At 44.0% G+C, this 262,692-nt stretch overlaps 2 protein-coding genes, 1 long non-coding RNA gene, 1 other non-coding gene and 2 pseudogenes across 9 annotated transcripts; 4 read left to right on the plus strand and 2 right to left on the minus strand.

The window, feature by feature from the left end:
- Window positions 1–47,515: 47,515 nt before the first annotated feature.
- Window positions 47,516–117,774, minus strand: LOC116861896. Its single transcript, XR_004381554.1, has 4 exons — window positions 117,555–117,774; window positions 55,169–55,253; window positions 47,737–47,923; window positions 47,516–47,595 (listed from the first exon to the last, which is right to left on the minus strand). It is a non-coding gene; the product is annotated as an uncharacterized LOC116861896 (long non-coding RNA).
- Window positions 90,026–90,488, minus strand: LOC116861895 (annotated as a pseudogene).
- ZNF507 (zinc finger protein 507) lies at window positions 116,860–156,086 on the plus strand. 5 transcript variants are annotated; one of them, XM_032848778.1, is made up of 8 exons: window positions 116,913–117,026; window positions 118,502–118,595; window positions 119,991–120,112; window positions 124,326–126,460; window positions 127,877–127,994; window positions 131,781–131,895; window positions 152,011–152,145; window positions 152,258–156,086. In XM_032848778.1, exons 4-8 carry the CDS (start codon window positions 124,328–124,330, stop codon window positions 152,622–152,624), a joined length of 2,868 nt encoding a protein of 955 aa, XP_032704669.1. In that variant the 5' UTR covers window positions 116,913–117,026; window positions 118,502–118,595; window positions 119,991–120,112; window positions 124,326–124,327; the 3' UTR covers window positions 152,625–156,086. The 5 variants fall into 5 exon arrangements, with proteins under 5 accessions (XP_032704668.1, XP_032704669.1, XP_032704670.1 ...); XM_032848779.1 differs by lacking the exon at window positions 119,991–120,112; XM_032848777.1 differs by lacking the exons at window positions 118,502–118,595; window positions 119,991–120,112 and having other exon boundaries at window positions 116,860–117,026.
- Window positions 156,087–159,764: 3,678 nt separating this feature from the next.
- On the plus strand, window positions 159,765–160,878 carry LOC116861897 (annotated as a pseudogene).
- Window positions 160,879–173,923: 13,045 nt separating this feature from the next.
- Window positions 173,924–243,347, plus strand: DPY19L3 (dpy-19 like C-mannosyltransferase 3). 2 transcript variants are annotated; one of them, XM_032848768.1, is made up of 19 exons: window positions 173,924–174,122; window positions 175,844–175,985; window positions 178,947–179,080; window positions 199,060–199,150; window positions 202,518–202,639; window positions 203,366–203,511; window positions 205,836–205,959; window positions 206,507–206,641; window positions 215,117–215,248; window positions 216,834–216,935; window positions 219,094–219,167; window positions 219,346–219,504; window positions 222,378–222,500; window positions 222,874–222,985; window positions 223,848–223,904; window positions 227,864–227,946; window positions 235,546–235,678; window positions 237,952–238,110; window positions 239,549–243,347. In XM_032848768.1, exons 2-19 carry the CDS (start codon window positions 175,883–175,885, stop codon window positions 239,708–239,710), a joined length of 2,151 nt encoding a protein of 716 aa, XP_032704659.1. In that variant the 5' UTR covers window positions 173,924–174,122; window positions 175,844–175,882; the 3' UTR covers window positions 239,711–243,347. The 2 variants fall into 2 exon arrangements, with proteins under 2 accessions (XP_032704659.1, XP_032704660.1); XM_032848769.1 differs by lacking the exons at window positions 173,924–174,122; window positions 175,844–175,985; window positions 199,060–199,150 and having other exon boundaries at window positions 178,973–179,080.
- Window positions 177,822–177,928, plus strand: LOC116861899. Its single transcript, XR_004381556.1, has one exon. It is a non-coding gene; the product is annotated as a U6 spliceosomal RNA (small nuclear RNA).
- Window positions 243,348–262,692: the final 19,345 nt, after the last annotated feature.

Below are 262,692 nucleotides of genomic sequence, written 5' to 3' on the forward strand. Positions count from 1 at the left end.
GCCGTCACTGCTTTTTGTGATTGGAGCCCTACGTCAAAAATATGATGTGTCTTCTCCAAACTGCCTCTCTCCTTCCCAGGCTGGGAGAAGTTGAGGGGTGGCCCAGCAGACACTGGAGCGGACCGCGGGCCTCAAACCTTGGCCTCTGCGGGCATCCTGGGCCTTCCGTGGTGGGCAGGGCGTGGAGCATTTCCAAGTTCAACGACCCCAAGGGCAAGAGCCTTTTGCTGAAACAGCGGGAACCTGCAGGCCATCCTTTGGGTTAGAGTGGTTCTAGACGTGGCCCTGTCTGTCCCCACGTGGCACCAGGACACCCAGGCCAAAAAAGTGTCCTGGGGGAGAAAATACACACAGGGGGCAAGGGGTGGATTTCACTGAAGATCAGTGAACAACACTGCACTCCGGGATTTATTCTCTCCGATGAGTCCAGATCCTGGCAAACAGGAACTAGATTCACTGGGCACGTTTATCATCATGACTTGATTTTTATGCCATAATTGTCTTCCCCTACCCCCATGCAGCAGTGGGTAAGAGTTTGGAAACATATTTTGAATATCGAAGAGTGAATTTCCTTGGTGTCCTCATGACCCACTCGGCAGAAGCTTCTAAGATCCTAATGCATTGAATTTCCTCTTCATCAGGGTTGGATGTTCTAAAAATAACACAGGTTTTTTGCAACAAGTTCAAAGAATATGGGAGGAAACAAATAACAAAGGTAATGTTTCTCCTGGCCCAAGGCAATCATGGTTGAAAAGCTATGTGCATCCCTTGGGACTTTTCCCTACATCTCAGCCTCTGCAGAGCTGGCTTCTCTAGGGCTGAGGCCAGTGTGTGAGAGGAGGATAGAGTAGAGAGGAAGGGCATCCCCTGGCAAGCCCCTGGGAAACAGAGCAGACCTCACAAACCTGAACAGAGTTCAGCCTGGGCACTGGGCGGGCAGAGTCAGTGTCTGGGATCTTTGTGGATCCTAGGGGAGTATGGGGACACATGGGGAGACATTAGCACAGGTGTTCGGCATGGCACCTTCTTTTATTCTACAGAGATAGGGATGAATAAAGCAAAAATTCACCCAGCCCAGAAAACTCCAATGAGATTTTTGATGAGCAATGTGGACGACTGGCTTAAGCATTTGTGGATGGGTAACCCACTTTCCATCTGCTTCCAAACAGATACCTGTAAGCTACGCAAAAAAGGTCAAGGTATCTCAAGTGCATGGTCTCAGTGTCAGCATGGCCAAGTTTAGCAAATAAAAATTCAGGATGCCTGGTGAAATTTCAATTTCACATAAACAAATAAATTTTGGGCATAAATATGTCCCCCAATATGTATAACACGTATTTTTAAAGTACTGTTAGGAAACACTAAAATAATATACTACAGGGAAAAATTTAATATTAGCATATCGCATATGTGTTTGAAACAGAAAATGGTAAGTTATCTGAAATTCAGGTTTTGGTTTTGGTTTTGGTTTTTAGTTTTCTGAAATTCAAATTGAACTGAACATCCTGTATTTCATCTGGCAATCCCTTTAGGGGTGTTTCTGTGAAAGGGCTCTGGACAGGACCAGGGTGTGACCAGAGAGCAGAGAGCAAAAGAGCAGAACTCCAAACTCAGGACCACCACACACAGGTGGCGCTCCTCCCCACCCCGCTCCTCCACCCAGGCTCTCCTCACACTCTGCCTCCCCCTGAGCCCAGAGCCCAAATCACCAGAGTAAATGAGAAACCACCGCATCTAGATTCTGCAGCGGTGCCTACGAGACCTGAAGCTGGGCGTCAATCTCAGGCTGGATACCAAGGCAGGACCATGAAAAGATTAGGAACCCCCCCCCCCGCCCCAGAGTTCTCCTTGACAAATCCCTTCGTGCTCCCCAAATGTGGAGCCTCAGCAATCCCCCACGACCTGACTGTGGCTTTTTCTAGACGACGGTGGAAGTTCGGAAGTCCTCCTCTCCCACCTGGCCTGGCAGCCATCCCAGAACAGAAAAACATAATGCACTTGGGGAGGAGGGGGGAGCCAGTCCTGCTTTCTTTTTCAAATCAATTACGGCCAGACTGACTCATCTTCTCTCATAGACCAGAAAGTCTCACATCTTGTTGCTTCTTAATCATATGGAAACCTAAATATAGACATGTCTGCAGAAGGACAAGCCTGAGGAAACCAGTGTCCTCGTTCTCCCCAGGGAAAGCTTGGTTCTCACTCTTTCCTTCTGAATTGCTGGTGCTAGGCTGCCAGCAAGATTCGGAGCAGGACAGGGTCCTCCCTTGGCAGCAATCCTGTCCCAGTTGACCGGGCGGGGACCCTTCAGAGTCTCGGCGGTAACGCAACCTGGCTCCGTGTCAGTGTCTGCACCTGGGTCCTGCACACACCCCTCACTCCCCTCTGAACACATCTCCAGCTTCCAGCCACCATGAGAGTGGCGTAGTGACAGGGACACGAGGCATCTTGGCCGCATCACACAGAGCACCTTTGCCAAAGAGCTCGTTCCCTCCCATCTGCCCTTGAGTATCAGCGCAGCACCAGAGGGGCCCAAGGAGATTCCTACAGCAAAGTCCTGCTGAGCACTCAGCACACCCATGCACCCTCCCGGCACCCAGGAGACAGCGGGACCCACGCAGCAACAGGCTCTCCCACATTTTCTGCATCTGAGTGCTCCTTCCCTACATTCAATGCTGGGAAATAGCTCCAAAGATGCCTTTTTCTTGGAATGCTCAATACCATTCAGGAAAGGTCTTTGGGCCCCAGGGCTCTGAAGGCTGGGGGAAAGCAGCAAACTGTGTTGAAGAGAACACAGTTGTGGATGAGACAAGCATCCATACAGTCTGGCAGATGTTAGCAGGTCCATGGAAAAAGGTTTTAGAGGAGATCAAAGTCACACAAGACTAGCCACTAAATGCCTTTCCAAAGCACAATGACAAATTAAGCCGTGAGAATAATGAGACCAGGGAGAGAAGCCAACAGCCCCGCAATCCCCAGAGCAAGGTGAGTGGGGGCCAATGCAGGACTGCACCCCCCAGGGACCGCATGACCCTGTGCAGCGGGCAACCTGAACAACAGGACAGGGATACCCCTCCTCCGTCTCCATGGCCTGCCCAGAACACATCCCTTGACTACAGGCCCACACCTGGCAGCTCACAGTCCTCCACACAGCCCACAGTCTGATTTGATTTGCAGAGTAGTTTGAAAATATTTGAAATCATTGCCAATGTTTAAAAATCAGGAAATTTCACGGGAAAAATCCAGATTTCTGGTTTCCCTTAAAAAAAAAAAAGAAGATTCAAAAAAAGAAAAAAATCAGGAGATTCTGTGATCATGGGGCTGTGTTCATCCAGCTGTCAGGAACCAAGGAACAGCCACCCACTTAGACAAACACACGCTTGCCAGCTGTCTGTGGTCCCCAAGCTCCCTAGAATGAGATGCCTGCTCTGTGGGACAAGGGAGGCCCTGCCCTTGGTCCCCAAGACCATAGCAGCAACACAGAAAACTTCTCCCCTCCCCGGTGGTTCCCCCCTTCCCACCCATCAGAAGAACCATCATTTGAAGCCATAATGACAGGTTTGCTCCCTTTAGATTCCCCGTGACCTGAGATTTACCACCTACAACCATCCTAGCAGCATCAATTAATAAGACAAACAACTCCAGAGTCTTGGAAACCATCTAGAAAATAAATGAAGTAAAAGAACCACTTTAGACAAAACTGGAACAAAGTCACACCCAAGGTCCGAGATAACAGTGAAGGTATGAGTTACATACCCATTTCACAGACTGTGTAAACTGATGTCACAGGCCCATTTCCCCCTGACTGTTTTTCTTAACTTTCAGGATAATTGGCCCACCAATGGGGGTGGAGGGGAGGGAATTTTCATCACTGGGTTAGTGTTGAAGGGGAAAAAAAGTTCTGATTGGCTGATTCAGGAATTGGGATTCTGGGCAGAGCTTTACAAAAGGATAATGTATCTTTAAGCCTAGGTGCCCTTCAGGGAATGTATTGGATAAATGTCTTCTGAAAAGCCTGTAAATATTCCATTGCCTCACTGTCATTACTACCATGAAATGATAATGAAGCATGAAAGAAATATAATTCCATATTCAGATGACAGCATTAGCCTCCATAAGCAAACTGAAATATTTATTAGTAAAATGTTCAGTATCTACGCCTGTAATCTAAAAAAAGGACAAAAATGTTTTATAATAAAAAAGAGATTGAATGCAGAGGTAAAATCTGGTTGGCTGATTTTATTGCTTATTATTAAATCCTGGCAAAACAATTATTTTTTTCTTTTCATTAGTAAGACACCCAAATTAAAACTATGCCCTCCGGCTGCAAGGTTTACAGTAGTGATTAAAAACAAGGGATTGTGATGCATGGGGCTTTTGACAATGGCATAATCAAATTCATTCATATTGTTCAATCTTTCACTGACAAATATTTTTACAGTGAAATATACCAAACAAAGAATCACATACAACAACTATCAATACAGAGAAATTAGGAAACCTTGTTATTATTTAAAGAGCGAAGTGATACAACGTTGCTATAATCTTGAATACAAACATTATAGTGTAGTTAATTAGGGTAATTATTGCCTAAATTGTGCTTAATTGTCTTATAGTGAATAGGATGTGTGACTGAAGCTTTTTGAGCCTTTTACAATACAAAAGTGCCGCCAAACTATTTAGTTATAATTTAGTAAGTTTTGATAGTATTTCCTATAGGTCGGGAAATACATGTGAATACACGCTAAGAGATAAACACCAGCCATAGGCCTTGACCTCTGTTTCACCTTACTGAAAAAGAGTCGTAAGAGAATCATTTAGTACACCAGCGTCGCAGCGCGCTCCTGGGCCCAGAGCAAATTCCTTTAAGGAAAAGGGAGAGAAGGAGGAAAAAAAAAAAAAAACAGGTCTTTGAAGTGAATGAAAAATTAGAAATTCAAGTGACCACGATCAATTCTGAAACACTGCACAAAATTAATTACAGTTTTGCATCAGAAGCAAGAATGTAGATTTCAGACAGTCGGTGTCATTTATCTCGAGCTACACAATATACAAGGCGATTAAAAAGCCAAATCTGTCCCCACCCCCCAAGTCTGAGGCCTCTCAGAGGCTGTGAAGTACAAATGATTAAGTCCAAATTATGCAAGGGATTGTGCGGACGCTCCAGCCTGAATGGAGTGTGTGGCAAGTCACAGAAGCTGGAGAAGGACAGGTTTGCAGCTCTTTATCAAAATCCAGTCTGGTCACCACTGACGGAATCCAGATAAATTGCAGAGAGATCTGACAGTGGCTGCAGAAAGCTAGCTCCGCAAAATCCAAATCTCTCATTTCTATGTGTTTTTAATTGCTTGCCTTAAATTTGCATTTTTATACAATTGGTTTAAAGGATTTATTCTATTCTATAGGCCACTCTGACCAAATTGCTTCCCATTTCACATGGAGTTGCAGAACCATGTTGGGAGGAGCGACGGGGATGGGGGAGAGATTTGGCTTTTGAATCGCCTTTAACAAGAAAATTCAATGTCCAAAGGAGTTCTGCAGCCCTCTCTGGCCCTTGGGACTAGCCCAAGAGGCCATCAGAGTCCAGGTGGCCCACAGATGCCCAGAGCCTTTGTCCCCAGAAGAAGCTCAACGAGCAAATACCCCAGAAGGAAACCCAGCCGCACCCTCCCTCCCTCCCTCCTCCGGGGCCCCACACTCATTAGCCCCCCTTTGGAAAAGGCAGGACGTGCATGTGTTCAAAATACATCTTACTCTGTTGTCAAAACTAAGTCAGTATTAGAAAGGCTGACAGATTTTTCCCGACTCCAAGAAACCACACATGGTGTGTCACACACACACACATAACACACACACGCACACGCGCGCACGCACACACACACACACGCACAAGCTGGGTGCCTGCTTCATTTAACCCTGCATTCGTAACCGACTTATTAACACCAGAGATTGCCAAGTGAGAAACTGTCATTTTAAGATTTGCAAATTGAGCCTCACCTAACGAACTCTTAGATTCTGAGCAATTGCCTCGAGGTGCTGGTGAAACCCCAAACTGCCCTCAACCAGCTATGCCTTCCTAAGCTGTACCTGACTTCAGCCGGGTCCTCACCACCTGTCCCTGCCGAATCCCCCCATCCTTATCCTTGAAGATCTCTCAAACACATCTGGAGATGTTGGGTCACAGCAGCTTCTCCTCACCTCACTCTCATCAGAGCAAGTCTGTTTATCCCCATGGTCTCGTGAGCAAATGACTGCTGGGCCCATGAAGGTCACAGAAAGAGAAAGACTGTTTAGGAAGAAAGCATCTCCTGCTCCCCCTTTGGGGAAAGACATGGAAACAGACAGTCCTTCACCTCCTGTGGGAAACCCACAATTCGAGCACAGTATAGACAGTGTCTGACTCTGTTCCCCCATTTTAGGGACACTAGGGGGCAGTGGGGACTGTGGCTAACTTTAAACACCTGATCCCTTTGAAGGGGGGCAGCTGTAGCCCTGTTCGAATAGACAGTCCTGCAAAGAAAAACTGCTCCACATGGCCAGATAGTCTGAATTTTTGATGAAAGCTGGAAATCTGGACGTTTTCAGACAATTTCTTCGTTTTTTTTTAAACGTTGGTTCCCTTTTTTAAAGTAAAACAAAAGAACTACTCTGTTGGCTAAATAAAAAAATACTCCAGTGGCCAAATCCAGCCCAGGGCTCCCAGCTTGTGGCTTCATTCCCACACCCAGGATGGATATAAGCATTATCATTGCTGAACGTTGTAAAGGAGACACGTTAGGATTCTAAAGGGCAGACCACCCCCTCTCCCAACCCCCTGGCCAAAAGGACACTGGAACAGCAGAGCCTGAATTCCTCCCACCCCTTGCACTAGTCACTCCCCAAGAGCCCAACAGAGTGACCAAGAACACTCATGACCTAGGAAGTCCTGTGGGTTTTGGCCCAGCTCAGGGTCCATTCCCACATTGCATTCAGGTTCTAGAACCAACCTTGGTTCACCTTCCTTTTTTTCCTAATCATTGGGCTTATGGAGAAGTTAGATACATGCCTAAAAACCTGTGAGCCCAAGATGTGCACTCAAGCGTGCAGACCCTGACCACCCCCAGCCCCCCGCTACGCCGGGCGGGCCAGACTCCCAGTGTGTGTAAGGCCGGCTTCCACGCCTCTGCTCCTGCCGGCTGTGCTGCACTCCCTCTCTAGACGGACTTGTCCACCACCCCAAGCAGCTCAGTGGCATGTATTAGAGAGAGAAAGATGTGCTCAGCAACTGTGGGGTGCCCTCAAGCTGCTTCCTGCTGGTGCCCATCAGTAACCCTTTACAGAGTGAGGAAGGAGAGAAGGTGTTAGGCTGGGTTCCCAGCCCAATGTCTCCCCAAAGCAACTGATAACTCACTGCTGATTGCTAGAAAACACTCAGCTCCCACCCCCTGGCTTCTCCCTGTCCTCGCTCTCCTGACCATCTGAGAGCCATGGCAGCAATCACAGGAACTCAGGGGTCTCTGCAGAGCACCCTGTTCACACCCTGAATCAGTTAGGCTACACCTTGGGCTAAGCAAACATGCAGAAGCCGAACCACACAGTTGCCCTGGCACCCTGGGCAAGTCATAGGAGCTCAGAGTTTCTGCTGGTCCATCTAGAGAGACAGTTTAATCCATCTGCCTTACAGGTGCTGGAATAATTAAATCTGCTGTTCATAAATGCCAAAGAACCAAATGAATACTCAGGATGAGTCCTTGCTCTTTTTAGGCTTATGCGACCGTTTAGACAGTGGGCAAAGACTGGGGTCAGCCTCGAACCACAGACCTTCCGCCTCAGGATTGCCACGAAAGGCCCTTTTGAAGTGTCACCTGGTGGGTCCAAGTCAGATAAGCATCTGACTCTTGGTTCCAGCTCAGGTCATGATCTCAGGGTCCTGAGATCAAGCCCCGCATCAGGCTCGGCACTTGGCATGGAATCTGCTTAAGATGCAAATGTAGTGATCCCAAGGGGCACGTGCACCTGAATGTTTAGAGCAGCAATGTCCACAATAGCCCAACTATGGAAAGAACCTAGATGTCCATCAACAGATGAATGGATAAAGAATATATGGTATATATACACAATGGAATACTATGCAGCCGTCAAAAGAAATGAAATCTTGCCATTTGCAATGATATGGATGGAAATAGAGGGTATTATGCTGAGCGAAATAAGTCAATCAGAGAAAGACAATTATCATATGATCTCCCTGATATGAGGAATTTGAGAGGCAGAGTGGGGGGGTTGGGTGGTAGGGAAGGAAAAATGAACCAAGATGGGACTGGGAGGGAGGCAAACCATAAGAGACTCTTAATCTCACAAAACAAACTGAGGGTTGCTGGGGGGGAAGAGGGGTAGGGACAGGGTGGTTGCATTGTGGACATTGGGGAGGGTATGTGCTATGGTGAGTGCTGTGAAGTGTATAAGCCTGACAATTCACAGACCTGTACCCCTGGGGCAAATAATACATTTTATGTTAATAAAAATAGTTTTTAAAAAAAGATGGTCTCTCCCTCTGCCCGTCTTAAATAAATACAATCTCTTTTTTTTAGAAAATGAAATCAATAAAAAGTAAAATAATCATAGTAATTTTTAAAAAAGAAAAAAACTCCCTCTGTAGGAGTTTCAAGATGCATTTAATAGGCTCTTGGGGAAAGGGCAACATAAGAAAATTAGAGCATCTGGTTCCTACCCTCAGGAACTTGTAATCTATGCGGTGCAGGGATGGTGGTGGGATACAGGCTGTGAGGCCCAGCCACCTGCAAGTCCAGGTTCACAGGCAAGGGCTGCAGTCCTGACTGCCCCAGCCTGGGAAATCAATTCCCAAAGGCTCCTCCCAGAACCAAAAATAGGAAGCTATTACTTTTGATGCTTCTGTCATTTGAATCTCATGAAAATAAACACTCACCTTCCCCCAGGTGGGGAGAGGCCCAGGGAGGGGCCCCTTTCATCCGAACATCCCCAGGTGACTGTGAGGGGAAGGAATCTCCATCGGTTCACTGCGTCAAGCCACCTGGGTGGTTGTGGCATTTGAGAAATGGCCTTATAAGCAATCAGTCTTACGAACTATTCTGGTTTTGTCCTCATCCAAGGGATTATATTCTATAAGCTCAAAGTACTAAAGAGACAACAGAAGGGTTGGCTTTGGGAATCTATGAATCAGAGAGCTCAGGGTTTAACAACTTAAGAAAGCATTTTTTATGATATCACAAGTTTGAGTGAGTTCAGGCAATATTTATCTACAACATTTTTTTCACTCTGCATCATGATTTAAGCTGCAAGAATTCACTCTGTGAAATTAACAGAATGTCTATCTTGCCGTGGATTACACAAAATTGGAACCAACTGACATCCACGTTAATACCTCCAAACCACCCCTCCTGACAGGCCAGGATGCTGTGAATTCAATTGAATAAGCAAATTCTCTTCCAGGCAGGAAAAGACAACCCTTCCCTGCATACCCCGTTCACCCTCTCGAGCAATACCCCTTGTAGAGTCAGAATGAGGGTGTGGACTTACAATGAGGCAATGGAGGATCAGAGAGGTGGAGTGACTTACAGAAAGTCTCACAGCAAGTTAGTGACCAATGTGAGATGAGAATGCCAATCTAGGGCTCGCTCTCTGCTCCCCAGAGAGGAAGAGCCCCTCTTTCTGAGTATCTCCGTGTTCACAGGGGCTTTGCTAGACCTCGGAGGAGGGAAAGGTCAGCCATCCTCAGACTTGAGGGCTCTACCTGCCTGACTGGAACTCCTGAGCTCCCTCTGAGCTCCCCCATGTGGCTGGGTGTGCTGGAGGAACCACACTCAGAGGCATGCAAAGGCATCTGCAGAGTTAGGAGGGGAAACTCAAGCAGAATGTTCTCAAGGCCTTCAGAAAACACGGGGGGAACAAATCTCAAATTACAGGAAAACTTGCCTGAGCATAGCTATTCAGAGGGTATATGCGTGGTCATCTCTGAAAAATTCCAGAAGAAAGAATACCCCATCTCAATTACAGAGAGATGCTCAGAGATAAAGTTCACAGGGTATTTTTATCGGCCCTGTCCTTGGCAATGTACCTTAGAGAGACTCTCAAAATGACAATGCAAATAGGATGATTTTCATTTCAAATTAGCTATTGGATCCCTCACAATCCAAAGCTTAGTCTTCTAGGAGAACATGTGTTGCCAGAAGCAATGCATTACATTGTTAAATAAGAGCCAAATAAGTTTCATTAGAAAAGAGAAAGATCCAGGGGTCATAGTGGGCCACTACTGATGACGAGTCAGGATCGCGAGGCAAAGTGGAAAGAAACTCAAGCCTAGAGTCCAAGGCCCTACTGTGCACCCAACCTTAGAGAGTCCTTTCTTTAGGTCTCCATTTTTTCAGCCCTAAATGGAAGTTAAATAATATCCCTTCCATCTTCCTCTCAAGGGGAAGCAAAAGTTTGGTTTTGCTTTGGGTGGGTTTGGGTGCGCAAAAGATAGAACACAGGTGACAGCATTTGGAAAGCCTGAGGCAGCACACATGCACCAGGGTTTCCTGCTGACATGCTGGTCTTCAGGACTAGCAAAATTATAGAGCTGATCCCTCTTAATGTGGTTTTGACACTTATTTTAAGAAGAAACTTAAGAACATTTGCAATGTGGAATTTTCCCTGTGTTTTTCCTTTTACCCTTTAAAATAGGAACTACGTGAGTAACTGTGGTTTCAATCATAATAATAGCTATCATTAAAATCACAGAGCTCACTCCCAGCCCACACATGGAGAGAGTCAGCTTCTGCAGGTCAGCATAAATTGTAGCGTCAGATTGAGGCCCAGCCTTGGCAGAAGTAGAGAAAGGAGAGGGTCAGTGCACACTGTCTGGTCTGTTGCCCTCTCGGGCGCTGCAAGATGGGAGCCCACAGGGGGAGAAGAGAGGTGCCCCTGCTGATGGTCCCAGACATTCAGGTGAGCCAACCCAGACCATCCATTGCCTGGAGCCCTCCAGCTCTCTACACGTGTGTGTGAGCAAGCCTAGCAGAAACCATGAGGCTGCCAAAGGCAGTAGAATTGCCTAGCAACCCCCAGAATGGTGGTTTCTTTAAGGCACGGGTTTGAGGGTGTTTGTTACACAGCAGTGGCTGAGACATCAAACAACCTCATCCTGCAGGTGAAGAGATGGGCCCAGAAAACCTCCCTGCTCTCCCCTGTGCAACCTCAGCCCCTCTGACCCATTCCCCTTGAAGACTCCAGAGCGACAGCTCCAAATGCAAATGTTACCATGTCTCTGGCTCCCCAGGATCCTGCACGGCTCCTCAGCACCCCAGAACTGCCCACACTCTTCCTCACCTGGCCGCCCTGGACCCAACCTTCCACCTCTGCCTTTCCAGATGAATTCCGTAGCAGGGGTCCTCAGCCACTGTCAGTGGTTCTCCAAGGACAAAGCCTCCTCAAGCCTGGTGCTAAGAGGAGCAAAGCTCCTGGAGAGACGAAGGCAGCTGTCCCCATGCTGCCTCAGACTGGGATGCTGGCCCTCCATGCACCCTCCCATCCCCGCCCCCACTGCCACTACTTCCTGTACTATCACTCGGCATCTGCTCTGTCATTGGAGTTCTGTCCCCAGAGATCGGAGCCTCTTCCCCACCTTAGGACACCCCACATAGCCAGGCCTTGGGTCTCGGGTTCCGGGGGCACAGGTGAGAGTTTGCTGTGGCTGCTGGTGGTGATACTTACTAGCCCTAGAAGTGTCACACAAGGAGGGTTGGGAAGGCATGACAAAATTGAAAGCACCGAGTTCAAGTCATGCCCCTTTTGCTTGCCACCCTGTGATCAAGGGGCAGGATGCCTACCAGTTCAGACTCCCAGTTTCCTCGTTTGCAAAACGGAGCTGAGGAATCTTGCCTGATCCACAGGGATACTGTGAGAGCTGAAAGTAACTGCAGATTCGTCTAGACCATAGCTAGCTGGACAGGCTAATGGTTTAGCATGCTCACTACAACCACCACTATTTAACAGCAAGGCCCGCCCTCTACATCCAGCCCAGAGCTAACACGCCCCGCCCTGCCAAGGGCAACTTGCACTGCGCATGCCCATGTGCACCCCCTCCCACCTCTCCCCACAGGGAAAGGCCACCCAGCGTTGCTGGTGAGGGGAGGCCAGTATGTCTCTCTGCTTCTTTGATTTGATTTCAGAAATCTGCAGGAGGTGGCCCCCAGAATGGAGGTGGCTTCTCTTCCTTAACACATTTTGGAACGGCACCCTCCTCCCCCACCCCAACCCCAAGCAGGGACTCTGGGGTAATCAGAGGTTTAACCACCTTGACCCATTTCACAGATCTAAGCAATCCTCAAAACCACATCTCTAGTCATGGGGAACATGCATCATAATCCTTTAAAAAGGAAGGCCTATCCTAGACTCAGCCTGCCGATCCTGATGGCACAGAGGACAGCAGTCCCTAGAAAGTGGGTGTTCAAGGTCGTTGAACCCCCAGCCCTGCCTGCACTGTGTGTGCAGCCCCGGCTCCCAAGCTTCACTCCCTAAACCTTCCACCACGTGTTTGGTGGTGTCACAGGGACTGTGAGGCGCTGCCTTGGAAAAATGGAAATGCAATTGTCCGGCCAATAAAAAGCATTCCTGTATGTAATCCCTGTAATAGATTTTTAAATTCTCAGTGCTGACACACTGTTATGTGTTCACGGTTATTATCTGTCCACTTCCAAACCTTAAGAGGTTAGATTGTTTAAAGATTTGTTAGCTATGAACTGCTTAAAGAAGGCAAAGTATAAACTCCTGGCTAATTGAAAAATAGCATTTTATCAGATTCTCCTCTAATATTATATTGTAATGGTCGTACTTAGAGCACTCTCAATACTTCAATAAGTGGGGAAATTAAAAAAATAACATCTTCAGGGCTTTGCAGAAAATGTGGCTGTTACCAATTTATACTGCTTTTTTAACCATTATTTCCGTATATTTCCCACAATGCCTCGGATCCGAAGCAAACAGAAACTGAGTGATTACCCCAAAGTGTGCTAGATGAACTGGAAAAAGTCTATTCAAACAAAGCTCATTAGTTCTGATACCTCCAGGGCTATGACAAATTAAGCGCTGGTGAGTGTGCTTGCAGACAAAAGGAGGATGGCAAAAACTAGGGCTTAGCTAGGCACTGTGTCAATAAATTCCCCTGAAAAAGGTAAAAATTACAATTGGAGCTAAAATGGAATCCCTTTAAGGAGCATGTACAAAATAGATCATCCCTTCTTTCTTAAGTACATCTGTGAGCCCGCCTGTGATGAATTACTGCAGCCGGGAAGTGGCCACTCCAGAGGGCCTGCCTGGCCAGGTGCACCTCCCAGCCGCTGGCTGCTCCACGGCTTCGCCCTCACCCCGCCAGCGCCCGGACGTGGCCCCGCCCCGAGGAGAGCAGGAAAGCTGGGCCAGACTCCACGAGCAGAGTGTGCACACTTTCAAAGCTGCAGAGCTGGGATCAGCTTGCCCCCTGGGCTCCAGGCCAGCAGCCCCTGGGTCCTGAAGGGTTCCACAACCTTAAGGTAACCTTGCATTCCCAGCCAAAAGAGAAGCATGCAATATTACCGTGGGCTCTTGCTTTCCTGGTTGGCGAATCCATTTACATGGAGAACCTTAGAAAATCCTGAAAAGTAGTTGTATTCATAATGAATCTGGCACAAAGAGGCTTTGGTAATTATTTATCGAATGAATGAACAAGTGAGGGTAGGGCTATCTGATGAGGGAGTAAGACTGGGTCCAGGTGCTATCCTGGAGGATGTGGTGGCCCCATAAGCCCAGCTGGCAAAGGGTACCTCACTGTGCATTCTGACCTCATTGGCAGAATTTCTGCACCACAGAGAATCACAGCCTGACACTAATTCCCAAACCAACAACTTGGGGAAAACCTCAGAGAGCACCTAGTCCCCAGGCCAAGAATTACAAGAATGAGGGCCAAATCTGACCCACAGACTTTTTGCCCCATATAGGGCTGTTCTTCCTTTTTATTTGAAACCTTGCCACTTAAAAATTTGGAGATTTCTCACAAACGTTCAAATTCCCAGATTCTCCAGGAAGTGGAAAGATCTGGCCCAACTGGGCCCATACTGCCATGTGGTATAGAAGGCCAGAATAGGACTGCAGGTGCCCCATTTAGCAAAGATGCTCACATCAGTTTTCCGGCCCCTCCCAGCACACCGCACCCAAGTATTTCACCAAGCCGGCATCCATGTGCACAGCCTCTGGTCTAGTCAATAGCAAACTTGGCAAAAATATGGCCCAGGCCCCCAGAGTGTCCCGTGGCAATGCCAGGGTTAGACGCCAAGCCTCAAGGTTCTCAGTGTCACACTCCCTGGAACCATCTACCACCCTATCCCCAGGAAAGTGAATTCTTCCCTCCTTTGTTTTGACTTCTATGCTTTGTTCATATTTCTCTCCATGTCCCAGACAGCCACCCATTCGGACAGGCAGGGACCAACTTTTGAGCCGCATTCTCTCATGGAATCATCTGTGTGTGGTCCTGCCTCTACCCCTGGATGCTGAGCCACTAAGGGCAGGGCGAGTGCAGAGACACCTCTGTCTACAGTGCCTGGTGCATGGTGCATCCTCAGCAAAATCCCTATGTCCCTTTCATCACATGGCGTCAAGGCATCCTTCAGGTTCTAGGTCCCAAATCTCGATGGACTCATAGTAATGAAGCCCAAGACCACCATGAACCCCAGCCTCTTCCCCACTCACTTCAAGTCCCTTTTCTCATATAAACCCCCACACTGAGGGTTCGCTTAGGCCCACTGAGGCTACCAGGGGAAACATCTGTGGACCCCGGAAGGTTCATCCACCCAGGAAGGCAGGGAAATTACTTCCTTCTTTGTGATCCCCCTGCTTTGTGTACATGTTCCTTACATCTCCAGACCCAAAGACATGGAGGGGCAGTTCTTCTCGAGCTGACACAAGATCTCACCTGCACGTGAACTTGTGGTTGCCCCTTATAACTGCCTTAGCACGATGTGGCTGTGGCATGGAGGCAGGTGCTCATGGGGGCCATGCGGGAAGCACAGAGCAGGAGGGGTGGGCACCCGTGATTGTGAGACCGCAGCACCGTGAAATGACTCTGCTCCATACCACCGTCCCCTGGGCAGACAGTTCGATGTAATGCCTCTCCTGTTAAAAACAAGAGCACAGTGGAGCCAGATTGTTTACTTTTTTCTCTCAAAAGCTGAAAAACAGGTGGGGAGAAAGTAGGAATCCTGTGCCATCCAGGTGTTCCCATCACCTCGTCAAAACTGGTCTAAAGAAGAGGAAAAGTCAGAGGGGACAACAGGGTGAGGCCCATGGCCTGCGTGGGTGTCTGAGCAGGACCCATGTTCCTGCCTAACCTGGTCTTCGTGTGCTCCAACGCCCTGCAGAGCTCGCTGCTGCACCAACCATGAAGGACAGGACAGAGATGGGCATGTGAGGCTGAGGCAGGAAGGTCCCCTTCAGCCCCGTCCATCTCCCAGAGGCTCAGGGCAGCACAGAAAGACACCACCATTTCCCAGGGAAGAAGGTGCAGTTCTCCGGGAGAGAAAGCACCACACGGAGCTGGAGCTCCTGGCTGCAGGGTGAGGTGCTCACAGGTGCGGGCAACACTGAAGGATGTGGGGCCGGGCCCATGCCCACATGTTCACCACCACTCCATCCCAGGGACAAGGGGATGGGCCATCCCAAATTAACTGATTTCCCGGAACTGATTAGACTAGCACAGTGTTTCCAGAAACATAAAGTCACAGTATCTCCCCCACCCACCTGCTACATCTGATTTGGTGGGCCAAGAACTCATGACCACCACCCACCAGTTCATCCACATCCACTCTCCTGCCACCCCAGAGTCTGTGGAAAAGTGTCTCTCCCAGGAGGAAGAGCCCGCTGCTGCCCGGTGACCACATGGCCAGCAGGGTGCCAGGACCAGAGGGTGTCTTGACGACAGGGCAGCAGCAGGACCCTCAAGTGAAGTTTTGCTGCTCATCAATAGCTGAGGCAGAAAGACGCACCTGGCAGGGCTTTGGCAAGTGGCCAGGCTGGTAGCCTGGGTGATGGGGCTGTTGGGGGGGCGGGGGTACTCTGCAGCCCACTGTGGAATCCCAGTATCTCTTCCTCCCAGAAGGGCAAACTCCACACCCATCCCTGGGGCGTGCCACCCCAGCCTCCCACTCTTTGGTGCCGTTCCCAAAGTGTTCCCCCAGGACCACGGTGGGGAAGAGGACTAACCTGTCAACTTGTGCTCTGTTGAGGGCATCTCTGTGGGGCTCCCTGAGAGCTGCTCTGTGCCACAGGGAGGAGGAAGGCACATGAGCCACTCACTAGGGCCCTCCCTATCCTTTTGTCCCTACTTCCTAGGCTCCACTCACCCCTGCGTCCTCTCAACGTATCTTCCCTTTGAATTTGTGCAGTCTCCTCTTCACTCTGCTCCTCCCCACCTCCCTGACAATCCCTTCTGGGTCCTCCAAAATGGAAGAATTTGAGGAAATTCTGACCACAACTTTCCTGGCTTTCATGCCTCTTCCCAGTGGCCTTAGGGTCCACACCTCCACGGGAGTGACCGCCATGTATCCAACTCCCATCCAGCCTCTCTCCCGAGCCATCCTCTCGCTCCCACCTGCTGGACATGCACTCAGGCTCTTGTAGTGCCAGTGTCTCTCATCTCCATCTGTGAACAACCTATGTCTGAAATGGTGCCCTTACTCCCCCCGGAACCCTAAAGCCAGGTGAGACAGGAGGAGAAGAACCCGCACCCTCCAGCGGCATCAGCCTTCCGCGCACACCTTACCAGGGCAGGGCACTTTCACAACCTTTCCTTAACTTCTGCAGCATATTCTCACCATTTCTACATAGTACCCTTAAAAGGGGTCTTTTATAGGGTTTGCTCAGAGAGAGAAGCCACCCCTCCTGGCCCACCACATCCCGCTCATTTCTCCCTCTTCATCGATCTGCTTAAATGCCACTTGCTCAGGGAAGCCTGCCCTGACCACCAAGACAGGTGAGTCTCCCTGCAATCTGTTCTCTTTCTTCAAAGTATTTATCATGATTCCAATCGATAAATGACCTGTGCAATAATTAATCTAATGGGCCCCTTCTCCCTGCTAGACTCCAGACTTCACAGCAGCAGTGATGAGTGACCCCTTGTTTGCATGGTGCCTGTATACCATAGGCATTCAATAAGTGCTTGAATGAGAGAGAGCCAGGTACATTTATTCACTCAAGCATTTATTTTGAATACATGTGAAAACTGGCCACAAGCAAACTGGGATTTTTATTATGTATCCTCATTTTTCTTGTACCAAGACCACCTACTCAGGCATCTAGTGAGCTAGACATACAAGGCCCACATTTTCTAGAAAGACAGCCCTGCCCTTCTTCAAGGAATGCAGTTAAGCCCTCCCCTTGACAATCCCTACTCCCAAAGTAGAGACCACCAGGGGCCAAACTTCCTAATCCAATGTGAATTCTGGCCCTCAAAGCCCAACACGGCACCCCTGAGCTTCAAAATACCTGGGGGGTCCGGACATACAGCAACGCTGCCCTGGTACCCATCACTGGCCCCAGTGTGGCCAGTACGGAACACCTACCTCTTCAGAAGCTGTCTCCTTCTTCTGATGGGCTCCATCTCATCACCACCCATCCACGTGACAGTATCTTGCAGATGTAGAGTTTTTTCATTGCACGAGTAACGGATGCTCATCCTGGAGAATTGTGCACAAATGGAGAAGCAAGAGAAACCACCCATGATTCCACCACCCATCTAGACCACTGTCACTGTTGGCATTTTGGTATGACCCTTCCGTGCTTTCATTTTTTGCAGTGGTCTCCTTCTCAGTGAGCTCTATGCTTTGGGGTGCCTGGGCCTCAGTCCTTGGACTTCATCTCCTCTCCAGTTACACTCACATCCTTGGTGCTCCCTCCAACCCCACGGCTTGAAGTACCAGCTTCTAGCTGTCTGCTGCAATAGCCCCTCTCAACCCCGCCTCCCTCCCCAGCTGTAGGTAGAGCTCCCCCAACCAGGTCACCGCCCCTTGGATGTCCAGCCCACGCCTCACACTGCACATGTCCACAAATGTCCCCTCAGACCTCCAAAAGGCAGGACTCAACACTGCACCAGGACCTGGCTCACATTACCTGAATCCCACCTCTTTCTGCTCTTTATTTAAAATTCTGATGTTTTGCTCATCATGAGCTTTTGCATTAACATTGACTTTTCAGTAGTGCATTAAAGTATGATTTCGTGGGGCGCCTGGGTGGCTCAGTGGGTTAAGCCTCTGCCTTCGGCTCAGGTCATGATCTCAGGGTCCTGGGATCGAGCCCTGCATTGGGCTCTCTGCTCAGCAGGGAACCTGTTTCCCCTCTCTCTCTGCCTGCCTCTCTGCCTACTTGTGATCTTCCTCTCTGTGTATCAAATAAATAAATAAAATCTTTTTTAAAAAAATGATTTCACTTGAAATCATTCATAGGGTTTGTTGGCACTCCCTTACATTTTGCACCTGAGCTCAGTACCTCACCCACCTGACCCTAGACCCCGAGCCCACCCACCTTGATCACCACTGCCTGTCCAGCAGCCTAGCCACTCACCTCCCATCTCTAGCATCTCTGAGCCCCTGCAGTTTAGCAGGAAACATCTCACGTCTGAGTCGGAAGCTAGCGCTTAAGAAGGTGCCAAAGGGGCAAGCCAGAAGTTGCAATGCAGAAATGCACGGGAGATACCACCCACGGGGTGAACTCTGACCCGTGGGAAACAGGAGATGGTGGGGAGCCAGGCACACAAATTCCCTCTTCCCTCTCGCCCGCTGACTACACGGAGACAGAGTTTCTGTGCACAGCCCATCTGGAGAAGACCACCAGCCAAGCAGAGCCACCTGCTGAGCCACCTGCTGCGTCTCCCAGTCCAGCTCAGCACACGGCTTCCCTTCCCTCCTTGCGCCGCTCCCCTCTCCCCAACTCTCTCTGCCCACGGCTCACCCCTCCCAAATAAAGTGCCAGTCCCTTCAGTCCTGCCTCAAACTGTTTCCTAGAGTCTGGGCTGTGGCTCATCTTCTTCTGGATTTGCGTTTTATTATCTTGATTTGGTTTGCAGCTCTGAAGGGCATTTTTAATATCTAATACAAATTCTCCAGCTCACACCCCCCCCCAAATTTCTGTGAGTATTGTTACTCATTTAATCATCCAAATGAACTTTCCCAGAAGTTAAACTCGGGGGGTGGGGGGACAAAGTCTTACTTCTCAAGTCATCTTTGCATTTCTCTTTTTCCAAATCCCACACAAATATTTATTAACAGTTTGGATGTAAGCACAGTCCTGGGCTCCATGTGACTCCAAGGGAATGATAATCTAGCTGGGAAATGGAAGAGAGTAATTAATAACCTTTAAATAAGCCCCGGGGTTGATGGGGGTATCTCTGGTTCGCACAGGGCCAGATCTGGAAGCTCCATGAAGGTCCTTGTGGGGACTCCCGATGGAGGGTAGAGTCCTGGTCCCTCTAACCCCCAAGCCCCTCCCCCCAGCAGCCTGGAAGAGGAATGACTGCAGAGGCAGGGAGCACAAGAGGGAATGGGAATGTCAGCAGAGGCTTCTTGAAAAGCAGAGAAGCTTCAAGGAAAAGAGAAAGTGAAACATCATTCCAAGAAGGAAAGACATCTGCGGAAGTGTCCAAAAACAATTGTGATTCGATTCCAGAAAGGACCCCGAAGCATCCACACTCCAGTGGACAGGGAGAGCATACAGCAGGCACTCATAAGTGCGGAGGCAGACAGCTGGAGGTCAGCTCCTCCTATGAGAGCTCGTCTGTGTCCCCTGAGAATTTTGCTCTTGACTTCCCCACATGGCCCCGAGTGGGCAGAGACCTCAGCTTGTCCCACACACTTTGTTCAGCAGCCTGTGTGTTCCTGCTAAAGGGTTCCAGGGAAATGGCCCTGGGCCAGGACAGTGACGCCCCACCCTTGTTTTTGCAGGATTTTTAAATTATCTTCAAATGCTCAATTTTCATAAACCTCTCAAAACAAGATTTGCCTTGGAAATAATACTTCTTACTATGGTGGTGCTCTGCGTGCTTTGTAAAAGTTCTGCAATCAAAATCAATTCACAGGACCATAAGGTGTCATCTACCAAGGACTATGCACGAGGCTCCACGCAGGTGCCACTTGGAGAACCGCAGGACCCACCCCCCCGCTGTGGGCAGGCATGTTCTCCCCGTATCCCCTGTGGTTATGACGGGACTGGATCATCATGGATGCTTTAGTGAATGAATGAATGGATGGATGGATGGATGAATGAATGAACGAGAACAACTGAGCAGACTCTGAGAAATGGTGGTCTTATGAACAGAGCACCTGGAGATGCAAGAAAGAGAGCAGCGCGGAGCACGGGACACGGCTGAGGGGGTAGAAAGCACCAGCCTCGCAACCCAGTTCCTCAGCTGCCAGGAGACGGAGACTGCCCACATCATCCAAGTAGCAGGGCGAAGTGTCCAAACAGTAATTCCTCAGAAGACAAATGCCATCTTGGGAGGTCGTGGGGTTGGGGGGGAGGACTAGGGGTGGACACACACAGGACATGCAGGGGAAGACACGCTCTTAAAACAGGCATTTCAGAACCGTCTAGAAGATCCTGATTTGGACATTTCAGGGAGTTGAGAGGGTCTTTGCAAAGCATAGGGTTAGGGCCCTAGGTGTGTGTTTAGCCCTTAAGCAGGGCCACTGACCACACAGGGCAGGAAGGGGTGGGGGGAGCCAAGGAGGTGGAGGGGGAGGGGTGGGGCCAGAAGGGGTAGGGAGGCAAGGAGGTTGGGGAGGGATGGGGCTGAGGAGTCGAGGAAAGCTTGGGGTGATAATGAACATCTCTGAGTGCTGGAAGGGGGTGGAGACCTTTAAAGATCTTCTTCTAAGTCCCCCCCCCACTTTCGCCAAGAAAAAGTCTCAGCCACCAACTCCTGATGGTGTGCTTCCTACAGGCGACTGCCGTGACAACAGTGGGCGAGGGAGGAGGTGCCTGCCTGACAAATGGACACTCAAAAGGGAAGACCAAGCCTCCTCAGTTACAAGAGCTATAAAGAAATACAACTGTTGTGATGTGACACGGTGACAGCAAGATCCACAGAAGCTGTGCCATCAGGAGGCCAAGACCCAAATGCCAATATGCATTTTGCACACAAAGGGAATGGCAAATGCTCAGGCCCAAACATGAGGAACCCAGAGGTCAGTGGCTCCCACACATCAGGGACAGTGACCTGAGGTAGAGGTCAGGCTGGGCCCACATCATGGAGGGCCTTGGAGGCTGTGATGAGAGGTTAGAGGTTTGTTCTAATAGAATGGGGAGCCATTGTAGGGTTTCAGGCAGGGGCCAGTGAGAAGGTGGCCATGTGCAAGGCAGGAAGAGAGCTCACAGCAGAGCCCAATCACACTAACACGCTCATCTCAGCTTCCAGCCTCCAGGGCTTCAAGAAAATGGATTTGTGCCGGGTAAGCCACTCAGCCTGTGCTATTTTGTTACAGCTTGGGCTCAAGCTGACTAAGACAGGGGTCCTACAGCCATGTTGCACTTTGCCCTGCCCTACCTTCTTTAGCACGCCTCAGAGCACTGGGGGCAAAGGGAAGTCAAGTTTTAATAGAGCGTTAAACTCTGCAGAAGCCGACAGCCCCGGTCTGCACACCGCACCCGGCAGAGGGGACCTCCTCACCCTTCCCAGCTCTGCGCCAGCTTGTTCGTGTGTTTCATTATAACCTCCGTCATCACGGTCACACAGCATCAAAAGCTCCCACAAGCACCTTCTCTGAATGTAGAAAAAAGAAAGAAAAGAACACCTCCACCAAAGATCTCAGAGGAAGGTGTATAAGTGGTCTCAGGTACTCCAAACAAGCCCGGCGTAGGGGGTAGGTACGGAAATCATAACTCCTGTGACTCTGAGTCATTGCATGATCTTGACCGCACACAGCACCCAGATCGCTGGGCTGTTGTTTGTGTCCTTTGTCCCTTGTAATCCACCAACCATCACATCCGTGTGTACAAAGCACATAAATAAAAGGGGAAAGACAACACGACCATGTAGGAAAGCAAGTCGGTCTCGGCATTAAGACTTTCAAAGGTGGTTCTACGTCACATGCTATGACTCGGGCCAGCCCACAGTTCCAGTGTAAGACCCTGGAATTTCCTCACTGTGCAGAGCATCACTACATGCTGCAGTTTGGGTCTCTGATTACACTGTCCCCGCTGGGCACATAGGAAAGCCACAAGAGGTCTAATGAGGAGCAGCTGGCCAGCGGGCCCCAGGAAGCAACAGCACTTCTGTCTCCCCTCCCCTCTGTGTCCTTGCCAGCTCCTGAGAGCCAGAATCACAGTTGACTCAGACACTGCCTTGCCCTCAAGGAGCCCTCCAGTCATATGAGAAGGACAGATGGCAAGACGAAAACATGAGCAAGAAGTCTGGGGACCCACATGAAGAAATGATCAGCATGGGGAACACAAGAAGGCCTCATGGAGGGAATCACTTGTGTGCTAGCTCTTGAAGATCAGACTGGGTTTCTGTGGGCAGGAAACTCTCTTCTGTCCCTTTTCTTGGCCCCATTTCTTCCCTCGCTGCCTGGAGGGCTCCGGCTCTACGTGATGGAGAGTGGCTGTGGTCCCTTGAACCCATCCCCTTTTTGATATTCGTCTCTGCACGCATGCTCAGAGGGGTCCGTGCCAGGCTCTCCCCATCAGGCACACACAAAGCCCGGGGCACCCCTCTCTACACTGGACAGTGATAAGTCCCTCCGGGGACAGTAGTCTGTCCCCACTCTGCCCAAGGGAGCAGACATCGTTGGGTGAGCAGGTGGATAGAGGTAGACTGATGCTTGAGTGGAGCACTCAGAATCCTACAGCTTCGTAGTCTTGGAGCTTCTATGAAGCAGGAGCATTTTTATTTTCCCCATTTTACCAGGAGGACAACATAAATCCCCAAAGTGTTAACACAGCTACTACCCGTCTGCGTCTGTAGCTGACCCTAAGCTCTGTGCGCTTTCAGGCATCCGGTGAGGAAGAGAGGCCGGATGGGCTCCACACACGGGCATGGGCATTCACTCAGCATGCGTGCCCTGAGCACCCACCTCTTTTCCAGGGTGGGCGGGGGAGGGGGGTCCCTAGCCTAGTCATACCCCAGAAGTTGGCTGAGCAGAGGGTGCTGCAGGGGAATGAAATTCCAGCACAAGGAGACAAGCTGCTCCACAGACCATGGTCTCTGAAAGGGGCACCTGTCACCAATTTCCCATCAGGGAAAGGTTATCATGTGGGCCGTAGAACCTGAGAGCCCAGCTCCAAGTCCCGCCCGGCTCCACGCTTGCTGACCCTGGGCAAGTAGCAGGCTAGCTTGCTCCTCCGGGAAGTGAGAGGCATAAGGGTCCCCCACCCCATGGGAGAGAAGAGTACTGACTTCGAACTGACAAGCCCCGCGGCGCGGGCACCCTGCACGTTCCACGTGAGTGCTGCTATGATTGGAGGGGCCGTTAGGATCACATGGCATACAAGCCAGGGGTTCTTCTACACATACGCAATGTCATGGTGTGGTATATGCACGGAAGCATAGGCCATGTGGGAAGCATTGGACGTAGCGTGGCTGCCTCTTCCAGGGGCTTGCTCCTCACGCTGGGACCACCGCCCCCCCGTCCTGGATTTTACCCACTGACTGCCTCTCTGGCTTGGGGACCAAGCCCAGTGGGGTGACCAGCCATCTGGTTTGCCAAATGGAGGACATTCCTAGGCTGTGGGCTTTCAAAGTGCCAGGATCAAGAGAGTCCTGGGCAGACCAGGACAAGTTTGTGAATGTCCAGGGCCTGGGCAGAGGAAACCATCTGAACCCGGGGGCTTCCAGGACAGAGTGGAGACCGCCAGCCTCTGCTCTCACCTACAGCCTGGCGGTGATGGCCAGTCCAGCAGGGGACCAATCTACCATTTCACCAGACCACTCAACCTCCAGACGGAATGGCTTTTAATATCAGCCTGGTTTCCCATATGGCCAACTTTCTGAGATCAGAAAAGGTTCTCTAAAGAAAATGACTTTAATGGACCAGAAGAATTTTTCTTCAGGGAGATGGGGGATGCTTCCAGAGTCTGACTCCATTTTCCAGCTGAGGAACCCAAAAGTTTACACGATGTACCATGGTAAGGCATCAAGTTGGCAATAAAGTCTGTTTAAGGGTGATGGTCACACTCCTAAGACCTTCCTCTCCCCACTGAGAGCCATGATGAGTCCCAGAACCCAGGGCACTGTCATTCATCCCCAAGACAGGCAGTCACATTGCAGAACCCAGCTCTAGAAACCCTCAGCAAAAGGACCCTCTGTAACTAGTGTAATAGAAGTCCACTCCAGCACGCGGCCAGGGGCTTTCTGGAAAGCAATGCTGTCCATCAGCTACATGCAAACAAACATTTTACCTGATGCTGCAGGGCATCGCATCCCCACTGCTACAGACATGACCCTCGATTGAACCCAGTCAGGCCCTGATCTTCTCCTGAACAACCAATTAATAAGGTCGTATTTGGAAGGCAGATTGCTTCCTTCACCAGACATTGGGATAGCTACCCACCTCCCCTCCTTGCATTTGACAGTTTTCTATTGATAAGAAAACTTTGTCTCTGCCTCCACAGAAGGTCAAGCAAGTCAACACTTGCTGGGGTGCTGAGACCAGGCCCCCATAAAATGCCTTGAGAGACAGTGAACTTGCAGGAGGCATGGTCTTCTCTAAAGACCCAAGGACGAGAAGCAGCCACAAGCAAGAGCCTCCTGGGCCACCTGGCAAACGTGACTTTGTCTCTCCATTCTTGGATCTGCAGATGTCCAAGAGAATGAGCAGGGGCAGGTCATACAGGCATGTCTGGCTAGGGTGACCACAGCAGCCAGCTCAGTTGAACCTCCTCAGGAACAGTCACTAGGAAACATTCCTGCCCTACTAGCCTCCTTCTGCAAGAGCCATGGCCATCTCTGCCCTTCCAGCCTCACCGGCCCAGACCCCCAGGCGGGGAAGCAGATTGTGGACAGAGAGTGAGCTGGACCCTAGGAAATGGCCGCTATGTGGAGCTGGGACCTCACCCTTTTTGAAGGGTCCAGGGGTGCCCTGTTCCAAGCTGCTCCCACTATCAGTCACAGGCACAGGCTTTCTAGAGGAGAAAAACACTGTTTAGGGAGGGTGCTTTTTAAAGGTAAGAGCATAACAATGCAAATTCGTGTTTCAGCCAGCAGGGGCAGAGGGCGGGTGACAGAAGCCATATGTGCCATGCCCTCCTGCCCACAGTCCCCTCTCCCCCACCCCTTCTCCCTCTGCCTACTATGAGACTATGCCCCCACTCAGCTCTCAAGAGGTGGTAAGAAATCTCCAGCCCAACAGTTTGATCATGGGGATACATCAAGTATATTCACAGAGTACCAGGATGCGGTGTAGAGAGCAGGGACACCTCCTCCCCATCTACACCCTTTTATAAGCCCCAATGTCAGCCCACCCACAATCAGGAAAACACCACAGGAAAGTTCCAAATGAGGAGCAAAGGGGCCAAATGCATAAGGGGGCAGTCAGACACCCTAAATGAGCAATGCCAGCCAGGCGTAAGAAACACAACTGTGTTGGTTAAGCGTATGCCTTCGGCTCAGGTCATGATCCCAGGGTCCTGGGACTGAACCCCACATTGGGCTCCCTGCTCAGCTGGAAGCCTGCTTCTCCCTCTGCCTGCCGCTTTCCCTGCTTGTGTGTTCTCTCACTCTCTCTGACAAATAAATAAAATCTTCAAAAAAAAAATAGAAAGAAAGAAAGAAAAAAACACAACTTTGCAAATCAAAGTCTAAAGGGGCAGCCATTGTGCAGGGCTGGGGGAGAGCAGCGGGGCTCACAGTGAACTGCAGAGCATGGCCTCCTTTAAAAGGAGCAGCCCAATTCAATTTTTTAAAAGAAGAAATAAATAAAAAGAGCAACCTTCGGGGTGCCTGGGTGGCTCAGTCAGGCAAGGATCCAACTCTTGGTTTTGGCTCAGGCAGGATCTTGGGTTGTGGGATCGAGCCCCAGATCAAGCCCTGCGGTTGGCCCGAAGTCTGCTGGAGATTCTTTCCATCTCGCCACAGGCTGAGAGCCAGCACAGAGCCTGCTCAGGGTGTTCTGCCCTCCCAGGAGCTGGCCTGCCCACCCCCCCACTACTGCTCTGCTGGTGATGCCAGGACTTGATCTCAGAGAGCAGTGGGGAGACCAAGGAGAGAGGGTCTGGTCCTGTATGGCTGTCCAGGGCCCTTCCACAGTGGGCTCCGGGAGCTCGCTGCTGACACTCCATGCAGTGACCCCTGCTGGGCTGGTGGCACAGCCATGGGCAGCAGCAGCAGGCGGGGGAGGGTGCAAGTCCCCCCGGTCCTTGGTCCTGCTGTCACCCCAATTGCAAAAGGTGTTTGAACGAAATTAAACTCCACAGGAAAGTTCTGTCTCCCTGTCAAGTCAGCACCATTTCCAAGGGTCTGTGATTGACATGACTCTTAATGTGCATTTTTAAACATGAGACCATTTTCTGTGCAAATATTACAGGAATATGAATTCCTTGGTCCAGTGATCCCAAGGCTTTCTTTCCTGCTTAGACACCCAAGGATGAAATTGCCCTTGAATGTTATCCTACTCCTCTATTATTTTTATCTGGGGTTCCAGAGCACAGATGAAGCGCACAGGGGAAACAATTCTGTGGCTGCTTCCAGGAACCTGCTCATGTGCTTGTAACCCAGCCAGTCCAGTGCCCTTCCCCATGGCTCTGCCAGCCTACCTGGCAACAGCTCAGGTGAGATGACCCCATGATGTCCCCAGGGGGACCCTAGGCTCCAGCCTTGGGTCTCTTGTCGACACTGGATAAGGCCAGCTTCATGCACCTGCCACTGCTCCATGCTCAGAGGCCCTCACTCAGAAGGGCCCTGCACTGGGTTTAAGGCTCTGCTATGGTGTCTTTAAGTTCTTCACTAATTTTGCAAAAACAGGGCCTGTATTTTTATTTGACCCCAGCCCCCACAAGTCACACAGCAGCCCTGCCTTGGAGGGCTCATACCCCAACAACTACACCATTGCAGGGCTCAACTTACAGGGGAATTCTCCATCCCAGGAGATACCAGGTAAAGGCCCACTGCCTCAAACTTGGGGCCAACTTCACAGCCAAAGAAGCCTCAGCTAAAGCTGTTGGCATGTGGTCGCAGAGTCCCAGCCAGGGCCAGGAGACTAGTGGGGGTGTCCGGAAGCCTGCACAGAGGGAGAGGCACTCACACAGAACTGCAAGAGCGTAAGACGGGTGCTGTTGGCTTCTTGGAGGAGGGGGCCCAGAGCTGGGGCTGAACTGAATGGGGAACCGGATGGGAGGTAGGGTCTGGAGAAGCCATGAGAATGGGAGGGGAATGTGTGGAGTACAGGAAGTTGAAGTGGGATCAGCAGGCTGGGGGTCCTTGAATGGGAGAATGGTGTCCGGAGGCCCCTTTCCCAGGCCACACCAGCCACCAAGCAGCAACTCTACATTGCCTCCCAGGGTCACGGCACCTGCTGGCCCCCGGGTGTCCCCTGGCCTCTCATCTCCCTGCACAAAGGCTGCTCTAATTCTCCTTGCAGCCTGGGTGAGAAGCAGTCAGGGAACAATGCTATCTGCGCGTGGTGGCACCCAAAATACGACTGTCATTTATTCCGTTATATGAAATTAGAGCACGCCTTGTAGCCATAATGAATCATTCCCTTCTTGCCTCAGCCACAGTGTCAGGCAGGAGCTCGGCATCCCCCATTCAGGGCCTTTCACTTCATTGCAGGCTAATAATAACCCACGCGGGTGAGCCACATCTTCCCCACACAATGCCGGGCCTGGACGGGCATCGTGGGCAGAAGAGCAGCGAGTGAGAGGCAGGAACAAGCCAGGTGGGGACCTGGATGGGGCATCATGCCAGGAGAAAGACAATGCCCAGGGCAGGGAGAGAGACAGCACCAGGATGGGGCGTAGGTGGGAACCTGGGTCCCCCAAGTCCCTGTTCCAGCTGCTCCACCTAACAGGAGCAGAGACTAGGGCTGACTGCTCATGTCTCTACCGGGATTTTTTTTTCCAGTCAGTGCCCAGGTCTAGCTCAGAAGCTTCCTTTTAAGGAAATCATATCCCGAGCTCCTACCACCACTGGTGCCCTCACCCTCCATTCAATAGTGAGCTTTCAGGGACTATTTCTACCCATCCTGGCCTGGAGCTGCCAAGAGCTGGATCCACCTCTCTTACCCCTCATCCCTTTGCAGTGTAGGCTCTGTAGCAGCAGGTGCTCAGTAGATGAGCAAATGCATCCTGAAGGAGCCAAGCGCCAAGGTGCCTCCTACCAGGGCTATGAGCAGAGCCCCATCTCATCCTGGGCAGAGCAGCCTGATCCAACCCTACCCTACAGACTCTCCTTCACCAGGATAGTACAAGACCAGCTCAGGGGGAACTGTCTTCCCAGACCCTGTGACTACTGCTGTCTCTTCCACTAACAGGAACTCAAGGTCTTTAACCACCACATCTGCAGGAGAAGGCACACAACCCATCTGCTGAATTAAAGAAGAAATGAACAAATGAGTAAGATCCAAAGGCCATGTGCTAAACAGCATGGAACAAACCCCAGGAAAAAGTGATCAGAGAAGGGAGGCTGCTCACTGGTCCCAGAGGACGTAATGGCAGGGGGGAAAAGGCAGACTAGCAAGACCTAAAACCCAAGAAATGACTACTATGTCAGTCTCTTTGGTTTTCTTTTTGTTTCATATATGCTAGACATGGAACTAAGGAAAGTAGAAATCTGGAAACTGCAGCAGTCACAGAAAACAAACCCCCAATGAAAGCCTGATCTCTCTAGCCAAAGGATAAGAAGAGGGGCAGCCAAGTAAGACAGAAAACATTTAAACAATAATTGCTCTACTCCTGTCAAACACTACAGGGAAAAAAGTGGCCCTATCCATATCTACACAAGCAAAGGCAAAAGGCAAGTCTAGAATTCTACCCTCAGGAAGCTGTAACAAGAAACACCAATATCCCCACTAGAGTAAATCTCTCCAAACTGTCAGTAGAGACCATGGGGAGCCTGAACTTCACCTCTTACTTGGCAGTAACAAAACATGCCTCCTATCTCTGATGGACTCAGAGTAGGCTGACTTTCACCATCCTCCAACACAAACAAGACCACCCCCATAACCATGTTAGTGGTGCCTACATGGGGAGCTAGTACTTTTACCCACACCCTAAGTAGTAAGGATCCTGCCCTCTCCAGGGTCAACAGAGGTTAGTGGGAAACCTGGAGGTAGATTATATTTATATTATATATTTTATCTATAGATAGAAGAGACTTCTGAGCAAAGAGAATCACCAGAGACAGAGAGGGGCATTATATAATAAGGTTAATTCACCAAGAAGACATAATCCTAAATGTGTGTGCGCCAAATAACACAGCTGAAAAATATTTGAAGCTATAACTGATAGCAGCCCCCTACGAGACAAAACCATCTAAAACAAAAGGTTTACATACAATTCAGAGTCTCATAATGTAACACAAAATCCCAGGCATCATTTTAAAAAATCGTCATCATATCAGAGAAAACAAAGGTCTCACACTGAATAAAAAAGGCAGATTCCAACACCAGGATGACAGAGATGTTACAACTATTTGACAAAGATTTTAAAGTAATCATCATTTTAAAAATGCTTCAGTGAGCAACTGCAAACACACTTGAAACGAATGGGGGAGAAAAGAGTCTCAACAAAGAAATAAAAGATATAAAGAAGAGCCAAATGAAAATTTTAGAACTGAAAAATATAATAACAAAAGTAAAAGGCTCAGTCAGTGAGGTGAAGAGCAGAATGAAGGGGAAAGAGGAAAGAAGAGGTGAACTGGAAAAGAGAATAATTGACATCAACCAATCGAACAACAGAGAGAAAAAATAGACCCAAAAAAATAATAGAGCCTCAGAGACCTGTGAGATTATAACAAAAGACCTAACATTCATTTCATCAGAGTCCTGGAAGGAGACAAGAAAGAGGATGGGACTAGAAAGCACTCACAGGAAGAAATGTGACACAAAATTTGACAAAAGACATAAACCTAAAGATTCAAAGAGCTAAGTTTATCCAAAGAGAGAGAGCGAGAGAGAGAGAGAGAGTGTGTGTGTGTGTGTGTGTGTATCAAAAAGGATACATCATAATTACACTTCTTAAAACTAAAGATAAAGACAAAATCTTGAAAGCAACCAGGAAAAAAAATTCATGTTAATATATGATAAAAGCAATTAGAATAATAGTAATTTCTCATCAGAAACCATGGAGGCCAGCAGAAGTGACATAATGTTCTTCAAGTGCTGAAAAGAAAAGAACAGCCTACCCAGAATTCTATACCCAGCAAAAATACCCACCAGTAATTAAGGAGAAATCAAGACATTCTCCAGTGAGGGGAAAACTTAGAATCTGTCTGGGGAAAACCAACCCTAAAAGAACAGGAAAGGGAAGTTCTTTAAATGGAAAGATGCCCTAAAAGAAAAAAAAATGGGGGACATCAAGAAGGAAGGCAAAATTCAATAAGCAAAAATGTGGGTAAATAAATGGGCTTCCCTTCTCTTGAGTTTTCCAAATCATGTACGATGGCTGAAACAAAAATCATAGCACTGTTTAATGTGATTCTAAATGTGTGTAGAGAAAATATTTGAAAAATGGTTATTATAACTGAGAAAGATAAAGATACTTAAAGGGAGATAACGTTTCTATGCTTCATTCAAATTGTGCAATAATGACATGAGTAGACTATCTGTTGTGTTTTTGGAGTGTAACTCTTTATATAGCTTTTTTAGTGGTTGCTCTAGGTATTACATTCTTTATACATAACCCTAACTCACCCAACATGAAAAAGATAATGTGAATAGCCCTACAATGATTAAGAAATTTGCATTTGTAATTTTAAAACTCCCAAAAAGGAAATCTCTAGACCCAGATGGTGTCACTGGTGAATTCTATCAAATGTTTAAATAAGAATTAACACCATTCTACATAATCTCTTCCAGAAAATAAATAGAGGAATGCTTCCCAATTCATATTATGACACTTGTATTACCCTGATATGAAAACCAGACAAAGACTGTGGAAGCCAGGAAGGAAGGGAGAGAGGGAGGGAGCTAGGGAAGGAGGGAAAGAGAGAGGGAGAGACTGAAGAAGGGGGAGATGGAGGGAAGGAGGAAGAGAGGGAGGAGAAAGGAAACTACAGGAGTATAGATGAAAAATCCTTCACAAATATTAGCAAATGGGATTCAGCAATATAATAAAAAATATTATACACAGTAACAAATGGGATGTATTCCATTGATGCAAGTCTGGTTCAATATCAGAAAATCAACCAATGCTATTCATCATATTAACAGACTGAAAAGTAAAAATCACATGATGATATTAATTGATACAGAAAGAGCATTTGACAAAATTCAACACACATTCATTTATAAAGAAAAGAAGAAACTCCCAGGAAACAGGGAATAGTAAGGAACTCCACAATTTGATAAAGTGCATCTACAAAAAACTTACAGCTAACATTGCATCTAATAATGAAAGACTGGAATGATTTTCCCTGGAGTTTAGGCAAGGTGTCACTCTCACCACATTTTTTCAACATGTTGCTGCAAGTTTAAGCTGATACAATAGTTTTAAAAAGGAAATAAAAAGCACACAAATGAGAAGAGAAGAAATGAAACTGTTTACATTTGAAGATGATATAATTATCTATGCAGAAATCTATTTTTTTAAGATTTTATTTATTTATTTGACAGACAGAGATCACAAGTAGGCAGAGAGGCAGGCAGAGAGAGAAGAGGAAGCAGGCTCCCAGCTGAGCAGAGAGCCCGATGCGGGGCTTGATCCCAGAATCCTGGGATCATGACCTGAGCCGAAGGCAGAGGCATTAACCCACTGAACCACCCAGGTGCCCCAGAAATCTATTTTAAAAAATCTTCTAGAACTAAAAGCAAATTCAGTAAGTTTTCAGGATACCAGATAAACATGCAAAAATCAATTGTATTTCAATATACTAGCAGTGAACACATCAACACCAAAGTTTAAAAAAGAGTACCTTTATAATTGTTCGGAAAAATGAAATACTAAGGTGTAAAACTAATGAAATATGTGCAAGACATATACAACTACACATCCTAGTAAAAGAAATGAAAGATCTAAGCAAATAAGGAGACATACCATGTTCATAGATAAGAAGACTCAACATGTTAATGATTACTTCTTCTGAAATTGATACAGATTTAATGCAATATCTATCTATCAAAATCCACAAATGAATATAACATGTATATATTATGCTGAGTGAAAAAAAAATCCCCAAAGTTATAATTCCATCTATGTAACATTTTTGAAATGACACAAGTATAGAAACAAGTATAGAAACAGATTAGTGTTTGGGAAGAAGGAAATAAAACAAGGACAACATGAGATGTTCTTATGGGGATGGAACTGCTTTGTATGTTGCCTACATCCATGTCAATATCCTAATTGTGAGAATGCACTATAGTTTTACAGAATGCTATTATTAGGGTGGCTCATTAAGAATTCATGGGATCTCTCTGTATGATTTCTTACAACTGCACATGAATCTACAATTATCTCAAAATAAAAAGTTTCATTTTTTTAATCCCTAAAAATCAAGATAACAAAACAGTTGATGATAGGTACTTCTCCTCATAAAAGTATTCCAACTAATGAATTAAGAAGATGTGGTAGAAATAGGACATAGCCATTTTGCAGCCTTAAAATATTGGAAGATTTTACTTTTGGGGGCCACTGGCCCCTCGAGTCATCTGGGTGAAGTGTGCAACTCTTCTCAGAAGAATGATATTTAGTAAAATGTATAGGTTATAAACTATTGAAATATCATTATCAGAATATTTTACAAAAAGCAAACGTGTGGCATGATAATATATATGAATCTTCATTTACTTATCAAATAATAAGGTCTACTGGCAGATTCAACCATTTCAAAGCAGAAATAAGCATCAGTTGTACTTTGAGACATGGATATCTGCAGTAACTAGACAGAGGAACATGTTAAGTGACATGGAAACAGAGCAATGAGCAAAATCAAGTTGCAGGGAAACAGTTGAGCTCATCCAGTTCCTTCAGTAAATTCCAAAGGGAAGAGAGAGAAAGGGTGAAAAAAGATGAGGCATGTTAACCCATTGCAGTGGATGGACCTTATCTGACTGAAACAAAAAAACCTTTTCAAAGAAAAATTCAGGTTCTGAGACAAGCAGGGGAAACTAACCATCGACTGAATATTTGACAATATGGAGGAATATGGGTACTTTTAAGCAAGATAAAGGTATTACACTTCTGCTTTTTGGAGAAATCCTTATCTTTTAGAGATGCATTCTCAGTTACTGATGGGTGAAACAACATGGTATCTGGGATTTGCTTCAATAAACCAAGGGACAGGAAGGGGACCGGGAGTTGGATCTGGGGAACTGGGGTTCTGTTTCTCTGGTCATGTTCCTTTTGTATATTTGTTACATTTTCTATAGTAAAAATTCAAAAATAAAGTTTCAATAAATGCCACCATACATGATTCTTTGTTTTCATCCAGGATTATTCTCTGAAGACAATTCCTCAAAGTGGAATTCAGCACTTGAAGGATGTGCACACTGTAAGGTCTTTGAAATGTTTTGCTGGAGTCAAGTAGTGGGACAGGTGGCAGGGAATCTGCTAGAGATTCTCTCTCTCCCTCTGCCCCTCCTCACTCTCTCTCCTCCCACTCTCAATAAATAAATCTTTTTTAAAAATGAAGAAAGAAGTGAGTGGTTTTCTTAATAAATAAATTCCTAAGACAACCAGATCAAATAATACTAAACTGTATATGGAAAGACAAAAGACCCCAAATAGCCAAAGCAGTCTTGAGAAAGAACAAAGCTGGAAATACCACAATCCCAAATTTCAAGATACACTACAAAGCTATAGTAATGAAAAGAGTATGGTACTGGCACAGAAACAGACACAGAGTTCAATGGAACAGGATAGAGAACCCAGAAAGGGACCCATGCTTTTATGGTCAATTAATCTACAACAAAGGAGGCATGACTATCCAATGGGGAAAGACAGTCTCTTCAACAAATGACATTGGGAAAATTGCATAGCTACATACAAAAGAATGAAATTAAAGATGATGATTAAGAATGAAATTATAAACTTCATTAGAAAATACAGTTAGAAGAAATGAAACTTTCTTATACCTACACCATACACAAAAATAAACTCAAAATAGATTCAAGACCTAAGTGTGAGAACTGACACAATAAAAACACCTAGAATATAGGCCATAATTTCTATGAATTGGGCCACAGAAATATTTTTCTAGGTATATCTCCTCAGGCAAGGAAAACAAACTATTGGGACTATACCAAAATAAAAACCTTTTGCACAGTGAGGGAAACCATCAACAAAACAAAAAAGCAACCTACTGAATGGGAGAAGATATTTGCAAATGATATATCTGATAAGGGGATTACTATCCAAAATATGTAAGGAATTTACATGCAACTCAACACCAAAAAAAAAAAAAACCAAACCCAAATAATCCCATTTAAAAATGGGCAGAGAATCTGAATAGATATTTCTCCAAAGAAGACATACAGATGGCCAACAGACGTGTGAAAAGATGCTCAACATCACCAGCCATCAGGGAAATGCAAACCAAAACCACTATAAGATATCTCCCTACACCTGTCAGAATAGCTAAAATCAAAAAGACAAGAAATAACAAGCGTTGGCAAGGATATGGAGAAAAAGGGTCCCTCATGCACCATTGGTAGGAATGCAATTTATGCAGCCACTCTGGAAAACAGTAGGGCATCTCCTCAAAAAAACTAAAAATAGAAATACCATAAGATCTAGTAATTCCACTATTGGGTATCTCTCCAAAGAAAATGAAAAAAATCATGTGAAAAGATTTATGCACCCCAGTGTTGATTTAGAGTGTGTGTGTGTGTGTGTGTGTGTGTGTGTGTACAATGGAGTATTACTCGGCCATAAAAAAGAAAGACATCTCGCCATTTGCACCAACGTGAACAGACGTGGAGGGTATAATGTTAAGTGAAATAAGCCAGTCAGAGAAAGTCAAATACCATATTATTTCATTCCTAGGTGGAGTTAAAGAAACAAACAAAAACCAGAGATCAAAAAAATCAGATTCTTAAATATAGAGAACAAACTGGCAATTGCAGGGGAGAAGTTGGGGAGATAAAATAGATACAGGGGATTAAGAGCACACTGACAGTGATCAGCACGGAGTCATCACTATACTATACACCTGCCACTAACATAACACTGTTAACTACACTTCAATAAAAAACAAATTTAAAAAGCATAAAAATAGGTCAATATATACTGCCTGCTTAAAAAAAAATAATTAAATTTTAAAAAATTAAAAATAATAATAAAATAGGCCAACATATATGTATCTAAGAGAAGTAAGGGAGTGTTTGTCCCAAGCAGGGAGTCTGAGGACATGGCAGACACAGAAGCCTGCCCCGGCTGTCTGTCTCCTCCTCCCCCCAACCCCACACAGATTGCAAAGCAGGCTTCTGGAGGAAGAGACAGATCCCGTGCTCAACTTCCCACAGTCGGCCCCGATGCTGGCTGGTGCACCCCAGGGACCCCAGGAGCACCAAACAGCACCCACGATGTTTGCAGACCCAAAATAACAGAGGTTTATATTCTCTATGCATTTTTCAAAGGCTGTTTGTATGTGTCCTATACTACAAATCAAATGGTGGAGGGCGGTGTTCTCAACACCTGAAATAAAATAATACAAACTGCCCAGTCAATGAGCACTTGTGTTCTGAAGGAAAGGTGTTTATTTTCCAAATTTCCTCAGTGAACAGAAATCTGCATAGCTTAGGACCAAAAAGCTCTTTTTTCCCTTCTTCCTCCCCTTGCCTCCTCCTTCCACCTTTTCCTGTTTGTCTTCCTAAGAAGGGTTAGGTCATGAGCAGCACTGGAGAGAAGGCTGTTCGCCCCACCTGCCCCCCAGCCGCAACCCCCTCATCCCCCCTCATCTTCCCTACATCCCCAGGACCTACCCATACAGTATGGCCAATCCTCGCTGGGAGGTCAGAGGAACAAGCACCTGTCAGGGTCTCGGCACAGCTGCACAAGGACCAGGGTTTGGAGGTCTGTGCAGTCCAGTTTATAAGCTATGCTCTAACCCTGTCCTCAGCCTCAGTCCCACGGGCAACTGGGGTGGAACAAGACCCCAGACTCAGGAGTCAGCGCCCAGCTGTTGGAGAGAGCCCATGTCCACAAGCTGAGTATAAGCCACTAGCCACAGGCAGGCAGGGGACACACAGGCACTCAGGAATGGTGCTCCCTCTTCCCAGCAGCCCCTGGCTACAGAAATTTCTCTCCATAGGAAACCCAGAAACTGCTCATTAGTTTAACTCATTCCTAAAAAGCGTTCATGAGAATTAGATAACCTAAAACTTGTGCCAGTTTTCTCAATCGGTTCCTTTAGCTCCTCTGCTCTGACTGCCTTCTAGAATTCCCCTCCTACCCTACCAAAGCATCTGGGGCCTCTGAACCCTGGCAAAGCAAGAAATGCTCAGCCAGTGCCTCATTTCTATTTTATGTCTCAATACCTCTGGGGTGCATCATTTTCTAATTCTGGGGCAAAGAGATGGCTCTGGCTACACCCGCACCACCCCCCTGCCCTGTCTCCACCAGGGGAGGGAATCCGTGGTGGCAAAGCCCAGGACCTCCCCCTCTGCCCCCAGGCTGCTCAGTGTCAGCCAAGTGAGTTCCACCTGTGCCAGGAACGGCCTTTCCGGCCGGCGGGTCCTGCTCCCTCACCTGCAGGGGACCCGTCCAGGCCTGCTGCTCTTCAACAATGTGACTTCAACTTCTTGTCATAAAATGAAATGATTCTGCTGTTTACGCTGTTAGCTACATTTATCTTTAAGAGCAAGATGTTGAGTTTAGTTTTAATGATGAAAAAAGCCTTTCAAAGGATAACTCATTGGAACTCATTATGTACTATAAAGGCCACTATTTAAAGATTCAGTAATTCCAGTGATGATCTTTTTAAAGCAGATTTATAGCAGAAAATAGTTAGATTCTTTGACTTCAGTTATAATTTTCCATTTTGTAATTTAATACTCCTTTAGTTTATATTTGCACATTAAAAATATAGCATCTAAAAGTCCATCATTAAATACTTTTAATAAGTGCAATAAATAAGTTTTACAGTGTGCATAAATCTAAAAACAAAACCCAACATAAATTGTTAATCTTATACTTTTTCTCATTAATTGCAATACATAAACATATGTTTTATACAAAGATATTTGCTACAAAATAAGTATAATAAATACAGTTTACCACATGTATTAATCTTAATAGTTACAAGCTGTTAATCTTATATATTAGGTAATAATTTGCAATAAATAATTGTTTATTATCTTGATGTTTGCTTGTCTTGGGTTTTAGCAATATGCAATAAAGAAATGCAATTTTGAATAATTTGATTGTAAGACTGCTGGGGAAATACTGTATGTTATAATTAGCTGAGAGAGGTTTCTGTTCACAAGAAGAACCACGGAGATGGGCAGAAATCACCAAACCGTACGTTAGTGAGTCCATAAATAATTTTTAAAAGTTCAGTTTCCAATAATACAAATTTTTAAAGCTTACGTACAAAAGCAATTAGTGCAACCTGTCCCGTTCTTGAGTGCTTTTGTCATTACATAGTCAAAGGGGACGAAGGGAGCGGGAAGCCCCACGGCAGCTGCCCAGGTCTCGAGGTGGGAAGATGGCCGCCTTCCGTGGGAAGAGTGGACGCTGGCCCCGCCGGCCTGTGAGCGCACCCCCGGGAACAGCCAGCAGGAGCGCGCGCACGCGCCCACCCCTGACCTTCAGCAGGCCCTCGTTCCGTTCCACGGGAAAACCTCCCACTATTTTTCAGGGACGGGTTGTCACCTTGACTGAACTTAATAAAAACTGTTAATCTTATATGTAAAGGTAATAATTTGTCATAAATAATTGTTCATTATCTGGGTATTTGCTTGTCTTGGAGTTCAGCAATATGCAATAAAGCAGTGCAATTTTGAGTAATTTGATTGTAAGACTGCTGGGGAAACGCGGTGGATTGTAATGAGCGGAGGGAGGGTCCTGTGGGCAAGAGACACACAGAAAGAACCAGACCACCATCTACCAGCGCCTGTCCTCGCCCCTTGCTGCTGATAACATGGGGTCTTTAAATATTCACTCCAAGACAGACAGCCAACCAGCTCCCTTTCTTCTGTTCCTGACAGGGAAAACCTCACTAGGAGGAAACAGCTTTGGCTGAATTAGGACTGGATCCTTCAGTGATTCTGAGGTCGTCCCCAGGGAAGCTCAGGTCCCACAGGTGGGCACTGGAAATGCAGCTGCAGGGGAGGGTCCCGGCTGGGACACCACGAGGCCCTTGTGCTATCCACTCTGTGTCAAAGGCTCACCTGGGCGCCTGAGACTCTCCCTGCAGGGGCCACACCACACCCCGTCACATCCTTCCAGGCACAGAGCGGGAGCAGTCCCAGCCAACCGGAGACTGTTGTCAGGGAGTGAGCAACCTATGGGCTCTGTCACCATAACTCTAGGAAAACCTCCCCAGCTAAGAAAAGAAAGGAGGCAGGGAGAGGGAAAGAAAGAAGGAAGGGTGGCAGGAGGAAGAGAGGATGGGAGAAAGAAGGGGGGGAGAAAGAAGGGGGGGAAACAGGGAGGTAGAGAGGGAGGTAGGGAAGGAGGAAAAGAGAAAGGAAGGAAGCGAAAGAGGGAGGGAGGGAGAAAGAGAGAGAGGGAGGGAGAAATAGAGAAAGGAAGGAAGGGAGGAAGGAAAGGAAAGGGGAGGGGAGGGGAAGGGAAGGGAGAAGGAAGGAAGGAGAAAAAGGGAGGAAGCTAGGAAGGCAGGGAGGGAGAAGAGAGAGAGAAAGGGAGGAAGAAAGAAAGAAGGAGGGAGTGAGGAATGAAGGAAGGGAGGAAGTACAAGGGAGGGGGGAGAGAGAGAGAAAGGGAGAAAAGGAAGGAAGGGGAAAGAAAGAAAGAAAGAGAGAGAAAGGGAGGAAGCTGAGAAGGAAGGAAGGGAGTGAGGGAGGGAAGAAGGAACCAGACAGAATCTCAAACCGATTATAACCCCAAACAACTTTTTCTACTGTAGACAATATTAGCACCCCCATAAAAATGCACACATCCTAACATACATCAAGTGATAGAAAAGTCTTCACATCAAAGCACACCAGCAAAGTGTTCCAGTGGTTTCAACATCTGTGCTTCTAGCACCACAAGTCCCTGGTACCTCCAGCAGGGCTTCCGCCTTTTACACACAGCCCTCCAGTCTCACCTGAAGTATAAGCCCCTGGCACCTCTCTGCCCAGACTGAGTGTGTCCCAGTGCACAAGCTGGGACTGTCCATGAAGGCAACAGGTCAGTGCATGGGCACTCCCACCACCAACTGGCTTCAGGTAGAGCTGGTTCCAGGATCCCAGGAGCCAGCTCCACAAGCCCAAGGTCTAAAAGGTCTAAACACAACAAGGGCCCACTGATTTGTCCTTTCCTCAGTGAGCAGCTCCCCTCCCATCACCCTGCCCTCTTCCAGGCTGAGAGAGCTGGGCTGGTCAGGGATGGAAGCCATCACACACACACACACACACACACACACACACGGGCATGCATCTCCAACAAAGCCCTCAGCTCTCAGGTGTCCCTCTTCCCAGGCTCACCAAGCCCCCAATCCTGGATACCAGACATTAGGACAACTGCTCTCAGGGTGCTGCTAGACCCCCAGGAGAAAGGACCTGCCCACAACCTCTTCGTTCATGCCCCCCACCGCAAAATCCGGGGATGAAGAGGCCTCTTGAAGTTCATAAGGGGTCAGCCGAACCCCGCCCCAGCTCATTAAGAGGAAGAAATTTTAGGACATCGCAGGATAGTCGGGAAACCCTGGCTAATCTGGACTCCTGATGGAGGGCCCAGGGTGAATTGGGGACCACTCTCATGTGAGAGCCCCAAATAGGGGTCCGCGCGCTCTTCTCAAGCTCAAGGGGGAAGGGAAAGATGGCCGGGAAAGTCTACTGTTCAGAGGCAACTGCCGCAGAAAGCCAGGAATGACGAACACTCCAGAGCCACTCGGGCAGATGGAAACGCGCCTTCCCCCTCGCCCGAAGATGCAAAAGCAATCCGAGTCCCTGGGCGGCGTGGGGCAACTGCGGAAATCTCGCAGCCAGATGAAGCTCATAAATTTCCCCTATGAACAATTGTTTTCATTTCCCTCCCATGCCACTAGATATTATAAGTGGAAAGCAAAACACAAGTAAATATGTTCATTCCACTCTTGTGATCAGTGATAAACGAGAGACTGCGGAGGCTGACAAAGGTCAGCCGGCCGCGTGCGGCGGGTCTGCGAGCGGACACTGCCACCCTCCGGCCGTGCGCGGGACTGCACCGGCCGGCACCGCCCGACTCGCCTGCAGGCCGGGGCCGCAAGCGCGCACAGGGCGCCGTCTCACGTTCCAGTTCCAGGCAAGTTCCCTTCGCTCCACCCGGGACATCAATACATACACACCGCAGAAAGGTGAGAAAGCCCAGAAAACCTCCAGTTAAAAATAACCACCACTCATTACCCCTCTCACGAATATAACCCCTCTCATTTACGTTTTAGCACCTTTTTCTGGTCTTATCCTATGAGCTTTCTATGATGCGTGCAGAAGCTATGCATACAAAATATAAAAGGGTTCACGCAATGTCCAATCATGATTTTCCATGTAACATTAAGGTTAAACTAATCTCCACAAATATCTTTTTAAGGGCTGCATAATATTTCAGCTTGTGACTATATTAAAAGTTATTCATCCATCCCCCAATCACTGTTCGTTCAAAGCGCTTCTAATGTTTGAATCATTCCCCATAATGTACCTAAAATCTTCATGCATGAACTTTTGTTCACATTGTTTACATCACCAGAGATGGAATTATAAGAAGGTAAACAGTTTTAAGGCTCTTAATGACACTGCTGTTTTCTAGATGTGTAATGCCTATATGCAGAATATTACAAGAAATGACGGGTGAACATCAAACTGTACTCAAACGAGTAATAAAAGCACTTGCTTTTTTTTGCAGGAAGTCTCGGTACGGTCTTCCCCCATCTTAACTTTCAACAAAATGCAAATCCAAAAAAACTCCTACAAAGTTTTCTTGATATTTAGTCACACTGATTTCAAATTTCACTGAAAGTATAAAGAAGCAAAAAAGAGCCAAGAAATATTGTCATAAAAAAGGAAAAGAGAGAGAGAAGCGGGATTTGCTCAACCAGATCTTAAAATATGTTTCAGAAAGCAACAATAATTAAAACACTGGAGCACAGGAGCACCTGAGTGGCTCAGTTGGGTAAGCATGCAACTCTTGATCTCAGCTCAGCTTTTGATCTCAGGGTGGTGAGTTCGAGCCCTGTGTTGGGCTCCACACAGAGTGGAGCCTACATAAAAAAAAAAAAAAAAGTGAAGCACAAAGTAGACTGCAGAAAGACCCACATATGCATACATTTTATATTTTTAACACAAAGGCATTTCATACCAATGAGGAAAGGATAACTAATTCATAATAATATAAGTACAGTCTGCCACTCATCCAGAAAATAAAATTAGTACCTTACTTGATACCACATATTAAAGCAAATCTTACAGTAATAAAAGATTTAAAATTTTAAGTGAAATGAAAAAGTATACCATCTATATAAATTGTGATGGGGAAGCTTTTTCTAAATCCAATTCCAAGGTCAGGAACTAGATAGCTAAATTTGAATTGCACAAATTTAAAATGTCCACCTGTGAAAATGCAGTTTTTCAGTTGAAAGGTAAACCAAAATCAGGGGAAAAGATTTAATACATATAACAGAAGGTTAATTCCCCTAATGTATAAAGCTTTCTTAGAAACAAATAACAAAGAAATATTTTAACAAGAAAAATTGTATTGAGGACATGAATAGCAATTCATGAAAGAATAAATACAAATGACAAATAAGCATATAAAAGATGCTCAACCTTATTAGTCATCAAAGACATGCAAATTTAAGCAAAAATGAGATCACTGGGGCTCCTATATTGGTAAAGGCAGAAACAATGATATAGAATGTTGTCAAGGGCAAAGAAATGAACCCTTTTGACACCACTGGTTGATAGGATAAGTTGGGTAATGTTTACGAAGGGTAATTTGGTAATTTATCAAAATGCACACCTAAAAACTCTACTTTCAAAGGAATCACTCATGGATGTGTATAAAGATTTAGTTCAAGCTGCTCATCTTTTTGGGAAACAAATCATATGTCCAACAACACAAAAGTAAATGTACATGTACATAGATATGCATGTATATATATAAATTCTCCATACAAAAGAGTCTTCAAGAGCAATGTTCTAGAATTGTACTTACTAATCTTTAAAGATTTATCAAAATATACTGTTAAGTAATAAGAGGCAAATTATAAACAATGTAACTGTGCTTCCTGCATGCATAGAAGAAACTGAGGGTACACCTCCAAATAATAAGTGTGTGAGGTTATAAGTAATTTTTAATATTCTTTTTCTGATTGGTATTTTCTAACTTTCCACATTTAATGAGTTCTTATCAATTGTTAATGAGAAAAATCATTTTTAGTGGTTTCCTAGAAATGCACTGATTTACACTCCAGTCAGCGGTGCATTTAGGTGTTTGCTCATATATTCATGGAATACGCTCAGACGCATACTCAGACTAAAGGTACATTCTAGAAGCTGAGCCACAGGCATAAACCCTAATGGAGTTGCAGGTTCGAGAGATGGAGAACAAAGCAAGAGAGCAGAGCTGGGAGGATCTGCCCAGCCCTGCCCTGCGGCTGAACCTACGGAGGGAGCAGGGTGAGGGAGGGTGCGGAGAGGGAGAGCTGGGGAGGGGAGCTACCCCTGCGACAGGCTCCGGGAGGGCTGTTCTGAGGAGGTGAGCAAAGAGGAGAAACCTGAGCAGGGTGAGGAGCAGGTCACCACACATCTGGGCAAGCATTTCCGACAGAGGCAGCAGCACCCTGAAGGCCAGAGCGTGTGGGAGGGTGAACAGCAAGAAGGCAAGAAAAACAGCAAAAGCAAGATGGCAGAAGGTGGGGTCTGGCACACCGAGGGAGGGCATGAGTAGCAGCATCCTGGAGAACCTTTTGGGCCATAGTAGGAAGTTTGGGTTTTCTCCTGGGTGTAATTGCAGTGGGACCAGTGGAGGATTTTGTGCAGAAGAACAGGATCCAATTTCATTCCCCCAGACACCATGACTCTGGGTTGAGTCATGATGCTGGGCCTGAGCTGGAGTGCCCTCGATCATGCCAGGCTGGCAGCACTGGCCCCTACACTTGCCAATTTCATAAGCAACCATGAGGGCATCTGGGGGGTAGAATCTTATATTTCTCCTCAGGGCCCCTGGTCAACAAGGATGCTTAGACAGTTCATCTCTCAGTAGATCTGGACATTTCTGAAAAAGGAGAACCAGGCCAAGAGGGATGACTAAAGATACGTCATCCCCCATCCCTCCCCAGGCCAGAAATCATCCTACCAATTGGCCTTGGTTCCAACCAAAATGTTGACCAGTTAGTGGCTAAACAGAGAAAGGAAAATAAGAATCACTGACTCATTCAATCACCTACCCTTACTTTATGTCCAGCCTAGAGCTCACACTTTCCCCAAAATATGGATCAGAAGTTTTCCTGCATCCAGCGCCCCATGTGATGAAGGAGCAATATGTGGGATCTCACATCTTTTCTCAGGGTGAGGAGATCACTAATGGATTTCTGTGACTTACTTCCTCCTGCATTCCAATGTGAGACCCCTGTATTTACATGGAAGGGGGGATTCTATGTTTTCCCTACGAAATCTTTTAAAAATCATTACCACCACTTGTACGATAAAAAATTAATCAAAATTTGTTCTTAAAATTATTCTTCTAAATTGAGGGGCCTGTTCCAGAGGTCCACATCTGGTATTCCCCAATTAAGGGAGGTATCTGCCTCTCCTGGTACCATAGTCCCATTTCTCTGGGTACTGCTTCCTCAGTCCGTGTTACCTCGCTTAAGAAAGCTGTCCTTTTGTACCCAGAAAGCCCCCTTGGGGTGCTGGAGGAGAGGGCAACTGGGAGCTGGGCCCTGGGGACAGTGTGATGTTAGTCTTGTGCTTTCCTAGAGGTCAGACACTAGGGTCCATCCCCTCTAAGCAAATAGATCAGAGATGAATTTGTGATTTCCATCATCCTCACCCAAAGCCAGAGCTGGCAGGAAGACCATGTTGTTGGGATGGGGGAGAGGGAGGTCCTTCTGGGGGAGACAGCTCAGGAGTTCAGTCAGTGTCCAAAGGCCCAGGGACAACCTGGTTTAGTAACTGTGAAGGCACTAGAAAGGACATACCAGGGTGATTAGAGGTGCTAGGATTCCCAGACACCCGAAAATCCATCTGTCCCAAGTTAAGATACATGATAAGAAAAGGACATCCCCAAAAGAGCCCTCAGGGCGCAGTGCCACCAGAAAAGACAACCCAGGATCCATGGTGATTGGCATGGACGGATCTAGGAAGTGAAATCCAAAGCTGACCGTGGACATCTGACCGGCCCGGGCCCCCAGGGTCTCACGAAAGCCACAGCCCAGCCCGAGACAGCACAACAACACCGAGGCAGCCCGGGCACACAGCCCGAAGGCTTTCCTTCCCTTTCCACCCTGACTGCCTCAACCAAGGGCAGCGGGAGCACGCCCGGGGCGGTATGCGGGCACGCGCCTCTGTGAGCCCCTGAACTCTGGAGGCGGACGCCGCGGCTCTGTCCCGGTGCTCGGAATGCCGCCCGGCACGTGGCAGACACTTACCAGTGTTCGCTCCACATAGAAAGCACAGGGAACAGTGGAAGGGATGGTAGACACACTCCGGTGGCTCCTTTCTCGACCCATTTCGTATCCAAAGGCCGCACGGCACTTCCGGGCAGAGCTCATGGGCCGGAATCCATTGCTTACCAGCATGGCCGCCACTGCCGGGCAGAAGGCCACGCCCACGGTGGGGGGCGGGGCCTGTACCTTCAGAACCAATCACCTTCCCAAAGACCCGAGCTGTCCTCGTGCTGCTGAGGAAGGACACGCCCTTCGGACGCAGGGCTACCCTCGGAGACCCGCCACAAAGCCAAGGCCAGGAGGCAGGAAGTTGACCACCACTTGGCTGCAGGGAAACTTGGACAAAGCTGGGTCTCTGTCCATCTGAGCTGGTGGCTTGTCCCTGGATTCTAATGCCATAATGAGCACAGGCGCTCCTCACTAGCCAGGCGGCTAAAGGCATCACCGTGTTTGCTACAGGCCTGAGCAGGGAGGGACTGGGGGAGGGGGAGGCAAACTGTGAATACGCCTATCAGCATCACACCTGAGGCCTGAACTTTAGCCCTGGGCCTCCTGCCCCTCCCTGTGGGGACCAGAACTGGTGGCTGGATGAGGCCCCGCTGAGTGCAAAGCCAAGGAGCAGCTGTGGACCTTCAGCAATGCACCGTCCCCGGAGGAAGAGAGGGGAGAGCTCGCGGTTGCAGGCAGGGAAATGCAGCCCTAAGTTTCAGTGTCTGCTCCAAGCGACTTCCTTATCCCCAGGGGACACCTCCCCTCCTATCTCAAAAACGGTTAAGGTATGTGAGGTGAGATAAATTAGGAAATAGATAGCACATTTAATAAGCATTTTTTTTTTATCCCAACATTAGATTCCTAAACAGACCCTCAGCCAGGCTCCCTCCACGAGATTAGTGCGGAACCTACTAGAAACAAAAGGATCAGTTGCATACACCCTGCTCTTTTGCCACCAAGCCACATGCTCTAGGAACAGCTTCTGTCTCCCTGTTTCCATGACTAGGAAAGGGGCTCCAGGCTGGAAAGGGAAGGATGAGACCCTGCACCAATACCAAACCCATCCTAGGCAGAACTCTGGGAATTTGGGGCTACCTCCTGCACCCACTGATATGTTCCAGGGCTGACCCATCCCCTTCGGTGACCTTCACCACCCTCAGGCTCACCAAATATATACAATATATTTTAACTCAGCATGCTCTCCCTCGAGCTGCTCCACTAAGGGACCCAAGGACAAAACTGCCCAGCTGGAGATGGGCAAAGGTGTCCTGAGGGCCTGCCCCACACCTGCCATATTTAGGCCTGAGGAGATCACCACAAAAGGCAATGAAGCAGTTCTAGCCCAGGGAGTGCATAGAGTGTGTGGAGACAGGAGACCCAAGCTACAAGGGTATCCTGGAGGAGGCAGCAATGTGGAGTGCCCTGGGCCACATGGCCCTAATGAGCCTAGCCTAGCAGGACTGATGGCAGAGATCCATACAGGCTGGGCAGGCAAGGGCACATCCTGGAAGGAGTAGGCCGTGAATTTCCGGCCTCTGGAAACCAGGCCAGGACAAGGGACAGGGGCAGCAGGCCGCAGACAAAAGTGATAGGGCATCCTGCTGGTGGGGTGGAGGGGGTCATTAGATCTTAAAGACTGGGGGTTCCCCCTGCCCCCATCCCACACGGCTCCTGCCTTACATTGAACACACCAAGCCCTCTTCCTCATCTACAACCGAGTGTGTGCTCTCTCTTCTCTCTGGAATTTTATCCCTGACTACCTGCTAGTCATGCACTTGGTAGCAGATCACCACCCCCTCCCCTTCCTCAGGCATGTTTTCCACCACCACCCCCGACCCCAGACCTGACCTAGTCTCTGACCCACAGCGACAGGGACAGTGAGACACTCACCTCAAATTTTAAGGAGGCACCAAAAAACTCAACAATCAAGGTAAGTGCAACATTTTCAAAAATCACAATTGACGTGAAAAAAAAATTGGTATGAGCAAAAATCTCAGAATTCTCAGTAGAAACAGGGTCTGAGCTGGCACAGCACGAGCCCGCGTCAGCTGCCAAACCCCCATCTCTTCACACCGTCATGGCACTGAGCCCTGTGTCCTCGCGGGGACATTCCACACTCGCTGGACTGATGGCTGGATTAGTCTCTGTGCCCACAAAGGCAAAAGCAGCGTACTTCACCAGCCCTCACGCACCTGGCCTCGGCGAAGGGGTGCCAGGAACCCCAGAATGAGCACCACAGGTGGGACAAAGCCCCCAAAGCCGTGCTGTGACCTGTTCCTTTCTGCTCCAAGGGCATGACAGCCTCCAGGCTCCCATTCCACCCAGGGCCCCCCACCCCCACCCCCTGCAGCCCTTTGCTGTCATTTGCAGGATAATATCTGACCGGATAGATGAAGTGAAGCCTCAGGAGAACACAATCAGGCACATCCAGAGAAAATGTGTGACCGATGTCCTGTGGGTCCTGAGACTTCTCTCCACCTTTCCAGAGGTCCACCGCCTAACGGCCGTGGGAGGACACTGTGTCCCGCCGCTCCAGACACCTGGTCGCCTGGGCTCCTGCTGCTGGGGAGCCAGTTGGGATCCATTCCAAGGCCGTCACTCTGTCCACTTCTTCACGGAGAACGTTTCTATTTTGACGAAGTGTCGTTTGAGGCTGCTCTGGAATCACAGTGTATAGGTTTGCCTGAAACATGCTAAAATTCAGACAACAGCTAAATAAAAATTCCCAAATAACCATGCTCTATTTTTGCATTTTTACAAGTTCTTTGAAAGGGAAAAGGGCGGGGGGTAGGAGGGTGGAGATTAAGAAATGCAGAGTTTTTCCGTGTTCTTACCTGATGTCCCAGTTGCAAGAGAAATAGGAAGCTGGGGATGGCGTGAGCAATGGGGATACCCACACAGCACTGGGCATCCCATGAGGGCCACGGACACACCTCCGTCCACTGACACCGCTGCTCTGCGGGTGGCCGTTGTATGCACCTGCCTTTGCCTCTGGTCTGAGGAAGTGCTGTGCTTTCCTTCCTGGGAGGATGGAAAAGGGGAGAAGTATCCCAGTTTTCACCATGCACACCCCTGGCTCCTGGAAGGATGCCCAGCTAGAGAGGTACCCAAGCGCGGCCCCTGATGCTGGCAGCCCAGCCCTGCTGGCTTCTAGGGACCCAGGCCAAGCCGGAAACTAGCCGGTTCATTGTTCAGGGGAGGGGATGGACGCAGGTGGGGGAAGCAACACGCTGTTGTGATTCTTTGTTAAAGACTCACAAGCCCTGCCAAAGGGTCAGTCACCCTTTCAGAAAGGACATTAGGTGCCATTTTCCTCCTGGAAGCCCCATAAATCCCCACATCTCCTCAATATACAATTCAAAAAAGGCCTCAAAATTGCCATTGCTGTCATGCTAAGCACTGGAAAGTTCTGCTTGACCTTTTATTAACATTTTTCTAAACCAATATGTTTTTTTTTTTCCTCAAGCACCCTGAGGAATTATGAAAAATACTTTTTTCTGTAGTTTATCCCATATGCACTTAATAGGCTCACAAATATAATACCATTATAAAAAAGAAAAACTGCCAACTCTGCTAAAAAAATTGTCATAACACTAAATTATTATATAAATATAAAAGGAGTGTGTCTGTAAAATATTCACTCAATGAACATCCCAAGGTGATGGTTTTGCTATGTTGTTTTTATTCCTGAGAGATCCATAATGCATTTGGATATGCCACATGTCACCACATGAATCAGGCTCTTAATGCATGTGCTTTTTAGAAGCAGGGATGTCTTCCCAATAGAATGCGCTATAAAAAAATGTCGAGATCTGGCTGCTTTGTCTGATAGGCATAATTTAATGTCTTGCTTATAATACTGCATCTTAAGGAAAAATACACACTGTCCTATGTAGTTATTTACAATATATTGCTAAGTCTATGCAAATATGTTTCCCCGAGCCTGGGATTATATAGCAAAGGTCAACAATGTTTGAAATATTTTGAAGCATATTCCCAATATGCTTAGTGTATGGTGCTAATGTCCAATATATGCACATATATCTTAATATATTTCCAGATATTTCTGTGCATTGTTCTCTCCATAGCTTCCCACAGAATACTATTAGAGGAATGTTTTCTTCTGAGAAAAGACAAACATCGCCTATCCATCTTGGAAAAATTTATTAAGGTGGCTAATTATACGGTCCTTAATACTGCATTAGTATGGAGGTTGCTCAGTGCCACACTGCGGAAGAGGGAAAGATAGAAGCCAGTTCGGTAATACTGAAACCAGAGATTCAACACACACAGAAAACCAGCACACACCTATATGATCTTATTTTTCTATCACAGGTTTCCAAAGCGCGGCAGTTCAACTTGGGCATTCCAGGTGTGCGTACGTGAAAATACACACACGCACACACACACAGGTTTGTGATTAGACATATGTAAAAATGAAGATTACAAACCATGCATATTACTTCTCACTCCCAAATATTGCAAATTCTGTGCTTATTTTTCTGAGGGGACTTTTGTGATCACATTTCATTCAGGTCGCTTTCTTTTTTTTTTTTTTTTTTAAAGATTGTATTTATCAGGGTGCCTGGGTGGCTCAGTGGGTTAATGCCTCTGCCTTCAGCTCAGGTCATGATCCCGGGGTCCTGGGATCGAGCCCTGCATTGGGCTCTCTGCTCAGCAGGGAGCTTGCTTCCCTTCCTCTCTCTCTGCCTGCCTCTCTGCCTACTTGTGATCTCTGTCTGTCAAATAAATAAATAAAATCTTTTTTAAAAAATAAATAAATAAATAAAGATTTTATTTATTTACTCGACAGACAGAGATCACAAGTAGGCAGAGAGCCCAATGCGGGGCTTGATCCCAGGACCCTGGGATCATGACCTGAGCCGAAGGCAGAGGCTTTAACCCATCAAGCCACCCAGGCACCCCTCAGGTTGCTTTCTTAAGGAAAGCAGGACAGGATGAGGGGAAGGGTCATAAAAACCAGACCTCCAGCATCCAAGCCTTGCCCAGAAGCAAATGTGAAAGAGAGACTGTAACAGAGGATGTGAGATCAGGGTCCTCAACTTCATCTTTTATTCCAAATCGCTCTGTTCCCTTATGTTCTCCAGTCATTGGGTTCAACCAAATTAAAGAAGACTACACAGTCCACCCAGATGTCAAAGCAAGCAGCTTATGCATTAAGAAGAGGTCCCTTCCAGAAAAAGATGTCCATCCCCAGTATGTGAACCAAACCAGACCCATCAGCCAGCTCTTCATTTCTGCACCATTGTGATACTTAGTAGGACCATATCACTCCAGAGGTCACTCTGTCAGCTTCAGGTCCTCCTGGTCTTTAGGCTCCTCAACCCCAAAGCAATACCCTTCCAACCAATCCACTTTTAAGACACTACAAATATCATCCACTTTCAAGGACCTTGAAGTATGCCTAGATGTCCAGATCAGCATCTTTTTTTTTTTTTTAAGAGCAGGAGGTGGGGGGAGGGGTAGAAGGAGAGGGAGATAGAGAATCTCAGGCAGGCTCCATGCCCAACACAGAGCCCCATGCAGGGCTCGATCTCACAACCCTGAGATCATGACCTGAGCTGAAATCAAGAGTCAGCTTCTTAACTGACTGAGCTATACAGGCATCCGTAGATCAGCACCTTTTATGAGAATCCTTTTCTGTATTATCTATCCAGCCAACCACATGGCCCACCTGATGTGGCCTCTGGACAAAAAGGGCCAATGCTGCAAAATCAGCAAAAGCTGATTTTTTTTCAACTAACGCCCATCAACAGAAGAAACAACTTATCCAGAACCACCCTGAACACAGACTTCTCACAGAAGAACCATTGCAGACACAGAACGTAGATCTCCTCATGCAAAGGCACACTCCCTTATTTTCTCCATAAGGGAACCTCATTAACAGCTTCATTCCAAATGACTTTCTTGCTTGACTGTCCGTAGGGTCCCATGATAAGTAAGGATCCCATATGCATGAGGGGAGTCAGGAAGACAGGACATGCATACACGTGTGCCCTGAGGACTGTCCCTGTATCCTGCTAAAACCACACACTGGCTCTCGTGGAGCATTCCAGAGGTTTTAAGGAAGGGTTTTCATGCAGGAAGGCCAAGAGAGCCATGCACATCTTTGTTCTCCCACTGGAAATTCAACTGTATATAAGGAAGAGCGAATGTTAAATCATTTAAAGAGAGATATTTTTCATAGTTTCCAGTACATAAATGTGCTCCAGTACATGTTATTGTAAAATAGTGTTTCTACTTACATTCTTATACATCTGTTGTGTTTACTCATCCTCTAGTTCTGACTTTCAGAAATAGCAATAAATCTATTTTTTAATCCCCTCTCCTGATGACTGATTATTCATCGCTAAAAGGGATGGAGGGAGGTCCACGTGAGGAGTGACCCACTCTCTAGAATATCTTACTCTCGCAAGATAAACAGGGTCCGGGGAGACTCCTCTTCTGTCCCAGAGAGTTTATGCAAACTAAGTAAGAGTTGGTGGCAGCTCAAATAAATATAAATTACCCTCCAGTGGACACTCAAACCACTTGTTACAGTCAATCAACAAAGAGGAGCCAATGATGACATCTACACAAACAATACAATTCATTTTTATACCACATCCCTAATATGAAGATCACAAATGGTTTCGTGGAGTCAGTCATCACTGAGCTAAACCCAATAGGATGGGAAGTCAACCAGATAGAAGGAGGAGGAAGAGGAGCCTCCACTTTTGGAAAGAGGGGAAAAGTTGCCCAGGCAGGTGCCTACGGGGATGTGTTAGCCAGGATAGGATAGTTCTGTGCTGCTGTAACAAACAACCCCAGAATTTCAGTGGTTTAACACAGCAATGTTACTTTCCCGCTCTCACAAAACCCACTGAGAGTCTGGGAGGATCCCAGGACAGATGTGCTACATCCCATGTGACTCAGCGGTCCAGCCTACATCTCAGCATAGGTTTCTATGAGCAGAGGAAGCCAGAGAGGTCATGATGAGCCACACACAGGCTCTTCTGTGCTTTTACCTGGAAGCAGCCCTTTGCCCCAGCAGAAGACACACCCTCTGTGTTTGCAAGGAGGCTGGGAATTTTGGGAGAATGGAGAGGAATGCTTGGTGGACATCACTGTCTCTACCACTGCTAACAAATGATTTCACAGAAAATCAATCATTGTAGAAGGAAGACAGCTCCTAAGCAGAACATATAATGAAGGTCATTCCAAGCACTTTTTCTAAAAAACTGTTTCCTCCCTTTGTCTCCAACTAAACTATGCTTTGCTTAACTGGATTCCTTGGCCTAAGAGATTGCAGCAAAGTCATTTCCTCATCTATGATATGGGGGTAACAATGCTAGTCTAATGGGCTACCATAAAGATCTATGACTTCATGAATTTTTTTAAAGATTTTATTTATTTATTTGAGAGAGAGTATAAGCAGAGGGAGGGGCAGAGGGACAAGGAGACTCCCTGCTGAGCACAGAATCCACCACGGGGCTCGATCCCAGGACCCAAGATCAAGACCTGAACTGAAATCAGATGCTTAGCGGACTGAGCCACCAGTGCCCCTAAGGCTTCATGAATTTTAAACTGTGTACTGTGAGTGCACACATACAGGTTAGTAGAAATGACATCCACAACCAGCGTTTTAGCATGTTGGGACATGACCTGGTTCAATGACTAGAACCATGGCACCCAGAGTAGTCACCAAATGGTTCTATCTGATGTTTACCTAGTTGCTTTGGAAACCACATTGCTTTTAATGCCCCCTGTATTCCCATTTGCTTTAACCTCTCCTCCTCCATCTCCTGTATGTAAGTTCTTACCAAGTTTCAGAAACTCTGGGTTCTATATACTTGATCCCGCAGCAGAACAGCTAGATTATTGGCCAGAATTTTGCCTTTTAGATGAATTCCAACAGTTCCCCGGGATACCTTGCAGCTCAGATCCCCTGCTGGGTTCTTCGATTTGCACTTAGCAACTGGCTCATTTAGTTAGTTTTCTCACACTGGGAAGGTACTTCTAATGAATATGTGAGAAGGATACGGGGTCTGGCTCTTTTTCCAAAGGTCTAATGCTCATTTTTCTCACTGGGTTTTTGGGGGGTTTTGTTTTTTGCTTAGCCATGTATTACAAACTATCCTTCCCCAAAGCTTCTTGATACCTTATCATCTCTAGGTCACATCAGAAATGACCGATTGCAAACAAAACTACCCTGAGACTCGACAAAAGGGAAAAAATGAGGTGGAACCTCTCTCACTGATTCAGTGGAGATGGCAAGGCATGAAAGAGTGTAAGTATCTTGACTTTGACCTTGGGTTCCAGTCTTAACTCCACTATTTGCTAACTTGGTCTTGAGCCAATGGTGCCCTTTCTTTGGCCCCTCCGGGCAGGGCAAAAGAGCGGTATAGGGGAGGGTTCCACAAAAAACATGGCAAAGACTGTGGCTTGGTGAGTATGGAGCTCTCAGTGAAATCCAGTTCTCCTACTCAAACCTCTGGTGACACACTCACCCTTGGGCATGCAAAGTGCAGTAAGACTGTGCCCCCGTCTGAGTGTCACAGAGACACTGGTTCAGGGCATATCTGTGAATTGTCTCTTCTTTACACCTCTCTGTAGGTAAAAGGGAGATGCTTCCAGAAAGGTGCCCTTGTGGCTTAACTTCTGACCCAAGAAGCACCCCAACAGGGCAGTCCCTTCCAACCATGGGTTTTCCTGCCCAACACTCACAGTCGGAATCTGTCCATTGCTGTTGCTGCCTCCTATATCACTAAGATCAGAATTTGTATTGAATCATGGGTCCGTTCTCAGAACATACCACCCTATGCCCAGTTTGGCTTGCTTACTTAACCAGTCCACTGGCTATTTCAACCAAATTACAAAAAACCACAAAGATAAAATAATGAGAAATACTAATTTGTCACTGCAATCCTGGCAGGCAGGGCCTCTGTTTTGCAAGCAGTTTAAATATTATACTTTTGTGCTTTCCTAAACTAATTTAGCCTACTAATTTTCTATAATTACCTGCATGCTCTTAGCTTGCGCTGGTCAGATGAGTTCTGAGACACTTATATAACCAGCATTAAAAAGATGCATTTAGCAGCTTGGATTGTTAAAGTAACAAAGCCTATAGAATCCGGAGGTTATTGTATTCTCCCAAAAGTACTTAAATAATAGCCTAAAATCTGAAGAATTACTTTAATACTTCAATAAAAATAACCCAATTCAAAACATTTTCAAGGAAACAGAGTTCTTTGCTCTAGGCTACCGAGTAATGGCTGAGAGAAAGTATATAGCCTGTCACTTCTGATTAGAGAACTGTGCCTCTGTGCTTTGAATGAGGGGCATGTCTGGTAATAGGAAGTGCAGATATTAAAGTTAATAAAATAATGTGGAATACGATATATATGAAACTTGACCAAGTATAGCACAGAATGTAACATACATTACCCTGTTCAGTCAACTCCTGTGGCCCGGCATCTAATGACAAGCTTAATTTCTGTTTCCAATGAGGGTACAGCTAAAAATACAATTTCCAGATTAGACAAATATTTTATCCAACTCCCTAACAAATGTAACCGGGAATGGCTGACATGTCTACACAGATGCCCAGCGACCATGAGAGGGAATTACTAGGATTGCAAACTGCTCAGCCTGAAAAGTCCATGAAACCTCATCATCTTTGAGGTCATTATAAATAATTAGTTGCAAACACGGCGATGTGGCAGCTTCACCACTGGAAAAGGACAGGGGCGCCTCCATTTCTCTCCCGCCCTGGGAGGCTCTTGGCTCCCTCTCGACACAATCAGGTCTCCCCAAACAACTGGGCACCAAGCCCCCTGCACACCCATGATTACATCTTTAATCTCAAACCCCAACGCCAACTGTAATGGTTTTGTTTTTCGATACATTAACCTTCAACTTGTATTTTCACTATTAAATAACCAGCTTGAGAGCCTCCTGGAATTTTTTTTCTTCCCAGTCACCTACACGAAACCATGTGGTACCCATGATGGGACCCTCTTAAGGGATTTAAAAGCAATTCAATGAGCTAATCTCAGTAAACCCAGAATTAAAGTTCTTGTTTCCATATTTCACTTTCAAAATATTTAGAACTTTGACAGATATGACATTATGTTTTCATTAAAACAGCTGATTTCAAAATGCTGCACTGTGCAGAAACGCCATAAACAGTTTATGATGAACTGCCACACTCTTAATTAAAACAATAAATCCAGCACGCAATATTTGTACAGCCTCTGGTCTGACCTTTGCCTCTTGCTATCCAGCACCAAGCCGCGGCTGCGTTCCCAACGCCAGACGTGGAAGGTTTTAAAACATGATCTGAAAGGCACTAAAGATAAAATAAGAGAAAACGTACCATTAGTCTTCGCAGTTATGATTAATTCAGTTCATATTTTACAATCTGGTTATGGAGTAAAACTGCAGACTTTACATCAAGTATTTGCCATTCACTCTACCTAATGTATAAAAATGCCTGATATTTTAGAAAATGGCACCGAGCTAATTCACCGCAACCCCGCTGAAGGACAGGCATTGAAATCATAAACACGGAGAGTGATGAGCTCTCCGTCTGAAGTGACGAACAGAACTCACTCGGGTGGACGGTCAGCCTCGGACGATAAATATGCCGCTCGCAGCCCTGTCTCCCATGCCACTCTCGTCTCCATGCTGCTAGATTTCAGATTAAAATATTCCCTTAAATCTCTCCCATCTGCTGCTGGAGCAAGCAGCGAGGGTGTTAATTACCAAACAGGAATAACAGTAAATTTGTGGTACTGGCCCGGAGTCACCAAGTCAACCCCAGACCCCAGCAGCGTCAAGGCTGGAAACTGTCCTGAGCTGGGTCGCAGAGCACCCCATATTGAGAGGGAAGCAGGGTGGCTGGGCGACCCCATTCTGCAGCTCTGATTCAACGGACATACATCCAGCCAGCCACCTGGCTCCGTAAGATAATAGCCCCAGCCACAGCAGGAGCAGAGACTCTCCGTAGGAAAGGGAGGGTATGTCCAAGCTCCCCTGTGGTTATAGGGACTAACCACACGGTGCCTGCTGCAGGCTGGTCCCCGAAAACCTCCCATCATACCTGACCCAAGCACAGGTGTCCAGTCCTTTTCTCTGGGCCTTCCCACCCCAACCCCCCCACACCCTGTACCTATTTACATATGACAAACGCATGCGTGTGGCACATGGACACGTTCAGAGCTGGGTCTAGCAAAGCCTGGGAGGCTGGGCAACAACCAAGTGGATGGCAATGAGCTGGACTCATTGTTGGTCCCAGGGTCTGGGTGTGGGGGCAGCTGGGAGGGGGGTGTTGGAGGTGCAACCCTGTTAGTGGTACCCTGCTTGGTACCCATGCAGGTCCTTGTTGGAGCTGCAGGTAGAGCCCACCAGAGTTCTAGAAAGATGGAGAAGGAAGCCATGCTGGCCAGAGGAGGCCATGCAGGCTCTTAATCCAGGACCTACATCTATTCTGTCCACGTCAAAAGGAGTAGAATACCCAGTGAGGCACGTCTTACTGTGAGGGAAAGACCCCGCCCTACCTAGGGGCTCTGGCTTTCACCCACCTCTGTAGCCTCATCTTGCCTGCCTTCTCCCCTCTCCAGACACCCGACTTCCCACTAAGGGTCCCTTCCAGCCCACACAGCCTTGTGGACTCACAGCTCTGGCCTGTGTTCCAGCACTGGAGGGAACCAAAGTTGCTTACCCTACTCATGGAGACTCCAAAGGTTACCTCCAGGGAGATATAGGCATATCCCACTCCCAGAGCCTTCTTCAGTCCTTCGTGGTTGGGGAATTCTGTCCCAGTTGTCCCAGCAGGGGAAGGGCTCTACAGAAAAGCTGGGCCCTCGGGGCGTTGGGGGCGGGGGAGGTGAGTCTCTGAGTACAAAGCAGGATTTCTGTGCCCCGCCCCCAAGCCCTGCCTCAGGACCAGTCCTGCCCTCCTCAGAAGCCATCACTCAGTGCCTTTGCCCTTTGAGTCAAACATCATAGTTGAAGTGGGTTCCAACCACCTTTTTACCAAGCAGCGTACCCTAACAGGGTTGCACCTCTAACACCCTCCCAGCTGCCCCCACACCCAGACCTTGGGACCAGGAAGATCAGCCCCAGACCCTGGGCACCTGCTATCCCCTCCACTAGTACCATGCACCACACCGTCCAGGTGGCCAGGCCACCCTGGCTGACAAAGGCACACTATGTCTTTAGGGTGTCCTTATGGTCACATTTGGCCCCCACCACTGTTCTTGTGAATACACCATTTTTCAGAAGACAGAGGTCTGGAGGAATGAAGTCTCTACCTTAAAATCATGCAAGCCAGTGAATAGCACCATGGAATTAAAATCCACTTCCTCTGCCTTAGGGCTAGCGCTTCCTCAGGAAGCACTCTGTCCTCCTTTGGACAGACTCTAAGACTCTCAAATGGAGGCCCATGGATATATCCTCAGGGGGTCCACAATTGCTTGGGGTCATTTTAATTTTTTTTTTTTTTTACCATTTTACATTGGTGAAAATCCATCTAAAAGACACAATGAGTGTAAACATGTTCCAGATCAGGTAGGTGGCCAACCACCGTGTGATTTCCATGCCAGGTTTCGTGTTTTGCATCCCGTAGGTATCAAAGCACACTTCTGCCGTCATCTAAGACTGAAGCGTTGGAGGCTGAGGGAGCAATGCAGCTGAGGAAAGGCCAACTGAATTTCTAGAATTCTGTTCATGGGAGTGCAAGCCCTGAGTGACTCCGACCTCGGTGTGGGGGAAGGGGGCGTGTGCTGTGACAGACTGACCTGGGACCCATCAGGAGAATGCAGGGCATAGCATATAACACGTCCACGCTGCTCTCCACGGAATCACCTCTCAATCCCCCAGCCGGACACCTGCTATCTTCACTCTCTGGTTTCTCTGATCTGCTACAGCTCTCTAGGTTTCTTTCCATCCTACGCCCTCCCTCTGGATCCATACCCCATACTGGGGTGTGGGACAGGGTCAGATCTTCCAGATGCTTTATTAGTTTGAGATTTTAGATAGCTCAGATTCTTCAGACCGTCACAGTGAACCTTTCTTAATCTTGGCAGATCTGAAAGCATAACTTTCATGCGTTGTTAGGCAAATCACGTATCTGCTCTTTATTGGTTCTTCAACAAGGAATGAGGGAGGGAAGGGAAGAAAGGGGTCCAGAAAAGAAGGAATCCCTGTCCTGGCACCAGTAATGGTTTGAACAGATGAAAAATGGTGGAAAAGTTCAGCCAACCCTGCTCCCAGCCCACCCCACTGCCAAGACATGTAAGCGTGCCCGTCTGCAAAGAACCTGGGTTATATGGTCAGTTCTAGACCCATGTTGCAAGTTGTGATTTAGTGTCAGCAAAACAACATCATCCTTTCCATGAAGTGAATGTCACTATTTTGAATTTCATTGGTTTTATCATTTTGTTTGTATTTTTTTAAAGATTTTATTTATTTTTTTGACAGACAGAGATCACATGTAGGCAGAGAGGCAGGCAGAGAGAGAGAGAGAGAGAGAGGAGGAAGCAGGCTCCCCACTGAGCAGAGAGCCCGATGCGGGGCTCGATCCCAGGATCCTGAGATCATGACCTGAGCCGAAGGCAGAGGCTTTAACCCACTGAGCCACCCAGGTGCCCCTCATTTTGTTTGTATTTAACTTGTATATGAGTTGTCTACAAGTTATAAGCATATGGAGTTTGACCTACTTCTCTAAGATGTGGAATCAAGAATATTATGATCTTTATCCATCGAGTGGTCATAAGAATCAAAGAAAAGCACGTGAGGAAAGCACTTCACACGGTGCCTGGCCCCAGGGGAGAACTCAATAAATGTCACTAAATCTTGTAATGTTATAATAATAAATACTGATGCAAAAAATAATTTAAGTTACTACTGAGGGTCTGCAATGTTGTTTTATTGTTTTCTTAAGAAGCTACACTAATCAAACTTAAGGAATATTGAGCTGAATTGCATGTCCCCAAAATTCTCATGTTTAAGTCCCAGCGTCTGGTACCTCCCAGCGTGACCATATTTGGAGATAGGGTCCTTAAAGAGGTTATTATGTTATAATGGTTTTTTTTTAAAGATTTTATTTATTTTTTGACAGAAAGAGATCACAAGTAGGCAGAGAGGCAGGCAGAGAGAGAGAGGAAGGGAAGCAGGCTCCATGCTGAGCAGAGAGCCCGATGCGGGGCTCGATCCCAGGACCCCGGGACCACGACTGGAACCGAAGGCAGAGGCTTTAACCCACTGAGCCACCCAGGAGCCCCGTTATAATGAATTCTTAATGGTGGGCCCTAATCCAATGTGACGGCTGTCCTTATAAAAAGAAATTAGGACACAGACACGCATAGAGAGGAGACCACGTGAGGACAGCCACCACACGCTAAAGAGAGAGGTCGCTGAAGAAGTCACCCCCTGCCAACACCTTCACCCCGGACTTCCAGCCTCAAGGACTGTGAACAATAGATTCACAAACTCCCAGTCTGCGGGATTTTGTTACAGCAGCCTGAGCAAACCGCTATACCTCTGAATCCCCAAAATTAGGAACCAACTTGCAATTTCTTGCATTCTGCCTCACCATCCCTTCCATGAGGTGAATCCTGGCCAGCTGGGTGGTCATTGGGAGGAAGGGGAAAGAAGCGAGGGATAGAAGAGCTTCGGCCCATACCCGGCCACCATCTCTGCTGGGCGGTAGGACCAGAGGCACGGGTGGGAGGACAGGGCATCCTCGGCTTTACAAGGGGACAAATGGACCATTTCATGTCCCAAAACAGCCTCCCAGGAACACTCCCAAACGGAGCCATAAAAGAAGGTTCAGAACCAAGAACTTTTACAGGGGTTTTTATCTCTGTGTCTATTGAGTTTTATACCCCTTCAGGGTATCTGGGGGCTGAGGGCAGAGTGGAAAAAGGCCTTTCATTAAATGCAGGAAACAGCAACAGCCAGAAATGAGTGGGACTCTTCACCCTCTGGTTTCAAGGTAACTCTTGGAAAAACTCCCAAGTCCCTACCGGGCAGCAACCAGCAGGGCAAGGCTGTCTGGCAGTTGACGGCATTCTAAGTTTTAGCCTGAGATGCAGCCGTGGCCTGAAGCCCCCAGCCACGGCCAAGGCCTCCTGAGAGCCATGGGGGTAGGGGCTCTGGAGCAGACGGGCCACCAGCTACACGGGGTGCTGGAGCACCTCACCATTTGCCTCAGAAGGTCTCATCCTACCCTGGCATCTCACCAGCAGAGGATTAGCCTCTGTGCAAAAGACAGACTGTGGGCTCTGGGTTAGGGAGCAAGGCAGATCAGGGGGCAGAGCGAGAGAGAGAAAGAGAATCTTAAGCACGCTCCATGCCTAGCACGGGGCCCCAGCGCAGGGCTCAATCTCATGACCCCGAGATCATGACCTGAGCCAAAATCAAGAGTCAGATGTTCAACTGACTGAGGCACCCGGGTGCCCCGTGGCCATTAACTCTCTCACTCACACTGCATATAACCTACCCAATATACACAATAACCTGAAGACCCACAAAGGGCCCAAACCTTCCCAGAGCCAAGCAATCTACATTTTGCACCAAGAGGCACAAACCCTGGCCCAGGATTGCCTACTTCTCCTCCCCACCCCACCCCCAGGACTCAGGCAGCATCAGACGCCGGCCCTGGCTGGCCCCCGTCTGCCAGCGCGTCATCCTGGGATCCTTCCCACACTCTTCACAAAGCCTGGGCTGCGGAATTTTGCCGTCAGAGAAGTGTGGAGGCCAAGGCAGCCAGAGCTGAGCTCGAGGAATCATTCAGTGGTGACTAGGAAGGACACTGGCATCCCCAAGTCTATTTCCATCTCGAGACTCAAACATTCTGCAAACGCCCTTCCCTCTGCCGTGGAGGTGGGTCGCTGCCAGAAATGCACCCACACCTACTGCTCCCCAAACCCCACATCCAGCGTGCCCAGCAAACACGGGCTGTAGCTTGAAAGCAAGAAAATCAGGAAGCAGAACATTGCTAATTCTCAAGGCAGCATTAACTCATTCGCTTGCACATATGGGGTACTTGGACCCCACTGGGCCTTCTATATATATCACTTATCATACAGCAGGTGCAACTTGGGAGAATTAATGTTGCTATAGGAACATTCGGATCAAGGCTGGCTTCCAGAGTGAAGAGAGAAAAAATAAGTTCTCCTCCTCAGTGTACTTCTCTGTTTTGAGCTTCAAAGAAGAAGCAATGTAATCGAGTCAGAGGAGGCAAGAAGGGGCTTCCCCTAGTGGTTTGGAGAAGGTGAGAATTCCTGGAAGCAGCTCCTTGGGGAGAGGGGAAGGAAGCTCAGAGCCTAAGCCTCATGCCCACGTGGCCGAGAGGGCTGGAGACAGGGACCTCGGGGAGCAAACCCCTGTCCGGGCCAGGAGTAGGTCTTGGGGTGCCAAGGCTGGAGGGTTGCCTCAGGGTGCTTCCAGAATCCTCCCTGAGGACAGGTTGAAAGTCCCATAAACTCTAGAATATGATGTGCTCACCTTCCCCAGCTCCACATCCTTGTGCTTTATTTCTACAACCTGCCATGCTTCCCAGGGATAGCATCAAGAAAAAAGGGGAGATCAAGGGTGGGTTCAGAAGTCTGCTTTGGTCCCTGATAGACACCCCATGGAGACCCATCTCTGGCTGAGACATCTCTAGAGCAGGAGACATGTTGGAAGTTTGCTTTAACCCTGGCATTATAACTCAGCTCTCCTTGGGAGCAATGGCTGTGCCCACCTATGAATCCCTCAGCTAAACTAAACTCTTCAGTGAAAGATCTGAGCATTTGGCTCACCCATTAGAGGCTTTCCTGACTAGTAAACCGGATATACATTGGATCTGCCAAGTGTTTGGAAATCCAGAAGCCTACTGTCTCCTTTCGGGAGGGGCAGGGATCCTAAGTCTCCATCCCACCACCTCTCCTTCCATACCTGGGGGACTTAGCAGGCCACACCTGCTGAGTGGCCCAGACAGCCAGACATCCCACCTATGGTGAGGAGAGAGACACACATCTGATTTCACCACATCACCTAGTCCCAGCATCTGGCAACGCGCTCGGAACGGGCTGGCTGAAGGAGTGGATGTTGAGTCCAAGACGACAACAGAGCAAAATAAGAGAGAAGTAAGGTCAGCCTTCCTAATGCCTTTTCCAGCTCAGGGTCCGCCAGGTACCCACGTAGGGCCAGGTGCTCTATTTTGCCCAGGGGACACATAGATGAAGAAGACATCACCTGTGCCCTCAAGATGGGCACAGCCCACCCAGTGGAAGGGAAAGGAGAAGCAGGGAAAATAAGTAAATGAGAACTGTGTCTTACTTCTGGTCTTCCCAGGAACCAAGGCTAGGCACCTACAAATGCCCATGGAATGAACATGGATGGTAAAGTGACAGGGACCTACCCAAGGAATAATGTCAAGTGTCAAAAGGAGCACAGGGTGGGGGAAATTTATTATGGACAAGAAGGTATGGTGCCACGGGCTGTGGCCCACACTCCCACCCAGCGGATGAAAGGAAACTTTCCAGTTCCACTGGAGACTCAAGGACTCAAGGCTCCCTCCCCATTAGGTATTTCAGACACATCCCAAATACCGTGACAGGAAAAGGGACTGCCACCACCCAGAGCTGCTGTTTTGCATTTCCTCTGAAGCTGTGTCTACTTTTAAAACACACAGAATGGTAAAGTGGCCTATCTAAGTGCTTCCCAGTCCCCTCTGCTTGGAGCTACGTACCAAACATCCTAACCACGGGCAGGGCTGAGTCCTCGAGATGCAGAGGGACGAGAAGCCTGTCCCTCGTAGGGGAAGGCAGGCAGGGAGGGCATAAGCATTCTTCTCTTGCCCACCCTCTCAGATCTTCTACACAGTTGAAAGAAAGGTGGGTCTGCACCCTCCTTGAGTCCACAATTTGCCCCATTTCACGTGTCAGACCAGCAAGGGAAAAGACGACTCAGAGAGCCCACGGACACCGGTCATTCTAAGATGACAGTGGGCAAAGGGCGAAGAGTTACCTGGTTTGTCTGACAGGCTTCCTGGGCGTCACCAAGACAGACCCCCATCTAGGGCTCCCGGGTCCCTCCTACCCGCTGTCCCTCTGTTGTGTGTCAAAAATTCCTCTCTTTGTTTCCTGAGCTTACTTTAACTCAAGTGTGGTGTTTTCAATTCTGCCTGTGGCGTGGCTTTGGAATTAAGCAGTTTGTGTGCTGACAGCTGGTGTTACAACTGGCCTACTCCCTTCCGCCCCCACAGAGAGCCAGCTCGGTGGGTGGACGGCCTCGGAGGAGCTCACGCACGTTCCAACAGCCGTCTTCTCCCCAGGGAGGGGGCGGGAGCCGCAGAAGCTGGTGAGGATGCTGTGGGGGCCTCGCACAGTCCCGAGGACATCCCAGGGCAGCACAGAACCACTGCTGAAATATTAGCCCACATTTTCCAATACGCACCTTTGGGGACACTGTCAGGGTCCCAAACACACTCTGCCACGGAGATGCCTTCCTCACTTCATCGGTCAGGCAACAGGCCCGGGTTAAGGGCCAGTGCCACTAAGAAGTAGTCACATGGCGCATGTGTGTCCCACAGGCATTACAAATGAGAATTCTGGGTACACAGAATGCCTTGAGAGGCCTTTATTATTTTTTTTAAGATTTTATTTTTAAGGCATCTCCACATCCAACATGGGGCTCGAACTTACAACCCTAAGATGGGAAGTTGCATGCTCCACTGACTGAGGCAACCGGGTGCCCCTTGGGAGTCTCTTATATTCTTTAATCTTGTCCTTTTGTCTCAACACAGCCCTAAGACTCCTACTGGCCCAGCAAACAAGATGGAGAAAGGTGATCCATTTTCCAGGGAGCGAGCATTTCCAGAATTTTGCTGAGTCCGAGGTGCTAAGAAATGGTCCCTACATGCAGAAGTAAATTTGAGGTGACCCCACAAAGACCTGGGAACCCCGTATACTTCCAAGCCTCATCGGAGCCAGTCAGTCAGTCATAGCCAGGCCCCCGCCCCTACTTCATGCATAAGGAACAGAGGCGGTCCAATCCCCAGTTTCTATGCCCACCAAACCTCAGGCCCCTAGAAATCCTTAATGTCATCCAACTTATCAGAGGGGGCCAGAGCTGTTTTCATTTTCCTTTGGGCCACTGTATCTCCCTCATAATTTATAGGCCATTTTGCATATCCTAGACATAAAGTGGAAGTTTCTAAAATGATTTTTTTTTTTACTGCGGTAGATTCTAGACCTCAGGATCTGTAAATAAAGTCAACAACTAATCTCAGTGTCTGCTTATTCACATGAATACAGACTTGAGATTTCTGCAAAACAAGGAATACGATACTGTTCTTCCCAAAGTTCAGTAAATGGCTCGCAACCCAAGCAACCTTACACTGGTTCCTACTGGTGTCGAGATAAAGTCCCAACCCCCCCAAGGCCTACGGGGCACACCTGCCTGGTCTGCCTCCCAGTGGCCATGTCTGCCAGGCTCTCCTCCCTTGGCCTTTCAGCGCTCAAACACGTCAAGCTCCTGCTACTCCAAGACTGGGCCCTGGGTCTGCTCCTCTCTCTCCAACTGGCCAATAGCTTCTCATTCTCTTCATTCCACACATACCATCCTTCTTCAGGGAAGCGGTCTTTGCCATCTACTTCACCTTCTTGGAATACCTCCTCTTTCCCTTGAAGGCTTTTTTCACCCAGCACAATTATATAATTACTATATATTAAATTATACTATAAAAATATATTGTATATAATATCATACTGTACTGATACTATAAATAATATACTATATATTAAATTAGATGTATTACTACATATCAAAATTACATTTTTACTACCGGTCTAACTCTGTATGGGCAAGAACCGTACATTTTACTCAGCATGGTATCTTCCACTCTAAACAAATACTTGGGGCTAGTAGGTCCCCGGGAAATACATATTCTTATTCTTCTTATGCTTATTATTAAGTCATGCATACGGTTAGACTTAAAAGAAAAGTACAAGAAACTGACAGACTGGACCTCATCAAAATTAAATTTGGGGCCCTGCAAAAGCCACTTGAAGATGGATAAAAAGACAAGGTCCACATCTGGAGAAAATAGTTGCAAACCACACATCCAAAAAGAACTAGTATTCAGAATATATGAAGGACTCTCAAATTCAAAAGTTATCAGAACACAAACAGTCCAATTATAAAATGGGCAAAACACATTAAAAGACGCTTGACTGACAAGGATATACAGATGGCAAATAATCACATGAAAAGGAAAGTGGACATGTCAACACTTTGAAAGGCCCATATTTTTATGTCCAGAGATGCTACTCCTAGGGATTTCTCCAAAGGAAACAGAAATGTGCAAAAAAGATGTCAGTATCCGGAATGTTGATTGCAGCATTATTTACGTACAAAAACAAAAAAAACGGGGAGCTTCTATGTCTCCAACCACAAAGGATTGGTTGAGCAACTGCATTCCATCTCCAAATGCACCTAGAATGTCAATTCCTGCAGGCTGGGGTCTTTGTTCGGGCCCACAGTGTCCCCAAAGTCTAGAAAAAGCTTCAATTAATAGTATCAGATTAATCTAAACTCAGTGATGAAACTCTGAGCACCACAGAAAATTGTGATATGGGAAAACATTCACAATATCATAAGCGGGAAAAAAGAGAAAACAGATTGCAAGACTGTATGTGCATTGTAACCACAGTTCTGTTTAAAGGAGGAAAAAAATGTATGTTTGTTTGCGTATTAAGAGACTAATGGAAAATAAACAAAGGCATTAGCAAGGGCTATCTCTCTGGTGAGATTAGGGGATTGCTCCTTTCCTTCTTTTGCCTTTTTTTATGTCCTCTATATTTGTGTGTATTTTCTATATATTCCAAATTTTCTGCAAAGAACATCTATTCCTTTTCAAACAGAAAAGACAGTGGTATTTTTAAAGTACTTTGGAATCTGTGCTGAGTTACTATGATTTCTGGAACAGTGAGGGAGTGTTGGCGGGGGGGGGGGGCGCACTGCCCTCTTGTTTCCAGGGTCCCCCAGTGATAGGGAGGTCACCCGACTCCAGCCCTAGTCACAGCACCTTCAGGATTTTCCCCACAAACTGAAACCACTCATCTTCTTGTTTACTTAATATTTGCCTTAATTTCACTCTTTTAAAAAAATGTATTGAGGGAATCTGTTTCACTACCATAAAGGGAAATCAGTAGCATTTGCCACAAACAAAATGTAACTATAAAATAAACATCATTTTTTTAAAGTGGCAATTTTTTTTAGTTCCAGCTAGATACTGTCCCCTAAAGAAGGTCCTGAATCCAAGGCCAGCTGTCCTCTTTTTAATAAAAAGAGGTTACCAGATGTAAGAGAGGCAAGTGTTAAATATATTTGTACCAAATAGCCCTCTCTCTTAGATATAATCAGAAGGCTTAAAAGTGAATTGAAGGAAGACTTGACATTTGATTCAGTGTCTTTTATTGCCATGTCCCTGCAGTACCCACGAGTATTTACATGCCATGAGCAGTACATGTTTCAAGCTCCAGAGTTCACTGGGTTTCACAGATGAGCCCCAAGGATTAGACTAGCTCCTGCTACCTACCCCTTTGAGCTCTGAGCCAGCCCTCCCCAGGCGTGGGACAGCACGGAAGGGAGCAACAGGAGGCCCAGAGAGGGAGGAGGGTCCATCACCTTGACAACTCAGCAGGTCACCCTTAGATCTCAAGGAGTCATCCTCTCCCAAGTATGGAAGAGTCATGGGCAGGGGACGTAGCACAGCTGACAGCACCTCTCTCAAGCCCCATATAGGTGCATAATGCACCCTTGGGATGCTGGACAGGAAGAACTGGAGTGAATGATTTGCAGTCATGTTTGCTAGTTACAGGCCTGGGAAAAATGATCCTTTCCTGCCTAGAGCATTATCATGTGAGCTGCACCAGCTCCATTAACGTTGGAAGCATCCGTAGGAGATTATGGAACGTATGATGGCTTTGTCTGGGAAACCGTTCGTTTCTGATCGGAAGTTCTATTACACATGAATTTAATTCTAAACAGTGTTACCAACAGATCCAAATGATTTACATTTTAAGCAATCTTCTTTCATTATCTCATACCTTGTCGGGGAGCAAAAGATGGATTTTTATGGTTTCTGTGTTGAGAAATGATTAATGCCCCTAAATGGGAGGCTCTCCCTCCTCCAGCTGTTCCAGCGTGGGGTCCCATCCCTCAGTCTTCCTTCAGTGGGCACACGTGAGAGCCAAGATCAGAGAAAGGGCACTTGAAAAGAGCATTCCAATCTTCTTTTAAATTGGGCCTAAAGGGGGTAGATGTTTCCGATTAAGACATTGAACACCACTTGGTACCAAACATTGTCTTCCATCCAGAAAGAATGAGAGAGAAAAAGAGAGAGAGTTACCCACTAATGAAACCCAAAATTGTTACAAAAGCATAAAAACGTGTAAGAGAAATGATCTGGTTTTCCCCTGCCAAAACACAACTATGCAAGTGGGGAAATTGGGCATAGGTCCCCAATGGAAACAAGTCTGGAATTTTGAATCCCACTGGTACTTTGAAAAGTCCTCCCAACTGCTGGGGTAAAGGACACTGGGCTCAGTCTCTCATTGGCTTTGCATTTGCCTTCATGTTCATTCTTTCCAAGGGAGGCCCGGACAACCAGTCCATAAACACCATGAAGAGCTGGTTGTTGGTTCAACCGGCCAGGGGCTATGTTTCTGGAAACCTCTGCCCACTCACCAAGTTCAGATGACACATTCCTTGATGGGCAGATCCTCCTCCCCAGCTTCTTGCAGTTAAGTCCTTCCCCACATTTGGTCGAATGGCTTGAGTGAGCCCTTTGGATGGAACGGTTGAGTGAGAATCACCTGACAACCCAGGCTGTCTCACAGGTACCTGGCAACTTTCGACTTCACCTAGATCATAACATAAGTTCCCAAGGCCGGAGTTAAAAAAGTAAATGCAAGCAATTCAAGGGCCCTGATAGCTAAGTTTTTTAGAAGTATGCAGATATCGCCTCGGAGAAATCATCTTCACGGCGCTGGGAATCCTGCTGCCCTCCAGGACTGTAGGACCTGAACAGGTCTGCAAGTTACCCCAAAAGAACCAGCAGCAAGCAAATGGACAGAGAAGTAAATTGCGCCGTCGAACCCCAACTGCCCTCCACGCGGAGAAGGAGGTCGTGTCCTTGACGCAGGGCCCACGGTTACCCTGAGCCTCCTAGAAAGCCTGTCCCTCCCCCTACTGTTCATGGTATCTTTAGAATCAAGGCTACAAACTGCATGAATAGCGAGTAATTCAATTAACTCTATAGTCTGAGATGAAAAAAGGGCCATTTTGCTAGCTCGAGTGGAGCACTAGTTTAACCCTGGTGCTCAGGAAATTCCCAGGCCAGACAGCATATTAAACCGGCTCTTCAACTTAAGAACAATTACTGTCATTTATCAGCCTGAATAGCAATAATGCACAAATCGACAGCTTTCAGGAGGCAAAAAGCTGGCTAGGTGTAATGATATGCAAAGCCCCAGCTCTCAACATTCGGAACTGTCTCAATCCCATCAATACATCTCCCACCACCTACAATTTATCAATACAAATGTGGTGCCCAATGAAGGCAAGACCGGGAAGATAAATATGAACGGGCTGAGGGGAAAAAAGGCTCAGGAATGTTTGAATTTTAAAATGATGAAGTGCAGATCACATTCTTAAAGCATTTTACATGCAATGACCCGATCACATCAAGTCCTATTCTGAAAGAGGAAACCGAATAAGGGGATTTTTCTACTCCAAGGTTGCAGGTAGTTGCAGCTTTTATTTCTTTTTCTGTCCCCAGATCATGTCTTTCACAGAAATATGTGATCATTCTGAGCCTGAATAAAAGTAATAACAATAATGCTAATCACAGTGATGGATTTGCGTAGAGCCCTTTCCCTGATTACGTTCACACTTATGATTTCATTTTAACTTCATAATGTCTGCAAGAGGTAAAAAGAGAAATATTACCATACCCATTTTGAAAGAGGGGGAAACTGAGGCAGGGTGTGAGTTTGAGATCCTCTCCAATCAATCAGGGCTAGAACTGGATTCTCTGACCAACCTGTCGAAGTCACAGCACACGCAGGACAAGACCAGGTTGCCCAGAAGTGCCAGGGAGGATTCGAGAACTCCAGTGTACAAGGGGAGCAGGTGCCAAGGGAAGTAGGAGTCATGGAGATGGGGCAGGACGGAGACACACAGAATGTCATATTCCAAAACCAAACAAATGGAATTCTGGGGCTGCAGCACACAGTGACTGAGCCCCCTGCTGAGTGCCAGGCGCTGGAGGAGGTGGAGCTATGTCCCCGCTGACCTGGGCCCTGCTTGTGTCCCTGATGCCTGTACCCCCATCACCCCCATCACATACTGACGTTTTGCTAAGCAGCATTGGTCGGCCTGATCGAACACATTTACCATGTGTCAAGGGAAGTCTGGAAGGGAGGTATCAAGGGTAGAATCTGAGGTGGAAAACATTCTTACAAAGGCAATGGGGACCATATGGGGGAGGGGGTGGGTTGGGGAGGGAAGTTCTTGGAGCAAGTCAGTGCACCCCAGTGCATTCCCCCGTGCCGGGGGAATTCAGGGAGTGGTTTACACTATAGACATCTTTTTTCTTCACCTTCCAATTCCTTCTGCAGACCCATCCCGAGCCTCCCAGCTTTTCCATCACAGGTGCTCACCACCTTGGCCCACATTTTGCAATGGCCTCAAACTCTGGCATGCAAACTCTTGGCCTTTAGGTAATATTTTTAACCAACTTAAAAAGGAAAATAGTGGTTGGTGATACGATTTAGGGGATTTGTTTGCTTGGTTGTTTGTTTGTAAGATTGGGCTGGGGTTTTGTGGGTTTTTTTATGCTGCTTATCTTTCTTTCCTAATATAATGTGTACCTAATTTAAAATCACATATGCACAAGTAAAATGATCAGCTCTTACATGACCTCCTATGTCTTAATTTTTAAATGGATAGGGAAAAGCCTTGAACAGAGTCTTATCTTCTGACATCACATGAGAAGACGGTGTATTTTCCTCCCTTCATAAGAAATTACACCTTGCTCTCACTATTAAATTAGAATATCCTCTCCTCTCTCTGAAATTTGGCTGCATTACAGTAAATACATAAATCGAAGAGGCATGGGATCCAGACGCCAATTGGCAGACGGTACTATGAAATAAGCACCGGGACACTGGCGTGCGGAAGTGTTACAACCTGTTCCAATCTGCTCCCTGTTCTCCCTCATAACAAAAGAGGAAGAGAGTCCAAACCCTCCTACACGCACACACACGTGTACACACGCACACACTCACACACACGCACACACGCACACATGCACATGAACACACACATGCCATGCACATACACACACACAGAGACCAAAGTTTGGGAGGTTTCAATAGAGCAAGAGCAGCTAAGAAGAAGAGCCACCCAACTGCTCAGGACATGGGTTTCTCGTTCTTACCGCAGAGCTGCAATATTTGCCACATCTTGCCAACAGAAGATGGTGTGAACTTGCCACGCAACTGCTGAGAAGTTTGGAGAAAGCCTGGGGTTTTGCCAGTATTGTTATCATTGTCATCATCGTTATCAAGCCAAAGAAATTTTCCAAGCACTTGTGCTTAGGATTTTTTTCAACAGCCATGAGAGGGTAGTCATTAGAATTACTTCCATCAGAAAAGGAAGGAAGGGAGGGAAGGAGGAAAAGAGAGGAGGGAGGGAAGAAAGGAGGGAGAGAGGGAGGGAGGAAGAAAGAAACAGAACAGATCTCCATCATTCATATGAAAAAAAGATCCAGAGATAAAAGCAAGGCAGAGAATAGGTGAGCATAGCAATTAGGACACTTTTGGTTGCCAGTGACAGATAATCCAAGCGAAAAAGGCTCAAGGTGAAAGAGAGTATATTGGCTCACATAAATGAAGGATCCAAAAGGTGAGCTGGTTTAGGGCAGAAATGAATCAAAGACCTACCACTCCTAAGGGCAGCCTTTGCTTCCTAGCTCTCTTCCACAGCTCAGTGGGTGGGGTACCCTGGTAGCCTGAAGTTCCTGTCTATAAGCACTTAGGTCAGAGAAAGAGGAGTCCAAATCAAACCTCAGAACTGAAACTGATTGGCCCATGCTCCATCTGACTTTGGTCAGGTGCACCTGCCTGAACCAATCACTAAAGCCAGAGGGATGGAGCTCACTGATTGGCGGAGACTGGACCTCATGCATCTCTCTGAGCCAAAGTTCTGCCAAAGTGTGCAGACTTAGGTGACGTGCGAGCCCCACCCATTAAAATCAAGAGAATGGATGTTGGGAGTAAAAATGCAGCAAATGCCTACTTCAGAGCATCACAAGACCCCCTCTTTGGTTGGACCTAAAATCTCCCAATCTATTGCATGCCCACAGTTTACTCACAGTTTGGGTAGAGGATATAGCCACTAACTTGTGTGGAATACCCTATAGTTGTCAGCATCCAGATTGCATATGGCTCCTGCCATCTCCTGAATCTGATGGGTTCACAGAAATGATTCCTAGAGGTGAACTTCTCAATCATCACCAGTGGTCAAAATTTTAATAGCCACTCTCGAGTTATAAAGCTTAGACCAGATGATTAAAAACTCCCTCGTCAAGAACCGGAGCAATAAGGTGAACTGTAGAACCAAGCCACTTGTACTTTATGTATTTTCTAAATTTTTAATTAAGATTACAAGTCAGATTAAGTAACTGCTTTCTAGAAAATAGATAAACCCAGAAAGACAGCTACACCAAGATTTTTTTTTAAGAAACCACATAGTTTCAACTTCAGTATCTTCTTTTTTGTGCTCATTAAACTTTATTTGTTGAAACACAACATACATCAATGAACAAACGCACAAGTCGTTAAGTGTACATCTCAATTCATTATCCCAAAGTAAACCCATCCAAGTAACTACCATTAAGGTTGCCAAGGCCCCAGAGTCCCTTTTTGGACCCCCTATACCAATCATTACCCTAATTTTCCACTCCAAATTAACTACTGTCTGACTTCTAATAGATGAACTTTGCCTATTTTTTGAACTTCGTAAAAATGGAGTCATACGGTATATATTCTTTTGTGTGGGTCTCATTCTTTCAAGAGATTTACCCAGTCCTCCCATGTAGTAGTAGTTCACTTGTTTTCATTTCTGCTTTAATAATCCATTATAAGAATATCCTACAATCTCTACGCAGTGGATTGAAGTTCACGTACCCTCAAAATTCACATGTCGAAATTCTAAACCCCAGTGAGACAGTATTAGGAGGTGGGACCTCTGGAAGATAATTAGGTCATGAGGATGAAGGCCTCATGAATGATATTAGTGACCTTATATAACAATCGTAGAGCGCTCTCTCATCCTCTTTCACCACATAAGGACACAAGAAGTTGGCAGTCTGCAACCCAAAAGAGGGCCCCAGCGGGCTCATGCTATCACCCTGACCTCGGACTTCCAGCCTCCAGAGCTGTGAGAAATATATTTCTGTTTTTTATAAGCCATGCAATCTAGCGTAATTTGTTATAGCAGCCTGAATGAACTAAGACATGATGTAACCAATCTATTGGTGATCATCATTTCCAGTTACCATTGTGAATATTCTTATACACATGCAGACATGAAACACTATTGGGTTATGTGTTCATCTTTAGTAAATAAAGGCAAACAGTTTTCTGAAGGGGATGTACCAATTTATGCTCCCAGCAGCAGTCATACTGTCCTGAACACCTTCAACCACTAGCTGTTATCACCTTGAGCAGTTCAGCTCTTTTCCTAAACATGACCCAACTAAAGCCAACCACATGTAGACTCTGCGAGGCAGCCGGAGCTCAGTTTAAATCCTGACTTCACCCCTTACTAAGCTGTGAGTGCTTCTTTGGAGAATTTCATGTAGCCTCAGATTCCTGGTCTGTGAAAGGACCATAATTATAATATTGTTGTAAGAATCAAATTGGATTTTGTACCCAAAAGTGCTTTGCAAGCTATTCAACTATATACCTACATTAGGGATTAGGACGAAACCGTGGGTCCTTTTGGCCAATATTACAGTTGCCTGGTGTTGAGACAGAAATCTCCCAGTATATTGGGAATATAGTAAACAGCAAGTGAGAAAAGCCTGAGTTAAAATCCTGTCCACAGCACTTACTACATGACCTTTGAGAAATCACTACATCTCCTTGATCTTGTGTTTTCATCTGCAAAATAAGAGTAGTAAGACTTCTCTGATAGTTGTTGTAAGGGGGAAAAGGGCATAATGTATCCAAAAAGAGTGAGAGTGACAGCAAGATTGAGAGAAAAAGAGAATCTCGGTACCTGGAGCACAGTAGGTGCTCAAGAAATGAGCCTCATTACTACAGATCTAGGAAATATGGTACACTCCTGTGCCATGAATCTTTTTTGGTTCTTTTTTGCATATACACACACATGAATTTACAGAGATGAGAAGCTTAGTGAAGCCCAAAAGACATAAATACAAGGAGAACCACACCGAGATCATGTCACAGTCAAACTGTTGACAACTAAAAATAAGGAAACAATATTAAAAGCAGCCACTCAATAAAGGCTCACAACATACAGAGGAGCAATGATATGACTGACAGCTGATCTCTCACCAGAATGGAATTCAGATCTACAAGAAAGAATGAACAACATCAGAACGGTAAATATGTGGGTAAAAATGAAAGACTTCTGTTTCCTCCCTTAGTTTATTTGTAAGACAATCACGTAAGCAAAAAATAGTAACACAGTGTTGTGGGGCTTATTAAGTATTATTAAAAAGAGGACACCAATAGCTCAAAGGATGGTAGCGTAAAAGGACTTTACTGTTGTAATGGTCTTACTTTTTATGTGAAGTGGTACAATATTAACTCAAATAGCTTGTGATGAGTTTAAAATGCACACTGGAATGCCTAGCATTATCAACTTAAAATACAAAGAGGTAGAATTCTTCGTATTAAAAAGAAGAACATCTGCATAGAGTATCAAATGGCATGATACTCTATGTGGAAAACCCAAAAGGCTCTACCCCAAAATTGCTAAAACTCATACAGGAATTCAGAAAAGTGGCAGTATATAAAATCAATGTATAGAAATCAGTTGCATCTCTATACAATAAAAATGAGACAGAAGAAAGAGAAATTAAGGAATCAATCCCATTTACAATTGCACCAAAAAAACCATAAGATATCCAGGAATAAACCTAAACAAAGAAGTAAAGATCTGTACTCAGAAAACTACAGAACACTCATGAAAGAAATTGGGGAAGACACAAAGAAATCATGGATTGGAAGAAAAAATATTGTTAAAATGCCTATGCCTATAGTGAAATCTATAAATTCTACGTAATCCCTATCAAAACACCATCAACATTATTCACAGAGCTGGAACAAATACTTCTAAAATTTGTATGGAACCAAAAAAGACCCCGAAGAGCCAAAGGAATGTTGAAAAAGAAAATCAAAGCTGGTGGCATCACAATTCCTGACTTTAAGCTATATTACAAAACTGTAATCATCAAGACAATACAGTATTGGCAAAACAAACAAACAAACAAACAAACCAGACACACAGATCAATGGAACAGAATAAAGAAGCCAGAAATGGACTCTCAACTCTCTGGTCAACTAATCTTCAACAAAGCAGGAAAGAATATTCAATGGAAAAAAAAAAAAGTCTCTTTTTTTTTCAGTATTCCAAGATTCATTGTTTATGCACCACACCCAGTGTTCCATGCAATACGTACCCTCCTTAATACCTACCACCTGGCTCACCCAACATCACATCCCTGACTCCTCCAAAACTCTCCATTTGTTTCTCAGTGTCCACAGTCTCTCATGGTTATCAACCCCTCCGATTTCCCTCAATTCACTTTTCCTTTCCTAAAGAAGATAGTCTCTTCAACAAATGGTGTTGGGAAAATTGGACAGCCACATGAGAAGAATGAAACTGGACCATTGCAATTACCAACTGCTAACCAAAAATAAATTTAGCACAGTTGCAAGCTAAGTCAATATGCAAAAGTGAATGGTACTCTCATACAATGGCAGCAGCAAAAAAACTGAAAATAAAATTTTAAAACAATGCCATTTACAATAGCATCAAAAACACAAAATACACATTAACAAAGGACAAGCAAGACCGTTCTCTCAAAATATCAGTAAGAGAAATGGAAGAAGACCTAAGTAAATGGAAAGGTATATTGTGCTCATGGCTTGGAAGACAACAACACTGATTGATATCCTAATTAGTCTTCTGATACTAGAAGCCTTGATATAAAAGAGTCAATAATGATCTACAGATTCAAAGAAATCTCAATCAATTTTGTAGGAAATGATAAGTGAGTTCTAAAATTTTTATGGGAATGAAAATAACTTATAAAAAGATAAAACCAGAATGAAAAAGAATAATTTGGTAAAAAGATGTTACCTAATTAATCACTAAATTAGACTCATCAAGACAATATGGCATTAGGATTAGAATAGGGAAATAGATCAGTGAAACAAAATGGAGAATCCAGAAATAGACCCACACATCCTGACTTTCAACAAAGGTACGAAGGTACCTTTCCATGGAGGGAATAAAAGCTTTTTCAGCAAATGGCACTGGAAGAGCTGAATAAACATAGGGAGGGAAATGAACCTCAACTCCTACATCAGGCTATACACAAAATATTAATATAGATCATAGACTAACTAGAGAAGTCAATACCACAAAGCTTCTAGACAAAAATGCAGGAAAGGGTCAGCTGGGTGGCTCTGTTGGTTAAGCGTCTGACTCTTGATTTCAGCGCAGGTCATGATCTCAGGGTCATGGCATCAGACCCCACATCGGGCTCTGTGCTCAGCAGGTAGTCTGCTTGAGACTCTTTTCCTCTTCCCCTCTTTCTGCCTCTGTCTCTTCCTCTCAAATAATCTTTAAAACACATGCCACATGCACACACACACACACACACACACACACACACACAAGAAAATATCTTAGTGATCCCTGGTAGGTAAAAGTCTCTTAGAGAAGATACAAAAAGCAGTCACTTTAAAAGAAAACTGATAAATCATCAAGATTCACATTTTCCACTCATCAAAAGTCACTGAAAAGAAGATAAAAAAGCAAGCCACAAATGGGAAGAAAATATTCACAATTCATGTATCTGGCAAATCCCTGTATTCAAAATCCATAAAGAACTTACACAGATAAATAATAAAAAGTTAAGCAATTCCATTTTTGTAATGAACAAGAGACTTGAACAAACTTTGAATGGCCAACGAGCAGCAGGAAAATCGCTCAACATCATTAATCCTCTAGGAACTACAAATTAAAATCCCAATGAAACACCCCTTTGGGGGGAAAAAAAAAAAGAAAAGAAAGAAACACAACTTTACAACACCTAGAATGGCTAAAATGAAAAAGAGTGACACCACTACATGTGGACAAGGATGCAAAATAACTGGAACTCCTACACATTGCTAGTGAGGGCTAAAACGGTAGAAGCACTTCTGAAAAGTATCAGTTTCTTAGAAATTTAAATATACATGTATCATATGACCCCCAAATTTTTCCTTTAGATGTTTGCCCAAGAGAAATGAAAATGGATGCCCACATAAAAACTGTCCACAAATGTTTAGAAGAGCTTTATGCATAATGGGCAAAAACTAAGTACAATCCCAAATGTCTACTAACAGAAGAAGGGATCAACACATTGTTATGTATTCATACAATGTAATATAACTCAGCTGATCCATGCAATAACGTGGATACCTCTCAAATACATGTTGAATGAAAGATGCCAGACAGGGAAGGGTATACTTTATATAATCTAATATTATTAAAGTTCAAGGCAGATCAGACTATCTATAGTGATGGAAATCAGAGCAGGACTTGGCTATGGGTAGTAGGCATTCACTGAAATGGAGCATGGGGAGATTTCTGGGACGATGGAAATTTTCCATATCTTGATTGTGGTGTTGGTTCTAGGTGCATATTGTTGTCAAAACTTTGGTCCTTTCAAGTTGTGCATTTCACTGTATGTGCATTTCACTGTGTGCAAATATTACCCTGATTTTTAAAAATGTAAATACACATACCATTGTCACTGAATCTGGCTAATGTAGAACTCCAGAACCGTATTAAGTCTGCGCAATGATTTCTGAAGTTACCCAGAGTACATCGTGTGTGCTTCCTCAAGCATTTGCAGACTGTCATTGTGGCTCCTGCAGGCATCCCCTTCCTGGCCTTGCTGTCCTCGCCACCTCTGCAGGCTCCCACTCTGTTGCATGCCCACACATTGCCCTGGCCCCTTGAGCTATAGAAGCTGTGTGGTTATCTGATATGATGTGCCCCTACCAGGGAAATGCATATGAGGAGGCTCCCAAGCAGCCCTGCTGTGTGAGACCTGATAGCGTCCTATCAGGTTTCTTTGTTGTTGGGCCCAGACATTTGGCTGTTTTAAGGTTTTCCTGTCCTTAATGATGTTTTTCTGGGGAAAAAAAAAATTTTTGCTTCGATCCATCTTCTTCGATCCATCCCTAGGACACGTGGGATCTGGACCAGAAACAGATCTGTGTAGGAGACAAGCTGTTGTCCTTCGGGGATCACGTTGCCCTCTAGGACAGGGACTATACAGTTTACGTAGCTTCGTTCTCACCCTCCCAATGCCTTTCTGCCCTTTGCTCTCCCTGCCCTGCTCCAGCTCAGGAGAAGATGGGAAATCACGATCCTCCTCTTCTCCCACATAGGCCTGGGGATACTCAGGGATTGCTGGCATATTCTTCCCGGCTACTTGCTTCCTTTCCCATGGACCACCACCATAAGCTTCTCTGTTCTTGCCTAAGAAAATCTTATATTCCTTCCTATTATCCACAGTTCTTAGGAGAAGTTCATTAAACTCAGGTTTGTAGGGCTTTGAGAAGTGAGGGAGAGCTGGAGTCCCCTCTTTTCCAGTCCACCTTGCCCTCTGTGTGAACTTTCAAAAAGGAAAAGGAACATTTCGACACTGGATACCACCAGACCTCTTGATTCCACCACCACACTTTCCTCAAGGGGCCCCTGGCTGCCAGACTAAGGATGCACAGGACTGCCAGGACCCTCTGGAACCCTCTCACTCCCCTGAGCCCAGGTAGGTCCTCCCAGAGGCATGAGAAAATGATCAAAACTGAACAGAAACCAGTTAATGTCACAATGTCAGTCCACTTAAGATGACTACAGCCCCAAAACCAAAGCAAATGATCAGAACTAGACCCTCAGTTAGAAACATGGTTTTGTTTCCAGAACAGGGATCGACAGTTGGGTTTCTGCTTCCTAGCTGGGCAACCTGGGGCAAGTTACCTCTCTATGCCTCGTTTTCCTCGTCTGAAAACTAGAGATGTAGCTCATGGGGTGGTCTGAAGATTAAGTGAGTTATTCCATGGGAAGGGCTTAGGACAGTGCCTGGAACAGAGTGAGTACTATCTTAATGATTGTTAACTCAATTATAAACTTTGTATAAAATTGTCTTCATGCACTTCAAAAGGAGGACATTGCCTGGTGGGGGGGCGGCAAGAGAAAATTAGTTAAAGAAGCCAAAACTCGGGCCCTTCCTTGACATACACAATGGTGGGAACATTTTTAATACAGTGTCCGGGGGAATTATATACATATGTACACAAGGTTGCGTTTAGCTTAGTCAACGTGAGCAGGATCTTCAACAGGCCAACATAAAATAACATCAAAGACAACGTTGGAGGAAAGGTGAATGATGAAATTGGGGTCAAGCAGTCTTAAATTGAGGGCAATATCTTGGCTCTACTTTTCCATAGAGTAAGAAATACAGTTGCGGAAGCACATGAAAGGAGGTGGGCCCAGGAGCTGCCCGGGGGGTCTCAGCAAGGGGAGGCCAAGGCTGGCTTGTGGGCAGCTGCTCTGTGCTCTGGACTGGGCAGAGGAGGGGGGTACCATCCTCAGCATTGTCCTATGAGGCAGACGGGACCAGACTATCCATCAGAGAATCATAATGTTTAAGCAGCATGAAGTCGTAAAGCCAGCTGCTGCTGCTAGCTTACCTCTCTCCCCTTCCTCCAATCTCTCCCCAGCCTGATGGTGGAGGGAGGAGGCCCTGACTCATCAGCTGTGTCAATGGCAGGAGGAAGCTTCTGAGAACCCACTCTCTGTCCTGCCTGCCTGGCAAGGCTACAAGTGCCTAGAGAAGGCAGTATTATCTATTCTTTCATTCATTCATTCAGTACATATTTATTGGTGCCTGCCATGTGCCAGGCCCTGCTCTGGGCACAGCAGATGTGGACAACCAAACCAGGAAAGATCTCTGCCATAGGGATGCTGATTTTCCAGGGAGTCAGACAACAGCAATAACATAATAAATAATTGCATGTGATAGTAGGCTAACAGATGCTGAGTGCTTTGGAAAACATAGAGGAGAAGAAGGTGAGGGGGCTTGTTGGGTGGAAGAGAGTAGGCTACCAGACTAAAAGGGGTGACAGCAGAACAGGGCAGGGACTAGCATGAGGAAAGCATCACCTCACCTCACCTTACGTGCAGCACGTGAGGAGACTGTCCCTCTCAGGGTCGTGCAAGCACAGAGCCAGCACCTGAGTGAGTCCCTCTGTATGCTACATTCCCGGGCACCTCCAGCACCTCCCCCCAGCTCAGGCCCTGGAGAACAGGCCTATTTGAGAAAGTGAAATTTAGGCCAAAACAACCTTAAAAAAGAATAAAGTTGGAGGCCTCACACTTCCAGATTTCAAAACTTACTACAAAATCTATAGTAAACAAGAGTGTGATAAAGACATAATGGTGGTACCCTATAGACCAAAGGACATACACAGCAATAGAATAGAGAGCGCAGGAATAACCTCTCACATAGAGAGCCAAATGACTTTCTTTTTTTTTTTTTTTTAAGATTTATTTATTTATTTATTTGACAGACAGAGGTCACAAGTAGGCAGAGAGGCAGGCGGGGGGTGGGGGTGGGAAAGCAGGCTCCCCGCTGAGCAGAGAACCTGATGCAAGGCTCCATCCCAGGACCCCGGGATCGCAACCCAAGGCAGAGGCTTAACCCATGAGCCACCCAGGCGCCCCCCCCAAATGATTTTCAATGGGGATGCCAAGACCACTCAAGCAGAAAGGACAGTATCTCCAACAGATGCTGTAGGAGAAACTGGATATCCATAAGCAAAAGAAGGAAGCTGGACCCTTACCTCACACCACATACAAAAATTAACTCAAATGGATCAAATAATTAAACATAAGACCTAAAACCATAAAAAAAAACTTAGAAGAAAACAAAGTTTCCTGATATTAGATTTGAAAATGAATTAATGGATATTGAGATAAAACAGATATATTGGACAGTGTCAGAATTTAAAACTTCAGTTAATCAAAGGACACAAGAAAATGAAAGGGCAACCAATAGAATGGGAGAAAATATTTGCAAATTGGAAATCTGATAAGGGGTTAATATATAGAATACATAGAAAACTCCTGCAGCCATAAGAGACTTAATGATAGAGAATAAACTGAGGGTAGGTGGAGGGAGTTGAGTCGGGCATGGGCTAAACAGATGATGGGGATGAAGGAGGGCACCTGTGCTGAGCAATGACTGTTGTAGGTAAGTGATGAATCTCTAAATTCTACTCCTGAACTAATATTGCATAGTATGGGAACTAACTAGAATTTAAATAAAAATGTTAAAGAAAAAAAAAAAGAAAGAACTCCGGCAACTCAGCAACAACAACAACAAAAAAATCCAATTTTAAAAGGGGCAAAGGATTTGAATAGGCATTTTTCCAAAATAGATATACAAGGAAGATGTACAAATGGCCAATAAGTACATGAAAGGATCCTTGACAACACTGACCATTAGAGAAATGTAAGTTAGAACTACAGTGATATGCCCCCTCATATCCAGTAGGATGGCTACTATAAAAACTAAACTAAAATAAGATAAAATACCGAAAACAAGTGCTGGCAAGCATATGGAGAAAAGGAACTCTTGTGGGCTGTTGGTGAGAATGTATCGTGGAGCAACCATTATAGAAAACAGTACGGAGGGTCCTCAAAAAATTAAAAATAAAATTATCATACAATTCCCCCAAGTCCACGTGTGTGATTCCCACTTATATGAAATACCTAGTGTAGTCAGATGTTGGGCGTGGTTGAATCACAGCTTCTGCCCAGATGTCATGCCCATGGGTCATGGTGGTGTATGTGGCTGACGTCTTCAGACCCTCAGCTTTCCTTGAAGACAAGACTCAATTCACTGTCTACCTGCTTAAGCCCCGCCGGTCAGGGTTTGGGGATAAGCTTCTTATAAAGCACATTCTTCTGGGGAGCACTTGTGTGTGTAGATGACATCCTAGATTAACAAGCTCTGCTGCAGGTGCCCCAGGAGTGCCGTGCTGGTCCCGAACTGAGGCACCCACAGCTGCTTCCCGAGGAGCACCACATTAGAGACAAGAGTGCAAGGAGTGGGAGCGAGAATAGCACTTCATGCTCCACAAAGGAATAAGGTCCTTGAGATACAAGGCCCTGGAGGCTTCATGGGCTATGTTGATTCACCAGCTCTGGTGATAAATAAATTTCATCATTCCCCAGTCTGCTGATAATTAGCTCTCAGACAAATCAGTGATCAAACTTAAAAAGATGGTGTGTGAACCACTAATCTCACAGAAGAACAACTGCACAAAAGTTTACTGTAGCCATAGGAAGGGAATTTTTATGAACCTTTTAAATCTGCTGATATACTTGGGGAGCAAGCGCATCAGTGGTGCATTTAAAAGTCTATGTGGAAGTAAACATTTTACTGCATGTTTGGGAAGAAGGGAAAAGTTAGCCAAGATTCATATTTTTCTAGGGCAAACGAGGTCATGCACTGGTTTGAGGCTGGTTTTCCCTCCCACGGGGTCCTGTAAAGATTCGTGAAGGCCCCCCAAACACTGCTGTTTTGTTACTCCTGGAGATTTATGGGGTTTCGCTGAAATGCAAGGATAAGCGTTCTCCCCAAGACAGACCAGGACGCAACTGCTGCAAGATGGCAGCATAGTTCTCCCTGCAAGCAGACGCAACAGTGCCCACCCACAGCCTGAGGACTGGGGACGTCCTGCAAAACTAGCTCCTGCTTCCCAGGCCTGCCTGGAGCCCAGAGCAGTGGGGCAGGGGCATGATGGGGTATCCGTGTGCCTCTGTGCTCCCATAAGGTCTCAGCAGAGATGGAGCCCTCGTGTGAGGGCACAGTTGCCATCACACCCACTCAACATTCAGTTCCTTTCTTCTCAGGTACCAGTGCTCTTCAAAGAACTTCTCTCCCTCTGGAGCCTATTGCCTTCTCCAAGCCAAGAGGAAGCCTGTCATCCTGTTGGCCAATCAGGCTGCTTAATTCAGGCCCTGAGTTCTGAAGGAAGTGACACAGGAAAGAAGACCTTCACCCCAGCCCTAGTACCTGGACTCACAGATGCCACCCCACCACCCAGATGTCTTGGGCCCCGCCCCCTTGCTTCTACCCCTTTTTCAGCCTACTTCTGGAACTGTCTGGGCCTTCCAGTAAATTCCTAATGTGCTGATATTTGCAAGATGGGTTTCAGCTGCTGATGGGTACAGATGGGCATGGTCCCTGGGCACACTACCAAGACAAACAGAGGAAGCACTCACACCCCATCTCTCCGAGCAAATGCTCACTCTTTCTCCAGGGGCTCTATCTTGGCAGGACCAGTGTGCCTCTCTGGGGCTTCATATTAAGGCCTGAGGAACTACAAAGTTCATTATTTCAACAGCCAGAAATAAGCCTTGGAATTGATCATCTTTATGGATTGGCAGGGATAGACTCACTCTCTCAAGGACCCCCCACCCCTGAAACAGGATTCTCAGTATGGGAGAGTCAGGGGTCATCACAAACCAAGAAGCCACACTGAAGAATCCTGAGTTTACTTGTTTTTACTGTGCGAAAATATACACCACATAAAATGTACCGTTTTCACCATTTCGGTTCAGTAGCATTATTTCATTAATTCAGGGGCATTTGCCCCATCGTGCGACCACATCCATCCCCAGAACCGTTTCATCTTCTCAAACTGAAACTCCAGCCCCATTAAATCAGAACTTCCCATTCCCTCCTCCCCCGCAGCCCTTGGAAACCACCATTCTAGTTTCTTCTCTATGAATTTCACTCCTCTAGGTATCTTATGTAAGTGGAATCACACAGCACTTGTCTTTTTGTGACTGGCTCATTTCACTTAGCATAAACATAATGTCCTCAAGGTTTATCCGTGTTGTAGCATCTGTCAGAATTTCCTTCCTTCTTAAGGCTGAATAATATTCCATTGTAAGGATATAGCACATTTTGTTTATTCGTGCATCCACTGATGGACACTTGGGTTGCTTCCACCTTTTGGCTATCGTGAACAATGCTGCTATGAACACAGGTGTACAAATATCTGTTCAAGTCCCCGCTTTCCATTTTTTTGGCTGAACGTACTTTTGAAGACTGCCAAATATGGGTTGCATGGCCTTGTCTTTTTATACAGGTGATTTACATGAATAATGTCTTTCTGAGCACTCTGCAAGATGCTATGCCAGATTCAAGGGATACAAAGATGGATAAGTTAGGGCCCTCCTCCGGCGCCCACCAGCAAGAGAAAAGGCTCCAGCGCAGAAACTCAGGAATAATGGCTACGTTGCTCCCACGAGGTCCAGATGGGAGTGCCAATAGTGCCGCTGGTGTGGGGTGCTGGGGGTGCTGGGGGTGCTGGGGATGGGCCATGAAGGGTGCCAACCCTCTTGGGGCCCCATTAGACAAGATGCAAGACCTGGGGAGTAGGGGGTGCAGACAAGACCCCCAACCCACACCCACATGGCCAGGGCTTGACATGAATTCTCCAAGGACCGCAGGGAGTCTCACGATAGATGCGATCTGTCTCAGCAGGAGTTACATGAGCCTCTGCTACCTCACTGGGAAATGTGTCCAGCTCTCCAGAGCGTGCAGTGGACTCACACATGTCAGCACCTGGCTCGGTCCCTGGCCACAGGGGCGCACGCACCATATCTGCCCTTTCTTCCTGACCTATCAGCGTCACCTGAGTGGGATCTCTGTCCTGCTGGTCCCCACAGCTGCAGGACCTAGCAGAGGGCCTGAGCCTGAGTAGGTACACAGTCAGTACTTGCTAAAGGTTCTCGTCTTCATGTTTTAAGCCACAGAGGACCAGTGTGCCTCTCTGGCCAAGCCAGTCCCAGGTGAGTGTGCAGTCTCATAGATGCTGCCTCTCAGCAAAAGTCACCCTTCTGGCACCCTTCCCTGGCACCCCCTGTGGGGGAGGTGCCTGCAAGCTGCTATTTCCACACACCTGTGCTGCCTGGCTGGCTGGCCCCGGTGAGGTTCTGCTGTCGGGAAGCACTGGGAGAAAAGTGGGAGGCAGGAGGAAGGGAGAAGCCATTTTCCCAGCTTCTGCATCTCCTCCAGCAGAAGGACAGGTGGTGGGGGGGGGAAGGCCAGCAGGGGAGGGGACAGAAGCCAAGCCAGTCACAGAGGCAGCAGCAAGGGAGGCCAGAAGGTGCAGGCCTGGCTTCCTGCTTGAGCCCCTTGTTCCCAGCCCCAGCAGTGGCACCAAATGGGGGGTACTGATGAACACCATTTTCCCCCATTTGTTCCTCAAGTCCCAGAGGTGGTAGCAACTTCCAGCAGCAGTGAATCATTGCATAACTTTACCTCACCCTTCTCTCTGCTCCCATCCTTCCAACACGTTTGTGACCAAGTCCCTGTGCTAAATTCCGTTTTGAAATCCCCAGGAGCATTTGACTGACTGGACACTCACTAACAGAGCTGACATCTAGGAGGCTTGAGGTGGCCCTTCTGTCACGGCCCCACCTCTTCATCTCTGCACGGCGAAAACTGTGATGAGGAAGCCCCTGGTCTTCCCAGTTCCACCTGAGACACGGGCCACTTTGTACAGTTATACTGGTTGTTCACTGCACAAAAGCGCCCTACTTTTTCTAAGTTACACATGGGCTGGTGATAGTCCTGCTGAAATAGTTCCAGACCCAAACCTGGGTGGGGCAGGCTCTTTCCCAAAAAGTTCAAAGCCTGCAGTTTCTTCCCAAGAAATCCCCATGTTTGTTTTCTGGGCTGACTGGGGTATTTCAGAGGAGAAGCATTTCAGTCGGGATTGACGGGCATTCCCAGTCAGGTAGAGGCGAGGAGAGACCAGAACAGAACATATTCAGGACTCAACAAGACTTCTGAAGCTATGCGAAATCTGATCTCCTGTGGGTCAACATATGCCCAGGCCTCCAACCCACTTTACATGGTCCCAAGTTAGGTGCGGAGAGAAAACAGCAAAGGGTGACCCATCCCTGCCTTCACGGAGCCACCAGACGTTGAGAACCCCAACAGCCACAGATCTCTTTTCCATGGCTCCTCTCACTATAGGAAGAACCAGAAGGCGGCTCCAAGTGCTCCCCAAATCCCATGCTCCTGAGGCCAGGCCTTCTCAGGCACCAGTGCCAACACGACATTTCAGGTACTCTGACGAATGCCATTCAAGGAAGCCAGCCACCCTCTTTGGGCTCGCTCTTGCTTGCAGAGTTCACGGCTCCTTTCCCTGTTGTTCGGGAGAAGCAGGGGAGTCTGGGAGACCATACCACCCACTGAGTTCACAGAAACCGAGGCATCCCTATTCCTGCGGGAGTGTGCGCGTATATTCTCGAAACCCTTAAACAACCCCTCGCCATATGTGTCGATTTAAATGGAAACCAAACGGGAAAGGATCCTGACGACAGTCTGTCACTGACAGCACTACTTTCCCCGGTTAATTTATGTCTTCCGTAATCAAGTTGATGCTTTTTAAAAGGCGCCACCTGTGATGGCACTTTTTTGCCCGCACGCTCCCATGCAAAGGTTCCCCAGCCTGGGAGCTAATAGTCATTTTAAGACACTGCACCCCGGTAGCACTCTATCTTCCTTGCTCTTTACCTGTATTAATTAATTAGTGCTATAAATACAACCAGCACATGACTATTCCAGAGCTAATCAGTCACTGACTCAGCTCAGTACCTGGAGGGAAATGAGGAAAATTGAATCTTTCAAGAGTTGGGCCCATACAAGGTAACTTAGTCAATTTTGTCCTGAGGGTCAGTGAGGACTAGCTGATTTGGGATCCAGCTGGGTAGGAAAGCAATTTCCTTAAGAGACCACCAGTAACCCTGGCGAAGGTGATACGGACCTGCTCCAAGTAAAACACAGACGATGTTTCTCACATGTGGAATGCACGGGCATATACTGAGGGCCTACTATATGCCTCCTCCTAGGCTGTGTGATGTGTCAGGCCCTTTCTACCAAATCCTTTAGGTGGGGATAAGCAAAGCCAGGTTACAGTCCAGGGTCAGACACATCAACCCCCAAAATCAAGCAAAGGAAATCAGGGGCCTTGCAACTGATGTAAAATATTATAAATTCAGAGTCCTTCAAAAAACTAGTCATTGAGCTTCTACTGGGTTGTGTGCCAGATGTACCAGGAATAAGACTTGGTCTCCATTCTTGAAGGGCTTACAAACATCATGGAAGACAGACGTGAAAATTACAAAAAACACACGGAGGGGCCCACGGTGCCCACAGTCTGAGGCAGGTGGTGGGGGCTTGGAGGACGTACAATGGGGCATTCTAAATCCACTGGGTCCTGGATAGGTCTAGAAAGAAGGCTAAGAAAGGAAAGTTGTGTTCTAGGTCCAAATTTGCTTCTGATTCTGGGTTTGGCATCACTAGTCCTGCACCCTGAGCCTGGGCCCTACCCTGGCCACAGGTCTCTGCCCTGGGGTTGGCCTCCATCTGAGTCACAAGCAAAGAGGGTCGCATGGGGAGAGGCGAGGCAGAGGCACGCTGAATAGCCCTGTGGCTGGGCCAGAACATCACTTCTCCAGCTCAGTTTTCTTCTGTTAATTGTAAAACAGAGAGCCTGGCCCATCCAGATCTTGCCCCAGGCAGGAGCCGTAGGCTGGTATTTGTGAGTGGAAGCATTGCTTGCCTCCTCCAATTTGCTCTTGCCTCTTGCCCACATTGCCAATTAAACCCAGGAGTGATGTTACACTCAGGTTCTGGGGCCAGGGCTGGGGGGTGAGGGATGCAAGAGCCCTGATGAAGGGGACAGGCTACCTGCGGCTTGGGCTGGGAGCTCAGGCCTTGAGGGGATGTGTGGGTAAACAGCAGGGTCAAGTTCAGGAGCAGCCCTGAAGGTGCAGAGTGGATTCTGCCTGCTCCTGCTCCGGTGGGGCGCGGGGCGGGGTGGGGGGGAGGAGAAGAGGAGAGGAGGTGGGTGGGAGGCATCCCAGAGGAGTAACACTCACAACAGGGAGGGTTATGCAGTGAGGGGGCAGTGACTGGAATGGGCATGGAAGCATAACAGGGTAAGACAGGGCAGACTGAGGAGCGACGCCTGGGACGCCCGCTTAAACACGCATACTGAAAATGCTCTGGGACTTCTACACTTCACAGACTTCATTTCCTCTTGCAATGACCCAAACCCTGCCCCCCACCCCCCGGCCCTCCACAGCAGGCATCCTCTGATAGCAGCAAAAGCAAGCCTGTGGGGAAATGATCTCCTGTATCTCCCGTAGCCCCCCACACCTGCTCCAGCAAACCCCATGGTCCTAAACTTTGTTGAGGCAGCCTCTCTGCAGAAAAAGAAGTGGGTCTTTTTTTTTGCCTTGAAGCAACAAACCACCCCCAGATATTTTGCTTCCACTCATCTTGAAGAGTCCCAAAGGTCCATATGCAGATGCTTCGCTTGCCCACAGAGAAAGGGGTAAGTCCTGTGACTGGGCAGTCACTCTGAGCGGCTACAGGTTGAAGGCTGTGAAACTGACAAAGAAAAGTACCGATCCCCGCTTTCTTAAGGTTTCACTCGATCGTAATAATGAACTCTCAGGCTGAAGGGAACCCTGGACACCATCCAGAGCTCATGAGAGACTCCTACTGTCAGGCAAGAGCTCCTGGCTGTCCAGGAGCAGATGCCACCACCTGCCAATGCACACTTCCTCAAATTTCTACCTGGGTGCTGGGAACCCAAGTTTTGTTAGTGCTTGACCAAGGCCACCTCTGCTCTCAGGAAGGTGACTTCCTGTGTGGGGATCTTTAGGAGTTCTAAGCCACTACCCTATACCAGGCATGGAACCCCATACCTGCCAACAGATGGAAATCCTACTACCTCCTAGCCACATTCCCTTCCTCTCCAATGCCCTCCACGGGTGCCTAGCAAGGCCACCCACTCATGCTCTCAACGCCCCTCTCTGAACTGCCCACAGCAGAGGTGCTTCCCCGAGATCAGCCATGCAAGCATGCTGGAACACAGCTCTTGAAATGAATGAATCAGTGACGGGATGGATGGATGGGTCATCACACTATACTTCTCCCTGTACTCTCAGAACAGGAGACCTAGAGGGATAATAGAAACACAAGATTCAAGCTCCAGATCCCGGACCACTTCTGTGGCATTCAGATCTTCCAACTTAGGAAAGCTAATGATCCGCACCCACTCTTGCATGCAACAGCAACATTCAAAAAGAAGTGAGCAGCTCATCTCCAAAGATGTGTAAGCAGAGATGCAGAGACTATGTGTTCTGTACCAGAGATATTTTAGCCTTGTGCTACAACAGTGTGGTCCATGGACAGCTGGAACCTGTTAGAAATGCAGAACCTTGTTGAAACACCCACCCCAGATCTACTGGCCCAGACTCTGTAGTTTGTCAAGATTCCCAAGTGATTCACGTGCACATTAAAGTTTGGGACACGTTCGTCTCCAGCCCCAGCTGCATATTAGAATCAATGGGACAAGCTTCATTTTTAAATGTCAATGCTTGGGCCCATCTATAACCAACCGTATCAGAATCTCTGGGGGTGGAGCCAAGACACCTACATTTTTTTAAGTCTCCAAGGGATTCTCAAGTGGCATGAGTGAGAACCGCAGCCATAGAAGGCTCCTGCACTTTCTATCCAGCTGAACTTGAGATATTTTCTTTCTCTTCCCTACTGTTATTTTGTAAATAGGTAATACATCCATACCGTTTTTTTGAAGTTGAAGAGTACAAGCTAGCATACAGTGAAAAGCAAATCTCCCTCCATCCCTAACCTCCTGTGTCCCAATTTTCCCCTCCAAATGCAATCACTATTACCAGAATTTTATGTGCTTCCAGAGCTTTTCTGTGCATGGCCAAACACATCCACATCCATACACCCTTCTTTATATGCAGTGGTTTAAACTACACATCTGTCCTCCATCTTGCTCTTTTCACTTAACAGTATATCCTGGAGATTGTTTCGTGGCAGTAAACATAATTCTGTCTCGTTCCTTTTGACAGCTACATAGTATTCTACTGCACAAACGTAGCATAGTTTATTAACCAGTCTCCAATTGATGGACATTCAGGTTGTTTCCAATTTTTTGCTACTACAAACTCTCTGCAATGAATCATACATACAACAGCACCCAATTCCATCACTCTTATCCTGTTTCTACTTTTTTTTTCCCTGGTAGCGCTTATCAGTACCCAGTCAGAATGACCAGATAATTTATCGTGCAGAACGGGACAGTTCTGAGAGCAGAAGGGGGCGCTATTAGCAGTTATAACTAGGACATAAGTGTAACTGTCCCAGACAACCAGGATGCATGGCCACCCCATCTGAACTTGGTACATACGTATTCCTTGTCTGTATGTGTATATTGCCTGCCTCCCCTCCAGAATATAAGCTCCTGGAGGGTAAGACGCAGTCTGTTTTGTTCACTACTGCTTCTCCAGTACCTAGAACAGTGCCTGCAATGCACGAGCAGTTCATTAAATATTTGATAAATGAATTAATAATGAACAGGCCTGAGTATTCATCATTGGCACATGTGTGAGTATAGCTTTAGGATAAATTCCTAGAAGTTGAATGGCTACATTAAAGGGTGTGTGTATCTTATAATTTCACAGATGTGACTATATTATATTCCATGGAGCAAAATTAATTAACTCCCACCAACCATTAGAGTGGAATTTTTGCTCCCCCGGTTTTTTTGGTTTTTTGGTTTTTTTTTTTTTTAATCATGAAAAAACTGTATTTAAATTTAGCCAGCTGGACTCAGTTTAGATGATCCCAATTTTGTTGGCAACCCAAAGCATCATAGTCAGGAGCCAGCCGAACGTATGCCTTCTTCTCTCCATCAGGCCTGATTAAGGTGTTGACCTTGGCTACATCAATGTCATAGAGCTTCTTCACAGCCTGTTTGATCTGGTGCTTGTTGGCCTTGACATCCACAATGAACACAAGTGTGTTGTCTTCTGTTTTCTTCATGGCCGACTCAGTAGTCAGGGGGAACTTGATGATGGCATAGTGATCAAGCTTGTTTCTCCTTGGGGAGCTCTTTCGAGGGTATTTGGGCTGCCTTCGGCGACGCAGAGTCTTGGGTTGTCAGAACGTAGGTGATGTGCAGATCTTTTTTTTGTGACTGTGGACGCCTTTTAGCACCGCTTTCTTGGCCTTCAAAGCCTTTGTTTTGGCTTCAGCTTTGGGAGGGGCCGGGGCTTCCTTCTTAGCTTTCGGCGCCATCTTCGTAAAAGGCCTCCCCTGTTTTTTTTAAGATTTATTTATTTGAGAGAGAGAGAGAGAGAGAGAGCTAGTGCATGCAAGCAGGAGAGAGGCTGAGGGAGAGGGGGAGAGAGAAAGAAGCAGACTCCATGCTGTGCATGGAGCCCAACATGGGGCTTGATCTCGTCATCCTGAGATCATGACCTGAGCTGAAATCAAGAGTTGGAGATAACCAAGTAAGCTACCCAGGCAACTAAGTAAGCCACCCAGGCACTCCTCGGGCCCCTCTTAATCCTCAGGGCTGTGTGTGTGTAAATGTGTGCATACATCCATACTCAACATGCCTTCCACACAGAGATCCACTCCCACGGCTAACTACTGAAACTTCTAACTTCCCAGGGGTACGTGTTATTGTGCAGGCATAGGTGAGGAAAAGGCCTTCCCCACATGGCTGACTAGGGCGCTCAGTACCTCCTCTCCTCTCTCCAGGCCCCCTCCAGGCAGGATCAACATTTGCCAATTACCTTCTGGGCCCCTGACTATCAGACATGGCATGGCAGCACCTGGTGGGGGTCTGGGCTCAATAAGTGTTTAATTAATTAATCAATCAAGCCAAATCAAAGATTAGGTTGATTATCTAGATCGTTTTATCTATACAACACTAGGCAACTGGTTAATTGCTTTTTCTTTTTTCAAGTTTGTTCCTGAAATGACAGTGGGTTTTAGAAGTACACAGACTCTCAGAGGTCAAAAACCTGATAGGTATGAAATATTCCCAGGGTGTCCTTAAGAGCAGATTGCTACAGAAGCAATAGTCATTATCCTAGAAGTCAATGCCTTAATGTGACCATAATGCTGAGTTATATAATACCCTGGCTTATGATAGGATAACTAAAATCCCCAAATACGGTCTACAAAAATAAAAAGCTAAACTCAGAGAACCTACCTCAGCACTATTGTCCCCACTGTGGATGTCCATACATATGCTGATCATAAGGACAAAGGAATGTGTTATTGTATGAGATTCTTAATTGTGCCTCTCCCTGTGGGATCCTGTCAGAATCTCGGCATGGTATAGCTCTGTAAGGAAATATTATGTTGGGTAAAATGTAGGAAAGTGAAAACCTGGTAATCAAATAACCACAGTGAGGAGAAATACTATGTGACTTCTGTGTTTAATAAGCTTCCCATGGCTGGTGGAGATTTCCAGGAAACCCCATCCCAGAGGCTCAGGGAGCCCCATGTTGGGTTCATATATTCACTTAACAGTCATAAATTACCTGCCTCAGTCTCACTCACAGATCACAAGATGCCGAGATTTTTGTACTACTTATTTTTAGCGATACCTTTCTGGATGTTAGTCTGATTGGGATTGTGGTCTACTTGGGGCAGAATAAGGTCATGGCGTCCCAAGGGCCCTCTCTGTGTATTTGACAGTCAGATGCCCAGGGCAGACACAGGCAGAACTGGCAACAGCTTGGCCTGAACAGGCCTAAGACCTCAGGAAGGTGTGGTCAGCACACAGAGAAGGTTGAGTCCAAGTGGGAATCTGGGGTAACTTCTAGGAGCTGAACACAATAGCTCACAAACACATCTTGCCCTCAATTTCTAAAGATTTGCCTTTGATTTTTTAAAAAGCTCTTTTGGGTTGAGTTAGAGCACTCACTCACACATCCGTCTGGGAGCCGTGATCTGGCAGCAGCCCACGCCTCGGAGACTGCCAGGAGGACTCCAGGGGCTCGTTGAGGGCTCTGATTCCCAGCAGGCTGAGCCCCAGCTCAGAGATGCGTGATCCCGACCGTAAGCGCTCCCTTCACAGGCTGTCGGGGAGTGTGAACCCGGGACAGCAGAGCTGGCTGGTGCCGTCACAGTAGCCTCTTCCTTCTCCACCCGCAGCAAAGCAAACACTCAGAAAGATCAATAGCTGTGGCTTCAGATTTTCCCCCTTCTCAACGTTCTTAACACATGTTCAGCAGCACACGGCATCAATGTGATTCCACACCAACACACATATCAGTCACATGTGAATCTTCCTGGTCAACTCAACACCTTTAAATAGCACAACACACTCTCCAGGAGTGGCAAATGGGGGTCTGGCTGAAGAGGGATGCCCACTGATCCCCTCCAAGGGGTCAGAGGTCTAGTCAAGGTCCACCAAGGCTTTGGGCACTATGCAACCACATGGGGACATCTGTGCCTTCCTCAGGCCTGGCTTGCCCGTGAGGGGACATGTACCCAGGGTCTGCATAACAGGTCGTGTATCAGAAAGGACAGACCTAATGTCCAGAGGGGCAGAACCTCGGGACATGAACCCCAGAGCAGATACTGCTCCTCCAAGGGGACCCAGATTTTCATCCACGACCCATCTTCCAGCAAGTGCCATGGTACGATCTCTGGAACAGCTCAGTTTCAAACTGCCTGTGCCTATCTGTTTTCAAAAGGAGAGGGGACCTACCTTTCCTGGGGACTCTTACTGAGACCCACACAAGGTGCTCCGGAAAGAATGTAACTTTAGGGGTGCCTGGGTGGCTCAGCGGGTTAAAGCCTCTGCCTTTGGCTCCGGTCATGATCCCACGGTCCTAGGATGGAGCCCATGTCGGGCTGTCTTCTCAGCAGGGAGCCGGCTTCCCCCTCTCTCTCTCTGCCTGCCTCTCTGCCTACTTGTGATCTCTGTCAAATAAATAAATAAAATCTTTTAAAAAAAAAAAAAAAGAATTCAACTTTGGCAACACACAGGGTTGGGTTCAACCTCTGCCTCCACCACCAGTGCCTGGGTGACCTCAAGTGGGTTTCAGAAACCTCTCAGACCACTGATTTCTTAATCTTTAAATTGGGGGTGATACCATCAGCTTCCTTGAGTTTGTTGTGAGGATTAAAGACAATGTGTATAAAAAACTTAGTATTCAGTAAGAGTGCAGCACATGGAAAGGGGAAGAGGAAACTGATGGTCACCCACTGAGTAGGAAAACAGTCTACCTGTGGTCTTTCTTCTGTTTCAGGGTGACCATCCCTAGGACCCTCTGGGAAGCAGAGATCAGACCAGGGTGCTTCTCTCAAGGATCATAGCCTTGCGATAAAGAGTATTCTGTAAGTCCATGGAAGAGAAGAGTCAGGGACATCGGAAATGGGATCGGGTGAAAGAGTGGTGTGAAGCAGTTAGCAGAAGCCTGGGTTGAGAGAGAAAGGAAGAAAACCCTGTGCTACCCTGTCCCACACCCCAGCTAGAAGAGAGAGGAATTGATGGTGACTGAACCATGAGGGACATTACTGAGGCACCTAGGAAACTCATGGGACAGAATTCTCACCTCCACCCATCAATCTTCACATGGTGGGTCTTCAGCAGCAGACCCCACACATATGCCCAGTCACTAAGTGGGTGGGTGGTACAAGTCACCAGCCAGGTACCCCTAAAGAACAATTCCCTGCAGCATCTTCTAAGACTATTATAAAACCAAAGGGGACCCTTAGGTACGTAGTATGGTCGTAGGGAGGAGCCTTCTCAGAAGGGATGGGATGAGAGGATATTGGTGTCCCAGGGTGGGGCACTCACACAGGCAGTTAGAAATGCTGACTATCATTAGCAACAGTGCTGGTCTAGGAGGTCAGATTGAACACACAATGGGGAGTTTGCCAATAAGTTTCCCAGAGCAGAAAAGAGAGATTGAAAGAGGCCCCTGGAAGCCATTTAGGAATCTACATGATGTGATGGGAATATGGGACAAGAAGGAAATTTTTCACTAAAGACTTCTTCCTAGAGAAAAACTGTATCTGTTTAGAGGAAATACTTTTGATAAGCTGCCTGCTGTTTGGGCTTGAAACTCCAGGAGCTCAAGTAATGCTCAAATAATAAAGATGGCAAGCAGCCTGCCTTCTAGAGTATTCTGTAAGTTAGGATTCTTTGTGTCACTGGGTTTGAGTTAGTGAGTTTGAAGGTAGGACTGAGGAAAGAGGGACGCCTGGGTGGCTCAGTCAGTTAAGCGACTGCCTTAGGCTCAGGTCATGATCTCAAGGTCCTGGGACTGAACCCCTCATGGGGCTCCCTGCTCAGTAGGGAGTCTGCTTCTTCCTCTCCTTCTCCCTGGCTCATGCTTCTCTCTCTCTCTCTCTCAAATAAATAAAACCTTAAAAAAAAAAAAAAACTAAGGGAAGGGGCGGGGGAGTTTTGCCTCCTGACACAGTGAAGAACCCGGTGGATGGGCACTGCATAGAGGACAGTTGGGAATTACCAGTAGTGGTGACTGGTAAGCAGAAATTCTTATTGAGGATGCTACCGCATCTTTGTGCAATGACGCTCCCTGCCATCACTGCTCATGAGTACCTTTATGGGTAAAGACTTTTGGAGTATAAAGGCAATGCATACAGTATGTGTAGACACAGCAGCCAGGGGATGAAGGCAGAGCTAGTATCTGTGCTGGAGAAAGAGCACAAAGTAGGAGCCAGAGGCTTGGGTGCAGGCCCAGCTCTGCAGCCAGTGATTTTTGAGACCTTGGATAAATTCCTCATTCTGGGCTTTATTTACTCAACCCTAAAATGGGCTCATAGTCTTCCAACCCTAACATCCTAGGACTCTGATTTTAGCGCAACACTTTCCACAACCCAATGTGGAATAGTGGTGGTTATTAGCAGGGCATTTGTGCATTTGTATGGAATGTGTTTGCTGCCACAACAACATAATGAATTTTCCCACAAATTACATGTGCAAAGAACTGCTTAGGTTGAAGTGTAAGATCACTGCAGATGCACTATTGATTTTCATTATTTTAGTTTTCTCCATTTCTGAGTTCCGTGCAACCATCCTGCAATTTGATTTTACCCAGCAGAACAACCTGCCACTTCTTCCTAGTAATCAGTTCATAAAATCTCAGAACTTCAGAGTCTGAGGAAGTGAATTGGTTTGGATAGAATTTTTTTTTCCTTTTGGAGAAATCATGGCTTTTGACCTCCCAGAGCCAACTGAAATTTCTCCAGCCAGAGCACTAGGTGTCCTTCAATGGCATGTAAAGGGCCAGTCATGCATGCATACACACTGTTCTTACATAGTAATGAGAACAACTTCTGTTATGAAAAATTATCCTGCTAAAGCACAAATGTTTTTTGCCTCTACCATGGCTGTCCACCGGGGAGTGCCTAGCAGCCCTTCACCATGGAGACTTTTCCAGGACCCACTTTCCCACTGATTTTGCCCTTTAACTGTGTTTCCTTGCAGTAACTGGACTGTGCAGCTTCTAACAACACCAGTTCCCCAGAAGGGCAGACAGGCTGGTTTTCTGACAAAAGAGGTCTCTCTTGACTTTGCAAGTGGTGTCCAGGTGACTGAGATCTCTTTGCAGCATTTTGCCTCTGATTCATTATCATCCTAGGACAGATTAGCCCTGCATACAAACACTAGGAAATTAACATTGGACACCACTCCTTCTCTGACATTGGAGAATAATTGCTGATTGCTTTGCATGGAATGACTTCCATGACAGAGCAAAAAGATGGCTATTTTTTACAAAGAATATTAAGGAGGGCACGTGCTGGAATGCCTGGGTGGCTCAGTCGGTTAAACGTCTGCCTTCAGCTCAGGTCATGACCTCAGAGTCCTGGGATCAAGTCCCACATCGGGCTCCTTGCTCAATGGGGAGCCTGCTTCACCCTCTGCCTGCCACTTCCCCTGCTTGTGCGCACACATGCAATCTCTCTCTCTCTCTCTCATTCTGACAAATAAATAAAATAAAATGTTAAAAAAAAAAAAAGGAGGGCACATTTTGTGATGAGCACTGGGTGTTATATGCAATTAATGAATCACTGAACACCACATCAGAAATTAATGAGGTACTATATATTGGCTAACTGAACATAAAAAATTAAGTTGTTTTTTTTTTTTTTTAATGTATAACTGGAAGGACTAGTTCACTAGAAACTTTCAAGAGGGCAGGAAATAAGTCCAGGGACCATAGTGAGAGAGAAACAAAAACAGAGAGGATTCAAGCACTTAATGTGTTGGCCTGGGGAATGGGGAATGACTCAGGCCTTCAGTGGCAGCACAAAGGCCGGGGCGCTGTCCCAGGTGCTGACTCTCCACACAGGAGGGATAGGCCTTTCTGGTAAGGGACGACCAACAATCAAGTTGTAGACATATCATAGACATGATGACTCAGAATACTTTAAATACTATGAAGAAAAAAAAACAGGATTGAGAGACATTGGTAGGGTCAGAGAGGCCTCTAGAATAGCCTAGGTGGTCAGAAAAGGGCTCTCTGAGGAGGCGACATTTAAATGGACACATACAGGCTGAGATAAAGCCAGCCAGGCAAACATCAAGGAAAGAGCATTCCAAGCATCCATAACAGCCCATGCAAAGGCCCATCAGTGACTTCCAAGGCACAAAGAATGTCTATACAGCTAAAGCACAGGGGAGAAGGGTACCAGATGAGATTAAGAGGCAGGAGCCTTGGCAAAAAGTTTGGATTTTGTTCCAAGGGCATCAGGAAACCCTGAGGGTTTTCAAGCACAGTAGCGACATTACCTGACTTTATGCTTTTTAAAGACGGTTCTGGCCAGTGTCTGAAGAATGTTTGCAGGGAACAGGTGTGGTAGTAGGGAGGCCAGGAAGGAGGTTCTTGTGGGTGCCGGGTAAAGGATGATGCTGACCTGGGATGATGGCAATGGAGATAAGCAGCTGGATTGGGGATTTTTATTTATTTATTTTTTTAGATGGAGCCAACATGTCCTACTAATGAGTGAAGTGGAACGTGAACAAAGAAACTCAGGGTGACTCCTGGAGTATTTTGGCTTTAACAACTCTTTGATGGAAATGAGTGATCAGTCTGTCAGGATTAACGTTAAACCCTTTCCCATATCCTTGGGAGGGAGACAAGGGAGTTGTTAGTTTGTTTTTGTGGTTTTAGGAGGAGTCTTAGGAGCCTCTGGAGCCAACTCATAAGAAATAGAAGTGCTGGTAACACTCAGCTCTGCAATATGAGAAATGTTTTAGCTTTTGTTTGCATATGATGATTCTTCCCCTACTTCTTCAGAAAAACAAATGCCGAGCAGAGGTTAGGAACAAATCTTGGCATAAATGTAAACATCCACTCTGTGGAGACTCAACCAAAGGCAGGTCCTTTCTCTGCCACAAATGTGTTTGTGTCTAATCTGCAAAGTGCAGGAGAGGCCTTAAGTCAACTTAAGGGAGAAATCCAGACTTTACACTTACCCTAGTGGGTCTGGAAGCCAACTTAATGGAATATCTTCGTGCAGGATGTTAATGTGTTTGGTGGAGGCGAGTGGGCAAAAAGCAAACTGAGGGTGCAGGGGAAGGATAAGATTTTAGAAGAGGCAGAATATCAAAGAAGAGAAACTGCAAACAGATTCAAGGGAATCGATGGGCTGCCCAGCAGCAAATTTCACTTCTGTGGTTCCTGTGAAGGAATCACATGACTATTTCCAAGTGCATTTGCTTGCTGCGTGGAAGGCCTCTAATGAGACACAGTTTCTAGCTAGTTGGATTTCACATTGCTCAGTGCCAGGTTGGCGATCTGTTTTGCATTAAGCACTGCAGCCTGTTAACCTGGTGAGTTATGGTTCTGGGTGGACAGCAGAATCCCTCACTGCAATTCAAACACTTTTTGCTTGAAGTAAAAAGAAGAAGGTGAAGGTGATGGCGGTGATGATGATGATGACGATAAAGAAGATGAGTTCAATCAGGTTACCATCTTGAAATCTTGAACTCATCGAACTAAAATGACCCCGATAATGGGCCTTTTTTAATCTTTTCTGGATCATTCCAGGCAAGAGCTCAATCCATTTTTCAACCTTTCTCTGCCCTCTGTTCTTGTTGGGAGAACTAGACCTCTCCATTTCTTCCCTTCCAGGCTCAAGATAATTTAGAGCCCCGGCACTTGGGAGTCTTACTTGGGGCAGACTAAGCCAGAGGGGGTGGAAATCCGGATTATAGGTGACAAGAAATCCTGCATGAAAACACTAGGAAAGTAAGAATTTTCTTCCACAGGAGTCAGAGATAGCGCTATCCCCAGCAGAAGTAGTCTGTCCATGGACTCTCTCTTGTTTGTACAAATCTTAAAACTAACCCAAAGCGGTACTGAGCATGCTCACTGAAGCTCCGTTAAAGCCTGCCACCTACCTTGAAAAGTCTGTGGCTTTCCTCCCCACATTGCTCCTACCTCTTTCCAGAAAAGCGCACATTCATTTTGATACCAACAAGTGCTCAGTCAAGTGTGTCATTGCTCCTTTTGTAATGGGACACTTGCTGGGTAAAACAGCTCACCTTCAAACCTCCTTGCCAGAAGATCAGTGCAAGGGAACTGGTGATCACAGTCTCTGTGGAAGATGAATCTTGGTGCTCTAAGTTTCGGTAGAACTGCACAGAGCTAATCAGAACCACCGGGCTCCTCGGAGGAGATGATAGAAGCTATACTCCATCAATGTATGAAACTTCAGTGACAATAATAAAAGGTTTGGGTGGCAATAATGACTAGTGTTTTTGACTTACGAAGAAAATTAAAGGCCTTCTTAGCTTGGAGAAGAAGACAGTAAAGAATGTGTTGTGCACACAAACACATATGTTTTGTGTCATGTGCATATGTGTACAAGAACACGTGTGCATGCACGTGTGTATGTGTGTGTGACACCTTCAAAGTACCAGAAGCCAAACCATCCATTGCTTTTCTGACAAGCTGCATGGTCCTTTTAAACTACCAAAACCAGAAAGATGACCATGAGCTGGAAAATACTGTCAGGAAGCCCGGGAAGTGCACATCCAGGCCTCCCTGAGAACCCAATTCAGCTCGCACTGGCAATTGATCACAGTGAGATTTCTGATCCCAGCACAGCAAAATAATCCTCCCAAGCTCTGTGACCCCTTAGGCCAAGCCCAGAAGCTGCAGAGCTCATTGGTTTTACACCTACATGTGCACATTGAAAAGCTGTGCCTCAGAGAGCTGTGAATTGTTTTTACATGTTTTGTGATCTAATATCTGTGGTCTAATATTTCAAGCAAATACAATCACTTTCCAAAAGAGGATATTTCCCCAATGTCTCTCTCAAAGAACCTAGGATTAGCAAGCCATTTGGGACTTATCTTCTGTTTGGTGATGTGTTTTTGAGATCGTTCCATAACATATAAAACAAGCTTTATCAAGGCAATATGTGGCTTTGTGAAAACTGACAGAAAAGAGCTACCCTGGAGTCCAATACAAAGGACTGGGTTACGGCCAGACTCCGAGCTCTAAGAGCATCCAGGGGGCAGGTCAATTCTGAAATTTATAAATACATACAACTGTCCATGCAATTCAAAGAACTTGTCTTGTTAGACCACTTCACACAAATACAGCCCAACATATTCAATCGGCTCCCTCAATTTGATGCTGTCACCAAAATTAAATCAATACTTATTATGAAAGACAAATAAGTATCTAATAATCAACTTATTTGGGATTCACAACGCTGTGCTATTACCAAAAGGCATTTTTCAATTATTTACATTTAACTATACATTACTCTAATCTCTGTATCAGTTGCATTTGGATAAAATTTAAGCTTCTAATTTAATTTTGTTTTGGATTTCCTATGACATACCTATTTATGTCAATTGCCCAAGAGGAAAAGACCATCAGTAATAACAATAGTTATGGAAAATACTTATTGAGCACTTCGAACATGGCAGACTCTGGGCTCAAGCCATCACTGGGACTGTCTACTTTAATCTTCAGAGTAAAGTCCACAAGGAAGCCATGACTGGTATCTGCATTGTAGAGATGATGAACTGAGTCTGAGACATGAAGTGACTTATCCCCAGGATTTGACCCAAGTCTGACTTGAGAGCCTTGCTTCCAACCACTACTTGGCTCCACTTCTTAGCCACATGAGTAATTCCAAGTGGAGATGTCTTTAAGATTCCTTTCCACTCTGGGTTAGTCAATAATCAGAGGGTTGTGCTAGAATGGACCTAACAGATGACCCAGTCCCCGAATAAGGTCAAAGTCACCTCTCTGCGGTGCTTCAGTTTCCCTCTGTCGAGGATGTTCGCCCCTTCTCTAGGAGTGTTGTATAAGAAATGACGCAGCAGTCCATCCTCTTCTTTAGACACAGGGTATTTTCTGAGTGAGAATAAAGGGGGAGGAAAGGAACACGTGTGTGGTATAGCATGCAGACGAGGAGTGCCTGTGCCGAACTCCCAGCTCATCATCTATTAACTAGATGTTCCTGGTAAGGGTCAATCCTCTGCGCCTGTTTTTTTGTCTGTAATACCGGGATGGTCATAATTCCTCTGCAGCACTGGTAAGGGGGATGGTTAAAAGAAGTAACCCATATAGAGCACTCACCAAGCACCTGGTAGAGAGGAAGTGCTCAGTTCTGTTACATGAGCCATGATCACCCACTGAGACCCCCATCACCACACCCTGCATGACGCCTGCTATGAGGCTTTGTTTACACACTTTCCTCCTCCACCATACTGTGAGACCCTCGCAGCCTGGGTTGTGTCTCATTCATCTCAGGATCTCCAGCCCCCAACACAGTTTCTGACCCGCCGCCGGCACTCATGAATGTCTGTTGAGTGAGTGAATGATTGCATACATGCACTTACTCCAATGCCACATGCCGTACAAAGTAATCAAAGTTCAGAGAGGCCAAGCCACTAACAGTGGCAGAGCTGGAAGGGGGATCCAAGCCTCTTGACTTCTAGCCCAGTGCCTGCCCACTATAGCACAGTGCCGCAACTTGGCATTTTCTTAAAAAGATTTAATCAACGAGTGCCTGTGTGACTCAGTCGGTCGAGTGCCCAACTCTTGGTTTTGGCTCAGGTCATGATCTCAGGTTCAAGGAGATCCGGCCCTGCATGGGCTCGTGCTCAGTGGGGAGTCTGCTTGAGGTCATCTCTCTCTCTCTGCCCTTCCCCTACCTCTTGCATTCATGTACTTACATTCTCACTCTAAAAAATAAGTGAATCTTTAAAAATAAAAGAGGCGGGGGAGGCGCCTGGGTGGCTCAGTGGCTTAAGCTTCTGCTTTCGGCTCAGGTCATTATCTCAGGTCCTGGGATGGAGCCCTGCATTGGGCTCTCTGCTCAGCAGAGAGCCTGCTTCCCCTCTTCTCTCCGTCTGCCTCTCTGCCTACTTGTGATCTCTCTCTCTGTCAAATAAATTTTTTTAAAAAGGGTTTAATCAAAGACCAAGACCAAATCTATCACTAGAACATTATTAATGTTATCAACCAGGGACACATTCAGAATCTACTTCTCCAACTTCATATAACTTACATGTCAGTAATCCATGGCATAAAATGCAAAAAAATAAAAAAGTTGCAAAAACATAGGCCCAAACATTCTTAGTGTCTTGCATCTTAAGTAATTACACAGTAATACTATGATAATGTAATAGCAATTGACAAGACTAAAATGCATAGTAATCATGTATTGTACCTGATACAAGCAATTGTACATCACCTAATATCCTGCCTTTTACACAACTATTTTATTACTTGGAAGCTCCCTGGTAATGAATATGCTATTAAGCAGCTTTTTTTAATTTGCATTTTTCTCTTATAGTGATTCTTCAATAAATTTTTTGACTTCCTTCATAAATAAGTTTCATTATTCCTCATTATTTGAAAAAACAACCACATTCTCCTCTCCCGAAAGGATACCGTATATTAGATGACCTTCCTATATAAAATCATAAATGAAAAAGGGCCAGACAACCTGCAAGAAAATAAGTAATCAGACAATAGGGCACTAAATACAGTGGGGCAAGACTTAAAGCATTATGATATAGTTCAAGTCTGAAAAAGAATACTTTAGAATTCAAGGAATCAAACGAGAATTTAGTTTTACCAGAGCAGGAGACAAATCCCAGCTTGTGCACAATTTATCACTGATTTCTTCATTTTGTTGTTTGAAACATGCTTTTAAGACATACTGGATAACTAGTAAAAATTGTATACAATGCAAATGACATTTCAGATAAGTTTTATTGACTTAATGCTCTGATAATAAAATTATAACAATCAGTATTATTCTGATTTATTGCAATTTTTACTTTCCCTTTGTAATGGACTTGGTGCATCACCGAATTGAATGTAATGTTGCTGCCACCTCAAGGTCACTCACTGAAAATGAGGTGGCTCACTTCAGTCCAATGCACTAAAGCAAGTAAGTAACCAAGGGTTTTACGGATGAAAATATCACATTGTGGTCACGTCACGGTAAATCTAAACTTTTATTTGCAATGAAACAATGGGCTTTATATGCCATTTGCAGCGGAAACAAACTCCAGGAATGGGAGGAAGCCATTGTGAGTACCAGGTCTACGAGAGGAAAGGCTCCTCTATCACAGTCCAGGGGAAGAAATGTCAATTCATCAAACTGTCGAGCCATCTGTGCATAACTGGCATATTGACAGGGCATAATCCAGGCACAGTGGTTTCTTTAGAAAAAGAAATAGTCCTCGAGTTTATTTTTCCTCCATAAAGCTCACTTGGCTCTTTTCCTCTCCTCCTTCAATCTTTCCCAGTTGGTGACCTCTATGAACCTGAGTCTCTTCCAAATGGATTTATCAAAACTACCCTTAGCATGAACAAACAGTTTACAGAGAAGGAAATGCCAATGAGCCGACTCACTCAGAGAGATACATGTTTTGCCTAACAGATTGTCAAAGATCAACTTTTGATCACACTGGTTTGGCAAGGTGGTATGTAAATGAGAAGAGAGGGAAATGTGGTGATATTTTTCAAATCTTAAAATGCATGTACCCTCTGACCAGCAATCCCCTTTCCAAAAATTTATTTTTTTAGACATACATACATGGACACAAAGATGTCCGTACCAGGAAATTACAGCAAAAGATCGGACACAAAGTAAACGTCCATCAACAGAAGACTTGTAAAGTAAATTATAGTAAATCCATAAAATAGAACACTGTACAGGCTTTGAGATCAACAAGGCAGCTCTATACATACCAATATGGCATGATTTCCAACATCATATGGTTGGGTAGGGAAAAAAAAAAAAGCAATGTGCAAAATAGTGTGTATCATATGCTTTGTGTGTATGTATTTGCCTAGAATCTCTTTGTAATACAATAAACCATTAACAATGGTTCCCTTCGTAGAAGAGTTGGGGGGGCCAGTAACCGGAACAGGGAGACGATTTTCACTGTATACCTGTTTTTGTCTTAAATTTTATACTGCATATATGTATTAACTACTTGAAATGTGCAAATAAAAATTAAATGTTTTAAAAACCTCTTCAGACCGCCGTTCAAAGGGAAAAATCAAAACTAGGGAGAAAAGACAAAGGAGACCCCCGGGGGGGAGGAGGAGGAGGAAAGGGCGGTTAAGGGAAGGAGCGCAGGGGTCAGGGCTTGCTGGAGGCACCGCCCACCCCTCGCTGGTTTGCCTGCTCTGATCCAGCGCGAACCTGCATTTCTTCCCTAGTCTCCTTGTGCCTTTCACTCTCTTCTGACTCTTCTAGATAATTCTCATTTCAATTTCTCTGTGATTCCTTGGGTTCTGTCTGTCTCTTTCTAGGGGACCCTCTGCCTCCATAGTCTTCAACTTGAGGAGGATGAGAGCCAGTCCTTCGGCTCCTGGTGCCAGCCCGTGTCTGGGCTTGCCAGGTCCACGCTGCGTGCACTCGAGGCACACAGTGTGAAGAAGCTGCATTGCGGTGAACAGCCCCAGCCGCCATCTGCCCTCTATGGGAACTCAAGGTTCAGCAAAGAATTGTGGGTATTCCGCTCCTTCCCACACCCAGGTACCACAATGATGAACACCGTATCTGCCCACTAAGTAGCGCCAGGATGCAGAAGATACACATTTGGAAACTGGGGATATTCCATGGTCTGGGAGAAGGCCATGGGGTGGGGAGTCCACCTGCCACTTCTCGGGTATGGACTGGGGTCCCCCAGCACCAAGTGGCTGGCCGCATGGAGAGCTCAGCAGAGGCAGAGCGGAGCGCACAGCTCAGAGAGAGGGAGGTAAAGAAAGGAGGTGGGTGCCTCCAGCTGCTGAGTTTCCTGCCTTTATTGGATTTAATTTGCCTTTCCCTTTTCCTTCTTTTATGAAAACAAACCTCTTGCTATTTTTATAACTCCTTTCAATGACACGTCATTAACAGGGAAGCCAGAATTCTATTTGACATTGTTTAATCATTCAAATTTCATCAAACATCCATCAAAACACTAAGCCACGGAGCGGCAGCATTTTAAAAGCGTGCACGTTTCCCATCCAGACCCACACGTGTGGGCTGGTTAGTTTTCTCCTGGTAATAATTCGAAATGCTACGGTTCAAAAGATTGGGAGTGTTCCCGCACTGACCCAGCAAATTTTTACAAGCTTTACCCATTTTGAAAGGACACCGTCATTTTTATTCTATTCAGAGGTTATGGAAAAGTTAGAGACGAAATGATAAACAGGGGTTATATAAAAAGGGACGCTGTGTTGAAATCCCCATCCCCTGTGCTCACAGAAACACAGGGAGAAACGATGAACACGCTTAACCCTGTGGCACTGTTGTCAGAGGGATCCACCAGGAAGGAAGGTGGTGTGGGACCTGGGCTCACATCTACCCTGTGAACCCCACAGTGGCCCCGCCTCACTGTCCTTCCCATCCCTGAGGTCCTTCAGCTCTAGAAGTCTCCAGCATTCACTCTGAGATAAACAGTGAAGGCAGAAAAGGAAGTGAAAACGGAAAGAAATGGAAACAAGAGTTTGGAAAGCTTAAGTCAAGCTTGGGCCCAGCCACAGTCAGGAAAGAAGCTTCCATTGTCTTCCCTCTCTCCCTCCCCCTCCCAGAGTTCTATACAGATAGGAATTAAGCAAGGCCATTTTACTGAGTATTTTTGTTTCCAGGTCCCTTCTTCCATCTTCCGTGTAATTACCGGCAATCAACTCAAATATATAAATAGACGCATTTAAAAATACCCCCACCTCATCAGGTGTTCCCAACTTGGCTTCTAGAAATCCAAGATCTCCTGAGGACGCAAGGCATGTCATGAGTTGAGAAGGAAAGGGAGCAGATCTGGTCTCGGGAAGTTGAGCCCTTAACCAAGTGAGCCAGTGTGGTGACTGCAAGATAAGGGCCCATGGGAGAAGTGAAAGGCTCCTGAAGACAGAACTTGGGGTTGAGGGAAGGAATTCTCTAGAAGGGAGGAACTAAAGTCAAGGACTCCTTGGTGAGGCACTGACCACGTCAGCCAGGGAATCCGAGGTGAGGCCTGTCATAAATGACACCGAGGATCACAGAGCTGATGTGTGGTGCCCCTACTGACTACATCCCAGGCTTGTACAAAAGTGGATTGGACAGGACTAATTACTGCAACTGTTGACGTTAGAGGCTTTCAAAGACTTTCATTCAGCATTTAAGAGACTTACAGAAAATCTCCAGGCGGTTAAGGCGACGGACTGAGCTTATCTTTCAGCTGGCTCAAAGCCAGTCATCTGGAGGGTAACTTTAATTCCTGGGATATGGAGTCATACAGTCAGGAAGTAGGCCTGACCCCAGGAAGGTCAGTGTCGTGGCCAACTACCCTGGGCCCAATTTAGAGACATAACTATGGCAACGACTGTGCCCAATCAGTTATTAGAGGAGATTTATTGACGGATATGCTTGAATAGCAGAGCCATTAATTGCAATTACCAGACAAGACACTTTGTTCATCTCGGGGAACTGATGGCAAAACGCCCTAACAACTTTAAAATCCCATTTGCTCTTGGGCTCTCAACTGGTGTCACCGTACCTGCTTCAGCCTCCCAATACTGAAAGGGAGAGGGGAAGGGGTTTAGCTTGATGGGGCACCAGCTGCAGAAACCGGCAAGTGCTCGGCACTAGGGCCTGGGCTATAGGCACCTGGAGCAGTCCCCACAATGCCCTTCACAAAAGTGAGCAGACCTGCTTCTCCTGACACCCTCCTCTGGGTCTCTGCCAACCCACGCTTGTCATTTTCTTCAAGACTCTCCAGGTTGCCTCTTGGCCTGCCTGAGCTCAGGGTAGCTCATCCTGGACTCTTTCACTTTGCAATCCCCCAATTCCTGGATTTCATCCTTCTGGTCTTCCTCCAGGCAGCCCCTCCGGAACACTCCATTTCTCGAAAACAGTGACTAACTCCCACCCCGCAGGCCTTCCGCCCTCCCACTGCTTTCGTTCCTTCCTTGTGCCGTGGCCAGGCTACTTACTGGTCTGCCTGACTACCTGTCTGTGTCTACCTCCCTCACTCAATTCTAAGGTCCACAAGAGTAAAGATCTGGTCTGCCCTTCCCATCGCCATGTTCCTAGTGCCTAGCACAGCCCCTGGCACACAGCAGATGCCCAAGAAGCATTTGTTGAAGGAATAAATGTAGTCAGTATGTTCTGCTTAGAGGTTTGGCCCTCCTCTCCTCAACTTGACAATGTGCCTGAAAGCAGGGATGTCCCCCCAGCATCTCACTCAGCACCGCGCACAACTTACATGCTTGTAGAACTTACACAAGTGGATGAGAGTTTGCAAACCACAAAAGCATTGGGATAGGCAAAAGTACACCTCCAACTCTTTTCAAGGAATCATCACAGCCAACACGGAAACAGTGCTTTCGCAGGGGCACTGTTCAAAGGTCAGGAACTAGGGCACAGTGAGGCAAAGTGATGTGCCCAAGGTCACACAGCTAAGTAAATGACAGGTCTAGGGAATAGATGCAGGCAGTCCAGCCCAGACTCTGTGCTCCATGTTATGCTATTTCTCTTGACTTTGAAATCTAGGATAAATACAAAAAAAAAAAAAATAGTAATAATTAGAAAGATACCCCGAGGGAAGAAGTCTCTGGGCACAAACACGATGTCTCCTTGAGTTGACTCCTATTTTTCATTCAAACTAGATTACAAATTACAAACCTCTGCTCCAAATCAAGATGTCACTTGATAATCTCTCCCTTATAGATTAAACATCAAGACTATGCTTAACCTGAGGATATCGAGGCAAATGATTCAGAAAATTCTTTCCATGAGGGAGTGGAATGCAGTTCTTCCCTGGGGCTGGGAAGGCAGGTCCCCCTCTGGGGCTCCGCCTGGGTTTGGATTACGGGAGGGCTCAGCCAACACAGACGAACTTCCCCATAGATGCAAAACTGGCCATAGGGGCCCTTTTCTTTCCCACAGGGGCCCTTTTCTTCTACATCATTTTAGTGTCCATGTGCAGGAAGGAGCTTTGATTAATGAGCTTACTCAAAGAGCTGGAACTTTCTATACTCAACACTGAGGTCCGGTAATGTAATGTAAAGTATTCATTTAAATCAGAATTTCCTCAACGAGGCCTAGAACCCACAGAGATGGGACCCATGTTGTCTGCCATCTACTTCTCCATTCTACACAATCAAACAGAAGGCTACAGATGGAACGTCATGTTAACCCACGCCCCCAAATTCTTATGTTGAGACCTATCCTCAAGGTGATGGTATCAGGAGGTGGGATTTGGGGAAGATGATCAGGTCATGAGGGGAGAGCCCCCGTGAATGAAATGAAAGCCTTATATAAAAGAAACCCCAGAGACCACCCTGGCCCCTACTGCTGTGTGAGGACAACTGTCTACAAACCAGGAAGCAGGCCATCACCAGACTCTGAAGCTGCCAGCGCCTTCCCTTACACTTCCCAGACTCCCAAAACGTGAGAAACGAATGTCTGATGTTTATAAGCCTTGCGATCTATGGCTTTCTGTTACAGCAGCCTGAAGCAGCAAGTCATCACAGAGCGATCTGATATTGGGCTGAGGAACCTGAAGCACCACAAGGATCTCAGTCCCAAGACAGACTCCACTACACGCATCATTCATTCACTTATTTATTCATTCATTCATTCATCGTTTCTCATCGGCACCCACCAGCGTCAGGCACCACACTGACACACACGTCAGATGACCTCACAGAATTTGCCATTTATGGGAGGGGGTTGATGTGAGAGCTTGCAATCAAAAAGCACAAGGCACCAAAGAGAGGACAAAGGCATTTCAACCTGGTCACGGTAGTCAAGGAAGGCTTGCCTGAGACACTGGCTCTTTATGGCGACCAGGAGAAGACAGGGAAGAGGCAGGAGGACACCAGGCTTGGTGCAGCTGGGAAACCAGCTGTGAGAATGGGTGGCTGGGAGGGAATGAGGCTGGGGCAGCAGCCGGGAACATGAGGTCAGACCCCAAGTCTGGATAAAGGTCTGGACCTTTGTCAGAAGCCACTGGAGATCTGGGGGAGATCTGCTGGAAAGGAAAAGATCTGAGGACTATTCAGAAGGTGACACTGACAGCCCAGTGACACATTACTTCACTCTACTCACTAAGGCAGGAAACTGGGTGGAGAGACTAGGAGAGAAAAGAAAAGGTCAACAGCAGGGGTTGAAACAAAAGGGTTATCTGGCCCATCATCCCATCATCAGAAAGTTAAATGATAGGGTACTGCATCCCCAAGGGGGTGCAGTTGGGTCTCACTACCCTTAGGCCACTGCCTACAGTTCTACAAACCAGAAATGACCTTCACAGCTTGGTAACATTGAGGGTCAATTCATACTCACCCATGGAGATGGGTTCTATCTGGCATTACTTTCACTAGACCATAAAAAAAAAAAAAAGATAATTCTTGTGCTGACACCGACATTATCATGCATCAGTGTAACAGGGTACTAATTTTAATCTACACAAAAATCACAGGAATTTCATGCTGAAAGGAACTTTAAATATCATCTGAATATTCGTGAATTTTTCCAGTATGTTCATAGATGTTTTCATGTATAATTTATTTCCTATTAACATGTATGTTTGGTGTCCTCTAAATAAATTGTTTTTCATAGGCTAACATATGTATATTGCCTTGTAGGTCCCTCTCATTCCCCCCTGAACCCCAGTGGGACACACACACACACACACACACACACACACACGGACAAGAGTGTATCCAGCAGAAGCTCAACCAACACTGTTAGCTGACTAACTTTTTTTTTTTTAAGATTTTATTTATTTATTTGACAGACAGAGATCACAAGTAGGCAGAGAGGCAGGCAGAGAGAGAGAGAGGGGAGGAAGCAGGCTCCCTGCGGAGCAAAGAGCCCGATGCGGGGCTTGATCCCAGGACCCTGAGATCATGACCTGAGCCGAAGGCAGAGGCTTTAACCCACTGAGCCACCCAGGCTCCCCCTGACTGACTAACTTACACAGCACAAAGGCTGCCTCTAAACTGCAGAGTCAAAGCCAAAAAGTCAAAAGAAAGATCGAGGTCTCATTTAAAAGAATCTGGCAAACAGGGAGCCTGGGTGGCATGGTCGGTTAAGTGTCCCACTCTTGGTTTCAGCTCCGGTTGTGATCGCAAGGTCATGAAATCGGGCCCCACATCCAGCCCCATACTCAGTGCAAAGTCTGTTTGAGATTCTCTCTACCTCTTCCTCTGCCCCTCCCACTGAGGCACTGTCGCCCTCCTCTCTCTCTCTCTAAAATAAATTTAAAAATCTTTTAAAACTATGTTAAAAGAATCTGGTAAAAACATAGGGTAGAGATGAGGAGAACTGTCGAAGACTCCTTCCACTGGCTCATCCAAGAATGGAAACAGAAAAAGCTGGAAGGAGCCAGAACCCGGGGCCCCAGCCCCTCCCCATGAAGGGAAGGCAATTCTGTCTCCCACAGGGAAAAGTGGAACATGGCATATTTCTGGTTAAAAGGTCGGGGGAGTGGGGAGGAAATGAATATATAAATGAGTATATTAAGCAAAATGAGAAGTTTTGCAATTTTAGAAGGAAAGTAGGTTTCTTAGATGACAGCAGAAACCACTTCCAGATTTTTCTTTTCTCTGATCCATCAATGTTGCCCTAGCCATCAACCAAGTTCACACAGTCCAGACATTTTGGATTGAATCAACATCATTTTGGATTGAATAAACATGTTAGCACCCTCATTCTTCAAAATGCAGAGGCTATATATCTAAGATTAAACCTGTAGAAACCAACCCCTAGATGTCATTGTTGCTGCTGAAATATCAAATCTTTGAGTCTTTGAAATTTTAAATCTGAAGAGATAGCAGTGTTAATCTGAATAAGCCACTTAAATAATGCAAATTCAATTCACTTTCAATTTTTCAAAGCCAAGTCCAAAGTCTTCTGGACTTCTTAACCAAAATGTAACTAAATCTTAGGGTGTTAGCACGCATTCCGTTGCCAAGAAAATCCGCGTTTAGGAAAAATAGGCTTAAAACCCACGTAGTCATATGTGACATGACTAACTGGGCTCACATCAACTTCTACAACTGAGAAGCTGATTTTAGAGTAGCTGGATGATTCTGGCCTCTTCTTTTCCGTGTGTCCCCCGACTTCTGCGCCTGACTCTGTCATCGGTGCTGGAGCCAAGAGCTGTCTATGCTTCCCACCGAGGGCGCGCTGAGTGAACAGAGACGCTCACTGGCCCTCCACCTCACACCCTGTTTCCAATTAGCCTCCAATGCGACATGCTCTTCGTTTAGTGTCCCTTGTCTCCATCTCTCCCTCCCATTTAGTATCTTTCCAACCCGAACCTTTGCAATAATAATGCATATTGTTTACTAATCATTTCCTAGAGGCCAGGTGCATCAGGGTTTCCTATACATTCTGTCCCTGAATCTTTTCAACAGCTCTGTGAGATAGGTGTCACTATCCCCATTTTACAGATGAAGTAACAGAAGCACAGAGAGGTTAAGTAACTTGCCCTAGCTCACACAGCTAGTGAACAGTTAATAGATTTTGAGTTCAGGGTGAAACCCAGGGTACCCTGGATTCTGAGGGCTTCTCCGAGACCAGCTCTCAGGTCCCTAACTGGATGCCATGTTTCTTCTCTCTCCCAAGCCCTCGGTTCCCAATCCAATGCGGGATCTTCCCAAAAGACAGCTTTCAGGCTGCTCTCAAATAAAGTCTATGCCTAGGAGTGTCTCTGCTGAATGAAATCACTTTTTCATTCAATCAATGAATGCGTATTGAGTGTACCTATGTTCCAAGCCCTATTCTAAGCCAGGGGGGAATATCAATGAACAAGACTAACAAGCTCCCTGGGCTCTTGGAACTCATTCTCCACCAGGGTAGACAGATGGTAAGGCAGGGATTACATATGTAATTAATGACCACAGAGCTCAGTCCACAAAGATGTGTGAAATAAGACAAACAGAGCCCCTAACACAGGGCCCTGGCCCAGGAAGGCCCTGGGCAGATGCTCGATGCCTGTCTGTGCCTGGGCCAGCCCCAGCCCCAGGGTGCCATTCGAGCCAGAGCTCAGCCTGCTCCCCACCACAAGCCCCCCATGCCAGGCAGAGCTGCCTCCACGACCCAGACAGACGCCCTGTGTCCATTCCCACTTCGCACCTCCATTCGTGTTGGTCCGTTTCCTTCCACATACCAAGCAGATCTGTTCAGAAACTTAGCTCGGGCCACTTTTCCCTCGCATCAGCTGGTCATAGGGCTCTCCTTCCATGTGGCGAGGGATCCTTCCAGATGCAAGAGAGAGTGGATGACATGCAAGTCTTGCTACCTGCTCAGGGAGCCCCACTCACGCCTGATCCTGGACGTGCCATTTCCAACTCACAACAGATCACCACTGGGCCTTGCCAACCTTATGACTTGCTGGAGCTTGGTGGCCAGAAAGGGCATAAAAGTCTGCAGCATGGGTAATCCCTGGGAGCCACGCGCATTTTCCCTCTCCTTTCTCGCTCATGTTTCTTTGTCAATAAAAGAAGGCTCCCAGAGGGTCTAAAACTAAACAATGCCTTTTAGGCTTGGTTTTTTTCCCTCGGAGCTGGGAGACCCCAGGAGGGAGACGACTTGCTGTCTATGGGTATCCATTTATGGACGTCTTCGGGAAGCAAGAAGTGGAGCTCCCAGCCAGCTAATGATGCTGCCACTGGCCTCCTATCCTAGTCCATCACCTCAAGAAGAGCTGTCAAAATAACAAACGACACATTTTTAGGTCTCCGGATTACCCCTTAGCCAGGCCCTCTTGGTTTGATTAGCAGTTACTTTTCCTCTTAGCGTCCTTCTTCATCTTCTTCTCCTTCTTTTCATTTTCTTCCCCTGCCCCTCTCATCAATAAAGGTCACTGCGTTAAGGAAACCGCCTCTCCGAGAAGAATTTAACAGTATCCTATTATAATCACCTCGTCTGCTCAGAAGCAGGTGGTATTACCTGTCAACGGGGTTTTGGACATTGCAAATAGCCGTTGCCCACCTCAGCTGAGGCTCCCGGGCAGATAAAGTGACCAAAGGAGGCAACCCTCCGGAGGCCTCAGAATCTCATTTTCATTCCCCTTGTGGGAAAGAGACTGACTTTATTGACAAAGACGACTGAAAATTGCTTGAGCGTTCCAATAACCAGTCTGCGTTGAAGCAGAGAGACAGTCTGGCGGAGGCGAGCTCCCTGCTCCGTGGCAGCTCGGCTGAGCCACGCTGCGCTGCGTACCAGCCTGCGCATATGCAGACCAGACTGGAAGGAGCCTCCCGACGTCCTCAGAAGCAGCCCCTCTCCACCTCCACTCCCAGCCTGCTGCTGCCTTTCCTGGATCCCAACCATAAATCAACATGAATTCAGGGAATCTCTGCCAGAAACCAAATTCGTGTAGGCCGATTCAGGGACCCAGAGGTCGGACCTGGGTTAGCTTGACAAGGCTCATGTCCCCCTTCCCACTGGAGGGCTCTGGGGCTTGAATGCACCTTCCAGGGAAGCCACTAGATGTCCCCACTGTGGATTCCTGTCCTTATTCCCAGGGCCCGCCTAGAAGTCAATACCAGGGGCTAAGGGAAGTCTATACAGAATCCCATCACTACCTGGACGGCAGGGCTGCCTTAGACGCTAGGACGGTCTGAGCTCCTCGGCAGGCTTCTTCTAAACTAGTCAGTGGCTCAGACCCCAAACAGCTGAGCTGGAAGTAAGTATGAGCGTTATTAGCTAGAGTAGCCCCTAACTCTCACAACAGCTGCTCTTCCTCCAATCTGTCCTAGCCATCACCGGTCACTGGGTATCCCTCTGGTTTATTCAGGTCCTCGGTAAGAAATAAATTAATATGTGTGTCTCGTAGCACCAGAGATTTTAGATGTCAATGTGCTGCGGAAATAATGTAGGTCTGTGGCTTTTAGCAGAGAATGAATGACAGATAGATAATTTATGATGATTCTCGAGATCTGAACTGTAATTATGAAGTATTTCTAGGTGTATATTCAGGATGCAAAGTGTAAGGAACCTAGAGCTAATGTTAATTTATTATTGACAGCTGTATATATAATAATATATCATGTCTTTTAATCTTACATTCCTTCTGACTTACATCAAGCAATCCTTTCATTCATTAATAAAATCAAGCCTTGCCATTATTCTTAATGATGAAGTCCCATTTTGAATCTGGAGGACTCCTATAATTAAACTCTGTACTTCCATATACCAGACATCTGAAGCTCAAAAAAAAAAGATAAATTGAACTTCTTGTTTTACAGACAGGATGAAAAAACATCAGAAAGACAGAGCCCACCTGCTCACAGTCCCACTGGAGCTAAACAGAAAGTCGGGGGAAATGTTTGTGTTTATCTTCTCAGTTCGCACCACTACTCTGCTTTTTTTTTTTTCTCCTTTTAGTTATAACACCCCCCCCCCAGTGCCTCCTGCCACCCCTCCACCATCTTTCCTTTTCTGAGGCAGTATATTCAAAGGATATGTTTTTAAAGGTCAAGATAAAAATTACAACTAAAAGAAATACAGGCTAACATGTCTCCTCCAATTTTCTGTGCTGTGCCAAAGACTTACACGATTAATCCTGTCAAAAGAAATCTAATCTAATCTTATTACACCAAAGACAAGGTGTCCTTTATAAGTATCATGGCTGGGAACAAGTTGGTGTTCTCTAGTTTTGACTGGTTCAATGCCTCCTTCAGTTTACAACCAGTCATCGCCTTGGCAACTTACTCGCTGCATGCCCTTAGCATTCTCAAAATTTAAACAGTGTTCTTGTTGAAGTCGTCAAGCGCACGCCATGTATTATCAAACACCCTGGTCATTTTAGAAGATATAGACCCATGATACTTGTAGAAGCAAAATCTTTAAGCTCCTCCACTAATTAATGATCACAAAGTGGAATGATGAGATACGTGGAGATAGGGATCCAGTTATCTGGCCATCTCTCATCTGGAGACAGAATCAGATTCCAGAGTAGGTGCGAGAGAACTGAGTAAGCAAGTTTCCTATCTGTAACACTAAATCTAAATCTATGATCGGTTAATTAAATCATGACAAATAACATTCTGTGGCAAGTGGAAGGTGCTCAGCAGTTTGGTGAGATGACCACAAGTTCAGTGGTTCAAAGACATTCACTACATCTGAGGGTCTTTGCACTTCTGACTTAAAAATGTTTACTGTAATTCTCTGGAGAGCTCTCGTACGGGAAAAAAAAAATACTGAGGTTTTGCTCCAGTGGCTTTTTGAAGTTGCTAATGTTTTCCTATCAGTTCTGTGTCTTACACCTTCTCTGTCTTCAGGAATGAAGGTTCTAATTCATTAACATTGCTATCTGACTGGTTTCTTTCTATTGGTTCTGCCTCTTCCCATTACATCAGTGTGAGGAGGAAGATGTCAGTCAGCAGGAGCCATGCCATGCTGCAGTAACAAACAGCCCCAATGGTTGGTGACTTCCTCACCCTACATATCCACCATGGGACAGCTGGGGGCTCGGCTCACTGTTGCTATGCTAAGATGGAGGCTGAAAAGGTGGCCACCATTTTGAACATTGCCAGTCATCAAGTCAGCAGGGAAAAAGGTACCCTGGAAGCAACTGCACTGGCAACTAAATGCTCCCAGGATAGAGGTGACACTCCCACCACACACAATTCATGAGCCAGCACCTGTCACGGGCCATACCTCTGAGCCAGGAAAAGGGCCACAAAGTTCTATCTAACCTTGTCCTATAAGAGGGACATTGAAAAATAACTGCTGTATTCCAGAAAAGATTACCACAGAAACATCAGACAGATACACTTATCTTCTCTTGTTGAGAAGTCCCTTATTTTCCCTAGATCACAATTTCCCCACTTTGTTTTTGCCCTCTTCCCTGATCAAATAATTCTCTAACTTCTGTCCACTTTTGGATTCACAGATGTTACAGTTATTACTAAAGAAAATTTTCTCTTCAGATAGTTATAAACTAGGATTATTCATATAGATCAAGAAAAGGAAAGAAATTTGCACATTAATTGTTCTCCCTTTATCCTTTTCATATATTTCTGGTTTTCCTTATTTTTTCCTTCTCCCCTTCCACGGTCATCTCCTGCTTAATCTCTTTTATCGAAAAAAAACCTGCCCAACACTTTATTTTTCCTTCTTCTTAGCTATTTGGTCCAATTGGCAAAGGAGTCTTGTAGATTAGCAGAACTCTAACGTTCCTGGTTTCCCAACCCTGCCACTTCAGGCGAATTTGTATCCTGAGATACAGTGAGGAGAATTACTGACCTGTCTGAACAAGCCCAAGTTTTGCTAGGTATTTCTCCTACTTGATAATTGAGACCCCGGCCAACTGCAAAGACTTCTAATACATCTGGAAGTCCCCAAGGGCTATCTCAATGAACAAGTCCAATCCATTACTGTGACGGGAATCTTAGGTTTGCTCCCTTCCTACTGCTCCTGGCCCACCTACTGAGTCCAGACCAAAACACCCTGCTGTGTAGTTCCTAACGTACCAAAACAGTCCCGCATTCTCTGTGAAGTTGGATGAAATGCTTCAGTTCCTTTGTATTTTACTTTTTCCGCAGGTGAACCAAAACAAGGCTGCTTATAACCCCGGTGTGTACGTCACGAATAAAAACAGAGCCAAAGGATAAACACCATGATGCTCGCAGAAGGACTGAGGTCGTGTTACTCCCTCGAACTACCAAGTCAGGCCATACATAACCGCTAGGATGAATTCTTTCCCTGGAAATCTTTTCTCAAGCAAATAGATTACCCAGGGCTATCCCTGCCCCTCACCAGTCACACCTGAAGTCCAGCCACAAACCCAGCTAGGACCTCTCCATTTTAGCCAAGAACGCCACAAAAAGCATAGCCCCACAAGCGCAGGAACAAATTCCTATGCATAGGACTGAAAAGAGTGCCTGTGATCATGGTGAAAAGCCAACTAGGGAGGAGATGGAGTGATGAAGCTAGCAGCAGACTGGGGCGACGTGGCAAGACACACCGACTTTTGGGCCAAGGCAACCACTGAGAGGACAACGTAGACGCCTTTGGAGGCCGACGCCCCAGACCCGAACCCACCCAGGACCGGGACTACCCCGAGCCGCCAAAGTACCTTCTCCGCGCCGGCCCAGCCGGAACGCCCCAGGATGCCCGTGGGCGGGGCCTGCGCATCGCCCCGCCCCGCGGCCCGCCACTAGGGTCACCTGACCTGCCCGAGGCTCACGTGATCCGTCCCCAGCGTCGCCATTTTGGAGCTCCGGATGAGGAGGGGAAAAGCGGGGGAAAAGAGGGAAAAGAGCTGGGAGAGAGGTGGGCGAGGACGAGGGCGAGGGCAGGGCCGGGCTCCTGGCCGGCCAAAGGAGGCTCGCGGAAGCAGCAGCCGCCGCCCGACCGCAGGTACAGCGCCCCGGGGCCGCCCCTCCGCCCGCAGGTAGCGCCGCCGCCGGCCATGTGCGTCCTCCCCTCAGGCCTCTACCGGCGCCCGCTTCCTCTTCAGCGGGGCGACACCGCCCGGTTCTCGCCGCATGCCCTAAGTTCCGCGTCCTCTTCCAGTGCTCTGCGCCGCCCACAGCAAGGCCAGCGGAGACCCCGGGCTTGCCCTGCCGTGGGGGGTGGGGGGGAAAACTGCCGCTCTCCGCATACTGTCACCAGCCTGGTCTGCAGGCGGGCCTGCAAGGCGTTCCTTGCTTCCTTCCCCCCAGCAGATGTGAAACCGCTTAGGCCAGCCGCGATAAAGCTCACGACGGTGTCTTCACCGCATCTCCTGATTACTTTTCTCAGGCCCCATCGCCCAGCCCTGTAGCCAATTCTTGGTATAGAAAAAGCTACTACAGAAAATCCTAGCCTTCTGCCCCTATTACGAACCTTTTCGGTGAACTGGTGTCCCCAGAGATCACTGAGATCAGTGGGAAAAAAAGCTCCCACCTTTTAAGACCTGCGGGCATCCGGAGTTGAATGGTTTGTGTGGAAGACCTGGATGATTAATTAGGCGGAGGCCATCATCCCAACCCGTAGGCGATCTTTTTAGTTACTGCGGTGGGGTGTAATTTACTATCAGTCTGCATCTCTTTTATCAGGCAATTACTGGATTTATCACCTCCTTGAGCTTGTACTTTCTTCAGTACTCTGCTTTGACTCAGTGTATGGGTTGTGTTATTGATTAAAAGAGAAAGCCTGGCCCTTCATTCCTTTACCTCACTAACTCGTTTAAAATTAACTTCAGGGGAGGACCAAAGACGTGCTTTCTGCCCTGGCAACGAACTATTTACTTAACCATAATCGATAAGATAGCTGCATTCTAGGAGAAACGGACAGACATTATTCGATTTTTGAGATTAAGTCTAGTTGGTATAAGAAACAGTAGCAAGGACCAGGGCAGGAAACTGCATTAGAAGATATATATAGGTCAATCTGTCCTCTCTTTTCATGCCCAATGTGCTTGCAGAACTGTTTCAAGTTTGCAGAATCATCCTTTAGATTGTATTTTTGGTTAAGATTAAAATAGCAGTATACAATTTATAGATCCTTATTCATTAGAAAGGTATCAGTAAAACCAATAGTATTTTGAGTCAACTAGTTAAATTCTGAGCTAAAACAAAATACACAATTATTGGGAGAAGTTTCCAGAGCAGTTTTTTTTTTGTTTTGTTTTGTTTTGTTTGTTTGTTTTTCCAAACTTGTGCAAAATCATAGTCTACTTGTTAGGGAAATTATGTAAATTTGCATCACATGATTGGGTTGCATGAACATTCCTCTGAATTTCTTTTTCACATAGAATATTGGGAAATTTTTCACTGCCAAAAGAAATCATTACTTTGTTTTACCAAGAAAGAGAAATGTTTGATACTATATACTTTCATTCTTGGCCACAGCTGAATTCTGAAGATTGATCCAAGGGACTGTGGTAATTTCAGGAATTGATTTGAAAGACATTGGCTCTGCCACTTGACAGCCATGTAACCTTGGGTAAGTGACTTAAACCACACTGAGTGTTTCCTTATTTGTAAAGTTGTGTAACACCCACCTGGCCTGATCCAGACTGTCACTAAGATCAAACAGGCTAACATGTTTGACATAGTCTTGCTCTAAGGGGCTGTTACTCTTTTCAGTATTGATTCTTATACATATATGTTCTCACTGAGATGTAAGAGGGAAATTGGTGTATTAAGAAAGGAGATTTAGAATCAGATAGGTCTGGATTCCAATTCTTAAGCCAGTTATTACTTTACATCTGTGAGCCTCAGATTCCTTAAGTGCAACAAAGAGGCTACTATTATCAGAAATAACACGAATACACAAGTCTGCATAGGCACTGTCCCCTGGATGGTGAGCACTTCAAGGACAAGGATTTCTTCTTACTTACTTTTGTAGTCTCCAGCACTGTGCTTGGCACATTATAGGTGCTCAGTAAATGTTAAATCTTAATATTGGTTAATGTTAGTTAGACCTTATGTCTTCGCCGTGGCTGCCAAATTAGAATATTCTCTCAGGCTAGATGCCAACTAAGAAATTTTAGATTATGAAATTTGTGTACTTGTGATATTGATACTGTTTTTTTCTTAGTGGCAATTAATCACATTAAGCTAAGGAGATTTTAATTCAAATAAATTATAGCTGACAGTAAGATAAATCTATAAATAATGTGTAAGCAATCTCAAGGTAATTTTTTATAGACAGTTCATAATTTAGGGACATGAAAGTTCATCCAGTACCAGTCTCTTGTTTTACATCTGAGGAATCTGAATAAAACCCACAGAAAACAGTGACGTGCCTAAGGTCACACAACTGATTGAGGGTACTCTAGAAGAGGAACTTCTGCCTTTTGACTGGAGCAAAATGTTTTGTATTTTAGGATTATGATAATCTAGAAGAATGGGAAATTGGTCATTACATTGGTCATTACATCTTTGTCTAGTTGGGAAAGAACAAATTGTTAGTCTGAAAGAAAAAGTTCTTTATAAAATAGCAAACTGCCTTTGCACACACACAGAAAATTACAGCCTTTCTCCACTTCCCCTCAGGCTCACAAGAATTGTTCAACTTGATTTTACTTATGATAACCATATGCTATAACTGAAAGGAACTAATTAGATATACAAAGAAACCAAGTAGTAAATTATAAGGAAAGAAAGACAACAGAAATAATTTGGTTCTTTTCTTGGGAAAGACATTAATTACAAGCTTAGGCTATGGAATACAGGTCTCCCCCACTTTTCAGTTTGCTTTCTGCCACTTCGCTTTTATGAAGGACCTACAAAAGTACCTATTTTCTCTAACTGAAAGAAATCCGAGGATTTCACTTCTACAAAAAAAAAAAAAAAAGATGAAAACCAAAAGTAGTTTTTAATCTTTGTTTTGCAGTGAGCCGTTAATAGAGGCAGCACGTACCCCAGCAGCAAGAGTGGCCCCACCAAGCTCCTTCCCTGCCCGGGAACTGCACTCAGCATCTCAGCATCAAGGCGCCAGAGCTTTGAACTGTGTCTGTGAGCATCTGTGCTTTATCTTGATCTCTTTTGTGCTTTCATTAGCAAGGTGTGTCCTGAGGTATCAGAAAAGCCTAAGAGGTTATTTTTTGGTTTGGGGAACACACAAAACTTCCTCCATATAATTTCAGGGTCATTCCTTCTTCACTTGACATCATTTTGGCTTCTCAAAGATCTTGTAGGAAGTTTCTACTTTCAGGTAGCTGGGGAAACCTGTCCTGTCGTCTAGGAAAGATTTGAGACTGAGTGGAAGGATTGTAGAACTTTTCTGGCTTGGGATGCAATTTATATTTATTTATTTGTAACAATTTGGTATATATTGTCTAATGTTATGTCCAAAGATTCCAAACAAGGAGCTCCGACTTTGCTGATGCCTCTAGTCTTTCCTCTTTCTGTAAACCTTCCTATTCAGCCATATTGGTCTTTTCACTAACCAGATAATTAAATAGCAGGTTTATTCTTGTTTATGAAAATATAATAATGTTATGGCTGTTTTCCTTATCAATCTTACCCTTGTGTTAACAGAATTCCAAAAGAGCAACTGAAGCACTCTAATTAGGATAATTCAAGGAGGATATATTTACAAAGATACTCTTAATAAAGATGTAGGACTTCATAAAGATGTAGGCAAACTATAGGGATAATGCAGTTACCTGATGCTAGTAGTGTCAGGAGAAGGAAGAGTTACCAGAAGCAGAAAAGTCTTGCAGAGCCCCTGCCTGGTGAGAATGGCCTTCCATTGAACATGGCCAATCCAAGGTGACCTAGAGGGAGGGAACCAAGGACATGAATATCCTGATCTCACTCTGCTACCTCCCTCTGATCTCCTGTTGTGGCTCCCCATGGGCAACCAGAAACGAGAGAGCATGGGAGTCTAATGATGTAATACCTCCTGAGGCAGAGAACAGAGTGGAGAAAAGGAGACACGGAGCCTAGAGGGGCAGATGGTTGACATCTGGCACAGCCGTCTTTTGGAATACAGTGTACCTCCCACCTCTTCGTAAAGCTTTTCCTTACCTTCCTAGACCAAAACTAGCTCTTCAGTTTTTATTAGGGTTTGGTCATTAGCTGTTGCCTTCTGACTATTTTATCATGTGTACTGTTTCATTATTTAAAAGCTGTTAATTCTCTTTTAACTTCTAAATATGTTTGTCCTATCCAGTCAACTCAGTTTTAAACCATGAGTACTGTGATTTTTTTTTCCATAATCATGTTTTGTTTAATGCCTTGCATGTAACAGTTTTTATTACAACTTTTTATTATGAAAAGTTTTAAACATGTATGCAGTAGAAAGAACAGTATGAGGAATTCCTAGGTACTCATCACTCAACTTCAGTTACAAAATTTGCCATTCCTACTTTATCCCCCCACCACCCACCCCTTTGACCATAGTCATTTTTTTAAGTTTCATTTACATTGATCTGTTGAAGGTCATGGATAGTAGGCACGTGTTCATAATCCATGTTGTCATCATCATTGAGCCACTGGGATTGTATTTGTACTCCTTATTTTCATCTCCTTTTTTTTCCCCCAAATTTTACTTCACTTGACGTGGAATCCCATATATATGTGCACATTGGTGGCCCAAAGTGAAATTTTTGTGAAAATTTAAAGGATTGGCCTTAAGGTCAGCTTAACTCCCTTCTTGTGTATACTTTATTATGAACTGTTTATCTAACCTTTTCTAACAGAGACTTTTGTTTAATGAGACGAGACTTGTACGTCGATTGTGCCGTGCAGACTCAAACTGGTTTTTCAGGTGTTTCGTGGTGTATTTTATGTTGTCATATCTGTTTTATGGCTGCCATTTCTGTACTTATCCTCAAATGTATGCAGCCTCTAAAATGAGGTACTTACATAAATGTTCAGGGAAAATTGGAGCATCTGCTGCAAATTTCCATTAGCTCTTAATGCCTGAGCAGACACCGCTTTTAAAATCGGAATGTTTTGTCAGTTTCTTTTGTATTAGTCTTTTTCTTCAGATAAAATGAACTCTTCCTCCTCTTCATTTTACTTTCTTTTTAAGGTTACACAGTGAAATATCCACAGGGAGCAATTTGCACTGCTCTCTTTCCTATTCTGTCATTAAGTAGAAGAGGGATAACATGAATCACCTTTGTAACCCTGTGGGTATGCAAAGTCTGTTGAGCCAATAGTCACTTGTCAACTTGCAGACTATCAGTCAGCCTACATGGATGTCACATTTCATTGAGAAGGACACCTTAGGTCTACAGTAGACCACCAGATCTTGTGCAAGAAACTAAATGTCCAAGGATTCCTGTTACTAACAATTACTTAACTAATTTGTGTTTAATAATTGAACCGAAAGAAAAAAAGCCTTGAGTGACCTTAAAGGGAAATCAGTAGTCACAGAAAGAGCCACAGTGCCCTTTGGCCTAAAAATGTGAAATTCTCAGGCAGTAAGGTGACTTACGAAGTCACAAAGGATTTTCCCAGAGAAACAAATTTTTCCCATACTGATCCCTTCATTAGTGACTTAAGATTGAGTATAGGGATTTAAAAATACCACTCTTCCTACTTGAGAAAAATAGAAAGGGACTCCATAGTCTTTTGAGAGGTAATGCCCTCAGGGTTGTTTAAGGGAGAGAGTAGCTAAAGGGCCAGTGGTCTGAGCTGGGGTAGCAGTCGCTGTTGTAATGGCTACAGAATGCATTCCTTGCCACGAGTGCAGTTGGACATGGAGAAGAAAAGAAAGTTGATCACATTGGACAGACTATCAGGGAAGGAGGGAAGAAGTAGTACTAAAGAAACCGAGAGTAAAATGTTTGCATTTTTGCCTGATGTGGACCTAGATATAGAAAGTTTGTGTGCCAGAAAGAGCAGAAAAATGAGAGAGGAAAAGCCATCACTGTTGCCAAGAGTAGATATGGGAGGATTGGCACCGCAGCTGGTCAGAGCACTGGTAGGGTCTAGCAGGAGTTAGGTCTGATCTTGGCAGGGCTGAAGGGCCCTTCCGTGTTGATTCAGCCACCTGGGGGGAGAGAAGCCATTATTCACCTCCTAAAATAAGAATTCAAAGCCTGTAACTGGAGTTTAAGAATAGTATGGTCTTTGGTCTATAGCTGGTGCCACTAAAAATTTTGCTGGCATTTATTGAATGTTGTGAGTAAGACTCCAGAATGCACCTAAAATGTGGAAAAACAAAACTTGTTGCTGGAAAAAAGCCTAAACTGAAAAATGTGATCCAAGTCAACAAATTAATCTCACTTTGAGCCAAAGGAAATGTTTGAAATGAAAGTACTGCCAGGAAATAGAGGATTCAAGATCTAGGCGGAAAGATATTGTGAGTATTTTTTGTTTTGTAACTTCCTTGTCTGTAGTGCATTGCTAGAACTTACAGAGAACCCCTTTTAAGGACTTTGAATATGTAGACCTGAAACACCAGTTGTTTTCCTTCTCTGATGCCCCTCTCCCTTTCAAGGAAAAAAAAAAAAGAAAAGAATGAAGAACATACATGCGTATGAGTAGTAGTTGACCACTAATACGGCCTCTAGGAAAAAACCACAGCATGGTTTGTGGTTTATCTTCAGGAAGATAAATGGAAGGAAGTAAAAGAAGGAACTAGATCATTGCTTTTATGTAGTTTCATTTGCATAGTACTTCTCAAAATTTACTCTGCCCTTTACAAGAGGTTCACGGCTGTATTTTCATAATTCCAAAGATCTGGGGAGGAAAAACTGTATGGTTTTAGTAATAAAATTATAATCATATTTGGTATAAGAAGTTGTCTCCCAAGAATTGTGTCGATCACGTATTGGCCTTACAGAATAGTATTTTGTAGTAACTTGAGGTGGTTCCACATGCCCCGGGAATGCCTGTGTTCTTTCGGTCAAAGAATAGGAGTCCTGTTTTTTGGCATTGGGCAAAAGAGAGGGGTACTGATTGGACCCAGCTAGATGTCTAGGGGAAAGAAAGTGAAGAAAAAGGAGTTTCACATTGTTAAAGTCATTTCCAAAGAAAGAAATTGATGGAAAGATCATCATCAGTCTTGATAGGGAACGGCACTCCAAAGAGAAGTTGTAAACGGTTTCAGTCTCTATTGGGCATACCCAGGTATACTGATACAGAGCTCCCAGGTTAGAGAATACAGAGATTAGCTTAAACTCTAAGATTAGTTTCAATTTCCTGTAGTTACATACCTGGGATACCTATAATCTGGTTATTTCTTTCTGTTGTATGTTCTCCTTTCTAGATATGGAAGAAAGCAGCAGTGTTGCCATGTTGGTGCCAGATATTGGAGAACAAGAGGCACTATTGACTGCTGAAACTGTCATCAGTTCATCATTGGAAATTGATGAACAAAGAAAAGTTAAAACAGATCCATTAATCCATGTTATCCAGAAGTTAAGCAAGATCGTAGAACACGAAAAGTCACAAAAATGTCTCTTAATTGGGAAGAAACGTGCACGTTCCAATACTGCAGCACACTCCCTTGAAGCCCAAGAACTTTGCGAGATTCCAGCTAAAGTAACCCCGTCACCTGCTGGCGAGATTAGGAAGACGGAGATGTCACAGATACACCTCACCCCTGGCTCTCTTGCCCAGAACGATGGGAAGGCTATGTCTTACCAGTGTAGCCTTTGCAAGTTTCTGTCGTCATCGTTTTCTGTGTTAAAAGATCATATCAAGCAGCATGGTCACCAGAATGAAGTGATTCTGATGTGCTCAGAGTGCCACATCACGTCTAAAAGCCAAGAGGAACTTGAAGCTCACGTGGTAAATGACCATGAAAATGATGCCAACAGTCGCACTCAACCCAAAGCCCCGCAGTGTATAAGCCCCTCCAACTCTTTGTCTCAGAGACCCGCAGAAAGAAAGAATGAAACCACTTCTGATACCGCCATGAGTGTGGACAGTCCGCAAGCTCACCCCGCCCAAAATGCACCTGTGACAGAGATGGGTAAGAGGAAGTGGTACGCATATGAACAGTACGGCATGTACCGCTGCTTGTTCTGTAGTTACACCTGTGGCCAGCAGAGAATGTTGAAAACACATGCTTGGAAGCATGCCGGGGAGGTCGATTGCTCCTATCCAATCTTCGAAAATGAAAACGAGCCCCTAGGCTTGCTGGACTCTTCAGTGGCTGCTGAGCCTGGTGGGCTGGACGCAGTAGTCATTGCTATTGGAGACAATGAACTGAGTATCCACAATGGGCCTTCAGTACAAGTGCAGATTTGCAGCTCAGAAACCTTATCCTCTTCATCTCCTTTGGAACAGAGTGCGGAAGGGGGAGTTCATCTAGGCCAGTCGGTTACTCTTGACCCTAACGAGGAAGAAATGCTGGAGGTGATTTCGGATGTGGAGGAGAATCTGATTGCCGACAGTCTGCTTTCATCTGCACAGAAGATCATTAGTAGCAGCCCAAACAAAAAAGGCCACGTTAACGTGATAGTGGAGCGTCTCCCAAGTGCGGAAGAAACTCTTCCGCAGAAGCATTTCCTCATGAATGCTGAAATGGAAGAGGGCAAAAACCTGAGCCCAACAGAATCCCAGATTGGGTGTGAAGGAAGAGATGAAGTTTATCGAGCTGATAAATGTACTGTTGATATTGGGGGGCTGATCATAGGCTGGAGCAGTCCAGAGAAGAAAGACAGTGAGTTAATAAACAAAGGACTGGCTGCTGATGAGAACGCCCCACCGGGCCGAAGGAGAACAAATTCTGAGTCTCTCAGACTACACTCGTTAGCCGCAGAAGCCCTCGTCACGATGCCCATACGAGCTGCAGAACTGACGAGAGCCAACCTCGGGCACTACGGGAACATAAACCTTCTAGATCCAGACACCGGACAAAGGCAAGTAGATAGCACATTGGCGGCCTATTCTAAAATGATGTCACCACTCAAAAACTCCGCAGATGGATTAACTACTTTTAACCAAAGTAACTCGACGTTGGTAGCACTCCCGGAGGGTAGGCAGGAACTGTCCGATGGGCAAGTTAAAACAGGCATCAGCATGTCCTTATTGACTGTCATTGAAAAGCTGAGGGAAAGGACAGACCAAAATGCTTCAGATGACGACATTTTGAAAGAGTTGCAGGACAACGCCCAGTGCCAACCGAACAGCGAGGCGAGCCTGTCGGGAAGCAGCGTGGTGGAGTACATCCCCAATGCTGATCGGCCCTACCGGTGCCGCCTGTGTCACTACGCAAGCGGGAACAAGGGCTACATCAAGCAGCACTTGCGAGTCCATCGGCAGAGACAGCCGTATCAGTGTCCTATCTGTGAGCACATAGCTGACAACAGCAAGGATCTGGAGAACCACATGATCAACCACTGTAAAACAAGAATATACCAGTGTAAGCAGTGCGAAGAGTCTTTTCATTATAAGGTAAGTATTGGTTCAAGAAATCATTCAGAGAACCTTCGAATTTTGAGAGTCAGGAGGGAGCTTGCTAGAGAGAACCCGACCACCTCATTTTATAGGTGAGGAAACTGAGACCCAGGGAAGTTGGATAATTTGCCCAGAGGATCCCGACTGAATTAGTATTAAAATTGGGACTGAAATCTAGGTCATCAGAATTTCTGGTGTAGGATTGTTTTCCCTGCCGACCGCCTCCTTAACAGTTTCTGTGTTTACTGCTTTAGTTTTAGCGTGGATATCTTTTTTTAAATGTGTTGATTTTAAATTGCAGGGTAATTACAAGGGAATGTACAGTGGAGGGACGTACACATATTGGATTTACACAAATGTAATCCTACATCATCAGCGCAAAAATATAGCTATTTTTCATCTTCCATGGCCCCAAAATGTAGGTCGTTCACTTGAGCTACACAACCAGCCAGTAGTGATCTGTGTCACTGCAGGAGGGAAAATAAGCTGTTTTGGACTTAATGAAAGATAGTAAAGTGGAAACAGAGCCACATGTGTTGTTTTATGGGCAGTTTAAGGGACTTTCAAGGACTATTTTGACTGAATTTCCTCTTACATGCTACCTTAAAACCAACAACCCGCATTAGATACTGTTTCTGTAAAGGAAACCGGATTGACTCATTAGTTTCAAACTTTCCTTCTCTCGTGTGTCAGTTGACTGTTACGATAGGGGGAAAGTGTGCTTAAAGGGTAGCTGGGATGTAGGCTTTTTCTCTCAGTTTCCCCAGAGTTGGGGATCTAGCTCAGGAATAAAAAAGTCTTTGGGTCTGAGATTTCACTGCCTACTTGGGTTGCTCTCATGAAAATCCGAAGTGGTCTCAGGCTACTAGACAAGCAGTGCATCCAAATGGGCAGCAAAAGCAGGTTCCCGAAGTTCCTTTGGCTCCTGCATTCTTGATTGGTGGAGGTGGAGGACAAAGATCCCGTGAAGGAACGGTTCCATTTAGGTCTCTCTGGCACATTTAGTTGATAATTGAAAGACAAAAATTACCAGGAGTCCAGCAAAACAGTTGCTGTTTGGATTTATTTTTATGAAAGCATTGGGTTATTCTGAGTGCTCTGCTCTTTCCTCCACTGGCAGGCCAGTGTGTAAGTAAGTATGCATGTGCCATGCGTAAGCAGGGGCTAGCAGGGGATTCCTCTCAGAAAAGGCACAGAGAGCTGCCTTTTTCATGAGACTGATTTCCCTAGCGTATTTCTTCCCATAAACTGTCAAATAAGTCAGGTAATCTTTTAGCACATTTGATTTTAAAATACTGATAATGTGTTTTAGGTACGAGGCCGTGAAAGCAATTAACTGCTTCTCCAGTCTCTGAGTAACAGTGCAGGTGTATTTATTGAAGGTTACATGTGAATATTTCTCAATTTTTTTAGAGTCAGCTGAGGAACCATGAGAGAGAGCAACACAGTCTTCCAGATACCTTGTCAGTAGCAACTTCTAATGAGTCGAGGATTGCCGGTGATACAGCTGATGGAAAATGTATTCAGGAAGGTATCCGTGCTTTTTTTTTTTTTTTTTTTTGGTCCAGGCTGCATGAGTAGCATAGAAAGTTTTCTTAAAAAGCTTAGTTGTCATGTGGGTTAATTTCAGGACTAAAGCTACCTATATTCTCTCTTTTCATACTGCGGAGTGAATCTTAACCCGTGTTCTGAGGTATTGAATGAACACTGTATTAGTAAGTTCTCGGCTTCAACACTGTAGGTAAATAATAGGTTGAAATTTATGCTGTCCTGTCAGAGCCAAGTCCAGCATAAACCCTTGGGTGACATACCAGCAAGCTGGGGAAGCTTTTGCAGACGGCAGGCTCTCACCTCAAACTTTAAGTGAGGCTTCCTGCTGAGATCTTATTCTTATCCAAGTATGGCTGCCAGATTTCATCTGCATTATTCAAAAAAAAAACACGCACAAGATCTTTTTATGCACTAGTTAGGTACTAGTTGGCCGAGTTTCTGCTAATAGGAATATTAGAATCAAAAGATTTAATTAGAGTTACATGAAAAGGCGGATGCCACATCCGGAGAATTAGGGATAAAGTGTAATAAACCATGCTTCCGTGCATCAGCTCTCTTAAATTGATATACTTTAAGTGTCTCAAGTGCGGTACATAGTGTTTATGGGAAATAAAACATATTGGGGTGACTTTCCTTTTTAGATTTCCCAAGAATTAAAGTTAGAAACAACTGCAGAGTAAAATGTTTTACCATAATGTTTCATTAAATTATACCCCAGAAAGCATAACTGATTCAAGAATGTTTCTGAAAGAACTGATTTTGACACCACTGTAGCACCAAAATTCCCTTGTCAAACAGATGTCATCCCTGTAAAACTATCCAAAACAAAAGGAGTTTATGACATAGCATCTGTTTCTGCAATAGATGGCTGAGCTAAAACAGTTTTGTTTCCTTTTTACAAAATAGCCCTAAATGCCTCCTTTTATTTTAATTCATTATGTTTCCATATCCCCCTTTAAAGGAGACATTAAAACATTTGATGTCGTTGGACCATAAATCCCTAATGAAGGAATAAAGTAAATACTACTCAGTGGCACCACCTGCGGTTAATACTAGTGGTGGAATGGCTTTTCTAGCACCATCTTCCAAAGCAGTAGTTTATAAAACTGTCCAAATGGGTTAACAAATTAGAACTCACAATTTTAATAAAAAAGATTAAAATGTCAGCTCAAAATTAAAGTAACCAGTTTGAGCTTTACGGCGATAGCATCTGTCCACCATATCCCCATTTTACAGCATCTTTTCTTAGTGCATTCTGCTGTTTCTTGGGGTTAAATGTATGGATTTAAACTGCTTGCCATGTCTGTTTTTCTCTCACTTCATTCCATTTTTCTTCTCTGTGATAATAGTAAAACGCTTCAGATGACTGATAACCTCCTGCATACTTAAATGTTGACACTTTATTAATCAGTATAGATCTTCGGAAATCTGGTTGTCAGGCCAAGAAACAAAGTGTTTTGCTCACAAAGAAGGTCAAAGAAATTCATGTCTTGCTAGAACTTCTTTAGCCATTTAATAAAATTAATGAACAAGTTGGGGGATGTGTGCTTCAGTGGTCCCCAGCCTCCGCCTCTCCCCACTCTGATGGCACAGATAACATAGGACATGTTTTTGACTCTGAGACCCAGTGTAATGGAGTTTCAGACATTCCTCTGCCAAAAGGCGTGGAGGGCCCATCCTGAGCTTGCTGCCAGCAGTCCAGTGAAGGCATCCAGTGCCTGTCCGGACTGCAGCCGGGGAGGAAGACAGAACTGTACCGACAGGGGTGTCAGCTAACGTCACAGATGCTCTCCTAGAGCCATGGGCAAAGCACTTTCATATGGTGCTCCTTTGTGAAATTTAATTAAATTGTTCCTTATTGCAGGGCGCCTGGGTGGCTCAGTGGGTTAAGCCTCTGCCTTCAGCTCAGGTCATAATCTCAGGGTCCTGGGATCGAGCCCCGCATCGGGCTCTCTGCTCAGCGGGGAGCCTGCTTTCTCCTCTCTCTCTCTATGCCTGCCTCTCTGCATACTTGTGATCTCTCTCTCTCTGTTTCAAATAAATACATAAAATCTTTAAAAAAAAAATTGTTCCTTATTGCAAACAAAATTCGCGAAGCTCTGGAAATTCGGCATAAACAGAACACACAGGTCTCTGCCCTCAGGGGAGTCTACAGCTAGGGACAGGTCAAGAGATCCACACAAACATGCAGGTGACGCACAGACTGCAGTGAAAGAAGAATAGAGGGTTCTCTGCTTTCTGAGTAAACCATGCTGGGGGGTTCTAGAATTTCCATTTTGTAGATGAGAAAAGTGAGTCCTCACCAGATAAAATGCTTTTGCCCATGATCACCCTGGTACTAGGTGGAAGAGCAAGGACAAAGCCCAGAGTTTTGAACTTCTAAATCTAATACTCTTTCTACTGGAAACAGTTGCTTGAAGTAGCACGGGCTCTCATTCTGTGCTATATTAAGTTTTTCCATCTGTCATTTTTATTAGTTGTCATTGATCTGTAATATTTCTCACACAAAACCATTATCCAGTATTTCACACTTCATTTTTTCAGGGTTTTTTTAAAAAACTGAATTTGGAACAGTGCCACTTACAATCAAGTCCAAGTTTTTAACCTACCAATTAAGAGTAATACTTAAATTATAATTATGATTAGTGTGTATATTAATGTTGTGGACTTACACCAGGAAATTAGGACATTTTGTTCTGCCTGGCAAAAGTAGTTACAGGCAAAAGAAAATTTCAATTTTAGAAAGCTTAAATTTAACTTAAGGATTTTCTTTGTTGAAATTTCAGCGTGGGTTTCTTTTGTGCCACCAATTTTACGATTCTGTGCTGTGTGCTAGTGTTCTACCTGAGCTTCCTTCCTGTTCTGGCTTATTCTCCAGCTTTCCATGCTTGCTTTGTTTCGGAATATGAAGCAGTCAGGCTGTGAATGGCCTGCGGATTTTGTGCTTACAGAAGAGTAAAGAGGGTGTGGAATATCTTCGGGAACAGTTTTACATGATCACGGCATCCAGCTTGTTTTGTCTCAGGCTTACCCTGATTAAAACTACGCAGTCCTGTTGCTGCAGAGTGAGGGTGGTCACATGGCCTCTTTTCCACTGGATCCATGTCTTCTGGATTCCAGAGAGTGGCACAGTCACGTTAGTGATAACACTTATCCTTCTCACCTGCCAGTTTGCTGGGTATGATTATGTGATATTATTTAGCACTGAATAATTCCTGCTGGTTTTTCCTTCCGTTGTTGCACTGATAGCTGGCTTTCAGGTGTAAAAAAAGGAAACCCGCAGGGTAAAAAAGCTTTAGTCTTTTTATCTAGAGTTTGTTATATATGCCTTGCAGCATACTGTGTAATGTTGTATTAGAGTATGAAATCACAGCTTGTTGGCAAATCAGGGTTTCCTTAAGACAGTGTATCCAGTATCAGTTAGACCACCTTTCAGATGAACAGTGTATCTCTGGTTAATTCAGCTGCTGCACAGTCAGCAGGGCAGCTGGCATCAAGTTTATTACATTCTAGCATTTTGTACAAGGTTATGCATAAACTAACCCAATGTATCTGTGTTTATAGGTCAGATGATGTTCAGCTTATATCTGCTGATAGTCTAGTAGCAGGAGAACCTGGAAAGCCGTGTTCAAACTTGTTAATTTTAATAAATGAGAAAGCCTCGATTGAAATATTAATACTGTTATAAATATTCAGTTACAGTGGAAATTGTGTCATTTGTATCTAATCAGTGCATGTTGCTAAAGCTCTCCAATCCCTTGTCTAGGGACTAAGTCTTCAGTCCAGAAACAGTATAGATGTGATGTGTGCGATTATACAAGTACAACATACGTTGGAGTCAGAAACCACAGACGAATCCATAACTCCGACAAGCCATACAGGTAAGTGTGATTATCCTAGAGTTTTAATGCTTGTATGAGAATATTTTATAGTAAAGAAAAAAACAGAATTAAAGATTCATAACGCCTATTTAAACACAAGGTAGGTACAAAGAAACTCACTACTGGTGAGTGCTGTCTAGTTTGTTAAGAAATATGAACTTTAAGCTTTTGTCTTAGGACAACCGGCATTTCATCTAGTTGAAAATAGAGGAAGATATCTACATCTGTCAGTTTGATGTTCTCAGTTTCATGTGGGTATAAATTACCATAGTAATCTTCAGTGCTTTGAGTACATTTTAGTAATTTGGAGGTTTAACTGCTCCATATTCCAACAAAAGATGCTTAAAACTTAAAAGCAATAAAATGCCCTATGAAAGAGGTTTTTCTTTTAAATTAAGCTATCATTTAATTTTGTTACTTGATTTTCCACAAAAGCCAGTACTAATACTTATTTCCAGGAAATAAAGACGTTCTCAGGTGATCAAGATAGAAAGATAGAAATCATTATGTCTTAAGTACACTTCACCTCTTGAGAATAAGCTGCATGTTGTTCGTGTGCTAAAAGTACAGACATTATGGCAGAAGGTCCCCCTGTCCCAAGGCAATCTGTTCCACTTGCAGCCACAACGGAGGATCAGGATCCTACTCAAAGCTGAGACCGTCACCGTGGCTAATTGCGCTAGGCCATGGCATGAACTTTTTCAGTGGCTTATCAAAATCTGTTTCACATTTTAACTTCTCTCCCCAGTTTTTCATATAGGTATGACACAGTGTGTGGGAAACTTGCCCACTGTATTAGTAGCTAAATGAAAACCTGACAGACTGTGCCTGAAAATGCCATTATTTGATGCTATAGTATAACATTTGCAAACTTATTTATAATCATTCTTATTTGTTTATAATCAGTCCTCAGTATATTCATTTGCCGAGTCTCATAGCTCCATGGAAGGTGTTTGGCCTTACCTCAGTGTGTTTTTATTTCAAACATTTTTAAAACTAGGATCCCTAAGAAAGATTTTTCCCCAGAATACAATGAAGGCCATTAACCATTATCAACAACTTCATGGCCAGAAATTATAGATGAGCAGTAATAGGTACTTAGCGTGTATCATTTATGATTGACACTAGGAATCATTTAGAAAAACATGATGGAAACGGGACACTGGTTCATCTGATAAGAGGAGAAAGTTTTGCCTTTATATTTTGGGTATCTGTATTTTTAAATGTAATGATATACTGTGCCAGATTTCATGTGATCCAGGCAAGAATAAAATAACATTCTTTGGATCTAGAATTAGATTCATTGAGAAGTATTTATTGAGCAATACTACGTTCCAGGAGCTGTGCTGGGCTGTTAGAGTATAGTCATGATAAAAAGGTTATTATACCTCTTTCATGAAATTTGTAGATCAACAATAAGTAAGTGAACTCTCAAATACACAGTTAATGATAAGTTTATGAAAGATTCTGGCTCTGTAGAGGAGTCTTCACATCTTCCTGAGTAGATTAGTCTTATAGCTTAAAAATGAATTTTGATAGTTTTTGGTGTCCTAGATTTTATGTTTTCTTATGTTCTGAAGATATTCACAGATTCCTGGGGTTGGTTGTGATTGTCCTAGGGTCTTCCTACCAGTGGGCAATGTACTATGAGAATCCTCCTCCTCTTACAAGAAAGTGGCGTCCGTGTGTTACTTTCCAGGATTATTCACACTACACTTGGTCACTGGGTTTAGCCTGAGTGCTTATGTCTTAGGAGAAATGTCATATGTCCCGCTCCCTGTAATTATGAACATTTTCTCATAAGTCTTATTTTTAAACAGTCAAATCTTGTGACTCTTTTTTTGACCTTCTGTAGATACTTTAAATACACATGGGATTGTGAATTAACACATTGTATTCCAGTAAGCTTCTAGGACTTCCTCTTTCTTGTCAATACTGCTTGACTCAAGCTAGTTAGCATCGCGTTCTTGAAGTCTCCTTGAACCGAGTAATCCCCGCAGTCTTTCTGGCCAGTTACATGTGTGCTCCGTTCAGTTTTGCCGCCTTGTACGCTTACTGGTTAGAGTTTAGGCTGCTTTTCTCAGAATCCATGCCGGATACATTTCTGATTACCTACTTTGTGTTAAGAAACACGCTTACCGGGAGCAGTGATGAATTTTTTTATGGAGTTAGAGTGCCTTGTTGCGCAACTTCTAGTCTTTGCACAAGGGCGGAACAGGTGCGTTGGTATTTTAATGTGCCTGTTATGTAATAGGTTTTCTGCAGTATGTGTAACTGTTCTTTGCACAAACCTTTCCTTTTTATGCTTCCATTCCAGTCCTTCATGGAACCCATTTGTGTGATCTGGGCAGTCCCGCTTCATGTACTAGTTAAGAAGAGCCTGGTTCCAGGGGCAGATAGTCCTGCGATTGAATCTGAGCTCTCTGACTTAACGGCACATTATTACGTTGGGGAAGCTATTTCACCCTATGATGCTTGGTCCTGTCTTTTCTAAAATGAGGATAATTAAGGCACCTGCTTTACAGGGCAGGCATGAAGACTAAATTCAATACCATATGCAACATCCTGTCACAAACTAAGCACCCAGTAAGTAATATTCATTGGGCCCAGTTTCTATCCTCGTCCTCTGTCACTGATTCATTGTGTAACATCACCCCCCCTAGCCCCCTCCTCAGAAATGCTGTTGACCTCTCATTTTAGAAACAAAGAGTAATCCTGTTTCTGGATAGACAGGCATAGCTTATTTCTTTTACAAGAGAGATGCTACTCCCAAGTAGAAATGTCACAGCTGAGATCCCTGTGCTGTGTTGCCTTAGAGGCAACCCAGTGTCTTGTGTAGCACTCGTGCTTTTGAGTCTCAGGCCTGTGCCACACACCTGTGCCCAGCTGGGTGACATTGTGGATGTTATTAAAGGCTAAGCCTGCTTTCCCATATGAAACAGGAGAATACTGCCTTGCTCATAAAGCTTTGTGAGTACTGAGTGAGGTCAGTTGTATTAAACGCCCACCATATTTCCTGGGGCATCAAAGGAGCTGGTTTTCTTCTGCTGCTCCTTTGCTTCCAGGGTCATCTCAGAAACTCTGTCCCTGTCACAGAAGGAAGAGAGCTATTTGCCATTCCTGTGTGAGGACACGGAAAGATGAAAAAGGCATCATCCCACCCCAAATGTTGCTTTACCAAGTGGAACAAACTTTGCTTTTCAGTGCTTCATTAACGAATTTCCATGTAGGGGCACCTGGGTGGCTCAGTGGGTTAAAGCCTCTGCCTTTGGCTCAGGTCATGATCCCAGGGTCCTGGGATCAAGCCCCACCTCGGGCTCTCTGCTCAGCAGGGAGCCTGCTTCCGCCTCTCTCTCTGCCTGCTTCTCTGCCTACTTGTGATTTCCGTCTGTCAAATTAATAAATAAAATCATTTAAAAAAATTTTTTTAAATAAAAGGAATTTCCATGTAAACCATATATCTGATGTCTATAACATTGACCCCACAGTTAAAGGGCTCCATTCAGGATTTTCAAATGGTAGATATCCTCTTAAGTTTACTATTACAGTTCTAGAATTCCTCCTGGTTTACATCCCCCAATATTACTTTTGTGACTGGCTGGAGATGGAAGATGGGATGATAACACATTTTCCTCAAGTTACCAAGTTCCCTTCTCACTTTCTAACATTGAACCAATTTTCCCTTAGATAGACACTTGAAGGGCACCTGCATGACTCAGTCTGTTAAGCATCTGATGCTTAATTTCAGCTTGGTCACGATCTCAGGGTTGTAAGATAGAACTCCACATTGGGCTGTGCACTCACTGAGCATGGAGCACAGTGGCTGTCACAATCTTGGTCACGATCTCAGGGTTGTGAGACAGAGCTCCACATTGGGCTGTGCACTGGGCATGGAATTCCTTCTCCAACTGCCCTTCCTCCCCCGTAAAATTAAAAATTAAAATAAAAAAATAAACACACTTGTATTAGTCCTTATGTTTTGAAACTACACCATGGCATGGCAAGAGGTAGGAGAGGCAACATGACAAAGAAGGAACAGGCTTTGGACTAAAGTACTTGGTACACTGCCTGGCGTGTATTAGGTGCTCAGTAAATGTTGACTGATAGTTTTTCTCATCTATGAAATGGCTCTGGTTCTGTAAGTTGTGTTTTGAAAATAAACATATAGTGGAATTACTATGCTTTTTCCTCCTTAAGAAGAAGAGCTGCCCAGATAGGAATGTTGAATTTTTTAAGAGTCCAGTTTTAATACCTAGGCCAAAAATACCCAATATTTCCCTAAATGTTTCAAATATACTTTCAAAGTTAGTTTGTTCAAATCAGCAGCTAAACAAGGTCCAAACATTGCATTTGGTTGATGGTCTTTCTCTCTTTAAAATTTTCAATACTTTTTAATTTAAGGTAGTATATATCCTGAAAATTTCATAAACTTGAAGTGTACAGCTTGATGGATGGGTCACAAATTAAACTTCTCCTTATAACTATTCAGACCAAGAAATAAGCCATTGCCAGCTCCTCTGCAGCACCCTCTTCTTGGGGCCTTCCAGGCACTGACTACCTTTCTCCTCCCTCCTCCCTTAGCCTCTACCCCCTAACCATCTTGACTTGAGTAGAGCCCAGCACATGGCTTGAACTCAACAACTCTGTAAAAAGATCAAGACCTGAGCTGATAGCAAAAGTCAGACGCTGTAACTGACAGACCAACCTAGGTATCCATTTGACCTTTAACATCAGAAATTAGTTTTGCCCTTCTTTGAACTTAAGAGAAATGAAATCATGTAGTACATCTATTTTTTTTTTTAAGTTTATTTAAATAAGCTCTACACCCAGCATGGGGCTGGAACTCACGACCTCAAGATTTTTTCAGCTGAACCAGCCCATCGCCCCAGTGCACATTCTTTTATGTCTGGCTTTTTTTACTCATCATCACTATGTATAATTTAATGTGGTACTAATACATTCCTTTTCATTGCTGTATGGTATTCCAGTGTAAGACTAGCATTCATTCATTTATTCTACTAATGGTAGATATTTGGATTATTGCCCTATTTCCCCTTTATTGCAGATAATGCCTTTTGAGCATTCTGTTTTATATACACAAGATTTTCTTAATTTATTTGAGATTGAGCATGAACAGGGGCAAGAGCAGAGGGAGAGGAGGAAACAGGCTTCCCACTGAGCAAGGAGCCTGATGCAGGGCTTCATCCCCAGAACCCTAGGACGTGACCTGAGCCAAAGGCAGACACTTAACCAACTGAGTTGCCCAGGTGCCCTGAACATTCTGTTATGTGTTTCTCAGTGTATATATGAAACGAGGCCATTTTTATTGGGTTTATGCCTAGGAACAGAGTATCTGGGTAATAAGGCACAGATACATGTTCTGCTTTGGCAGATGCTCAGCAGTTACCTAAAATGTACAGTGACTGTCCAGTTCATATTCGCACAAGCACTTTGTATTGTCACTCTTTAATTTTGATCATCCTGGTAGGTGTGGAGAGGTATGTTGTTCTGGTTCTAATTTGCATTTCCCTAATGATTTGTGAGGTTGAGTATCTTTTCATTTGTGTGCTATTGTCTGTTTCTTTATTGGATTATCTGCCGTTTTTCTTTCTGATTTGTAGCAGTTCTGTGTTCAGAATACAAGTTCTTTGTCTGTTGTGTATATTGCTCATATTTTCTAAACTATGGCTTATCTTTCTACTCATAGTGATGTTTTTGACAAACAAATTTCTATCTTTAATACAATCAAATTTATTAATCTTTTTCTTTGTAGTTAAGACTTCTGGGTCTTTATACTCTGAAACTGATATTGGTGTTTTTGAAATAGCCTTGTGAGGTACATAATTAGAAGTGAAAATGTGTGCTCATTGGATAATGATTCTGATTTTCGGGGATGCACATCAGCTGGATCTAAAATACTGTATATTTGTATTATTGAGCCTAGTTTTCTAATATGACACTAAAACTAAAAGAAAAATACTTTTTAAACGAAATCCAGGAAAGTTTGGGTTTGTTTTTTTCTTTTTAAGATATTTTTTATTTATTTGAGAGACAGAGAGTGAGGGAGTACAAGCTGGATTAGGGGCATAGGGAGAAGGAGAAGTAGGCTCCCCGCTGAGCAGAGAGCCTGATGTGGGGATCATGACCTGAGGCAAAGGCAGACACTTAACTGACTGAGCCACCCAGGTGCCCGAAATCCAGGAATGTTTTAAGCAGTGGAAATGACATTTTGGAATGACAAGGCTGCTTCTCCTTATAGTCAGTCATTGAATAAAGTCTGGTCTTTCTATAACTATAAAAATATTAGAAATTATAATAACTGTCAACATTTTTTTTAATATGGGCCAAGCAGTGTGCTAAGCACTCTATTTTTGTGAGCTCACTTTTAATCCTTATAATGGCCCCATACTTAGATATATTACTGTCCCAATTTCATAGATGTGCAAACAGGAACTGGGTGGATTAAAATTTCCCTGGGTCTCTCAAGTGGCTGAGTCAGGGTTTGAGCCCTTGCTTGTACAGGCTGTGCCACTCTGCCTGTCTCAGGTATGCCAGAAAACTTTTAGAGATGCCTACCGCCACTGCATGCCAAACCACCCCAATTTAGTGGTATAAAACAGCAGCAGTTTTATTATGCTCAGGGATTCAGAAAGGGCACTACAGGAATGGCTTGTCTCTGTTCCAGAAGGTCTGGGGCCTTAGCACAGACTTGAAGGCTGGAGGTGACCCCATCTGAAGGCTCCCTCCCCAGGCTGGTGGTTGCTACTAGCTGTTGGCAAGGGCCTCGGCCAGGGCTTTCCTCAGGAACATATGCACGATTTCTCCATGAGGACATCCCAGCTGTGCCAGTGCCCCAGAGTGAATGCTTAGATTACCAGTAGGCAGGCACTGTTATTACTTTTATGAACTCCCCTTAGAAGTCACAGACCATCACTTCCACTAGTTACAAACTTCTTCAGTCTCATATGAAGGCATGTTGAATTTCAGTCAATTTTCTTGGCTTGGGGAAAAGCTCAAGTCTTTGAAAAACTTGAATTTCTTTTAAGGAAACAGAACAGATAGTTTAATTTGAAGGAAAACAATATGTTTTGTATTAAAGGGATGGACCAAAGAAGTTTGTTTTTCACAGTGGCATAAAGATTTCTTGGGTTCTTCACAAAATTTAAAGTGGCCCCTTTTCTGAACCTTAGTTATTTATTCCTTTGAAAACATAGGAAACAAATGTGGTAAGACAAACCCTACTGCAGAATTTTTATCGACATCTTTTCGTGCGTATTCAAATACTACTCAGGTCATTTCAGATCTTGTAGAACGCCCCCAAGTTCTGCTTCTTCTACCTGATCCCTCAAGGCGGCTGTTTCTGATTGAATCAGACCTGGAGTAAGTCCGAGTACAGTCCCAGGCCAGGGAAAGAGTGAACCACATTCTTATTTTCTTGGTAACTGACCCATGAGCGATAAGAGAAAGCTTATGGAAAAATTCAGTCTTTGGGTTTTTTGTTTTGTTTTGTTTTCAGTTTTTTAGCCAAATTATGAGAAGCCATGTGTGTTTTTCTACACCATCAAGCAATTAACTCAGTTCTCAGCAGACACTGACTGGGCGAGGGGTCTTACACATTGAATCCTGGAAATAGCATCAGGTCTCACTGGTGAGGGGCTCCATTCCACAAGACTGTCCCCACTTCCTCGTCACCTGTGCTCGTAACTAGAGCAGCTCACGAAACTCAGGAAACCAGTTTACTTACGTTTACCAGTTTCTTTTGAAGGATATAAAGGATACAGATGAGCAGGCAGATGAGGAAGTTCACAGGGCAAGGCCCCAGAGGGGCAGAGCTTCCATTTCCTCTCTGGGTACCACTCTCCCAGCACTTTCATGTGGTCACCAACTCGGAAGCTCTCAGAACATCCTTTTGGGTTTTATGGAGGCTTCATTACTTAGTCCAGCCCCTCTCCCCCGGGAAGGGGAGACTGAAAGTTCCAACCTTCCACCTTCCAGTCGCATGCTTGGCTCCTCTGGCAACCAGCCCCCATCCTTAGGTTACCTTGAGGGGGTCAGAAGATTACGTCATTAACATAACAAAAGACATCGGATTCCTCTCCCGACTTGACTTCCAAGAGTTTTGGAACTCTGCTAGGAATGGGGACAAAGACCAAATATATCTTTTTTTTTCCTTTTTCAAGATTGTTTATTCATTTATTTGTCAGAGAGAGAGATGAAGAGAGGAGCACAAGCAGGGAGAACAGCGGGCAGTGGCAGAAGCAGGTCCCCTGCTGAGCAAGGAGCCCTATGTGGGACTCAATCCCAGGACCTTGGGATCATGACCTGAGCCAAAGGCAGACACTTAACCGACTGCCACCCCCAGGCGTCCCCCAAATATATATTTCTGACTAGAAATCATGATATCACAGGTTTCAATGTAGCTTTCTTGCACTGGGAAGAAATCTCATTTTTCATACAAATGTGGATGTGACTTTACTGGCCTACCGAGTAATAGGGTTCTTTCTGGTATTCCAGAGCTTTGGTCCAGCCTTATTCAGAAGCTGCACCAGCAATTGATCTGTTAGGGTGCTCATTGTTTCCGAATGTTGCACGTACACTTTGCCTTGATAGATTGGAATAACTGAGGTACCAAAGGGGATTGTCATCAGAGCATCAGGTAGGTCCACTAAAAAAGCAAAACAAAATTGTGGTAAGCGATGTCATGTAAGTGTGCTGCTGCTGCTCCTGTGTCAGTAGGGTTTTTTGCTTTGCTTTTTGGGTTTTATTATTCTTTTTTTTTTTTTTTCTGCCAGTATATGGAGTAATTGGAAAATAGGGATGTTGATGGTCTGCTGGTAACATGGTTAGAAATGATCTGTTAGACATAGATAGCCCTCTGTTTCAAAACATATTTTGTTGCAGTACTGCATGTATTTTGGTCAGGTTGGTATAGGGTCACCTGTGCGTTTTCTATCTCATGGCATTTATGGGAAGGTCATGTAAAGGGAAGCTTCACTAGAATGGAGTTGCAGGTTCAGCAGGGGGAGCTCTCGGGCCCTACCACTCATTGTCAGTTGCAGACCCCGGCAGGAAGACAAGGACCTTGCAGGTGGATACTACTTTACTCTCCCAGCAGGAGAAAGAAAGGCTTACCTCCTCACCACCACCCAGCCAGCACAGGCAGTGACAGATAGTCACAGCTCCGCCACTGAAAAGCCACTATGCTTCCAGTTCCCAGTTTACCCCAGTGGATTTTTTATTTATAACAGTCTTCCTAACTTCGTGCTTTCCTCTGTGAAAGGGCATCCCTATTCTTTGTTCAGAAGACTTGGTTTTGCCAAAGTCCATTTGCCCCGGATTGCAATTCTCCGTTATTCCTGAATAAACCCAGTTTTTTCCCTGATAAATAACTGGCAGCTTTATTTTTTTTATGTTAACAATACCTTCATGAAAGAAGATAGACAATAAGTAAACAACAGAATTTCAGAAAAATAAGTGTATGGTAAGCAAAGTGAATAAAACAAGATCGTATAATAATAGTTCACTCTCATTTTTGTAAACTAGGAGAATTTGGCTTCCTCCATGGAATTGTAGAGGAAGAATGCAGAGGGAATGGAAAGTGGGGAAATAGTGCTTTAGCTAAAGGAAACCTGTTCTTTAAAAAGCGGGTAGAAATAAGTGTAAGCTGCCTATACCAAACTTCGAAGTTGGGGTTCTCCTATAGTATCCTTCTTCTCTAATCAGTTGAAAATTATTTTAATAAGTGCAAACCTTATTTACCAGTTAGCCAATATTTTCCCACTTTTTTCATATTTGGATCTTTCTGTGAATATTTACCATTGTTTGTGTCCCTTCAGAAAATCCCTACCAACCTGGGGCGCCTGGGTGGCTCAGTGGATTAAAGCCACTGCTTTCGGCTCAGGTCATGATCCCAGGGTCCTGGGATCGAGCCCTGCATCGGGCTCTCTGCTCAACAGGAGGCCTGCTTCTCTTTCTCTCTTTCTCTGCCTGCCTCTCTGCCTACTTGTGATCTCTGTCAAATAAATAAATAAAAATCTTAAAAAAAAAAAAAATCCCTACCAACCTAAGGTCGATGCTCCTAGGATTAGGGCTTAATCATTCCATACACTGGTCTTGCACACGCTCGCTCTCTCTCTCTCTTCCTCTCTTAAAGATTTTAAGGACTTCTTCATATTAAAAGATATTGAGGGGGCTCCAGTTGGTTAAGCGTCCAACTCTCGATTTAGGCTCAGGTCATGATTTCAGGGTCACAAGCTCTGTATCAGGCCCTGCCTGGGGTATGGAGCCTGTTGGGATTCTCTCTCTCCTCCTCCCTCGGCCCCCCAACACACACAAGCATACTGTTTCTCAGGGGAAAAAAAAAAGATTTCTGTAGTAAAAAATTTTGTTTAAATGGTTATTGAATTTCTTTAGATTAAGTCTCAGCAACAACAGGGAAAATACGACTTCTCTTTTGATCCTTTCAAATGGTGAATGATAATAATAAATTTCCTAATACTGAGTTCTCTGTATTCCTGGAATAAGCCTCCCTTCGTCATGGTATATTATTCTTTCAATGCACTGTGGGAATCTCTTTGCCAGCGTTCTATTCAGAATAATCTGTGTTGATAGCCGTAACTGAGATTTAGTATGTAGTTGTTTTTTTTTCAATTGTCCTTGCCAAGTTTCCATATCAGTGTGATTCTAACTTTGTAGAAAGACTTTGAACAACTTTTTTAAAAACTCTGAAACTTGAAGGCCCAAGCTAATTTGAATGCAAAGAAACTGGCTGTTTTCTGTTGACTTTAGACATAGGACCTTTGAAAAGAACATTGATACTTCATTTCTTTCCCTAATTTCTACTCTAGGTATCTTTCTTCTAAAAGAATGAACACATACTGGTACAAATATTAGAGTTTACGGGCAATGTTCTCAGTGACTTTTTGTATCAAAAGCTTTAAGTGCCTAAAATTCTTAATATAGGACTGTCAGTCTTTTTAAAGACTGTAGTCTTTATTTTTTAGAGCAGTTTAGTTTCACTGTAATATCGAGCAGAAGTACAAAGACTTCCCATATACTCCCTGTTCCACACATTTATAGCCTCTTTCATTATCAGTATTATCCGCCGGAGTCGTATATTCCTTACAGCTGATGAACCTGCAATGACAAATCATTAACATCCAAAGTCCATAGTTTACTTTAGGGTTCACTCTTGGTGGACATTCTGTGTGTTTGAACAGATGAATAATGACATGTATCTACCATTACAGTAATAACAGTATCACACAGAGTAGTTTCATAGCCCTAAAAATCCCCTGTGCTCCCCCCTGCTCGTCAACCCTCCCCCCGAACACACACACACACACACACACACACTCTAAACTCCTAGTGACCACTGATCTCTTAACTGATTCCATGGTTGTACAGTGTCCCTTCTTCAGCTTGGTTCTCCTTCAGTATCTGTTGGCTATTCTAGATCTTTTTCCTGTCTTTTTTTTTTTCCTACCTATTTGGGTTTGGTATGTTCTTATTTTTTTCCCCTAGTTTCCTAAAGTGAAAACTTAAATGATTGATTTTAGATTTTTCTTGTTTTCTAATCTGTGCATTCAGTGCTGTCAGTTTCCCTCCAAGCATTGCTTTTGCTGGATTCCACACATTTTGATAGTTGCTTTTTCATTATTTCAAAATACTATACCATTTTGTTCACTATAAGTGTGTTGTTTAATATCCAAATATTTTGAGATTTTCCACTATTTTTGTTATTCTACCTTCATTCCATTGTGGTTTGGCAGCATAGTTTCTCTTCTGTTAAATTTGTTCAGGGGTGTCATGGCCAAAGGTGTGCTCTGTCTGGGTGAATATTCCATTTGAGTTTGAGAGTTTGTATTCTGCCGCTGTTGGGTGAAGTAGTCTACAGATGGCGGTTATTCCCAGCTGATTAGTGGCGGCACTGAGTTCAGTGATGTCTGCCGATCTGTGATAGAGAGGTGCTGCTTAAGTCTTCCACTACCATAGTGGGTTCATCTGTTCCTCCTTGCAGTTCTATCAGTTTTTGCCTCATAAGAGTTTTATCTTTTGTTTGGCACACCATATTAATGACCATCTGTCTTGGAGAATTGACCCCTTTATCATTATGTAGTACCCCTCTTTTTCTTCAAGTCATGATCGCCTTCTTTACTCTGAAGTCACCCTTGTCTAAAATGAATAGAGGACTCTTGCTTTCTTTTAATTAGTATTAGTGTGGTATATGTATCTCCATCCATCTACTTTTCATCTCTGTGTGTATTTGTAGTTAAAATGGTTTTTTTATGGACAACATGTGGTTGATTCTTGTCTTTAATCCACTCCCAACTACCTCCTGTCTTTTAATTGGTATTGTTAGACCACTGCTGTTCAGAATTATTGTTGCTATCGTTGAATTTGTATCTACCATATTTGTTACTATTTTCTGTTTGTTGCCTTTGTTCTTTGTTCCTGTTTTTTTTCTTTTGCTCTTTCTCTGCCATTTGTGTTTTTGATTGAAGATACGGTATGATTTCATTTTCTTTTCTTTTTTAGCTTATCAGTTACACTTCTTTTTTTACTTTTTAGTAGTGGTTTCCCTAGACTTTGGAATATACATTTACAACTAATCCAGATCCACATTCAGATAACATTATACCAACTTCATGGGGAATACAAGTACCTTATAATAAAATAATCCTAATTCTGTGCAGCTGCGTGACTCAATCATTAAGCATCTGCCTTCAGCACAGGTCATGATCCCAGGGTCCTGGGATCAACTCTCCCACTCCCCCTGCTTGTGTTCCTTCTCTCACTGTGTCTCTCTCTGTCAAATAAATAAATATAATCTTTAAAAATCATAATAATAATCTAATTCTTCTCTCCCATCCATGTATCATTTCTGTCATTAATTTCATTTATACATAATGGGGTGTGTGTGTGTGTGTGTGTACACATACATAAGCATATATAATCAGGTACATTGTTGATATTATTTTGAGCAAATTGTTATTAGATCAATTAAGAATAAGAAAAGTAAGGGTTTATTAAATCTTCTCTTTCTTTCCTTATGTACATCCACATTTCTGGCCTATATCATTTGCCTTCTTTCTGAAGAAATACTCATAAATGTTAACATTTCTTGTAAAACAATTTCTTGCTGGTCTGCTGGCAGCAAAGTGCTTCAGTTTTTTGTCTGTCTAAGATAGCCTTGATTTACTTTTGAAGAATAATTTTGCTGGCTACAGAATTCTAGGTTGGTTGTTTTTTCCCTCAATACTTGAAATATTTCACTCCATTCTCTTGTTTGCCTGATTTCTGAGACGCCAGATAAAATTCTTAACCTTCACTCTTTTATAGTTAAAGTACTTTTTCCCTCTGGCTTCTTTTGTGATTTTTTTTTTCCTTTTATTTTTTGTAGTGCAAAAATAATATGCCTACATGTAGTTCTTCTGCCATTTATTCTGCTTGGTATTCTCTGAGCTTCCTAGACTTGCAATTTGGTGTCTGACATTAATTTGGGGAAATTCTCAGTTATTATTGTTTAAAAATATTTCATCTGTTTTTTTCTTTTCTTCTCTCTATTCCTGTTACATTCATGTTACACCTTTTTTGGTTGTATATTTTTGTTTGTTTTTTCCAGTGTCTCTTCTCTTTGCTTTCCAGTTTTGAAGATTTCCACTGAGATATCATTAAGCTCAGAAATTCTTTCCTCAGTCATGTCCCATCTACTAATAAGCCCCTTAAAGGCATTCTTCATTATTGTGACATATTTTTTATCTCCAGGTTTTGTGTGTGTTTTTGGTTCTTTGTTAGACTTTTTATCTCTCTGCTTTCACTACCCATCTGTTATTGCACACTGTGTATTGTACTTATTAGCACTCTCAGCATATTAATCATAGTTCTATAAATCACAAATCATTCCAATGTCCTACCATATGTCAGTCTTGTTCTGATGCTTGCTGTGTCTCTTTAAGCTTCGGTTTTTATCTCTTAATATTAAATCTTGTCATTTTTTTCTTGATAGCCAGGCATGATGAGCTAGGTAAACAGCAGGGCTGTAAATAGGCCCCTAGTAGTGGGTACTATGTGGGGCAAGGGGATGCATTCTATAGTCCTGTGATTGGGTGTCAGTTGTGTAATGAGTCTGTGCCTCCGGACAGAACTTCACGTGTGCTTCTCAGTCCCCCTCTTTGTGGGACAGGATAGCTGGAGTGAGCTGCAGTTGGGCATTTGCCTTCCCTCAGCCCACTGATGCTTCGGTAAACTCCAGCAGGTGAGGCTCTGGTTAAAGCATTTGTCCTAGGGTTGGACCATGTTAAGGACAGAATGATGTGGCATATTTTGAAGTGGTTCTTTTAACTCTCCACCTGCCAAAACATAGAAGGATTTTTCTCCAACATTCACTAAGGGCTTGATAGAAATCCAGGAGTTAAATTCAAAAAAGTATGGAGGGCCCCCTGTGATTGCGTCCCTTCATGTTTTGAACTCTTATACTCGGGTCTAACAGCCAGCAAGTCATCAGTTACTGTCAGTCTTCTTATGGGCTGGACCTGAAACCAGAAGGTCACGATTGTCAGTTTTTAGAATTACATTTTTTGCATAACTTGATAGGGAATTGTGGATGGGATTTCACCAGTTCCATCAGGAATGGAATTGTGGGCAGCCATAAATATTTTATCGTAGAAAATTTAAGTCATATTGAGGAATATTAACAAAACAGTTAACCTGCATGATTCCAATTTTATAAACTATTTTAAGATTGGGAAGCACAGGGGTGCCTGGGTGGCTCAGTGGGTTAAAGCCTCTGCCTTCAGTTCAGGTCATGATCCCAGAGTCCTGGGATCGGGCCCGGGATCGGGCCCCGCATCGGGCTCTCTGCTCAGCGGGGAGCCTGCTTCCTCCCTTCTCTCTCTCTGCCTGCCTCTCTGCCTAGTTGTGATCTGTCTGTCAAATAAATAAATAAAATCTTAAAAAAAAAAAAAAAGAAAAGATTGGGAAGCACACATCAAAATAATACTGGTTACATCTAGTGGTTAAGCTATAAGTGATTTTTGTTTTCTTTGTATACTTTTGTGTATTTCTAATTTCCTACAGTGAATTTTTGAAGTCAGGAAATAAGTTATTTATAAAAATAAAGCAATTCAGGGGCGCCTGAGTGTCTCATTCGGTTAAGCATCCAACTCTTGATTTCAGCTAAGGTCATGATCTCAGGGATGTAAGATCGAGCCCCACATTGGGCCCCATGCTTAGTGGGGAGTCTGCTTGGATTCTCCCTCTCCCTCTGCACCCTCCACTCCACCTTGCAAGCTCTCTCTCTTTCTAAAATAAGTCTAAAAAAAGGGGGGGGATTCAACACCCAAATCTTGGTTTCTAATACCAATAAAAGGAAAAAGACAAATGGCTTAGAAAAATGACTGATCCACATAGGTAGATAAGTAAACCTGGAGCATCTTGTAGTGCCAAAAAGTAAGGGACGTGCTCAACAGACAAAACAATGGGAGTATGTCAGCAGGACATGGGAGCCAGTTGGAGGAGCCCCTAGTGATTTCAGCAGTAAAATAAATAATGTAGTATTGAATTATATCCCAGACTATAAAATATGCAGCAGTCCATACTGACACTAATGATTGAATAAATAAATGGATGAGAGTAGGGAAAGCTCCTGTGCAAAATTCCCTGTGATCTTATATAGATAACTCTGCTATCAGGAGGTAGACTATAAATTCCCGCTCCTTTAAGTGAGGTGTGGGCTGCACGTTGTGACTTTGATCCAAAGTGTGCAGGGTGGAAAGGGGATAAGAAAGCCTAACTTTCCTGTGGGGAAATTTGACCTCAAGGTCAGCACCAACATTGTTCATGTTGTGACAGTATTCTGTGATGAGAATAGCACTATCCCCCTTGGTTTTCCTCCCCCAACAAGCCCATTACCCTAGCCTAAACATGAGAAAGACATCAGACAAACCCAAATTGAGGGACATTCTGCAAAATATCTGACCAGTATTCTTGAAAGTCTGAGAAACTATTAAAGTCTGGAAGATCCAGAGGATATATGATGACTAAATGTAACATGGTATCCTAGATAGGATCCTGGAGTAGAAAAAGGAGAAAATCAAGGAAATCTGAATACAGTGTGAATTTTAGTTAATAATAATGTATCAACTTTGGCTTCTTATTTATGATAGATATACTTCAGCAATAAAAGATGGTAACAATAGGAGGAACTCAACTTTTTTGTAAAACTCTAAAACTATTCTAAAGTTAGTTTGCTTTAAAAAAAAACAAAACTCTATTCTTTAACTGAATAATTCCCCGCTCTTATTTTTTAAAAATTTGAGTAACATTGGAGACGTTCCAATGGGATACATTTGCAATTTCTGACATTTATTTTTGGCCCATTTTTCTCGAAGTATAAAGTTCTCATTGGATAAGACTGACTTCTCATTCAGAGGACGCTTTGACGTGCAGCGTTCTGCCGTTCATCTGGGTACGGAGTTTCCCACTGAGGTTTCAGGGCAGGAGTCTTAATCCGTACAAGGAGGCAAGTAATCTGAAGAGTCCGAAGTTTATGTATATTTCCCCCTTTTCTAATACAAATGTAAAGGTGTGTATGTCATAAATTACTGTGGCAGTGTTTGACATCCATCGAGGCATTGTGCTTAGTGAAAGTTCTGGTGGGAGTGAGCGGCATCTCTTAGCCTTGGCTGCTTCACTCCCCCTTGCTCAGTGTGGACCTGGGTGCCAGGCCACAGTGGTGCAGGGCAGTCTCTCCTTTCAGGGGACCAGTCCAGGGACTGTACCAGAGCACACTTACCCCGCAGTGTAACAAGTATAGTCAGACATGGACGCTGAGCTTAATGGCATGGAGATGGGAGTGATCACCAGCTGCCAGCCCTTTTCTAGATATTAGCGAAACAGATTTATTGGGGTATGTCAGAAAAGTACTGCACTCATGGGGCATCTGGGCAGCTCAGTCAGTTAAGTGTCCGACTCTTCATTTCAGCTCAGGTCTTGATCTTAGGGTCGTGAGTTCAGGCCCCCCTCATTGGGCTCTGGTGTGGAGGCCACGTAAAAAGAGAAAAGTACTGCATCCCAGATATAAAATGATTTAAGGCTAGTTTTTTGTGTGTGGCCAATCATAAAATTATTATGCAAGCTATAAAGTCTTAAAGAGATTGGGATAACAGCTTTAAAATATTTTAGGAGGCCAGTGCCTTATCCATTAGGCCACTGGGGCCTGCCAGTTTTAAAATATTTTAAATACTAAAACCTTTCAAACATCTTACCACATTTTGAAGAAGTAAAACAGGGACAGCTAAAACTTCTCCTCTTCCTTCCCATTGTCCTGATACTAATATGTATCATTTCCTAACATTTTTTCAAGACTGTGTGTGTGTGTGTGTGTGTATACAAATATGTATATATTAATATATACTGGTTTTGGTATTTTCACGATTTATTTAAATGATATACTAAACAAATCTTTTTGTTACTTTTTCTTTTCATTGATCATTATTGACATTGGTTCATAGGGATAAGTATACATCTAGTTCTTTCATTTTAGGCAGAGTATAATGTTCCTTTATATGAAAATAAACCACTTTGGGGCACCTGGGTGGCTCAGTCATTAAGCGTCTGCCTTCGGCTCAGGTCATGATCTTGGGGTCCTGGCATCATTTCTCGGGGAGCCTGCTTCTTTCTCAGTCTGCCACTCCCCCTGCTTGTGTCCCTCTCTTGCTGTGTCTCTGTCTGCCACATAAATAAATAAAATCTTTAAAAAGAAAGGAAGGAATAAGGAAGGAAGAAAATAAACCATTTTATTTCCATTTTCTTGTGGGAAAACAGTGGCTGTGAGTTGCATCCTTTTTTTTTTTTTTTAAACTGGTCATGGCTACCGTGGTGGTGATTCTTGCATATGTGCCCTGGTAAAAACAAGAATATCTTTAGGGTAGCCCCCTAGAACTATACTATATGGTCACAGATGTGTGCCCCTCTTCAGTCTTAACAGAATTAATCTCCAGAGTGCTGTGCTTACAGACACACACTTTGTGCATTTCCATTTCTTCACATCTCTACAAAAATGACATTATCAGACTTACTCACCTCTGTCAGGCTTGTGGGCATGATGCATTTTTCTGCTTATTAATGAAAATTGGACATCTTTTTTATGTTTGAATTTATGGAAGTTCTTCCAGGAATTGCACATTTATTGCCTTTAAATGGCCTGGTGTTTCCTGAGGTAGAAGGCCCTTCACTGGCCTTGGACCTGATGCCTCAGGATGTGTAATAAAAGCTAATACTGCTGCATCTGTCATAAAGTTGAAGGCAGGTTAGAGGGAGAGTTCAGACCTTGCCTGTTTAATTGTATTTACTTGTGCCCTTTTGTTTTCTTTGTGTTTCATTATTAGTGAGCATGTCTCTTACTGTTCTGAAGAGTTCAGCTAAGTTAGCTGATTTGTTAGGCTTCTGCTGAAGTATTCTACAAAAACTTCTTCTACGAAGTATATTTGCAGAGCACCTGGCTGGGTCCTTCCATAGAACATGTGACTCTTGGTCTCGGGGTTGGGAGTTCAGGCCCCACATTAGGTATAGAGATTAATTAAAAATAAAATCTTGAAAAATAAAAATGAAATAAAAAATAAACATAATTTTACCATCCACTCCAGCAGTTGTGTTCATAGGTATTTACCCAAAAGATGAAAATTCATATCCATCGAAAAAGCTGCCCATGTATGTTTACGGCAACTTTATTCATGATCGCCGAAATACAGAAGCAGCCCAGATATCCTTCAGAAGGTGAATGGATAAACAGATTGTGGTGCGTCTGGACAGTGGACTGTTATTTGGTGATAAGAACTCTCAGGTGTGAAAACACGTGAAGGAACTTGAACTACATGTGGCTTCATGAACGGAATCAGTCCTTAGGCTACATTCTGTATGATTCCAGCACTGTGTCGTTCTGGCAAAGGCAAAACTGTGGAGATAGCCGAAGACTCAGCGACTGTCAGGGATGGAGGCTGGGAGGGCTGACTACATAGAGCACAGGGGATGTTTCAGGCAGGGAAATTATCCCTTAGGATTCGTCACGGTGGATACGTGACATGATGCATTGTCACAGAAGTGTCACAGAACTGTGTAACACCAGCAGTGAGCAGTCAGCTGTTAATAATGGTGTATCCATTTTGGTTCACTCTTTCTAACTGGTAATTCACGCTGATGCAAGATGCTACTCAGAGGGGGAGCTGGATGCAGGGGAAAAGGGATAAACCTAAAAGTGCTAAAAGAATTTATTCCCAAAAAGTCTATTTTTTTTTTTTTACTTTTTTTAAATACTTCTTTCTGTTCCGATTTTACCAAGTATAACCAGTTATCTGAAACAAATGTTATTTTGAATAGAAACTTTTTAAAGATAACTAATTAACAGTTTTATTTATGAAATCTAAATTGTTGATGCTTTTAAGGACTACTTCCATTTTCTGTGTATCTGTAAATAAGCAGAGTTCATGTTAAAGTTATTTAATTCCTTTTCACAGTCTTTTTTTTTTTTAAAGACTTTATTTATTTGAGAGAGCGGGAGAGAGAGCATGAGCAGGGGGATGGGGTCGAGGGAAAGGGACAAACAGACTCCCCACTGAGCAAGGAGCCTGATGCTGGGCTCGATCCCAGGACTCTGGGATCATGACCTGTGCCAAAGGCAGACGTTTGGCCAACTGAGCCACCCAGGTGCCCTCCTTTCTACTTTCTTAAAAGAGAGTGGTATAGAGTATTGATTTTATGTATTTTTCTTTCTTTGTGTAGTTATTTAGGTAATTTAGAGCAAAGATGTTGTATTTTACTATATTAGAAATCTTTCCAAATAACTGTAATAGCCGAAGTAATCTGGGAGGTTTGTCATGATGCTAATAAATTTTTTATAACAGAAAACACTTAATTTTATTGATTCTCAGCTATCTCTTCTAGGACTCTTTAGCCTCCGAAATCAATATGTCTCTTACAATCAGTAACGTCTTAGGTTTAGGGAGATAGGATGTCTCATAAGGCTTCCGGAGAAGGAATTTCATAACTGTTACAGAATCACTGTAATTCTTCGAGTGATGTCACGGGATCGTTCTGCCTCTCACACGTGTCTTTCAGATGCTCTCTGTGTGGGTACGTGTGCAGCCATCCTCCGTCTTTGAAGTCTCACATGTGGAAGCATGCAAGTGACCAAAATTACAACTATGAACAAGTGAACAAGGCCATCAATGACGCCATTTCACAGAGCGGCAGGTACCTGATCCTACCCCTGCCCCTGTTGTACATAAGCTAAAGTGAGCGTTAAACCTGCTGGTCTTACAGTATAACCAGCTCAGCGTTTGGTGTGTTGTGTTTTGTTTTTAAGAGTTCTGGGGAGATCCCCTGCAAAGACACTCTTAAGCAGCAGCGAGGAAAGCGCCGATCCTGTCACTGGAAGTTCGGAAAATTTGGTATCATCCTCAGAGCTGATTTCTGAGGCTCCTGGTGAAGTCGTCGCTTCCAACGACAATGAGAAACTGAGCCCTACAAGTAATACCTCATATAGTTTGGAAAAAAACTCCAGTCTGGCGCCTCCTGGCATGGAGTATTGTGTCTTACTCTTCTGTTGTTGTATCTGTGGCTTCGAATCTACCAGCAAAGAAAATCTCTTGGATCATATGAAAGAGCATGAGGGTGAGATTGTAAACATCATCCTAAATAAGGACCACGGCACCACTTTAAACACAAATTAGATTGAATAATGTCTTGAAGAGGAACACGGTAGAAGAGAAATTCTTTAAAGCACGGTTTCCCCTTTGCGCTATCAAGTAACTGAAGTAACTTACTAGACACAGAAGAAGTAGTTGGTGTGGTATTTGGGTTTTGGTTTTTGGTTTTTTTGAGGAGATGCATGTGACTTCAGAACCAAATTTGCAGTGTAATAAAAAAAATTCCTAGTGGATACACACTAGTGATATTTAAATATTCTGAGTGAAGGGAAGTGGTTTGAGGAGGAAGCAAAGACGTAACCCTGTGTTAACCCTGTTACCTCTTCTGAGTATTGAGTGTATTTATTATTCAAAGCTTATCATAGTGTAGAAATGCAAGCAAAAGAATTAAGAAAGAGCTTTTCTGGAACTATGTTAAAACTTGTTTTAGAAGTATCACAATCTTAAGCAGAGTTTAGTTTTTCTTCTTCATTCTGAACTTGGACGTGCCAGCTCTAGAGGGACAGGCCTCTTGGGGGCAGTGGGAGGCTGCTCTCTGAGGGGTTTTCACTGTCACCAACAGAGTCAACAAGGAAAAGATCACCAGAGGGCTTTGAAATGATCTACCTAAATCTTCCCCCAAATTGATAGGAATTAATCCTATGCTCAATCTAAGATACAGTACTACTTTTTTTTTTTTTTAAAGAAACATTACTTCTTAAAGAAAGAAACCTCTGAATCCAAATCCAGAGTATAAGTAGGCATTTAAGACATAACTTACTGTCTTAAATTTACAGGGAATTTCTTGTGAGCAAAGGAGAAAATAGGTGCGTTCCCACCAGCCTCAAACCAAATGAGAAGGTTCGTGAAAATGGGGACTCCTTTAGCGCAGCACATTCCCAAAGGCTCTTTTCAAAGTGCCTGACAGAACACCGCAGTTTTCTCCGTAGCTACACGGGCTCTGTAGTCCTCTTTCCCAAACCAGACCAAGTGTGGGATCACAAAGGTCTATTCAGGCAACAAAGTATGAAAAGCTGCATTTGATCATCAGGCCTTGGAAGTACTTGGAACTCTTAAATAAAAATCATTTGGGGGAAGAGTGGTGAAATTCAGAATCCTCTTAAAATGAGTACCACTGCGGAGATCTGACCCTTCCGGAAGCTTATTAATCTAGTTGTACTTAGCATGAGCGGTATAATCAGATGTGGCTAAACTCTAGTAAAAATTCAGGTTGTTTATAAAACTTTTAATAACAAACATTTGGCAAGTCCACAGGGTTTCTCCCAGCTCGGATATTCCATTTTGTCAGTGGGCAGTAGGACATGTGGAAGACCAACTACCAGTGCTTTTGCTCTAAAACTCGCCACGGGATACATGTAAGCTTCTCATCAGTTACACCGTTTTCGTATAGTGTGTTCGAAGTGAAGAGAACAGGGGTGTTTTGTTTTCGCTTTTGTAGTGCTGATCATTTATTTTTGTGTTGTTTTGTCAAAGTAAATTCCGCACACAAGTCAAAAGGCGGGTGCACCACGCAGTGCACCATCTTCATGGTGCTCTTCCTGAACTTGATTTCTAACACCTTCTAGTGCTGAGGCTGTGACTGTGATAACCTTAGAACACACTGAAAACAATTTATTGAGTGGAGTACTCTGTAGACACCTTTAGGAAAGAATTCCCAAACTCCAGGTATGGGTTGAATGAATGAATGTTTTTAAGGTCATATCAGAAACTACTCAAGTGGGGCCAGACCATCTTGAAACATTGTTTAAATTTTTTTTAAATCTCATGTTGATGATATTTAAACAGAATTGATCCTAACTTTGCAGCTGTTTGATTTAGGTAGCTTTAACTTATTTATGAAAGTTACTCCATTTCTGATAGGTGGTTTTTAAAAAGATAAAATGAATTTATGTATATACTAAATTATATTACCCAAATTCACTGCATGTGGATTTATATTTTCTCCTGTTTTCAGAATTAAAATACAATTATATTTAATTTCAAATATAAGTATTTTAAGTGGTTCCATTTTTATCACCTACTCTGAAAATTAACAACCTTAGTAGCCAGATTTTGTTTTATAACGTTTCCTTGGTTTTAATTTCATGTAATCATTTGGAAAATATTAATAACCCCCAAAAATCCCAAAAACATCAATAGTGACTTTCTAAATTACCTTCAGTTCCCTAAACCACTTCCATTGATTATTACTTAAATTTTCCATTTGGAATCATGGATTTGAAATTTACCTAACTCATGGAGAAAAAATTAATCCAGAAGTTCAAAATCTTTCACATTCACCTGATTCTAGCCTAGAATATCCTCACACACTTTCCCCGGGAAGACAGGAGGACCCATAAGGCATGGGTGTTCTGTAGCTTCCTGTTACCATTTTGTGGCAAGCCTTAAGAGAACAGTGTCTCTACTAAAAACAATTGAACATTTCTGAAAGTAATAATGAAGGCTAAGTATGCAATTTTAATTATAGAAGAGATAGCTATTTCAATAATCAGCAGGAATTCTCCTTATAGGAATAACATTTTACTTGTAGTAGATCTTTTGCCATAATAAAGCTCATAGTACTTGTTTTCCACTTTGGAGTTCTAAGATTTGATAGTAAAAATAGTTTTTAAAAGAAATGTACTAGGTATGAGGCAAAGGTGGAAAGGGGGCAAGAATGATGCATTGTGATCATTACAAGTAATACTTTCCAGGGGGCCAGCATTTTCTCTCCTCCTCTAATAACCCAGAAGGTGGTGGGCAGCCCCACTGTTCTCCCAGTGCCCTGCCTGTAGACTTTAGTTCTGTGTCCAGCCAGTGCAGTGTACAGGCACTGACGGAAGCCTTTGTTCTAGATCTCTCATCCTATTTGAGGTAGTTATTGGTGGCTTCTTTATTTTCTGTCTTTTCTCACAAAGCAGATGGTGGGCACCCATGTTTACATTGTATCTTCCCACAATGTACTTGGCTTGACAAAGACAAGCAGGCTTCTCTATTGAGACTTATTATATTTTTAGTTTTCATAGACACTTATTTAATCTTTTTTTATTGTACAGCAAGGTGCTCTAAGTAATATTCTATAAAATATATTTAATAGAAATTTGAGTTTGATATTCATGGACATGAATACATGTATTTTTTTAAGAAATGAGTATTGTGTAACACTATGGCATTGCTTCTATAGCCAAAGTCTAAAAATTTCTGGAACACTGACATGTAAAGACTACAGTTAATTCTGACACTGTATCTTATTAAAATAGGATGATTTGCATTTTGTAAAATTATCCTGCACATCGAGCTGCATGCCTTAAAGCCTAAAACTCTAGGATCGTGTTCATGGTAGAACAGTTCATCTGTTCCACAAACAGTGAAGCAAGGTCTATAGTGCTTCTTTAACTACCTTTGGAAATACTGTACAATGTTAGAATAATTTATTTTGCTTTACAGGAGTTTGTCATGTATTGACTTTAATATTGTATTTTGGTAATAAATTTTTTGTTAAAAACACTTGCCTCTACGTTTTCTTACCAAAAGGGTCTATCCATTTTTATCTTAGAAATGTTGATTCGATCACTTGGAAAGTTGGGTTTAAATACTGAAGAACTTCTCAAGGCTTGAGCTTACGATTATGGCTTAAGATTACCCTTTGGGAACTTGGTAAATTATCAACTAGCATTAAACCCTGTTATACAAAAATAATTGGAAAAGCACTTAGATCATTTTAATCATTTTAAAAAAATTCAGTCTACTTTTGAAGCTCTTTTTCTTCCGTGCTACACAGTTTTCCATTTTATCTTCCCAATCATTTTTTAGACACCTTCAATTCTGATAGTGACAGTGCTGAAGACCAGCTATGTTAATAACAATCAGCATTTTTTTACTGAAGGCCAAAAACTACAGTGGTGTATTTACACCTTGATCATTTTGTGGTCTACATCAAGACTTTTTTTTTAAACTAGATTTGTTTGTTGTATTGACACGTGACGCTAACATCATCTGATCTGTCGTTGCTCTCATTACCCATTTGTGCCCCAGCATCCTGGGCCAGCTCAGCTTAAAGTGTCTGAGGCCACATGCTGCTTCTCAGTAGCTGTAATCCTGTCCTTTGTCCCTTGCAGCAACGTAATTCCGTCCCCTATTTTGTAAGAAGCAAATGCCAGTACTTTGTCATCAAACCACACTGGTTGTGGAAAGCCCAGCATGGAAGTTCACAACATAATACTGCAGCTTGGTAGCCACGAGCCATGTGTGGCTTTCGAGCAGCTGAGACCTGACACATACGCTGTGAGTGTACAGTACACACAGTTTTGAAAACTTAGTCCAAAAAAGGTAAAGTGGTGGTTTCTTTTTTAAGATTTTATTTACTTATTTGGCAGAGACACAGCTAGAGAGGGAACAGAAGTAGGGGCAGTGGGAGAGAGAGAAGCAGGCTTCCTGCGGAACAGGGAGCCCACGTGGGACTCGATCCCAGGATTCTGGGATCATGACCTGAGCCAAAGGCAGACGCTTAACAACTGAGCCACCCAGGCACCCCAGTAAAGTGTTACTAATAGCTTTTATAGCACATGTTGAAATGACACTTGGGTTTAAATAAAATAGACTATTAAAATAATTTTACCTGATTTTACTTCTCTAATGTAGCTATCAGAAGATTTTAAATTCCACATGTGGCCGACATCATTTTCCTGTTGGACCAAACTACACTCTGGCTTCTGTTCTGGCCTGCCACTTGCGTTTGTGACTAGAGTGAAGCCACACCCGTTGGTTTCCACATGGCACATGACTATTTTCAAGGTCCAACAGGGGCGTCAAGGAGTTGAGACAGAGACCGTACGGCCCACGAAGCCCAAATTACGTACCATTTGTCGGACAATAAATGGTTCCAGAGAAAAAGTTGGCTGACCTCTGAGCTGGAACAATGGTATGACCCGTGCTTTAAAACTACCAGAAAGAAAAAAAGGAAAAAAAACCTTTTTATAGAGAAAGCTTTTTATAGCACTGTTTTCTAGCTAAATCATTATTATTTCTCCCTCTGTAATTTTTATAAAGTCTTCCTGTTCTTCCACAGCCCTTATCCATAATTTATGACTTTAACCTATTTCATCATCTCTGCTATTTAGAGCCACACACAATTTGTTTAAAATAACAGTGCACGATTAAATAAGAAACTAAATAATGCTGCTATAAAAAGTCCTGCCTTGTTTTCTCCCAACGGCCTGACAGTGTTGCCTGTCCGCTGCCTGCTTCACCCTCTCGGCGGCCTGGGCACTTCAGCCGGCCTGGCTGTTCCACCCGCACGGCTGACCACTGTGCCTGGCAACCGGGTAACCGCGGGAGCTGAGCCCCTCACCCTGCCGGCAACTGGCAGAGGAATCCAGGATCCAGAGAAGAGAGTGTTTGATGCGCCTCTTGGCGATGGAGAATAGCTTGTCCGAGTCTAACGCCACATTCACGGAGGTTGTGGCTCACTTGAGTGTCGGTCTGTTGACCTAACTGGCAGAGTGAAGAGTCCTTTCCTTCCTAGATGTCTTCCACGTCAGCCGCCAAAATGTAAAACGGACATTTTCAGCCCTGTAGGTTCCTAGAAAAGTTTCTCACTGATGCCATAGGACAGGCTTGCTTAGGTAGTGTGCTTGGGTTTATAGTTTAAAATCCAAATGACTATAAGTAAGGTTCTTGATCGATTTCCGGAGTCCCACCTGCGCAGCAAGACCCAGTCCGTGTATCGCACTGCGGACTGGACCTCATGTTGTGGCGCTGCATTTTCCTACATGAACCCTAAGTATAAGATTCTGACCTACTCAGTTTTTCTTGTCTCCTTGGGTATTCTTTCCAGTAATGGGTAATCACCACTTCACTCGTTTGCCTTACAAAAGTAGATAGTAGATCTTCCTTTGAATTAAAGAGTTTGATTTTAGGCACCTAATATAAATTCTTACCATTTCGTAACTAAATTACCAAATGTTGCTGTCTTTTGGCTTCCTAACTCAACCACATTCACACCAATTGTCACTTCAACCAGACAGTGAAGGTACCATCGCGTAACACGTTGCAAAACTGAACGTAAGCCAGGGACTTCCACGGTAATACTGAGGTACCTGGGTCCTTTGTTTGGAAAGGACATTGCACGTTAGGGAGATGGAGTCTGACTTCCACAAATTAGGAGAAAATGAATCCTTGACCACGAGCTCAGACTCACCTAGTTACCTCATCTGATTTCTCAGCTTTATCCTTTGTTAAAAAGAAAAATGAAAAAAAACTTATCCGTGTCATTGCCACTGGTATGAATAATGATGAAATAGAGTTTTTATTATTCTTAAAAACTGTGACCTGGAGAGACCCTCGACAACGTAAGTTACTCGTTTCTCAGGTCTTTTATTAGTACCTAATAGCGTTATTTAAAGGCCTATTGTCACTGCAGTGCACATCTCCAGATTTCTGTATTTCCCACTTGTCAGTTTGTCAATTTTTGTATCTGTATTTCAGAAATAATGTGGCTGCATTCTACTGAAATAGGCACATCAATCCACATCTTGCTCTTTTTGTTTATATCTGCAGTCCTATTTAAATTCAGCATTTCCAACCACAAAAGGTGTTAGAAAATCCTATTTCAGGCTTGAGAAAAAGTACAGCAGGACGTGGTTCAAATCTTAAGCTGTATTTATCTTCTATAGCTAACGTGGTACCAAAAAAAAAAAAAAACAGTCCTCCCAGAATGATTAAGTAAACCAGTGGTTTCAAGGTTACCTTCGTTGTTTCAGGCCTTCTCCAGTGTGAAGCAGAGCACAGTTGGTGAGGTGGTGTCTTTCTAGAATGCTGATACTGGAGTCCATGTGGAGTATCACCGTATAGGTCAAAAAATCTAAAATAAGCTCTTCAGAACCTGTGCCCAGCTGGAGCCGCTTTGTATCCCGGTGAGCAAATGCTGATGAAGCAGCCATACAGCCCGACAATGTTTAAAACTAAACTTTGTAATAGCAGGAAAAAAAATAAGTGTGACTCTTCCCCCGTGGGAAAGCAGTCACCATGTTCCCATCTGAAACTAGGGAGGAAGGTCGGGACGACAGCCCACCAGAGCCGCACACCAGGCGCGGGGGGCGCTGCCGCCTCCACCGGTTTGGAACACAGCCTGGCTGGACCCTCTCTAATCTTTAAGAAGTTCGGCGCTTTCTTCTGTTTTGTGAAATGTCGGGCCGCCAGTCTAATACCGACTTCACAGAGTCCCGTGGGTCAAACGAGACTGTCCGTAAAACGCTTGGTCAAGTCCTGACACAGCTCGGGACAGAACTGGCTTCCCAGCCATGTGACCTTGAGCAAGACATTCCACCTTTCCTGAGCCCATTTCTTCATCAGTAGAACAGAGGGTACTACTCAGAGCTCACAGGGCAGTTGGGAAGGTTAGTGACCAGGCGACAAGAGGGCCTGGCCATCTAGGAGCTCGACGGTGGTTGTTTCGTTTGGCACATTAACTGTGAGGGCGTTGGAGATTAAACTTGGCCTTATAAATGCTATTAGCAAAGATTCTTGTTACAACCTTAGAAACTAACGTAAGAACCATGCTGGCTTGTGTTTTGGGGAAGGATACTCAAAATATCCTATCCCTTAACCGACACCAAAAAAGGCAAACCTATTTCTCAGTACCTAGAATATTGTAGACACGTCGCATCTAAGATAATAGTCATCCTAACATTCAGTGTCGAAGCGAGGACATGGTGGGTCCTCTGGGGCAAAATTCCCGATTTCCCTGGGTATTCTGGTGGGAGCCTTTATCAACTGTGCTGACAACACAGGAGCCCCAAATCTGTATATTGTCTGTGTGAAGGGGATGGAGGGACCGCCGAACAGACGTCCTGCTGCTGGTGGGGGTGACATGGTGGTGGCCACAGTGGGAAAGGCAAGCCAGAGTTAGAAGGGAGGGACATCCAGCAGTGGGGGACTGGACAACAAAAGTCACACCGGAGAAAAGATGGTGTGAGGATAACACGATGGTCCTAGTAATGAAGTCAAAATTAAAGATTCCACCATTGCAGAACCAGCCACCAAGGAGTGTGCAGACTTGTGGCCCAGAAGTGCGTCCAGGGCTGGCAGCGTGGCAGGATTCTCTGTAGTGTATTTGTTTAAAAAAAAAAAAAAATTAAAAATTATTTGCTCCCTCCCCCCAAAAGAAAAAGAACAGTCCAAGAGAAAGTGCTAGAACATTACTCTGTTGTTGTCACGTTAAGTTCATACCATCTTTTTCTCATACCTGTAAAGTGCCATGAAGGACCAGAGACGGTCCCTTTCCCTCGAGGAGCCGTGAGCTGGCAGCGTCGGCAACGCTTCGGCCCAAGGAGAACGGATCGTATTCAGGATCGCGTGTGCGCCGCACAATCAGCAGCTAACTGCACGGGAGCGCGTCCATGCACTGGACCGTCTGGGGGACGGAAGTCCTTGGGGCTGATGAGAACTGTCCCGTCTTAGACTTAAGCCAGTGTCCCAGCACCTCACAGTGCGGCTCCAGCTGCGGGACTGCGACACCAGGCAGTCCTGATTCTGCAGCACAGCCTCTTCCCCTGGGGGACTGTCCTCAGGGCCCAGGGCACAGCAGTCCTTGCTCCAAGTGGAACCGCGATTGGTGGGAAAATAGCTGGACGTGGCAGAGAGGAAACCAAACGGCACTTGTGTTTAACCGTTACCATTTGGTTTAAAAAAAAAAAAGGGTATGTATAGAAGTGAGACACAAAGGACATGACTTCCAATTAAAACCTTAAAACAGTGACACTAGTTTTGTGTAAGTAGAAATGCAGAATGACATTCTAGCTACACCATACCTTGGGGTTTGTGTTTGAAATTCCAAGACACCAAATCTTACCTATACAGTAAGCTATAGCACCTTTCAACTGATTTATTCAAATACTTAACAAACATCTAATTTTTTTTAAGATTTTATTTATTTGACAGACAGAGATCACAAGTAGGCAGAGACGCAAGCAGAGAGAGAGAGAGGAGGAAGCAGGCTCCCTGCTGAGCAGAGAGCCCGATGTGGGGCTCGATCCCAGGACCCCGGGACCATGACCTGAGCCAAAGGCAGAGGCTTTAACCCACTGAGCCACCCAGGTGCCACAATAAACATCTAATTTTTAAAGTAATTTTTTAGCTAATTAAAACTTTCTAAATGCCCCCCAGTGAGATATCTTCTGGTAAAACCTAACCCAATAAAATTAAATTTCCAGTTAAAAAAAAGAAAAGAAAGAAATGTACGCGTTTCCATAAAGCCAGGGTTGTTGATGGGGGGGACTGACAGCTAAGGAATCCTCAGTTAGTAGCCAGTTTGATACTGTTTTGGATTGAGTTGGGACCCTTCACAACACACGTTAACTGTGAATCGCTCTGGTTCTCTTTCACGGTTGTGAGCCATTCCCACACTCTACTGTAGAAAGGGATTCTGTACTGCTGGTGCTCCTGGAGTCTGGGATCGGCAGAGAGGAGACTAATGACACAGCACAGTTCAACCTCGCCCCTCGGAAGAAAGCACCTCCCGCGTGAGCTGCGGCAGACGCTCCCACGTGTTCCCCAACACCCGCTCTCTCCCACGGCGGGAGGGTTTCTAGAAGGGCGCACGTGGCTAGCCGGCTTCCCAATCTTCCTTGTGGCTTAGGCAAGGCCGTGTGACCAAAGGAAGGCTAGTGGGGTATGAGCGGAAGGGACATGAAACTACCAGGCTGAGCTCCCTCCCCTTCCCTTCGGTTTCCTGCTGTCTGTTCCGTGAAGAGCTGACTACAGGAACAAGTGTGACATCCTGGGGAGGGCAGAGCCCTGACCCAGACCCGGGGTCCCTGAGACTGTGGAGCTGGGCTGCCTCTGTGACAGAAATAAACGTCTTCCGGAAGCCACTGTTTTTGAGGTGAGGCTTCAGCCAGCTAAGCCCTACCCTGATTAATACTGAATCCTCAGCCAGGCTTCTAAAATGACCTGGTTGGCAACCATCGCCGGGAGAGTAGGATACCACTGCAAGCGCTTTTCTGGTATCCAGACTGAAAATTCAAAAGGTCCTCAAGAGATTTTGAGTAAAAACCTCTCCGAGGTGGCTGCATCTGCGCCCTCATCGTGCGGGGATCCCTAAAGTGCTGAATACACCCAGTTCACACTCCACATGGCTGCGGGGGTCTGGTGAGCCCCGGCTGGCAGGTCTGGAGAGCTTCGGCCATAACCTGCGAATTTTCCACAGAAGGAATCCCTCCGGCTGGCTTACTGATATTCATGGGTGGACTCCGGAGGTCTGCAGAGGAACACTTAGCGTTAGTGAAAAATCCAGCCCCATGCTAGATTAGCCATAATTGAAGGCAGGATAAAATAACTTAGTTTGAGAGTGTTAGAAACATATATATTTCTGGCTCAAAGTCCTACTTCTTCCTACGGAAAAACTCCCAAGCCAGACAATACGCTTTGGCATCCGTTGGTAGGAAATGTGTACTTCTAGGAGTTCAGACACCTGTTGTGTTATGCCTGTTGCAGGGAGTGACATTTGAGCAGTCCGAAGGAACAAACTGGGAAGGCCAGCCAGGGCCACTGGTTTGTGGACCAGAAGAGTCAACATCGAGGAATCGTCACATTTGGCAAAAAGCTTCTATGATAAAGAACCACCATCTGCTTTAATTGAATAACTTGACTATTCGTGTCCTCATTTGAAATAGAGAAGTACAACAGTTCTTCTAACCATGGAAATGGAAAAAGAAGGTGTAGGTGGGAAGAAGAGACAAGGAGAGGTAGGAGTAGCAGGTATGAAGAAGGATAATGAAACAAAATTGGTAATGCTGAAGTACTGTTAACGTTAAGAGTCAGTAATTGTGGGCGCCTGGGTGGCTCAGTGGGTTAAGCCTCTGCCTTCAGCTCAGGTCATGGTCTCAGGACCCTGGGATCAAGCCCCGCATTGGGGTCTCTGTTCAGAGGGGGGCTGCTTCACCGCCCCCTACCCCGCCTGTCTCTCTGCCTACTTGTGATCTCTCTGTCGAATAAATAAATAAAATCTTAAAAAAAAAAAAGTCAGTAATTGTGCACCAATGCTGATCTGCCTGTGAGTTTCTCTATTTTATTTTATTTTTTATTTTAGGGAGGCTCCATATCCAACATGGGGCTTGAACTCACAACCCTGAGATCAAGAGTCCCACACTCTACCAACTGAGCCAGTCAGGTGCCCCTGAATTTCACCGTTTAAACCACTACAAATCTAGTTATTACAAAGTTGATCAAAGGGAGAAAAAAAAATCAATACTAACAATATTTCATAATGCTTTTCTAAAGAATCTCACAGGGAAGGAACCATATACTGACAAATACCTTTTATTTAGAGACAGAGAGAGAGATAGTGCCCTATGAGTGCAGAGCAGGGGTAGGGAGTGGAGGAAGAGGGAAAGAAGAGAGAATCATAAGCAGGTTCCAGGTCCAGCAAGGCATCTGTCCTGGGGCTTGATCCCATGACCCTGAGATCACAACCTGAGCTGAAATCAAGAGTCGGAGGCTTAACCAACGTAGCCACCCAGGCGCCCCTCTGTGGACAAATGTCTTAAAGGAGGGAAGGCCTTGAGTGTAAGGTCAATTCTGTGCAGCTCTGTAATGATTTGTAAGCACTGAGGAAGCGTTCCCTTGGACTTGGCACAGCTTCCCTAAAAGGAAGCACACCGAGCCGTGCTCAGAGGGGGGCTTCAGGCATGGCCCGTTGCCGTAGTCTCGTGTATGGGTCTTACACAAGGAATGTATAGAACAATCCGTTGGCATGCAGGCAGAAAATACTAGGATTTCCATTTATATTTACTTTAGCTAAATATATGTATGTGTCTGTAATTTTTATCCGATAAAGGTCTGAGAGGAAAAAATTCTGCTCTTTTATCAAGACACCTGAAAAGTCAACCCTTATAGAAAAACAGGAATTGGATGAAAGCATGGTTAGAAGAACACAGGTGGCTGGCCAAACTGTTCTCACCTGAATACACGTTCCTATAAAAGTATACCCAGCATCAGAAAGATCTCACTTCGCCCAAACGTTTCTATGCATTTTATACGATGCCAGTAAAAACCTCCATGGATTCTTTGTTGAAAATTGGTAAATAACCAGTAAGGAAGCAGCAGCAGAAGAAACCAAGGGAATGTTCCCATGTACAACCGCACCCAAACCAGGGAGATACTAGGAATAAGCTGAACCAAAGAGGGAAAAGATCTGTACTCTGAAAACTACAGAACATGAAAGAAATGCAAGAGGACCCAAAGGAGTGGAAAAACATTCCATGCTCATGGATTGGAAGAACAAACACTGTTAAAATTTTAGTCTGTGCTACCCAAAGCAATCTACACATTTAATACAATCCCTACCAAAATACCAGCCGCGTTTTTGACAGAACAAACAATCCTAAAATTTGCGTGGAACTACAAAAAACCCAGAATAGCCAAAGCAATTCTGAATAAGAAAAGCAAACCAGGAGGCATCATGATTCAGGACTTCAAGCTCTATCACAAAGCTGTCGTCATCAAGACAGTGTGGTACTGGCATAAAAACAGACACACAGATCGATGGAACAGAATAGAGAGCCCAGAAATAGACCCACAACTCTATGGTCAACTAATCTTCGACAAAGCAGGAACGAATGCCCAGGGGAAGAAAAGATAAGTTTTTGCAACAAACGGTGCTGGGAAAACTGGAAGAAGTGCAGAATGAAACTGGGCTGTTCTCATACACTATACACAAAAATAAACTCAAAAGGGATGAAAGACCTAAATATGACACAGGAAACCATCAAAATCTGAGAATACAGGCAGCCACCTCTCTGACTTTGGCCATAGTAACTTCTTACTAGACACGCTGCCCGAGGCAAGGGAAACAAAAGCAAAAATGAACTACTGGAACTTCATCAAGAAGCTTCCGCAAAGCAAAGGAAACAATCAACAAAACTAAAAGGGGGCCTACGGAATAGGAGCAGTATTTGCAAATGACATATCTGATAAAGGGTACTTCCAGTATCTGACTTCATACTTCCAAAATCTATGAAGAACTTATCAAACTCAACACCCAAAAAACAAATAATCCAGGGGCACCTGGGTGGTTCAGTTGGTTAAGCATCTGCCTTCAGCTCAGGTCATGATCCTGGAGTCCTGGAATCGAGTCCCACATACGGCTTCTCGCTCGGCAAGGAGTCTACTTCTCCCTCTGTCCGCTGCTCCCCCTGCTTGTGCTTGCTCACATTCTCTCTCTCTGACAAATAAATATACAAAATCTTTACTTTTTTTTTTTTTAAGAAAGAAAAACAAATAATCTAGTTAAGAAATGGGCAGAAGACATGAACAGAGATTTTCCCAAAAAAGACATCCAGATGGCCAACGGGCACATGAAAAGATGCTCAACATCACTCATCATCAGGGAAATGCAAATCAAAACCACACTGAGACACCACCTCACACCAGTCAGAATGGTTAAAATTAACAAGTCAGGAAATGACAGGTGTTGGCGAGGATGTGGAGAAAGGGGAACCCTCTTACATGTTGGTAGGAATGCAAACTGGTGCAGCCACTGTGGAAAACGGTATGGAGGTTCCTCAAGAAGTTAAAAATAGAGCTACCCTGTGATCCAGTGATTACATTGCTAGGTACAAAAATACAGATTCAAAGAGGTACATGCACTGTGATGTTTACAGCAGCATTAACAACAGCCAAATTATGGAAGGAGCCCAAGTGTCCACCGACTGATGAATGGATAAAGATGTGATACACAATTCTCACCAAAATACTAGCCAATAGGATTCAACAGAACATTAAAAGGATTATTCACCACGACCAAGTGGGATTTATTCCAGGGCTGCAAGGTTGGTTCAACATCCGCAAATCAATCAATGTGATAAAACACATTAATAAAAGAAAAAACAGGAACCATATGATACTCTCAATAGATGCTGAAAAAGCATTTGACAAAGTACAGCATCCCTTCCTGATCAAAACTCTTCAAAGTGTAGGGATAGAGGGCACATACCTCAATATTATCAAAGCCATCTATGAAAAACCCATCGCAAATATCATTCTCAATGGAGAAAAACTGAAAGCTTTTCCTCTAAGGTCAGGAACACGGCAGGGATGTCCGTTATCACCACTGCTATTCAACATAGTACTAGAAGTCCTAGCCTCAGCAATCAGACAACAAAAAGAAATTAAAGGCATCCAAATCGGCAAAGAAGAAGTCAAACTATCACTCTTCGCAGACGATATGATACTATATGTGGAAAACCCAAAAGACTCCACTCCAAAACTGCTAGAACTTGAACAGGAATTCAGTAAAGTGTCAGGATATAAAATCAATGCACAGAAATCAGTTGCATTTCTCTACACCAACAACAAAACAGAAGAAAGAGAAATTAAGGAGTCAATCCCATTTACAATTGCACCCCAAACTATAAGATACCTAGGAATAAACCTAACCAAAGAGACTAAGAATCTATACACAGAAAACTATAAAGTACTCATGAAAGAAATTGAGGAAGACACAAAGAAATGGAAAAATGTTCCATGCTCCTGGATTGGAAGAATAAATATTGTGAAAATGTCTATACTACCTAAAGCAATCTACACATTTAATGCAATTCCTATCAAAGTACCATCCATTTTTTTCAAAGAAATGGAACAAATAATCCTAAAATTTATATGGAACCAGAAAAGACCTCGGATAGCCAAAGGAATATTGAAAAAGAAAGCCAAAGTTGGTGGCATCACAATTCCAGACTTCAAGCTCTATTACAAAGCTGTCATCATCAAGACAGTATGGTACTGGCACAAAAACAGACACATAGATCAATGGAACAGAATAGAGAGCCCAGAAATAGACCCTCAACTCTATGGTCAACTAATCTTCGACAAAGCAGGAAAGAATGTCCAATGGAAAAAAGACAGACTCTTCAATAAATGGTGTTGGGAAAATTGGACAGCCACATGCAGAAAAATGAAATTGGATCATTTCCTTACACCACACACGAAAATAGACTCAAAATGGATGAAGGACCTCAATGTGAGAAAGGAATCCATCAAAATCCTTGAGGAGAACACAGGCAGCAACCTCTTCGACCTCAGCCGCAGCAACATCTTCCTAGGAACATCGCCAAAGGCAAGGGAAGCAAGGGCAAAAAGGAACTATTGGGATTTTATCAAGATTAAAAGCTTTTGCACAGCAAAGAAAACAGTTAACAAAACCAAAAGACAACTGACAGAATGGGAGAAGATATTTGCAAACGACATATCAGATAAAGGGCTAGTGTCCAGAATCTATAAAGAACTTAGCAAACTCAACACCCAAAGAACAAATAATCCAATCAAGAAATGGGCAGAAGACATGAACAGACATTTCTGCAAAGACATCCAGATGGCCAACAGACACATGAAAAAGTGCTCCATATCACTCAGCATCAGGGAAATACAAATCAAAACCACAATGAGATACCACCTCACACCAGTCAGAATGGCTAAAATTAACAAGTCCGGAAATGACAGATGCTGGCGAGGATGCGGAGAAAGGGGAACCCTCCTACACTGTTGGTGGGAATGCAAGCTGGTGCAACCACTCTGGAAAACAGCATGGAGGTTCCTCAAAATGTTGAAAATAGAGCTACCCTATGACCCAGCAATTGCACTGCTGGGTATTTACCCTAAAGATACAAACGTAGTGATCCGAAGGGGCACGTGCACCCGAATGTTTATAGCAGAAATGTCTACAATAGCCAAACTATGGAAAGAACCTAGATGTCCATCAACAGATGAATGGATAAAGAAGATGTGGTATATATACACAATGGAATACTATGCAGCCATCAAAAGAAATGAAATCTTGCCATTTGCGACGACGTGGATGGAACTAGAGGGTATCATGCTTAGCGAAATAAGTCAATCGGAGAAAGACAACTATCATATGATCTCCCTAATATGAGGGAGAGGAGATGCAACATGGGGGGTTAAGGGGGTAGGAGAAGAGTAAATGAAGCAAGATGGGATTGGGAGGGAGATAAAACATAAGTGACTCTTAATCTCACAAAACAAACTGAGGGTTGCTGGGGGGAGGGGGGTTGGGAGAGGGGGGGTGGGGTTATGGACATTGGGGAGGGTATGTGCTATGGTGAGTGCTGTGAAGTGTGTAAACCTGGAGATTCACAGACCTGTACCCCTGGGGAAAAAAATATATGTTTATAAAAAAAAAAAAAGATGTGATACACACACACACACACACACACAGTAAAATAACACTCAGCCATCAAAAAGAATGAAATCTTGCCATTTGCAACAACGTGGTTGGATCTAGATGGTATTGTGCTTAGTGAAATAAGTCAGAGAAAGACAAATACCACATGACTTCACTCACAGGTGGAATTAAAAAAAAACAAAACAAAACAGATGAACATAGGAGTGAGGAAAAAAGAGAGAGATACACACAAACCAGGAAACAGACTCTTAACTATGGAGAACAAACTTGAGGGTTGCTGGAGGGGAAGGAGTTGGGGACATGGGCTAAGTAGGTGATGGGTATTAAGGAAGACACTTATGGTGAGCACCGGGTGTTGTATGGAAGTGATAAATCACTCAATTCTACTCCTGAAACCAATATTACACTATACATTAACTAGAATTTAAATAAAAATTTGGAAGGGGGAAAAAAAATGAACAAGCCAAAAAAAAAAAGAAAAGGACAGAAAAAACTGGTAAATGATTATAAAGTTCATCTGAGCGAGTAAATACCAAAAACTTACCAAGACATGTTTAAAAGAAGTATAATAAAGGGGCACTTGTTCTCGCAAGTATCAAAGCTTTCTATAAAGAAACAGTAATTGCGAATATGTTGAACTGTTCGACAGAATTCCTTTTTTAAGTCACTTAAACATAGTGAAGTGAGTTAACAGGCCATAGACATACGGGATTAGGAGGTGACAAGGTAATTCAAAGCAGTAGATTAAGAATAATGGTGAAGCAGCCAACCAACCAGCTAGAAAGAAATTATGTCAGATCCCCATCTCACCCCATGTATTAAAAAGATGCCACATTTCTAAAAATTAGAAGAAAGTATTTTTAAAATTTTACCATCTTGCAATGGGAAAAGTTTTCCTAAGCATGATGGAAAATCCCAGAAACTATAAAGGAAAGGTGACAGATTTGACAACATAAAAATGGAAAACTGCTACGTAGCGAGACACCTGGCGAGGCATTCGAGAATGAGGAAACATCTGCGGGGCATAAAACTAAAGGCCGATATCCGTAATCTGGGAATAATCCCTTGTGTCAACATTAAATCAATGACCGGTCAAAGAACACAAAAAAGACAAATCCTAGAAAAAGAAACGCAAACAGCCAGTAAACCCCTAACCCCACTGTCTCGGCCTCACACAGAGCATTTTAAGTGATCCCTCACCTGTCGAGTAAGATTGGCCAAGATTCAAAGTATCCATTGTTGGCAAGGGCGTGAAGAAATCAGCACTGTGATACACATCCATGGAAGTGTAGAGTAATGGAGTCATTAACCTTTTTGGAATGTCGTTTGCCAGTGTTTATCATCATTTAAAATATGACTTCTAGCAATTCTGTTTCCTGAAATATGTCCTAAAGAATTACAAAACTATAAAGATAGTCTCTACAGCATTGCTTGTAATAGGATAATGCTAGAAATCACCTAAATGTCCAATCAGAGGGGAAGAGTTAAATAAAACCACACAGAGGAATACTAATGGACTGATTACCTATCATTGTGTAACAAAATTACCCCCAAACTCAAAACCACAATAAACATGTATGATCCCATGGGATGCCTGGGTGGCTCAGTTGGTTAAGCAGCTGCCTTCGGCTCAGGTCATAATCCCAGCATCCTGGATTGAGTCCCACATTGGGCTCCTTGCTCGGCGGGGAGCCTGCTTCTCCCTCTGCCTCTGCTGCCACTCGGCCTGCCTGTGCTCGCTCTCTCGCTCTCTCTCTCTCTCTGGCAAATAAATAAATAAAATCTAAAAAACAAACAAACAAACAAACAAAACCATGTATGATCCTTATTGTTTCCGGTGAGGTATTTGGGAGTGGCACGGATGGGCATTTCCAGCTCGGGATCTCTCATGAGGCTGCAGTTATCTGAAGGCTGACCTGGAGTTGGCTGACCTCCCTCTAAGCTGGCGCTGGGCCAGAGGCCAGCTGCTGCCCAGGTGGCCTTCTCCACTGGCTGTTTGAGTGTCCTTGCAACATGGTGGTTGGGGGCCCTGAAGTGAGCAATCCAAGAGAGGCTAAGGCTAAAATTGGGATGTCTTTTAAGCCCTACAATGTCATTTCCACCATACCCTATCAATCACACAGACAGCTACGGTTCAGTATGAAGGGAGTCTACGAGGGTATAAATACCAGGCAGCAAGGATCATTGAAGCTGAAATTCAAAGACTGAATAGCAGGGAAGTCAGACAAAGAGAGTGCAAGGAGACACCCGCAAAAACCTTGAAGTTTACAAAAAGGAAGTAGGGATGAGGCTGGATAGGTAAATGGAAACTGATTCATGGCCATCATTCTAACTGTGTTTAAGAAGCTTGATTTTTATATAAAGCCACAAAGTCACCAGCAGAGCTCTGTTTTAGTAAGACCACTCTGGTCTTACTACATGGTCTTATTACATGGAGGGTGGATTGAGTAGACAAGGACACAGGGCAGGGATGGAGGTTGGGGCAGGGATGCAGGTTAAGCCATCAGCTAAGAGGCCATTAAAATGATCCTGACAAGGAAATGGTAACTTGGCAATAGAAGGGGAGAAAAGTCAGGCAAGTTCAGAGATATTTAGGGTCAAGTCCAAAGGACTCAGTATTTAGACATATGGATTACATGACAGGGGAGAAACCACGTTTGGCTCCTAGGGTTTTGACTTAAACAATTAGGTGATTAGGTACAAGGGATGAAAAACAGGTTTGGGGGTTAGAAAAAGTTTTTTTTTAGCAAGTTGGGTTGGAGATGCTTGCACACATGGAAATGTCGAATAGGCATTGGCCACATGGGACCTGGAGGTCAGGAGCTATGCCTGGGCATTAAAAACTCATGAGCCATCAGGATATCAGTGGAAACTGGGAGCCATGAGCCAGAGAACCGTTGCTTTTAAAAGGAATAGTTTACAAGAGACTGAAAATTTCAAAAAGGCCAGAAAGGTAGACGAGAGAACACCAGGAGAGGCTACTGACACGAAGATAGCAGTGATCAAGAGTGGCCGTACTACTAAGCCGAGCAATTTAAAACTGAACAAACATTGTACAGCAACTAAGAAAAAGACCATAGAGACAGAGAGCTTCCTCCCTTTCTGGGGAGGATGCGAACAGCATTGATGACTTCTGGTGTGGTGCTTCTCAAAGTGTGACGTACATACAAATAACCTGGGGATTATATGAAAACACAGATTCTGGCTCAGTAGGTGTTGGAGAGGGCCTGAGATCCTGTTTCTAAGAAAGTCCCGGGTGATACTCCCCGACCACAGACATTTGGGATAGCAAGGCTCTGCTGTGGCTCTCCAACTTGACTCACACAAAGTTCTTAAAAACAGATTATTGGGCCTCACCCCTACAGATTATGATTCAGTAGGTCTAGGGTAGGATCTAATTTGCATTTCTAACAACCTCCCTGGCAACGATGATAGTGGTGCCATGGGTCCCCAAAGATCACAGTTTGAACTTCACCCTTCTAGAGGACCACCGCTTACCTACTGCTGGCCACAACATAGCGAAATCCATTTGGATCTCAAAACAATGCAAACAGGAGATATCCCTGTGCACCACTGCAGTCAGTCCGTGACCAGAGCTCACCGAGGGCAGAGCCTACTACTTGCTATCCATCACTCTCATGGTTACTGTATCCCAGCGAAGGACGCCTTCTTATTTGAAGTATCATCATCCTGAAGACTTAACTCTCAGCAGTGAGTGCCTACTTTTTACAGGCCTCAAGGTTTTATCTTGCTGGTAAAGCCATTTCCTGGTATTAAACCAAGCAGCTGCTCATGAGCACTACTTCCTTTACTCGGGATGTACATTGCACCACAGACACATTCTTCCCCAGAGGGACACAGTTTTAGACAAAACCCTACGCACAAAAAGGGAAAAATTTTATTTAAGGGGGACTCAATTCCCCTATGTATTTATTAAGCACCCAAATGTGTTTTATGTAAGGCACCTAAACACGAAAGAGATGGATTACAAATATAAGCCCTGCTCTCAAATTCCTAACATCAAAGCCACCAACGGTCAAGTTAAAACATGACAAAGGCCATCTGAAAAGAGAGCTGACACATTTTTATTCAAGCCACCCAGCAGATACCTCAATCCATTTGCACAGAATGTGCGCTTGTTATTAAAAGCAACAGACACAGGGAGGAGAAAATACCCAACAGGGGTGACCAGGAAAGGCTTCCTGGATGAAGTAATTTCGTACTGGAAGGAGACAGATGGACAGTCTTTTCACAGGTGCAGAACCCAGAAGACCAGACCATTCCTTAAGAAAAATCAATTAAACATGTGGTTTGAGCATCTGCTGAGAAAAGGCTTCATCGCAGGGTGATCCACAAGAAAGATACCCAGGAAAAAGCACAGTACCTGCCCTCAAAAAAGGCTTACGCTCTAGTTTGGAGAGCAACGCAAGCATATCCTTCCTTGAAGGCGAAATTAAGGATCGAGCGCGCCGCTCCCACCCCAACACTAGGGGGGAGTCTAGGGCGAGGCGAAGGCATCTCCAGGCGGCCTCACTGGCAGTCAGGAGACGCGGTCCCAGCACACGCCAGCGGCCTCCGGGGCCTGGGGCGGGGGGGGGCGGCGAGACCGGGGGTAGGGGGGCGGCCGAGACCCACGGAGGGGGCGCACCGGGCCCACCGACGCGGGAGGCGGGGAGAGGCTCGAGGGGTCGCCCTGCTTCGGTCCGCCCGGCCCTTAGCGCGCACCCCCCGCACCCATCAGCACTGGGTGGGGGACAGGCGGCCACGGGCGCCAGCAAGAGGTTTCCGCGGCCCCAAGGCGCGCCCCACTCTCAGCCCTGGGGCCACCCTTCCTCGGAGCCGGGCTCCTCCTCTCCCTGAGCCGCTGCCTCTCGCTCTGCCCCGGGGCCGACGGGAGTCTGTGGGGCGGAAAGCAACCTCAGAGCCTCAAAGTCGGCAACCCCCGGTCGCAGCGTAGTGAGGACGCGGGGTCGGGGCCGGAGCGGCGAGCGGAAATGCGCTGCTTCCTTCCGGCCGGCGGCGCACGAGACGGGGCGGGGCTCCCCGGGTAGGGGCGGGGGCTCACGCTGACGGACGGCTCCCGGAACCTATGGGTGCGGCCGCGGCGGCCCGGCCTCCCTGGCGCGCCCCTTCCTCGCGGCCGCGGACGCCCCCCGGTCCCCCATTTCTCGGGTGTCGCGCAAAGCTCCGCCACTGCCCCGGTGGCCGCTGCCCGGTCCTCTCTGTCCCCACGACGCGTTGCAGGTTGTTGTGAGGCCCCGCCCCCGCGGCCCTAGACGCCCCCCGGCCGGCCGGCCTCCTTCCCCGCCCGGAGCCGCGCGCCAGGACGGCTGAGGCCGCAGGTCTGTGACTGCGTGTCGGGCCGCGGGCGGCGCGAGGGGACACGCGGGCGCGAGGCTTCAGCGGCGGGCCGCGGGGAGTCCGGCGTCCCGCCGAATGCGCCGCGACCACCGGGAGCCCGCGGGCCGTCCCGCCGCGCTGTGCAGTCGGGGGGGCGCGGCCCGGGCCGCGGGGCGTCTGGGGGCGCCCGGCTAGGGGACGCGGTGCCCGCTCGTCCGCGCGAACTGCGGGGCCGGGGGCGGCAGGTCAGGAGTGAGGAAGTTTGCCGAGGGCGGGGCCGCTTTCGCGGGCCACTTCTCGCTCCGGCCGCGCGGGCCTGGTCGGTGCCGGCGGCCGCGCCAGGGTGCCCAGCCGGAGCGAGTCCCCGAACTTGGGCGGCCACCGCCGGCCCCTCGGCGTCCGCTGGGGACACCCGGTGCTGTGGGGCTAGGGTTCGGCGGGAAGCTGGGGGACGTGCCCTGCAGCGCCCGGGACGCTCCCCGCGCGCTGGCCCTGCGGAGTGGAGGACAAGCGTCGCTTTCCTCTCCCTTCCCGTGTTTGAGATGGCATTCCCTTTCCTTTGGTGGGGAAACTTTTGTTTCGTAGTTCGTGCGGTTATCGCGGTTGCCCGACCCCGAGTTGGCGCGCCAGTGTTTGTGGCCCTTCTGTCTTAACTTGTTAGAGTGTATCGGCTCTGGGATATTTACAACTCCTTCCCGAGCCCTTAGAAAGGGCATGATTCCAGGATAGAGTGTGATTGGGAAACGAGCCCATCGACCCCAGTACGACTTTCTGCCTACACTCTTTTTTCCTCCCTCGCTGCTCCAGGTTCTCCATTTTCATTGTTTGTACTTAACTGTTTTTGCGTCTCACTTTTTTTTTTGGTATGAATGAACGAACGAATAAATTGTATAATTTTGGTTGGTTGGTTGGTTGGTTGGTTCCTTCTATAAAGCAAGTTGTTTACCTTTAGGAATTGGTAAACTGCCCAAACAATGGTGCCCGGCATCTGGTCATATTTCGTAGTAATTAGTAAAACGCTGTTCATTATTCAGAGGAGGGAAGCAAGATGTTCCGGAGGACTGTAGCCAGCTTACTCACTGCCACCACTCCCTCGCCTCCCACTCGCTGCTTCCAAACCAGGCTTCTGCACCCTGCCTTTACTCCCACTTTTGCTCCCTGGGATAGCAGCTGCCCTGATTGGCACACCCCCGCTGCCATCACCAGTGAGGCGTGTTCCTAAAGCTTCCAGTGTGAATTGTTTTTAAAGAACACCAGTATTAAAATTCAGGTACCTGAGACCAAACAATATGTCACTTCTTCGGAATCTGGCTCTCAACAAATTTACTACTGAATGCCTCCTCCGGTGGTAGGGAACTATAGGACATAATCTAAAACTGCATAATTAGGTGACCAATTGCAAGGTAACTGCAGTGGCTCAGGAAGGAGAAAGCAGCAGCAGCAGCTGTCACAGGCACAGACAGGAAGCCTTCTTGCAAGAAGGGCAGGGGCTGGTCTGGGATGCCCACCTGTATTCTTAACTCTTGACAGCGTGTATTAAGTAAATATTGGTGTTGTGTCTTGACAGTAACTTTGAAGGCTGGTTAAGATTTGATGGGAAAGTGGGAGGGCATGCTAAGCCAGGGACAAGGCTTCAAGTCACTTAAGCACAGATGCGCACAGGGTGTGTTGGGGAGAGGGTACTGGCATACGGACAGGCAGTTTACTTTTCTGTCGTTTGTAGGAGTGGTTGGAAGAACAATGCATGTAAATCTTTGACACCATGATATCCATCAGGCAAAGAAAAGGAGTGAAAACCACAGAAGTTTCTGAGGATTATGCAGCACAAGAAGCAAATGTGAAGTTGGGAAATAAATTGCCATCTGGTAGGTGATTTAAATTAAAGCACCATTTGGGATTGCTTTTATTTTCTGCATATTAAAATATCACTCTCCAATAGAATAAGAATTTGGTGAGACCTGACAGTTGGGGAGACTTGTTCTAATACTAATGTTTTAGTTCGACAAATGATTTGATTGTACTTTGATAATACTGGCTTTATAGTTATTATCAGATAGAAGGTGAAAGAGCTCTGATTAGAACCCATTGTTTCTCAGCTTTCTGTTCAGTAGGTTCTGGTTTTGCCAATCTTTGACTTCCTAAAGTAATGCTTTCCCCCACGGTTCAGATTTTAGTCTGTTTCTAAATTTTCTGGTTTGTGTGTGCTGTTCACTCTGCACAGCCTTACCTTGGGAGATTTTCTCATTTCATGAAGGTATTGAAAATGAATCAAACTTCTTTTTATTCTTTATATGAATTCCTGAAATTTTCTCCTTTGGTTTGGGGAGGGAGGACGGTCAAAATTGGGTGAGTTGTTTATATAATGCTGAAGATTCTTGCTAAGCTGTACATCAAGTGATATTAATTACCAACTTCCTGACTCCATATTTGCTTTCTTAACTAAGCATGCTCAAGGTTTTTAAAAATAAGCATGAAGAATTCCATGTCTGTCAACCATTTTGGATGTCTGACAGAATTTACATTAATGGCAGCTATGTTAATTCTTATCAGCCAGAACTAATAAAGTAATTTGGGGAAACAGTTTTATAAAATAAAATTAATCTATATCAAGAAGTCATTCCATCCAACTCTGCTATCAGCAATTTTGGACAAGACAGCATACTTTCTTAAGGCTTAAACAATGTAACTTCAAGTTTGCTTTTTTTGTTTATTATTTTATTTATTTTTTAAAGTATTTTTTTAAAATTTATTTGCACACGCGAGAGAGAGCGAGCAAGAATGAGCAGGGAGGAGAGGGAAAAAGCAGGCCTTCTGCTGAGCAGGGATTCCACTCAGGTCTAGATACCAGAACTCTGGAATCACGACCTGAGCTGAAGGCAGATGCTTAACCGGCTGCCCCAAGTTATCTTTTTTATATTAAAACATAATTTTGAGGGGCACCTGGGTGGTTCAGTGGGTTAAAGCCTCTGCCTTTGGCTCAGATCATGATCCCATGGTCCTGGGATCGAGCCCCACATCAGGGCTCTCTGCTCAGCAGGGAGCCTGCTTCCTCCTCTCTTTGCCAGCCTCTCTGCTTACTTGTGATCTCTGTCTGTCAAATAAGTAAATAAAATCTTTTAAAAAAATAAAATAAAACACAATTTTGAGGATTCTTCATTTTACTGAAGCAGTATTTATTTGTGTCGGAAAAAAAAACCCTGAAAACTAAAGAAAAGAAAAAAGAAAATCCTCCCACAAACAAATCGATCCTGAGAATACCACCCATGAAATTTGATCTTGCTGTCTGAATGTCTCTGCAGGGATATAAATGCAAGCATTCATATGTAGTTTTACAAAATTGAGATCCTAGATGTTTTATAACTTGCTACATTTTTTCTTTTATGTTACGAACATATCTTAAGTCAGTCAATGTAGTTTAAAATGTTACCAACATAGTCATTGTGTGGCCATAACATAGTTTATTTAACTCATTCGTTGTTGAGTGTTTAGATGGTTTTAATCTTTTACTTAGATAAACAGAACTATGAGAAATATACTGTGGCCAAACATTTGTATACAAACATTGCATATGCCTGGATTTTGAATTATTGGTCAAATTGTATGCTCATTTTGGTAGTTTATTTTTACTAGTTATTGCCTTGTTGTGTTCCAGAGAGTTACCAAGTTTCTTTCCCACCAGCAATGTTTGAAAAATACTTTTGGTGCTCGCTTCGGCAGCACATATATTAAAATTGGAACAATACAGAGAAGATTAGCATGGCCCCTGCACAAGGATGACTCGCAAATTTGTGAAGCGTTCCATACTGGAAAAAAAAAAAAAAAGAAGAAGAAGAAAAATACTGTTTTGTACCCTTATTAAAAAAGGGTTAGCATTTTTAAGTTATAAAATTGGCCAGCATCTAAAAAGTTACAACTTATCGTTTTGATTTGCATTTCTTTCTTTCTTTCTTTTTCTTTTTTTTTTTAGAGAGAGAGAGAATGTGGGCCAGGAAGTGATGGGGGCAGAGGGAGAGGGGGAAAGAGAAGCAGGCTCAAGGGCCAGCACAGAGCCCAATGCAGGGCTTAGTCTCAAAACCCTAGGATTATAACCTGAGTTGAAGATCAGAGGCTCAACCGATGAGCCACTCAGGTTCCCCAATTTGCATTTCTTTAATACTGAAGAACGTGAATATTTTTTTCTATTATTGGCCATTTTTTCTCTTGTGCTTTGCCTACTCATAAGTTTAATCTGTTTCCAACTGAAATATTCATTTTTTAAATCCTGAAAGTGTTCATCCCGTATTAAGGTTACTTAAACTTTCTTATATGTGCTATAAATATTTTTTCCTAGTTTAAGTGTCCTCTAACTTGAGTTGTGATGAATTTTTCTCCCTGATGGGTTTTTGGATTTTAAGTTGTCAAGGTTTTTGGTAGCTTTTAATGAATAAACCACAAATTATCTGTAGACCATCTCAAAGACTTTTTATATCCTAGATATGTAACCCATTTACTCCTCCAAATCTCATAGGTAAATTATAGTTACTAAGCTATGCCAGACACAGACCCTAGTTATTAAGATGAATAAGGTAAGGTGCTTGTCCTCTGAAAGCTCACGCTGTCTGGCAAAATGGACAAGTGAACAGTTAGCTAGAGTTAGGTAAAAACCGTGATAAAGTATGAAAACAGGTCTCCCAAATCACAGGAAGGAACCCCTAAGTGCCTGCCTGGAATAGGGGACGCTTTGACAGCGACAGGCAGCGGAGCTTAGCATACCTGCTAGGCTGAAGTAGAACTAGTCCATGCTGCATTCTTTACTGACTTCGCTGTTTGTTTTGTTTTTCTGAAAGGTTATACCGCTAGAAGGTTGTGGAAGCTTCTGTCATTCACAGTTGGTGGAACCATTGCCCTTTGCATCGGACTTCTAACGTCTGTCTACCTGGCCACTTTACATGAGAACGATTTGTGGTTTTCTAATATTAAGGTATGAAGTTCCTGTGACCCCGTGTGGTTTACTCGTCAGTGTCTCCAGTAGTTTACCATGTACATGAGTGACCAAGATAACGCATAAAGAATCTAATCTCTTAAAAAGAATTTGCCATAAAGAATCTAATCTCTTAAAAAGCTTGACTCTAGCGTAAAGAGACTTCATTAGTTTAAAAGGGCGTCAGAGTTTTTGTCATCAGTGAGTTTTCTCAGTTTCATTAACTTTCTCCAGTTACACGGTGGTTACTCTAAACCAGTGTTTTTCAACCTATACATTGTGAAATTGGCCCAGTCAAATCATGAGTGACGTTTTTCTAGTTAAAGAAAGATGCAAGAGAGTATTATGACAAATACACTAGGGCTGAGAGTTATTTGTGTAACTATTAATTATATATTGTTATATAATTAATAGATATATATAATATTAAATCTGTTATATATATATATATATATATATATGTATGTACAAACCAGGTCACAGTAGAAACTTTTTTTTTCTATTGGGTACAGTAAAATAGAAGAGAAATCAAAAGCCAGTGCTCCAAACCATATGGCCGTAGATGACCTCCGTGTTTCATACATTTCTAAGCGTAGATGCAGTGGTGAGAGGACAGGGGAACCCATATTTTTCTGAGGAGAGGAGCCGTAATTTTCGTCGCGTTCTCAGGAGGGTCTGTGCCATCTTAAACACCAATCCTTGTTCTCTTTTTTTCCCTTTTTAAACATTTCTAAGTATCTTTTAATTTGCCATTGTTTTCAGAACTAGTGTATCACTTATCAAGGAAATTTACACATTGCCAGTATTTTTCATCTAGTATATGTGCTGCCGAAGTGAGCACAGTATTTTTCATCTAAATATCCTTTGTTTTTGATCCAAAATGTTGTGCCCTTTGACCTTTTTTACTATGGCTTCTAATGACTAGTTGCTGATAAAGGTAAAATTCACTTTGAAAAGGTCAAGTATTTATCATCTGTCAGAATATTCAAAAAAGTCTTTGCAGAATCTAAAGTAGTTCTCAAAGAGCTTTCCAAAATATGTTGAGCTTTGATTCCATTGTTGGAATGAGTCTCCAAGGAGACTACTTTGAATGACAAATTTAATTTATAGGAATAACTTCTGATATGTTTATTTTTAAAACTTGTCATATTACTGTATAGGTGTAGTGTGTATGTGCGTGTATACCTTCATACAAATTATCATGGTACAAAAAATAATTCTCCTTCTGGGACAGTGGGGAGTTTTTCTTGTGAAGAAATATTTTACTCACCTTTATTTCTTTAAAATGGAGTGCTTACAAGTAGATTTCTTAGAACTACACAATATAATACTTTTTTATCCACACAAGTATTTTGAATAAAGACTGAAATATCCTTGTGTGGGCATATGGCTGAAGTTAAGTGCTAGTAACTCTGTAGTAGGGACAAGATGCTGAAAGGGATCACATAACTTATTTTCAAATTGTAATTTTAGCTCCTCAGAGTTTTTAAGTGGCCTTGCTAATAACCTTAAATAAATACACCCCCATCATTACGAAACTTGAGCACCCTTGATCTGTCTCTGAAATCTCGCCAGGTTAAAGAAGGCATTGAACTTTGACCTAGTATTTATTGAGCACCTCTTCTGTAGTAGCACTGATCTAAACACAGTGGGGAACATGGCAAGAGTAACAAAGACTAATGAATTTGCCAGCAGATGCTCCAGTGTAACATGTTAATTCTGTAAGTATGTGTTGAGCACCTATGGTATGCCAGCCAGCACCGTGCTCAGCTGTAGCAATACTGCCAACTGAAACCAGGCCCCTGCCTTCAGAGCGTTTACGCTCTTGAGGGTATAGGCAAGTACGCAGACCGAGACAGCCCATCCAAAATCAGTACGTTGTTGGAGTAGGATAGAGTATTGTGGGAGTACAGAGCAGGGGTAGCCTGTCCCAGTTGTGGAAGGTCAGGGAAGTAATGGTTAAGGAGACCAGAAGGATGAGAAGGGTTAACCAGACAAACTGGGGAGGAAAGACGAAAGTCCTAGGGAAGGGACACATACAGGAACTTCAGGAGGCAAGAGCGTTGAGAGCGTTCAGGGGCTGGCGGCAGTTCAGCCTGGCCAGGGGGCAGATGGGGAGAGAATGTACTGGGATGGTGAACGGAGGCCAGGTCGCGAAGGAACAGCAATGTCATCATCTTGTTTGGGAAAGATGGCTCCGGCTACAGTATGGAGAGTGGGTTTGAGGAGGATAGCACTAAAGTGAGAGGAAACCACCAAGAAAATCCAATTCAGTGGATTCATTACTATCTGAATGTCAGTAAATGCATGTTTTCTGTGCGCTAGACATGGAACTAGGTCCTGAGAGTACAGCCTTTGAATCCGATGCGGAACCTAATTCTGATGGGGAGGGGAGAAAAAAGAAACTAACAAAAAATGTATTATAGGGGAAACCAGACAGTGTGGTGACATAGTTATTGGGAGTGGGTGTTATTGGGAGTTATTGGGTGGGTGTTAGTGGGAGTTATTGGGAGTGGGTGACATAGTTATGTGGGGACATAGTTATGAAACTGGGAGGGAAAGCAGATAATTTTGAAGACAAGACCTACATCAACACTTAAATCCTAGGAGCCAGTCAAAAGCCGAGGGAACAACAAGTGAAAAGGCCCTCGGGTAGGATGAAACTGGTCAAGTTGAGTATCAGAGAGAAGGCACATGGGGCCAGAATTTTATGAGCAAAGAGGAGAATGGAACCAGAGAAGCAAAGACCGGATCCTGTTGGAGAGAAGTGGACAGAGTCAGAACTCAGAAAGGATGTAGCGATTCATCATTTGTGTGGTTGGTGATTGAGAAGGAAGAATCATCGGTGATCATCTGCTTTCTGCCATTAGCAGCTGAATAGATGGGTGGGTATGCCGTTCACTGTGATAATGAACCCTGTGGGAGGAACAGATCTGGAGTGCAAAAGAACTTCTGTCACCACCTACCTAGAGTTAAGCTGAACTTGACAAGTGAAGGGCATAGAGTCTGCCACAAAACTGCCCTCACTTTTGACCACCACTGAAAGGTTTGGGGGTCCTCAGACTACCCCTACTTCTGACCACAAGTAGACTATTAACTTGGGGATACCCACCCCCCCCTCAGGTTCAGTAATTCACTAGAATGCCTCACAGAACTTAAGAGAGCCTTACACTTACGATTACAGTTTTATTTTGATGGATATAAATCAGAACCAGCCAAAGGCAGAGACTCATTGAAAAAGGATCCCAAACTCAGGCTTTCCATTGTCTTTTCCCTGTGGGGTTAGGACACATTGTCTTCCTGGCACATTGAGAGGTGATAATGTGTTGAGTTTTGCCAACCAAGGAGGTTTACCTGAGCTCCTGTGTCCAGAGCTTTGACTGGACTTCCATTATGTAGGTATGATTGATGGAGTCCTTAGCCACAGTGTTGAATTCAAGCTCCAATCCCCCTCTCCTCCCTGGGGGTTGGGCCAATATCAGCTGGCTCCAAGCCCCAACCCTCTAATCACACAGCTGGTCTTTCTGGCTTGGTCAGCCCCCATCCTGAGTCATCTCCTTAGAACAGAGTATCAGATGTCATCCTGAGGAACCCACCATGAACAAAGACACTGTTCTCACTTGGGAAATTCGCGGATTTACTGGCTACCTCCCAAGAACTGGGGACAGAGGCCAGCCAAATTCTTTGCAGGGGACAGCGAGACAGCAAATGATACATCCTTGTTTGGATACGTTATGAGTCACTTTTGAAACAGTCCAAGGAGAGAGATGGAGTAAAGGGAGCTGGATTCATGGATCTGGAGGCAGGAGACCCATCTGTGTTGGAAATGGACATTTTCATATTACCAGCTTGTAGATGTGTGGGCAAGAATGTTTGAGGAGTGTTCAGAGTGAGAAAGAGACCCGAGGCTAGTTTCTGTCTGTGCCTCAGATACCATCTGGGAGCAGCTATAAAACAGGAACATCCTCGAATCTAACAGGTTTCTTTCCACCAACACCCCCGTCCCCTGAAACGTACAATTGAGCTCAGTCTTGTGGCATTTTTTTCTCTTTATTCAAGCAATAGCTTGTAGCACAGAATTTTCCCCCTCTCCATCATAAGAGGAGTCCTCAGATGTTTCAACTACTTCTCAAACCTGATGATACCTCTGCATAGGCACTTGGTTTATCTTTCCTCTTAGATTATGTAAACCCAGTGCTGTCCAAGAAACTTTCTGCAGTGAAGGAAATGATCTATTTCAGCACCGTTCAGTGCAGCAACCACTAGCCAAATGTAGCTGTTAAACACTTGAAATGTGGCTACTGCAGCTGAGGAACTAAATTTTACATTTTATTTAGTTTTAAAATGTGTATACATTTTCTGTGAATAAACCAATGAAAATGATAGCCATTAGCGATCAGAAACATTACTCAGCCAAAGGAAAAGCTCGTTTTCAGAGTTTATACGCCTTCAGAAATTTACTCCTTAATTTATACCATTTTCATATTGGGGGATTATGGGAATATTTGAGAAGTGTAAAGCTGTTTTCTTTTTATACTTATGGGTTATAACTTACCAAAATTGCTAGGCTATTTTTTATGAAATACTTTGATCCTTTCTGAACACTTTGAATTAGTTGTAATTATTCAGAGAGTAAAAACATTATTTCTAAGAGAAACAAATCACACATTGAGTTTATGCATTCAGAACGATGCTTTAAATGTTAGTTGCTAATCTTAACAATGTTAGTATTTGAATGTGGGAATTCTGGACCAGAGAGCAACTGGAAAGTTGAAGATGTTGGTTTAAATGGTCGTGGAAAATGTATATATACTATCCTTTCTTAGAATATTTTTTAGTTTATTTTTAGTTTTTATTTAAATTCCAGTTGACATACAGTGTAATACTAGTTTCAGGTGTACAGTTGAGTGATTCATCACTTTTATACGTCACCCAGTGCTCGTCACAGTAAGCGCCCTTCTTAATCCCTGCCGCCTACTTCCCCCAACCCCCAGCCACCGCCAGTTTGTTCTCTACAGTTAAGAGTCCGTTTCTTGGTTTGCCTCTTTCCCCCCATGATCATTTGTTTTGTTTCTTAAATTCCACATATGACTGAAATCACAGGGCATTTGTCTTTCTCTGACTGACTTATTTTGCTCACCATTATACTCTCTAGCTCCATCCACATCATTGCAAATGTCGAGATTTCATTATTTCTTTTATAATTTTATTATTTTTTTAAGATTTATTTTTATTTGAGAGTGAGAGAGAGCAAGAGACAGAGCATGAGGTAGGGTTAAGGGCAAAGGAAGAGGGAGAAGCGATTCCCTGCTGAGCAGGAAGCCTGATGTGGGGCTCCATCCCAGGACCCCAAAATCATGACCTGAGCCGAAGGCAGACACTTAATTGACTGAGCCACTCAGGTGCCCTCCCCCACCTTACTGAATGTCCACTGTGTGCTTAGCACTGTTTTAGGTACAATTTAAATATTTTATTTAATCTGGCTGTCTTCAAAGCCCAAACCTTTTAACTCTAAATTGACCTTTAAATGCAACGTGCTTTTCTGCTGCCCTTTCTTACAAACAAAACACACTAAAAGGGTTCAAAGCCAATGCTCTTACTTGCTGTCTACCCTTACGGTGCCCAGCCCATCATCAGTGCTGAGCAACAGTGATCTGTTTAGACTGGGCTTGACCTGTACAGGTGAGGGAAGTGTTATAAGGAGGAGAGAGGGGAGATGGGGACAACAGCTGCTATAAAAGATCTGGGCTGGAACTAGAGCAGAGGGACACAGCTTTTGGAGCTTGCCTTCAGAGATAGGATATAGTTAGTCCTGGCAAGTAGGGAGCTAGTCAGTGCTTTTTTAGTGACTTGTGTTTAGTAGATGCTTGCGTAAAAATATATATAGTGTGACTCTTTTTATTTTTTGAACACGTGTTGTGTTACTTCTTACAAACTATACCATGACAACAAAAACTTTAAATCAAAAACATTCTCAGTATTCATAACCCTTAACAAAACCCAGTTTTTGTATTTCTCTTCCATGCTTCATCTTGTATGTGCATATATTTCACATACTTATGACTCATGACCCTTAGATCAAAACCTGAGCTGAAATAAGTCAGATGCTTAATCAACTGAGCCACCCAGATGCCCCTCCAATATACTTCTAATAAACAGATTTATCTGATGTTACATCATATGCTTTTCCCATATATAAAGTTACATATGTATATGAACTTGCACGATTATTATGTAAATGATTATGTTTATATAATTTAATATTTTTTGGTATTTAATACTCTTAGTTATTTCACTATTTCTATGCTCCCTGATTTGGGATAGATTGTTCCTAATGGTGTAGTTAAACCCCTCGAATTGCTCATTACTTCTTGTTTCAAAGTGGTAGTGTAAAGATGTCGGTTCCTTCATCTTTTTAGAATTACCTCAAAGCATTTAAGGAAACTGAAAGGCAGATAGGCATTTTCCATCCTTGATGAAACTAAGAAAGGCCTATGATCTAGACTGGTGTGTGAGGGAGGGCCACCAAACCCAGTGAAACTTGGAGGAGCGTGGAAAGGTACCAGGAGAGGACTCTCAGAGCTGCAGGTGTCAGAGGAAGTCGCCAAAGCCCACTTCTCCGAGGCTGCCGGCACACCCTGAGGGCTGAGAATGAGATCCCCCAAGGAGAACCATGGGGCCGGATGCGCACGGTAATGGCGGGAGCTTTCCTGGAGACCTTCCGGTATGAAAGAGAAGTAAGCTAGGCAGGCCGAAGACAGTAATCACAGGGACAAGCCATTTTTGTAAAAGCACTATTTAAGAAAACCAGGATAAAGGGAGAAAACTGTGTGTTTAACAGCTCTGAGGCTGCCAATCTTGATTGGCTAAAATGAGGAAAAGAATAAAGGGCTCGCTCTTGTAAACTACGCCGTATCACAAGGAGAATTCTTGCTGGCCTGACCGGTGGCCCTGGCCTGTCCCCCACATAAACTTCCTGCTGGTTTGGTAAGAACTGGCCAAGTTAAGAAATGGCTCACAACCAGAAAGGAACTAGCACAGGATCTGTACAGTGAAACTGCAAGAAGAGAAGGAAGAGAAAAACAGGAACAGATGATAAGATGAAGAATAGTCACCAGAAACAATTCCTAGCAAAGACCTGAAAATTGTGACCGAATTAAAAAACGTACTCACATTAAAAACTAACATAATAAGCATTTACCACCATGGAAGATGAATTCAAAGCAGGGCTGTAAGAAGGTATAGACCATCCTCAAGGACTTACAGGAAGGTAACAAGAGGAAATGAAAGATGAGCTGGCAGAACTTAGGCAAGAAGTCGAATTAAAAGATAAAACCATAACAGAAATCACAACAATCTTGGAAGCAACACACAGAAGATTAGAGTCTGCAGAAGGCACAGAATAAGAAGTGTTGCCCTGATAAAAGAAAACAAAATGGGGACGTCTGGGTGGCTCAGTGGGTTAAGCCTCTGCCTTTGGCGCAGGTCATGATCTCCGGGTCCTGGGATCGAGCCTCACGTCGGGCTCTCTGCTCAGCAGGGAGCCTGCTTCCTCCTCTCTCTCCGCCTGCCTCTCTGCCTACTTGCGATCTCTGTCTGTCAAATAAATAAAAATAATCTTTAAAAAAAAATGAAATTAATACCGTTAAAATAGTGGAGAGAATCTGACAGATGAGTAAGACAACAGCAAACATGCATAATTTGTCCCAATAGAAGAGAACCAAAGCAGTGAAACAAGGGAGAATCGTGTTTAAAGACGTAATTCAAGAAAACCTTTGAAAAATGAAAGATGATTTGAATCTACAAATTGACAGGGCACAATGGGCCCCAGGAAAACTTGGCCTAGAAAAGTCATTAGCAGGATATAGTTCTGTGAAATTGCTGGGCTTCAATAGTAAGAAACCCCTGGACATCCTAACAAAAGATCCCTTTACCTGTAAGAGAAGTCAGTGTGGCTTCCAACTTTTCCATGGTAACATTTAATGCTTAAAGGCCTGGAATGATCCTGCACAAGACTCACATGAGCAAATGTGCTTTATATATTTTAATCCAGTCATTCTATCATGTATAAAAGCATTACACAAATTGTCCTGATGCTGAGGAAATATATATTTTTAAGAACACCTGAAGAAACTGGTAGAGGGAAAACTTTATCCAGCTGAGAGAGAAAAGGCAAAACCATGGCAGAAAGACTGCCTTGAGGTGCAAACATATTTAACTGTGGAACTAGCCCTAAATAGTTATAGAACAAAATAATATGATGGAAACAACGTGGTAACACCTAGCAGTGTTAGAACTATGAAACAGTAACAGAATAACAATGTAAAAATGAGTTAGAAGAGGAAAGAAAAGAAAAGGTAGAAGATGGTGGAGGAATCCTTTTTTTTTTTTTTTTTATAGACAGAAGTCAGGTTTCATTTCAAAATGAGAAGTCCAGAGGCACGTGGGTGGCTCAGGCAGCTAAATGTTCAGCTCTTGATCTCCTCTCGGGTCCTGATCTCAGGGTGGCGAGTTCAAGCCCCATGTTGGGCTCCATGCTGGGTGTGGAGCCTACTTTAAATAGTCAAGAGACAGATGTATAGTGTTTGTAAAAGAAAATTCTAAGAAAAATATCAAGTAAAATGGGGCAGGGAAAAACTATAAATTTCATGATTATCATTACTTGTTATATAGAAACTCAATAGATACTGTCCGTAGAAATAGAGAATTAAGTTATCCTTCAAAGTTATAAAGGTAGCTCCTAGAACAAAAGCAAACCTTCCAAATTAAAAGACACACACACACCTCAGACGCAGACCATATCATAAAGGATTTGTTCTAAAGAGTAACAAAAAAATCTGATACAACATGTATTAACACAAATATGCCAAAATATTTTATATAAATAAGTCTGTCTGCTTTACTCACTTGATAAAAACTGTATCATAAAGCAAAATCCAAATCACGTACTATATGCGTAAGATTCTCACAGAACAGAGTTCCTTAGAAGGATTAGGCCAAAGGTAGATAAGGATTTGTTGAACTATTTCCCCATAAGGGGGAAAGAAAGTCTTAGACAGAAAGTGTTAAATGAAGTGAAGAAGGGCAGTTTTTCAGTGATAAAGATGCCAGCCACAGATAGGACTATCCATGTGTCAGATAACTTACCAATATTTATAAAGCAAAAAGCACCGGAAATACAAGAAGAAACAGAGAAACACATTAATGCTGGGTTTTAATTCTTTCTCAGTTCATAAAAAAAAAAAGCAAGTGGTCAAAAATAAGAATATAGAAGGCCTAGGGAAAATAATAAGGGTTTTAATCTATAAATATCTAAAGACAGAACATATTTTTTTTTCAAATATCCACAGAGCATTAACTAAAATGTTGATATGTTAAGCCATAGAGAAAATCTCAGATCCAAAACTACAGGCGTTATTTCCTTATCGCAGTATGATAGTGCATAGTCTTGGCTTGTTCTTGACTCTGGGGATAATGGTCACAGACTCAACATTATACTCTTTTCATTCATTCATTCATTTAAATAAAAACTGAAGATAACTAAAAAGAAAAAGTCACTTTCTAGAAATGTAAAAATACTTCCTAACTTTTTGGTTGCAGGAAATTAAAACTGAATTTACAAAAATTATAAATGAAATCTAGAAGGAGATGAAAACCGTATTTCAGGACTAGGGAATACAGCTAAAGCAGTATTCAGAAGAATTTGTAGCTTTAAGTATTATATTAGGAAATAAAAATGAATAAACAAAACTATTCCACTTATGAAGTTGGAAAGTAAAAATCTAGAAGTGGAAGGATAAGGGTAAAAGGAGAAATTGATCAATTGGAAAATAGGAAAATAATTAATGAATGGTTATTTGGGGAGTGAAAAATAAGAATAAGGATGAGGTAGGAAGTACAAGTACCCAAATTAAGAAATAACAGAGAAGTAATTACAGAGATCATGAAATGTGGTAGCAGAGAAATAACTGTGGACCATGAAATAGGAAAGCACCAAAAAAAGCACCAAAAATTCGGTTTGATTCAGTGCAAATTAGATGAGTGGATGAAACATGATTTTCTGGAATATAAATTACCAAAACGGGCCCCAAAACATGTTATTATTTTTGCAGGTGTAGCAGAGAAAACTTGGTAAAGAGCTACCTGTCCTACACCTCCCCAAACAGCCAACCCCATTGATTGTACGGAGGAATTTTACCAAATAAAATATTCCAGTACTATTTCAGCCATTTTAGAACACCAAAGAGAAAGAAAACTTTCAAATTATTTTTATAAATCAGATGTAACACACTGAGACTGAGGATCAGAATATAACCACAGTCAGCTTTCCTTAATCCCCAGCAGTTACGTGCTAAGAGTCACTGAGAATGCTGAGTAAGAGAATCAAACCATTGCTCCTGGGGAAGTGGGTGTGTGTGTGTGTGTGTGTGTGTGTGTGTGTGAGAGAGAGAGAGAGAGACACACACACATAGGTCTTAAATTCTAAAAGCACTTCCTGGTAGTTTCTATTTTCTTTATTTTATAAAAGAGAAAATGAGGTTCCGGAGGGTCAAATGACTTGCCAGGGCTGACCCACTAACAGGTACCAGAGTTGGATTCCGACACCATCCATGGAGGCTCAGAGCTGCGGTCACTGTTTGCACTCACCGCCCCTTACTGTATTCCTCTTCTGATCGTTTCTGTCTGAGAGCTGGAGCAAGAGGCAGAGCACACTTTCACCGGTCTGCACTTTGTTGCAAAAACACAGCAAGTGTTAATGCTGTCAATTTGGTGGTTACAAATTTTAGCTAATAGGCAGATTGGCAAACTAGAAATCTGCAAATAGTGAGAATCAATTGTATATAATCTAGATAATAATTAAAAAAACAAAGCTCAGAAACTAATCCCACTTACGTATCTTGAACCAAAAATTCTAGTTAATATCAAGAGAATCTAGTTGCATATCAGAAATATAATGCACCACGAAAAAGTCATTTTTATGCCAGGAAACTAAAGGAAATTGTTGGGAAATCTAGTAATATACTTGTTTGCTATCTCAGTACTTGAAAAGATGCAAAAAAAAAAAAAAAAGGGTATTTGAAAAAATCTATTATTTCTTTGTAACATATGTAACTTCAAATTAAGAATAGACCAGATGAGCCCATTACATCACTGGAATAAAAGACAAAAATCATATGATTGTCTCAAAAGACACAGAAAAAGCATTTGGTAGAATTCAACAACTCTCCACAATAAAAAACACTCAACTGACTAGAAATAGAAGAGAACTTCAGGGGCGCCTGGGTGGCTCAGTGGGTTAAAGCCTCTGCCTTCGGCTCAGGTCATGATCCCAGGGTCCTGGGATCAAGCCCCACATCGGGCTCTCTGCTTGGTGAGGAGCCTGCTTCCTCCTCTCTGCCTGCCTCTCTGCCTACTTGTGTTCTCTGTCCAATAAATGAATAAAATATTTGAAAAAAAAAAAAAGATTTAAATTAAAAAAAAAAAAAAAAGAAGAGAACTTCAACCTCCTAAAGGGCATCTGCCAAAAATTGCACAACTAACATCATATTTAGTGGTGATAAATTGAAAGCTTTCACCTCAGATTAGGAACAAGACAAAGATGTCTGTTCTAGCCACTTCTATTCAACATTATACTAGAGGTCCTTGTCAGGGAAATTAGGCAATAAAATGAAACAGAAGGCCTCCAAATTGGAAAGGAAGAAGTAAAACTGTCTCTGTTTATAACAACATGATCTTCTACATAGAATTCACCAAAAAGAACTATTAGAACTAATAGGTCGGTTTATTAGGGTTGCAGGATACAAGATTGATATACAAAAACTGATTGTATTCGTATGCAGTAGCAATGAGCAGGCCAAAAATGAAATTAAGAAAATAGCATCATCTCAAGTAAAACCTCTTTAAAAAGAAGGAAAATAGTTTCATTTACAATACCAACAAAAGAATAAGGTACTTAACAATAAATTATGCAAAACAAGTCTAAAGCTAAAATCATGTTCATGAATTGGAAGACAGTCTGGTTAAGATGGCGTTGGTGTCCAGATTCAAAATTATCCCTCTCAAAATCCCAGGTGGATGTTTTTGCAGAAATTGACAAGCTGACCCTAAAATTTATATGGAAACTGAAAGGACCCAGAATAGCCAAAGCAGTTTTGAAAAAGAAGAACAAAGTTGAAGGACTCACACTCCGTGATTTCAAAACTTACTCTAAGAGTACAGTAATTGAGACAGTGAGCACTGGGAGGAGGAGAGATGAAACAGAATTGAGAGTTCAGAAATAAACCCTTACATTTCTGGTCAGTTGATTTTCAACAAAGATACCAAGACAATTAAATGAAGAAAGAATAGTCTGCAACAAATGATCTGGGGACAATTGGATATTCATGAGCAAAACAAGGAAATTGGGCCTCTTCCTCCTACATACGCACAGATTAACTCAAAGTGGATCAGAGACTTAAAAGTAACTATGAAACTTCTAAAAAAAAAAAATGAATAAATTATCATGGCCTTGGGTTAGGCTAAGCCATCCTGGATACAACACCCAAAGCTCGTGCTAAAGGAAAAATAGTTATATTGGACCTCTTCAAAATTAGAAAGTTTTGTACTCCAGGGGATACAGCCAAGAAAACAAAAAGACGCCACTTAGAATAGGAGAAAATATTTACAAATCATATTCCTGGTAAGAGATTTGAGTCTGCAATCTACAAAGAACCATAATAACTCAATAATAAAAATAGAGTTCAATGTTTTTAATGAGCATAGAACTTGAATAGACATTTTTCCAGAGATGATCTGCAAATGGGCAAAAAGCTCATGAAAAGATTCTCAACATCATTAGCCTGTCAGGAAAATTCTAATCAAAGCCACAATGAGGTAACACTTCACATCCACTAGCAGGGCTCTAATAAGAAGACATGTAATAAGTGTTGACAAGGGCGTGGAGAAATTGGAACCCTTCTACACTGCTGGGGGGAATGTAAAATGGTGCAAACGCTTTGGTAAAGGGTCTGGCAGGCCCTCAGACAGTGAAACATAGTTATTGTACGATCTTAGCAATTCTACTCCAAAGAAAATACCCAAGAAAAATGAAAATACATCCCCACAAAAACTGGTACATGAGTATTCATAGCAGCATTTTTCATAATAGCCAAAAAGAGGACACAAATCTAATGTCCACTAATGGATGAATGGATAAGTAAAATGTGGCATATTCATGGAATGGAATATTGTTTGGCAATTTTTTAGTGAATTAATGATACATTAGAAGAGCCTTGAAAATATGCTAAATGAAAGAAATCAGGCACAAGGCACGTATTGTGTCATTTCATTAAAACGAAATGTCCAAGATAGCCAATCTAAAGAGACAGAAATTAGATTAGGAAGGCGTGAGGGATTTGCAGAGTGACAGCCAGGGGTTTGGTGTTTCTTTTTAGGGGCAGTGAAATAGTCTAAAATTGATGCTGGGGACGCGTGTCTAACTTGTGAATACAGTCAAAGCCAATTAATTGTATACTGTAAATGGGTGATGTGTATAGTATTCGAATTCTAGCTCAGTAAAACTTAAGAAAATAGATGCATCTTTTTTTTTTTTTTAAATATAACATGCATACATCTCAGACCAAATGCTGAGAACTTACCCATTAGGGAAACACTAGAACAGTGCTATCTAGTAGAACTTCGTATAATAATGAAAAGTTCTTTGTGCTGAATTAACACTCTAGCCATTAGCCAAGTGTGTTCAGGAACTGAGAAATGAAATTTTTCATTTTAATTAAGTCAGCATGTGTGTCTGGTGGCATCATGGCATTAGAAGCATATTCCAAGCCAAAGCGATCTGTTCATACTGTTTAACATTGCTTTGGAGGGGCCAGCAACATAAACATGAGAAATAAAAAATACCAACAGGTGGGAAGAAGAAGGTGACATTATTTGCAGATTGTGTCATTATATACCTGGAAACCACAAGAGAATAATCTTAAAAAAAAATTTTTTTTAAGATTTTATTTATTTATTTGACAGACAGAGATCACAAGTAGGCAGAGAGGCAGGTGGGGGCGGGGAAGCAGGCTCCCCACCGAGCAGAGAGCCCGATGCGGGGCTGGATCCCAGGACCCTGGGATCATGACCTGAGCCGAAGGCAGAGGCTTAATCCACTGAGCCACGCAGGTGCCCCAATCTGAAAAATTATTACAAGCAGTAGGAAAACTCAGTAAGTAGCAGGGAGTAAATCTAAAATTAAATATAGAGATACCAAAATATTTTTTAAATTTCTCAAATTGAAATTAATAAGGAAGGAAAACCTCAAATGTGCCTTTTTTAAAAGTTCCCTGGCAGTCCTCTTCCACTTCCTTTGTCCATGTACTCCCCACCCCCAAGCTCTCCTGGGATGATGAACTTTTTCTTCCCTCCTTTCTCCCCCAGTACTTGACTGTCATATGTTGCATTGCTTCCTGTTTCACTGTCAAGGGGGGCCCCCTGCCCTCCTAGGTCCTCTGGATGGGGTCCTGTTCACTGAACTGACAATAGACAGACCAACAAGAGAAGAGCATCCAGATTTACTTAATACAAGTTCTATGTGACACTAGCACCTTCATAAGGAAATGAAGACCTGAAGAAAGGGTTAAACCTGAGCATTTTTATGCTCGATTTGACTAAGAGTAGGAAGTCATGGAAAAGATATAATAGGACCAAAAGGTATGAGGTAGGGGTAGTGAACCGAGGCGAACTTAGCAAGGCCTGTTGGTTCAGACACCTGCCCTGTCCCTCCGTCTCTGGAGATAAGGATGTTCTTTCCTCCGGGGACGAGGGGTACAGCTTTCACAAGAGACTCGGGGGAGAAGGGGGAGGTCAGGGAGTCCTTCAGCCGCAGACACCCAGTATGCCGGCCTGCGTGTTCGGAGGTACTGTGTTCCAACTGAGAAAGGAGAGGCGAGCTGAAGAAACCTTCCACATGCTTCCACCCCGCCTCTGCCCGGATGTCGTCCCTGGATGCCAACTTGTCCCCACACAGGTGTGAGGCCCTCTCTCTCGCCTCTCCAGAATTCCCTCACTCCAGCTGTCAGGTCTCTCCCGCCTTCTCCCATGCGGGGAGCGGGGGAGGCTGTTGGAGCCCCACTTTCTCTTTCAGCTGCTATCCCACCGTTCCTGCTCATCTTCACACCCAGCCTCCCCCCAGAAGTCTGTGAGCCCGTGGTCTCTGTTCCTCTCCTCCCGCTGTCTCTCTTGAACCCACTCCAGTCAGGCTTCGGCCTTGGCCCTGCTCTTGAAAGATTCTGGTTCAAGCCACTGAGGCCCTCCGGGTTGTTCAGTTTAGTGGTCCTGTCTCAGTCCTCGTTTTCCTTGGGCTCTCAGCAGTTTTCTTGGCTCTGGGACACGGGTTCTCCCGGATCTCCTCCTACCTCTCCAGCTGATCATTTGGCTCCTTGACAGGCTCCTCCTCAGCCTTCTGACTTCTTGTTGGCAGGGAACCCAGGACTTGGCTCTGTTTTTCTGTCCGCTCTCATTTCTAAGAACAGTCTTATCCATAGCTTTACATACCATCTCTGTGCTGATGGCTCCCAAACGTCTGTCCCTGCTTAGACCTCTCCCCTGAACTCCAGACTTGCATGTACATCTTCTGACTTGGCCACCTGAGTTTGGATGTCCGGTGGGCATTTCAGACTCAACAAGTGCAACATCAACCACCTGACCGTCCCTGCCCTCACGTGTTTCTCCTGGTATCTCCGTCTCTGTAAATTGCAGCTTCCTCCTTCAGTGGCTTGGGCTTCTGCTCTCACACAGTCCTGGTTCTCAAGTCCCACCTTACAGCCTCAGAAAGTCCTGTCAGGTTTCCTTTGACAGTATCTATAATGCGATCACCTCCCACAACCTTTATCCCCACCTGGATTTATTACGGCAGCTCCCTCCCCACTCAGAATCCTTCGCAGTCCAGCTCAGCATGTCTGAAACCTCCTTCCTGACCTCCCCCCTCCCCGGCTCCCCTCACACACACCTAGCTCAGAGTGCAAGCCTAGAGTCCTTGTCACCTGCCAGGACTGGGTGTGTGACCCCACATTACCTCTCAGACCGCTCTGCACTGCCGCTCCTGACCCTCCTTCCTCCCTCCAACTCAGACCACGCTGCCTTCCTCATTATTCTTCAAGGTGTATTTGGCTGTCCTGTCTGGCTGGCAGGGTCTTCTGCACATGACTCACCACCTCACCTCATCTCTGCAATTGTCCCTTCACGGGTGCGGCCTTCTTCACACATCTGCAAGATCACAGCACCACCCCGCTCACCACCCCTCTTCTCTGCTTTACTTCTTATACTGTACTTGTTTACTAAGCAAGGAAATTCTTCCCTCTGTTCTAGATTAAAAATCCTGTGAAGACAGAGATTTGTGTCCCCTTTTGTTCCCAGCTGAATTTCTCAGCAGGTGAATGCTTGTCACTTGTTGGTCAGTAGCTGTTTGTTGAATGAATGAATGAATGAATGAATGAGGAAGATAGAGCAGAAAAGAGACCGATGAGAAGCACAGAATGTGATGGGAGCTGGGTTAATACTTCAGGCAAAAGGCTCTTCCTTCTCTCTAATTGATACCCTTCCTTGAGTTGTCATTTTCCTTTTTAAAAAATGCATTATTCTTTCTCATGGAAACATAAACCCCTCGGGATCAAGGACTGAGGTTTTATACCTTTGTTTCCCCCAGCAAATAAATGTTGAGTGATAAGGAAAGATCATTCTCATTTGGCTAAAAAAGCACTCCTGTCACTCAATTTTTACCAAGTTTGTACAATCCTTTCTTAGGCTGGTATTTTCCACTCTTACTGTCATATTGGCTTGATATTACAGAATTTGCATATCTTCCCACCAAATGAACGCACCTGCTCAGCAAGGGCTCTTTAGACTAACCAGGGCAAGTCCCGCAAAGTGGTGACTTCAGGTGCTCCTGAGGACTGGTGGTGGCTTCTGTGCGAGCCCCACGGGTGCCGGTCCCCACAGCAGCCGTCTAACCTCCCACACCCTGCTTGGCAGCTCTCACACATCAAGGCATTCATCAACTCCAGGGCAAGAATTGTTCCATTCCAACAGATGGACAGGAATCGAACCAGACCATCAACCATGTATGTGCCATAAATATATTTGCTAAGGGCATGATTCCCAGTGCAAAACTTCGAGAACAGCTGTCTTTATCGTGAGCTACTGTTTCTTGGTGAGATGATTTGTTCCCTAATTCTGAAACAGATGACATGTATGAAGTTCATCTGTCCCTGGCTTCCCCACTACCAGCGGCCTCGTCATTTTGGGTGCAGTTTCTGTAAACAAAAGTTACTTTCACGAGATTTTAAAAAACTAACGAGAGGTTTCCTTTGGCAGATTTGGTGTCATTTGTCTAAAAAGGGTTGTTACATTTCGAGTGTTTCTAGGGGATGCAGATTAAGTGTGAGCATTTTTTAATGCTTTTTCCTTTGAGTACTTTTGTTAAATTACAATATAAACTACTACTTAAATGGTGTTAGCTATACGGTTCCTTAAAAATACAATGCTTTCGTCTTTCTATTTCTTTCTGTCATTGTCTTCAGAAAAGATCCTTTCATTCTCCCGACATTGCTTTCCCTGCGGAACTGATGCAAATTAAAATATGAAGTATTTGTTCATTTTGCATTCTTCAGAGGGTAGCTTCTCTTGGTGTACATTTTCACTAGCACAATCTAGCAGGCAAAGTGTAAATTGCTGTAAAACTGGAAAAGTGTTTGAATGAGTAAAGCAGATGTTCTCTTAGCATGAAGCAGATGTAAAACTTGCATGTGTCTGTCTAATAAAGTCTAGCATTTGGTTCCATCAGCTGGTGCCAAGATTATCAATTAATCATGTTTGAATGCTTTTTTACTAATTAGGACCCCCTCAGTTCTTTATACGTTCTGGGTATATTAAAAGAGAGGGGTGGAGCGCAAAAGCTTTCTACCTTTGTACTGTGAGCAGTGGGTTTTTTTTTTTCTCCCCCCCACCCCCATCTTTATAAGGTCAGTCTTCTTTTATCCTTAGAACCGTGTTGGCTATGAAGCCCCCTTCATGTAAGTGATTGATCTGCCTCTCCAGTTTGATTTGAGGATATAGGTTTGACATTAGAATATTCCATTGAAGACAGCCGTACTCTGAACACATGAAGCAGCTGGGGAGAAGAAAAGGAATGTAATTAGACTTAATAGGTTTGTTTTTTTTTTCCCTCACTTGCATGAACAAAAGCTAACATTTGCTCAGTTAACATTAATTCACAGCCTCGGTGGCTCCTTGACCAAGTAGGAGTGTGAATATTATAGAAACAAGTGATAACCAGTCTAGTTTTCTGTTAAGAAAAGCAATAGAACAGTTTTTCTCAAAAATTAAAGATGAATGTTGATATGACTGCTAAGAATTGCCTTTACTGCTGTGAAAGAGACAACACAAATCAGTAGCAAAGGCAAAAGCTAAGAGAGCACCATTGTTGTATATTGTCCTCTTTATAGAGCAAGTGTGCTAATGAAAGTAAATTTCAGAATCTGACTGGGCCTTTTTTCCATGTTTGCTTTCCCTGAGATAAACCTGTTTTCTGTGGAAGGAAGCTCATTATATAAGATTTGCTACTCTGCCCCTCCCTCCCGTTTTTTTAAAAAAGAGTGAACAATGGTAAAACATAAGTTTGTTTCTCAAGGTCAGTAATTGGATGTACTCAGGGAACTGAGTACTTCTTCAGTGCTTTATTCATGAATCAATTTATAATAGTTTTTTAAACAACAGGAGAAATATTTAAAGGGTAGAAGAGACACATGAAATAATTTCAGGCCTGAAGATAAGTAGCATGAGTGGTTCTTTTCATGAAATGTTTATTACAGTTTGAAAAGTCATTGGAGGTAGGGGGAAAAAACCAAAAGTGTGTTCAGAGAAGCTGATTCATTAGAACATGCCATGTTTCATGTTTAGCATCCTCCCCGTTAAGGTTGGGTTTGTGGAATAGGGATCTGCTATGGTAGGAAAAACAGAGATGGAAATACGCTTTAGACCCTGTGTGCTAGATTCTAGGACCTGACTTCTTAGACACTGGTGTAAAAGAGTCTGTAACAACAAATTACCATTTTCTTTCGTTTATACTATTATGTGTAGAGAGAGAGAGATAGATATCTAGATATATATGTATGTATGTGAAATACAGTATCTAAGAATATTAATATGATTATTCCAGAATGTCTTCCCCATCCCATCCTTACCACCAGTTGCCTCCAGAGTTTGTTAATGATTTAAATTTTACATTTTATAAAAGCATCTTACAACCAAATTGACTAATAGCTGTCACTTTCAATTTTCAGTTCTTCTAAAATTGAATACTTATTTAAAAGCGGTTTACTATTGTTATCCATTTGCCTACATGAGCATCTTTCCACCAGGGTGACACTTGGCAAACTAAAATTCACATGTAAAAGGTCTGCCCCTTTTCATTCAGGCTATCTTATATTCTGAGAATAAATGGGAAGTTATTAATCTTATATAATACTGTTAGCTTTTAGGTAGGTGTCTAATGCAATTATAGTTCTTTTCATTTGGGAGGTTTTTTTATTCTGTGCCTATTTTGATTCTCCCTAGTATTCCGTAAGATTGGTGGTGTGTGTGTTTTTTTTAAGTTTTAATTTGTGTGAAATAAAAGAAAAATGGTAACTGTGACATGTCAGTGTAAATGGAATTAGTTGTCTCTATTTTGTAAATGGTTTGTTAATGGAAAGTTTAAACAGTCACAAAAGTAGAAAGACTCATATAATAAACTCCTGTAACTCCCACCCAGCTTCAACATTTACCAGCCTTCTATTGTTTTGCTTTGCCAAGATTTCTTAAGACTATATTTTGAAAGCGTTTTTTTTTTTTCCTTTTAAGTTGTAGTTTTGGATCCTGTTTCTGCCGTGACAATAGATATTTAAACAAAAAACAAAAAACTAGGTCATGTAAACCCAGTAGACCTAACTTTATTTCAGGAAGTGGAGCGAGAAATCTCATTCAGAACAGAATGTGGGCTGTATTACTCCTACTACAAGCAAATGCTACAGGCTCCAACCCTCATGCAAGGTAATTACAACTAATAGCTTTATGGGGATCTCCTTCTAACTTTGCAATATTTCAGCCAAACCTACTTGTGCACTAAAGCATTTTATAAATGCTTTCTAGAACTTGCGTGCCTTTTTTTTTTTTTTTTTTTTTCCTTAAACTCGTGTACATTTTCCCTGCTCAAGTAACCAGTGTTTGGCTCTGGAAGGAGTTCTGTAATACCTAACATAACTCTCCTCTCCTCAGCTCTACTCCATCCCAAAACTCATCTGTTTGCAATTTCTTGGTTTTGCTGCTGGGTTTTTTTTTTTTGTTTTTTGTTTTTTTTTCCATAATCGTTTTGGAAGAGGTCTTTGCAAAAGGAGTATTGTCTAAAAACAGGAGGCATTTTGGTGAGAAGACAAGAAGTACAGTGGTCCTTCTTGTCCCTGGTGTCCCCATTCGGTCCTTTATTTTGCAATTACCATTTTCCCACATTTCCGCTGTTGGTAAGTGGTTTAGAGCTCAGCACTATTACTCATCAAAGCCTCGGAAGGGAACTCTCCTACTTACTGTGTCCTTTACTGGGCTTTGCTTGGATTTGGATACATTTTTGGCAAAAATCCTTCATGGGTGATGTTTTGCACTTCTGGTTCTGTCACAGTAGGAGATATGAAACGTTGGTTATTTTTCTTTTTGCACTCGAAGTATCAGTCAGTTGATTCCCGTGTAGATAGCCAGGTTCCCCCATAATAAGGTTACTACCCATCAGCCTTTCACTTAATGGTTTTAGCAGCCATTGATGCTTATTGCCTATATCTGTCATTTCAGTAGTTACAAATGTGACCTTCTGCATTCCCCTTGTGTTTGTTAGCTGGAACTGTGTTATTTAAGAAGCCTTTTTCTCATCAACTGTTTGATGACCCTGAGGTTCAGTTTATACGACAAAGGCAGGTTAGGTGTTGATTTTTTTTCCCTATGCAGTTGATCCTTGTTATTCATGGAGTCCATATGTGCAAATTCACTTACTCGAACCTCTTTGTAACCCCAGAATCCGCACTCATGGGGCTCTGCCAGGCATTCACGGGCTTGTGCAGAGCAGCGAGAACGCTTAGTCACCTGGCTTGCATGTTCCCAGCCGAGGTGGAATGAGGTGATGACTGCCGTCTCCTTTCAGCTATCCTTCTATAGTGTCCTTTTCATAGTCTACCTAGGGCCATGCTTTTTGCATTTTTCTGCTTTTTTTGATGATTCTGTGGTTTGAAATGGCCCCGGGCATAGTGCTAACATGCTGTCTGGAGTTCCCAAGTGCACGCAGGCCGTGAAGAAGGCATACAGAGAAAACACACGTGTGAGATAAGCTCTGTACAGGCGTGCGTTAGTGTTATTGGCATGTGTTCAGCGTTAATGAATCGCTCATATATATTGAAGGTGTCTTTAAACAGAAACACATAAATCAAGGTCATGTGTTGATCAGTTGAAAATGCATGACCAGAGGCTCATAAGAACATAACCCTGCTAATTCAGTGTTCACTGCAACTTTCTGGAACATAACTACTGAGAATAGTGAGTCCGTGAGTTCTCAAATTTGTGTTTTGCTTCTCTAGCATCTTCTAAAGCAGTGGGTCTTACTGAGGGACAGTTGTCTCTCTCGGGGACACCCGAAACATCGAGATGCGTCATGGGTCGTCCCAGCTGGGGTGGGTTGGGGACGATTGTGCTGCTGGAATGGGCAGAGGGGAGGGATGTTGCTAACCATCCTACAATGAATGTCTCAACAAGGAATTATCAAGCCTCAAATGTCAAAATACCAGTAGTGTTAAAGTTGAGAAACTCTGCTCTTAAAGATGAGAAATCTCATTCGGGTATTTTCTTTCGAATTATCACCATTATTATCTCAGTGGTTCATCTGTTTCATTTCCTCTAAGTCGTTTGTTAAGATCTTCCTTCTAGAAAATTTCAAACGTATAAAAAGGTAAAGAGAATCCTCTGGACATTTTCGTATGTCTGTCACCAGCTTCCAGAGTTACCAACTCATAACCTATCTTGTCCCCTCTCTATACCCCATTTTCAAACCGGATGATTTTGGAGAAACTCCAAGACAGCATATTTCTGCATTTGTAGACATATCAGTATATTTATGTAAAAGATGGCAATCCCTTTTCTAAATATAACCACATTGCTATTATCACACTTAAAGCACAATTAGGAGATTTCTGTCACATACCTAGTCAGTGTTCCTCATTTTTATGATTGTCTTCCAGAGTTTTAATATAGTTTTTGAGATCCAAATAAAGTCCAAGCATTGCAATCATTTGCTCTCTCTCTTTTTTTTTTTTTTTAGATTTTATTTTTAAGTAATCTCTACACCCACATGGGGCTCGAACTCACAAATCCAAGATCAAGAGTTGCTTGCTGTACTGACTGAGCTAGCCAGAGCCCTCTCTCTGTTTCTTTTAATCTATAGATTTCCTTCTATCTTCTTTTCTTGTAATTTTTTTTGTTGAAAGCCTGATTCATTTGTCCGATAGAGGTGGGTGCACTTGACGGGCGCAATCTCTTGTAGGGTCGAGACTGGTCTATTAATAAGCTCTCAGTTAGCCTTGCACCTAATGGGTTAGCACCATCGGTGATCATTACCTGAATCTGTTAATTTCATAAGGACTATAAAATAGAGGATGTTGTCAGACTTCTTAATTTTCTTCCAAGCTGGTAGGTGAGAAATGGTATAGTTCTAATTTGCACTTTCCGTAGGTGCAAGGTTGAGCATCTTTTCATATGTATCGGGATTGTATGCGTGTTCTCTTCTGTGAACCATCTCTTCGAACCTTCTGTGAATCAGTTAGCTTGGTTATAGCAGCAGATAACCTCAGTGTAGCCATGGAACTCTATAACAACAGGTTTATTTCTTACTTTTATTATCCCGCCCTTATTTGGAACTTGCTGTTGTCATGACAAAGGTAAATAGCCACATTGCTGGTGGAGACACGTGTCATCTTTTCTGAAAAGATGTCACATCCTCTCACATGCCATCGGTCAGAACAAGTCAATGGCCAAACCCATAGGCTTGCTTATAGCCCCCAAAGAAGTACTACAGGTCTCATGGCAGGAAGGGCAGAGTGAGGGTATAAAATCCTCTTGGCCTGAATTTCTGTAAAAGAACATATGGGAGTTTTTTTGTTGTTGTTGTCCTCACACAAATTATAATTTACCTGTATTCATGTAAACATAGGAATGTCTAATATACAGTAAGCTGTTTGAGGGTGGGATGGTGTTTTTTGTTTACTATCACATCCCCAACGCCTAGCACATTCTCTGGCACACACTAAAGAATCTAGGAAAAGTCTTGAATAATTGATAATTTATAATTGTAATTCTTTTCTCCTGATCTTTCAAATACCAACCTTAGGTTTTCATGGCTTAATATATGATAACAAAACTGAGTCTATGAGGACAATTAACCTTCTTCAACGAATGAATATTTACCAAGAAGTTTTTCTCAGTATTTTATATAGAGTCCTACCAATACAGGTATGTTGTGTTCTGTGACATTGAATTGTTAATATCACACAAAAGTCAAAATCTGCTGTTTTAAGTTGAGACTTTCACATATGTTATTCTGATCTTCCACTGGCTTGGTAGGAAAGCAACAAAAATCCTAATTTTCTCTGGATATGGTGAACTTTGCTCTTCATATATGTTTTTATAAGTTTTTTTTTTTTTTTTACATATAGATGCACCCTGGCTAATAATACATGCATGAAGTCTAGAAGCTGATATATATTTTCATTGAGAAGCATGTAATCACTTGTCCCCTATCTTTAAATTAAAAAATTGGAAATTAGCCAATCACAGTGACCACTTCATGTGGACACAGTTAGATGTGAAGCTTGTCTAAAGAATGAAGCCAGAGTCCAGGCCTTTCTTCCCTCTCCCACTCCGCTAGTGAGAAGAAAGGCCGCCAGCAAACTTTTCCCCAGAAAGGCTTAGTTCTTGTAATTAATACCCAGTTGCTGATTATTAAATTCCCACTCTCATATTTTTTGGTTTTGTTTTTTTGTTTGTTTGTTTGTTTGTTTGTTTGGGTAAGTAGGCCCCACATCCAAGGTGGGGCTTTAACTCTAGACCCTGGGTTAAGAGTCACACCTTCTTAGTGACTGAGCCAGCCAGCTGCCCCTCACTGTCATATTTTTTAAGTAACAATGAAAAGCTAATGAGGGCTCCATAACAAATATTTTTTATTGTTCCTTTTTCCAGAAATATTTAGAGCCAGTTTATTTTTATATTTACACCTTGTTTGGACTGCAGGCGATCTATGTCACGGCCCTGTACACAACCAGCTGGCTCCTTAGTGGGACATGGCTGTCGGGGCTTCTAGCAGCGTTCTGGTACGTCACCAATAGGTGAGTTGCAATCAGTATCCCTTCTCCCTTCCTAAGATGGAAGTGAAAACAAAGGTACTTGATTTCCAGGTCAGAGGAAGTTACTCAGCCACACTGGTTTGTATGGGAGTATTTTCTCTTTGGTTTCCCTAGTGGTGTTTACTTGTCTTATCTAGCAAGGTAGAAAGTCCTACTTACATATATATTTCCAGCTGAGGAAGAGAACATTAAATGACAGGCCAAGAGAATCATCGTGATAAGTCTAGTTCTGTTCCCAGTTGGATGTGTGATCATTATTTCTCTGGCCACATACCTCCTCTCTTAAAGACATTTAACAGTATCTTTACTATCAGTCTTGATAGGGTTGTGTGTGGCTTATAATTAGCAAAGCATAAAGCACTGTACAAATATAAGGAAGTTCTTATATTATTTAGTTAATATCTGTTATTCTAGATACTAGAGCATGAAAGCATTTTTTATTTTTGTTTTTTTTTTAAGATTTTTTAGAAATTTATTTACTTGACAGACAAAGATCACAAGAAGGCAGAGAGGCAGGCAGAGAGAAAAGAGGGAAGCAGGCTCCCTGCCGAGCAGAGAACCCGACTCGGGCTTGATCCCAGGACCCTGAGACCACGACCTGAGCCAAAGGCAGAAGCCTCAACCCACTGAGCCCCATGAAAGCATTTTTTAAAAAGATTTTATTGATTTATTTGAGAGAGAGAGAGCACGAGAGGGGGGAAGGGCAGAGGGAGGAGAAGCAGGCTGCCCACTGAGCAAAGAGCTCAACACAGAGCTTGACCCCAGAACCCTGGGATTGTGACCTGAGCCAAAGGCAGACGTTTAACCAACTGAACCACCCAGACACCTGCAATAGCATTTTTAAAAAAAACATAGTCAAGATAGACGAATTATTGCTTGACCTACAGTAGCAACACCAGTATTCAGTAGGAGTCTTCAAACTTCAGCGCCAAGTTCTAATATTGATTTTATTTTATAATCCTAAGCAAATTACTTCTTTTTATAACCTTATTGAGTGCTTATTTTATGTTAACCACTTCACAAAATACTTTATATTCTTTTAACCATCCTACAGGACAGATATTATGACCATTTTAGAGATAATGAATTTTTTTTAATACAAGTTTTTATTTATTTATTTGAGAGAAAGCAAATGTAAACAGCAGGGAGGGGCAAGGAGAGAGGGAGAAACAGACTCCTCGCTGAGCAGGGAGCCCGCTGAGGGGCTCCGTCCCAGGACCCTGAGATCATGACCCGAGCTTAACCCACTGAGCCACCCAGGTGCTCCAGAGAGATGAGGAAATTAAAGCTTAGTAGGTTAAGTTATGTATGTGTGTGTGTGTGTGTATACACGTATATACATACACATACGTGTATACACATACACACACACACCTACACACACTATTACTTAAAAAGTAAAGGTGTGTGGGGGTGCCTGGGTGGCTCAGTGGGTTAAAGCCTCTGCCTTCGGCTTGGGTCGTGATCCCAGGGTCCTGGGATCGAGCCCCATGTCGGGCTCTCTGCTCAGCAGGTAGCCTGCTCCCTCCTCTCTCTTTCTCTGCCTGCCTCTCTGCCTACTTGTGATCTCTGTCAAATAAATAAATAAAATCTTAAAAAAAAAAGTAAAGGTGTGTGTATGTACACACACACACACACACACACACACGCTCCAGTTTATTCTCCATCAGAATTCAAACACAGTTTGAAAACACTGTTATGCTACCTCTTAACATTTTAACATAGTATTCTTGCCATGGGTAAATGAAAAGTCCAATTTGTTGTTCTATCAGGAGGAGAGAGAAGACATTTACTGGATGCCTAGTCCGTGCAGGGATACTTCTTGGTTCTGGGTGTACAAAGGTGGAAACTTAGCTATACTTACTGTCTGGTGGTTCACATTCCAGAGGGACAAGAAACTTTAACAAATTATTCCCACTGACAAATTTAAGATTCAGATTTACACACCAAAGAAATAGAGGGAGAATGAGACACATTGCCAGTTTGCACTAACGAACTTCGAGGGAAATAAAAGTTCAAAGCAGTGAGGCATGAGTGCATATTTCTGGGTTTTGGCATCACCCTGCCATGGCTTGGAGCCCAGTTCTACCCCTTAGCTAGCTGCGTACCTGTGAACGGTTTCCTTAAATTTTCTCAGTGCCACTTGATGGTACAGGGACGTTGACGGTAAGGACAAATCATTATAGCTGAGAAGTAACAACCAGAATCTTAAGTGTTTAATGCCCTATGTCTTTCACTCTAGGAAATCTTTTCAGGTAATTACAGTAAAAATTATTCCTGTGGCCATTTGTGTTTTCTCTGTGCAGAATAGATACCACAAGAGTCGAGTTTACCATCCCGCTGAGGGAGAATTGGGCTCTGCCATTCTTTGCAATTCAGATAGCAGCAATCACGTATTTCCTGCGACCAAACTTACAGCCTCTCTCTGAGGTAAGTTTTTATGGTACTTTATATATTTTTTTAATTTCTCCAGTTTTGTTGAAGAAGCTTCAGAGAATGTGATGTACATGGTGTCCCATCGTGTGTGAGTAGTTCTTATTCCATGACCAGTTTTTTTAAATTTGAGTTAAATTAAGTTTTCCCTTTCTGAGCCCTTTCCCACTTTGCAAAGAAAATGTTTTCATTTTTGATGTTAAAAACGTACTCTACATTACCTGTCCTCAAATAGTTGCAGCAAAGCCACACATAATTTATGCAGAACTGTCAGAATCCTTAAGCCACGGCCCTGGAGATGTGACTTGGCGCATGGCCGGCTCCCAGATGCTGCGGAGCACACACACCTTACGTGCATATTTATGTGCCCAGTGTCACCTGAGGATAGTTAGAGCTTCAGTAACAAATGCAGGGGTTTTCAGAGCAGCAATTCATGGTCTCTCTGTTTGGTTTGTAGAGATATTGGCTGCCCTTGAGGGAACTTGTCTGCAGGGCTCTTTACGACTAGAGACATGGAAATTACACGAAGGTTTTCTTTTTACAGAGGCTGACACTTCTTGCCATTTTCATATCAACTTTTCTCTTTAGTCTGACATGGCAATTTAATCAATTTATGATGCTGATGCAGGCATTAGTGCTGTTCACGCTGGACTCCTTGGACATGCTGCCGGCCGTGAAGGTAAGCCGCACCCTCTCCTCTCGTTGGACGCAGCACTCTTTAGCAGTTTCCGTCACACGGTGGGGCGGGGGGTTCAGAATGTGCACGTGCTTAACAGGTCGAAGCTGCTTCTGAGTTACAGCGTACATACACCGGGGTCGATTGAAGTCGAGTAACCTGTGCAGCCTAGTGTGGCCATCTTAACTTTTATTCTGTTTATTCTACATTAAAAGATGGGTTTATCTGAAGCACAAATTTCTTAGATCAGTTGTCCTTTACAGAGCTGTCTTAAATTTTAAAATACAAGATAGCTGTTGTAAAATGTCGTACTGTGTACTGCCTTTGTCCCCCAAGGAAATCAATGGGTATAGAACACCTTTCTTTGGTACTTCATAAAATTTTCATAGTAACATCTATCAGGCTTGATATGGCAATCCCTATTGCTTGTTCAGAGGCCACACATGGGACGGTGCCATTTTAAGGAAGCTGTTGTTTGTCTCACAGTGTGAGACACCCGTGTGTGCTGCTGTCACTTTGTGGCAAGGTGTTTCTCATGTGCAGAAATGTTTTTTAATGTATTGTGGATGTTTTAAAAGCTCTTCATCGTTACTATTTTAAAGTAACAGTAACAAGTATTTCCCAGTATCATAAAATATTATTTCTAATTCTAAGGGGGCAAGATAGTGTAATATTGAAGAGTCACATACATTTATTCCTTGTTAAAATTGATGCAACAGGGGCGCCTGCGTGGCTCAGTGGGTTAAAGCCTCTGCCTTCAACTCAGGTCGTGATCCCAGGGTCCTGGGGTTGAGCCCCGCATCGGGCTCTCTGCTCAGCAGGGAGCCTGCTTCCCTTCCTCTCTCTCTGCCTGCCTCTCTGCCTACTTGTGGTCTCTGTCTGTCAAATAAATAAATAAAAATCTTTATTAAAAAAAAGAGAGAGAGATGCAGCAATCTTTAGAGACTGGCTGAGTCTGAATTAGGAAACATGAAAGTCTGCCAGCAAGTATTCCTTGTCCCTCTTCCTGGAGAGGCATGACAGAGACTCGCCACTTGTAGGAGATGTCGTGTGTGTGCTATGATGGGAAGTAAACATTTGAGCAGCTAACAGTTAAAGGTCTGTATGTCTAGAGAGGTTAATCTGTAGTAATAAGAAGCACTAGAAGACGAAGAAGGTTCTTTGTAGGCTAGAAAGGTTTCACAAAGGTGGGAGACTTGAGCTGGGCCACAAATGAGAAGAGTAAAATTTGGATGGCGTATCGGGGGAGGATATGATGGTAAAATACAGGGAGGAAAGCAAGTAGAGCAGAGGAAAGTGTGTGTGTGTGTGTGTGTGTGTGTGTGTGTGTGTGTGTGTGTAGGGCATATATATAATACTAAACAATGGTAACCAAGCTCCGGGTGCCTCAGAAAGCCTCATGTACAAATGAAGTGGAGTCTGTTCATATTGGCTTTTCCTGTTTTGTAACCCTTTGGACTTTGGTCATGGTGACATGGAAGCTGCGTTTCTCCACGGCCTGCTCTCCTGAGCCAGTTGGTCTCCCTTTCTCTCTTTGTATGTAATAGTGCATTTCCCCCCTGTCTAGCAAGCACTTTCAAAGGAACTCTGTATGTTGTCACATAAAAAAAAAATATGTTGTGCCATTTTGAAAACAACTGTATAAAGTTTTTCTGCAGTGTAATTTCACAGAAAAGCCTAGAAATGTGTTTTCCCTTTCACTGACACTCTCACCTCTAGAGATTTAGCCTAAGGAAGTAATCAAACATGTTCATTTTAGTTGTACTGTAATAAGAAAAAGCTGGCTGGAAACAACCTAAGTCAGTAGCAGTGGAGTATTGTTAAGTAAATACGGTATAGCAGTGTAACAGTATCATGTGACCATTATTTTCCCCCTCTCTTTTTTAAAAATGAAATACGTATGGGGCACCTGGGTGACTCTGTTGGTTAAGTGGCCAACTCTTGATTTCGGCTCAGGCCGTGGCCGGGCTCTGCCCTCAGCATGGAGTCTGCTTGTCCTTCTCCCTCTGCTCCTTCCCTGCTTGTGCTCTCTCTCTACCTCTCAAATAAATAAAATCTTTAAAAAAAATAATAAAAATAAAACACATACAGGAAAAGTGAGAAAGGTTTCCGAGAAGATAGACATCGAAGTATTAGCAGTCAGCTGACCGTGATTGATGAGCTTGATGTTCTGAGTTCCTGTTGTCCTTCAAATCTTTTGACTTTTTCATGGATTACTTTTTCTGTTTTCTTTTAAAATAGAAAACAATAAAAGACACTGTTTTGGCACACACACCACAAACCTAAAGAAGAGTACAGGTAATTTACATCATATTCAGTTCTGTACTTCGTTAAACTTTCATAGTTGAAACTGTTGATGTTAGTGGTAGTAGCTGTAGGCATCAGAATTGGAGGAGGAGCAGCACAGTAATGAAAGAATCCTGAGTTGTACAACCAAGCTGCCGCCACTGAGTATGAAAACAGGTGGATCTTTAAAGTGATGTAACTTCTTGGGGCCTTTGTTTCTTCATAAACTGGAGTCACTGACCTCTGATCACGTCAGATGGGAGAGTCAGAGTAGTTGGTACAGAGAGAGGTCATGCAGATTCAGAGTCCGATGTCCTGACAAGAAGCCGTGTCCTCTTCGGTACATTTCCTCTTTTCCTGGGTAATGGCAAATTTCTTACCATCAGAAGCTCAGGCTTCACTCAGGAATGTGTCTAGGCCTTTTAAATATAGAGCAGAGTAGTAGATGGTAGAAGGCATACACTTTGGCTCCGTTAAAGAATATGAAGGCTAATGAAGTTTTATTAACCTGTTGTGAAAACAGCAAGACACATGAATGATCACTATGTAAGAGGAAATTTTAGAGTACCCCGTTTGGTTCCAGACCAGATGGAGAGAATGCACTTGTCCTTGTTCCTCCCACTTAGTGCAACTAAAAGCCCTGGACAGTGTATATAAAATGCACGGAAGATGATTTCGGGTGGGGGAGGAATGAAAATAGGCTGCTTAGAGCCCTGGCAGCCACAGGAAGGATGCGGCAGTGAGGCCCTTGGATTTTCTTTCTGCCTCATATATCCCAGAGTAGGTGCTGGAAAAGTCAGCAACCAGGAGACACCAATGGAGCCAGGCAGAAGCCCCAAGAAAAGCCAAAAGGATCAGGAAAAGGGAGGCAGCGTATCTCTAGCAAGAAAGGAAACATTTGGTCATAACTGCAGTACTTCAGCCAAACAGCACAGAAAGAGCTGCAGCTTCACTCCCACGTCCATCAGCAGAGGGCCGGTGGGGAAGCCACACTTCCACCCTCACCAGCTGCAGCAGGCCACTCGCTTTCTGCCAGGGCTGTGTCCGAAGGCCGCCGTCTCCCAGAAGCATCAGTGAAGGCCTCATGGAGAACCTTCGGCCCTCATCCAGGGGTCGTGAGATATCCCCTCCCCTTCCGGACAGGATGGTGTCAGAAGAGATCAACAGGGAAGCCGGGCTTTTAACCACCATTCAGAAGTAACAAGCCTCCCTCTCTCCCTCCACCCTCCCCCCTCCACACACAGTGTCAGTGAAGGCCACAGGGAAGTGCAGTTTAATGAGGCGTCCCTTCCCTTCTCAGCCAGAGCCTCGTAGGGAGCCTGAACTTTCCCCATGTCCCGGCAATGGGACCCCCTTCTCCCCTGTCTCCCAAAAGTCAGTGGAGGCCAAGAAGAAAACCTAGACATCTAACCCCATCTGGAAATAAGGAAGCAGCATCCTTCTTCCCCCACTGGCATAGCACTAGTGTGGGGTCAGAGGAGACCTGCCAACACAGAGATTTTAAAAAAGATCCAGAGTCCCATGACATAGTACAATGCAACTGAAGATTACTTCTTATACTAAGAACAAGCAAAATCTCTCTTGAGTGAAAAGAGACAGTCAACAGATGCCAACACCCGACACACACAGAACTTGTATTACCTGATGAGGTATTTAAAGCAGCCATAACAAATTTTCATCAAGCAATTACAGACACACTTGAAACAAAGGAAAAATTGAAAAATAAGGAGCAAACAGAAATTTGAGAGCTGAAAATCTCTAATAATGACAATTAAAAACCCAGTAGATGGGCTCAGCAGGAGAATGGAGTGGCCAGAAAAAAGAACCAGTGAACTGGAAGCTAGAACAAGTTAGAAATTACCTCATTTGACAAGAGAAAATAGCCGGTGGCGGGGGGTGGGAGGTGGGGGAGAGAACAGAGCCTCAGGGACCTGTGGTACTAAACAAAAACTCTAATATTCTTACAATCAGAATCCCTAAAGGAGAGAAAGAGCATGAGGCTGAAAAATGTATTTGAAAAAGTACTTTTCAAAGGAATGTTTGAAAACGTCCCAGATTTCACAAAAGATAGGAACTTACAGAATCAAGAAGCTGAGCTACTGTCAAACATCAGATCTACCACTGATAATCTAGACTTTCTAATACACAGTACTGCTCAATTTTACATTCTGGCCATTTACCAACAATGTTTCTTACGAACCTAGGATATCATTACATTTATAAGAACTATGTGATCTTGTTGTGACTTAACTGTTCTTTTCTCTAGAATTATGCCTACTTGATATAAAAACAACAGGCACACCAAGAAACACCATCCTTCAGAAAGGCAGACAAAAAATTGTTTTATCTTTTTAAGATGTATTCATGAGTGATTTGTTATCCTTAAAGAGGTCCTACAAATCAGTAAGAAAAATATTTACACCCCAATAGGAAAGGGAGCAAAAAATAGTTCCTAGAAGGAAAAACATCAAAAAGAATCAAACACTTAGGTATAAACTGAACAAAAGAAGTGCTTATGCTTATACTCTGTAAACTACAAAACACTGAAAGTTTTAAAGACCCACATAAATTGGAAAGATATTGCATGTTTATGGATTGGAAGGCTCACTGTAGTTTAAGATGGCAGTACTCCCTAAATTATTGTACAGATTCAGCACAATTCCTCTCAGAATCCCAGGTGAATTTTTTGCAGAACTTGACAAGCTCATCTTAAAATTCATGTGGAAACTCAAGGGACCCAGAATAGCTGAAACAATCATGGAAAAGAGGAATAAAGTTGAAAGACTCCCACTTTCCGACTTCAGAACTTACTTCCAAGCTATAGTAATCAAGACAGTGTGATACTAGTAGAAGGATGGACACAAATCAATGGAATAAAATTGAGAGACCAGAAATAAATCTTCAGAAATAAACAGTCAATTTGATTTTCAACAAGGGTGCCAAGATAATTATGGAGAAAGAATAATCTTTTCAACAAATGGTGCTGGGATAACTAGATATCTACATGTGAAAGAATGAAGTTGGACTCCTCTCTCTCACCATACACAATAATTAACTCAAAATAGATTGTAGATCTAGTTGTAAGAGCTAAAACTATAAAACATTAATTTTTTAACTATAAAACATTTAGAAGACAGGAATAATTTTTCATGACCTTGGAGTAGACCAATCCTTTTTATAAGGCTCCAGAACCAAAAGCACAAATGATTAAATTAAAAATAGATGAGTTGGACTTCATCAAAATTTAAAACTTTTGTGCTTCAAAATATACCATCAAAGTGAAAAGACAACTCACAAAATTGGAGAGAATATTTGCAAATCCTATATCTGATAAGGCAGTTCCAAAATATATAAAGAACTCTTACAACTCTCTCAACAATAAAATACGGGCAGACGATAGGACAGGCATGTCTCCAGAGAACAAATGCAAATGTCCAACAAGCACATGAAAACATGCTCAGCCTCGTTACTCATTAGGGAAACACAAATCAAAACCAAAATAAGATACCATTACCTCCCCCCACACCCCCCATCCCGAACTCAGATGGCTAAACTCTAAAAACAACAGCAAAGACAGATGATAACAAATGTTGGCAAGGAGGTGAAGACTTTGGAGCGCTCATATATTGCTGGTGGGACTACAGAATGGCGCAGCCATTTTGGAAAACAATTTAGCATCTCCTCGCATGTTAAACATAGAGTTACCATGTGATCCAGCAATTCCACTGCTACGTCCATACCCACGAAAAATGAAAACATAGCCATGTAAGAATTTGTACATGGATGTTTGTAGCAACATGATTCATAGTGGCTAGAAAGTGGAACCCACCCAGTGCCTATCAGCCAGCGGGATGTTGCAGAGATGACGAGGATATCTTAAAATTAGATTCTGGTGATATTTGCACAACTCTGTTAATACTAAAATCATGAATTTAAATAGGTGAATTTTGTGCTATATGAATTATATCTCAATGAATGTATTAAAAAAGAAAAGCAGTTTCTTCACTAACCAGTAATTGTACTTCTAGGAATCTGTCATTTGTTCCTCCCATATTTATCAGGTGACACTGTTCTAGTGGGTGTTGTCTTGGGTGCTAGGGTACAACAAGGAATGAGTTAAGGAGTGACAGTAGTCCCCACCCCACCCTCACCTCATCTGCGGTTCCAGTTCTGTGCAATCAACCCCAGTGAGCAGCAGATAATCCACCTTCTGACAGACGGTCGGTAGTAGCCCAACACTGTGTCACCACGCCTCTCGCACTCACCTCCATCTCATCACCTGGCTCTTTTACCATGTCCCATCATCACAAGAAGGGTGGGTCCAGTATAAGAAGATATTTTGAGAGAGACCACCTTCACATAAACTTTGTACAGTATATGGCTATAATTGTTCTATTATTGGTTATTGTTGTTAGTCTCTTACCGTGCCTCATTTATAAATGAAACTGTGTCGTAGATATGTATGCTGTGTACAGGGCTCAGTACTCTCCATGGTTTCAGGCATCTACTGGGGCTCTGGGAACACATCCCTGGCAGGTAAGGGTGGATGAGTGTAACCAGATACCATGATCTGAGAATTTTTTTAAAAAGATATTCATAACATTAATTTCAACAATAATAAGCTGTAAACAAATGAGCCACTGGCAGACAAATCATGGCATCTGGTAGAATGTTATGTAGCCATTTAAAATTAACTTTTCACAGAATAGTCCTTGACGTGAGAAAACGATACAATGTAATGTGAAATAAGTAAAATGTTACATGAAATATCACACACCACTATGAAATCAATATTATTTCTGTAGGTAATGGTGTTAGATTTTGATTTTAGAGCCCACCTTTCCATCCATTACTATTTCTTTTTATGTCTTCCTGGATTTTCTAAATCTCCTACAATAAAATATTGTATCTTTAGAATCCTAAATTCCAAGTTTCTGTTAACACCAAGCAAAAGCACTGAACTGTGGCAGGCCAGGCCTTTAGATGCTAGAAAGAGGTTTGTTTCCTTTGAGGCGAAGAAAACAAAACTATGAGGGAAATCTGATTTGCTGCTGATAAGAGCAGAATATTTCATATGCCAATAAGAGTATGAAATTGTCCAATTTCAAAGAGGAGAGAAAGTATCAAGTCTTGGGGCGCCTGGGTGGCTCAGTCAGTTAGGTGTCTGATGCTTGATTTCAGCTCAAGTCGTGATCCCAGGGTCTTGGGATCGAGCCACCTCTGGCTCCGCGCTCAGTGGAGAGTCTGCCTGGGATTCTCTCTCTCCCTCACCCTCTCCCCGGACCCCTCGCTTAAACACTCCTGCGTTCTCTCTCTCTCTCTCAAGTAAATATATAAATCTTTAAAAAGAAAAAAATGTATCAGCTCTTTATTAGAGGCTGTCATTTTTTCTTTGTGGCATATTTTCTGTGCTGAAGTTGGTTGAGTTTTGCATCTGTCAATATCAACCTGTTAGCACTTCTTCTACACCAAGAGCTGTCTTTAGTGAGAGCTCATTGTGTGCTAGGCATTTTAAAACATCACTGCATCCTGTCCTTAGGCCAGGCCGTTACGGCAGCTGTGAAGAAGGTGTCATCACCCCTGTTCTGCATGAACCCCAGCCAACCTGTCAAGGCCCCACAACTGGTTTGCATCAGAATCGGCGCTATAGCTAGTGCAGGTGCTGGTGACCTCAGGGCTCACGTTTTTGACGGCAGCACTGTGCTGCCCGCTCCAGACCCAGGAGGCAGGGAGTCGAAGGCCTCACCCTGGGAGAAGTTGTCCGTCTAATGGAAGTCAGCACACACACAGGAAATGCAGCAATAAAGGACCCAGGCCTGCAGTGCGGAACATTCAGAAATCACAGAATATGAGAAAACACTGTAGACAGTAACTATAAAAGAACTCTGGAGAAAATGGAAGGCTGCAGATCACATTTGCCCATTTCCAGAATATATTTATGCCATTGTTTGCTACCTGTACTTCCTATTATCCATTTGTTCTCTTCTTAATGTTACAAGGTTTCAAGTGCTGTATAATTCAAAGGTAAATACAGAACATAAATGATTCCGTTTGGGGGACTTTTTTTTAGACTGAATGCTTGAAGCTCCCTGTGTTGTTTGTGATTCGAAATATATCCAGCCAGCGTGTCAGCATGTGCTGGTCTCTTGATAAAACCCATTTATTTCACCATCTCATCTTTGCTTGTTGCAGGCGACGTGGCTGTATGGCATCCAAATGACAGGCTTGCTCCTGGTCTGCATCCTCCAGTTTTTTAACTCTATGATTCTCGGATCGCTGCTTATCAGTTTCAACCTTTCAGTATTAATTGCAAGAAAACTTCAGGTAGGACATATTTGTGTCCCTTTTTTTTTTTTTTTTAAATTTTGTGGGTAGTTGGGCCTTATTTTCATATAGCACACAAAGGAAGATGTCTGACCACATTCCCTCTGAAAAGCACTGAGGTCATTATTTAGGTGTTTTTTAAATATGCATGGGAAAGCATTTCTGTTTTGTAGCTTTCTGCTGTGCCATCCCTTCATTTTGACATGTTTCTTTTCTTAGAGAATTGGAATCTTAGTTCAGGGATTAGCCAAAGATGCTTATTTGAATGCCATTGATAGAAAGTTGAAATAAAAGAGCAAAAATCTTTGAATTTTATTGTGTATGAATTCAAGAGTAAGCAGAAGCTGCTGCTTGGGGGGTGTTCGTCGCAGTGTCTTTCAAGTTGGCAGACACCGTATTAGTGATGGAGCCGCGCGGTTCTTCACCCCATCCTTCCGTACCATGCTATTGGTTTGTAAGTGAATTAAAATTCACTCAGAATCTCGAGAATCACAGGACTTACATTAGGAGTATGGGGACCTTTCCTAGCGTGTCACGTTTGAAAACATTGGCCTGATCTTTTGGCTTTATTCGGTAATTCAGATTTCTTAAAGTTACATGGGATTTAATTAAGAGTCCGTTGTTTTTCTTCATATAGTGTCATAAAGCCTGTTTTCTTTCTCATGAGCATATGAGAAACATTTCTCATAACCACTTTTATATCAAGAAGCTGTTTTACTTTCTGCTTTGGAAAGAATAAATCCTTTCTCTTTGGAGTGAGAGCTGTCATGGACAAGCTGTCACAACGACTTTTAAACAGGCTTTAGTTGATTATCTAAAACAGTAGTTCTCATTCATCCTAACTTTAATTATAAATAAACATCATGCATATTTAACTCTTTAGATATTATATTTGATAATCTGTAAAGTTATCTAAGGGTTGTAAGAAAACTATTATATATCAAAGAGCACAATTTACCTTTTTTTATACAGATAGGTCTTTAATTGGGTTATGGCTGTGTCTGTGCTACATGAATTAATGGGTCAGTGATCGCAAGATTTGTTCATTCAGTGTATCTTGAGTACCTTCTGGCAGACTCTATACTCTGGTTGCAAAGGTCTTAAAAAGAGAAAGACAAGGACAGTTTTCAGATCTTAGGAAGCTTATTATTATTAATTTTTTAAGTGAAATAATTAAGGAGGCACTTTATTTTTTTTAAGATCTTATTTATTTATTTGAGACAGAAAGAGATAAGGAGAGAAAGAGCTCAAGTGGAGAGGAGAGGGTGAAGTAGGCTCCCGACTGAGCAAGGAGCCCATGCGGGGCTCAATCCCACAACCCTGGGATCATGACCTGGGTCAAAGGCAGCAGCTTAACTGATTGAGCCACCCAGGTGCCCCAGGAAGCTTATTATTAAGGAATTCATTTACTCTTATGTTAGAAATGTACAAATATTAAGACATTGTAACCTCATAAAAATTAGGTTGTATTTTCCACATATATTCTCTATGTTGCATGATCTAATGTTTTAAATCCTTAAGTACTCTCATCTTAAATGTTTATGAAATAACTTAAGGATTAAAATTCAACTGTTTTAATTTCTAGAAAAATCTGAAGACTGGAAACTTCCTAAATAGGCTTGGGAAACTGTTGTTACATTTATTTGCAGTTTTATGTTTGACACTTTTCCTCAACAACATTATTAAGGTAGGTTAATAAAATGACCTTTAATTTACATTACTACAGAATTACCAGTTTTACTTGTAACAAGCTCAGCTTTAACTTTGTTTCAGTAACCATTGTTTTCTTGATTTTAGTCACTGACTTCTGTTTACTCTTTGTTAAAGATTTTTTTTTATCCATTTATTTTAGAGAGGGAGCATGAGTGGAGGGGGTAGGAGCAGAGGGAGAGGGAGAAGCATTTTCCCCACTGAGCACAGAGCCTGACATGGGGCTCGATCCCATGACCCTGAGATCATGACCTGAGCCAGGGCTTAACAGACTGAGCCACAGGCGCACCTGTTCACTCTTTAATATGTCCTAACTTGAACTCACTTTCTGAGTTATTAAACTTTTTGTAAAGGCTCAACTTTAAAAGCATTAAGTGTTTCTCTAAATTTTAAAAATTCTGCTTTTGAAGAGAGCATTTTCTTGCACTGTGGTACCAAAAAAAGATGACGTGATTTTTATTGGATCAAGTTAAATAAACTGGCAGGGCATCTGGCTGGCTCAGTTGGCGAAGCATGCGACTTGTGGTCTCAGAGTCGTCAGTTAGAGCCCCACGTTGGGTGTGGAGCTTACTTTGAAAAAGAGAGATAAATAAACTAACTGTACTTGCCGAAGCACAGTGATTTATTAAGATGATTCTGCCCTTCCTAGAAGGCTGGTTTCAGGACAGGAGACATCTGCATATACATGACAGACTCCTTCTCTTCCATAAGAGAATGGCAGTCCCTCTTCCTGTCTGTTGACTATCAAAGACTCTCACTCATCCAGCCGCATTAAGCACTTCCACTCCGGGTCCTTGTCACTATGTTCTTAAACCCCAGAGTTCAGTACTTATCAAAAGCTTATTTGTGCGGAGCAATCAGCATTTCTGAAGGATTGGCTGAAAGATACGCAGCTCATCCATTCCCCCACTCTAGATACTCAGTGATCTGTGCCTGGATTAAGTCAGGAGAGAGCTGCCTGCCCGGACCATTGATTCTTGACTTCCCGAAGAATAACATCTATTGAATTGTACTTGATGTCTTGCCAACTACGTACAATGAGAGGAATTAGAAAAAATCTTCTTTGAGACTCCTGCTGTTTTTACTGTAGCCATGGGGAAAATTTCTCTTGCGTCTCAGTTCTAGGAGTGTTAGGATCTCTTTTGAGCAACTGGTTTGTTTTAATCTTAGAACCTGTGCTTTTATCTCCGTCTGCATTTGCTAGTTGAATGTGTAAGCCCAAATTTGTGGCTCATCTCTAGCGAATATATTTTAGGTACTGACCTCACTTCCCGGATTCATCTTCTTTTCTTTTCTATCTTCATTTTCCTTCTGACAGAACTTCTTTACCCATTTATGTCCGATGGATTTTTATAAGCCATATAGTAAAAATAAAATTATGTGAGTTATAATCACTAATGATGTGCACTGGCATTTGTCAGTTCCCCCGGAGGGCCACCACGGGGGCCTCCATTGTCTTTGTGTGACTGAGTCTTCTGTCAGTTGGGTCTGCAGACAGAAACCCCAAAGCCAGACAGGCCCTGTGGGCTCTGTATTTGTTTGAGGTTTCAGATCATCATATCACTGGTTTTCTGATCAAAACATTTGTATTCTGCCGGGCTTCAGCCCTCTCCCTCTCCCTGAGACCAAAGAAGCTCATCTTTTATCTATTTCACATGTTGAACTAACACGTAAGATGGTTTGAAAAAATGATTCTGCTTTAAAAAAAAAAAAGAAAAAAAGGAACGGAGGGAGCTTGAAAGTCCCCCTGTTAGAATTCCTCACTTCTGGGACACCTGGGTGGCTCAGTGGGTTAGGCCTCTGCCTTCAGCTCAGGTCATGATCCCAGGGTCCTGGGATAGAGCCCTGCATTGAGCTCTCTGCTCAGCAGGGAACCTGCTTCTCCCTCTTCCACTCCCCCACTTGTGTTCCCTCTCTCTTGCTGTGTCTCTCTGTCAAATAAATACAATCTTTAAAAAAAAAAAAAAAAAGAATCCCTCACTTGTAACAACTATTGAGAATATTTGCTAATTTTATAAACACACGTGCACACAATCCTGTGAGACTGACACTGAATATGTGTACTCAATGGGAAATTACCAGGAAACCATGCATAAGGCACTCATAACAATTTTCATTTTCTCCCTCCCTGATAGAAAATTCTTAATCTGAAGTCAGACGAACACATATTTAAGTTTCTGAAGGCAAAATTTGGGTTTGGAGCAACAAGGTATGACTGAATTTAAAATTTATGTTTGCTTTTTTATATTGAATCAGCAGGGACTTTAAAACTTAAGTTATCATTATGCCTTCAACTATAAAATCCAGGTTCATTTTGAGGAAAAAAGTGTAGTTTACTTATCTTGTACTGAATTTAATACTTTGCTTTCTTTTCGTTTGTTCCCTAGAGATTTTGATGCAAATCTGTACCTGTGTGAAGAAGCGTTTGGTCTCTTACCTTTTAATACATTCGGAAGGCTTTCAGATACTCTCCTCTTTTATGCTTACGTATTTGTTCTGTCCGTCACAGTGATGGCAGCCTTAGCTGTCGCCTTCCATAATCTCAGGTACGGCATGTTTCAGAAATCTCTCCCGTGCTTTAATGAACTTGATCTGTGTTGCAGAAAAATGGCAGAAAAAAGTTGAAGTTCAAAATATCAGACTTCAGACAGGGTAGTATGGTTCATCTCAAAGGGGATCATAATCAGATTAGAGTGGACCCCACACGGAGTATTTAAGGGTTGACCAGATAAGAGACAGCAAAAAGGCAATGCAGTAGAGACTGGTCTGGGAACAAGGTCCTCTTTGAGCCAGTTCTGCCTTGCCCTTATTATGGAATGGGGATACCCAAAGGACTTACTCTGCGGGGTTTTGTGGGGACTAAATAAGTTAAAATGATAGTAGTTAGAATGCTGCCTCTCTCCTAGAATATTTTGTAGATTTTAGCTGTCATTGGCTGGTGTTGTTACTGACTCAGAGTCTCTGTTCTCGTTATTAATTTCCTGTTGTTTTTCTACCTTTCTTCTAGCTGCCTTTGTTATTGCTCATGAAATATCAAGAGTTAACTCTTGTTTGTTTTGTTGCATCTTGCTCAGGGGCTTGTAAAAGGGGAGTAGACCATAACTGTTAGCATCTGCCAAAGTCTTCAGTAATAATTGACTATATCTAAAAGGCTGAACGTCTACTCATCTGCTAAAAGAAAGAGTGAGGGAGTATAAAGACTTTTTTAAAGCTTGTAGAATACCTGCCTACAAAGCTGATGGAGGTTTTTGCATTTACTATCCATGTTAAATTGAAAGAAAATTAAGTGTAAGAAATTGAAGCTACTGTCATTTGTGAAAACTTAATGAAGCTCAGAAGGAAGCCCTTTTCTCTGTAGTTATCTTGCCAATTAAGGTGCTGGTGAGCTGTGATTCGCAGCCACCAGAGAGCCGTGCTGGGAAAGGGCATTAGCACGAGTCCAGATCAGTTGAGATGTTTTATGATTATTAAGAGTGAAGCCACATTGAACCATGAAAATACTTCATTGACTATAACCTATTTTAGTATCTTTCAGAACTGTTCTTAGCCCGATATCTTGCCCAAGATAAAATTTAGCCCTGTGAAAATAGATGGAACTTATTCTAGACAGTGTAATTTAATATTATTCCAGACACGCCAGGTGTCGACAGGACTCTAGACTGCATGCAAAGCAGGAAGTTCAGTTGGCCTGCAGTCTTTTGTGAAAATGTCTGCCGTGCTTAGTGTGAATCTATGGCCATCTCTGCAAGCTGACTTGCTGTATGATTGTAGGTAAAGATTTTAGAGCATCCTCATCTACCAGGTAGGGGTATCAGAACCTTATTACAAGAAAAGCATTAAAGTAAAGCTCGTTAAAGTGATGTAAGAATTATAGTATCTTAATATTAAATAACTGTTAAGTCATTTGAAGGATATTTTATCAATGCCGAGTATCCAGAGTATTTCTATCATTTTAGTGCTAGGAAGGATGATACTACTATGTTTACCCGACACATCTGCATTCCTGTAAAAGGTAGGACAGTGAGGGGATTAACTCAGGGGCTCTGTGTTCACCGGGCTGATTCGAGCTTTCCAGCTTGGCGGGGGAGATGGGGAGAGGTGTTGCGAAATTCTCTCAGGTATCAAGGGGAGATGAGAACATATGTTCTCATTGTCTGGAGCACTCTTTCAGTAGCAACATAGAAGCCAGAGTTTGGGTTGTGATATAGAACATCTAAGTAAAGGTTATTACCAGTGGTGAAAATTCCCCGAGAATATCAGTTTGATTTTCATGGGAATGTAGGGTGGTGAAAGGATTTCTAGGAAAGAAGAGTTCTCTAGTTGCCTGGAAGCATCATACATATCCAGGTCTATTGGATTTTATGAAGGGTAAGTGGGGCCTTGTAAAGGTACTGGTTTTATCTTAAACTGGCAGCCCTTCCTGCTGTTTCCGTATCCCCTTGACAACAGAAGGTGCAACGGCCGAACTCACTCACCCATCTCAGAGTCTCTAAGGTTCAGACAACGAGATAGGACAGTGCGCTCTTCCCTGGTGTGATGAGTTTAGAGTACAGCATATCCCCTGTGCAGTGTTCTTGCCACAATAAATGAACTTGGCTCTAATAATTGACCTCTAGATCTAATTTCAAGTTTATAAGGAGCATGGGAGTAGAGAAATGTATTCAACACCACCACGAGGAGACAATCAGCCAAATCCAGAAGGTGGGCGCAGTTACAGGACAAATGATACATTTCCTTCCGCCAGTAAATGACCTCCAAGTGGAGGGCACTTGTATTGATTGAAAATAATTTAAAGAGACGTTGATGAAATGCAGCATGAAAGCCGTGGGTCCTAATTCAAAGAAATCACCTGAAAAAAGCAGTGGCATTAATGGAAAATAGAATATGAATTGAGTGTTGACATGATAAAGAATTATTATTCATTTTATGGGTTAATTATTCTAATGTAGCCAAATTTGATTAAAAAAATCATGTTAGACATCTTTAATGAGGTATTGGTTGGCTAAAATGTGATCATTTTTTCAGAAGGGAACTGATTTCCATGTTTATGGATTCGTTTTTCTCTTTTCTTATTTGTAAAAACTTGTAAAATGCTAGTAACTCATGAAATATCTCTAAAGAAATCTTGTAATTTAAGTGATTCCAAAAGAATTTTTTCTACTTCCTTGTAATTTAAAGGGTTAAAGCATTCTAAATTTTTACTCAAAATGAAATTTGTTGTATTCTAGTTATTAATGCATTATAACAGTTTTATCCTCACAAATTCAGAATTTTGATTTATGTTGATTCGTTTTATCTTAGAGCAGTAACACATTTCTAAATACATGAAGGCATAAGTTTCTGGTATCTTTAAAAAATATTTAACTAACTTAAAATGATGTATCCAGCTTCAATTCTGTATGTGTGCTGTTTTATTCAGTGATTCTACAAGCCAGCAACCCCCGGGTCAGATGGGGAAGTGCACGATCCTCCTGAAACCAGAAACGGCTTACAACCTAATACATACCATTCTGTTTGGATTCTTGGCATTGAGTACAATGAGGTATTTTTCTTACCTGTTTGCTGGATTGATTTTTTTGTTCGATCACTCCTTACCTGACATGTTTTAGCAATGCAGCTTAGGTACTCACAATCCTCTTCACTGATAATTATGGTTCCCATAAAAATGTCCTCGTTTACCATCTTCTCTAGTATAAAATATTATTAGTAACCAGTCTTTTCCTCATTACCAATATTCCTCCGTTTTTACTTATATGATTTTCTCAAAAGGCAGTGAAATTCCTAACTAACCCTTTGGCAGACGGTGCCCACACAACCTCAGTCAGACTTTACTCCCACAGACGGCACAGCTGCGTCACACTGCGGGTCTGTCCGCAGCTGGCACGGGTCCACCTCTCCTGTCTCTGTCTTTCCAGAATGAAGTACCTCTGGACGTCGCACATGTGTGTGTTCGCGTCTTTTGGCTTGTGCAGCCCCGAGATATGGGAGTTACTCCTGAGGTCGATCCGTCTTTATAACCCAAAGAGGGTCAGTGCTGTCCCTTTGCTATTTCATTTTCATTTTTATGAGTTTTAGGATTTCTTTCATGCCAGTTCCTATTGTTTTCAGTAGTTGCCTGTTCACCAGTCTGATGAAACAGAGACTGCTGAAAATAGATAACTGACACATTATGATTTTTTTTTTTTTTTTAATTTTAGAGAGGGGGCTGGCCAGGGCGAGCAGGGGAAGGGGGAGGGGCAAAAGGAGAGGGAGAGAGAGAATCTTAAGCAGGCTCCATGCCCGGGGCAGAGCCCAATGCAGGGCTCAAGCTTACCGCCCTGAGATCATGACCTGAGCCAAAATCAAGAATCTGACACTTAACCGACCAAGCCACCCAGGTGCCCTGACACATTATGATTTTATAAGGAGTTATTTTTTAAATAATTTTATTCTGAATCTTAATTTTATTTTTTAAATCTTTGGGTTTTTTTCCCAAACCATAAGTTTGAGCCAAAATAAGATATGCTCATTATATTGAATTTGGAAGTACTGTAAGCATACAAGGAAAAATTAAAAATCACCAATAACCCCATTATCCAGAGTTATCACTATTATTATCATTATAAATTATACTTAGAGCAAATATAAGTGTACGGTTATGACAATAAGCCTATAAATGCAGTTTTGAGTTGTTCTCCCCTAAATATTCACAAGATGGCAATATGGTAGAAGCTATGAGTATCTCATGAGTGATCGGACCCTAACATTGACTTAGTTGTTGGGCAAATTGGAGACTCATGCTCCATTAAAGGACATTTCTGTTGTTTTAAAAAGAAAAAAGTCATGTGTTTACAAAGCAAAACTGTAAGGCAAAAATATCTGTGATCTAAATAATGTCTTTCTTATATAGATTTGTATAATGCGATATTCAGTACCGATATTAATACTGCTGTATCTGTGCTACAAGGTAAGACTGATTTTCCTCATTCTTTCCATCATTAATCTAGCAGAATAATTGCTTTGACTCAATGTACTCTGTCTGTTATTGGCAAATAGAATGGTTTGCAGAGGTTACAAACATCTCCTTCGCTTCTCATGAAGGCACTTGGCATTGATAAGAAAACTGATCTGTTTCCCAAATAGTATTTAACAAGTAAAAATATTATAGCAAAAACAACTGCAGTTTAATTTTTCTAATTTTTATTCTGACTTACTATTCAGCTGATGCAAATTCTGAAAAGAAAGGTGTTTTCAGACTTATACTGAGGGGAATAAAGTAGAAAAATAATTTTTCCCTATTACCTGCCTTATAGAGAGTAAGAGATCCTAAAATGCATCTTACTTTAACCTACATATTTCATTAGATGCTTAAAATCATCTTTGGGAGAGGCTGGGTATATACGGTCCCAGATTAGCCTCATGAGCTGTCCTTCAGTTTCAGTAGGAAATCATGAACTTCGTATTCTCAGGTGACTGATTTCTGAAATAGCTTTAACTGTGCTTCGTTCTGAGACAAGGAGTCGCCAGTCAGGCTGACTATTTGGTGACCCTTTTGTCACATCTTTGAAATTTAGAGGCTTGAATCTGTACCAGGGCAGGGAGCCCAGACTCTTGCTATCCGGTTGAGCTTTTACCCTCTTTTTTAAAAATCTGACGTATTTTTTTTTTAAGTTCAGATTTTTTCCTTCAAATTTGGTTTTATGTTAGAACAATAGATGTCCTACTCTACTGTGTATAGCCCCTCACTTGGGCGGGGGGTGCTACGGGGGGTCACCCAAAGAGAGGGTCAGCTAGAGCAGCTCAGCGTTTGGTTTTATTTGCTTATACTTTCACATAAGATTTTATCTGAAGCCAAACGTTTTAGGCTAAAAATCATGTTTGCTAATCACTATATTGGGTGATTCTACTGTAAATATTTCAAAAATTTATGCTCTATCATGTTCCTATCTATCAAAGCATCTACTGTTGCAGGCAGAGTGCTGTGCTAATTCCGATACTGGAAAACATAGAAATAGGTTATTTCTTCCACCTGGCCTCTGGGAATTTTATAGCTCTCATGTAAATAAATGAAACTTCTTCAAAAGCTCTGGAAAGCAATGACTAAAGACTAAACAGAATGTATGTTGAATAACGAAGGAGGTAACTTGACCTCTCCACATTGGCTCTGAGTGACAAAACACCCTCCTCAGAGAAAAGATTGAGCTCACTGTGCTTCTTGGCTCCTGCTAATGATGTACACACACTATGACGGTCTCTCCTACAGTCGCTCTGTGCGTAGGCTGAGTTCTTAAGTGTCAGCTATGTATTTGGAATTTTACTGATTTTTTTTACAGCTATTTGAGGACTTAAGTCTCTTGTTCTTGGTAAAATTGAGGAAGGAGAGTATAGGAGAAATAAACCACACGGTACAGCACCGGTTCCCAAAGTGTGGTCCCCAGAGAAGCAGCATCAGCATCACTTGGGAACTTGTCATAAACACAGATATTTGGGTCCCACTCCAAACCAGACCTCCTGAATCAGAAACTCTGGGAGTGGAGTCCAGAAATGTGTGTGTCCTTGGCCCTCTAGGTGGGGCTAATGTAGAGAACTGGACTTCTCCACCTTGGCGCTGTTGACACTCTGGCTAGGTAATTCCTTGTCGTAGCTGACCTGTGTGTTGCAGGATGTTTAGCAACGTCCCTGCTTTCTACCCCCTCAGTGCCAACAGCACCTCCCTCCAGTCCTGACAATCAAAAATCTCCAGACATTGGGAAGCCTCCCCTTGGCATGGAGCCAAATCCCTCCACCCACCCCTCTTGAAAATCATTACTATATAAAAGAAAAAAAAAGTGATAGCACCAAAAGAACCCATCATTTCCAGGAAATCTACACAGACATTCTTTGAGTAAGAGAGTAACTCAGAAGATTCCCTCCAAAGATTAGCCTAGCATCAGCGTAGCTCTTCTCAGCCCTTCTCCGTCCTTCTCAGGCCTGGACTTCAGGGGAAAGTCCAGCTTTCACTACACAAAACAGTCTAGATATTCCAGCCTCTCAAAATGTGAAATCACACAGACAATAGAGATGTTATGTATATTTAAGAAGTACACTGAAACTGAGGCTGTTTTCCAGCTGTTGAAGATTTACCTATAAGTAAAATAAACTGGATTTCAAAGCCTGACTTTGAGGTTCATGGAGCAATTGTAATGAGGAGTTCAGATTTTCTTGTTCCTAGCAGTTTTGCTATATGTCTCTTTAGAACAATCCTTTTTAAAAGAGAAAAGCATCCACTTCACTCTAAAACCAGGAGTTTAATAAAATCACTACCCTCGTGTTGATGAACTTACTGGCATTGCTGAAATACCATTTAGAAGGAACAGTTAGTGATCCAACACTTATTTTCACATTTATCATGTTTAAAAAGTTTATCACAAGACAGTGTTACTAGATTTGAACATTTTCAGAATTAACAGCAGCAACTTCCAAGCTAGCAAAATATCTAATACCCATTGAATTCATAGATTTCGATATGTGTTTTATACCAAAGGAATGAGGACATATCATTAAAAAGTTGGCATTCTGGTGCTCGCTTCGGCAGCACATATACTAAAAAGTTGGCATTCTGTTGATTATGGAAATTAATAGGACAACTGAAATATTACACAGGTATCATGGAATCACTATGATTACATCTCTTCTAAAACTTGGAACCAGTAGTGCTGATACCTGGTTTTCTGTCACCAGCAGTTTTCCTTGTTCACATACCCAGGGGACAAGATGAGAAGGAGCACGAAAAATGGCTGAAGATGAGATGACGAGATAAAGTGACAGGGCTGACGCCCAGCCACCAGCCAGTCGGGTGCCACTCTGGTTCCAGTTAGTGGTTCTGAAGTACAGTTACTACATTTTCCACATTAATGAAGCACAGACCCATTGTCAGTGGCCTTTTTCCAACATAGGAATTCTGCTGTTCACCCTAGGGTGTATATAGATGATCAAGGCTTCCTAGCCGATCAACATTTGGTGCAGCAGTAAACATGTAATTAACTGTTGAATTAAACAGGCAATTATGTTAGAAAAGCCATGGACTCGGGGTGGGACGTTGACACTTTCTCTGCATCACCTTAACTAACTCAAGTTGAGTAGGAGGCCACGGTGGCATAAATAGAATATTCAGGTGCACCAGATTGTCCTGGAGAGCCCTGCTTCCCAATACTCTTCTCCCCCGGTGTACCCGCAGTTACATTAAAACACATCAGGGCATTTGTCCAAATTTCCAGTGCAGATGCTGTAATCAACAGTGAGGAGGGGGCTGGATGTGGAGTCAGGTTTCTAGCGGTAGCTCTGCCCCTTTGTGACCTGGTCAAGTCATCTCTCCGAGCCAGCATCTGCAGACGAGTAAAATAACAAGTGAACAGCAGGAGAGATGGCACCTTCTGGTGGGTCCACTTTCTCCCTGGGTAGCTGCGGAGGTGAAGGAGATTCTGTGTTCCAGAGCATGTTTGCAGCTCCACAACCATGCTGTCGTGGGAAGGCACTTTCTCTCTCGAAGGGTAGATGGCACGACGGAAGTTAGAGCGTCTGACACCCTGTGAGCTTCCTGGTGGCTGCCATTCCTGTCCTCTCCAAATTAACGTTTGCCTAGATATTAACATAACATACGATAGCATTTTCGCTAGAGTAAAATAAAAGCTCTTTTTAAAAAGTTGACGACCCCTCCCGCCCTGATCAGCTTGGGCTCAAGACAGTTTGGGGAACTGGCATCAGACTTCGGCTTGCCTGATGCCAGGAGGGCGGATGGTGGAAGTGAGGTCGTTCTCCTGCTGCTGTCGTCCTGTCCACGTAGCTCACAAGTTCTACGCAGTTTCTCCTCTTTCGTTTGAATCTTAGCGATAGTTGTGGGTGCGGGGGTGGATTTTGTTTTTGTTTTTGTTTTGTTTTTAATTTCAGTTCTGGCCAGGAATGATGGATGAACTCTCCGAGTTGAGAGAATTCTATGATCCAGACACAGTGGAGCTGATGAACTGGATTAAGTAAGAGGATTTTTTTTAACCTTTAAAATGTAAAGTGCCTTTTAAGAGTCACTGTAGACCTCACCCGGTGTTTCCTTTTTTCTGAATCTAGTTGTGAAGATACATTCATTTTCAAGTTTTTCTTTAAAACTCTGTATTTGGAAGTAATTCCTTTCCATCCAAGAAATACTCTCTCTAACCACAATCTCACAAAGAAGGGGGGAAAACCCACGCGGAGAGGAAAACAGAGCTGGAGGATAATGGAAGGAAAGCTTTATACTCTCAGCCAATTTCACCTTGACCATTTCTTTCATTTTAATACCATCCCGATTTTCTGTGACTACTAACACAGGGAAGTATTCCTTCCTTGCTAATCATGTAAAAATGACACTGTAAACCACTGTTAGAGTCCTACTAGCTCCTCGCACATTGCATTTTAACTAAGCATACTACCCAAGCCTAGAGCTAAAGGAAACTGAAACTACAAAGACTTCTCTCTGGAACATCATGGTGTTTGGAATTGTATCGGGTCTTTCTGGTGCCTGCGCTCTGCTGCTTTGCCTCAGCATTTGGCATCAGGACGAACTCTGTTTAGGGAGACTGGCCTCCCACCAGCACTAAGAAACTTTTCTACCCAGAGCAGTGTTCCTGTGCCTCGTACTGCTGTACTTCCCTGCTTTATAACCAAAAAGCAGCAGTGTAATTCCTCACATGTAAATAGATGTCACAAATCTTGTGTGACGTACTCCAAAGGCACCGGCTGTACTATCTCCCTCCCTTAGAATTTTAGCAGCCATATTGGCACTTGCTCGTGACTGATGTTGACTAACCGGTACAGTTTAGCACCACTTGTGTATTAAGAGATGGTAAATGTTTGATAGCGTGGGTCTCTTGAGTGCAATACGTGGCTTTTATAGAGATTTATGTCTAAAATATATATGTGGATTTGGTCCCAATGTCGGACTGGCTCTGACTAGATGCAGGGAGTATAATTTTTCATATATTTCCAGTGCTGAGATTTCAAAGCAGGCTTTGTCTTTATATATTTATTTAACTTTAAATCATGGCAGACAATTATAGAGTAAATAATTCCTTCAGTATTTATTGTGTATGGGGAAAGAGGGTTATTCGTATAAAGAAAAGCTAATTACTTTTGCATTAACTATAGTCAGCTGGAAATTTATGACACGTACATCTGAAGGTGAGGTTGGTATTTTCTGTTTTTGAAATTGCACTCTTGATACGAATGTGCAGGGCACCTGCTTTCTGGTAGAATCCCGAAGCCGGCTGCTCTGGCGGATCTACCTCAATCGTTGCTGTAAGCAGCCCACCTCCACTCCCCACTCGTAGGGGAATGAGTCGTAGCGTCAGTCAGCATACATCCTAGCAGATCCCGGGTTGCGTTGGGCAGTGTTGGCCTGGGTGTACTCACCGGAGAGCCTCTATTTCCATGCCTGTCCTCACAGAAGATTATTTAAAGTGACATTTCTGGTTCTGAAAAATTGTGGATGAGAGATTATATCCCAGGTATAAAGAAGACTGTCTGCTAGTCTGCTATTTCTCTCATTTGGGAAAGCGATCTTTGTTCGTGCTTTCTCCTCTCATTAACGTGGTCCTCCCCCTGTGTGGAGACATATTCTTTTTACTTTTTAAAAAACTGGAAAGCTTTGTATTGTTCCAAAATGTTGGTTCTGTTGTGATCTACTCCTGCTTGTTTTCCTCTTAAAATTCTTCAAATCCAAATTATTGTTTTTGCAAAAAATAGCTGCTGGGCATGTTCGCGAAATAAGCTAAGTGATGATGAATATATGCCAGGATAGGGTCTATTTAGACACAAAATGTATTTGTTTAAATCAACATTTAAATCTGCTCTGGTCTGTCGCCTTCCATTCCAAACACAAGGGAATACACTTAATATTCTTTTTACTAGCCTTGATTTCTTCTGCTTTTGAAATATAAAATATGACCTTCAGCTTTCATCTTAGTACTTTGGTGGGTCACATGTGCCTGTGACACGAGTAGGGCGGAGCTGGGCTGGAGAACGGGCCTGAGGATACGTGGGGTGTGTCTGAAAGTCTGGCATTGTCTCAGGGCAGCCCCCAGGCCTCCCGTGGGGACCCAGCCATGTCCGTGAGGAAGGAATGCCTCCACCTTTCCGCCCGGTGTGCGGCTGTTCTCAGCCGGCCGCCGCGGTACCGGCCGCGTCCCTCTTCCGCCAGCGCGTTCGGGGGCAGGGAGGCACTCTCCATCGCAGGATGGCTGCCCTTGAAGATGAGTCAGGATGAGAAACAGTGACCTGCAGAAACTGTAGGCGAACCTCCAGTGACCCAAGGAAGCTCACCAGCCATGTCCCGGCCTCTGCTTCGCGTGCTTAGCGCTGGGGCAGACCCACGGTGACGCCTGCCTCAGACATCGCTCTTGTGCACCAGGGACCCTGAGCATCCATTGGGAGATTAGGTCTTGCCCACTGTTCACTTGGGCTTCTCGGGGTTGGAGGGTAAATTGAAAGATTCCATCATCTCAGCAAGACTTTGTTCTTTTCTTTTGGAGGGGCTCGGGTATGACCTTCTACTGGCTAACCAGATGTCCTCCACGGAAGATAAAGGGCATTCGGATACCACTTCTTAGGATACCACTTCTTAACAGCAGAGGGGCCATCCCGGAGGGATTTGATTTCTGTGAAAATATTGAATGCCTTGATACATGGAGTTCTCTCTGAACTCGTATACTTATGAGTACAATTGAGCAGCTCATTACTGAGCACCAGCTATATATATAGGACATGATGATGAACGTGCAAATGGGGTGGGCTTTTTTTTTTTTTTTTTTTTAAGATGGAAAGAAAGAGGTGGAAAGAGGGGCAGAAGGAGAGAGAGAATCCTAGGCTCCATGCTGGGTGTGGAGCCTGACACAGGGCTCCATCTCCTGACCCTGAGATCATGACCTGAGCCAAAATCAGGAGTCAGATACTCAACCGACTAAGCCACCCTGGCACCCCTAGAGTAGAGATTTAAATTTAAGTATAAAATTAAGAACACTTTGAGATTCAGTCCCTCGTTAATCAGCGAGGACATGTTGTCTCAGCCAGCCCCAGAACCTTCCCTGGAAGAACTGGGAGGCTGCTCCCCCCATCCCTTCCATGGGCGGGGCGCCTGTTGCTCCCCCAGATTTGAGTGCCCATGTTCATATTAACTCCTTTTTGCTGATGTTTCCCAAATACAAAGACTAAAAACCTGGTATGTTGACTTTTTGTTTTTTTGAGGGGTTTTTGTTGTTGTTGTTGTTGTTGTTGTTTTTTCACATTCTGGTATCACTTTCAGTGAGCCCGGAGACTTGTTGGGCTTTCTGTGTGACTAGGAAGCACATGGGGCCAAACGCCACAACGGCGGACTTCATACCTCGTTCCTTTGTGACCTCCGAGTGTTTCAGTCTTGGTTCCTGAAATTCTTCTCTGACGTTGTGCAATTAAGACACTTCTAACAGATTTGAATATTTTGAGATGTGACATTTTAACTACAGGGCTTTAGGAGATTTTTCACTAGCAGCAGTCTCTTTTCAGTGATGAAGCCCACATATACAATATTTTCTCAATGGGACGAAGAAAATGGCCCAAACTTCCTTAGCATTTTATAAGCAGAAGGAATTACCAGATATTTTAAATATGATGAAGGTTAAGTTCAGACCTTAAATGCCTATAAGCCTCTTTTATATTTAATGAATCATTTTGTGGTATTTACATAATTCTATAAATTTTCAAAGTGTAGATAAAGCAAATGTTCACACATTATATTATAATGCACAGTTTACCCATTAGTTCAACAATAATTAACTTGTTGAAGCTTAGAGCTTCAAAAATAAATGAGATTATTTGTTCAAAATGCCATCAGGTCTTCCTGGAATGACATTTAAATTATGTAATGTAAATCCGTTTGACCTATGAGTCCTTGTCATTATTTAGTGACATTTCTTACAGAATAAATTGTTTGCAGGTTGGGCAGCCTGCTATAGAGCTTGGCAGAGAGCTATAAAAACAAATTATCCTTTCATTTTATACATCATTTGTTCAAACATTGGTAAAAATTGCTTTGTTTTTCTATAATAGAGAAGTGTCATTCAGTGGTTAAAAGCACATTAGCTATTTTAGACACAGACCACAGACCATGTGAGCAGAAGTATCTGAGAAGGAAGACTGGCCAGCATTACACCTGCCATACTGCATGTTTTAAGCTAAGGACAAAGGATGCCTTTCCCCTTTGCTGGCTAAGTTTACCACAGAAAATATAAAACACAGTGAATCTAGGGTTTTCTTAAAGTTCAGAAAATGTGTGATTGTTTTTCATTTTGTTCCACTTCGCTTGTTTGTTTTACTTTGCGTTTGCTTTACGGGTAAACTTAAATATTTAAAGTAGCAGTGAAATGTCCCAGATTTAGCACGGGGCTAGCATATAAAACGAAGTCAGCAGAAGAAAGCGAATAAACATCATCTCTGCTATGCTTGGAAGTCAGTAGTTTTCAAAGAAGTATTCTTTCTGGTTCATTTTATAGGCATTAAGATACTTGTATTTTGCTACTTTAAAATGAAACCAAGGACCTTAGGGAAAAACTGTTAACAATCCAGAAGATTGTTGTACCAACAGTTGAAACAGATCCCATTACTTTTAAACTTTCTGACTCTCTTAATGAACCCAAACATTAAAACACGTCACAAATGAGTGCAGCTTATTTCATTTTTCTCTCAAGGCCTCTCAGCAGCCATGGGACCCATCACCCTGCTCTCCCGGGGTCTCCACCCACTGTGGGGGAGGGGACACTCAGGTGCTCTTAGAGCACCCAGAGAAGAGAGGCAAGATTTGCCATGGTTGGACCTTGTCTGGTGTGTCCTGTTTCCAGGATAGCTAAAGGCCCACAGAAAGCACTAGTAGATACAAGCCAGACAAACCCTTCTTTATTCGGAAGTGCCTGCCCGTAGTGGGAGCTGCGTCAGGCTCTGCTTGCTTATTAGCTAGTGAGCTGCTTTTTTTTTTTTTTTTTCAATATTTTATTTATTTATTTATTTATTTATTTGACAGACAGAGATCACAAGTAGGCAGAGAGGCAGATAGGGAGAGAGGGGAAAGCAGGCTCCTGCTGAGCAGAGAGCCCGATGTGGGGCTCGATCCCAGGATCCTGGGATCATGACCTGAGCCAAAGGCAGAGGCTTTAACCCACTGAGCCACCCAGGCTCCCCACTAGTGAGCCCAGCACACAGGAGGCCGTCAGTGCTATGGTTTGACTGAATAAAGAATAATTTTGTGACTCCCCAGCAAGCAGTTCGGAACTCCGGACATTTGAAACCTTTGTGAACTGTGTGAGTCATCCAAGTGGTCTGATCAGAGTCAGGGAGGAAGATGAGACCTTGGTCTTGAGCCCTGAATAGACAGTAGTCATCTGTGTCCACCACAGTTATAAAATAGGTACATGCTAGCAACAGCTCTGTGCATCGCCCTGATGGGGACTCCGATTCTAATCCAAAATGGGGATGCGAAGGCAGTCTGAAGATCTGAATGGCTGCTCTCAGCTCAGCCGCCGGGTTTGTCATTTGTGCAGAAAGGCCAGCTAGGGACCCTCTAGGCAGATAGACCGTAGAAACTAGGATAGCTCAGCCACGGTTAGCTTTCGCCGCTACCGCATGCTCTGCCAGATGGGGACACCAGGCTTCACTCCTTCCTGCATTCCACATCTGTTCAGGCCAGTGGGCCCCAAAGACAGCCACTTTGGGGCATTATTTAGTATGTGGCATTATTACATTATTTATTGTGGTAGAATCGTTTAAGCCAGTTAGGAGCATACAAAACGAAGGACTGTGGGTGGGAGTAGGGAAAACGTTGACATTTTCTTGAATTAGTATTTGTCCGCGCTAACTCTCCTTGGCAGTTCTGGCGTGCTGGGGTGAGGGCGGCCCAGACCAAGTGTTTAGGAAGTGCCAGTTGAATTAAACTAAGTATTTGTAAAACCTCCCGCTAAGGAGCACTACACCTTCATGTGTTGTCATTGAAACCCTCGTGTCCCCCTGACTCCATGGGGCAGATGTCAAGAATTCCCTCTAAAATTGCCAGTTCAAGGGAACAGAGTAAATATCCGTTTGCTCTTGAGCTCTCCTGGGTCTGCTAGTTAGAATGCTCACAACCTACCCAGCATGGCCAACCGCACTGGAAACTGTTTTCTCTCGGAATCCACACCTCAGGCTCTGGCGTGAGTAATATGTCATCATTGAGGAAGCTCCTTGAAATCCAACTGACTGAGAGTGTCATTGTTAGAAAAAGGATCCTGAGGTCTTCAAGTAAATTATTTGTGACTTGAACTGTAGGGTATCTTACCCATAGGCACCCTAAGGCCTTTGTTGGATGACATTCGTACCACAGTCTTAGCGTTACGCTGATGTACATGGCCGTCCTTCTGCCACAGGGAGTTTGATGGCGACCTCTCTTAGAAACGTAGCACCACAGTAAGTTTCTGCCCTGATCTCCAAAAATGCTGAGGAGGACGGCCTTTCTACAGAGCATGTTGGGTTTTAGTAAGTTCAGTTAGACTCCTTCTCAAAACTCTCTCCATCTTTTTTAACTCTCCCTGGCAGACCAAGGATCCTCTTAGCACTGGAAGGGCACGTGTGGCCCATGGTGTTCTCAGTGGGCCTCTGAGGACACGCCGCATCGAGGAGGGTCTGTAGAAGGGCACACATGTCCTTTACAATAAACTGATACCTTGTCGATTTGCAAAGGTACTCCCAGGTTCCCAAAAATATGGAATTAAAATCAACTACTAAGACTCTTCTTTTCCGGGGGGAAATGAAAAATGCTCTTACTGTAGCCAGGGAGTCTTTTCCTTTGATCTCCACCCTTGTCCCTCACATCCCACAGGGAGGCCGAGAGCTGCAGCTTGGTGGCACATGGGAAGTGAGGTCATGATTTAATAATGTGAGAGCGCCCGCGTTCCTTAGACATTCATAACTGGGACTAAGGAAATACTTGTGTTTCCACATCAGAAATTGTGCATATCCCCGTATTGAGTAATAAATTACTAGCTTTTTCAGAATCCTCTGTGTTCTTTTCTTTTTATGAATTCTTTCTTTTTTTCCTAGAAAGTAATTTATCATAATATCTGTGATCTTTTTTCTGGTCTTAAACAAAAACAAGTTGGAATTGACTTAAGATCAGCTGTAGTTTCTGGCCTTCTAATTTGTTTCACTCTAGGCAGCCCTTTCCTTAAGTTTAATACAAAACACGAAGTCTTCTAAGTTCTTTTTTGTCAGAATCTGCCCCTCGGGGGCCAGAGCAGGACAAGATTATGGGATTTAGCCTGGAAGATTTCCAGCCAGGAGATGCCCACATCCTAAGACCATTCATTTTAAGAGTAAAGCCAGCAAAACAGTGAATGAGAAGTCTCCCAGCTGTTGTCAAAAACAGGAGAAATTCCGTAAAACAGTTTGAGTGCAAATGCCAAGGGGCCTCCTGCATTTTCCCCGAAGTCTCAGCCCTTTCTGAAGCAGCAGCCCCCTGGTTCTGGGAGTGTGATGTTGTGTTTGTTGTTGTCTGTGAGGAGGCCTGAGCCGGGAGGTTAATTCAGACTCTTGAAATCTTCCAGCTCTAACACTCCCCGGAAGGCCGTGTTTGCTGGGAGCATGCAGCTGCTGGCGGGAGTCAAGCTGTGCACCGGAAGGACCCTGACCAACCACCCGCACTACGAAGACAACGGCCTGAGGGAGCGGACCAAAGCGGTGAGGGCCCGGCCAGCCTTCCCTCCCTCGTAGCTGCTCAGGGCGAGTCGGGCCTGAAGCCCCGGGGCTGGCGGCTCTGGAGTCTAGGCTTTGCCCTGCCCCACGTCCACTAGAGGCATCCACATATGTTCCTCTTAGAGGGATCACAGAAGAAAAACAGCTTGCGAAGTACCAGAAAGAATATTTGAGAGCAAAGCTCTCAGCTCCTGACTCAGTGAGGGAAGAAAAAGGAGTAGGGGCGCCCTGGTCACTTATTTTATGGACCGGTGTGTGTGTGTGTGTGTGTGTGTGTGCGCGCGCGCGCGTTAATTGCTAATACAGCCGCACCGTTCAACTTCAGAATAAACCAAAGCGTTCTTGGTGAAAAGTCTACACCCCAGCCCTCCGCCAGCTGCCGGCTCCCCTCACAGGAGACGATCGTGTCACCAGTTTGTTGTATATCTTTCCGTGGGGATTTTATGCGTATAAAAATGTGCGTGCGTGCGTGCGTGCGCACACACACACACCCACACACACCCCATATTCATAGTCTTCCCCCACTTTATGGACAAGTCACACATAGCATCTTGGTTTCTTTGGCCCTTGTATTTTACACTCCTTCCAGATCAGTACATTAATAGCTTTCTTGTTTTTAAACCTACAGAAATTGTGTTATGCAGATGTAGCATATTTTATTTAACAGTTGGGGTTGTTTGCCTGTCTTTGGCAGTTTTATAAACAATGTTCCTGATGGTAAACGTGCGTACGTATCGCTCTGCACGTCACGTTCTCAGAGGTGGACGCGCTGGGGCGGAGAGCATGGGCGTCCGTCTCTGAGTGAGACAGATGGTCCTAAGTCACTGTCTGGACAGATGGCACCAGTCACGTTCCAGTCAGCGCTGCAGGAGGCCACCTGTTTCCCTCAGTCTTCCCAGCGGTGGCTTCCAACTTTTTAATGTTTTTTATCTGTCACTTCTATCTTAGTAGCTGAAAATTTGCTGAAAAGTCTTGTTTTGGCCCGAGATTTAGCTAGCCTAAAAGCCCATGATTTTTACTAAATCCCCTGGATTTTATGAGAATATCTGAACCTAGACTCCTACTAAAATGGGAATTTTTCAGTTGGTGCAAGTGTTCGAGATCACCCCAGGTTAGTTGGAGGAAGCAGGGAGGGTCCCTGGCTCCCCAGACCCAGAGTTCCGCGGGGAAGTGGCCTGTGTGGCTGGGCCTCAGGGGAGGGGCCGAGAAGCGGGGGCAGGGGGCAGGTCACGGGGCTCCTGCGTGCCACCACCTCCAGGCCCCCCCCCCCCCCCCCCGTGTCTGGGGACCCAGGGTTGTGCTCTCACAAAACTGACATCCTGAAGGGCCTGGTGCCCTTCTGCGCTTGTGACCTTCAAGTCCCAGGAACACGGTCGGCATGAGGCCGCTGCTGGACTCTGGCAAGGATGGCCCCGCTGTGTCGGCAGCAGAGGCAGACCCCTCCCGAGCGGAGCGGAGCGGAGCGCCCGTCCGTGCTGCTCCCTGGCCCTCGGCGCCCCGTCTCTTCAGTCACAGACACGTCATTAGAAATCAGTGTGTGGGAAGGGAGTCGGCAGCCCTACTTCGCACACGCGCAAGACCCCTAGCCTCTTCCCGGCACCGAGTCGGCAACGCGGGGCGCACGCCATCTGTGTCTTCGCACGAGGGACGGGACGCTGGTGAGGAGCGGGGAGGACGCGCTCCCGCTGAACCGCCGCTGCGTGCCGCAAGTTGCTCTCGCTCCAGGAAGGACGAGAGAGAAGTGTGGGGCCTCCTGCTGCTCAAGCGGGGAGCAGCCTGGCCCCGGACCTCTGGCGGTCCTTCTCCACAGCTGCGGTGGTCGGAAGCCGGCGCTCCTTACAGGCGCAGTTACCCCAGCCCGTGCCATCATGTCCAGCGGCCCCTCTCAGCCAAAGATCTTTTCAAAGGTAGAGAGTGTGTCCTACTCCGCCGCGTGCTTTACCTCCGGGGAGCAGCCTTCGAGTTGGCACCTGCGATCGGTAACTCCCAGTGACACGTTCTAGATCCCTGTCTCTTGAGTGTTTAAACCCAGATGTATTCAGCGTGACGCGCTCTTCCTTTTCGCAAGGCTGAGTAATGGCCGTGGTCTTCCGGCAGTCCCACGCTGCAGGCCTGCGGACGAGTGAGCTGCCGCGTGGGAGGAGTGTCTGGGTCTTCGACTCAACCCCTGTGGGGCGCTACCGCGTCAGATCCCCTCCAGTAGCTTCCTGGCAGTTGAGTGCTAATTCTTCCTCTTCCCCTCTTGTCTCGTCTTGCAGGTTTATCAGATTTACGCGAAGAGGTCCCCGGAGGACGTGCATGCCCTCCTGAGGTCCTTTGGCGCGGACTACGTCATCCTGGAAGACAGCATCTGCTACGAGCGAAGGCACCAGCGGGGCTGCCGGCTGCGGGACCTGCTGGACATCGCCAACGGACATGTAAGCCTGTTCCCTCGTCCTGGGCATGGCTTCTGGAGACGGGGGCCCGCTCCGCACCTCTGTACGTGACAGAACGAGGTCACGAACCAAGTACCCAGTTTCACCGCGCCCTGTGGGACTCCAGGCTCTGGCACTTCAGTGACGGCCGTGAGGGCTGGTGAGGGGACAGATGAGGGGGCTTCAGGCCCCAACCTCCCGTCAAATAGGGCAGCTCTGTCTTTAGCTGATTTGTGACCCGAGGTTCTGCAGGAAGCCCAATTTTTAAGGCTTTGCTGTTAAAATGAAAAACAAAACCTCAACCTTTTAAAACCTACGCTCCGAAGCAGCGTTTTGGCTGGCACGTGCGTGTGACTGTGACAGCAGGGCTCCCTTCCAGCCGCTGCTCCTGTCATTGTCTCCTTTGTCCACGGGCACAATGCCACAAAGATGGCTTTCTGTAGCCAAGCCTCCACTCCAGAGCAGAGCAAGCGATTTCTCCCTCCTCCTCCTGAGGAAAATGTTCTTGGAGCTATGCCAGCTCTCAGATTAGCACAAGCAGACGATTTCCCCCCTTTAAGAGGTGACGTGTGCTGTAACTATTTGGTATAAAAGCTGACAGATACTTTAAAAAAGTGAATGGGAAAAAAATTACATACCTGGCCTAAATCTCAAAAAAATAAAAACAGTTGATTGTACAGAATTGGAGATTCAGAACACCTGAGATCTACTCTCAGGGCCAGTTTCGAGCGTGTGGTTCTACTGCTCTTCCCTGTCGTCCCTGTGCTGTACGTTAGGGGTGCGGGACTCAGGTGGCTAATAAGTGCCGGTGTGTCCTTTGACCAGCGCGGCTGTGTTCCTCAACTTGACCGTGGCGATCATCTCCCCATGTATCCGTGTACCAGACCATCAGGTTGTGTCCCTTAACTGTGCACGGTCTGATTCGCCAGTTACGCCTCAGTAAACCTGGAGGAAAGAGAACGTGAGATTCAAATTTTGCCCAAGGAAAGTAACTGTCCCTAATGATCTTGAATTCAGAGTATAATGCAGACCAAAGACATGCATTTAAATTTTGATCCGTGTATAATTTTTTCCAACTAGGCCATCTAATGAGTTGGAGGACTTCCTCTGGTCATAGTCATTCTTCTCTGTACTTCATTTTTGTGAGAGCAACAGTGTGGTACGTTCCTAAGAACAAGGAGATCCAGGTTCTACTTCTAGCTTTGCCATGAAAGGTGATCATTGTGTGATACCCAGCTCCCCTCCTGAGCCTTGATTTATACTTCTGAAGGGGAAGAGGTGGACCCGATAATCTTTCAGTAGCCACTGACATTGAAATAATAGAATTTACGTTCTCCTAACATCTCACTCTCAAAGAAACCCAACACCTATTCCTACTTCTCTTGTCTCCTATAAATATGGTTTTTGCCCCTAATTGTATTTGGTTTTGTTTTGGCTTTAGATGATGGATGGCCCAGGAGAGAACGATCCTGATTTGAAAGTTGCAGGCCACCCTCGCTTCTGTGAAGAGATAAAGAGGAACCTGCCGCCCTACACAGCATACTTCACCAGAGTGTTCCAGAACAAAACATTCCACGTTTACAAGCTATCGAGAAACAAGTAACCAAGCTCTCTGTTCCGCCTCTATTTTTGATACATGAAAGTCCATCCTAATGAAACTCAGCAGTACCATTTCATATGTCGTTAGGTAGCCTGTAGCCTGTACCACAAAGCTGTGATATGAGGAAGTTGTAGAGATGTTTACACAAGCGTTACCGTCCTTGAAAGTTACTTACACAAGCTTCTTTCTTTTTTATTTTGTTTCATTAATGTTCTTTAGCCTAAACGTTCTCAACTTCCTAGGAGTGGTCTAGAATCTCATTGCTAGGGAGAACACTAAGTGGGCCGTGGTGGCCTGAACAGCCACACATCATGGTAGAAATCCAGAAGCTGTTCAGGATTGAAATACTGTTAATTGACTTCAGACAGTTAGGGTACAATTGAATTAAGGGGATGCATAATTAAATTCTTTAGTGTTGTTTCACTAGTGAAGACCAATGGATGGCTTTTTAAAAAGCTCGTTATCGTCCTGTTTCACCTAAAAATTTTATAATGTTTTCCAACTGTCATGCTTTTAATATTTTTTTTAAATCATGTTAGGTCTTTGTATATATCTAAAACTTTTCGTTGTGCACTGTCTGAAATGTAAAGTTTAGCGCTTCAGTATATGTGGGGTGTGTGTGTGTGTGTGTGTGCGTGTGTACACGTGCATGCGGGTGCATGTTTTAATGCTGGATATAGAAAAGTGTGACAAATTCCTTATTGTAAGTCTTGAAAGGAGCAGAAATGTGATGTAGCCATGCAGGTTTTGTTACTGTTTAGTGTTATTTTAAAATCTATTGATACTAGCTAGCCTATCCTGCAAGTAAGAAAATTTTTCTTCATTTCTTACTCATTTAAATTTACTGGGTTTGCAATATTTTCTAAACTTTTTCTTTTTAGCCTTTGTATTTTTTACAGCCTAGAACCTTGCAAAGTCTGAATATTTTTAAAATGTTCTATCTTACTAATTCACTAATACAGTATTTTTGGCAGAGAGCATTTTCATACCAATTTGATTTGTGGTCTCCAATCTTACTGTGAGGACCTGGGTAGTGTTACTCCTTTTCTTACTAAAAGGTAACCAAGTGCCTCTAAGTCATGCTTATTTGTAAACAACAAAGAGGATCATGTATACCTGTTCAAAAATTTTTTGATAATTGCTTTTATAATTAATTTCTAATGAGGGGGACATGTAAAAGTTGCTGATAAAAGCATACTGCACATTTAATTAAATCAAGATGGCTAATGAAATTAACTTTCTCCCCTGTTCTTGCCAGTTGGAAATGATGTAAAGGTTTCTCCTTGCAGTTGTAGGGAAGTATATTACCCTAGACATCAAAATAGGTATGTCACATGTTCAAATTATTTCACATTCAGTTACTACTTAATAAACAGTATTCAAAAAGAAATGTTACACTGTCATGTTGGACTCCAGGATACTCAGCTTTTTTATCAAAACTTATTTAAATAAAAAAAAAAAATTGACACTGGCTGGGTTACTAGATTATGCAGCTGAAACTCCTGAATTATGTCTTTCCTGTATCCTATAATAAGGTTGGAGACCACTGCAGTTTAGGATAACACAATAATAAAACACTTTAATCAGTACTAAAACTGTAATTAAGCCAGTAATGATGCATGCCTGGTGTGGCTGACAGCATGGGTCAGCTCATCCTTCAGCCAGTGCCTTACTCTTAGTTGAAATGAAGCACATGTAAGGTACATGTTAGACCACATAGTTTTGTTTTTCAAGTCCTCTATTACCTTCTTGATAGATTTCCGTTTTATTTCAACTATTTCTAGATGCACTAGTCTAAGCATTTGACTAGATGGAGCCTCAGTATAAGAAACATGTACTTAAATTTGTATGCTGATCATCTCTGCCCTGATGGCGCACAGGAATCTTTTTCTCCTAGTTTAGGTGCCACTGTTGCCAAGACATTGAGTGTTGAGTCTTCAGTGAAAAATATAAAGTGCCAAAAAAAAAAAAAAAATCTTGCAAGACAGAATCCATGCATACACTCTTTCCAAGACACTGTGACCATGTAGAGCATTTTTCTTTTCTGATGACCAAGTCTGTCAACAAATCATGTTAAACATTCTTCGTGCTCATCAGTTTCTCTTTTATGACCTTCTTGTTGGAGTCCACGGGAGGAAAGAGGAAGAGTGACTGACTCCTGGCCTGCCACCAAGCCAGAGCGCACCACCCGGGGCCTTTGCTCCCCACCACACAGATCTCTGTGGCTGTGGTCATATTTGGTAATAGCCTCAAATTGTGGCTGGTTTTTTTTTATGGATAGAATAACCACTTGATTTTGCTTACGAGTTAGCATTCAGAAGAACCTCGAAGTACAATAAGTGCTCTTAACAGTCCTCTGCTTCCGTGACTCACCACATTCCCTGGCAGTCTCCATCCCTCCTGTGAGCTGACTGACCAGGCCGCTCCCTGTGTCCCCTCCTGCCCGTGCTCCCTCCTGTGTGCTCTGTGCCCATGCCAACTGCTCTGTGCCAGTTCCCCTTGTTGTGAGGACACAGTTCAACACAAACCTAGGAAATAGGGGTGCAAAAAGCGGTTTCTGTGAACATTAACTGGAATGCTTTGGTCAGGTTTGATAAAGGTTGAGTGGCTAGTAAAAATTGCTTTCAAATAAATTAGGAGTGGTTGGGAAAATTCTAAAATACTGGGAAAACATAAAATTCAAGAAAATTTCTGAGCTTTGATTGCTTCATAGATTAAAGTACTCACTCCACCTTTAAAAATATCTAGATTGATCAGAGGTATTAAAATGTACCATCATATTACTAGGATGATTTATGCAAGAATAGAACTGGAACCATTGAACCCTTATTGCAAAGGAAAGACCTTCACAGCAGAAGATTAACAAATGAATGGACAATTATATATTTAAAGTTATGATTCCTTACTTGAATCTATTTACTTCATTAAATGATTTCATTAAATGACTGATAGTGATCACAGTGGCTAATAGAGGTTCTACTACAGTTGAAAGGTTTCAGTTAGTCTTTTATTACAGACTTAAGAAATGGGGATTCATTTCAGATATATGAGCCAGGAGCATAATTAGGTGTTATCTAGGCCATCTGTTGTCCACTTAGAGATTATTTCCTTGAACTTTGTGAGGTCAGCTAGGGGTGTGTGTGTGGATGTGCGTGCATGTGCACGCGTGTGTGGGGTAGGGCAAGGATAGATGCAGATACTTCCTCTGGTCTGCATCTTTTTTTCACAATTAACTAAAAATGTGTATTCTGATTCCACGGGAACTTTGTCTAAGATGTACCAATTTTAGCTCATCTTTGGCAAAAACCTACCTGAGTTAACATAGAAATACTCCATTTTTTAAATGTCATTTAAACCTTGGAATTAATAGGAAGACATTAAAACATTCTCAGATCATGTATCTTGGTTAATATGCTCCCAAATGCTTTATATATGACAACCTTTTGGCCCAGAAGAGAGTGCTTATCTGTTGTTGGAAAAAACTTTCAAGATGAGAGCGGCTTTCTTTCTTGTGGCAACTGGCAATTGACTTTCTGTATTTAACATCCTCTGGGTAAAATCTTACAAAGAGCTTTTATAGTTTATTGTACTGAACTGTACGGAGATTATATACTAAATAAAGCTCTTTTAAAGTACACAAGATGAGTGTCTTTCCTTTCTTTGAAGGTCAGAAACCAAGGAACCAGTTCCTGAAGTGTATTAAATACGTGCTCCATGGAGTCTAGTCCTTCAAGATAGATAGGCCAAGCTGGACTTGCTAATGGCGTAGGAGTTTATTTTTTCATGGAATTTGGTTTGATAGCTCATTACTTGTTTCACTTGAACCTCAGATTATAGTTTGTATTTCTAAAGAGAAGGCTGCTATCAGCGGAATTTATCCTCAAAGAGGTAAGTGCTATTTGCTTTCACCTTCGGAGTTGTTTCTACTTGTTGATTAATTCTCAGTCTCCAGTAATTCAGGAAGATGGGTGGTAGTCCACATTTTGGTAAGAGCTTGTACATAAGTGTATTTGACTGTTACATTGTTCAAAGCAGATACTGAAATTCCAAGCAGAAATAGAGAGACCAGTGTACTTCCAAATAGAGGAAACTGGCTGTGGGGTCTCAGATATTTCGTGCTGACTCTTAGGAAGCTCTTAAGCTTGAGCTGAAATGGTCTCTAGCATAGGAAGAGTTACAAACAGTGCAGATAAATGAAGGTTCAGGATAGGAATGAACTGAACAGGGAATGGTTTGGCATGTGACACCAGGCACACAGAAGATGAAATGCTGTTTCTCTGCCCTTTCTTTCAAAAGTGACATCGAAACTCATCTCAGACCTTTTCAGCTAATTTAATACTCAGAAATTGGCTTTATAGTATTGTTTTTGAAGTGCAAATAATAGAACTATAGTGTAATGTGAAATCAGTGTAGTGGGTTGAAGCCAACATCAGAAGACTGAGAGAAAGAAAGGGAAAGGAGAAGGGGAAGGGGACAGCCCATATGGGGAACGTAAGTATTGTTTTGTGCAGTAGTTGTTTGTCATACATGTAGGCATGATTGAACTGAGGTGCCATATAAAATTTATTTCTTAGTGTTTGAAAACCAAACCATTATAGCAAAGAGTATTCTGGGAGGATGGCATCTTGAACTTGGCTCTGGCCTGTCCCCCAGCTCTACTCTAGAAAACCCTTTGAACAGTGATAATATTGAAGAATTATTACACATTTTTAGGTGTGATATAGACTTGTTATTTTTTTAAAGTCCTCCTGTTTTAGAATTTATACAGGCATACCTTGGAGATATTATAGACTGGGTTCCAGACCACCACAATAAAGCAAACATTGCAATAAAGTAAGTTAAATGATTTTGTTAGTTTCCTAATGCATGTAAATGTTAACATCATGCTGTAGTCTATTAAGTGTGCAAAAGTATTATGTCAAAAAAAAAGCAATGTACATCTGAGCTTTCAGCAAGTCTTAATCACTGATCACAGATTATCATAAGAAATATAATAAGGCCACTGGGTGGCTCAGTCAGTTAAGCATCTGCCTTCAGCTCAGGTCATGATCCCAGGGTCCTGGGATCAAGCCCCAAGTCAGGCTCTCTGCTCAGCAGGGAGCCTGCTTCCCTTCCTCTCTTTCTGCCTCTCTGCCTACGTGTGATCTCTGTCTGTCAAATAAATAAATAAAATACCCTATAATAAGGCCACTGGGTGGCTCAGTCAGTTAAGCGTCTGCCTTCAGCTCGGGTCGTGATCCCAGGGTCCTAGGATGAAGTCCAGTGTTAGGCTCCCTGTTCACTGGGGTGTGGGTGGGGGATGCCTGGGTGGCATGCTTCTCCCTCTGCCCCCCTGCTCATGCCTGCTTTCTCAAATAAATAAAATCTTGAAAAAATATATATGTAATAAAAGTTTAATATTGCAAGAATTATCAAAATGTGACATAGAGACACAAAGCGAGCAAATGCTGTTGAAAAAAATTGTGCCAAAAGAATTGCTCAGTGCAGGCTTGCCACAAACCTTCAATTTGTTTAAAAAAAAAAAAAAGGCAGTATATGCAAAGTGCAATAAAATGAGGTATGCCTCTATTCAAATATTTGCAGATGGAATTATAACGACAGGGTTTATTTACATCAAAATGAGTTTATGGGGGCATACAGGCCAAACAAGATTGAGTTGCTGTGGTTTAAGCTAGTTTGGAATTTTTCATCATGAAAAAGAAATTAGAATCAACAAATCAGGAAACTAGGAAGATTAAAATTTAAAAGAACTGAAATCAACCAACTAGGGAAATAGGACAAATCCCAGCAAGAGCTGGTGTTTTAAAGCTGGTTCTTTTTAAAATAAACACCTGGAAAAATCTGACTTAGAAAGGGTGAAAATACATCATTTAAGGATGTAAAAGAAGACATAATACTAGAATCAGAACTGGTAAAAGAATTATATGAACTAATGTACACAATTCTGTGGCAAACAATAAATCAGTCACAGAATCAAATTACTCGTGGCCGCAGAAGCCCATTACCTCCTGGAAGCCACTCATCTCCACTCACACTTTACAACGTGTCCGTTTGCCTCTGCAAGGCCAGCAGGAGAGCATCTCTCCAGGAAGGTCCAGTTCCTCTTTTAAGGTTTTTCACTTGAGTGAGTCAGGCCCCTCCATGATAATCTCCATTTTCATTAACTCAAAATAACCTACTGACTTAGGACCTGAATTATATCATCCACAAAGTCCCTTCACCTTTTCCACAGAGGGTAATATAATCATCATTACATTATGATGATCATAACCATCCGACGCACAGGGCCCCTTGACACCGAGTGGAGAGGATTATACAGAGCATGTTCACCAGGGGGTGGCATAGTTGGGGGCCATCTTAGGATACTGCCTACCACTGATAGGTTAAAAAGAAAACCAGGGTCTAGCCAAAACTATTGGGTAGCACTTAACCCAGGACTATAAACCTTAAGAGAAGGGAAGCACACAAGGAGAGTCCCAATCTCACCCTGCCCTTCCTCCTTGGAGTCTTCGAAACCATGGCACAAGGAAATGGAGCTCACACAGTGGCAGACTTACTGAAAGAAATGGATTGGAATTCATAGCTAGGGTGGCTAGGATTTGGTAGGAGTTGGAGGGATAGGGCACCAGAGAGGAGGGTGTTGCAGAGAAAGAAACCTGAGAAGTTCCCTTTGGGTCTTTGACTAAGCACACGTGTGTGGCTTACCAGAGGATATCCGGTAAATGGCAGAGAGCTGAACAGGGACTTCAGAGGTTACACGGTGCTGAGGAGACATTGGAGTTGTGGTCCAGCCAACATGGAGAGATTATGGTGAACCTCCCTAGCCACTGAACTGAGACACAAGAAAGGCTATACCTTAATCTGAGGAGGAGAGGCTGTTATCCTAACTGCCTGTCCAAAGCAAATGTAAATCTGCTGTAAAGGATGATAACCTAATCCATGGCCTCAAAGTATCTCTACATTTCCAAATATATAATGTATAGCACTCAATCAAAAAAAAAAAAAAGACTGAAACAGAATTGAAATAGAAATAGCCACACTCCAATCAGATAATAGAGTGTAAAACATAGACTTTAGAGTAACTGTGCTTATTTATATTTAAGACATTAAATGACAAGATGGAGAATTTAGGTGAACTGAAAACTATGAAAAAGAACAACACGGAAATAACTAGAACCAAAAAGTGTAATAAATGAAGTACTCAGTAACTCAGGTTAAATCACAAATTAGACACAACTGAAGAGAGAATTGATCAACTGGACAATAGGTTAGAAGAAGGTATCCAGACTAAGAGCTGGGGGGAGCAGATGAAAACATGTCCCTTTATCCTAGAAGTGTAACTTCAGTCCCACAAGGGAAGGAAAGACAATGGATCTACATGACTTTGGGCAAGCTACTTACCCTCTTAGCTTCAGTTTCTTGTTTTGTAAATGGAAGCGCAATAATAATCTATGGAGTCACTGAGGGGATTTTTTTTTTTTTAAGATTTCTTATTTATTTATTTGACAGAGAGACAGGGCACAAGTAAGCAGAGTGGCAGGCAGAGGGAAAGGGAGAAGCAGGCTCTCCACTGAGCATGGAGCCCAACTCAGGGCTCTATCCCAGGACCCTGGGATCATGACCTGAGCAGAAGGCAGACGCTTAATGACTGAGCCACCCAGGCACCCCCATTGAGGGGATTAAGCAAGAGAACATTTAAAACACGAGGCCCAGTACTTTGCACATGGTAAGTACAATAGGTGGAAGTCATAGAATATTATCATCATTGCCATCAATCATCATCAAAATTAGAATGTCAAGGAGAATATTCTGAAGAACAAAGTTATATGAGTCAGATACTGAAGAGCCCTTAGTAATTTTATGGGAACTGTTCTTGCTGTAGAAAAGATCTTTAAAAAATAATTAAAACCCTGTATGGGCTTAGAAGGATATTAACAAGAGCAGTTCGTAAGGAAACCAGCTTCTTAGTAATCTTTCAGGTATATATTTACATCACAAGGAGAGGTGTGTCTATTTCTGTGTGTATGTATAGGAGAGAGGAAAAAAAGTCGTGGACACAGTCTAAGAAAGGCTGCTGATTGCATGTTTTTTGGAGGACATTATCGTTGGTGAAGATAAATGTCAAAGCTTTGCCAAGATAAACATATACAGAAAGTAGAAGTGTCTGACTGTGTATGGATCTGCTTAAGAGAGAAAAGAATAAAGAAAATGATTTTAGGACTAACACAGCACTTAGAGCAGCAGTGTGCTAATTAGGGCTCATACATTTAATGAAACTAGTAGCACTTTCTCCTGCAAGAAAAGGTGGATTTTCGTCCCCAGGAAATGACACCTGTAAACAATTATCTCTCTTATCATGGCTATTAAGATTATTTACATAAGTTGTGCTCATTTAGATTCACTGCCATTAATTATTTTTTTACAACACCTGCTCTCACACTAGATTCTCCCTAGCTAGGGAGGTACTTTGGGATTATTGATAATTAATGGAATAGTACAAATAGACAAGACCATTATAGGGGACCTGCTGCCCAGTTACTTTGCTGTCTTTGTGGGCAGGGTTTTTGTTTCTTTAATGCAGTATATTTCAGAATCTGAGTATCTGGGGGCGCCTGGGTGGCTCAGTCTGTTAAGCATCCGACTCTCGATTTCAACTCAAGTCATGATCTCAGGGTGGTGAGACTGGCCAGGCTCCACACTCTGCAGGGAGTCTCCTTAAGATTCTCTCAAATAAATAAACCTTAAAAAAAAAAAAAAAGAATCTGAGTATCTGTAAGTTAATCTGGTGGATTAACTTTATGAACACAGCCTTCCCTGTGTCATCACTGGGTTCAGTGATTCCTTCTGTGATAACTTACTGAACGCCTAAGGATAGGATACAAGGATATAGGCCTCAGATATAAATACAGATTTATCATTATCTTGAATAAAAATATTATGATGACATGCTTTAGAGCTTAAAAAAAACCTCCTATAAGAGAAAAAAAGGGATGTATCCATTAAGAATTTTCATGTTGGGAGTTGCAAAATACCTAACTCAAACTGGTAAATCATAAAAGGATCTGGTAGTGCATTTCACCATTTTTTTAGGCCTTTGGGTAAGACTTAATCTCACACCCCACCGACTGAATCCATTCACTTGATATCTCCTGAGACCCATAGGCACTGGTCTATCAGTGTACCAGACAAACGAGGTCCATAGTCTCATTGAACTTATATTGTAGCGGAGGATACAGACAACAGATCAACATGTAAGAAAATGCCGAATGTTTAAAGAGAATTAAAATAACAGGCTGTGATGGAGTATAACCGCGTGGTTATTTGGTTTTAAGTGGTCAGAAAGGCATTTAGGCTCTGATTTGACTGACAGGACACATCTGGGCTAAGATTGGAGGGAAGATGGGTTGCGGGTGGGTGGGAGGAGCTTGGAGTAACTGAGGGTCAGAAATAAGAACATGGGGCCTATACCCCTGAAACAAAGAATACATTATATGTTAATTTTTAAAAAAAGAAGAAAAAGAACATGCAGAAGAGAAAGAACAGGCCAGACCACATGTGCCTCAGTAAACAGGTTGAATTTTACTCCAAATGTGATTAAAAAAAAAAAAACAAAAAACAAAACACTAGAGGATTTTGAGCAGAGTAATGACATTATCTAATTCATGTTTCCAAAAATGTGTCTGTGATCCTGTGTTTGTTTTCTAATGCTGCCTTATCAAATACTAAAAACCCCCGTGCTTAAAACATTATTGTCTCTCTGTCTTGTACTCAGAAGTCAGCACAGCTCAGCTCTTTCTCTGCCCAGAGTCTCAGGAGGAGGAAAGCCAGCAGCACCACCCTCCTCTCCACCCCATCCCACGCCCTCCCCGCACCCTACCCCCCCCTTCCCCACCCCGAGGGCTCTAGGGATGAGTCCACTTCCAGCCTGATTCATGTTGTGGGCAGAATTCAGTTCTATGTGTTTGTGGAATGAAAGTTCTCATGTCTTTGCCAGCTCCCAGCCAGGAACCCCCCTCTTAGCTCCTAGAAGCCTCCTTGGGATCCTTGTGCACAACCCCCTCCATCTCAGACCAGCGACAGCACACGGCATCCCCACCCTGCTGTACCTCTTTCCACTTCCTCTCCACCACATCTTCATGACTATGCCTGGGAAACGTTCTCCACTTTGAAGGGCGTGCAGCATTAGACTGGACCCACCAGCCAACACTGGATGATCTCCCCGTCTCAAGGTTTGTAGCCTTCCTCAGATCTGCAAAGACCCTTCTCCCAAGTAGCATGACGTATCCACAAGTTTTGGAGATTAGGAAGTGGATACTGGGTTGGGGGCCAGATTCAGCCTACCACAGATGCAGTGTGGAAATGAGACTTGGGTGTGCAGAGGGTAAGATCAGAGGTGGGAAGACTGGCATCAAGTGTATTTTAGTCCTCCCAGTGAAAGTTTATATGGTCTGGTGAGCAGAATGGTAGTGGTGGAAAATGAAGAGAAATAGGGTTGATAGAACTTACTGGTAAATTATACATCGGGAATAAGGGAAAGGGAGATCAAGGGTAACACTTAGATTTTCTTTAAACTTGGGGAGCAGGGTATGTGATGGTAGTGCTTTTTCTTGAGATAAAGAAGACTGACTGGTGTGGTAGTCATTATTGGTGTTCAACAAATATTTCTGGTTCTCCCTTCCTCATGTCCTCCTTTTGGTTGAGTGTGGCCTTATGACTAACTAGTGGCCAATGAGATGTGTCCCTTCTGGGTCAGAGCATTTAACTGCAAGCCCCAAATCCTGAAGATTCTTTCTCTCCCCGGGTCCTGGAATAAGGGCAGCATGGAACCAAGCTTCCTCTGACTTGCATCCGACGCGCAGATGAAAAATTAGCCTCTGTTGCTTTAAGTCACTGAGATTCAGGACTGTGTGTTGTCATGCCACAATCTCGCTTCTCCTGACCTCACACACTGAGGAGGAGCAGGCCTTTTACAGGAACAGGAGTACAGTGTCATGGAGCGGCCATGGTAAATTTGTTTGGAGGTTCTAGCAGGGGAGAGCAGCTACTCGTATACCCTTGACCGAAGAACGGTCCTATGCTCTATTGGGGAAGGTCGTCCTCTTCGACCGAGCGCGTAGCTTCGGGAGGGACGCACATGGAGCGGTGAAGGAGGAAGGGGACACCCACCTAGCCAGCCAGATCAGCCGAATCAACCCTGGCGATCAATGGGGTGACAGATGTCGCAGCCAGATCGCCCTCACATCCGGCCATGGTAAATTTGAGATGCATGATCAATGGCGTGTCCCGGAAGTGGGCCTCTCTGCCCACGTCGCTACTCCACTGCAGTTAGTATTAACATACTACCTGACTCACTCTTCTTGGATTTCCATGACGCACCCCGTTACCTTTCCAATAAGTTACTTCTTTGACTTGAGCTAGTGTGAGCGTCCATTCTTCATAACCAAATGATCCCTGACGAAGACACTCTAGTGAAGGCAGGAAGTTCTTCTGAGTCTGGATTTCCTGAGGCAGACATCTTTTTAAAATGGTCTTTATTCACATAACACCTTATCCACAGGGTTCCCATGGCACTTGTCACCCCAAATTCTAGTTAATGATCGATGTTTCTACCCTTCTCACTGTGCTGTGACCTTCGTAAGGGTAGGGGCTATTTATTTTTCATCTTCAAGTTCCCAATGGACGCTCAGAGTGTGTCATAAAGGCTCATTGCTTTGGAGTGTGCAGTTGAGATCAGGCTCACCGGATGAAATAACATTGAGTGAACTACAGTCAGTTGACTCCTCCCAGAGAGAGAAACGGGATGGGACCATGGACCATGATGCCTAGCAAGCTAACTTTCCTTTCCTGCTGGCAGCTGAAGAAACTGACCCACTGCACATTCCAAGAAATTTGTAGGACCATGAAAACTCCACTCCAAAATTGTCCAGGCATTCAAGTCAACAGAAAAAAAAAAAAAAACCTGCTAGTGACAGCCTATATATCCACTTCATAGTAGTGGATATCAATATAGATATCAGTAGAATATCTACTATGTCATTATTGGGGGGCACTGCCCCAATATTTATTAATTAAGCCACATTTAATTTTGTTCATATTTTTGACATATATAATTATTTCTTTATGACTTCTTGTCAGTTATTGAGAAACATATTGGAATCTTCCATTGTGATTGTGGATTCATAGATTTCTTGGTTTGGTCCTGTTCGATTGCTTTCTATGTCTCGAAAAAATGCTATTGGATACATTTAGATTTAGAATTGCTGTAACTTAACGTTACAGCATTAAGAGACGAATCTCTTTAGAGATGAATTTAGAGAGTCTTTTAAAGAGACGAGTCTCTTTAACATTGTGAAATGCCCCCCCTTAATGTCTTCGTAGTGCTTATAGCCCTAGCTTGCTTTGTCTGATAATAGCAGAGCCATACCCGTAGTCTGCATGGTATATATATTCCTATCCTTCTTGGAACTTTTTTATATTCCTATAGTTACGATGTGTCCTGAGTTAATTGTAACTCCAACAGTTACAATTACTGTGTGTATCATATTTACTGTGTTTTGTTATGTGATATGTCAACTTCTCTCTAAAATTATTTTTTAATATTTAGGAAAACTCGTGTTTGGTTCCACTGGTTACCTTTGTATGTGTACCTTTGGTGCTCTACATTAGGCAGAAATGAGAAAAACTCATTGAACTTTCACTGTGTGGTGCCTCAGTTTTAAAGATAGATATTGGTTCTCACCTGTCGTCTGGCCAACAATCAGTGATCATATTTGACTTTTTCTTTTCTTCCCCTTCTTGTTATGTTTAGTTGTAGTCTTCCTACGTTGTCAGAACATGTTCTCTTTCCTACTCTTTCTCATGGTCTCCTCATGGAGACCCATGTCTCCACCTGTTGTAAGGTTTTTCTATTTCACCTGAAGTGACATGGTATTATTTGAAGGTATAAAGATGCATATTGTAAACCTTAAAGCAATTTCTCTTTTCCCTCTCAATAGATAATTGATAGATTAGATAGATAGATATAGAGATACAAAGATAATTATTTACTATACTTTAAGAATTTTAAAAGATTTTATTTATTTATTTGATAGAGAGAGAGAGAGCACAAGCAGGGGGATGGGCAGAGGGAGAGAGAGAAGCAGACTGGGAATCATGACCTGAGCTGAAGGCAGACACTTAACCAACTGAGCCACCCAGGTGCCCCAAGAATTAATGTCTTGATATACTTGAATTTATTATTAAAAGCCTCTCCAGAGAGTTCCACTCCCACAGTGGCAGCATGAGGAATTCTGCAGACTTGCTCCTCAATGAAACAAGCATCACTGGGAAGATTATTTTTTTAATACCAACCACGTAAAGTCTGATCTCTATCTTAAGGAAATTATCTTAAGGGCATATTTCTTTGAGAAAATGTATTAAAACTTGGCATTGGAGCCACAGCCTGTTCCCCGCTCCTTGCCTCCCAGGTCAGCAAGACCAAGGCCACTGCAGGCAGGTGCGGCCAAGAACACGGGGCTCCTGCTCCTCGCTCCCCATAGCTGCTGCAGTGTCTCTCCGGGAGGGGGCAGCTCCCCAGCAAGCCTTGCCCTCCAGCCCCAGCTGCCTGCTGTGGAAGCCAAGTTCCAGGCAAGCGTGGCCAAGAGGGCGGAGGCTCTGCCTCGGGATGGCAGGCAAACCACTCAGGCCCTGCTGAAGCGGCAGAGGTTCCACCCCAGGGAAGGCAGGGTGGGAAGACCGGTGTCCTGCTCCTAAAGCAGGGGTGTCCCTCAGAAGTGGGCCTCGCTCTCTATGTCACAGTCCATGGGACCCTGCGAACATGCTCCCCGGGGGTTACCCAGATGTGCTGACCACGGATGCCCACGCAAAACCCTGCCCAGGGATGTCTGGAGCAGCATGATTCATCATTGCCAAAACCTGGAAGCAGGCAAGAGAAATACAGCGTGGTCCACCCAGGTAACAATCTTATTCAGCGCTAGAAAGCACTGGGCTGTGGAGTCTGCAGAAGACGTGGAGGAACTGCCCAGCATCTGACTCAGGGAAGGAAACCAGCCTGAAAAGATTACCCGATGTAGGATTCCAACCATGTGACATTCTGGGAAAGGTGGAACTCTGCAAACAGTAAAAGGACCGGTGTTTGCCAGAAAGTAGGCAGGGAGGAAGGGTGCGTCGGCAGAACGCAGAGGATGTTCTCTGAGGGCACGTTACAGTGGCTGCTTGTCATCCCACATTTGTCAAAACTCACAGATGCGCAACCCCAAGACTGAACCCTGACGCAAACGGTGGACTTGGGGTGAGGATGACGTGTGCTGTGGGCTCACCGGTTGTACCAAACATGGGGGACGCTGACAGTGGAGGAAGCTATGGTGGGGGCCTCCAGGGGCGGGGGGGCATGTGGGAAATCTCTGTGCTTTCTGTTCAATTTCACTGTGAACCTAAAACCACTCTAAAAAGTAAAGCCTGTTTTTTAAAGGTTCATTACACGAAAATCAGTCATGAACAGACTGATCTCAAAACTAACAAAGAGAATAAGATGCAGAGAACTTGAGAGATAACAGCAAAAACTATAAAACATGAAGAATTACCACCACCCGTGCCCCGTTTGAGTTTTTCCAGATTGGCAATATTTTCAAGGATTCAGCATATTAGCAGCTGAGGTTTCAGCATAAATCCTTAGCCTGTTAATAACCCAATATTTTAGGTTAATATGCAAACTTGGTGTATGTGGTATTTTAGGAATTCTAACACAAAACACGCAGTGACTTGTCTATAAAACCGAAGCTGCTTTCTTTTCTGACTGCCAAGAACCTAATGGTACTTGTTACATAAGGATATTTGAAATTAATTTTCCCTTCACATCTATCATGCACTCCATTAAACTTAAGTTATAATGCACATTATTTGCTAATATTTTCTAATGTTATTCCAAGTGATTTGGAGGAAGGCAGCACAGTGATGAAGGTTTCTGCAAGGCATCATCTCTTACCAGCAGTGTGACCTTGGGCCCATTATCTGTGTCTCAGTTTCCTGCACTGCAAACAGATTAAATCAATAGTCTCATCCCATAAGGTTTTGGAAAGGATTAAATTAGTTAATAATTTAAAGCTCCTAGAATAGTGCCAGATACGGACTAAGCACCTAATAAATATTTATGGCTGTGATTAACGCAACTTTGACACTTCTTAAAAGGGAGTTTGGCTCGTGTGATTATTCTTTTTACACCACGGCATACAGTGTTTACCGCTGATGTGGCCAAACCATCTATGATTATTATTATTACTATTATTATTACTATTACTAATAGACACTCCCCCTCCCCCCGCCCTGCCCTCTTACTTCATGACCAGCTTGAAGCGCTTTGAAGCCGTTAGCACAAAGCAAACCTGACTTCCCCAAGCACTGGCCACTCCCGGAACATTCCATGCACGCTCCCATCCGAGAGCACGTCCACGTGCCAGGCCCTTCACCCTCACCTGCACGACTCCTTCCTTCCCCGCACCCAGCTCTGCTCAGACATTGCCTGCTCACCAGACGACGGGGGCCTCCTGCCGGGGTCAGCACCTGCGAGTCCTTTTGCAGGTTCTATTTCCTGTTTCCTCCTCTAGAATGTAAGTTTCAGCAGGACAACAACTCCCAATCATTCACTGCTCTGTTGTCTTCTTCCAGATCCCTCTGGCCCCCCCATACGCCAGAGCACCCCATCACTCCATCCCGTATTCTCCTTTGCTTTTCTCTTGAGTATGCATTACCATCCCGTTTACTCATTTATTTTCTGTGCCCCACGTGCTGGAATGGTGTCTAGGATGCCTGGCAGAGTTAGACCCTCAACCATACTTGTTGAGGGATAAAGAGGGTCTGGCACATAATAGGTTCTCAGTGAATGTGCGGAATGAAGAAATGCCCCTGAAGATGTCATGAAAGATTAAGGGCGGGGGGGGGGCTATACTTCCCACGACCCACCAGCACATAAGGAAAGTTTCCATTAGAAAAAAATAATAGGGGCGCCTGGCTGGCTCAGTGGGTTAAGCCTCTGCCTTCAGCTCCCGTCGTGATCTCAGGGTTCTGGGATCGAGCCCCGCATCGGGCTCTCTGCTCAGCAGGGAGCCTGCTGCCCCCTCTCTCTCTGCCTGCCTCTCTGCCTACTTGTGATCTCTGTCAAATAAATCAATAAAATCTTTTAAAAATAATAATAATAATAATAACCCATTATATCTGCCATATGGCAAGCTGGCTCTACCCTAAAGTCGTAATTGCTAAGCTCATAGGGGCTCTCGCTACAGCCCAGAAATCCTATTGTGTTACACTCTGTCTCACTTTGCACAATGACCATTTCAAATCTCCCCTCTTTAAAAAATTTTATTTTATTTTAAGTAAACTTTACCCCCAACATGGGGCTCAAACTCACAACCTGAGATCAAGAGTCGCAAACTCTATTGACTGAGCCAGCCGGGCACCTCCCCAAATTTCCCCCTTTGAAACTTCTAGCCCCCCATCCTACACTCACTCTCAGGAGATAAAACCATGTATTAGTTATTTATGGCTGTATCACAAATTGCCCCAAAACTGAGAGACTAACCCAAAAAAAGCATCTATAATCTCCTAGTTTCTGTTCGGGAATCCAGGCCTGGATTAGTTGGATGCCCCTGGCTCGAGGTCTCTTTAGGTTTCAGCCAAGTGGTTGGGGTCCACAGTCACCCACCTCTCCTGGGGTAGGGTCCTCGTCCACACTCGACCCCGTGGTTGTTGGCAATGTTGTGCTCCTTGCTGGCGAGAGACCTCCCTCACTTCTTCACCTTGTGAGCCTTTCCATGGGACAGCTGGCGACATGGCCGCTGGCTTTCCTCAAACGCACATGCAGGGGACAAAGTCCTCCAGGCCTCCAGGCCTCTTAAATTATCTAATGTCCCAAGTGGTCCTCGTTATCTGCCGTACTGTAGTTGGTGAGGGCAAGTCACTAGGTGCAGCCCACACTCAAGGGAGGAATTAGACAAGCACACAAACACCAGGAGACATCATGGGGGCCATCCTAGAGGCTGCCTCCCACACTCCACTTCCGGTCCCACAAACGAGAAAATAGAACGTTCTCATCTTCCCTTCATTCATCACACTAACCTCCGGTCCTCTCCTCCTGCAGCAGGAGCTCCCTTCCTCCCCTGCAGTTTGGTTTCATTCTCAATCCTTATTCTCCGGATGCTTGCATGATAGGTTCTCCCTTCTTCTTACACAGTCAGACTCTCCGTTCAACTGGACCTTCTCCATCGGCTGTTCTGTGTCCTCATGACTCTTCTCACAGAAACAAACTAACCAAAACTCAAACCAGGGTAAACCCTCCTTATTCTCTGTCGCCAACATTTATCTATTTCACTCCTTTATTTAATGGTCCAAGTGTCCCCCTCCCCTCCCCCAAAGAGCTGCCAGTTGTCACTTTCCATCCACTCCAAGATGGCAGCCTTACTTGACTAAAAGAGCTCTTGCTGGTGTCACCAAGACTTCCTGGGGTCTAGTGAACACTTTTAATCCTATGTTCTCTTCATTTTAAACACTGGTACCACTGCGTCCTTTCTGAACGCCCTCTCCCCTTATTTTGTAAGACAGAGCAGGCCTGGCGCTTCTTACTCCCCTGGCCTCCCCTTCTCCAGCTCTTGTGCAGGCATATTTTCTGCTCCTCACCCCTTTAAATGTTGGAGTCCTTCAGGCCTTGGGGGCCTCCCAGGATGTCCCTTCTCACTCTGTGTTTTTCTATCCCTTGGTGATCTTCCACAGCCCCGCTTCCAGTACCATCTAAATGCACACGACTCACAAACCAACTCCTCCAGCCCAGACTTGTGCACCTACTGGCCCATTTGACATCGCTTCCATGATGCCCCGAAGGCAGTTCAAGTTCAACACTTCCAAGACCAAGCTCATTATTTCCTCTATCAACCTGTTCCTTGTTCAGTGTTCTCTAAACTGCCACAAACTTGGTAGCTTAAAACAACGGGAATTTATTTCCTCACGGCTTCAGAGAACAGAAGTCTGAAATCGAGCCTCCCTCTGGAGGCTAGATCCAGGAGAGAATTCTTCCTTGTATCTTCCCGCTGCATGTGGCCCCAGGTGTTCTTGGCTTGCCTCTGCATACCTTCCACTGTCACATGGCTTTCTGCTCTTCTCCGTACACGTCTCAAATCTCCCTCTGTTTTTCTCTTAGAAGGACTTGGAAAAATCCAGGAGGACCTTGTCTCAAGATCATAACTTGATTATATCTGTAAAGACCAAATATGGTCACACTCACGGGTCTCATGCAACTCACTACATCCAGCACCTCCCTCCATCCTGTTGGTCAAGTCAGACAACTTATGACTATCCTTGTTCCCAGGAACCAATGTACCCAGAAGTCATTTTCCTGCCTCTGCATCTCTGGTGTCTGCCCACTTCTCCCTCTTTGCCACAACCGAATAATCCAAGTTATTATCACCTCTCCCCTAGAGTCCTACCACACCTACTCCTGGGCCCACCATCCATCCTCCACAACATAGAGTCATTCCTAAATACGAGTCTGATCAGGCCGCCCTGATCTTCTCCCAACTTTCACTGCTCTTGGGAACTTGGGAACGCCGTCTTTATTAAAAATCAACATGAAAGAAGAGCATCAATTTACACCATGAAGCCTTTAAGAAGGTGGTACATAGCAGGTAAAGGAACATTGTGGAGAGCAACTGAGAGGCATCATGATGAAAACTGATGACTTTGAACCTGGCCTGCTCCACACCCAACAATTGACTACGCCATGACCTTTGTGGGTTCCTTCTCTAGTCTCTAAGAAACCCCTCATTGGACACTGATGTGTTGAGAGCATCTGTCCCCCTCCAACACTCATCACATAAATACTGAGGTGGCTGCGGTCCCCTTGGGGAGACACCAGCAGCATTTTAGTCTCATAACACCTGCTTTCCTTGCCCCCGCCCCCAGTTCTTCTTGCGACTCTTCTGCTAGAATACCCGAATGGGAGCTGTCCAAATGTCTTCAAAATGCAGTGCCTCTAAGTTACCAGCTTTTACATTCCTGACACCACAAAGCCTTCTATCCAAATTTATGTTCTAATAATAGCTAAGCAGAGACCTTGTAGGTTTAATGGAAGCAAATCTCTAGCATAAAAAAAATATGTCCACCAATCAATCATGACCCACCTTCTGGGTAATGCTCTGACAAGAGTTTTGGCCCCAAAACAGGGAAATGGAGAGCAAGGTAATTTTATACAAGTTCAATGTCCCCTTCACAATTTCTGTGTCTGCAGGATAGAGTTGATTCTGCTGCAGAAGCAAACAACTCTACAATCTCAGGGACTTCAAGCAACGAATGGGTAGTTCCGCTTCTTGCTACATAACCAGCAGGTTGACTAGGGCTTTCCATCCTGCTGTCCTCCTTCCTAGACCGGTTGATGGAACACAGCCTGCACGGATATGTCTGGTCACTTTGGCAGAAGGTTGAGATGGCTTTTGGGGGGGCTTGCACCGGTCATTAAATGCTCTAGGCTGGGGGAACCTGGGTGGCTCAGTCCTTAAGCAGCTGCCTTCAGCTCAAGTCATGATCCCAAGGTCCTGAGATCGAGCCCAGCATTGGGCTCCCAGCTCAGCAGGAAACCTGCTTCTCCCTCTTTTCCTCCCCGTGCTGGTGTTCCCTCTCTCGCTGTCTCTCTCTCTGTCAAATAAATAAATTAATTTTTTTAAAAAATGCTCTGGCTGTGAACAATACATGTTTCTTCTGCTCACAACTCATTGGCCAGAATAGGCGCATGGCTCCACTCAGCCGCCAGGGGGCGCCAAATTGCACCCTTGCAGTGTACCTGGAAAGTGGGAGAAGAGGAAATATTGGCAAATGTCCTTAAAGATCCGCACAGTCTTTCTTGTCACTATTTAGACCGCCATTCTTCCCAACAAGCAATACGTATACCTACATGACTGCCCCCAACGGGAAGAATCCAAACGCTCCGTCCAATCATGCCATCACCAGGCTTAAAGTCCAGAACCTATGCGTGGTGCACGGGAATTTCTAAATTGGGTCAAAGTACTCATTGTCTCCATCAGGAGAATCAGGAACTAAACACCAGGTTCTCTATCCAACCTGCAAAGTTATTGCTTCGCTCCCAGTATATAAAGATAGAACAGGGGTGCCTGGGTGGCTCAGTGGGTTGGAGCCTCTGCCTTCCGCTCAGGTCATGATCCCAGGATCCTGGGATCAAGCCCTGCATCGGGCTCTCTGCTCCGCAGGGAGCCTGCTTCCCTTCCTCTCTCTCTGCCTGCCTCTCTGCCTGCTTGTGATCTCTGTCTGTCAAATAAATAAATAAAATCTTAAAAAAAAAAAAAAAAAAAAAAGAACAGTCACAGGCTAACGGCAACCAACATACCCTCCAGCAGGGGGGAAATGGAGGGCACTCGGGCCCTGACCCTCTTCCCTCCTCTCTAGTGTATTTACTGGATTTAACATTCACATGGCATCATTAATCTGCCAGGAAGCCCTCAAAGCACTGTACACAGAGTCATTGATTTAATCCTCACTACAACCCTATGACAAAGATACTGTTATAAATCCCAATATCCCATATAAATCCCAAAGATACTGTTATAAATCCCATTTTCAGATGAGAAAAATTCAACCCATTCATGTGTTCAAGGTCCCCCAGCAAGTACGTGCTGGAACGGGGTTCTGTGTCAAGCAGCCTGGACCCAGAGTTTTCTCCCAACCATTATACTGCCCTGCCTTTGCAGGACGTCTTCACCTTTAAAGGTTCATTTACAGTAAAAATTCTAAGTTAAACTTGCAACCTAGAAGGGGGAAGATGTTTATTACGAGAAGCACATTTTAGCCTTAGAGGGAACAGATGTCACTGGAATCACCATTCATTCCCTACTGCTCCTTCCCGCTGTTGTTTTCACCCAGCATGAGCTGGTCGGACACTTGCACCTCTGGCAGAGGGGGTCTCACAGGCCGCTGGGGCGCCGCTGGAACATGCCTGCCCTTGGCTGTCAGAAAGCCTCCACTCACGCAGGGACCCCTGCCGCGCTGCTGTGCTGCCCACAGGGGAAAATGCATGCACACACGTCGTACACACTGGCGTGGGTAGACCTGGAAATGAAGCTTCTGGATCCAAACCAGGAAGTATTTTTTTGAGGATGGCCCCACACGTAGCCCTTCGTTGCTGGCTGAGCCCACGTTCTCCTCCAAGGGAAGCAAGCCAGGAGAAGACAGAGCCAGCCTGCACCGAGGAGGAGGTGGGGTGAGGGAACCCTTGCAGCGTTCATACCCCATGTTCCAGCCCCTCCTAGGGATCCCCAGAGGCTGGAGAACCCTTTCCTTCTGGTTTCTTCAAGCTGGAATTCTGTCCCTTGCCATCTAAATGGTAGCTATACCACCATCTAGTTAACCAGTGCCCTACTGATGCTTTTCCGTTTTTCTAATGTTTTTGCTAGTGCAGATAATGCTTGAAAACTTTGTTCTTTGAGTTTGATTGACTATGTCAAGAGGATGATCCTAAAAGTAAAATTGCCTTCTACTTTTAAAAAGTTACTGATGCTTTTAAAATATATAAGTACTTGGGATACCTGGTGGCTCAGTCAGTTAAGCGTCTGCCTTCAGTTCAAGTTATGATCCTGGGGTCCTGGGATTGAGCCCCATGTGCGGCTCCTCACTTCTCTCTCTGCCTGCCGTTCCCCTTGCTTGTGCTCTCACTCTCTCTCCCTCTGATAAATAAAATCTTTTTTTTTTAAGATTTATTTATTTATTTGACAGACAGAGATCACAAGTAGGCAGAGAGGCAGGCAGAGAGAGAGGAGGGAGCAAGCTCCCTGCTGAGCAGAGAGCCCGATGTGGTGCTCGATCCCAGGACCCCGGGACCATGACCCGAGCCAAAGACAGAGGCCCCAACCCACTGAGCCACCCAGGTGCCCCAAATAAAATATTTTTTAAAAAATAAATAAAAAATAGAATACTTCAGTACTTTAAAAAATGTATCATAATACTAACCTTGAGCACGGTACCAAAGCACAAACCCCACAGCAGGACCTGAGGAGGCTGATTCCTTGTGTCCTTGCCAGCACTTGCTATAATAAGTCTTTTTATTCCTTGATAATTGGTTACAAATAAGTGATCTCCTTGCTTTCATTTGAATTTCTTTATTTTTTTTAAAGATTTTATTTATTTATTTGACAGACAGAGATTACAAGCAGGCAGAGAGGCAGGCAGAGAGAGAGAGGAGGAAGCAGGCTCCCCACTGAGCAGAGAGCCCGAAGCGGGGCTCGATCCCAGAACCCTGAGATCAGGACCTGAGCAGAAGGTAGAGGCTTAACCCAGTGAGCCACCCAGGGGTCCCTGAATTTCTTTAACTTCTATAATTACACATCCTTTTATATTTATTGGCCATTCGTCAGTGCTTCTTACAATTTTTAAAAACCTGTCTGGAATTTATTTTGGCTAAGAAAAAAGGTGAGGATCCAACTTATTTTTTTACATACACAGTGGCTTTTCAACTGCATGGTCCTGAAAAGCTACCTTTATCATGTATTTGGTCCCAATTATGTGTCTGCTCTATACCATTACTTTGTCCCTCTGGTCTTGTTGATTCTTCTGATAAATGAAAAGGGAACAAATTACTCTGGTAGGTGAAACAGATCCAAAATTGGGTCTAAAAACTAAATCCAGGGGCGCCTGGGTGGCTCAGTGGGTTAAAGCCTCTGCCTTCGGCTCAGGTCGTGATCTCAGGGTCCTGGGATCAAGCCCCTCTGCTCTGCAGGGAGCCTGCTTCCCCTTCTCTCTCTGCCTGCCTCTGTGCCTACTTGTGATCTCTCTGTCAAATAAATAAATAAAATCTTTAAAAAAGATTTTTTTAAGTTTTTTTAAGTTTTTTAGTTTTTAAAGTTAAAAAAAAAACCCTAAATCCAGCTCTATGCTGTTTGTATGAGACACATTCCAAAGAAAAGAATAGCACAAGATTAAAAAAAAAAAAAAAAAAAAAA

The sequence above is a fragment of the Lontra canadensis genome, unplaced genomic scaffold (assembly GCF_010015895.1).
Source record: "Lontra canadensis isolate GAN:19392208 unplaced genomic scaffold, GSC_riverotter_1.0 scaffold208, whole genome shotgun sequence".
In the NCBI taxonomy this organism is placed as follows: Eukaryota; Metazoa; Chordata; class Mammalia; order Carnivora; family Mustelidae; genus Lontra; species Lontra canadensis.

Coding starts and splice junctions, on each gene's coding strand:
- ZNF507 (XM_032848777.1), top strand. CDS start 116,891: ATGAGGAGGGGAAAAGCGGGGGAAAAGAGGGAAAAGAGCTGGGAGAGA. Junction 127,995..131,780: donor TGGAAAATGTATTCAGGAAG/GTATCCGTGCTT, acceptor TCCCTTGTCTAG/GGACTAAGTCTTCAGTCCAG. Junction 131,896..152,010: donor AACTCCGACAAGCCATACAG/GTAAGTGTGATT, acceptor CGTGTCTTTCAG/ATGCTCTCTGTGTGGGTACG.
- DPY19L3 (XM_032848768.1), top strand. CDS start 175,883: ATGATATCCATCAGGCAAAGAAAAGGAGTGAAAACCACAGAAGTTTCT. Junction 206,642..215,116: donor ACATGCTGCCGGCCGTGAAG/GTAAGCCGCACC, acceptor TGCTTGTTGCAG/GCGACGTGGCTGTATGGCAT. Junction 219,168..219,345: donor TTTGGGTTTGGAGCAACAAG/GTATGACTGAAT, acceptor TTTGTTCCCTAG/AGATTTTGATGCAAATCTGT.